A 228,877-nucleotide genomic window follows, 5' to 3' on the forward strand; every position below is an offset into this window, starting at 1 on the left:
ACCAGGACCTAGTTGGTTTTGTGTAGATTCTGGTTGAATACTTTGCAGAGTAGTTTGAGTGATGTCATTCGTCATTTTCAAGCTTTCACTAGCTAGATGATCGAGGTGATCATCTATTGCAGACTCAACAGAAACTTGAAGTTCTTGTGAGTTAACGGTAGCTTCACGCGGCTGCTCCACGGTGTACGATTCTGAAGTTGCTGGTACTGAAGCATCTTCGGTAATGGTTACCCTCAATTCTGTCCCATTTACAAGACCTGCTTCTTCTTGGCTTGTAGCAGGATGTTCACTGCTTGTGTTCAGAGTTGTTCCAATAGAAGCTGGTGGCTGTTGGGTCAAGTCATTAGTAGTCTCGATTTCTTGAAGCTTCGAACTTGCCTTAAATACTGTAGCATATTCAGGGATAGGTGCACCGGAACCATTTCCGTGAATCGATTGTAAAGCATCCGCATTAACGTACTCAGGTATTGCACTATTGTTCACTGAAATATTCTGGGAGTTGGGCGTTGCTTGGACTGGCTGTGAGTCTGCATGGCTTGTGGAGGAAGCCAGAATACCCAAGCCACCTTCTTGTGTGATTTCCTCTGTAACATGTCCCGCTTCATTGGTTGTAGCCATATTTCCATTTACACCGTTGCTTAACTGACCGTGTGTCGTTGGGGCGTCGGTGAGAATAGGTTCTTGTACAGATGCTTTTGACAATGGAACGGAAGAAACAACGCTGCTATTATCTTCAGATAACAGCGGTTGATGAGGTGATGAGGCAGCTGGTTGGCTGGCCTCTGTGCCATCTGACATGTGGACAACACCTTCCAAGTTCTCTGCTTGAACCGCAGAGTTGATATTAGAATGCATTACTCCGGTGCTGCTATTCACAACTGTCTCGTCGATTGTGTTTACTGGCTCTTCCAAAATTGCTGCCGTTCCATTCGGAACATTCCTTTCGATCACAGATGGTGGCTTGTTATCCGTAGTTTCTGTTGAGGATGTCTTCACAGAATCGTAAATCACTATCGGAGATTCCTCGATCGGTAGTGCATTATCTTGCAACTGTTCTTCAACCGTTTGCTCTATTTTTTGCACATTTTTTATAAAACCACCAATGACTGCTTTGGCGTTCATTAATGTTTGCACATCCTTCATCGTCAGCGGAACATTCTCGTCTGCCACGAGCGTAGGTTCACTCGATTCTTCTGCCGTCGTGTTATGGTACTCGGGAACGAGTGTAATCTCACTAATTTCACTCTGTTCCGGACTATTCTGTAGCGTCTCCACACTGGAAGCATGATGCAGTGGGTTGGCCAGATCCAGCGGTCCTAAAGCTTCCTCAGTCAAGTGCAACATGTTTCGTAGCTCGCCTACCGACTGTTCAATCACACTCATAGCATCATTGAAATCACTGTCCAGTGGGAGATCGCTCACCTCGGACGCACTGTTCCGTTCGTTTTCTCTTACGATCGCCATGTTGATCATGGGCATGATCATTTGTGGAGGTTCTTGGACTGGTATCATTTCATTGGGCGGTTGCTCAGCATCTCTCGATTTGGCGGAATCAATGATGGTTTCGGAAAACATGACCGATCCATCATCATCATCATCTTCATACTCATAAAAATCGCCATTCTCGTCCACATCGTACTCCTCGTTAGAATCCCACTCTTCTTCCTCCTCTTCACCTTCCCATTCGTCTTCGTATTCATCTTCGTAGTAATCTTCCTCGTAAGCAGCATCGTCCTCATTGAACGTTGCAATGTCCGAGTTGATCTCATCCTTCATTTGTTGTATGAGCCGTTTCGTATCCAGCACAAGTTCGGATAGATTGTTTGCCAGTTTGGAGCTATGGCTTATAACATCGTCTTGCTGATCTGCTTCCGAGATGTTGTTTGAATTATCCGGCAATGAATCGTTTGTGGGTGGTTCAGATTTGACAGCTATTGACTCATTCGGAGCAGAGGAACTAGCTATGGTCTCACTTGCCACAACTGGTGTTTCAGCAATAACAGTTGGTTGAGGCTCTTCTTGTACATGGCCATTAGTTTCATTTGAAGCGGTGATTGGGAGCTCATGAGTTTGTATGTTTTCCTCTGCAGATGGCGCTGGAATAGGCTGCTGCTGATTTTCATTTGAGGCTTGTGAGGCAGAATCTTGTGGCTGAATTGGTTTTGGTTCTTCAACAACATGAGCGATAGAAGCAGCAGCAGTATTAGATTCCACTGGTTGTATAGGAGGCTCTTGAATCGTGTTTGATATGGCTGGTGTAGAGTCTTGTAGCTTTTGTTCTTCCAGAATCGGCTGATTGACAGCATCCGTAGCCTCAACTGACTGTTGTGGAAGTACTTGAGGTGTTGAGATATCTTGCGTAAGATCCTGCATGACGGACTCAGTATGATGATCCTTAATAGGTTCAACGAACGTGGTAGACTCTGCAACTGGAGAAGCTTGTTGTGGCATTGTAGTTGTATCTTCAACCTCTTTCAACTGTTCCACATTTTCAGCTTCTGATTCTTTTTTCGGAGGAAGGTTTATGTAGATTGGCTCATCAATTAACTCAAAATCTTCTTGATCGTCTTCGTCTTCAGGAGCGTCTTCCACGTCCATCGTCTGCTCGATACGCTCGATATTCTCAACCACATGTCGCATTTCTTCCACATGATCTATAGCCGCTATCGACGATTGATTCTGTTTTGCATTTGTGGCCAATACTTCAAAGTCACTTTCCGAAGAGCTTTTCACTGGACGCCTGTAGAGATAATTGTTCTTGTTGACTGGAATACGTGATCCACGACGTTTCTTAACGCCTTTCTTTTCCATTTGCGGACTTTCTTGTGGTATTGGCTCTTCTGGACCTTGCGGAGTTCGTGTAGCTTCTTCAGTAGCTGTTTGATCGTGGCTCTGAACTTTCGTAGTTGATGAACTTCCCTCTGGATGAGAAGTCTTTGATGCTTCCTCATGTTGTTGCACTGGTTGGGACTCCTTCGAAGGAGTCTTAGTGAACAGATGCATCAATTTCTCGTTGATCGATACCAGATCGTAATAATCCGTAGACTCCGCCGTTTGTCGTGCTTCGTCGGAGCTGCTATCGATAAGATAGTTGCTACGCTTCATCTGATCAAACACGGTAGTGGTTTTCTCGTTTCGTATGGCTCGCTCCAGAAACTTTTGAATATTAGCATACTCGTCTGTGTCGTTGGCTACCGATGGCTGTACCGACACCTTACTCGTTTGCTGACGCTCGGGGAAATGTACAGGCGGTTCGGGCGTCTTATCGAATGGAAAGTAATGAATGTTGCTGTAGTCGTTCTCAGAGTATTCGGCCCTCATCAACGTCTCGCGTATGTCGTCCTCCAATGATTTCGGTTTCGTCTGTAAATTCACTTTCACCGCGTCCAGTTCCTGCCGTACCTGTTGAACCAGGTTCGGCAGAATGTCCTGTATGTTCTCTTGTACAAAGTCACGTACATCGTCCTCGATGGATCGGTTTGGATCGGGCAGATGATCGGGTTGCTTGCCATTGCGCACGGGAATGGGACTTTTGCTCATGATACGCTGATCACTTGCCTGAGACCGTATCGATGTGGCCGACGGGGACCTAGAGTTGGGTTCAGCGTCGACGAGTTGGCTGAGCAGTTGCTGGATGTTGCGTAGTACCGTACCGTTGGAGGACTCTTGCTTTCGCTCCATTTGCATGATAAGTGCCTCAATATCCTTTAATATTTCCGTATTGGAAGTGGTCGTGGTGGATTGCGCTTCACATACCTCTTCAAGATGATCCTCTTCCGGCAGTGATGGAGTTGGTGCTTTAGTGTTCTCATGTTCAGTTAGTTGTTGTATTTCTGGCTCGATTTCTTCTCTGTCAGCTTGCTCCATCGCGCTCGGTAGTTCGGGTTCTGATGGTTGCATAACTTTTTCCGATGGCCCAGTACCAAGCAGCTCCTGTTCTACATGGGCACTGATAAACTGTTGAATTTCACTGCCTGTTCGTGGTTGATTGATCCATTAATTGATTCAGAGGAAGAAGATCAGATTTACATTACAACACAGAGGGATCATAGGACGTCCGGAGGTTCAGGTGCCGGGTAGGGTAACACGCATCACACACACACAAACACACAGGATAGGTACAGGAAATTCCCCATTTTCGACGGTATCGCAATGCAGAGTAAAAACACGGGAAAAGGGAAAGAAAAAAACTAGCATTAATACCACTGGACCACACTACCCTCCACGCTACAGCCGATGCGATCGGTTCTTACTGATTCCAGTTCGATCCTCCTGCAGCGCTTGCTGCAGCAGCAAGTTGCCACTGTCGTTGTCGGCCCCGCTCGGTGGACCCCAGATGCGCATCAGGAACGGTTTGAGCTGCGTTTTGCTTAGCTCAATCGTCGCCAGCTCAAGATTGCCATGGTGGGCCGTCAGGCTTGTGACGATGTCCTCGCGCGTGAAGTTACCCTTCGAGGCGATCTCGCGATACTTGCGCTGTCGCTGCTCGATGCACTCAGTGATCGCACGCCAGATGTTGCCCTTGTGCATTCGGAGCGCCTCTCGGGCCTCCACCGTCGAAATGGTTCCGATGGTGTTCTCGCGCTTCTCGTGCCCGTACTTGGTGGCCAACGTTTGAACGGTTTCGATTAGTTTGTTCCAATTGCTGCGCAGCCACTGGACCGGATGCTTTTCGCCACAGTGATTCATCGCTGCCTGCAACTCTTCGGCTGTGAAGTGATAGCGTTCTGCTTCCTGTGCGATTAAACGTGGTAACATGTTAATAAAAAGACACAGACAAGCATTTTATGTGTGTTACCCGCAGAAGAAGAGTCATCTCGGAAGGTTCCTCTTTGGATGTAGATCCATTTTGCATCTCTGTCAGTTGCTCTGTACCTTGCGGCATATCTTCAGGATCTTGATGATCGTCCATCGTTTTCGATTGCTGTCAAATGAGCATAAAAAAGAATGAATTAATACCCCCAGAACCTGTTGAGAAACATCAACTCCTCCGGCACACTCTCGTCACCATTGGTTGTCTGGGTGGCACATTTCCACCGCCAGCCGGCTGCGGACTGACGACCTTTGCCTGCGTGATCGTATCGATGCGGCGTAGATCGTTAAATGTGCGATACATGTTCTCCTCGGGAACAGCTGCAGTGCGGCCGGAGGCAGTAGCGACAGCAGCAGCACCGAGTGTCTGATTAGCGGCTGTTTGGATGATCTGATGGATGGCACGGTCCAGGAAGGATAGGCTTTCATCCTGCTGCTGTTGCTGGCCGTAACGATAGGATGGGGATGATTGAGTGGTGGTGGTGGTCGTTTGATTCAGTGCCTGATTTGCGTGATACCGTGACGAGTTCTGCAGACCGGGCTGCGGGCTCAGTTCGTGTGGTGATGGTGGTAGGCTCTAGAAGTTGATTGAATGGGTTTGTCAGTTATTGAAGAGTCCGTTTTAACCAGCAACTTAGTGTCACAGAGCAAGGAACTGGACCATTAATCCAAATTTAGTAGACCTATTTGTTACCCAAATGATGATTTATAATTAACTGGTTACTTCATTAGATGCAATTATATAAAAAAAATATTACGCCTTAACCCCTTACCAAAACGAGCTAATAAACCACCGACACTCAAAACTACACTAACGCGTGGCGCATGCAATGTGCGGCTATTTCTAACGTCTGCCCTTCGGAAGCATCAACGCACGATCGGGCGTGTTCGATGTAACAGATGACGGTTCGCATAAATCCACTTCATCATTCTTGTACGAACCCGAAACATGACGTCACAACCGACGCTGCGATCGTCCACAAGAGCAGGCAAACAGGCAAGGAAGTGGTCAAACGACAGCCCGTCCGTGGACACCATTACCGCATAGTTGACGAAAATGGTGTGTAATCGTGCCGCTTGGTGTTAGTAGCGTGTTGGGAGTGCTATTTTTGGGGCGTTCGAATGGCATGCTGTGATGCGTGTGTAGCTGCAAACTGCCAAAAGTCGGCGTGACGAACGGGGACGACCATAAGGAAGAGTCTTGCTAATGAGGTGTGTTTTGTGGTGGGTTTTGGGATTGGATGAACAAATTTGATGCGCGTCTAGAACTGATGCGTCCCAGAAATAGACGAATCAACAAAGCGTCTGTCAACGATGAAATAATGAAGTGTGGCGCGATAATGTACAACGATGCATGATTATCATGCGAGATGCGTCTGGGATGGACTCGTTAGTTTTTTATGCTTTAGGGGTGTCGTTCAGATTTATTTTTCCTTCCCCAATGCCATACCTGCGTATCACTAGAGATGCTGTTGCGACTGGCAGGGCGTTCAACTTCGAGCAGTTGTGGTGTGGCGAGCGAATAGGATCGCTTGTAAAGTGCTGAAGGCGTGAGGTTCTGCTCCTGGGCCGTTTCATTGGCCGGCATATGTTGACTTTGTGTGGCAATTTCATGACGCACCTGCTCGAATGAATCATATGTCTGGTGCGTGTGCGTGATGGAAGAGATGTGTTTAGCAAAGGGGCCACAGGATATTGGATGAAGTATCATGTCGACTTACCTGCGTGGACATATCCTGGGGCGGTGGTGATGTGCCGATAGAAGCCCTATGACGTGGCCTTTCTCCTGCAGCCGCTGAATGGCCAACCCCAACAATTTCCCTCGGCGGCGAAGGACCACAACCCGTGGATACCTTCTCTTTCGCAACCTTTTTCTCAACGCGGACAGGATCTGCATCGAAGCTTGGCTGTATGTCAACCGATTGTTTCTTCTCGGGAGTAAGGGATCGATTCCGCCCTTCACTAATACCATCGCTACACGACTTCGACACAACCTCGCCCTCGATTATCTGGTCCATCTCGGTGTCCATCTCGTCGTCAACATCTAGAACGAGAGAGAACACGAGCAAAGACACTGTCCGATTAACACTCACAGAGCAACAACAACAACAAAACAAATGGGTTGGGCAACAGGCAACAAGGGGCTTACACACATTTCGGGTAGGAAACTCTTGGGTCTATGTTTTTGGAGTAGTTTGTTTTTGCACGAGAAATGGTGCGGCCTTTATTGAGATTATTGTGCACAATATGTCATGGCGCAAAATTACAACATTAGGATTGGGTTCGATTATGAGTACGCGATTTATTGGTTAACAGGAAAAAACCGGGGTTTGAAAACGAAACAAAAACACTCACAAACGATTACTACACTCTAGTGGGACGGCTTTGGATGCCCGGGGTCCTAAATATTGAACTGTAGTGGTACGGCTGGTGGCTCAGATACCGGGAAGTAAATGCAAAACGCTACTGGACGGATATTGGCTTGGAAGTAACGAACAAGAATCACGTACATTCAAAGACATTTGAAGTAGGCTTGAGTGGAAATACTAGAATGATCTTTTTACATTGAACTTTCATAAAATTAGAAACACAACAAAAACAAAGTGCTTGAATGCAGGTGCTTGGGGTGCGTAGATGCTTGCGTGCTTATTACCGGGCAAGGGATACAGGGTGTGGATAAATTAGGGACAACACTACTTCGCTTTAGTGCCGGGCCAAAAGGATATTTTACGAATCCTACCTTTCTTCTTCGTTTCACCTGGTGGCTTACCGTTGGCGGGCTTCTGGGGCGGTACGATTTGCAGCTTCACCTCGGTAACTTGCGGCACCTCGATCTCCTGCACTACATCCGGAGGCGGTGAACGGGTCTCACTGTCCTGCTTCGTGGCACCACCACCCACCGCACTGATGGTGGCGGTTTTGCAGCAGATGGCACAGATCTTCACGCCAGGCTCGTTGACGTACGTGCAAAACTCGCACTCCCACTCACGATCCGGCGCAACGAGGGCTGGCGGTGGTGGTGACTGTTCTGGCACTTCTCCATTATCGGGCTCCACCTCCGAGCGGGTGTCGTTGATGATGTTCTTAATCTCGACCGTTTTCAGATGCCGCAGTTCGTCCGAGTCCGACTTCGTGGGCGATATGGTGCGGAACTCCAGCAGCCCATTGACGACCTTTTCCGGCCGTTCATTGTCCGACTCGTTGGCGATGAACTCGGTGCTTGAGTGCTTGCGTTGTCTCTGTTGTTTCGAGGCAAAGCGTCTCCTCTGGTCCGAACCATCCGTATCCGGTGTGTGCGAGTCGGAGGGAATCTTCTTGGGCGCGGCTGCGACAACCTTTCCACTGTCACTCTTCTTGGTGTCACTCTTTCTGCGCTGTTTCTCACGTCCATCCGAATCGGAGCTTGGTATCGGCTTTTTGGGCGCTGGCAATGGAGCCGGCTTGCTCTTCTGCTGTCTTCGTCGATCCTGTTCCGGCTCGGAGTCGTTCGTGTGCGAGTAGGACGTGATGCGCCGCGCGGCAGCGAGATTGTTCTGAGCCGCCTTCAGTTTGGCCTGACGTCTGCGCTCAAAGTCGGCATCGGAATCATTCGTCATGGAGTCGGAGTTGATCTTGCGCGGTGAACTGAGACTCTCGTTGCCCGAGCGAGACCGATTGGAGGTGACTCGACGTCCTTCCTGCTCGAGATCGGAATCGTTTGTGAAGGAATCCGACGGCTCTTTGCGGGCCGACGACACGGACAGCTTGTCGAAACGATCGCGCACCAGCTCCTCGCGATCGTACCGAGCTGGTGGAGCTGTGACCTTCCTCGACACGGGATAATCGATCAGCGAACGGGCCGAAGACCCTCCACCACGACGATCACGGTTGAAGCGCGAATGCTTCACGCTCGATGCACGCACGAAGGACTGTGCTGGAGGTTCTGGCTCATCAAAGTCCATACTGCTGGTGGAGTTGAGACGCTCGCGGCGTCGTCGATCACCACCACGCCCGCGCGAGCGATGGAACCCGTCGTCCGAATCTTCGTCATCGGTAAGATCGTCGATGAAACTGTTTCGGTTGAGGTTGCGCATCGACATGGTGGACTTGCGCGATTTGACGCTCAGTGCTGGTGAGGCGGCACGAGATCGTGAGTTGGCACGGGATCGCGGCGGTGGCATGGCTACTCCTGGAGATTGAGGAGATGGTGGAATTAGCGAAGGTTCTATGGCAATTGTAATGTATTCTACCGTACCTGGCATCATCGGCATCATGCCCATCGGGTATGGATACATTCCATTCCAAGTGTTGGTCCAGCCTGGTGGATATCCGGCAGGATCTTGTGGCGGATAGCCATGCTGTGGCGGTAGGTTGAGACTCATGTTGGAACCGTTCTGCGATCCACGTCCCATCCAGGCGTTCATCTGATTCCACTGCATCGGATTGAAGTGTGCCATTGACTGAGCCTGCGTCAAAGATAAAACAGAGCGCAAGGTAACTAAAAAAAGGCAAGACAAGCCCAAGAAGAGATCTCCTTACCTGATGCAACGGATTGAAGCCCCACATGTTCGGCTGCGGTGGTGGCGGCTGGTGCAGATTGAACACAGACGTGCTGAGACTCCTTGGCCCGTTCGGCATCGAAGGCATCGTGTCGCCAAACTCCGAGCGCTGTATAGGAGAGACAGACGGTGCATTACTATTGCCCGGTGGGGCGAAATTGTGTCCAAAGCCTGAACCCGGTCCGTTCGGTGTCCCCGGGACGGACAGTAGATTAATGCCGGAAGCAACACTGCCAGATCGTATTCTGGGCTGTACCGGCGGGTTAAGCCATCTGTTCTGCAGCTGTTGAGATGGTTGCATCGACGACTGTTGGTGCTGCTGCTGCTGCTGCTGAAAAGCACCTGTTGGCTTGTTACGGAAGCTGTTTGACGATTCAGTAGCGGATGACTGTAGATCGAGACACGGTTACAGATGAAAAGCAGAATGGTGAGTAAAAGCAACAGTTGTGTTTGAATTTCCACCCCTTGGTTTCGATTCGAAAGGGGAAACCTCGTGTGACGTAGTGCGTTTCAAATCGTACGTCGAAAGCGAATGATTTTGAGCACACCAAACATACACAAATGAGTCTACATTGACAAAAGGCAAAACCAAAAATCGAAGACTTCGCGTCAAAAAGCTCCCAACCCCATCGGGCACGATACCTGCAGGTCCGTGTTGGACGTCAGACTGGCGCGTCTGCTGCGATCTCCATCCGACTTCATCGCCTCTTGGTGCTGCCGGTAGCGCTGCTGCAGCAGCGTCATGCGGTCCAGCGTGGCCGCCGTATTGTTCTGGATCTTTTCCATCGTGCTCGAAACGGATCTGTTGGGCCCGATCGACGGCGAGCGCTTCGAGACGGTGTCCAGTGATGAGTTGGAAGCTGGGAAGCGAGAGAAAGGGTTATTTGATGCTCTTTTATCGGAAGCGTTTGGATAAACTTACAATGAATTTTATTCTCCGGAGGATCGGGTAAGGGCCTGTTTGAGGGATGTATGAAGCGTTTGAGGGAGTTCATCTTTTCCCGCAAGGAAAGCGCCGGACTCGGCGGCGGTGGCGGAGGTTTTTGTTGCTGCTGCTGCTCCGGCTGCCCTTGTGGCACTGTTGTAGGGATTGTCTTTGGGGAAGAGATGGACCCATGAGAAGGATTAAAGCCTTAGATCCTTAGCACTACTAAAATCCTTTAGAGGGTATTATGTATTGAATATTTAACGTACTTTACTCTGAGTAAAACACTTCAACCGCTTGTAAATGCGTTACATGTTAGAGCTTGACTATAACTAAAGAAGCTATCGGGGCAATGGCAAGGGAATTGTAACAAGAACGCAAAAGAAAACACATGCAGTTGTTTTTAAAGAAGCAATAAGAAATCAAGTATATATTTCAAAGTTTTGTGCTAAACATTGGTTATTAGTACATTTGGTCTAAAAGCGTTGAGTGTCTCTCGTTTCATAAGAATATTTGAATAAGGAATCGATAAGAGAAAAAATGTGCTTAATAAGTGTGGCAGTTAAAAATTAGAGCGTATTTATCTCAAAACTAATAGAGTGCGTTCAGTTGTGGTAGTTTCCCTTTAGTCTCGCTCTTTCTCTGTGAGTTCAATCTGGCTGCCCTAGCACAAGAGTGGGTCAAGGTGGCCAAGGCAACAACCGTCCTCACGAAATTATGCAGCGCCGTACCTGCTGGTCCTGCTTGCGGCCAAACATGGGACTGGGAAAGTGGAAGCTTCCGGGACGCTTGTTCCTTCTCGGCGGCGGCAGCGGCCCGCTCGATCCGGCGTCACCCTTCGGTGGCAGCGGAGGCTTGACCGTGCTGCTGGGGGTCGGTGGCGCAACCGCCGCGGGCGGTTCAATCGGCTGCGAAGAAGAGAAAAATCGAAGGTGGAACGGAGAAGTGCACAGAGCTGCTGACCGGGCGCAGGGCGCGCAAGTGGATCGAAGTGGATGGGGTGAGATGGGAATTGAAACGAAACGAATCACCATGCATGGGGCAGGGACTGGGTGCGGCTGGGTGACATTTCAACCGATCCAGACGGAAATCGATCACGAGGATGGCGGGATGGCATTTGCTTGCCAAATATCGAGCGAAATGGCGAAGATCAAGCGATCGCACGCCTTTGGAATGAGGTCGGAACGCTTTCCTAATGAAAACCATGCATTTGTGGCAGGATGGACGGAATCGACAACAACAAAATGGCCAGCGGGGTGAGTGAGAATGATGTTTGTTTCTCCCTTGCTAGTGAGCGCTACTGTAAAAACACTGGACAGCAAGGCGCTGCTGTGGGTGCGCGGTGCTTTTCCCTTACCTTTCTGACGTGTGTTTGGCGTTTCGGGTGTCGGTGGTAGCGATCGTCGCAGGACACACAGAACAGGTTCTGGTCGCACTGCTCGCACCGGACGACGGGCGCGACGGAACCGCACAAATCGCACTTCATCACGGTCAGCCGTTTGATGTCTGGGTGGTGGGGTGGGTTTCGGTCACATTCCAATGCACGGAGCGAAGGGTGCAATAGGTGCGTGTGTGTGTGTGAAATGCAGATAGAATAATATTTGTATTAGCGTAAGCAGAGAGCAGCGCAAAACACGGCTGTGTGTACCTGGAGATTTGAGCGGCACTGGAGGTGGAGCATTCGAGTATTGCTGCTGGTTCGCCACATCGATGACCTCATACTCGGGATCGTTATTGGCCGGTGGTGGTGGAGGCGGCGGTCCTACCCGATCACTGCTTTCGGTCTGTTGTGGGAAGAGACAGATGGAAGGGCTGTAAATTGTAATCGGTTGGTGGTTTGGTACGGGTAAGCTCTATCTTACCACCCATGATGGCATGTTGCGCCCGCTCCGAAATCGGTTTGAAGGACTCGAAGCCATACTTGACCCAGTTCTGCTGGACTGTCGAATATTCTGCATGGAAAATGTTGGAAACAAATTAATGAATTAAGTGATGACACGAAGCTCAAAACAAGATGTCATGTTACTGCTCGAGATCATAACAACAGTTTATTTTCCCCTGGAGTGTTTTTCGCAACCCATCAATCCATATGTCTAGCGAGTCGATCGGATTATTTACTCTCTAAATCGCTTATCAAGTACAACAAACAATAAAAATGCTCGTATGTGTGTGCACGTTTGCCTGCATCTCATATCATCGCGCCCCTGGTCTGCCACTGCTATTGCGTGATTTATTTTTAAACATTATTTACATTCACTTGCCAGTACGGACGCGCATCTGCAGACGAGACGCGACGCGAATGTGCGTTTGTTGCGAAGGTAATGTATGTAGGGCGCGGCGGTATAACATTCCCAACTGCACTTATCTCAGTGCGAGTTCAGTGGCTAGTGCGTGCTGTTTCGGCATTTTCTCTGTTCGTTGGCTTGGCTCATGGCAAAGAGAATGATTTTGTTTTCTAGAGCACTTTCAGTTTATGCAGCGAAAGGCGTTCTGTTGATGGAGACGCATGGTAGCTTTCACGGGTTGAAGTGACGATGAGTGTGGAATGGGTAGTTTAATTTATTTATTTCAAGTATTTAATTTCCCTTTATTTAGAGCTATCTCTATTTACAATTTCCGAGCGTTAAATATCTTTTGCATAATAAATGATCGCATGATCGAACTGCGAAAAGAGGATAATGTTTATTAAACGATCGCAAATTAAACAGGAAAACGTTCAAAAACATGACCATAGTTTGTGTCTGCTGCGTTCCGAAACCACTATCTCACTCACGATCACATGACTACCATTTGAAACAGCGCTATTTCCTTCCCTGTCCGATCCAAAAATAAAACATTCCACGTGTTTCCCACTGCTGGTGCTGTTTGCTGCTGGAAAATCGGCACACAGCTGCCACAACACCATCGGCACCGGGTCAAAAAACGGAAGCAAACCCATTTGTCCAAAACTGAATGACGAACACAGCTACAGGGCGCGTCCAATCGCGTCGTACGGCCCAACACAAAATTAGAACCCTTGCGACATTGCGCCGAGAAGTTGTTGCGAATTTATTTAAAGCCACTCGTACGGTTCCCGTTCATTGACTGTTGTTGTTTTTGCTGGTGCTGTTGGTGCCTGTAAGAAACCTTGCACCTTGCACAAGTTCACGAGTGTGCCGGTGTCAACCGCGCACGTCAGAATAAGGAACTGCGTCAAGGATATCGTCAAACTATTGCACTTTCAACGCCCAAGACGCTCCGCTCGCACGTTCGATGAAGTGTGTAAGTGTTCAGGTGGCCAATAAAAATAAAATAAACCAATTAATCATCCCAGTTATTTTGGTAGAATTTAGAGATGATCTACTACCACACTATGGAGAGAATTTAATTACATAATTCCACCGCTTTCACACGCTTGGCTTTTCAACCAATGTCGCTCCCTAATTCCTATCTGCGAGGTGATGATCACTAATAGCACGAGATCGCTGCTTGATCATGTTTCCGCATTCCATTTTAATCCGAAAATGGTTCTCACAAGAGCAGTCCCGCTAATGTTCGTCTGCATTTCGTTGGCGCCACGGCAGCTATAAGTAACTGGCTCTCCAGACGGCGGTATGGCACTTAAACGGTCGGTTTTTCTCTCTCTTCCTCTCTCTGTCACAACACTTCTCGCACGCCGGTAATGTCAGAGATCGTCTGCAGACGGAACCATTTTCACTGATGACCACAGCGATCAACCTGAGCGGCGGCGGCTCAACGCAACCATTATCGTTAGGATAGGCAGCATACGGAGGCCCGGCAGCATACGAAGGAAGAGGGCCGGGCGACAACGTATGAGACCCACTAAAATGGTACCGATTTTCTATTTTTAATATAATCCTAGTGCAGGCAGACACATACACACACACGGACACACAAGGGGCCAGACTGTTAGAGAACGTTCACATACGCGCCAACACATTCACGGATGGCAATGCATGGCACCATAATTCCACACAGCGACATCACTTACGCTCGAAATTGAAATCGCGTTTGCCCGGGAGCGCTATATTAATATGGTAGCGATTATTAAGGAAATTGATTTTCACTTTTCGCTCTCGCGAAAATCGTCCCGCACGATCACGGTGAGGATTCTTAACGGAAAATAATTTCGGTCACCTTTTCACTGGCTTGAGCTGATTACACTGAGAGCGCTGCGAGCTAAGTCGAAAGATCTGGATGGCTACTGATGGTGCAGGAAAAGCTGACCAGGAATAGCATATCCTCCTCAGCTCGGGCGTTGCTTTCGCTTCCACTCACTCTGCTGGTAGCACTCAACCGGGTTTTTTGCAACTTCCAGGTGTAACTTCTTTGCCGTCGCCCGACTTTTCGACTTGCACCGGGAGAGTGAAAATAGAAAATATTCTCTCGCTACTTTTTTTTTATATAACTTCCCCACCGGAGGGTGCTGCAGGCCGGAAGCGAACTGGACCGAGATGCGTACGCGCCGACGTTCAATCACTGACTGGCGAAAGTGGCTGAGCTAAGTCGAAGTGGCTGCGAGTGAGAGCGAATTGGGCGTGAGAGCGAATTGGGCAGCAAAGTGTTTGCTCTTCGCCTCACAAAGAGTGTTGGCACATTAGGACGTAGGTTAAATTGAATTGATCATTAATTTGTATGATTTTGCGTTGATTCAGAACACAACATGGAGGACGGTTTGACAGATTGCTTCATTGAAGTATATGATAGCCATACTGTTTAGGTCAATTAGGTCAATAGTAATATATATCAAACGATCCCATTTCGGTACAGGAAACCGATTTCGTGTATAACTTTGGTGAATTAAAAATCCATTAAATTAAAATCCAAATTATATTTCAAAAAGATTGTGCACCGCGCAAACCAACTGTCCTAAGCTGTGTTGCATCGTGAGCGATTTTGCGCCGTCCCGTTTTCGTGCTCCTGAGAGCACATATTCACACAGAAAAACACGGCCACTGTCACTGTGTGCCTTACGGACTGAAACTAATTTTAGACGAACTTTATCGCCTGCGACTTGCGTGCAGAGCTTGCCCACGCCGTAGCACACCCGTTGAGAGGATCATGTTTTTTTGCCGACAATTTTCGGCAGCACGTTTCGAAACTGGCGCGATTTCACTTTTGCGTCATCGAGAGTGTGCCACGTCAATGAATACGGTGAGGGAACGATTGCTATTGAAGGTGGTGAGCGTGCTTGAGCGTTTGATCGTGCAGCAGTGTTGTTTAAATTTTATTTATATAATGGGTGGTATGTAAGCAACTTGAATAGTTACATATTTGAATATTATAAATATTATTTCAAAATTTATTGTATAATAAGTCATGTTTTGTTGTATTGGCGCGGAAATAGAGCAATTTTGCGTTCAATTTCCACAAAACACCAGGCGTATCCATTGACCCGAGCACGTGCTGAAAGCAGTACAATGTTGTTTTTCCTTCATCCTTTTTGCAACAAACCCTTCTTCTTTGCTGGCTTCAACAACCGTGTGTGATACGGAAATAAATCCTGTGTTTTGTCTAACACACAAACACCCACACACACCCACGGACCTTGCCCCAAAGTCTCGTGAAGAGCATTGACAGGCCCGAGCCTTGCGTTCCATTTCGCCGTCGTCATTAACCTTTGCCCGTTTTCCCCCCGCTTTTTTTACTTTGTCATAGGCAAACGCCAACACGGCGCTGTGTGTTCGCGCCAACGAACGCCGTGGTCGAATATCGAACGGCGAAGCTTTGCTCGGTTTTGTTTTTATGACCTCGTTCTTAGGCTTCAACAGGCGCGCCAGCAGTTTGCACTGTTTGACAGTTGCGCGGGAGCACACGCACACACACACACGCCAGCAGAGTTTGATTGATGGATGAAAACAAACGCGAGCGAACGTGCTCGTGTAAGCCGAGCGAGCTCTTCAAAACATGACTCTTTCCGTAGCCATTTGACATGTACCGGCATCCGAACGTGGGGTGCCGAGTGTGCGCAAAACCGGGCCACCGTGCGAAACAGCCGGTATCAACAGGGTAATGGTATTGGTAGAAAGCAGGAGCGTGAACGTGTGGCTCAAACCTTCCCTAAACCCTGCTTGCTACAACACCAAATAAACACGCGTGACACGAAGTTTGACAGCGCTCTCAGACGTCCTCTTGCGCTCACTTGGTCGAGAGAATTTTCCCTTTCGCTCTCTCGTTTCACTGCAAATTTCCACGAACACCACGCAGCCACGCAGCAGACGGTTCTGCAGTCAGTCAGTTGTTCCGTAGCTTTTCCGTAGGTTAGATGGAGCGATCGTGCCGGGTCCGTTGTCGGCTGGTTGGCTAGTTTTTTGAAAGAGGGAAGCCCTCATTTTCCACACCGACTCGTTTTTCGCTCCATCGCGCTTTCTCGATCCGTTTTTTGCCTTCCCTTCCCCCGTCGTCGCCCGCATCGTACTGTCGCGGTCTAAGCTTATCGTTTAATAGGCTTTCACCTACAGTGCCGGAAAATTAAACCTAAACCCAGTGCCGCTGTGTGTGCTATGTGGTGGCGTTTCGAAATGATTGTTTCCTCTCTTTCACTCGCTCGACGCTCGGCGTGTTCTAATTATTCATCGCAATAGTAATCGAGAACGTTCTGAGTTCTGAAAAAAAACCAGAAAGAAATGTAGTTTGACGCCACCGGTGTGTGTATGCGTGGAAAAGCTCTACGCGAATCGTGTGTGCCTAATAAACATCACCTGATGAAACTGCTGTGAGGTTGTGAAACTCGTAAAAAGGATATTTGTACAGTCGGCTTCTTGTTTTTTTTTCCCCGGCGCTACGGTGATGCATGTAGAGTACGCATGAAGTCCTCGTGTGTGTGTGTGTGTGTGTGTGTATGTGTGTGGCTGTGACATAATGCGGTACCAATCGGTTTCCCAGGGGTTTCACGCATTGGACCTTCTCTCCGGTTTCCTCACGTTCTCTTCATCTTCGCCCTGGCTGCTGAAGAAGGACGGAAAGAATATCTAAACCCTCTGGGCTGGCCTGCCATTATCCTTGGGTCATAAATTGGGAGCACAAATCCTGCTGTCCCCGGGTGATATGGAAAAGCGTGCACCAACACAACCATCCCACCAACGCTGAAGGGGACGGATGTTGCGGTTGTCCTCTCCTGACCATAAGCACCAAATGCACCAACAGCCATGGAACGACGGCTCAGCAAAATGTGTTGAACGGAGGAAACGTGCTTTCGTGCGGCAAATCGCTTTCGTGGAATGATTATTTTCCCATGCGCGTTGTGTGGCTTATGAGGAAATTAGAATTTGAATCGATTGAGGGAGGAAAGCAAACAAAATACTAATTCTCGATACGTTTGTATGAGCTACAAGCGCATTTATTCAAACGAGCGCTACGAATAGGCCGTCGTGTGGATAAAGCATTTTAATTAAAAACTCCCGCCAACGTGCCCGAAGCGGTCGTTCTTTCCGTCGAGCATTAGTACATCAGCTGCGTGGTTGAAAGATTGCTGCACTCTGCTACCTTCTGCCTTGCAATGGACGGATCGGCACTGTCAACGTTTCCGCGAGGAGCTCGCCCAAGTCCCAGCAAGCATGCGGCTAGTCAACCGTTGGCTGCCACAACGACGCTGGCCAACAACACAGTCAGCAGCGAGGCCAGCAACGGTGGTTGCGAACGGAACCGCGAATCGTTGCCCAACGGTACAATGGTGCGGGAGCTGCGCCGTGAGCGAGAAGCAGCGCCGCTGGAGAGTCCGCGCGACTCCCCGGCCACGAACCGGATCCGCACGTTCATGGGCAAAACGCCGAGCGCCATCAAGTCCAAGTTTCTGTCCGTGCTCGGCAACAGTACCGAAATCATTAACGGAATCTCCAATAAGGTAAGCATGGTGGTGCATGGGCGAGGAGGTCACAGGGGGGCAGAGGACACTAGCTGGGAAGGTCACAGCTGGATCGATGCGCCTTGCGGGGAATGAATTGCGATGGACAAATCTTTCCCAGGTGTCAGGTGCCGTCACTAATTAGCACAAGTGCATAACTGGCGGGCGTTTGGCGTGGATTAGTGCGCAAGCACGTGTCACAATTATGCCATCCGTGTGCATGTATGTGTGGCAGTGTGCGGGGCACACAGGTGGGAATTATGGATGGTGGATGCTCTAATTAAATCAGCCGATAGGCGTTACTCCATGTAGCAATTGTTGATTGAGCACAATAATACGACCAATGAGGAACATGTTTGAGACATGAAAGAGAATGAAATCTCTGGCAACATTTCACCTAAAGACATTCAATTAAGGCTCCACGCAAGGTCAAAATCTGAAGCTCAAATTAAATTAACAACTCTTATCGTCCTCGCGAAAGAACTTCAAACTCAGCTTTATACTTGTTGGAGAACAGAAGAAAAAAACAACGCCCGATTCCATCAAGCTTACAGCTTACACAGACAAGCCGGACAAGCTGTGTGCGATAGCGCTGGAGGCAAATTTGTGTATCGGCTTATTTCACGCTCCACCGCCTGTTTCTTTGTGCCGAGTGGAGGGCTGAAAAGGAAAAAAAGAAGGTCACCAAAGCGCCCTATTTCCGCCCACCGAAAAGTCTACGAACGGTGAAAGCACAGGTGCAAACTTGCTGTGTGTGTGTGTGACTCCCCCTGGGGCGTACGGGCTTGTTGCAGCCAAGACACCGCATAGCTTATCAAACACACGGTGGTGTACCAATGGGGGTGGGGGAAGGTGTTTTCCTTTTGTCATCGTTTCACTATTCACCCACACGCCGTTATCGAGAGAGCGCGCGATTCGGTCGAGCAACTTTGAAATGTCACCGAGCAAGTGAAAGTGAAGTTGAAAGTGCGGGATTGGAAAGAGAAAGCTTTGCCTGCCTACACTACCCCCACCAGTGCACGGTACCTTTTTGGGGGGGGTGGAAATGACAAAAGGGTCCACAGTTTCCGTCAACCAAAAGGTACATGCATTATTTATAACATCCGTCAGGTGAGTGAGTCGCTGGAAGGACGTTCTTCCGTCGGCGGCGGCGCTTTATTTCGATCAAGTTCGGGGCAAATGATTGAGGCAGCAGCAAATGGATTATCCGAGCGGCGTGCGGAATCAAACATCCGGGCGCGCCATTTTACGCCTTCTGGTGTACTATGGAAATGCTTTGAGCCGCTTTGAACCAGAAAACGGTTGCCAATCAGCGTCTAATCAAATTCGGATAGGTGAAAATATGGTGGAAAAGCGCTAGCACTATCGATCGATCTGGGGGGTTTTTTTTTGTTGGGTCCGACCAGATGCTCAGGGACATTGGGTGGGAGATGGAACAGAAACAGAACCCCTTTCCCCGTAAGACACAGTAAAAAGCCTGCAGATAAGCAAACGAGCAAACATCCTCGTCAAACGCTGCTTCACACTGACTTGGTTATGAAACGCAGCTTTTACGGCTGGGTTTTCCGGGCGTTTCCTTTCACGGTACTTCACTCACGGTGGCCGGGTGGCACGGCTCCAGCAGTTGCAGGTTAAGCGAGTTTGCTTCCAGGAATGGACCGATCGATCGCTAAGAGGTTTCTTTACATTCCTTTCCGGCCCCACACGGCCCAAGCTAGGTAGAAGATATATGGAAGGTGATGGGTTATGAAATCGTTTGTCGGGATGTTTAGTGGCACGCCGGTTCAAGATAATTGATGGAGCGGATGTGATGGGAAATAGGTATTGATTGATTTATGGCACGAGAGCGAGAAGGGGAACGGGTTGTTTTTGTGAAGTGTGTCAAACGATGCAGTCGCTTAATCTTTCCAGGAAAGTTTATGTATGTGTGTGCTATTTTACGATACATTTTCCACCTTCCGACCATCCAAAGGTAGCAAGTTTGAAGGAAAGCAGTATCAACAGAACCAGAGAAAGGATATATCCCTTTTTGCTTGAGGATGGGATATTTAATGTACTCTCAATACGGTCGGTCGTTAAAATGGGAGCCATAGGGACGCTCGGCTCACTCCCATTGTTAGCAGAGGGATGAAACGGAAAACGCTCCAAACGCCCAATCGATGACCCTTTCAAAGCGAAAGCCTCTTGAGGTGCAATCCGAAAAAGGGTATTAATAGTCATCAATCTACACAATCCTGAACCACCCAGAAGAAAAGTCTTGAAAAGGATGTGTGTGTGTATGTATGAGTTTTAATGGTTGAAAGATAAAATATGGTCCCAGCTTTGGTGCTTTGATTAAAGCGGATAAATAATTCAGCAATACATTCATTGGTGAGACTGGGTTAGTGTTGGGCTCGATTGAATTGGACTCGTAAATGCGTGCTAAATAATGGAGGAAAAGGGTAGAATTGAATCAATGCAAGTGAAGACAAAATCAATCCATTGTTGTGGATTAAGAGTATTTGAAATTAGTTGCAAAATAAACACTCTTTTATCATCAGCTATTGGAAATTTATATGAAAAGAACAGCCTTTTCACTAAACGCTATCGGGAACCATCACGTAAGCCTGTAAAGTTTAATTATTTTTCCTTGAATCGTCTACCGATTACACGCATTAACCGATCGCTCGCTTTTGCACCGCAAGTAATGGCTTCCCTCCCCACCATTGTGGCCACCGCTGATGGAAAATCGGAACTGATGCGTAACCCATTACCGAACTAATTAGAAAACAAATTGCTACCAGGCCACGGATTCATCGAACCCCCCCACCCTTTGCCCCATTTTCGCGCAACGGAACGTGAGCGTCTCTTCTGTCCTAACGCCGCGTTATCGCGGCTGCATAAAATGCTGAGCCTGAGTTGGCTGTTTCGCAGAGAATGGGTCAATGGCGCTGGCGCTGGTTGCATAAATTATGTATCGCTTTAACGCTCCACGGTGGCCAAAAAAAAAAGACTCAACACTATCGCATTGCAGCGGGCGCCGTTCTACGTGTGTATGTGTGTGTGAAGTGTCAAACGATTCCCCGGTGTGCAGTTGGGCCACTGATTCCTCCACACACCAGAAGTGAGCAATGTCCGTCCACACACACACACACACACACACACAAAACCATCGAGGATGACACACTCCACTCCATTGTTTGCGACTGCCCTTTTTTCGGTGGTTTGAGGTTGCAACAACGATGACTGTGTACCTGTGTGTGTGTGTGTTTAGTCATTTGCACTGTTGCTCACTTACTTGCCCCTGGGTCTTGGTCGTTGCGGCAGAATCTCGGAATTTATGGTGCGGAAAAGTCGTGCAAGAATGTGACCGCGTGCCACCGCCGGGCGGGGTTGAGATACGCTTTCCAAGATATTGATCGGTGTTTATGGAACGTGTTGTGCCGTTGTTTTGCCGCGTTTGTGGCAGCCAGGAGCGCAATGATGATACCAAACCCCCCTCGCCATACATGTGCAAGATGGGGTAGATAGGGCAGGTCAAAGAGGCAGGGACTGCTGGCTGTAAAGAAAACGATAAGTGAAGCCGTCTCACGACCGGCCGATTCTCGTTCGGTCGCTTCTCGCAAGAGCCAGGTTTTTGCAGCAATTGGCTGTTTAGCAGAGAAGAGAAGGACGAAGGGAGAGAGAGAGAGAGAGAGCGGAAGGACGAGGGTTTAATGCAGTCTGCGAGGATGTGCCTGTGTCCTTGCGGCCTTTTTCTCAAGTGATCGGGCATTGCAGGGCAGGTGTGAACGGATGGGACGGCCTTGTGGCGATAAGGACGTGAGCAAGTGTTGTTGCCTTAGGTAGGTAAAATTATTTACACAGCTATCAAAGTAAGTGTGCATGGAGCATTGTGTGTAGAAGTGTTTTCCGGGGGAAACGTGTAATCTTGTCATTGCTCGTAGACCAGAAGAAAGGACTCCATGGAGAGCTGCTGGAGTGATTATGTTTCATGCACAATTGCTCTGCAAAGTGGTAATACTAATCAAATATTATGATTAACGGAATTATTTATCACTTACATTCCCAGGAGTGGATATTACGAATTCAAAAATAGTCCCTGTAAACATTAGTGTAAACCTCCTCGCCCCTCTCCCTGGACAGCGCTTACCGTCAATTAGCTGGCTGAATAATTCATCGGCAGCTAGGCAAAACGGCGGACCAGATAAACGATGGTCTGCGGCAGGCAAAAGATCACCGAGCAATGTCCCCAGCAGGGACGTATAGAGTGTGCAGGAGGACACAACACGAAATGACACAGGAAAAAATGGAAAAGTTGACAAAGAGGTACACTCGGTCATCCTGGCTGCGGTGGTGTTCTGCTTTCCATATGCAAAATAGATGCAAACATCGTGTCGTTTGGGCAAATGTTTGACCGGACTGACTGTTTGGGTTGGCTTCGTGTTGCGGCAATTTCAACCAGTGGTTTTTATCACACAAACACACACACACACATACGAGGGAAGGGAGGAGACTGTTCACTCCTTTACTGAGTTTTGTGTTTTGGAGCACAGAAAATAACGGACACGAATAAAAACTGAACATATCAAACAACAGAACAGCCATGCTGAAGCCTTCAGTTCCCTTTTTCTGTAGCCCAAAATTAGGTCACCGTCGCTGCAAAATGAGAGCTTACTAGCGCTCTGTGACACATGCACATTCACCTATACACGATACTTGAAGCGAAGGCCATCGAAGGGCAATCCAAAGCTACACGCGGCACGTGGCCGGGACACGAAATATCCCATCCGATAGCGCTCGTTCATTCATTTCACTGATTGGTTTTCAATTGAATCGAGCTCCGCTGAAGATGAATGAAGGACCTACTGGGGACCGGTGTTGGGCTTTGGGAGGGGCCACTGGTATCGGTATCCTCGTTTTGCAAAAGGCTCCTTCACCGAGAGCGTCCTTGACCGTTGCTTTCCGTTTCTCACAACGAAAGGAAGGCATTTGACATTGAAGTGTAAAAGTGCTCACGGGTGATAGTGACTAGTTAGCAGTGGAAGGTCGTTGAAAAATGCTGATCCTTGAGCTTGGATGTCGGTTCGATGCTGTTGGCAAGTTGGTATGATTGGACGTTAATTTTAAATAAGTGGTTCGTAAGGATAATGAGGACTTCAAAGAAAATGTTGTGTAAGGAAATTCTGGTAACTCTTCTAGAAACCGTCTTGATCGGATTTTCTCTCCCAAAAGTTGTTGTAAGAGGTTCTCATTCGCCTAAAATTGACTGAAATAAATGATACATACGACACCTTTTAAGGCGAAAGGTCTCATCTCGGGCAAAGCATTGAGTTTAGCTGCAAAATAACTGAATAACAAATATTTGACCTTTTGCCACTCTTTCGCCAGATTGATGCCGCCCTCAGTCTCACCTCGTCCTCCGACACCGAAACGACGGCCAACCGCAACCAGATGAAGGTGGACGACATGCTGCGACGAAAGTACGAATCGTCCAACATGAAGCATCCAGGTGAGTGGGGCAAAACAAAAACCTCACAACTTTTCTCCACGTTCAATTAATTTACATAAATGATCGTTTTTTTTTCTCGCATCCTAACAGATGATACCCGCGGCGAGCATCAGATCGACTACGAGCTGCGTCGGGCGAAGGAACGACGGGCGCATGAGGAGGTTCTTTCGGGGCGCTATCGGAATCCAGCCTTCTCACACCGTACGTACACAAACGATGGAAAAAAGCAAGATTGTTCGAAGAAGGTATTTTTTTCGTTTTACAGTTCTACCGCCACCTACTCCTGTTCCAAGCACACCACCACAACCGGTGCCAACAGCGACGAGTACGGCCAAACCGATGACGACGACGACGACGACAACCGCCGGCAAAGAGAGTGAGGAGCGAGTGACGGAACGGGCTCCATCGCACAGTCTCAGTGCTGACTTTAGCCACAGCAACTTCAGCCAGAACTCGTGCTCGCTCGACTCCAAGTCACCGCAACCGTCAGCGAGCGGGCCGGATCTGGGCGAGACTGTAGGCAGGCTGGGTGCGACCAACAACGCCGTTGCAACGCCGGACGGGTTTCCCTGGGGCAGGGACTTTTATCACGGGCGTGAACCACGGCTAGGTAAGAGCGGAGAGCCCAGTCAAGCAGGAATGTGCGAACGTTATTTGACCCTCCCGTGCGTTTGGACAGGTATTCCGAGCAGTGCCTCCACCAGTGACAACGAATCGTGCGCCTTCAGCGGTACGCTCGAGTCGTCCGAGCTGAAGATGTGGATCCGGTCCGAGTCGGAAAACTCCGTCCCGTCCTGGGCGTCCTCCATCAGCCTCGACAGCCAGTCGGAGGAGGCGGTGCTGGACTTTATGAAGCGGTTCGTGCGCATTCTCTTCCACGACAGCTCCAGCATAACGCTGCAGCTCAAGTCGGACTTTGGGCAGTTTGCAAGGGTGAGTTGGAGGGAGAAGAAGGAGAAAAGAATGCATGGGAGCTATTCTCTTCATCGATTAAATGCCTGAATGATGGGCCTGAACTGCTTACTAAACAGGCACACTGTAGTAAATTTCCCTCTGAACTCTCTCTCTCTCTCTCTCCTTAGACGGAAACTGGACGATTGTGGTTTTCCCGTTTGGTTAACGCACAGCGGGCCAAGACGAAGCGGGTGGACGAGTCAACGTTCTACTCACTGATTCAGTATTTCGCGATCGTGCTGTTCGAGTGCGCCGAAAGCGAGGACTACTCTCCGGCCAAAACGCTTATGAACATGTGCTTTACCTTTTACCATGATAGTAAGTAGTCTGTCTGGAGCTTGGATGTTAGTTAGTCCGATGTCTCACTTTCCTGCATTCCAGTTGACGTACCGGGCTGTGATCCGTACCGGGAGTACCTGTACACCTATCTGCGCGATCAACCGATCTGGCAGACGTTGCGCTTCTGGAACGCGGCCTTCTTCGATGCACTTCAGACGGAACGGAAGCACCGGCCGGTGCCACCGACCGTCAAGCATTCCCCCAGTGCACCGCCGTCACAAACGAAACAGTCGTCCAAAGGCAGTGGAACCGTCCCCAACATAGGAGATCCATTTCTGGGAGGCACGGAGGAAGGTGCGACTAGCGCAGCGACACTCACCGTTCCAGAGCAGGAGCGCTCCTCGTCTACCAGTGCTTGCGACCGGACTGATCCGGCAGAGTTGCAGGAGGACAAGCATTACCATCAAAATCTTAGCTTTGGCCAACTAGGGTATGTGGAGGGTTATGGGGAAGCATCTTGTTACTCGCTTAATATAATTAATTGTTCTTTTTTATAGGAGTTTCACGTGTAACATGCACGCGTTTGGACTATCCCGTGAGCTGTGCAATGAGTTCCTGGTGAAGCAGAGTGTCATCGCCAATCTTTCACCTGGTAAGAGAGCAAACACCACGCGAGTGTACTGATCCATCAAAACTTGTTTTCTTATTTTAGAGCAACAAAAATTGCTTCAGGAAAACGTAGATCGCATGTACCGCGAGACGGACCCGTGGCGGGAGAACTAGGACACACCAAGCGAATGATAGAGCGCAACGCAACCGACCTGCTACAAAGGGGGTCGAGTCGAAGGGATAGTATTTTGTGATAACTTTTTGTGATGCCCAATAGCCGAGGAACTCGATAAGTGGTCCTGTTTCCTATGAGAGATCGCTACGTATCCAAAAGAAGATAGTCTAATCGATCTACAATCAGGCATCTTTGAGCAATAGATTTCCATACCCTGCGTATTTGCCTACTTAAGATATGGTATGGTCTCCTTCAGGATTTTTAATACCCCGCATTGCTAGTTGCTGCAGTGTTTTGATTTAACGTTTAATTAATAGCAATTTCGGATGGAATGAACATGTGTTTCTGAAGTGCTGAAGAGTATCAGAGTGTCGAAAAGGTGAAATGTATAGATCACGAAAGCAATACAACCAATCGGGCGAGTGATGTGCAAAAGCATTTGACAATAAAGCATACAGACGGGATTAAAGCAAAGGGGATGGAACAAGCAAAACTGAACAATACGATAACAAGAGGAGCTGCTGCTTAACGTATCGCACCCGCGTGCGATTGCAGAGGGTATTAAAGTATATCATTCCAATAAGAAATGAACCACAAGAAGTGATCAGAGCAGATCGAAAGATCGTTAAACTATTCGATAATGAGCAATGCTTTAAGTAGGGTTAAAGAAGACACAGACGAACGCACGAGGTACTAATGCAGAAGGATACGCCAGCACTACTACACACCAGTTGTTATGTCGAATAAGCAATAAGGAGCAAACACACAACTCTTTGAGCAGCAAGTAAGAAGATAACATAATCGTGATACAAAACGTTAACTAGTTCATAAAATATTTCCAAAAGTATTCCGCGGCGTGCGGCTGGTGATGTTAGGGACAGGAGAAGCGCGAACCGGGACGCCCAGACGCAGACACACGGTGGTACAAGGTGTGGATGGTATTGCAGCCGCATCTATTTCCAAGTACATAGATTTCTCGCCTATCACAAACTAAACCAAACAACAGAATAAACCCTCAAACCAATTCGAATGCAACGGTTACGGCTAAAGTTGACTTGAAAGAAAAATGTTCCACTTGCAGATTATACAGGGTTTCCCACGATTTATTGGACAGTTACCATGATTTTTTGGTGCGTTCCCACGATTTTTTGGTCGTATCCCATAGATTTTTGGTTCGTTCCCATAATTTATTGGTATTTTCCGATTGGATATCAATACAATTGGGCTAAAAAATTCTGGGAAACGGCCAAAAAATCGTGGGAACGCACCAAAAAAACATGGTAACCCACCAAAAATTGATGGAAACCAACCAATAAATCGTGGGAAACCCTGTAAACCTTCTCGTTTGCCTCTTAAGTACGTTCTATCTTAGTAACTTTGCGTCTTTTAGGTGGTATGCTAACCTTTTTCTACTGCTAACTGCTAAACTAAAATAAACGGCCACTCGAATTCAAAAGAACAAGCGCACAAGTGTCGCGCACGCTGGTGAAACTTTTCACCGCTTGCATGCGTGAAATATTTCACGTTCAACTTGCGACGCGCTCGCAACTCAAACCGCCATCGCTGGGACGTGTAACGTGTAAATTAACCGTAAATCATTTATTTACCATAATTTACTTTTATTTTCTCACTTCACTAAAACGTTTAAGTAAACTCTTCATAGCACACGTGCGTTGTGGAAGGATGATCGGGCGGGCGTCTGGCTGCGATGTAATTTGATTCTAATGAATTCTCGTCCCCTAGTGTCGCTGCGTTCAGCAAAACGGATCAACCGCAAAACGTAAAAAAATGAAACAACAATTAGACATTGTCACATTGGTCGGTGGGAATCAGCCGCAGCGCTATCTAATCAATACGCAGGAATAGCTGCACCGACCCGGCCCGATCGCGACTACCCCCGCGGTAGATAATGTTTTTCGCCCAGGCACGGCACTCGATGCTGATGGTCGTTTTCGCTGCAATCGGTAAAACAACGGGGAAGGTGTGAGTCGAGATATTGTCATGCGGTGGGATTACGTGCTACGTGTGGCAAGGAAGGTGGATGACAACTTACGCTTCGGTCGGGCAAGATGTACGGCGACGAGTGGGCTCAGATAGCCGTCGATGTTCATGTATGGGTAGTAGTACGCTGGGAAACCTTGGCTCGGCAGGTATTCGATCGGTCCGAGCTGGTTTTCGTCAGTGGCGGTAAGTTCCTTGCACGTCACCCACACCTGGCGCCGGTCCGGAGCAGGCAGCGAACGAATGTGAGACGCCAGATCGTCGGGCATGTCGGTGGGCAGATCGTCGACGTCTTCATAGAACTCGGGCTGCCAGCCATAAATCTATGGGAAGGAAAATCACAAGTTAATCCGGAAGAACTATGAAACGAACGCTCTGTACTTACTCTGTTGAGCTTGATGAAAATGCAAGGCGCCGATCGGTTGTAGCTGTATCCTACCGCTGCCGAACACGGGCCAAGGTTCTTCACATCGAAGGCACACACGTTGCCGGCCGTTGGTGGAGTGTTGAAGTCACAGATCACCTGATTCTTGCCACCTCCGGGCAGCAATGTATGATCCGCGTACGCTGTAAATGAGAGATTCACAGTCGTTAGTCACAGGTACCGTCGTCCATTCTTTCTTCCTCTCCGGACGCTCTAACTTACGTGCCAGAAAATCGTTGAGCATGTTGACCCACACCGCAACGTCCGATTTGTTGGCCGCCACATACTGGATGCTATTGATGCCTTCCGCTTCTACCGGTTGAGGGCGATAGCTCACGCCAGGGTTGGTACCGATGCGCGACTCATCCAGCTGCCACTTCGGGTATTGATGGTTCAGCGTGACCAGCAGTCCCTGCATACAGATGGCGAACAGTGCCGCCAGAACGGTGTAGAAGCAGGCATAGAAGAACAGTAGCTGAGCTGCAGAGTGGAGTGAAGGAGTTGTGCAAGAAAAGAAGACGTTAAACGGGAGCTTTACAAGTGGCCGCGGAACGTGAGTCTTGCCGATATCGCGATGATAAGTGGATCATCCGCCAGCGGGACAGTATCTTAATCGGAAAGCACATAGTAACACCGCTCGGACTCGGGCCCAGCCGTGATTGTAGGCACTCTCGCAGACAATTAATGTGATCAACAGTGTCCGCGGAGGTCCCGAGTTGCCTGTGTTCCTACCCCCTGAGAGTCGGAATTGCACTCGTTATCGGGTGGCTGTAAATTATATGCATCAACGCACCGTGCTGGGTGGTTCGTTGGTGAACGTCTTTCACATAATGGTGCTTTAATGTCGTTCTAATAGGTGTTCATTTGCAAATTCATCAAGAGAGTCAACGGTGGAGCAGTTTGTTATTAGCCACAGCCACGTAGGTGACAATCTGTTTATCGCGTATCTGCCAACTTATCGTAGGGATTGTTTATCGTTTATCGTACTACTTCAAACCGGTTTGGCGCTATGGTTGGTGCACTGGCGCAAAGGTGTTTTATATCAAATAGTTTTGAATATCGCAGAGAAGCTTCTTTCCATAGCGTAATGGCGTAAACAACGGAGTTGGAATTTGCTGACGACCCACCTTAATAGCAAACCCTTTTTTCGGGTTCTGCCCAACAGCCCAATCATTTAGGTAAACAACAAGTTATCCGAATATCCCCTCAGTCTCTCACTCTGCGCACCCAACTAAAACAGCGAAAATAACACACTACAACTACCACGACCCACCACCGTCCACGCTAACCGATGTCGATAGTTGAGTGAGTTAAACGGTTTTCTGTATATTTAGAAACCGTAAACCACCCGTATCCGGTTCAATGCAATCGCAATAAGCCTTCCCACCAACAGGGGATCACCCCCGCTTCGTCCGCCTCGAATGCACTTCTTCCGTGGTATTGTGGGTAGTAAGCAATGGGTTAGGGGCGAGGTTACACCAACAAGAAAAAGTATTGCACACTGATACCTGCGACACGGCAGCTATCACAAGCAACAGTCGAACGCCACTAGACGACACCGGCTTGAAATTGGACGATTAAATTTAGCTTTCGTGTGGTTGCATGATTGTGTACGTATGTGTTTGTGTGTGAGTGTGCTATAGCACCCAAAGAAAAATACTGTGCGAGAGAGAAAGTGTCGTTTTGTTTCTGCAACAGAACGTTGTTTCTGCTGTTTTTACTTGCATTTGAAACCGCCCGTGCCGACCATTTGAATCCACTGTTTGAAAACGGTTAAAGTCGGAGGAAATTTAAGCGGCTCGTTTGCACGTGTGAGTTATTTGCTGATCTGTGTACCCTCCCCGCGAAACATTGTGTTGTGATAGCGTTCCGAGAATAGGTGGACCGGAATCTTTGTCACAATTTCCCAACATTTTCATCGCATTTGGTTGGCGCAACGCGAAGCACTTGCACTTGGTTTGTGCATGAAATTCCACGGCAAGTGTGCGAGAGAGGTGCATGGCAAGAGGAACTGCACTTGCACCACTGTCGTCACGAGTAACACCCACTCGATCTACACCCATCCATACCAGTTTTGATGTGAACGGATGTAAAAAAAACGGACAAAATTGCATTGATTTGCATGCAGATGCGAGGGCTAGCGATCGGGTCGGGTGCTCATGAATTATGATCGACCGGTGGGTGGTTGATTGATTCGAAACTATAAACGCATATTGATCGTAATTATAGCACCCTTGATTGACTTGGTTCAATGAGAAACACGGTTTACAAGGAAACTGGGTTGTGTTCAAGACAGTCTTTCGGCATCAAAGTGTTAAAGCAACACTTTGAGCTCGATTAATGGTAGATGATTAGAGCAATTATTTCGATACACAACATGTGTGTAGACAGTATTTTAATAAATGTGTGCACTCCAAAAGCAATCTTCTACGACTTCTGGAGTATTCTAGAGAGTAAGTTACTCTCAATTGAATGAAATATTTCGAAATAGATGGATGAGATTATGCAGAAATTCTAATTAAATACTAGGTTAAGGTCATTTCAGTCCGCTCGGCTTGACGTTACGATTATGCAGACTGTTGACTAGGCGATAATAAAGACTCCCTAGCGTAAACACACATTAAATCCTTTTTTACACCTCTGCACGATGCTGCCCCGCCCAACGCAGCTTCCCTTAGCGATAATCGAAAATACTGCGCACGATTCGAATCTATCATTCGATCACTAATTTGTTCATCATATAGACACGGCTTCAATTTACTTTTCGCTCCAGCCAGCAAATTGATGGAGAAAGAGGATAGGAAATACCCGTTGAGTGCCGCCGCCGTCCTCAAACGCTACGTAAACAATCCGATCTGCAAAATAGAGCCGGACACCTTCCACCAAGACGCCATCGTCCAGTCATCCCTCTTGCCCGAGATCGATCATTCGAGATACGTTGCATTTCCTTCCTATTGCTAATTTAACGGCTGCGAAAGCAACGCAGCACGAAAGTGGATTTTAATCTCGCAGATGCACTTGACATCACTCCGCTGCTACATCGATACTAAGATATCAAGATAGATAGAGATAGATAGAGAGAGAGAGAGAGGAAGAGTGAGTGGAGACGCCCGAACCGGGGCCGTTCTTCCGTTCTCTGTCGACGGTGGGTGGTGGTGTTTTTCTTTTCTCTCTATTTGGTTCACACTTTTACCACTTCGCAAACAGCAGGCCAGCGCCGAAACTGGCGTATCCGCTAATTAAATGGCAAGCGAGCGGTGAGAGACAAACACACAGGGACCGACCGAATTAAGTGCCATCAAGATAACGCCAGATGCCGCGGTCAAGGAGGGAAGGAAGGGCTTTTTCGTGGCCGATGGAGGCGGCTGGTGGAAGATGTCTTCAATTGTGTGGTTTTGCTTCTTTTTCGCATCCAGACGCTAGGAGAGGTAGTAAAATAATAGCATAATCATTGTTCGCTTCATACGCGAATGATTCATCCCGGCACGAAACCATTGCGCTTGATACCGGATTCCAAGACATGTGACTCTAAATGCGATCAGCAATGCGGAGGTAGTGCAGGATTGGGGCAAATAGAAAAGTAATTCAACAAAGTTGCTCGAAAAAAGTTTCTCCAAATGAGCACATACAGATCGCGTCGAGGCCCTCTGCCAGGCCCTCTGTTTGTTGGCTAAGTTGGCTCGGTTACAGCACGGCGACGACAGCGTACAACGACCCATTTATACTGTTTATTGACCTTGGTTCTATCGCCACGCCGTGTCAATAGTACAGCTATGCTGCGCACAGTTCGGTGGTGACGCTGGGGCTGAAAATCTTACCCAAACACCCTCGCTCACACTGTGCAGCATATTATGGAGCCGCCCCGCTATCGAAGACACCTGTTGGGCGTGCTAAATTATAGTTGTGCCTCACCGGTCGACGAAATGGAGCGATAAGTAGCAGCAGCGCAGGGCATGGATTTTGGCGCGCTGATATTTTTAGAGCTCCAAAATAAACTAAAGAAGCCAAGCATCAGAAGAGCAAGTATGTCTGCCAGATGGCACGATGGACGACGCTGCTCGTGATGATCTACTTTGGAAGAATGTCGTGCTGGGACCGGGGAGTGGTGAGGAGACTGCCTAAACATTCTCAAAAATGTTCCTATTTAAGCGTCAAAATTTACATGCAGCGCTGAGAAATGGCTGGATTTGCTGGAGTAATTGAGATACTCGCTGGAAGTGGACCAGTAAACAGTGTCTGCACCACGCGCACAATCATCAGCGGGTGTCCAGCAGCATAGCCAAAGCATGGACAAAGTTCGTAGTACGATGGAAAAGCCAAGGTTGCAAGAGTAATGGGAAGGCAATGGCAAAGTATGGATGACTAATTGATTGCTGAAGATTTTAATGCCAGAAGGATGCTGTATTGCTAATCAATCTAAATGCTGAAACCAGCTGAAGATAGCTGACTGAAAACATGCAAAAACCCACGCCAATGAATCAGAGACGCTAATTGCTGGCATAATTTGGTAAGCAAAATCTATCACCATCCCATGGATAGCGTATTAAAACGGACAGTTTTTGGATTTGGGTTACACGTGGTCCTATGGTCCAGTTGAAAGTTATAGGAGGAATGATAATTATTGTGCCTGAGTGGCTTTTCGCATTGATCTCATAATGAAACATTTCATCATCTGATATGAAATGGCGACACTTCTAACTTCACGTCATTGAATCTCATGGTGGGAGGTAGAAACGCTATTGGTGATGTTGGAAAAGTGAGAAAAGATCTGAAATTTTCCTTGTTTTAGGTTTAGACATTCAAATCCCTTCGAACAGTGAACAGAGTATTCCAGTAATTTCTATTTTAAACATGGAAACTACACACGGGAAACCCCGATCTTTGGAGTGCTATGATGCATAATGAAGCTCACTCATACACACATATCAGTTGACATTGCCATTTCAGAAGATCATTTGTCCCAAAAGCATATGTACTGTTAGGTAACTTTGTTTTCGACACGTGCCTTAAGGGCCTTTCCCCAGAAGCCTATAAAACACTCGAACCGCCAAGATGCAGTGGGACAGACTGTGTCGCATGTGACCCGATATAGCAGTGTTGCAATTTCTAGACCTACTACAAAACCAACACAAATCCCACTGCCGTTCGGCTCGGTGCCAGTGAATGAGGTGAGCTGGGGCATGATTCTTTTGCTTCCAGCCTGGGGTCTGTTATCACGGAACTATGCCATCATGAGCGCGCGTGTATGCATCCGCACCCAAGCAAATGGTCCCCAACCCCCCCAACTAAACCTTCCGAGCACCACCCTAGTTTCGTTGATAACGTTATCAGCCACGGGACGAGCTAAGCAGGCTCGGGGAAGTGTTTAAACACTTCCAAGGCCTGCTCAAGTGCCCGATTGGTAATGGGTAGCGAAGGCAGACGACGTGAAGGATCATCGCTATCGGAACACTGCAGTAAGACCAGACTCGAACCACTTTGGTGCCCGGTGCCGATGAAGATGTCCACTGAGCTGGACAGACGATTGTCTTGCAATCTTTCCACTGGTTATCTCTGTCTCTCTATGTTACTCACCCCAGCCTTTGGACGTGCGGCCAAGAATTTTGCCATCCTGCGAGTTGTAGAGATACTGGCCGAGCGTCTGCTTTTCGGGTTTCGTTGGAAACTCGTACGTCCGTACGATCCGCGGTTGACTAGAGCGCTTTTCTGCAGGCATTTTTGAGCCGTAAGCAAGGATCCGAAATTATTTGCTAATGCTACCACTGCGAAAAGAACTGTGCGGCCACTGTGGTTCGTATGTTTCACTATCACGACACGAGGGCTTCTTGGCGTCCGCTCGGTTTCAACTGCTGCTGGGGTTAAAGGCGAATATAAATTAAATAAATACGGGTTGGATTTCCTTTGCTCTGGAGCTTAATTGCACTGCAAATTGAGACGTTCCAGAGGGGTAAAAAGGGTGGTACGATTCTGAATTCTGAAGCTAATTCACAAACATTGCAACAAGAACACAACGATCAGTTAAATAAGAGCTGCCTTAAGAAGTATTAATGAAAGCAATTTTAAACTCAAACTACAGCAAGTAACTTCCAAAACAACACTACACTGTGCGATCAATATCAACATACAACATGGTGAACGAACTGTCAAGCGATTAGGAACTTGGATATTGAAAGTACACACACCCCGCCAACTGCGATTTGTTCTTTTACTCTGTTTATAACTGGTCACGTTTCCGTGGAAAGTAGATTATAAAAAGTTGAGATTGTGTTGATTCGGTACAAACGCTCACACCACCACCACCCGACACACCGACACACGCGGAATCGAAAAAACTAACTGCTCCAGGTCGAACTAGGCAACCGATCTTACTGCTACTACTCGTGCTGCTGTTGGTTGCGCCTTTTCATCCAGACGTGTACGCACGTGTGGACGACCGAGAGACAATTGACAGCTGTTAGATCGCGCCAGTCCTGTTTACGATGCGTTTCGGAAACCGATTCACTATCGGAGCGCTCGATGTTTGCGATGTGAGCGAGAGAGAGAGAGAGACCGTATTGCAGGGTTTGATGTGCTGGATCACAACACAAGGTGGGTCACAAGGGTTGTAGTGAATGAAATTAGTGCTTTTTTCGCACTGAGAGTAGGATAGTGTTGGTCAAAAAAGGTAACAACTCAAAAGCCTTCTTCAAGAAAAAAAAAATACAATTTGCTCTCATTTACATTTAGCAGTTTCCTTATTGTATTCAACTTAAATCGAACGGTGCTCCTTAAACACGGATGACAACCCCTTTAATGAAAAAGAACTCTCCCGCTCTGCACACGCAACGCGACTTAATCGTTTGATAAAGTCGAAACCGGCACAGTACGGCACGCAAAAGATGCCTGCAGTGTTGGGCAGTGACGTCACTGATTGAGTGTTTAATGGAACGGGTTTGATAGCAACGTTTCGAACGGTTTACTGATAACGGCAACTGAGGCAAAATCATAGACAAAAAAAAAGTAGAGAACATTTTACACGAGCCTTCTCTGTGCGGAAATCGATGTATTCTTTTATCTGCACGGACATTTTGTACAAAACGTGTCGTAACTCTATTTCTGGACGATCAATCGGTTTCGGTGGTAAAATTAAGCTTGAGAGAGTCTTATCTGGTCGCAGAAGTCGCATCAAAATTTCACTTCCAATATTATTTTACATCGAGTTGAATTAGGAAGATTTCATTCATATCTTTCAGTTTGAGACTTTTTCAAGTCTTAGGGTTTTGCTTCACGTCTAACATGTTTTTCGTAATCCACTGTACGATCAACGCACGCTGTCGATCGTCCGAGAGCCGTCACCTAAAGAAGGGCTTCTACCCTTTCCAAAACAAACTTCAACCCCCACCGGTTCAACACCTTTACCAGCTTTATGCAACCTTCTTCTCTACCTTTCCCCTTCTCCGACCCTTTCCACCCTAAAAGCCCTATAATAAAGGGCTCCAAAAATTGGCGGCCTTCATGCTCGTGGTGCACGTTGTTGGTCAGGGTTAAATCGTTTCCCAGAAAAACCGACCCGAAATGGATCGTGTTGCGTGTGTCTTTTTTTGTTTCGACCATCGCGCTACCCACCGAAAACCTGTTTTACTGAAACTGCATCATGTCTTCTTATGTGGAGCATGCCGAGCATTGTTTTGATTCGGTTGTTGGATGTTGATATCGTCAACCAACTTAGCCCTCAAAATGTTGAACCATGCATGAGAAGACACCGTGAGCATCGGTGATGAACGCTGCCCGGGCACCTTGGGGCTTACCTGTTGATGTGGACTCACTCGCGTCGGGCGGAACTAGTTTCGTTCAGTTTGAGCCGGGCACATCCAAAGGCTACCGGTGGGAACTCTCGCTGCACCGCGTCAGTGCAGATGGAGGCTTGTTACGTTGGAGGATTCGGTTGATCGGGTGTGCCTATGTTGGATGTAATTATCGACGTCTTCAATGTCTGAGGGTGTAAGATGCGAAAAGATTACGCTCAAAGTGAGGCGGCTGATATCACGATACGATGTATGATGGAAGTGGCAAATGGTGGGTTGTATTTTTAGTACCGAGGTCTAGAATGTCCATCAGTTTGCGATTTGCTTCGTCACCATGTGTTCGGTTTGCATACATTAAAACCACTGCCAAACAATTTGACAGTAGTACATCCTCGTAGCGGTAATGTTTAAAAATGAACCGTTGAGTTTATTTTAGCTCTCATCGCTTTCCAGACTCACTATCCTCGAGTCCCTTGTTTCCGGCATCGCGTGGGCGTAGGAGACATCAAAACCAGAGCTCGAACGAATTACTACGGAGCAGAGGGTAATTAAACTTGCGAAACAGGGATCCTATACCACGGCGTGTTTATGATACGAGCGAACGATATTGGTCAGGTAAATGACCAAAGCTTGCGAATGCTGTATGTGTTAGAGTCGGTTACATTGTCTTACATCTCAAGCATCAGAATTGTGCATTGGAAATGTGAAAAGTAATCCACAATGCTTTACACACTAGTGACACGCTACTCATGAGCGCAGTAGTAAGTCTTCAGCTCTGCCATCGGCTAAACCGGACACGCACCGCACACAACACCTCGAGATCGGCTTAATGAAGCACGCATGCGGACAAGCATGAATGGGATATAACCGGATTGTACCAGGTTCGTATTACCGGCCCCGACCGTCTCCATCCGTTCACAGTCGTAAATTTACCCCGCTTCTCGCCGGTGAGTTGACATATCGACACACTTACCATGTTGCCACGCTACCCCCAATGAGTGCCCTTTGTCGTGGAATCGGTGAATGTGATGGGAGGTTAATGATATTTTTTGGATGTTAACATCACCTACATCACGATTGTGAGAGACAATTTTTGATACGAATAATTTGTAATGACATTCAACTTTCATTCTAGAAAAACAGATCTCTCCCTTTCGAGCCGACATAACTCAATTAATACATACGTTCGAAGGCAACGTGACAGTGGTCAACGCAGGATGTAAATTATCGTGACATGATTTTTTGGAATCTTCATTAAGACGAGCCTTTTGCGTATTCATGGCGTATTTGGCAGGGAATGGGAATACAAAACATCTGCCATATGGTGACACGGATGATGATATTTTGATAGGATATCCTAATTGAAAATCAGTTCGGAAGCAAGGCAGAGTCACACAAAAGTCAACGGCTATTGTAACTTTTCGTGAAATTCTGGAACGTTTTGGACGCAAGTGAATCTTGGAAATTTCGCTCACATCAGATCTTTACTGAAACATCATTATTGTTGAGCAAGTTGATCCTGAAAATTCACTGTCATGGAAAGCCGTTCTTCTAAAGGGCTCAACAACTGATTTATTAGACACACGCATGTTATTGTTTGATTTGTCGATTATGCGTTTCAACCAGCCAAAGACAATGCTAAATGCAGAAGGCTAAACATCTTCGACACAAGCTGTTAACTAGTTTGTTTATTGTCTGGTCAGTCATGCCGAAGAATGTGTACCGTGCTCCAGATCTGGACCTTTAAATGCGCAACTAAGCATTTGTGAAAAACATGATGTGAAGCATGATTCATTGGCCATGAAGCACGTGCTTGCGAAGATCATTTGACGTATTTAGGAGAAGTTGAATACCCACTACAATATGGCGACGAAAGCCGATCTAATGTGCACGAATTCCAGCAAAGCTCAGAGCGCCGATAAAGCATTATCTAATCTGGGGTGGACGTTCGTTCCGCAAGGTCTTGCCTCGATTTTTGACGCAGTGTCCATCAGAGATTACGGATTCACTTCGGGTTGTTCCAAGGTGTTCGTGCTGCAACGCTTTCATCCCAAATGATTTGATTGATACTTTCCGATACATCTTATACATCATGTTGATGGAATGTCAATAAGAGGTTGTCTTTTTCGGGCGAATGATGCAAAATCAACTTCCAGACTTGCAGTCCAACTTTGTCGAGTAATGAATATCACACAATCATCCATCTTATCATCGACATTGATGACGTCGACGTTGCCTGTGTCTGGTTCGATATTTTCATGCATTGCGGCAAGGTATGTGGGGTGTACTTTTTTATGATTCAAACGACATAATCAACACTGGTGTGACTCTGATCGACCGCCTGCGCAACGATACGGTTCTACGCGCGAAGAATAAAGGATAAACAACAGACTCGTCCATCAACTCGACTCGAGTTACGTAAGAGCTGGAACAGTAATCGCGACCGGGCTCGGTACCGTCCGACCGGCAAAGTTGATATAATAATTTATACCACCGAATGCACAGTTGGAAAGCGAATACACAAGCCAGTACTTCCCGGCGCCAGTGCATAAATGTAAATTTCATTTAATTTCTTCTAATGCATTCTCCTGCCAGAAGCGTGGTCTGCCGCGGTCGGTTATTGTCGTTTTATTTCCTTCGGATGTGTAACATGTTTATCATCATGAAACCGATAAAGATCGGCTATAAAGTGAGGTCAAGGGTATTCAAAATGCAGTTCTACAAGCAGTGAACTTCCAACGGTGGCTCGAGCAAATGTCCTGCAGCGATGTGGCGCTTATCAAATGGAAAACAATTGCGTTGTTTTACGAAGACCAGCAGGATGTGTTTAACTGCTGTTAGTGCTTCGTCAGGGGCATGTTGTGGAAGATCGATTGCCAGTCGAACGTCACATCAAGCTGTGCTGATGTTCGATATTAATTATCGCTTCGAGCAGCGACCATCTCCCCTTGTGGTGTTTTTGTTCATTTGTACAGTTTGTACTAGCATATTTTTTACATACGTGTAAAACCACATACATTTTAAAAGTTATGTTTATAAGTGACATCTCCTGCTGTGAAGCATCATAAAAGTTTGAACATGTTATCACTTTAGCAACTAGTTCAATGCAGCAAGCGACACTTAACGCTGCGTACTTGCACGACTCGTCAATGATAATCGGGGTGATAATTGGTTCCGATGATGATGATACCCATTTGTCACAAGTGTTTAAATGGGAATTACTTTATAGAAGGCTCATCACACACGACCGACGCAACACGCACTCACCCTGTGGCGCCTTCGAGCTCGAGACGACGGCAGACGACACCCTCCCACAGCCCCCCGTTTTTCTAACCCAATAGCGTACACTCAAACACACAAATCCACACAGCGCGATATGGCCTTTCCATTTTGTAATCTTTATTCGGATCGATTGGTATTACAGATACACAGGTTCTTCTTACAGTTTGCTGACTTTGTTTTCTTTGCAATTATAGCACAATCTATAGCAATGCTGCGAAAAGCGCCAAAGGATGGCCGCTGGCTCGGTACATGAGGCGGTGTTTGCATCCCACTACAGCTGTTTGCTGTCCGTGCCGCATCGATCTCTACACCGTTCCTCGCCGTACGGAGTACGATGAAAGATACCACAACTACTGAACTGCGTCTGTATGCTAAACCGATTTGTCGCTCAACCCTTTATGTTGGTTTGAGTTTATTTCCTCCAACGACACGTTTGGTGGGCGAAGAGATTAAATTTTAGATGAAGAAAAGCTAAATAAATTTCTACCTATCTTGGGTAATGCTTCTGCCTTTCTGCATTTACCTTTGCTACTGTCTTTTAGATGTCTGTTTCGATGCTTTTTGCAATCGAGATTCATAACATGATGTTGGAAGGGGGGTTTGATTGGTAGGTTGATTGATATACTAATTTTTTTTATGTTGAAACAAACAATAATAAAAATAGAGCGGAATTTAGATTCCATGGACGAAATGGTTCTACGACTCTTGTGGGGAAGAATAATTTATGCAATAATAATTTGAGTGTTTTAGTGACACAATCGAAAACAACCTTCTGCTAGTGCAACTCTAAATACACACACGTGCTGTGCGAGATACATTAAAAAGGGAGGGACACACCGAGGGAACTAAACTGTACAACTATTCTACAAAGGGGCAAACCGTTCGAGTGCGACGTTCTGGTTTGTTTGCTGTTTGGGAAGAAGCAAGGACATAGATCAAATGCATATTTGCTTTGTACTACCTCCGAGCACATAGCATACATTCAAATCAACTAAAACATACGTTTAGTAATGCTTCAAAAGCCAATGTGCAACTAACTGTTGATAATCTTCACGATTCACTTTTTCCATCCCTGATGTTGAGGTTGTCGAGCCCTGTCGGAGCTTTTGCTTCGAGATGACAGTGCCATCTAGCGGGTAAAACTAGAAACTCCTCGCTTGGCGTTGGTGTTCTGTAGCTTTTGCAGTTGAACAAATGCAACGGATTTTGTAGAGTGGTTCCAAAGATAGCTAACATCTGTCTACGAAAAACTACTATTGGCACTTGAGTTATACAGTAAAGAATACTGGGTAAAAGACATCCAAAAGATGAGCTATTGCTACGTTTACGATTTTCGTTTTTTGCTTCATGAGATATACAATCGGAATTTAATGATTGAACGCTTTCAAGTCGGTATGCTTATTAGTTGGATGTTCGATAATTGGCAAACAACTTCTTCTTGTTGAAAACAGCTTAACTAATAAGCATGCGCTTTGCGTGTTGGCAACACATCAACGTTCAATTAGTGAATTCGGAGTGTACTGTAGGTGGTGTAGTAATTGGTTCCAAGACATCTTCCGACTGTCCATTAGATTTGATCTACTGTAGCGTGTTTTGAACGTTTGATGTTGTTCCATTATTTACTATAATAGCTCCCTCTTATTACTATTCTACAAAGATTTGTTCCCATTAGATCATGTGATTTGACTTTTGACAGTTTTGTGCGTTTTTTTAAAACAGATAGAAAAGAAATGAATTTGTGCAGTTGATTCGGCTATCTATTGAGGTGGGATATTGTTGTTGTGTGGCACTCGCTCTCACTCTCTCTATCTCTCTGTTCTCTGTCATAACCTTGCTCTACCCGAGTGCAGTAATACTAAAACGAACAGATCAATGGCGACGGGAGAAAAAATGATCACTCACCAAAACATGAAACAAACGATGAAATTCGTTCGTTCTTCGGCGGTTATGAATAGTGGGTTGGATATTTTTAGTCGCATCGTATTGCTCAGTTGGCAGTAGTACAAAAATGAACGGGGTGGATAATTACGTGTGACGTAGCGGATGCTTGTGTGGAGTAACGTACTCGTCTTTCGCTTCCGTGCACATTAAATTGTTCCAGCATCATTTTAAGATGAAGCAAGCCATCCGCACTGTGCGTGATCTTGACACCGCGACGACGATTTATTTACAGATGTACAAGAGCCGTTCTCCTTGAATTTACCCTTTACATAGTTACTCTCGCATTAAAAACCTAAGCTGAATACCTTTCCTGGTATTACGATCGCGGAGATCTTCAAGAGCGGTATGCTGAAGCTGTTGATGATTGAACAACCTGTAGATAACGAGATTCGTGCAAGCTTCATTCAAGCGTACGAAGAAATAGAGATTCTTTTAGGATGTGAAAGCTCAAACGTGACGACAAAGAGATTATGTTTCTAAAAACACTAACCGCTCCAGCGGGAGCCGTTTTGATAGGTGGTAAAACAAACAAAAAACACGTAGTAGCAGCACAACTTCCATAACGATCTATATAAAAAGTAGTTGCATGATAACGATTGATAAAAATACTGCCCGCAGGCTTCCTCCCGTATGCAAACACGCTTTGCATCGCAGTATATCGTGGAAGAGAGATGGTTCGTGATGGTGAGGGTGTATCGAACGGAGCCAGCATCCACGATGCAAAACAAACGAGATTCTAGGCGCCGCTTATAGCCGCTGCTGCTGCTGGCACGGTGTAGCTTGGTTTTGTAGGTATTGTTTTGGATCTTTCGGCACACCACGCGATCAACTGCACCGGGTTGTACCGATCACCAGACGGAATGGGACAGGCGCACGATCGCATTGCGCCACTACCAGGACCCATTACGTGGAAGCTGCGAGATCGATTTAGTCAATCATCAGCTCGAAGTGGACCGTTCCCATCCGTTCGTGTCTGTCGTGCTTGATGTTGTGGGCCCAAGCTTTGCACTCAATGTTGATGATGATTCCACCTACAATGAGCACGTCAGTTAGTAACGCCTTTGTCAATGATGGATGCTGGCAATCCGATACTTACGAACAGGCCGCTCGAAGTGCACCGCAACCAGCGGGCTCAGATAACCCTCCGAGTTCTCGTACGGGTAGTAGTAGCCGGGGAATCCGCGCCGCGGATAGTACTGGATCTGGCCCACGTTCTCAATGTCGGCTGCGTTTTCACCCTCGCACGAAACCCACACAGTGTTCATCTGGAATGAAGCCGGTATCAGTACACAGATGGAAAGAGTCGACACTTCTGGATTGACTCGAAATCGGCCTTACCGTGTGCAGTTCCTTCTGTTCCTTCTCCTTGATGTACTCTTTCAGATCGGTTGGCATGTTCGAGGGCAGGCTGCTCGACTCGTTGTAGAACTCTGGCACCCAGCCATAGATTTTGTTCAGCTTCAGGAATATGCACGGTGCGCTCTTGTGGTAGTTGTAGTGGTTCTCCAGCGTGCACGGTCCGTACTGCTTGATGTCCACGTCGCACACCATACCCTTCGGCGGAGGCTGGTTGTAGTCGCAGTTGTAGATGTTCTGACCACGGCCCGATACCTGTCCGGGAGTTCGATAATCTGCCCAATAGCGATAGAGAAGATTGTGCCAATTTGTGTGTGGAACATTAGAGTTGGATACTAAACCCTTCCCTTATTGTTAATGGAGAGCTAACGATGCCCCAGTCTCAGGTGTCATTCAACCGTTGCATTCTGGCGAATAACTTACTAAAATCACATGTTTGCTTAGGACCGGGGGCTGGGAACAAAAAGTCTAAATATAACTTTTCAAATCCCAAAGCCAATCCCAACCCAAGCACACGAGATTGTGACGTCCTTTCCCCATTAATTGAGGAGCAAATATTGAAACGCACAGACCTCGTGATGTGTCTAGTAGCGTCCGGGAGGGAAGCTGAATTAAAAGTACCGAAAGTGTAAAAAAAGGATGAAACCATGCATAAAATATCGCTCCATTGCGATCATCATGTGAGGAGCACGGAATTGGTTGGTTGTTATGTATTTTTGTAATGTTTAGCTTCGCGGTAGCAGTGCCCAGAAATCGGTGCTGCCACGGTCTCATATTTTCGAGCCGCAAGCAACAAAACTCACTACCGTGGTTCAGTAGTGTACCCCGCGTAGTGGACACTCTCAACTCGATCGGGGTGTAAATGTCATAAACAATACAAAAATAGAAACACTGCCTCACTGCTTCAGTGCTCCCAGTGTTTGCAGGGATGTGCCGCGAACGAAACAGCTGGCACCGCTCCATTGGTCCATTATTTTATTAATTAGTACGCTGTGTTTTTCTGCAGCGAAATACCATGCGTGTGTATAGCTTCCCTAACCGTCGTCTCTCGTGATCGCTGCTGGTGCTGGTGAAAAATAACACCGGTACCTGTCACCGTGACTCTTACCTTGCAGAAAATCGTCCAACGCGTCCGTCCACATCTTGTAGTTCTTCTCGTCCGTGCCCTTGTACCAGATCAGCGTGCTCTCGACGTTATCCTCCGACGGTAGCGGACGGAAGCCCAATCCTGTGAAGCATGGCAAGAAGAAGAGAAACAGCGGCATAGCCGTACAGTAAGCAGGAGTAAATCTAACAGGCTGAATCTAACATTTAATCGTATAAAGTCGCTCCAACCCAGCCACCAACTTCGTTTCACGGTACATGGTATCGCCCTTTAATAATGTCGTCCGTGCTTTTTTTGCGTACCCTTACCAATCCCCTCCGGAAATGAACCACAGTCTCCAAAGGGTCGATTATGCGAACAGAATTACCATGCACAATTTATGGCGAATCGGACGCTAGCTCGGTCCCGGGAAAAAAGTACCCCACGCGTAGCGAGAGCGGCATGTCCTGTGTGCGGGGACTGGCTAGTCGTTTATGTGGCCGCCGAGCATTCGGTTTGGTACGGGATTTGCTTCCAGCAGCCGAGTAGAACATCATCAAAGAGCCGTGCGTGAGAAGGACGTGCGTTCTTTGTTGTTGTTACTCTGCCAAGCCTCCCGTGCTGTTGCGTCCTGTTTGCGTACTACGCAGGCTGCTCTGCAGTACGTGCTGCGGAGTAGGAAAATTTGATGGAGGAAATTCTTTGCGCAGGAGCGCGCTTCAGGAGGGAGTAGCAGCAGCAGCAGCAGCAGCAGCCGGGGTTTTCGCTGCACGATGCGAGATTGTCGGTAGCAAAAGTAGGTTAATTTCCCTTTCTTTGTGTTGTGCTAGGCCGTTTCGTTTAGGGATGCTGTGTCGCTAAGAAAATTGGTGTACGCGCCCACGGTTCATCACCACCTGTGCGAGTAAATGGGAGTGAGGGTGAAGAGGACAAAGGAAATCATTGCACACGCATTTTCTGAGCTCCAAAAAATGATGCACATTTCCTTTTACGAGCCTTTCTTTTTGATAAAATCTTTTCCACAGAGCAGTGGAGCCGTTGCTCCCACCACACAGTATTTGCCACCTGATAGCACCCACGGGGAAATTCAATCAGCAAAGGAAAATCATACATCGAATGGGCAAAAGGATCCGATGCACTTCGTTTCCATTCCATTCCAATTCCATTTGCCCGTCCAAGTTCGGGTGTCGATGGCTCAATCGTGCGTTTTCATATCAATTTGCTTAGTTTTCAGATCAATTTGCGGGGCAGTTTTTTTTCTCGGGCTTTTCTCGTGTGCCTCTCTGGCTTCGTTAGCGGGAACGCTTGCCCACTACTAACTGGTAATCGTGCGTTTTTTCGAAATCGGGTGGAAAAAGCACGCTACATGCTGCTTTGTGCATACGGAATCAAAGTCAAATGTAAATTTATGCTGCGACGTTCCTGTTCCTTTGTTGATAAGGAAATCCTTTTGAATCGGATCGTGTTCGTATCGGTCCTGGCGTATGATGTAAAAAATAACCATGTCTTCACACGAAGACGGGCGGAAAAAGGTGCAAAGAAAAAAAAAATTGCAGAAAGTTTTGGAAATCATGTTTGATTGAGTCGAAGAATGGTTGTCAAACGAAAAAAGGGATCTGAATGTTCATCGCCGATAAAGTTGAGCGAGAAAATGAAGACAGAAATTGATTTTACATTTATTATGCGGAAAGTTTTTATCACTCACGTATGATTTACTAAAAAAATCATACAAAGAATTGGGACTTCAAAGTTTTGGAGAAATAAGAAAATCCAATTTTTCAAATTCAGTCTCTTTTCGGTTCATTGCGAAAAAAAGAACCTGATGCCACTTTATCATTGCCACTTGAATATTCATTATTAGCCATACGCCAACCTTCTATTTGCAACAAATTGTGACAGAAAATTGTTGACCAAACAGTTTGTTTGACCATTACAAGCTCATTTGTTAAACAAATTTGACAGATTGCCATGCAATTGGCCCCAGAGAGTCGTGACCACAATTGTGGCTCAACCGAAGGGATATTATTATGATGAAACTCACTACAACCGTACTGCTAGTGTTACCACTCCGAACAATGAATCGTTTCACAGCATCTCATGCAGTTGTTTTATTGCATATAATTGCAAAAAGCATTGAATTTCATACATGTGTAGTCTCTGTCAACTATCTTTATCCATCCTCAACGCATGGCTAGAAATAAACAGTTCTCCCGGGGCTCGGGGAACCACCATTTTCTCCTTCTAACCTCAAAACATCAGTTTGAGAGTACATCATCACCGGCACTCACACTTTGCGCGATCGAACAACCGCGAATATCACATTTCAGGGTTGTCCGCCCGGTCTGGCGGCTTATTACGATGTGAAATAATTTGATCGTCCGCTTCCTGCCATTATGCAACTCGGCAATTGAATGTGCCCTCGATCTGTTCACCATCACCCTGTCCCACCCGCTCACTATCCGGATGCTGGATGGACACGGTTTCGAAGCTTCAATGGCAGATAAAATAGAAGAATTCATTCAGATCACATTGAACGCGAATCAGTTTTGTGGCGAGGTTGAGGCTGTCTGTGGGAGCATGAAATATATTCTCGATCCTAATCATAGGTGCGATGCGTGCGTACTCGTTAGATTGATGGATTAGAGATTTTGCATATGCAAATATTGATCGCACAGAATTTGTTTCGGGTTAATTAAAAATGCGCTTCAGATCATTATAAGTGGCAATGTATGTATCTCGATCGTCTTACATCCGTCTAAATTATGCGCGAACCGTTTTGCAAACAAATTACCGGACAGCAACAAGTAAACACCAATTTGCTACCGCGTTTATGGCCCTTTGATTGATTGGTCCGTTTCCAAATGTCCAAAACCTTTGCAACAATGATTGATTTGCATGAGGCAGGAAAAAGGCAACTCCCCTCAGCAAGCAAATCGCACACATCGTTCTAGATCATTTTTCTTCAGCTCGTTACGGCGGCGTTCGTTGCAAACTCTTCGCTCCACCTCCACCGAAAGCCGACCGATCGGTAGTGCACACCACAATGTCAAACGTTGACCTCGATACAGGTTTTCTCGTTTGGAAAAGCATTCAACCATGACGGTAGCCGACGGCAATCGAGTACCGTGCGTGCCGCCGTATTGGAGCGTACATCCAATTGGAAGCACGAGTAGCTACTGCAGGCCTGATCCTCCGATCTAGCCCGACCCCAGCGCCCCTGGTTCGATCGTAGGTTTGACCTGTCATTGATGAAAATTTTGCTAAAATTATACCACCCGTTTATCTAATTATAGCCTGCCCATTTGCAAGATGGTGGAACCTACTTAACGATGCGGGTCGAGTGTCGGAGAGGGTCGTTTTTAAAAATATCATTAATGAAAACCCAGACCAACCGCGGATAACTTATCGGGGGCGAAATTGATGCCACTCACCTGGATTGGTACCGATCAGCGACTGGTCCATTTGCCATTTCGGAATGCGGGGATCCAGCGTCTGGAAGAAGACCCACATGCAGACGGCCACGAGCGCGGCTAGGACGCTGTAGAAGACGATGTAAAAGATGCCGATCTTGGCTGTAAAGAAAAAGCAAAAGTAAAGGATGAGTAATCGGAATAGCTTGAGCGTATGTGACATAAATCACTCCACGATGTCTGACACGTTAGTTAAATGATTATCAAATTTGAAGGTTGTATGAGCATAATCCACCATCCTTCCATTCTGCATCTTGGATGATTTGGCACTTCTTTGGAACGGTTTTGTATCGTAGCTAACGATTCGTAACGGACGATACATAGTTGAGCTCAACAAACAGCTACAATAACAGCAGCACAAAAACAGCAACACCGCTTTGTCCGTTTTCAGGTTAGGGACATGAATTGCATCGAGCTAGTGGATCACCTTTGACAGCTTCTGGTGTGGGGGACAGCCTTGGTGCGGCTCGATCACTCTATCAGCGAGCGGCGAGACACTTCAGACGTTCACTTGCCGGTGGAGGTAATGGGGAAAGGCACATGAAGGCTTCCATACCAGCATATTGCTGACAGCATTACGATGGCTTTACAAGGTGATAGGTCCGGTAATGTGGTTCGGGCCACTTTCGTCTGGTACGTAGGTAGTCCGTGTGTAATTTTAACAGCTCAATATCTTGGCTGTCGAACATCAAATTGTTAGTTTCGGTGCAACTATCTGCCCACCAGCAGAATGCGCTGTTCGAAATTCCTTGCTCATTCAACTTGCTAGCCGTACAGCATTTCGTAACACCAAGCTACCGGGAGACGACTCACAGTGGCCTTCTCGCATTTCCCGTCAATCTCGCGAACGGATATTTAAAGCTAAATTTATGCCAGACATTCGCCTCCTCCACTACGGCTGTTAAACGACGAAATGGCAAAAAATCGAACAAAATGTCAATACGCTTCGGGAACGACAACAGGTGCATCGGAGCGCGAAGTTACCGAAGGGTGTAAAAATACCGCCCAACAAATGTGACATGTCCACCTTTGGCAGAAAGTGTCCCGTGTACCGATGTCCAAAAATAGGGAATATTTTATTATCTTTTATTTTTTTTGTTGTTGCAAAACTAAGTACGAGGAATGTAGCCGAAAAGCATTTTCCAATTTCCTGTCAATGAGATCCTGCTGGCACGCTCCAAAGCAAGGAGGTACTGTATGGTGATAGATGGATTTGGATAACATGACACCGGGAAACATTATCCATCCAATGTGTTGACAGCTGCTGTCGGGGAGAAGTTACGCTCGAGTAGGGGTCGATGGTTCGGGTTCAATTTGTTTATTTATGGCATAGCTGAGGCAGCAAACCACTTGTTGATTGAATGTGCATGAATGTATGTTAAGTGTCGCTCCTTCCTTTTTTCGAATAGAAATATTTTGGAGTTAAAATTGGTTTAAAAAAACCCATTCATAATAATTGACATAGAAAGTGTTGATTTTGATAGAAATCATTCGAATATAAGCTCGTTACTTTGAAAACTTTTTGATCCACCCAATGCATCTCCAGCATAGGGGAGGACACCACCTGTTCGCCAAAGGGGGGGAAACGATCGGGTGATCGTGCATTGCACACTCACACAAGCTCACACGCACACCTTTGTACGATACAAAGCGTGTTCTTTAGGTTGAGTCACCGGCTTTACCACTACATCTGTACCGCAACCGGTAAGATTTTATCCGTCCTCTATGACTAACACACCTTCAATATCCACACTACAGACGCCACCAGACATAAGCAATAGAAGCAGCAACACGGTAGGAAAAACAAACAAACTCCTGAAACATTTCAAACACAGGGGGAACCGTTCTCGCGGGAAAAATGGGGGAAAGAACATGGCCGAGTGAGCGAAGCGGGGAAATTAAAAACAAAAACAACGCGCTTAGCCACCCTTCGCTCCAGCCACGCACACACCAATCTGTTGTGGACGCAGATGGTTGCCATGTGAACCGCGTGCCCCCTTCATTCATGCTATTCGGGTTCCACCCTACCGCTTCGATTGCATCTGTATCAGTGAGAACGTGTTGGTGGGGTAGTTTAAGGGTACCGCACCCTAGTGGCTATAACCAGGCCGTTTCGTGACATGGTCCGCTTTGAGGTTACGCTGTCTACCGTCCCTCATGCAGCAAGAGGGGGAACAATTCGCGAACGCGCAGACTAGGTGTGTGGGGGAGGGGGGGAAGGAGGAGGAGGGATGGAATTGGAATTGAATTAATTAATCAAGATTGAGTTTCACAATAATTGCAGCACGGGTCGGAGAGTCAGCGAGTCACTCTGAAGACCGGAGTCATACCGGAAGGCAGATACGGGGTTAAGTTGAAGATGCGTACGACAGTAGGTCGTGACCTCTAGAATGATTGCCCCTCTCAAACCCGCGTGGTGTGAGGGTCAAATGGTTTGGTGTGGTGTGAGGCTAGCGAGATATTGGAGTAGCAGCAGTAGAAGAAAGCAGGCACAGAAGGAGATTGGTTTATGATTTACGATTGACATTTTCTGTGCTTCGAAAAAGGCTCTAGCGGCGCGTTGGCAGTTACAAGACACTATGCTAGGCCAACATTCGTTTGACAAATGACAATGTCTTGTATGTGTGTGTATGTGTGTGTGTGTGTATTCTGACCCGAAAAAGAATGAAAACCGACACGACCTAATCTGGCTCAAGGGCCCAAAAAGGAAAAGGATTATCGCCATTGTTTCGTTATGGCTTCGAATTATTTACAATGCGACTTCTTGGCGTTGCCTATCACTACACTCAAGTGAAGCAATCTCGTTTATTGCGATATTAAGATCTTCTCTTTGTGTATCTTTCGATTGCTGCAAAGAAGGAGCGAGAAGAGGTCAAGCTCGCGAATCGCATGTTTCATTCGAACGGCAGAACTCACGTTCGTTGGCAACATTGAGGTGCTTTATTGCTCAAGGTTTTCGCTTCAAACTTAATTTCTGCAGACGTTGTTGAAGAGCTGACCTTAGCCGAGGCGTTTCGCATGTGATCACAACACGTCCCTCTGATCGTCACTATGGTCATAGTGCAACAGCACCGATATTCGTTTCGGTAAAGTCTGTTGCTGTTTGCTGATGCACGCCTGTGTTTTCCTTTGATAAGCACATTTATCCGTTGCATGCATGCTCCCGGACTGTCGGATGACTTGTTTGACGTCTGACGGTGGGCGGAATTTGAGACGGTCGCACTAAAAGTTTAAACAACTGCAGAATGCAACGCGCATGTTAAATGTGCTGCACAAAGGCATTTGATAAGCATCGTTTGTTCTTAGTGCACAATGGAATAGGGAAAGAAGACACAGACGTTTCAGGAGAAATGGTTGGTGAATCGTCTTCTGTTGGTGCTATGTATGTTGCAAATCATGTAGCAGGTTTCTTACATTTTGAATGGACATGCAGTAATCGTTAAAACAGTGCATTTCAGCAAAATCTTAAGCTTGAAATTATTGTGTTAAATATACTCAAAATACTCCATGCATAGTAACAACATCAACAGCTTAGTTTCTACACTAACCATTAAAGTAACTAGCAGCTTATCTCGCTTTTCCAATAAAATCGCGTGGTACGCTCCATCGAGCTGAATCTCATCTTTTCACACGCGTGCAGCTTTATTAGCACATCGTTTATACACGCTTCGAATGTTCTTTCTGTATTGATCAAATTTTTTACTCATAGTTATCCCTAGATGTTGGTGGTGTAATGGAAGTTAAATGGGTTTGGCTGGCGAGAGCAGTCCATAAAGATCTCTAGAATCGTAATGAAGGATGCGTTTACAACCGCATCTCATCAAACCGAATTATCTCTCAGTTAAACGCTACGGTATGTTTTCACTCAACCTCTGATGGATTTACCAGACGGATGGTACCGACCTGCTGGATCTTCTGTTACAAATGAGCTAATGTTAGTGGCCGACTTAGAACAGGCAATCGTTTGTTCGTCCATATCCATCAAACGGAGTGGGTTAAAGGTAAACATAGCGTACCGGTGCGTCTGGTGGTGAAAAATACCCTTTCTGAAATGTCTATCGTGGTTTAATTTATTTCCTCACCGAAAACAGTTTTACGTCACAACTAACCCCCTTAGTGCCCTTGGACCATTGTATATGTGCGTGTGTGCGTATATGTTCAGGTTTCTTGAGCGTGAAATCTCGTCCCATAAACACCGGTTTGTTTTCTACCTTCAGTGAATGTTAGCAAGGATTTTGAAGAGGGAACCAGGGCGGCATGAAGGATTAGCGGGGGGATTCCCGTGCAGAAGGTAGGGTTTCGCAGCTTCAAGAAAACAGGTTTATGCCAAGAAACAGGAGTACGGTTGAGCCTCCCGCTGTGTACAGTTTCGCGTCAATCCGCGCAAACACATACACACACACACATCAAGGCGCATCATCAAGGCGAAAGAGGGAGAGGAGAGAGAGAGAGAGAAGCTTTGAAGAGGAAAAAACCTTCCCCTATTTAGATGTAATACATGCTGGTTATGGTCTGACTCTTTCCCTCACGCCACAATAACTATACAGCGAACCGGTTTCTCTTGCAAACGGCTGTTGTTTTGCAAAAAAAGCTATCGTGGTCGTGCTAGGTTCGAATTCCAAATTCATCATATTTGATTTGGAATGTTTTGCAATGATTTAGCTGTAAACTTTCCTATTTTGTCAATTGGTTGGAAAAATCGATGGATTTTTATTTGCAATTCGCCATAGGGTTTCTGCTGAACATTAATAGTCTTTAAGAAAACCAGATCACTAGCTGATACAATAGAGCCAGTTTCTCAAGCAAACTCGAAAATGTTCTATCTCAAATTATTTGTAATAAAAACAGCTGTATGCATAGGCTTAAATGAACTTCACATTATGTTGATCATCGCCACACCACACGCGAGTGGCTGTCTTTACATTTCTACTTCACGCATTCAACGCATCCAGGGATAAGATCTCGATTCCGATCAGCACTGGCCCTATAAATCCCATTGTTGTTGTCTATTGACATAGGCAGTTATAAAATCTTTGCGAAAACTCTCCTGTAAACGTTAGAATCGCATCCGATCCGGCAAATTCGGTATCGTCCTCGCTCTGGAGCTAGTCGAAGCGACCCTGTCGGAGGTAATAATCGTAAGCTAAAACGGCAAGTCGGTTGGCTCGACTCGGTAATTGGGTGCCGTAATGGTCGTTAATGACATTGGAGTACATTGGACGGAAACGGCTGGCCGCGTAACGAGTGTATGGGGAACCGTTTAGTGCCAAACACTGACGTATACGAGTATTTTGGGCCGGTTGGGTCGGTTTGGGCGCGTGCGACCGACCATCGTACCAGACGTGTCATCTGAGAGTTACCAGCAAGGAGTGTGTATCGCATTTCAAATTCGATTCAATTTCATAGTTGGATCAATTTAATGATAAGGCACCAAAAGAAGGCACCGCTTGCTAGAGCGTTGGAAATTAATGGTGATAACGACTTTGAATATTACGACATTAGGATACTACGAATTCACTTAGAAAGATATACTAGCTATAGGCTTATAATCGTCCTTAATATTTTTAACCATTGAGCTCCACTCGAAACTTACCCCAGGACGTTGCGTTGCGACCGAGGACCGTACCCTTGTCGGAGTTGTAGAGGAAACGGTGGAACGGAATCGGATCCGGTTTCCTACGCATGAACGTTTCATGCTCGGGCTCCGGTACGGAGGTTGTAGCCGGCGATCGGGACTTGGACATGGTCGGATATTAAACACAGCCTAACACTCTATATGCCACAGCTAATACTGCGAACCGAAACGATAGACGGCTATTAGATAGGGGTCAAAGTGGGAATACGCGTTGGGTGAAAAATAAGGACAGCTGTCAGATGGGTAAAAATCTATAGCGATCACTACTACCAAGAGGGCTAGACATTGTACCAAGTTTTCAGTTCACATGGGGGGGGACAATCGAGTGCACTGATTTTAACAAGCGAATCACATAACCACAAACAAGTGACAGGTTTAATTCGAACGATGGCTTTCGTACGTCACCGGCATCACAAAAACGTGGTGCAAGGACATGCGAGTCGGGCGGATTCTATAATAATCATCCCCTTCTGAGCGGGCACTGTCCAAAATTATACTTTTGATCTCAGACGCACACACGGTAGCATTCATAGACGAAGATCACTGGTTCGTTGTTGTTTGTTGGCGTGCCAAGAGCAGAAAGGTGACATAAACGGACGGTTATAATGTGGTGTGGTGTACCGGGGGAGTTGGTGAAGAACAATAATTTAAATTTACATTTTATTTCAGTTCCCCACACGTTTGCGGCACTCAACTGTATACACACATTCACATCGCCAGACACATATTCTACCCCTTAAGCACACACTCGCACGTACACTCACACACAAACGCGTTCATGAATTTATTCTTGCCGCACGAAAAGGGAGACTTGTCTTAACGACTGAAGCAACGCGACAAAGGGCGCGGCATTTACGGGAGGCAAAGGTAGAAACGTCTGTTCATGTCTGGGGTGGACAGCGATGTCCCTGAAGTGTTCTGGTTTTGGGACTATTTTATTTTTTGTTTACTCAGTCCAAAAAGTCTGATCATGACAATTGTCAGGAAGGAAGATCAAGGTGTTTTCTGATCGCACAGGAGCCACCGCAGGTAACAGCATTTACATCGAACAGGTATCGAAAGGAAAAGGTATTTGAACGAGAAGCAAGAGAGAGCGAGAGCGAGATAAGGCGTTGGTAATGATCGATCGTTTTACAGCACAACCCTTCGAGTGGCATCTTTAAACAGGTATGGACAGCTTTACGCAGGTGAAGATCGTGCCAGTAACGCTCATCTAAACATAGAGCAAAAAAAAAACCCAATAAGACTAGAACACAATTGATATCGTTTTGGTGAGAAATTAAACGCGCCAAGCTCCGATTATGCTTATTTTTAAACGCGTTCCCGGGGTTCGGCTTTTAGACGGGTGTTACTTGGCGCCCCCCCCCCTCTTTGCTTCGCAACCCTGAATCATGGCCCACGACACACTTTAACTAGGCGGGGTCGATGAGTAGCGATGTGTTGAGCACTGGCGGTGTGGCCTTTGGCAAAGGCATAAGTATTTAGCCGATTCGCGATTTCAACGCACTCACTCACGCACGCACCGTCGGGCCTTTGGCGTGCGGCTCAACTGTTGGCGAAATTGTGCTCTATAATAATTGCCCACTCGTATTGCACTGTCACGTTTTTACACAATTTGAGGCATTTTCAACATGAGCGAAACATTAAAACACATTTTCTTAGTTCCTAAAACTAACGATCACTACAAGCGATGCTGGCCAATGCTAAACCTAATCGAACAGATATGGACACAATGAAGGCATCTACCCTATTCTAAACCCAACTGAACCCTTTATGGAACAATGAACTAGCTGATCGCCACTGATCACAGAACACAATGTTTGATCTCGTAACGGAGACCAGACATCAACACACCTTCCGAGAGCGACCGACCGAGAAGAGCGTCTCTTCGGTTCGAGAGTAAATTATAAAAGTGTTTGTATTGGGCCCAGACGCTAGCGTGTCGACAGCGATACACGCACTATAGGGCAGTGTCGCTTAGCAGGTGGTATGTGCGAGTGTGTTACTGTGTAAATATGAAAACGATAGCTTGTAGGATTTGTAGGACGAAACAAAGATTAATTGTAATGTATCCAGATGTTTATTATTTGAATCATGGAATGGAACAGAATAAGTATAACGGATTCTAATAAAAAAATATTGAACTAGATCATTTGGATAACATTAAGTGATAAAATAACAGTAGCTAGTTTGTACTGAAAATGTAAACAGATTCTTAAAACACAAAAATCACTAAAACAATGTATATTCATTCCAGCAAAACAATTGAACTAGAGCATGATATTGATTAAAAAGAAATATGATAACAATCATAGCCAGGCAAATTTCGGATTCATTTTTACACACCAGTTTCAATTGATTTTGCACTCATTTATCGTTGCATTACCAAATACATGTAGCATATTTCTAAAATACTTTGCAATTTTCGTTTGTTTAATTGCTTTACATGTTTGTTAAGTCTGACACATGTGGTTTTGATCTGCTCGTTTCTCAAATTGGTAACGTGTAGCGTTAAAAATAAAATAAATTATATGCTTTTTTATGAGTTTGTCCTATAGTTATTCATTCGTAATTGTGTACGAGTGGATGAAAGGGCTATCGATTGAAACGAGATGTAAGCATATTTCTCCGAACTGAACCGAAGTTTTCCGATGTTAAACGTGGCTAGGGTGCAAGAAAGTTGAGCACTACTAGTTATATTTTCAAGCAACAGGGTAACATTCATTTGTGTATGTTCGGTTGAGCTACAGTGAGCTACAACGTTACCTGAATGATGATGTTATTGTTGATATTTGTTTTTTGTTGTTACTTGCTTGATATATTCACTTGAAATGGTCGTAAAATTTCAACATTAAGAAATAAAGAGCCTGAAAATTGTTTAATAAATTAACGGAACGGCAAAAAGCTGAACATCAGTGTTTGTATCAAAATAGGTGTAATTTAAGGATTAATTGCATACAACTTTACGTTATAATACTACACTCTATGATTAAGGTTAAGAAGGGCAGTTCTGTTTGTACAGTAATCAACTCGAACGACTCAATAAAATGCCCGTCATGGGTTCAAACCTAGAATGGACCGTCCCCCCGTAGCAAGGATTCGCTATCCGGTTTGCCGGCATGTCCGCGTAGGACGTTATGCCAAATAGAAGAAGAAGAATGATTAAGATATCAAGCAGCAATGTACGCTTATGGAACAGATAATAAGATAAACAAATTAGTCATGTTCTACAACTAGATAGTTCCACGATAACAACCCACTTTTGCACTATCCCTTGAAATGTATACCCGTGTTTTGCCCGAGCAGAAATAGACAACGACAATATCAAGCATTACAGCGTAAACCCTTTTCGGGTTGTGTCGTTCCTTGGATATTAAAAGAAAAATACCATCGCTTTCTAATGCTGCCTGAAAGGCAGAAAATAGCACAAAAGAGCGAAGACAGCAGTCGCCTCCGTAAGCTTCCGTATCACACGAAACAGCAGGAAGTACGCATTGGTCCATAACCCTTGATCCTTTCACTGCCGGAACGCTTACGCTTAGGAGCATAAAATTCAATACCCAAGCTTCGGCCGTTACTTTGCCCAGCATCCATTATTCAAATGAAAGTAATTTTGCATGCACACCCATTCCGGTCCGGATCACAACAAACGGCCAAGCGCCGCCATCGGCACGGCGCAATTGCGGTGGTGGAAAACGGAACATTTCGAGGTGCGGGTTGACCTGCTTTTCCGAACCATTCTGTAGTGCGCCGCACCGTTAGAACATGCTTTCACTATTTCGATTATTGGCACTGATAAGGGTTGAATCGGATGGGGTCGCTGACAACTCTTTTAGTGTTTCGTGTCTGTGTCCGTGCGTTCAATGGGTGGGGATGGGTTCTCTCACATCCATACGCATGTTTCCGGCACGTCTTCGTTCCGGAAAGGGTATGCAATATATGGGAAAGTTTTGTCAAACCTTCCCACAGCACAGCACGTGTTAATGGTGGTGCAAATATTGTTTGAGGCATAATTCAGTCAACTGTGATGCTTTAAACGATTGAGTTTGGATAAAGAATTGTCCTTTAACTCGTAGGAAGTAAGTACTTGGTAAAGCTGCAAAGCATTGTCATAATCAATATCAATGTGAAATCCTGTGAATTTTTGTTTTTTGTTATGAGCAAACAGAGTCCAAATGTAATAAATAAATATCACTTACACCAACTAGACGGCGTGCGTCCAAAGATGGCTCCTTCTTCTGAATTCCATAGGAACAGCTGAAAGCTCTTCGCCGTACTCCGATTGTTCGGTGTTCGGTAATACTGCTGGAACTGGTCGAACGGTTCTTCTACTGGCTTCGGCATGGCTGTATTTTAAATTATTATCACTGGCACTGTCACTTGGAGTATAATGAGTCGACTAAACTATGGTATTTCATTTTCGCGCGATTAAGAAGAAGACAAAAAAAAGTAAGTAGAAGATCATAAAGTTAACTTGAATTTGGTAAAAATTTCTAATTTTAGACGGCTTAAAACATAAGCAAAGCTATTTTCATGTAACCTTTAAAAGATTATATGGCTACACGCGGTTTATTCTTGTTTGTTTTTTCTTTTAGCAATCATTGAATGAAATGGAAAAGAATGCACTGGACCATATATTGGCCCTTTGCTTCTTGAACGATGATGTCATTTTGCTTCTTTATATAGTCACACAGTTTTTCTCATCTTGTTGCAGTAAAACAGTAAGCAGAACGAACAGCGTCTCCAAGTCTCGGCATTTCTGGCACACGAGTCGAATGTGGCAAAGGACTTGCTATGTTTCACGTATTGTGGCACACTTATGGCATGCAAATCACTGTGCCAAGGAGCAAGAAGTCTCCATGAGGTTCACTGTGTTGGATTCTTCATAGGATTAAATACACCAAATCTTGCCTCATTGGAACACAATCCAGTCGTATCACACTTCACACTATTTTCATAACACATGGATGGAGAAAAACCCACCACTTGTTCTTAATTTTATTATGCTTAATATCAACAAATTTTACTGTAGTATCTTTTAATAATATAATTTCTATAATTCTATAGAAACTTCTATAATTATATTATTTTAATAATATAATAATATAACATAAATTTCACTGTTGCATAACGCACATATTTTACACTTATTCTATTAGCGCTTTATGGAACGTGATGAACAACACTGTTAGTCAAGTACAGATATCTCTAAATTTTAATAAAAACTACAATACACACTAAAGACCCACCGATCGTGCAACGTTCGCGGGACACTGCAAGATGGAATCCAAGACGTTTTACTACCGATTGTGCGAACGATCAAGAACCGACTGAAGACGTTTCGCTCGCTCGATCGTATCGGAGGTGGCTTCGACTGGCCTGTCCGTGGTGACCGCGAGCGTAGCTGGAACTGGAGCCCGGCCAGTAAATGTGGCCGTCCCGATCGTGACAGTGGTGTAGGGCAGCGGGACAGCGGGCGACCAGCATGGACGATCCTCAAGGGAAAGTGTTGCACCGAGTGCGGCGGATTCAGCGCAATCTTCTAATTTAGGAAATGTGCCGTACAATGATGAGCTTAAACGAGCGGTAATTTATTACGGTAGCGCAGGGCAGTGGTTTTAGGGATGATGGAGGACTCGCTGCTGGCATCGGGTCGGCGAGGTAGCCGTGTTTTTGCATAAGCTGGGTATGGTAGCAAAGTGGACAAGGGGCAAGCGCTTGAACAGGAGGATTAGAGGGCTATGGCGGATCATACCGGAACGTGATAATATCATCATGTGCGGTTGACGTAGAGTGCTAGAGGTCGATCGATGCGCTAGAGAGAGAATCGACACTATTGTGTGTTTCTAAGATTGGACTTAGCGAATGAATTAGATCGAAATATGAGATAAATATGATTTATGAATAGCTCGCAGTCTCTGGGCTGTTTATTGCTTCCATACATTAACTCTAGGTAAACGAAAACATTTATTTAAAATTTAGAATAGACAGTTTATTTTTCTTATTGTTTTAAAAATATGTATCAACAACAGCAAATTTCTGATTCAATTTTTCCAGACAAAAAGACGGCATCCGTTCACTTAGCCTCACTAACCTAGAGATCGCATAATCAAGAGCACATGGATAGTGCCAACCTCATTCGACACGGCGTTGATTGTGACCGTGTTCCCGCCACGAATACCAATTTCTCCATGCGTCGCTCGTGCCGTGCGCTACTGACTGAAGGCCACCGGTCCAGAGCTCCGACAAGCGTCAAATGGACAAGAGTTAGATAAGGTTTGCGGCGCTGTTCTAGCCGGTACCTTCTTGGCCACCGGAGGTACGTTTAGACGGTGGGCACATAAATTTTCCAGACCATCCGTAATTCACACTTAACACCGACGGCACGGTCCACGTACAGCTCCAACTCCTCCCGAGCGTTTCGCTATTGCTGTGTAGCTGACTACCAGCGGGGTTGCTTGCCGCGGTCGCCAACGGCTAGAGCAGCACAACCATGCAACCGGACGAGGATGATCATATCAGCATGATGATGGTCAGTTTGCGATATGCTCGGCTTAAGTGAAATGTCTTTTCTTTTAATCTCACTAATCTCGAGCACTTGGCTTAAAGTCTGGTCCAGTATGGCCGGTATTGTGTGTGTGTGAGTGTGTTTATGTGTCGATTTGGCCACAGCTTCTAGCCGGGGGCAACATTGAAGCAGGATGTGCTCATATATTGACAATGGGTTTATGCATGTGCACACATTTGGTTTGTCAATAGGTGATTTCCGCTCCGCCCACTGCCACGGCACTCTGCTCGACGAGTGTCGCCAACAGGGCTAGAGCTCATCGCTGGTAGCATAAAGCTGGTGCAAAGCGGCACGGTGCTGTTGCCGGAGCGAAGCAGTGTTGAATGAAATCTAATCTGATCAATGAATGAGTGACGTGTGCGTGGGGTTGATCGGTTGGGATTTATGACGCATTGTGATATTAATTGAATTATAGAAGATGTAGCACGATACCTGCGCAGATTGCATTTAATTCATACTATCATTTGTTCGATTTTAACACTCCTTTATCCCTCTTCCGTTCTCGTCTTCACTCTTCCTCATCCTTATCCTTTCCTTAGTAATTAAGAAACATTGTTAAGCCCTCGAGGCGGACATTTGTAGAAATAAATAAATAAATAAATAAATGATGTAATTAAGAGATCAAATGAGAAAAAATATGCATGAAAAATGTTTCTATGATGGTAATGTTTTTTCTCCTTTCCCTTCATAACATTTGATCGGAGACTACAACGAGATTAATGAAAAGGTTAAAGAACACACTTCTAAAATATCTTTGAGGAATGATATAATAATTGAGCTCATTACATAATGTGGTGCATTAAGCCTTGTGAAATACTACTACCATTGGCTATGGAATGTGCTATGAGTTCAGCAACGGTACATTATATTTATACAATGCACTGTACATCACAGCACGCACACAGTGGTACTGCGCATGTCACAGTGTGAAGTTATCGTGAATCTTGAGGACAGATTTTAAATAACATATGTATGTGGTTCATTCACTGTTTCAAAAGCTATGCCTTGGTAGTTATTTTTACGGTAAAATGTCAAAAATACATTCAAAGGTCATCATAAAAAACACTAAAAAAAATTAATTTCCATTGCACATTTGAGCAGTTTTTGGTTTCATTTTAAATAAAAAATACTTTATTTTCCCCCTTTTTCATGTTTCCACACTTTCTGCTATGCCTGTGAGAGTGTGTATGTGTGAAAGTGTATGTGTGTATTGCCGTTCTGGTTTTAGTTTTCGCCTGTTCAATAGTTGCGTAGAGAGCTTAGACGTAGGCCTCTCCACAGCAGTTCAGGGTGTTCGGGCGCATCCCGAAGCTTTCTTGTTTAACTAATAACCTTCCTATATATGATTTTGTTTTAAATTGTATAATAGTTTAATATTAATGATAATCATATTACAGTGAAATGTATAATTATCATAAATATAGTCGTTTGTTTCTTGTTGTTGATGCTGCATCTGCTGCTGTTTAGTGTGTTGAATGTTAGTTGGCTTTGCAATGTTGTTCTGTTCCGTTGTGGGAAGAAAATGTTCTAATCGACTCCCCTTGTCGGAAGGCTAAATAAGCAACCAGCTCGCAATAGATGAAATTAGTTTCCACGGTATATTCATATTATTCGTACGCTTTTCCTCTTCCTCCTTGGATGACAAGAGTTTGGTTATTTTAAATCGCAAGAATCCGTTTGATCACCGTTTTAGTACCATCGTCATTCGTATTCAACTTCTAGGTTTGGTTTGGGTTAGTAATTGTCGGTAATTTCCGTTAGTGCCGAAGGCTTTGTCCATAAAACTGAAACACGGTAACACAGCAGCATCGGAAATCAATGAAACATGGGTAAAGCTTTTTAAATTGTGACCCGCATATGGGATGGGGTATTTCGACGGGTAAAATTTTTGGTTTTGCGTTGTTTGATTGTTGAAACGGAAAACAGAGAAGAAGAGGGGCGTTTAAATGCATCTGTTTGCTAGTTACAGTTCTCTTCTCATGATCAACTAAACACACACGATCGTTCAACGATGTTGACTCATCATCTGGCGAAGTAGCACACTATGTATCTATGAAACAGCATTAAATAATTAACGTTCGAGTAGCTATCGGCACTCTTGCTTGGTTACACTGGTGTATCATACAAACTTCCGGCAGCGTTGTTGCCGTACTGCTCTAACAGACAACTTGGCCGGGCCAATGGCTGGGCGAAAAGTATCACATTTTTACATGAATGCACTCTTGCGCACAATCTTTCCATCCCATGGGGGTTGCATTTGTCTCTAACACACTTGCTGGAGCCTCTCAGCTCAGGAGCATAGTGAAACGGTTTTGCTAATAACTTTCTTCCTACGGGGAGCAGTGTCTAGCACGTATAAAGTGGTAATGAAACGTATTGAACCAAAACATCAAATCAAACGAACAGTTTGAAAACTATTCACAACTAGCAAAGCGAAACGAAGAGTTTAAAGGAGTATAAATCAAGAACTCGATTATACTTAGTCTGCTACCTTAGGTGTAGCTAGTGTTCTCTTAACTTACAAATGTTTACTCCTCGCTCATCAGTGCAATCCTATTTTTCCTTATTTATGTTCTATGTATTATTTTTCATCTCAAATTTACAGGAATTTCATCACTACCACCTTTATGCAGTTCTGTTATCAATAATCCCATCGTTATTAATTACTTTAACTATTTGCTCCGTTCGGTTGCATGTGTAGAATAATTATTTTGCGTTCGGTTTTTGCGGCAAAAGATTAAACTGTAGCTCTGTAGAGGGCTTGACATTGCAATCCCGCATCGGCAATTGCAGTTCGAAATGGATGTGTTGCAGCTTCGTTTTAATTCCAACGTTTTAACGTACTTGTTTTCTCTTAACTAACGATCCGATGGTTCGCTGTGTCAACTAGGCTTTTCAAATTTGTTTTATTGGGTAATTTCATTTTCTTGTGTTTAATATATTGTTTTCACGTCCTGGCAACATAGTCGCACACTCGCTGGTTTGTTTTGCGATTGTTTTTCGTTTATATAGTTATTTCCTTTTTTTCTAACTAAGTTAATAGATCTTATATTTATCAAACTGTTTTAACGTCCTCGCTTTCATTTGTCATTAGTTTTAGTTGAATCGTCAAATATCGTTAGCGAGCAATGTTTGCAATGGTATGAGAAAGAAATACTAAACGAAACAGAAGGCAGGAATCATTTTTGAAATGTGTGTAATACTTTGTTGAGCAAATCAAACAGTTCAATATGAATCTGCACAACAAAACTTTTGGAGAAAATCCCTTTGAATTTAACTCTTTACTTATGTTTTATTCAATTTTTCCAACTCGTTGGAGACCAATGATTTGTTCGGGCGAGTTCTCTTTGCCCTTATGTACACAGTTCATTTTTCAGTCATTTTGTTTTGAATGGAAAATAGGTGAATGCTTACCTGCTTACTTCGCTTTGATTTGTTTCTGTCTGGTGAATTACATTATCGTTTGGTCTTTGCTTCAATATTTTCTTTTCATTTACCTCTAGTTTTGCTTTGCTTTTATGTAAAGAAGAACGAGTTTTCTTGTTGTATGTTTTTGCTTTATTTCTTACTCATGTGTTTTATGTTTCAATAACCGCTCTGCTTCCAGCTCCCAACGATTGCTCCGAAATTGGCTTCCTAAAACATGATAGTCATTTCTATTCGCTCCGAATTTGTTTTCGCCTCGTCTCGCTTGCTATGGAAACTTGCATTGCTTTGGACTTTGGATCTTCATTTACTTTTCCGTTTTTTTTATACTAACGCTCTTCTGTCTGACCCTGTGTATAGAACGAAATGAAATTTCCGGCACGGGTGTTTCGCACGCGGCACGCGTCTTGTTTCGTTAGAGTTTGAAGAGTATGATTACTTATGAACAATAGGAAATGGAAGGGGGAGAGTAAATAGTATAATTAGAAAGCGTTGGAAAGGAAAAAAGATTTATCTTAGTGTGAGTTGATTAGGGTGTGGTGGCAAACTGCCCATGGTTCGCAGGGACCGCTGCATTGGCAGCCAAAAAATGTTCGTCCCGCTTATACTGTTCCCACTGGTTTTTATTTGGATAGTTTCTTAAATATCGCTTCACTTACATAGCGCATAGTTTGGAGGTGTTGTTTGTATGGGAGTATGGAATGGAACAATTGATGTTGAATGATAGATGGTATGAAAATGGGGAAATACGTTCCACTGCAAGGGTAAGCAAAAGTAACACGTTATTGGAAATCTGTTAGGCTCACTAGAAGGACTCACAGTGTAGAAATAGCTGATGGATTGGTTCAGATGTTGACAGAATACATTCCTTTGGCTGATTAACTTGGGAGAGTGAGTTCACGAAAAGGAAATCGACGTTATGGGTGAGAGATGAAGAAGAATGTGATTTGACCTGTAAATGACTCATTTTCAAAGCGGAAATAGATGTGTGTATGGGTGTGTGTATGTGAGTGGGTATGGTTTCTATTTCAACACACGATAATACTTGCAGCAGCACACCTACCTATCCCCACTATCAAAAAGCACTGAACGTTTACAGAAGCATTACGACAGCGTGCTGGCAATTTGCTATCTGCTGTCCTTCGTTCATCATGTCGGTAAGCTGAGCTGAGCTAACCTGAACTTCGTTTGTTTAGAGTCGATCGGTTTAATTTATATATTACTATGTTCACTTCTTCGCTCGGTCTCCCTCTCGCTCATCAAATTTTACCTAAACCTAGTGCTACGCCTTGTGGAGTCTGGTTTGCTTTTCCCTATGCTTGCGTCTATATGTATTTATATTTATATTTATAGGGTTTTTTTTTCTATAGTTTCTTCCTCCTTTTGCTTTACCTATATACATAGAATCCAACAGTTCTGCGAAGTTAACAAACAGACGCCTCTGGCATTCTTGTGGTCGTGTAGGTCGTGTAGTTGGGAGTGTATGCTACCAGCTTGCTACATCGTTCGTCTGTCCAAAGTACATTGTCTACTTTCAGAGGAAAACAGAGTGTCTCCTGTTGCAGTACTAGCACTCAGCTCACTCCATCAAAGTCCTTCAACAATAATCTAACAGTTGCACCTTGATCCAAGTACTGCGCCGTGCTGTCTCTATAAGTGTGGATGGCTGGATTTCAGCAACGCTCATAGTCAAGTACACATAATTGACTATTTTAAATAAGTCTTCGGTAGTAGGTGTCAATAGCTATTCCGTATCATACACAAGTTCGTTGCTGTTTCAGTTTCAGTTGTGTATACCGGGGCCATTGGCGCTGGTGGTTCTGGAGGTGAAAGAAAGAGTGGACAGGCAAGGAGCAGCAAGGATTGCATCCTTTTGCCGCGCTTATCCTATTGGAGGCTGGAGACGCTTTTCCAACAAATACACCGAACATCATCGGAAGTTTCCAAAAGCGTCATACAAGCGCCACATCCAGCGCGGTATCGATTGGCAGTCCGGTGTTTTCGTTCTTTGCGATCCTTAGTGGTAAATATTAAACCTACAAGTCTTGCAACACTGTTGCTGGTAACGGTGCAGTCTGCAAAGGCCCATGCTTTTTACATTTTTACAGTACCTCGACAAGTCTTTACACTCCGAAACTGGAAAGAGAACGGATTTCAGTGTTAGTAAAGTCGTGCTGAAGAAGCTCGATCGTAGGTCGGAGGTTTACTCACGATTCGAAATACATGGTGGTCCTTTGCAAACTTTCATGACCGCTGGTCGGGGCAGCTCACGACACGCGCTGCCTGCCGGCTTTTTCGTGCCGTACCATACGCACTGTAGTATCCTGTACTTGATGCCCTGTCCTTCGCAGGCCGCATTACACTGGCGAATGAGAATGAGTAGCAGAAAAACGAAATGAATACTTTCCGGGCTTTTTTATGCTGTCGCAATACAGTTACGAGACAAAACCTACATCGGACCATGGCTCGACACGCCAAACACCTTTGCACAGTTCGTTGTAGCACTCCTGCTTGGTGACGGGCTTCTCCTGGTCCTCGCACACCTTCTCGTCGCTACGCTCGCCATCGAACTGACAGTACACGTCACGCCGCTGGAGCGCCGTGTGCCACGAGAAGCACTTGGACTGCTGACAGCCGCTCCAATCCGCTGTCACCCAGCGCGGACAGTCGATGTTGCCACATTTGTCGACCGTTTCCGGCACCGGCAGGCCAGCGTCCTCGCAGAAGCTGTTGTCGACGGTGCGGCTGGAATTGCTCATCCGTAGCATGCAGTGGGCCGATCGGAGCTGAAGTTTAATCGAAAGTTAATGCCACGCACTGTCAGATGGAAGGCAGCGTGCCTCATCGTACCTTGTATCCTCCCCCATTGGCACCGCATGTCTGCGAACACTCGGACCAGGGCGTTGTCATCCACTCGAACTCGTAGCCCTCCGTTGCCTGTCCGTCGTGGATCATTGGCTCGTCCACGGATTCACTGGTGTGGCGCGATTTCAGCAGCTGATACACGTTCATGGGCCTCGGTGGCTCCTCGTCCTCCACATCCCCTCTACCGATCGACCCATCGAACGGATCGTAGCCGCGCTCGGCAAGATACTGCTGTCCGTAGTTCTTACTGTTGCTGAATGTCTGAAATGGCCAAAGAAGCTATCATAGGAAAAGAAGCAAACGGACAAGAAAGCGGATAGAGAGAAAATTAGTACGAACGCTGGGGAAAATTGTTATTGATTAGGACAAGAGCGTACAAAAAGGTGACTTCAAGAAGTGAGCCGGTTAAAAAAATCGACCGACATTGAGAGGTGATTTATTTGGTGAGTTTTGTGGCAAAAATCAAAAGGTGCTTGGTGAAAGTATGCACTATACACAGAGAACGAGCGAGAGAGAGAAAGAGAGATTGTGGGCGATTGGCTGTACACTTATACCCTTTCATCACAGTGCATGTGGGGTTGTGTTAGGCACGGGAGTTTGGAGCATTATGATATGAGTGGTGTGAAAATTGTCCTCCATTTATCAAAAACAACACTGCTTTTCCAGGTAATGAGGGCGAGATGAAACATAAATACAGTTAGGCTGAGGAAAATTACCTATTTGTGTCCATGTGTGTATGCGTTAGGGTTACGGGAAGGAGGAAAGGATTGATACGGGCAGTGGTGACGGTTGGTAGGAAAAGAAGAAGGGAGAAAAATTCAAAGTATAATATCGGGTTTGTGCTTTACTTTGATACGTTTGATCAACAACATGTCCTAATTGGGTGATTGCAATACGGTGTAATAAAATAAAATACAACAACATACAACACAGACACAAACGAACGCTTCATGCTTACAGTACGAAGAGGCATGGATGAAGCTTTCCCGCAACATAAAATATTCCCCCCCACAGCAATCGAACTGTGGCACGAATTACGAACCTCTGGGCGAGCGAATTTCGGAAACAAACACAAAAATATATTTAAAAAAAACCTCGCAACACCACCACTCAGCCACTCGACTTTACTTTTACCAATGCCCATCGCTTAAACTGGCTCCAAAACGAAACGATAATTAATTAAAGTAATTAGTGTTTCTCGCGGGTGTTTCGTTCATTTTTTTTGTTTTTGGTTCATTCTTCTTCCTTGCCGTCGCCGTCCGTGGACAGCATAAATCGTGTTTACCAACCATCGAGCACAGCGTGGTGAGATATTTGGCAGTGCAAAACCTGTTGTGCAGTGGTGGTGTATGTTTTTTTTTAAATAATCGTTTCACGTTTTCACTCTCCTCTTTCTCTGGTCTGGCGGTCGAACAACTTCAACCGCTTAATCGCAAACCCGGTGAAATTTTGATCAAGGACATTTGCGTGGTTGATGTTCCCCCAAAACAAAGGGGCTGCACGGAGAAACAACAACACGAAAGGCACTGCGGTCGCTCGGGAGTGGAAAGGAAGCGTGACGCATAATCATTTTTTTTTTTGCTGTCCAACTCACCATAAAGTGGGTGTTGTTTGGTTTAACAAAACCACGGTGGCAACATATTAAAAAAAAACGCTCTTAAGTCTTGCAGGACGTATTTCAGGCAGAGTTTGATTTTTCCACCCCATTCTCAACGACAGCTGTTTGACGTCGAACGTAATATGGCGATCGAAAAACAATTATCCCAGCAGAAAAACTGTCGTTCCATTTTATGAGCCAAGTGACTGAGCGTTGGCTATGTGTGATAGGGTGTGGGTGAATTGAATTCACCGTTTTTTGTTTGCCATTCCATTGAATTGCTATGAGTTTGAAGGCATAAAAACCAAGCTAGATAAAAGTGGTTTTAGTAATCCCGACGGATTGTTTAAATCTCGGATTTGATTTCCCCATCGGGCAGCGAACGCGGACACTAGGAAGGGTGATAAAAGGCCATTGACAGTGATAAACGCACCCATTAGCTTTGCAACTGGCAAACCGTACGAGCGATTAGTGACAATGCGATCGACTGATCTCGTCCGCCCGATAGTGCGGCCGGATGTTGGGCTGGAGAGTTTTTGTTTATTTGTGAAAACTGCGTACTGCATATTATCGTTTATGGCGGGTTTCAGTCCTTTTTTATGGGCCGTAAGCTGTCCTCGGCCTCTTCCTACCCTTTAATACGGGACCATAAAGAGGAGATGACCAGCACTTCCATCTCCCACAAACACATATGCGAAAACGGGGTACGGTCATTATGGATTTTCGGTTGAATATTATACCCAGCCACACCTCGCCACACACGGCCGAGATTAAAGGGGGATAATTATGTTCCGTAATAATTTATTTACGAATGAAAAATACCGGATTGACACATTCCATTCGTATGAATGCTTTTAATTAAACCGGCACCGCAAATCGTTGCAATCGTCGCTGTCGCCTCCACGCCTGGTTTGCCCCATTCAGGTCTGCGGTTCGTGGAGGGCTCTTTCGAACGGCGTGTGAAATGTTTGCCGCTGGCTGTACTGCCCACGGGTGATTATGAATGCTTGTGTTATTTTTACCTGATTCATATGTTTGCTGATTGAATTTTTTGTTGCTGTTGTGCCACGCTTGCATATTTGCGAATGGTGCGAAAAGGATTATGGCTAAATGTGATGCCAAAAATTTGGAGCTTTCCAAATGAAAACATAAACGCATTTTATTTATAGGCAAATACATTCATGATAAATATCTGCTTATGAGCTGGTTTCATGCGAGAAAAAAATGTAGCACATGTAATATTGCACATGGGCCCTTTCGCAATGCAAGACATATTAATAATGCAAATGTTAATGGAAACGATGTTAATGGAAAGGGATGGATGTCCTTGTGGGATCCTTTTAGCCCGGGAAACCCTTCAACGTGTTCCTAGAATCGGAAGCTTTCATGTGATTTGTGATGGATGAAACCTTTTTCACGTCATCAAGGAGCCAGATCCCTGTTTGGTGTTTCAGATACGAGACAGCAGAACGAGTGGCTCGTTGGAGGATTGATATAGAACAGTAGCGAAGAAAAACAGATGGACTAATCATTTACAGAACAAAAGCATTGCGTTGTACTCGAAGAGATGCAAACAGACAGCAACAGAGCTAAACCTCAAAGGATATGAAATATCTTTACAAGTACAGAGATACGCTTTTAGGGATGCATTCTTGGAGGCTATTTACAGTGTAGAGTACATCGGCTTTGAGTGGTGTAAGCAGCAAGGGAAGGAAATAATTTTGAAACAAATCATAAGACACAACATTGAACACAATCATGCAGACGTAAAAAGAAACATAAACCGTGCTATGAAAACCGTGCAAAACGAAACACAAAGCAAAATCATGCAACGACAACCTGCGTGCTGTGCAGGCGTGAACTGGGGCGTGCTAATATTTCGTTTACAAACTCTGCACCACAAAAGGTGGGACAAATGTATCCCTCCTCTCTTCCGGTGTAGCTGCGGTGAAAGTTTTGGTAAAACTCCTCATCTCACCTGTAGGCCGGCCAGTAGGTGCTGGAAGTGGGGCAATGGTAACGTACGGGTGCCGGAACTGGCCGCGGCCGACGCGTCCGACGCTACCGTACTGCCCGACACAGTCATTTGCGAGTGTGACCGCAGGGGTTCCTTTTTCGGTCGTGACGTGACAGGGGATTGATTATTCATTTGTTTGATTCAGGGACGGAGAAGTTCAGTTAAAGAGTTGATATTAGCGTCGTGATAGAGAGAAGAGAAAGAGACAGATCGGCGGGTTAATATAGCTTACAAAATGAGGATATAGTGGGGAGCGTATGTTTAATGTATTACTAGCAGAAAGCTAACTCCATACGGTTCGCAGCAGATTGGTTTGGTTTTCAGTAAGCATCCTTTACCTCCACTTTCTGGTTGTCACTTACCTCATCGTCCGATCCATCGCCGTGCTCAGTTAGAAGCGTGTCCTGCTGTTGTCGTTGTCGATTTCTCCCTCGATTGCGATCTCGATTTTTCCTCCCACTGAGAATTGAGATAAAGACAATGAAAGTAAGGGTTGGCTGCTCGGGAGCATCTTTCTTACCTCTTCTCTTCCTCATTCCCATTGGCCATTGCGTACGAGTTAGCCAGCAGTGCATTCGGATCCGCTCCCCGGTGTCGATCGTGATCTTCGTTCGGCTGATTTTCGCCGCCCGGTTTCGCCTTGACGGCCAGCTTCAGATCCGCATGGCTCAGCCCAGCATGGCACGTGTAGATGCCCGCCTCGCGGAACGTTACGTCCAGTATGCGCAGTGCGCCCTTCTTCGACATTTTGATCTTCTTCGTCTTCAGCAACGGTTGCTGATCCTTCGTCCAGCGGATCTTGGTGCGATTAAATCGCTTCACCGGGCACTTGATCTTAACCTGCGTACCGTAGAAGACGGTCGCTGCACCGCCAATCTTCAGCGTAATCTTGTTCTTCTTGGGGTCGTGCTGAATGAAGGTAGAGTTGGTGCCCGCAATCGGCGGTCGCTGATCTTCCGGTGCACAGGCCTTGGTGTTGCAGGGTTTCTTGTCCGGCGGCTTGCTGCTCGGACACATCGATGCCGGTCGCTCTACCTTGTGCTCCTGGGCCATGATCTGTTTGCACTCGACGCGTCGCTCCTTGAAACCTCCGCCACAAGATCTAAAGATGAGTTGCGTATCGATTATTGGCTTCTTCAAGAAGATGTGTTACTGCAGGTACTTACTTTGAACATTTGCTCCACTCGGACACTTCCCACCGGACGGGACAGTCGATGATGTTGCAGTACTGCCGGTCCGGTTGTGGCTTCGTCGTGCACATACTGTTCGGTACGATCATTGTGTTTTCTCCTCCCCTTGTCACCTCGTGGATGCACGTCACCTCGCGCGTCTGTATCCCAAAGCCGCACGACTTGGAGCACGGTGTAAACTCGGAATAGTTCCACCGCGGAGGACACGGGATGTCGTTACAGGTGCGAATGCGCGCTTCCGGTTTCGTCTCTGGCGAGCAGAGAAACGGAGACACAATCTTATTCGTGTCATCTCGCACGCAATTGATTATCAACTCCTCTACACCGCCGAGACAGGACGCACTGCAACTGGTGTAGCCTTCCTCTCGCCAGGAGTACGTCTTGCCCGGGACGGACACGTGTACCTTAATGTTTTCCAAGCTCTGCCGATTTCCATCCCTGTACGTGGAAGGAGAGAGAGAGAGGAGAAAAGCATGAAATATTACCGTGGAGGAAATTAACTAAATTAAAACCACCCAAACCCAACTGAGGAAACAAAAAGGGCAAGAAATAATGTACGAAATAATGATTGGCTTTCTGTACTTGAGATAGGTGTCCTCGAAATTGTGCGAGTACGAGCACGGCTCCATGACGCAACGTTCCACCTCGTCCAGCGGTTTGTAGGCGTGACAGAGCGAATCGTTTAGCACCGCGACGCGCTTGGAAAATTCGAGGAAAATCTTGCACCGGAACGGCTTCCGGCGGATCCCTTCGCCGCACGTCACACTGCACGGTGACCATTCGGTGTCCTGAATGAAGCTGCAAGTCCGCAAGCAAAGATACGTACGAAAAGCATTGTGAGAGGGAATGAGAGGAGAGATTGGAGAAGTAGACAGGAAAAGAGAGAAAGAGAGAGAGAGAAAGAGAAAAAGAGAAGCGATAAGAGAAATACATGAATATTATAGACGAAGAACGAATTTTGGAAGGTAAAGAAGAAAGGAGCACAAAATACATCATTACATAGAGATAGAGAAAATGTAAGTTAACGAATCGAAGTAAAATGTAATTACATGAATCAAATATTAGACAACAAAGAACATTCGAAAAACACCTAATTGAACGTTAATGGATAATGTTATCGATAATAAATGTGTTAATGGCGTAGGAAGCGGAAGTAGATTAATGATTTAACGCGCACTTTAATGTCACACGAAAACTCAACCTGTTGTTAGAGCGAGTGTCGCTTTAATTGAACGAAAATACGTTGCTCTTGTGCTGCTACCAGTGCCCAGTTTAGTATGTCGTCATTTCCATTTTCAATGCGTACATATTTGCCCGTCAAACAAACGGGCGAAATAAAGAATCTTTTGGGGCGAGTTCAGCGCAGGAGATTTGGTCGCACAAACACTTCAAAACAATCACACATTTTCGTGTTTCTAGCTCTGGTGCCAGAAAAATGCACACAATCAAATAGCACGGAGCAGCAAACACCGGAGAGCAAAACCAACCGCCCGCCCCCCTCCACACGGTACAACGGCATTATTGTGCAAAACGCTATGATTGATGTCGGAAGCCGTGTGCAATTGCAACGTGCCGGACGGTACGGCGTACTGGCATCGGAAAAACAAAAGCATCAATCAGTGATGCGAGCGACCGGGGCACGGAATTCTACGCCTCGGGAGGTGTTCTCATCTGACACCAGTAAGCGTGGAACGGCGATAAAAAAGGTAGAAAAAAAGAATGGTGAGCGAAAAGCTCTGGCAAGAAATGAAAAGTCGAACGTCGAGCTAAGGGAGCACATATGCAATGGCATGCTGCGAAGGAATGACGCGATGACGGTTCGAGGAATTTTCCGCGCGAACGAAATGTCTTTGACGGATCGGAGGAGAGTCCGTTGCCGGTTTAGTCGAACCGTTGCGCGACCGGCTTGAGTGCAGCTTGTGTCATGGCCGGCTAGTCGTGCGGCTGGCACCATTCGATGGTATCCATTTTTCATCCGCAGGTTTGATCGTTTCGTTTCTGCAAAGCTTTCTTGTTGTTTTTTTGTATGTTTGGTGAAGTTTTCCCTCGATTCAATTGCGTCGTATTGCAATCGGAATGACTTGATTCTGCTCGAGGGAAACGGTTTTCCTTTTGCGTTTTGGTAAGCGTCACCCGTTCCGGAGCCCGCGGAATCTTCTTCCTAATGATGCTGCTGCACATGCCGTTGATGATGATGGAGGTGATGATGATGAGACATACGCTTTCTGGAGTATGATTGCAAAGTGACTTGTGGCTTGGGAACAAGCAAGATTTTTTCTGGCCCCTTATTTGGCTTATTTTTTTACGCAAAAAAATAATATTTTCATGCACCACACTGTGAAGGGTTGGAAAATTGTTCGCTGGATGACTTCACTTGTGAAAGACGACGTGGTGAACCGGCACTCAGGGTTTGTCGATTCAACCTGAGTGATCTCCTACTTTGAGGGCCGAACATGAATGCAATGATGCCGTGAACCTGGGCGCTACTTAGCACTTAGATTCATCGAAATCGGTGCTATATTCGTATTGGATAAGGATGCGATGAGCATGATTTGCCAGATGCATTCGTGAGCGCTCTGGCACGTCTGGTGAGAAATTGATTTTTCAATGACAGATGGAGTGAATAAAAAGGGTGAAAAAAAGGTAAAGGATCCTCTTTCGCTTTTGCAAGCGTTTCGTCAACTCATGCCCGGCCAATTGAACGAAAGTGCTGAGAAACAACGGTGTAATGCTGCCATGAAATTATGGTGCAATTGTTTGATGACGTTTGATAGGGCATGCGGCGTTTGTTATCGATCGAATGCGATGGAATTGCATGATTACAGTCGTTACACTGATGACTTTATTGTTTGAAATAGAGATTAGTGAGGCAAAAACAGAGCAAGTCTTGTTAGATGAATTCATGCTGGCTGTTGTCTGTTTTAAAAAGCAAAAACTAAAATGTGGAGACGCCTGGTGCTGTACAGATGGGAGTGAAATAATGAGCTTTTTTTTAGGCAGCCATTGTAATTCAGGTGCCTCAAAAACACATGCAAACCGTTTAATATTTCCCCACGAAACTCAATCCGTTCGCAACAAACTGTACATGCACATTCGCACCCGTGCAGCACCCGTGGATGCAAATTACAGCCCAACGATACTTACGTGGCTTCACTGGGCACCCGCTGGGAAACGATTTTCTCCGCCTTCGGTAACCGATCCTGCCGCAGCGGTTGTGCATAGTACGGTTGATCGTTGTACGTCATCAGCGTCGGATCGCGCTCGTGATGCATCGCGGCCTTCTCCTTCATCATGGCGGAAATGCTGGCCCGCTCTGCCTCACTCTCGACGCCCATCGTAAGCCCATCGAAGTCGGAGGCTGACGAGGGCGGTACAGCGATGATGCCAGCATTTGATGAGCCCGAAACCGTTGTACCAGTGTTGGCACCACCGCTCAGTCCCGACGAAACCGAACCCGCATTACAGATGATGCCCGTGGTGCACGGTTGCCCCGTGACTGGCTTCGCTCCCGGATCGCACTGGGCACTGTAATGGCCGTTCGTGTCCATACACTCAACGCTGCGCACCTGAATACCGCTGCCACAGGAAACGGAGCACTATAGGGGAATGAAAGAGAGAGAGAGAGAGAGAGAGAGAGAGAGAGAGAGAGAGAGAAAGAGAGAGAGAGAGAGAGTGGTCCAATCATTAGGAAATTGTTCGGGTGGTAGGTTTTGTCTTGGCGAGTGGTTAAATTTCCTCTCGATTGGACTAATTAGGACGTTGCGGGCACGCAATGTAATTTACGTGGGCTTGCTGGCTGAGAGTGGAAGGTAGGATCGTAGCAAGTGTGTTGTAAAATCACAAAACATGAGCAAATAAAGCGAAATCACTTTAGGGCTCTGGAAGAAGGCCGTGTTTGCATGTGTACTGGCGGTCGATCTTTATTTTCATCGTTTGTTGTAGCTTATTGGCGACATAAATGATGGTCGTATGTAGGCTGGACCTTGAATGCGAGAGAGTTTTGAGAGGAAAACATTCTCCAACATCACGCTTTCCTAATAAATCAATAAATCTACTTAAACTTACTCACACACTCACATGCTCATTTATCGAAGGCTTTGAGGCGGATCGACTTCTGGCTCGGCTCGACTTCCAGAGCTCGCATGTCCTAACCAGCAATATTTAAGCAATACCATCAGCTTCAACAGCACCAAATATAAAAGAATAAAATGTCCAAACAAACAAACGCACCACTTGGAGGGGCTGCGCCGTACAGGAGGACGAGGATTTTTGAGTAGGACGAAATGCGAAGCGACCAAGCGAAAAGCTGAAAGCAATAAGCAATGCGCCCAATCGACCAGAGGACACACGTGTGAGGCTATTGTTCTTACAAATTCAGCGATAAGGCAGCGAGTCCTATTTCCGCCGGCAATACCCCACCGCCTCTACCGTTTCCCTTCTCCCCAAACGCGTAGGCTGTGGCAATAAATTCACAGAGTCGGCAAATTTAAATAGAGCCATAAAGACGGCCATTTTACGACTGTTGTTACCATAAGCACCCACTCGATCATATTCGGGTCGATGTGTCCATTCGTTTTGGGGCGAACGTTTCTTGATCTTTCTCCCTGGCGAGCGCGTTTTCCGGCGAAGCTGCTGTATGGGCGTAAATGATTTGCTGCTGCTGTAGCCACACCGCACATACACAGACACGCGCGTCATCATTCAGTGCAGTATATTGTTGGCAAGGAGTCGAACATGAGCTGTGTGTAGTTAGACTTTTGGATAAATCGAACGTAAATGTCCGGAGGGGTGGTACGTACAGCGAGCAAGTGGTGAGAGGATACTGTCTAAACATACCGCGCATGGGATCATGTGAACACGGTTGGGGAAAAGGGAACATATTTCCCGCAGCACGTGTACGTGTGTGAGTGGGTGTGGTACAGGAGGAGCCGAGTTTGTGCAGATGATTTGTGTTGTTGGTTGTGGTGTTTTCCGTGCTAATGTGTTGAGATACTGTACTGGGACGGGATATTAATGTTATGGGTTAGTGTCTTCCGCCACGGAAGGCTAGTTTATTGTATTGCTGAAGAAGTTTCCAAGAAGTTATTGGGCCAAACGTTGTTACAGCAATTGGTGAGAATGTTCATAAGCAAACGTGTAACAATGTCGCAAGGATTTGCGATGGATTCAACTGCGTTTGTGCTGGAAATCTGTTGCAAAGAATTTGTAAAGTGTACTAAAAGCATATTGAGAAAAGCTCAGACTGTGTTTTACAGGAAACGCTTTCGATTTTGAATTTTCGTCTTTGGTTTTCAGCAGGTGGTAAACAATACATTGGACGAATGTGTGAACAACCATTCCTGGAATGTGGGCACCACATGGCAGCTGCAATATGTAACATGCAAACTGAACAGGAAATATTTTATTCTGAGAATGTTCCAATTTTCTGACCCACTCCAGACCCTACTCCCCTCGACCTTGGGCTGCCACTTCAGCGCAGCGGGAACAATAACGCCACTGCTAATTGCAGCACACTTCAATGGATCGTTCCCATTATTGATGGGTTTGTCGTTTGTGTTGTACGGACATTAAGCATGCCATTATACTACCAGCTGCATATCATCATCATAAAGCGAGCCAGCGAATGGCGGCCAACACTTCCCGCAGCTGCATTGCCGGCCGGTTGGTGAAGCCAACTTTTGCCCCATAAAACATTCTTCAGTAAAACAATTTCCCTATTGCGATGTGCGACACGACTTGGCGCAGACCCACACGTCCCACCACCGCCCCATCCCCATACAGCATCATGAGTACCGAAGCAATGGTGAATGATAAATTTGGACCGCGATTGGAATGGTGGCGACGACGGCGGCCGAATGAATGCAAGCGGTTGACAACTCGGCAGCGAATGTGCATTCGTCGCGGCTGGGAGATGGATTGCCGGAGCGTCTGGCCACCGAAAAATGGCGTTGCCAATCGTAACGCGCTCAGTGGAGCCGACGATTAATGGCTAATTACTGGAAGGATGGTGTGGTGTTTTATGGTGGCTGGCTTCGTCGATGGATGCGTCGCTGGTGCATTTGTTACACCGCAGGCAATAAAATGTATATAGCCCTCACTGTTCCAGCGCGGGCAGAGAGTCGTTATATGAGCAGCCCAGGAAGTATTCTGCCTGCATTCAGACATACACACTGATGCATTTGTTTTACATGCAGTAACGGAAGAAAATCTTCCTTCCGGAACCGACAGGACCGGCCGGGGTTTTACTGTACAGTCGTCCTGATTTGAGGCGAGGCAACTCACGTGGCAAGGGTTTTTAAAATGAAAAACTTACTCATTACCGCAGTACTGTGCAAGTGGTCCTCAACAGAAAAATGGGACAACGCCCAAATGCGTCCAATAAATATGGCTAACTGTGAAGAACGACACTTACCCCACTCCATTCGCCGACGACCCACTTGGGACATTCTTGGACGTTGCAGGGTTCCTGATTTTTCGGTCTCACTCCACGGCAAGCCTCGTCCGGTACCTTGTTCTTGGCGCCATTGCTTTCCTCCGCACAGACCACCACCCGTTCGCGGATGCCACCGCCGCACGGTTTCGAGCAGGATCGCCAGTCGTCCGTCACCCATCTGGCGGAAGATAGACGATTAAATTGACATTAAAGATTAACCAAAAAAAGGGGGAAAAAAGACGTAGTAAGTCGCAGTTTTGGCTTTACTCACTTCGGTGGGCAGAGATGGGTATTGCACTGGACGACGGTGGGCTCCGGGCGGGAGGAAGCGTTGCAGAGTGACTCCTCCACATCCACGCCGGTCACGCGGTTCCGGCAGGTCGGCATGGCCATCTTGTAACCTACGAATGGGCGAAGTACAAGCAGCGTTTAAGTACTGATTATTACAAGGAAATGCAAATTGTCGCCCGTTCAAAAGGTAGATGAATTGATGTAAATATAATTAAATGATGTTTTCCCCGGTATCGAGAACTCTGTCGCCTTCCCCACTGAGAGCCTTCAATTTGCATCTGCTTCAAAGGATTTGTCATTACTTGGTCGTCATTTCACGTTCTTCAAAGGAAAACGGCGTCCCGGCCACAACCCAGCCATAGTGTGTGTGTGGGATGGGATAAAAGGATGATATTTTGGTTTTAATTTCCGTTGTACGCCTTTGATGCTGTGCCCGTGCCGGTGCGATTTGAAGTGATTGAATTTCTTGCGCAAACACCGTTTCGGTGATATTTTTAGTCTAATACCTTAAGCTCTTTTTCCTCAATCCTTCGTTTTTTATCGGTTGGGCCGGGTGGAAAGCATTTCTGGTTTGAGCTGGTTGTTGTCTTTGTATGTGTGAAAAAATTCTTTTATTTGGTATCCGGAGTGTGGGTGTCTGGATCAAAGCTTCTGCTTCAATGACGACAACGCGAGTGCTTTAAGCGAGACAAGTAACTCACAACCGTATCGATAGACTGAGAGAGAGAGAAAAGGCTCAAGATGCGTTCCGGGAAAAAATGTCATCAATCGAATAGATCATTATTTTACTTGACAACGTAATCTCGGTATCGATATGGCACTGTTGGTAACCGGCGGCAAGAAGCGAGTGGGAAGAACCGTCTGTCAGATCGAATTCTATTGTCGTATTGTGGCGTGTTTGTGTTTGTGTGTGTGTGATAGGCAGTTTATGGCGTGTGGAGTTTCGATTCGAATCAGTTGAGAAACAGACCGGAAGAATGTGAAAGAACGATGAAGTTCTAGCGAAACAGATGATACTAAGACAGCTCTTGACGAACACTGTCATGCTGGAGCCTTGAGCTGTTGAATCAAAATGAGCTCACCCAGTGGTTCACGCCGTTCAAGCTGTTAGGCCGGGGTTTTGCAGGAAAATCGGACCATTATTAGGAGAATCATACGGATATAATTATGTAGAGTTCCAATGTAAAAGGTATTGTTTTCTGAAAATTACTGACATACGTGTAGCCTTCAAACGAATTCGTTCGAATCTCTGCTTAACACTGAAAAGCACACGACTGGCACCAGCTTTAGATCAGATTCACATCTCTAATGAAGACATTTACTTCGACCGACGTCTGACATTGAAACCCCGCCGAGCTTACCAGGAAATAGAAACCCATACGTATTAAATTCTCTTTTCTGTACCTCCGTACCCCTTAGCCAAGGGCAGCCAGAATTCATTCCAGTCACATCGGCCACAAACAGAACAGTTCGAGCGATACTTACCACCTCCACAGGTTACGGAGCACAGTGACATGGGTGCAATTTCCCACTGGTAGAGTGGCTGCGTACAGGACGTTCCATCGCCACCGCACACACCGCACACATCGATCTTCTTCGTCGAGCCAATCTTAAGGTCGCATCCAACGCGCTGCAAGTGAAATAAGCAAAAAGCATGTGGTGAATGTTTTGGTGGCGGGGTAGCAGCAAGGAAAGTGTCTTCTCCAACATCCGTACACAATCGCAGCTAGTCGCCCATCGAACGAGGAAATTATACGAAGAGGATGGTGTATTAAAACAAAACAAACTCCTGCCAGCAAAACGTAGACGACAGCAGCGCGCGCCTAGGTGAAGAGATGTCATCATTTTCTTCCCAGATGACGACCATCAATGGGAGGGCAAAGCAAAAGAGGCGATGAAAAATTCATGTCACCTAGGATAAATCAGGCACGTTGCTCTCGCCCATATCTTGTTCCCTGCATCGTAGTACCTGTGCGGCAAAGGTTGATGATTATTGAAGGAAACACTTAGTGCCGAGGCAGCATGCTCATCAGCTTCCGTACGACGAGCACACCGTCAGTCGTCGAGATCGTGGGGATAGAAAATCGTAGCACCACCATCGCCGTCGCAGTGCTCTAAATTGGCTTGAGCCGGCTTACGCCGTAGGTGACATTGGATTTTCTTGTTCACGGTGGTGTGTTCCGTTTAGGTTTCGCGGGCGCTTTCGTGAAACCATCGACTTCTTCCGGGCTTCCGGGCTACAACGCAGCTGCAGCGGAAGATGAACTTTTGAGTGACAGTGGTGATGCTTTTCGGTTGCATATTCTACTTCATCAGGCGCATGATGTAATCGGTGCATTACAGTGTGCGGTTTTCGTGAGCAAGGACGATGTTTGAAAGAGAAAGAGAGAGAGAGAGATTCTTAAGGGCGCAGAGCGGGGGGCATACATAGAAATCGACTTTTACCGACAGGGGCTTTAGCAATGGTAGCAACGGCGATGATGGAGAAGTTGAGCTAATGCTGCTAGGGCTGGGAAGTAAATTTGCATGTACCCAGGCGAGGGAGCATCAATCAATGCATATCAAAATCATGAATATTTGAACTTTTGCTTTTGGAACACTTTGTCCGTCCTACGGGATTGGGAAGGGAAGAGAGTTGCAAGGGCATGAATGTAAGTGTGTTTGATGTGTTCACAGCTGACAACAGAAGTGCTCGTGTTGTTCGAATGGGAGGTTGAGTATGTTTTGATGAAGTATTTGTTATTTTTTCATCCATCGCTGATTATGCCATACATACATTCATAAACGAAGTCTACGGAGGATTTATATTTGTTCAATTTTAAAATTCATAGGTAACAATTCTTGGAATTATTACCATGTTAACATGATGCATGTAAAATGTAATAGAAAACAAACACAAAATCAATTAAAAAAGCCTAGTGTCATTGCACTCGTCGCTTTGTATGAATTGGTTTTCATTATGAATAGTAAACAGCACACGGTGTGTATTTATAATTACAAATAGCTATCTACGTTCTAGTTGGACAACAAAATACAGATAAGATCCTTTGTTGTGATTCAAATTCACTGGATGGAACCGAAGAGTTCAAATTATTGACTATAAGTAGATTTAGTCATCAACTAAGCTTATTCTGGAGAGACCTTTACTTCAAAATTCGTTCAAAATTAACATTTAGATATACTTTTCAATTGCTTATGCACTATATGGAATTTTGCACGATGCTTGTGGTGTAGTTTTTCCCGAGAGCACATACAAAAGGAAAATTTTCTCCCTTTGGTTGAGGATGCCATTTATGATCCTTGTCGTTTCCGGGGGAAAAAATTGTGTATTTTTGGCTCACCGCAAAACGCACACCAAACTGAGACACTTTCCAGCTCACATGTACGTATTCTTTTTTCAAATATTTCCTTCACACCGCAAACATGCGGTCCAAAAATAGAGCAAAATGACAGCTCACGTTGGTAGGAATAAAAATCGTTATCTACAAACATTGCTGTACACTCGAATCAATAACAAACTCGGGTGCAGGTGCAGGTGTAGGTAAGGAAATGATAGGAATAATCGAAATCAATGCTTTAATTCAATTTCGGGAAAAACAGCCTTTATCGGGACTTGTTTGACCGTGGTTTCCGGTGTGCGTTGGCGTTTAAATATTCATTGCATAAAAACGAATTCCGAGTAATGGAATGGCAATGGGACACAGGAAAGCCGATGATGAGCGTAGGCTCGATAGATGGCGGGAGACAGTGCAGGCGGTAGGGAAAACTTTGCTCCAAACAAAATGTGCGATTCGAACACCGTTGAGCAAATGTTTGTTCGAGAGGTAACGCACTAAATGAAGTAGCTTTGCCACTGTAGCAGGGAGCAACATTTTCTTTAGCCGCGGTTGTGTGAGCACCATGCCCGAAGGAAACTCAGCCAGGGAAAGGAATAAATAAATTGCACTTTTCAAGGTGTTATACTTAGCCTTCCAGCAGATGCCGATCCCGGGCAGGTTTCCCGATTCCGTTACAGCAACTTTTCCGCGAAAGTTTTGCGTTTGCCACTTGCACACCCGCCTCTTCCGGTCCGAAAAAAGAAACGGGATGGAAAATATCGCGAACACAACGCACTGCCGGGCGTTTGGGAAAAGCTTTTGCACTGCTCGATTTCTCTCGACTAGCTGGAGGCGACTTGTGGCACGTTTGGTATTTGTTTTTCCACGCAATCTTTTGCAACAAAGCGGGAAACGGATGGGTTGAGAAAGGGAAGGCCTAGCAGGGGAGGAAAAGTTTTCCAGTAAATTACACCAAACAGCGTACCGGCAGCATCCGCGTCGGTTCGTAATCGTGCGTTTTTTTCCTGGGAAACGTTTGTGCGTGCTTCTTACGATCGGAAAGGGTGAAACTCTCTCTCTCTTTCGCTCCTTGTGTGCAAGCGATTCAAGTGCGGCAGTCCCACACGGTATTTCGCGGTTGCTTTTTTGACGGTTGAACCGGAACACCCGTCGCGTGGAAGGATTCGGGATGAAGCACGCAGCAAACAAGGGCTTGTCGATGCTTCGTCTCCGAAATGTTCCGCCAAACTCTACAAATCGGTGCTTCTCGTGGGAGGAGTTGTTTTATTTGTCAAATAATGACTCGGCTGCTGGAGGGAAAGTTTTTCACTTTTGTCACACGCAACAGGGGCGGGTGTGAGATCGTGACCGTGATTTGTCCCGTAAAATCTTTGGGAAGTGGAGTGTTTCTATGATTTAGGATTTTTCTTCTTTAATCGGAAGCGTGAAACTGGAAGTTGGTCAAGTGTTTAAATAAGTGTGATTGCAACGATTAATAGAGAAAGAGAGACGATAAAAAGGAAAAGTTCAATGGGCATGCGTTATATGTCTATAAATGAGCGGCTTCATCAAATAATGTGTGGAATCCTTGGATATACTTTATGCTTAAAAGCTTTTCTTCTCGTCACTCTTTATCCAATTTTCAAATTAAACAAACAAGAAAAAAATTGTTTCAGTATTTGTTGCAAGAAGCCTCTGTGAAAAGGGTTGCACTCACCATCACCAACGTATCCAAAAAAACCTCCCCGCATCTAGATTGGTTTCAAATGAAGTGAGGAAAATTTTCGCATCAAATATTTACCAGCCAAGTTTTCCAATTTTCGCTGATAAACACACGCAGCAAACATGGTGTGCTCTTGAACACAAGAGAGCGCGTGTAAAATGGCTCCAAAGAGAAAGAAAAAGCACGCATGAAAAACACACACACACATACACAAAAGCATCCCCACCAGAGTAAGTTAAAAGTTTTTCTTTTTTAAGCCAACTTTCTCCCTGGTCAGGATGTACACCAATATTCAGGTACAAAAATAAACCACATCCTGTTGGGGAAGCTAACACGGTTGGCATTTGACTAGAGATTGGAGGTGGTTCAAGGCTACAGAGCTTGGAAGGGTTTAAGCATCGTTCGGTGTAATTACTAGGTGGAAAAGGTCAACGAGGGTTCGCTGTGAGTGAGAACAGTTTAGTCATAGTTTATTATTATATAAAATTCATATTTTATTCTAGAAATGTTTCGATGTTTTGCTCTTGTTTGGGTAAACAAATCAACGATGAACATGTTCGATCAACACAGACACACACGCGCCCGGCTGCTCAAGATATGCTATATGCCGATACAACAAAAGTTCCATTTAAAAACAAAATGAAAGCTTTATGACTATGCCTCATTCAAATGTATTTATGCTACATTTGTTTTCTAATTTTCTTCCCAACCCATTTCAGCCACAGTAAAGAGCAACGCACGCCAGCTACCAATCAGACCGCTCTCGGAAAGCGCAATTTTAATAGCACACAGGCTATGAGCTGTCGTGTCGCGGCTTTTCTGCCACCCGGTGGTGCCGTTTACGCAATTCCACTAATTTGTGCGTCATTAAAAAACCGAATACAAATTACCGTCTGCGGCTGGCACGACGCAGGAGAGAGAGAAAAACTGCCAACTCATTCCCTTCCTTCTCCCTTCACTCCTCGTACACAGCCTGAAGTTTCCTTTTAAATAATAGTTTTTGTATTAATAATTCATCGAGACGTTTTATTAGCTGTATAATGTTACATAAGGACACGCCGTTATGAAGCTGTGGTATGTTCTGCGCGCGTGTGTGAGTCCCTGTGTGTGATATGTTCTCTGCTGTGGTTCTCGATAAAGCACAGCATGTAGAAAACAGACCACAAATGGAACAAAAACGGCCTCCCGTTCCCTCTCACACAAGCCTGTCCGGGCTGCAAAAACGTCGGGCCTCGGTTTATTCATCGTCCTGTACAACTCCCCCTCCGCACCATGAATTCCACCCCGAGCAGAATCGATCAATCATTGAGGGTTGCCATTTGTTTTGGACGCATATTCGATCAGGCAGCCCAATAACAATCATGTAATCATAGACCATGGGGCGACGGGTTTCCTTTCCCATTAAACCACATGCTCCCCAGTGCAGGAGCGGATTCGGATGGATTTTGTTTTAGCTTCGTCTCGCTTCCGCGTGCAAAATCTCCCAAGACCGATGCGTTGTGCGATGTGTCTAGCTGCCGCACCAACAAGGGAAAGGCTACTTGAAGGGTCTGGCGTACCACTTGATCCTGAAACTGATAATGGACAATCTGTTTTCACATCGGCCCCGACATCGGCTTAGGTCAGCAGCAGTGCCATGGGGCTGCCGTAGGCTGTCATCTTCCGGTACGTTCTGCCGGGACATTGTCCGTACGGGGCTTTATGCGTTTGACCTTTTTTCCCTTGCACCGACCCGGGGCATGTGGTCTAATCGTTTAATGATTCAATCTCCTTCCCAGCAATCGGCAGCATCGGCAGCAGCGGAGTAGACACCAGCAGTAGCATCACGTTCCGGTGCTTTTAAGCGAACGGAATTAGGTACCTACAGTCGTCCAGAGGGAAGACCGGAGAGCTCGGACGTACGTGTGTCTGGTGCTGTCTTGTTGGAGGTTTCCCGTCGGTATCATTTTTCTTTTCTGTGGTTCATAGCGACAAGCGACGAAGACTAGAGAAGGGAACGAGTGTATGGGCGCATGAGGTCAAATAGAAGAGACCATCTTCATCGTCTTAAAGCTTCTTATGTATGCATGTGGCTGTTTGTGTGTATGTGCTGCTGTAATCAAATCTATATTCAAATGAAGACATGAGGCCACTTTTTGTGCTTTTCGCTTCGGTTTTAGCGGCAGTTGTAAGGACGATAAGCGGCGCTGACGCTAGCCCCATTGCTCATTTCGACAAAATTGATGATAATATTGATAGAGCAGAACATCCTTACAAAGCTTGAACCACACCTTGGCCGGGGTGTTTAATACGCAAAGCGTACGCTGCTTTCAATGCTCCAAAAACTTCAACCAAAGATTCGCCGTGTATTTCCCCGAGACTCGCCCGTTGCTAGAACTATTTGCGCCCGGGAGCGTAATAAATTATTGCCAAATTTAATTTCACCCCAATTATCATCCAATTTCGGCTGAGGCATTCGTGATGGTTTCGGGCTGGTTATGTCTTCCTGATGGCTTTTGCTACGCTTCTGGAGGAAACAAACGGAAAGCTGGAGAGTACAGTGCTGCTTCAATTCGGGGCATCCGTTCACCTATCTTACGACGCAAAAGATAGCAAAGATTCCTGCACCCGATGTGAACCGGAGAATAGTTCGGGTTGGGGGTTTTTATGGAGAATCTTGGAAGCTGGAGCGGGGGTAAAGTAGCTATTACGAAGCGTTTCATCTATTTCTGCTCCTCGGAGGTTCGGGGCTCGAGGGCTCATCCCTTAGCGTTGATCTCATCAACGTATGGGTTTATCTACGCTTTAGCAAAATTATTATCACCTTGGTGAGCCAACCATGTTAGTGTGTGTGTATGGGAAGGCTTGATTTTCTCTTTTGCTGTTCGGTGCTTGAGCTCAACCATTCGCTTGTAAAAGAGCACACTAAATGCCCCCAGAAGGTTGCGTAGAGGATGCCCCGGGAGCAGTCAGAATGGACCATTGTGCTTGTGCTTTAGTAACAGAATCATCCGCTGTGCCAAGGAGCAAATAGGGAAGGCGGGGCACGGTTTCGACCTTGGGTCACATAAACTATGAAGAAAAGTGGTGTGTTTGTGTGCGTGGTCCAACCATGTACTATCCTGTTTTCCATTTCCTTCAGCGTTTTGATGCTGCTTAACAGTCCAAGCGATTGACGATTTGTACCAGCTAAATAAGGGCTGCGGAGGGAGTGAAGATCTGCACCAAAAACCACAGTCTAATCCGAAAAAAAGGCGGTAGCAAAAGCTGGTGCAAAGAAGCGGATGCTCGTGATTGTAGCACACAGCAGTGAGCCACACAGGAAAAAGGTTCCATGTTCCATGTGGGTGCCATTCAAAAAAAAAAACGCAGCAAAACTCTTGTAACATATTCAGTGCCGTAAAGCTGCGTCCATATTTTATGGCCCTTGCTTATTTGCATCATACATTCTACCCCCGGAGAGCCACGCCGTTTCGAACAAGCATCGACAGAAACGAGAGGGGAAAAAGGCCAACTAAACGCGTCAAATGCATACGGCCGGCGTAGTTGGGCAAAGAGTTTTACATCGAGTTTTTGTGGTCTCTGCTCTATTCCATATGCAAGCAGTCCGGTTTATGGATAGCGCAGTGATGAACACAGTCAAAGTAAAGGCCGGGAAAAAAGCATGAAACGAAGGTTTTATTATTGCTTGACGGATGTTGTGGTTTTATTAAAAAGCAACTACACGCAACCGATGCTCGTGCGTTTATGGCGAAAGAAAGCTTTGCTGTTGGGATTGATGAAGTTTATCTGATTTTTCCCCCAAGAGCTGTTTGTGTTTGTGCGACGGAAAGTATTTTGGCTGTCAGAATAAAACTCTTATTTTTCGATGGAATTTTTAAACGGTTTGTGCATAATTAGTTTTAAGGCAAAAAAAACTCTTTATACACAGAAATGTAACTGACATTAAGTAATTTCTCGAATCAATTAATTATTGGCCTATTTTTAGCTCGCTCTAGTGCCCACCAGGCCCTTTATCTTCCGAGCTAGAGTCAATTAACGCCTTGCTACATTTCACAAAAGTGCATCGGGTAGAGTGGAAATAAATGAAAGCTTTGCACCTCACCTCATCACACACAACACACACACACAAACGCTCAACGACTTGACGCAGTGAGCCATTTAGAATTCTGTCCATTCCAATTTGGTGTAATTGGGTCATGAACCAACGACTACATGGGTTTGGCTTTTACACTTCGGATTCTCGCTCCGCTGTTACCGTCTTGCAGTGGAAAGCGGATTGTTGCCACCAGCCACAATAGTTGTCCCCGGCAGCTCATCGCTTTCCACCCCACAAAAAGGGGGGGGGGGAAAGAACGATCCGAAAAGAAGACGAGTAGCCAGTGCTGCTGATAAGTGCCATGTGTCTCACAGCTTTGCAACGGAAGAATAGCCGGTTTGCTAGTGTTTTTGTGTAAGGACAGACGACGCCTAAAGTTATACCATTGCTTGCTACACGACGTGCGCACATACACAGCGAGGAGGGGGCATTAGAAAAAAGCGAAACGTTTTGCACATACTGTCGTCACCTTGACTCGGTTGGTCGGTTTCGTGCTGCGGTTACCTCAGGGAAAAACTATCACTCTGCCCCAGGAGGGATGGATGGGAGACAGCAAGCTTTCCACGCCAGCAGCGTATCGAATAAAAGACCCTTTGCCCGGTGCTCTATTCACAGTCGATATTCGATGGAAAACCACACTCCACCCCCTGAGAATGGTGTCGAATGGAACGCTTTTCCATTTTCGGTTCGCACACACATATACACACAGGCATCGTCACATCGTCGGGGTGTAGACATTGTGACGGGGGCTTTGGTGATTGCAGACGTATTGGGGTGTCGTCTTTTGGCTTTCATGTGGTGCGCCAGGGCACGAATAGGCCATCACCTACAGCCTCAATGCCGGCAATATGTTTCGCCGGAAGCCTTTTGTTGCCTAGGGGCATAGGTGAACCGACACCAAGTGTCATCATCATCACCATCATCATCATTATGATCGTCGACTACGTGATCATGTAAATCAAACATTTCATCGAGATGGGCCGGCAATTACGCGGGGAAAAGTCTTGATGGCGCATGTCTTAGGCGTGGACCACAACAATCGGCTTCGATGGCGCACCTTCTTCTTGCTGTAACATGAGCGGGACAGTTTCGTGCATTAATCGAAAAACTTTGCACCATGACAGAACCACTTGACAAAGCAGCACACCCGGGAGCAGTGAAAGGAATGGGAGAGAGAGAGAGAGAGAGAGAGAGGAGAAGTGGAAAGTTGTGGCTTTATTCGTCGCATTGAAAGCTCGTGCCTGGCCTGCAACACAATGTATGCAACACAATACCGAACCAACGGGCGTGGAAATTATTGACCGTAGCAGCTCGATACGGCCGTGCTGGGACGGAGTGCTGCAAGGCTTTCAGCTGGGCGACGATCCTGGTGTGCTCGCTGGGTAAAGTTTTGCCGCACAAAGCGTGCACCAGCTTACATTTCTCCTTACACCTTGAAGTTGAGATTCATGAACCGAGAAGCAAAGCGATGGAATGGAACAACTTTTTGTGAGCCGAGAAACTGAAGAAACTGTTGTAAATCCGTCGCTTCGCTTTTTTGACTGCTTTACATTCTTTCTTACTTCGAGGAGAGCGAGACGAGACGATGGTCCAGGAGAGGGGTTGTCGTCCCACTTTCGTCCCAGATCTGGTAGACCATGATCAGCGGGAATCCGATAAGGTGCGCACTGTGCAGGACACAAGCAGAGAAGCGAGTGGGGATCTTTGCATTTACCTGACACTTTCCCTGGATGCACATGTCGAGACTGCCCGGGCGACATCTGGTACCGTCCTGCACTCGATTGGAGAGCTGCACGATGACGCTCGGTTCGTCGTCACTGATGGGAAAGGAGTCGCCGGCACCGGCCGAATCCGGCATATCCTCCAGCAGGTGCTGAGGTCGGCCCCTGGAACGATTGAAGTGGCAAAGAAAATGTTGTTAAAACAGGTTATATCTCGAACGTGTGAAGCGACACGGACTGGACTGGTGGAAAATGGGAACTGTGTCCACCCCGTTTTTCTCCCCTTTACTGTTTGTCGCCGTTCGGTGCATTAGGCGGATTTGTCGGATTCACCGCCAACGCCAGCAGATCGGATTTATGATGGTCAGCAGCGTAAGCCACGTGCCAGGTGCTGGCCAGAGTGCTAGTGGGGAGCGTCTCCAGATAAAGTTTTGTCGAAACAAGCGAGCACGCTCTATCACGATCGTAGCTCGGGGAGCGAAGATGGTTGTACCAGATTAAACAAAAGAAGCATAAAAGTTGCATTTGCTGAAAGTAAATTCATTAGTTCGTCGTCACCGGTGCTGCAGAGCTGCACTTTAATGATGCTGCAGCAATAGACGACTCCGTCCTGCAGTTTGTCTCATTCGTTCCCGTTTTTTGTGCGCAAGTCGGGCACGCAAGGAAGGAGGGGGGGGGCGAATTTGTAGCGGTGTGGTTTGAGCGATGGAGTAAAGATTGACCAAAGTTTGCCACCCAAGATCAACACGCTGATGGTCTTGTGTTCATTGAAATAAACAAAGTTTCATTGAGTTTGGGTAAGCGCAGTTGGGGTTGGGACTTCGACCGAGCTTTTGAGGGCTGGATGGGGGTGAGATTAAATTCATTTGCATAGTTTAGACTCTTTGCCAAAGTAAAAGTAATCGTTGGTTTGCTCAAAGTCGTTACATGAAGTGGCAAGAGCTTAGCTGGTGCTTCTTTTACAAATGCATGCAGTTGAATGTCTTTCGAATGACGCTAGAGATTTTAGGTTTAATTTTTTTTTAAAGAAATCTTGCTTACTTTTGTCAGTCAGTTATCGTAGTTTAAATACTGCTCACATTTAAAGCGTATTTAACGATAACGAAATACTTAAAGAAATGCAAAAGGGTGACACAATATTTTAAATAAGATATTTTCTTTTATCAAACTAGCTCCAATGCAAGGACGTAAATGTTATGAAATCATATTTCTATTTGCATAATGCTCTTTTTAAGCATCAGACCCGAACATCCTTCTTGAACACCAACAACTTTCCACATTCTCCGTCAAGAATTCAAGCATTTCCAGCCTGCAGGTGGAAGAACATCGGCGTACTCTCCCAAATACCTCCGTGCTGCTGCTATGATCCATCGACTTAATCGACGCTCCACCGCCCAGCATCCCCACACCTTCACATGCATCGAATGCACGCGTGAATAGCTCGTTGAAACGCTGCCTACACAGCATCCTCAGAGACAGCGGGAGAGATTTGCAGCCAGCGGGTGATATATCATTGCCTCTGGAGCGTCTCGGCAAGATAAGAAGGTAGCGAACTCGGCCACATTCCACCGGCGGAGTGTCTTTGATCGAAGCGAGTAAGTTCGAAAAGTTTCTCCCCCGTGTTTCGGGAACCTTGGGCAACCTTGTGAGCACCCGAAGCGTCGCTGGCCGTTTCGCGCGTGAACGTTCTTTCAGCCTCGCTAAACCGAAGCTTAAATCATTCCTCCGCCTGCTGGATGGAACTTTTTACCGGGAAAGTTCATGGTGAATGTCGCTGACGCTGTGGGTGCGCGAGTGGGTGAGCGGAGTGGCAAGCCATCGCTAGCAAGAAATTGAATGTTCTACGCCGCATTCCCGGAAGGATCGATGCTCTTTTATCGGCCAGTTATCGATAGATTCGATGGGATGCCGGAGTGGGGCTAGGTGGTGGGGATGCTAACCCCAATGCCGAGCTCCAGAAATCCCGGAAACGGGTGTGCGCTATTTTTAGCCGAGCGAAAAGCCAAGAACCAACCGAAAAAGGTACGAACATTTGCTTTTAGTGAAGGAGGCAGCCGCACCGGGGGAAGAATAATTGATTTCTGCCAGATGACTGCACGTCGGGATATCGTTTGCCCTGGGTCGGCTCAAAGGATGATAAAAGTTAATTAGCAAGATTGAGTTTGATTGAATTAAGCGCGGAACGGACGGACGGGGAATTTCTTCTCGATCGCATGCGCGATCCAAGATGAAATGGTTCGTTTTAATCTTTCAAACAATTTGTTAATGTGCTGTGTCGGGATGAGTCAGGATCAGGATTTGTGCTTCTAGGGACGGAACAATCAGAATAAAGACGCTAATAGATTGCCCGAAACACAGCGATAAGCATTAAAGCAGGATGCTCTGGACATGGTCTACTTCATGTTTTACAAACTGTGTAAATTTATAAACAATACTTTTATGAGCTCAACAACCTCTTCCGCATGCAGGCTCGGCATTGAAAATTCCAGCGAATTAATTCATTTAATTCTTGCACAATTTCCCTATTTTAAGCTGGCACTTTCACGAGCGATCATAAAAAGGTGCGTCTCGTCCGTGCTGCTCTGGTGCTGCCGGGAACCGTGAAGGCGCGTAAACTGTGACTGCCCCGGCACTGTTTGATACCCCAGTATTACAAGTTATGAGCAGACTGTTGAATTTCATCATCATCTCTTCCCAGAATCGCGCAGATCGTGCCGCTCCTCACATCGTTCTAGCTGCAGCTACTGAGGCATGCTTGGTCGGTGTGCTTTTTATTTTGCTTTCGCAGCTTTTCCGTCACCCGTGCAAACAAGCGTACACGACGTAACTGAGACGTTACAATTCGTCGAAAAATTACGATCTTCGGACGGGCCTCGGTGTGTCGTGGTGGTATCGCCGTTTTTTTTATATTTTCATCTATTGTGCGTTTTTGCTCCCAGAAACGCGGGCAGGCGGACAAGGCTCAATATTTTTTCTTCTAGGAAAAGAGGCGAACGACCCAAAAGCTGTCCATGCGAGCGGCACGGCAGCTGAAAAATCGAGCACTTACCGGCAGGTGAGGGCGCACGGTTCCGAGTAGTCGTAGTGTGGGGTCCACTTCAGCAGCGCACCGTCGTACGGCACGTCATCGTACGCCGAGCATTGGTGGGCGCGGAAATCCTGCTGCTCCGGGCAGGGCTGCGCAGCGTGAAGATTGGGGGGAGAGAGCGAAAAAAGAAGAAAAAAATGAAGATTTATGCTCAATTACAATTATGCACGCTTCGCCAGACTCGCCAGACGATGGACGGGTGTGGGAGTAGCGCTCCTACCTGCATGTTGCAGATTTTATACCGCACCGCGTCTCCTTTGCAGCCGTGGGGTGCGTGACACCGGCGCAGCTGGTACGCAACGCCACCGTCGCACGAACGCGAACAGGTTGACCATTCCGTCCACGATGACCAACCTTGAGCTTTGGCTCGTTTCTGGCAAAACAGACGGTGTAAAGAAAAGTATCGTAAATCGAGTGGAAAATATCGAAGTGATTGAATTCAGTCTTAGTCAGCAGACCGATAAGGACGTTTCATGATGGGAATGTTGATTGATGTATTAAAGAAAAAGTTTACTTTTACTAGTTTTGGTGATAATGGAACAATATGCATGTGTGTTCTACACTTTAAATACGGAAAGGAAAGACAGTTCACAATCGGCTCTTGAATTAAAATCACAGCTCCACTTTGCTGCTCTAGCTAAGAGACACAATCCAAGAAAAGTCCATAACCACTTCGTCGATGTTCAGATAATCGGAAAACTAAATCGACTGTACCAGCTTAAGGACTAATTGCATCTCGATGTGAGGTAAATTGGAGCCACCTTTCCGTACTTCCGAAGCATCTCGGTCTGCATGTGTGTTTTTTTTTTCGGTTCACTTTTCCAAATCACATTCTTACCTGTACCTCCTCGTCGTCCTCATCCTCCAAATCTACGCCCGACGGTGACCAAGTGCTTAGGGTTTCATTCGAACCACCTCGGTTATCTTTGTGTGTTGCCTTGGCCAACGTTAGGATCAGACACTGGAAAGAGAGAAAAAGAGAGCAAAAAATCCGTTATATCGTTAGCAGAAGTTGGCTAGGAACCGTGGCACAATCGAATTGAGGAAAATCAACCTCAACTGCCGGTTGTTGCAATTGCAACACGGAGAAAAATAACAATAAACGGAAGTCGCCGAAGGAAGATGCGGGCGAGGTTCGGGTTGGAGTGGTTGATTGGAAAATAAACTAAATTAATTGATTTTTAAGCTGACAATAATCGAAAATCCTCCACAGCCAGGGCAGCAGCAGCAGCAGCAGCTGCAGAACGTCTGCGAGAACGATTTGCCGTGGCTTGAGCGCTTAATTGACTTCTCATTGATGGGAGCTGTTAATTGAACGCCATCTGCCCGGCTGGCCGTGGAGGACTTCTCATTCGCTTGGCATTAATGTGACATTTCTTACTCGGCACGGGTTGGCACGGGTACTTGATCTTGTTTTTGCTGCTGCCCGCCGGCGGAACGAAGCGGCGAATATAAAGATCGCGCAAAGACACAACGCGCCAAAGCAGCAAAGCCAATGCACTTCCCGGCTTGTTCGGTATTATTGATTCAATATGCACTTCGAGTCGTTGCACCGCACGATTGAGGTTTTGCCCGACTACGGTACGGTACCGCTTTCTTGGGGGCTTTTATGGGGAAGCTTTCTAAGGCAAGCAACAATACCCGGGACATGGCTTGTGTATGCGGCCCGTGCAAGCTAGTGGTGGCCATGCCATCGATAAGCCTCCTCGAGGCTGAAGCATCGAGATTGGCTCGAGTACGGTAGTGCAGTGGCGTGTGGAGTGTAGATGCAGCGAGCGAAATATCAATTATGTGAAAATGGAAGGCTCATGCATGCCGGTGGAGGTGTTAGAAACTTAGAAACGGTCATTCGATCGGTTCTGGCTAATTAAACAATTCCGTGCACTGCTGTAGATGGTGGGGAGGGGGCTAAGATTGCAGACAGCAAGACGGGTGCGTTAAGCTGCTTGTAATTGCATTACATTAGGCGTAGGTATAAATTGCAGTAATGGATGAATGTGGTTTGTCCCTGAACTAGATCGACATAGAATCGGCGAAACTGTTTCCAATAGACTCAAAGGCATCATAGTGAGAAATGATTTGATTGAAATGCACTGGAAAGGAGGGATATTCGTCAGCAAATAAGCATTGAAAATTACAATAAGCAAATAATGTTCTACAGTTTGCAAACTCTCAGGCGTGTTTTATTTGTCCAAACCATACAACATTGATTTTAACAGAGACATACATTCTATCGACGATAAGAATGTCTTGCTCATCTCGTTGTGCAGTACCAACCACGCCATCGGTCCGGATCCACTATCCCAATGGGCAAACAAATTGAAAAGTCTATTTGATATCGAAAGTAGGTGGTTGTGCTCGTTTGCTATGCATCACTTTGCAGATCGTCATTCCCTCGGCGAGCAAACGCCATCAAGCCATGCCACAAAACCATCACCAAATCGAAACAATGACACGTGCAGAAAATCTACCGTAAGCATATTGAAAGAAGTGCATCCGATGGCATTGTTACCTTCCAGCGAGAATCAAGACAAACGGTAAAACTTCTCTGCTTCACCATCGAGAAGGATAAGAGGAATACAACAACACAAGGTAAAAGAACATAAACAACTCGGTTCTTGCGGGTCGTGTTGGGGCAAGCGCGGCGTCGTTACGCTTCGAAGCTGATGGAAAGTGAAGGTCTCGGACGCAAGAGAATCATTTCATCGATCTGTGAGAGCTCTGTGCTAAGCTTGGAGGAAGGCTGGTCGGAAAGGACGGAACCGAAGATACACAATTCAATTATGAGTCCAGTTTCGCTCCAATTGCATCGTTGGGACGTGCCTGGGTATAGGGAAAGCAAAAGTTAGTCCAAGAGTCCCCGATGATGAGGCGATGCCGCTCGGTATCTTGAAATCAATGCAAAAAAGGAAAGCTTGTGCATGCAGCATCTCTGCGGGAAGTATACGGCAAGCCTTTGCGCTGAAGTGGCTTTTTGTTCCGCTTCTTCCTCGGACCCTGCGGGGCTGACCTACAGCTTTGCGAGTACACCTGGTGCTCTTGGCCGGGTGTGCTTGGGATGGCTTGGGCCGGGGCACTCCAATCGATTCCAGAACCAGAAAGCCACAGTGGGAGCAAAAGAGAAATAAAAGCTAACCTTTCCTTTTGCTGTGTGGTGCGATAGGACATGGAATGCTTTGATCCAGCACGCTCGATAAATGGCATTGGCACTTCCGTTTTGGTTGATGTGATTGATACACGTGACAGAGCAACATTCTCTTCTGTACGGCAGGTGTCGGTGGTGCTCGAAGGCGGGCAAGAAGTGCCCAGGTAGCGCACATGTTGTATCCTTTCCGAGGCAGTAAGGCAGGCTACGCTCTTTGCCAGCTGTTGAAGAATGCGGAACCCATCGCAAATGAGGAAAGCATTGGGCTCTCTTGTGTGAAGATACGCTTAGTGGTTATGCTGATAATACTCAGGAACCTATCGGAGTGTGTTGCTACCGGTGCCAATGATGATGATGATGATGATGCAAACAGAAGCATGGATGGAAGGGATGACAGTTAGTTTTCGGTTTAAAGTAGCATCTTCCACCATGAAGGGTTTGTACTGTTCTCGCTGGAATGGCGGTGAAGCTCTACTAAGCTCTAGAGCCTATCCGTAACGATCGATGGATTGTGAAAATCCCTAAAAACGAATTATTCCCATACAACGACAAGCCTCGTCATCCTTGTGCGTCAGGTGCGGATGAAGAATACGTGAAAGCGTTCAATTGCTGGTACCATGATATCTCGATATCCTTTATCGAAACGGGGCTGACTGGAGGCTTGTATGCAAAGGCATCTGAGGGGTTTCGCCGACAACGCTCCACCTGAATCCCGGATGAGCATTGTATTTGCTTGGGACGTAATTTTTGACGCCTCTTCTGTGTGGGCTTTCTGGTGGCATCCGGTCGGATAACTCGCTCTCGAAAGCCTTTGGGGCATGATTTATGATTTTGTAGCAAGTGCCAATGAATGGTGATGAGGTTTTTTTTTGCTTCCCTTTCGCTGCTGCCACTGCTGCTCATCACGCCTGGGTTTGGAATGGCTACAGGGATGGATCGTTTGAATGACCATGGCACCGGTTGACGAAGATGGCGAAGCTGAGTGGCTATTGAATGGAGTTGTGTCGGTTTTCCATCATAACCAACAGCTTTTTTTCTATTTTTTTTCTATTTTCCATCCCGTCCTTCCATTCATTGCAAACTTTATCTGCGCGCTCGTTTAACCGTCACCCGTTTCGTCTGGGCAAACCGTTGGAATGGACACTTTCAAGTGGGAACGGCTTAACCCGAACCAAGAATAACGTAACGCTCCGACCCATGGGCAGATAATTTTGATGACGCTCCCAAGCATCCCATCACGGTGACAGAGGGCGTGCACAAAAGCATTGAAACATGCCCAAACCAGACTTCAAACGTGTTGAGTTTCGAACTGAATAGGTCGATGATAGTTTCCCGCAGTACCAGTAGAGCTCTTCAGGGATGGGCTCTTCATTAGATAGTTGCCCTCAAATGCAGACACTCGGGTCGGTTTCATCGTTGATAGCGTACTGGGAAGGCTGTATCGTAACCATCCGCAAGGCATGCTTTACTTGCGTTTTAACACGCTCCAGTCAACAAGGGTCGGCAATTGTTTTCAAACCGGTAGAGTGATTGGGTTTTCATAACATTCAGATTGTAATTTGAATGGTGTGTTTGTTAATATTTTGTCAAAACGCCATCGCACTGGTGGCGTTTGATGAGCACAACAATGGATAGGCTGAACCATTGCAACATGTTTTAATGACGCTAGAGTAGTCAATAATTTTCAATATTATTTGAAAATGAATTTACGAGTCTCAACATTATTCTAATGATTTCTTTTCGTAGTTTAGTTCTATGGAACGGAGTAATGGCTCAGCAGGATGGTTAATTCTATCTCTTAAGCGCACCAGTGCCGCTTCTAAGGCAGTAGTCTACTTTGATCATCATAAACCACAGACTCGCTGGTACAATTAATATTAAATAGATTGAATTGATTGCGGTGCAACTGCATCATTCATGTGAAAGTCACCCAACGAATTATGGAAACTGACCAATAAACTTAGAACTTGACAGTATGTTTTATATGCCAATTTTAGCCAATTTTAACAATCGTTGTTGTGTGTGACATTATCGACAACTTTTACGTTTATGTATGGCAATCATTTCCCGAAATTTAAATTGTCTACACTAAAACATCGAAATTTCATGGGCAATTCAACATTCCACTTAAAACGCTGAGCATCAGCCTAATTCAGATTAATTCAGATATTCCATTTTCATGGACAAATCTGACCGGAACCGGAAGGAAATCTAGCTTATGTTTGGTCATGGGCTAGCCTTCCAGGTGTTGAGCGGTCTCACCCAGAGTAGCATGAGCACAAGCCACACTCGGACACACACACACACAACTCCACACTCATACACACATTATTATACCGTGTTTGCATCAGTATGCGAGATTGAAAATGTAAATATGGGTGCTGGGGAAATGGTTCCCTGCTTGGATCGGTCGTGTCTCAAGTACCCCGAGAGTATGTCAATTATGTGGGATATCTAAGCTCGGTGCAGTGGTGGCAGAGAAACGGCTCTCACCGCTGTGGCCCCTGCCGAACGACTAGATGACTGCGAAAAGTGGTCATCGAGTTGATCCAGCAGCTTGGCACTTGGCAAACAGCGACGTCCAATCGGCAGTCGAACGATGGCGACCGTTCCACACTACCCGTCAGGTCGGGCAAACAGATCTATGGCACATTCACTTTACAAAAATAGCATTTACATAAAAGTGTTTGGATAAAGGGCACTCGAGCTGCAGGGCACGGGAGGAGGCCACCGGTTGTAGGTATGCCACGATGCGGTTGTTTGAATCACTTTCACCTGCACCATCGGCGGGGTGGGCGAGCGGAGAGTGGGAGAATTGAAGGTTGAAAGGCGTGCAGCACCGGAACGACTCCGGAAAGCACTTCTAGCACCGTCTACCGTTGCAACGTTCCTCGCTCGGTACGGTAGGCCACCTTCCGGCCACCCAGCACCGAACAGCCCCAATGGATCGCTCGCTCTCTTATCGCAAAACCGGAGCCATTTTGCTGGCGGGATTTATTTCCCATTCATTTTCCGGCGTTCGAATTCCGGCACACTCGACCTCTCACAGTGCCAGTGTTACGCGCCGGCAGCGAGCGAGGCGCAAGGGCGAGGACATTTTTAAAATAGACTCTTCCGATCTGTCTTTTTCCCGCGTGCACTGTGGAATAAAAGCAGCGGAAAAGCACTCGATAGTGCGGTTACTCCGGTGCAGTTCGATGGTCTTGGCTCTTTGCACAGGTGTGTACGTGAGTCCTTGGAAATAAGGAGGGAGACCGAGCACGGGATGCCACTTGGGGAAGCACTCGGGGAGCAAGATAAGTGAGTCGGTATTATGAACCATACGCTTCTTCATATTTTGCGAGCGAACGAAGTGGAAGCATCCTTATCTTATCCGACGGTGCATTTACTTGGTCTCGTTGAATTGGCGTTGGGGTTTTTTTTCATTACTATTTGTTGGCCCTCCGGCTCCGGCTGTGTGGTTGGGACAAATTTTTAATAGCGCCCAATTGAGTAGATCTTATCCCGTATTAGAAACTGGAATGATTTATAGCGTTTAACAAGGCGAACGATGAATAGGGGTTTGAATTTAAATGTCCTTTTTTGTACATCAATTACCTTCAATCAAAAAAACATCGATCGTTCGTTAAGCGCATTCAAATAATTCGCCTATCCAGTCGCTTATGCTTCGCCGATTACATACTGCTAGGCGCAATTTGTAACAAGCTGTTCAATTATTGTACAATTCGACTCTTGACTCGTCTGTTTTTTTCTCCCTTCCACAAATCATTCCCCCATTGAAAACTAGCCGCCCAGCTCGAAAGCCCCAAACACACAAATTGGTTACCGAGTTCATCACACCCTACACTCAGCGCTTTGGTAAGCCAGTAAATTAATTACTTTCCCCCTTTTGTGGCATCAATTCGTACCACGCTTACCAGTGCGGCATTGATTCACTAACGAAGGGCGTAGCTTATGGACACTCATTTTTCCTTCGCCTCGAAGCGGACCGATTTCCACTTCAACGCTGATTTGTTGGTCTTGATTGAGCCAATCGTAACGAGGAGCAATATATTTCTGTATCGTGTTTTTATGCTTCATTTTTTCCCCCGTTTCCCGGTCCGTCCGGTGTATCGGAATCAGTTGCACCGATGCGGTGGACGTGATAGTGCAATTATTCCAGCAGGCTAGTCGCGTGGAATGTGAAACATTTGCCAACAACACGCAGCATGGGTGAGGATGCTATGTTTGTTTTACATTTCGTATCGTTACAGTACAACGTTCCCAAAATATCGGCCCGCGCCGCCCAAACCCACTACCCAGCTGGGGTTTGGGTTTGTGGGAAAAAATACGATTCTCATTCAAATGTTGCTTCGGGGAACTGCATGTGCGTCGTAATCTCTTCACCCATTCGCAACCCAGCGATTCATTTCGCATTCGTTTTCATCCGTCCCACGCCGGCTCGTTCCCATGATTACAACATTACCACCTGCGCAGTTCGGGACGGGATGGAGGCGGCGAGGAAAAACATTGCATATAAAGTTGTTTGTGAATTTTGCACTTTGTTGTGAATCATTTTACTGTCACTGCTTTGAAGCAAGCGCTCTCGTCACACGTTTCTTTAGGCGAGCCCGAGTGAGTGACGGGATTGAACTTCGTTTTGCATGTCACACGTGCCACCGGGACCGCTCAATCCTTCACCGTGTCCCGTCCGTCTGTACCACATGTTGCCGATTCCAGTGGCTCGAACGCCTCGCACCGGCACGAGATGCATTATTCTGTTTTTATTATATTTTCCACTTTGAGTAGTAAAATTCATGAATATGATTAAGCATAAAACTCTGCAGCGGCCCAGCATACCGTGAGCGGGGGAAGGGCTACGATTGTTTACGACGACGATGCAATTTTTCGTTCTCGTGTTTCGGAGATACGTCACCTTGGCGCGAAAAAAAGTGCTCGAGAACAGTTTTGTTTTATGGTGGCCGATGAACGATGACGATGAGAAGTTCGTTTCGTAACGAGAAGTGAGCGTTTTGCCACCGGGTTGTTTTCCCAAGTGTTTATTTCGAGTGCTTTTGTCGAGCGAAGGGAGCCAACGCTGAGATAGAACGTTCCCCGAGCACAACAAAACTGGAAAGTAACTACACAAGTTAGATTACGTTGGGAAAAAAGTGAAAGTTTCCCAGTGGCACGTGCGTGCACGGTTTCGTTTGTTTCATAAATGTCAAGTAATTTAAATTGCAGTTTTAAAGCGGTAGAAGTGTCACTGCACGGAGTGGGATAGGTACAATCTTCTGCAGTTCAGTCGGGATTTCGGGAAGGTTAATAAAGTGGAAAAGTTTGAGTTGCTTTAGCACTGAATTTAGTGTAAGTGATTTTCGCTGCTGGCGAGAAAAGTTTTTCCGAGGTACAATTAGTTTAATAAAAAAGTGACTTTTAGGAAATAGTCATGTAACCGATGTTACTGTATTAAAAAATAAAAACATGTCAATTTCATCATGTGATTATTTTTCAACTGTTATCTGATAGTAAAACTTTGCTTAATATTAGTTAGTTAAATGAAAGTTTATTAGTTAATTGAATTAATTGATTCTGCAATAAAATATCATGATTGCATGGTTAACTGCAAACAAAAAGACTTAAAATCATGAACATGTGTGTTAATAACGTAAACGATTCCTCGCATTTGACGCAGCATGGTGAGCATGGGTTTCCTTCAATTGTTGCGTTTATCCCGAAATAGGTAAATACATGCTGTACAGTTAAGAGTAATAAAAACAAGCAACATTTCTGTACCAATTAAACGCAACAGGCGTACCCGTTGTTGATATCGGTCTAAAGCGATTAAAATTTCCTTCCTTGCAGTCGCTCGACTCAACATGTTGCCGTTACCATTACCAACCATTCACTCTCTTCAACCCAATTCGCCACATTCAATGCAAAATCGATGCTGTAATGTAATTATAAATATCGAGCTTTTCATCAACAGCTTCATTTCTGTGGCTCCACATCAAACGAAACCTGGCAGCGGGGAAAGCGTGCGGCCCCGAGTGCGGGATGAAATATTCCATTCATCCTTTTTCCGTCGAATACTTTTCACACATACACGCAGGTACATACACTCCCCGAGGAGATATGTGCTGCTGTGTTGGCTGTGTGGGTGTGCGATGCTTGGAGGGGAGTTTTACTTTCCACCAACAACTCGTCCGTATTTATGGGTTTTTCGCTCGTACTGGATTATCCGACCATAGTATTCCGTCGGTAGGCCGCACCGCTCGGAGTTTTCCTTGTTTTGGTTTCATCTGGCACGTTTTCCCTTTTTTACTCGGGGCTGGAAAAATCCCCAGAGGCTTTCAGCTCGTTCAGCTTTATCTCGTTTAAATACGCAATCTTTAAACATGGTACACAAACACACACGCGTGTGGCCATGCACACATACCAACACTGGGTGGTAGCATTAGGATTTTCGGGAAACACAGCCCTCTTGCCTTGCCCGTTTGCCACCCGCCCAGCAAGGGATGGAGGTAATGAATATTTTATCAATTATTAAAAGTTAGCATGATTTTATTAGCCACATTGGTTTGAATATTTAATTTTCGTTTTGGTAGCGCCCGGCCACTGCCCGGGAGCAATGCCTTTCGGTCAGGTTTGCAGATGCGGGAAAAATGAGCCCAAAGTTTACCGTCCCAATCCAATTTCCCCTGCGCTGGACGTGGCGCAGAAGTGAAAGTTCGTGTCCAGGCCGCTCACTCTTTCTCTTACCAAAGAGATTTTCCTTGGGATCCTGTTCACTTTCCTCATCCCCAGTTTTTGTTACGCCCCGGATGTGTGGCCGTGTTTCCGACTGATCGGTTCCCTCCCGGATGTCTGTTCACGTTCCGCGTAGGTTCCGTCCCGCAGTGACCGGCGGGGAGGTTGAAATTTACGCAAGGCCACTTTGCGCTCAAATCGACCTTCGCCAAAGGGTGTGCAAACAATGTTTTCAAACAACATAGGGTCATTTTAATCAGTTTAAATGTGACCAAACAGCCTACCACGGGGGGAAAAGGGAAAACGGAACGGCCAAACGGACGACCTCGTTGTAGCGGGCGACACCCGTGACGCCGAAGCAGATGTGAGTTTTTGTAGATTGGATGTTATGCAAATTGTCGACCCTTTCTTATGTGGGCTTTTTTACGCTCGTGTGGCAAAGATGGAGCTTTTTGTGGGTGTGTGCGTAGTATGTAAAGAAACAGTGTCAAACGCGTGCGTGCCATGCGAAGTGCTAATGGTTTACAGCGAGCCTCTTCGCATTGGTTTTTGGCTCCATTCCGGGTGTACAAAATGTGAACCGTGTTAACAGCAAAAGGATCGTGCTGTTTTGGAGGTGTTGAGTGCCATAAAAGGAAGGGGGTGCCAAACAGGCATGTAATTCGTGCGATAATTTGCCACATGATTCGCTTTTATGTCAATGTACTTCCATTTACAGACATTAAGATTGCCGTCTTAATGGCCTTTAAGGGGAGCGGTATAACTCTAGAAAAAGGCTTAGAACGAACGGATAGATTAGACTCTAAAAATATTGGCTCAATTTATTGGAAAAGGGAAAATAACATACCAAATTACAGTATGGAATAGAAAGTGCAGTGTAAATATCAAGCGTTTGATGATCACATCTGAGCAACACAGTTTTAGAGTTTTGTCACATTGATAATCTGATTAGAAATATAATTTAGCACATCACTTGAAATACGTTGACACCGTCGAGACAACATCAAACAACAAATACACACACACAAACACCAAATCAAACTATCAGCTCCTCACCGTGCGAATGTTCTCATACGGTCCCCAAAGCACTCGCCTTAATCCGATCCGAACCGTTTCGACGCTGACTTGCTTACAGTAGTAAATAATCAAATAAACCCTGTCAAAGGTTCTGGGCAAAGACTTCTCACACACACACACACACACACCCAACCTTACGACACCCTTCGAAATCCCAATGCACATCTCACTTTCGCTTCGCACGTGCATATTGATTTTAAATATTTGATAGAATTTTAAGAGCTTCGTGCTCGGGCGCTGATGTCACGGCACAAGGTGCATGTGTGTTTTGGTAGAAAGAAAATAGTAAAAAGCCGGCCCGATCTAGGCACTTGGAGTCTTGGAAAACTAGAGCAAAGTGAAAAAAAAAATACAGATAGAACTGTACCGAATGGAAGGTGTGCTCTGCCTATGCGCTGCCAGCAGTGAACTACGGGTAATACGAGCTGCTGTTTGATTGTTGTCGTGTATCGTCCCCATCACCATTGCTTTGCGGGAGGGAAAACCCCTCCCACGGTACAATGACAAGATCCAAGAGTGACTATTCGGAGTTGGTTCACTTATTTTTATCCACGCTCAAGGGACTGGGATGTGGCGGGGAGGTCGAGAGACTCCCAAAATCCCTCGGAAAGCAAAAACAAAAAAACAATACAGACAAAACCTGTCCACTGTGCGGTGCAGAAGCATCGTCCCGGTTACCGCGGCTTGGTTGGGCAGAAGCGGGAAACGTGTCAGCAGCAACCAGAGTGTGAGCCGCCTCTGCAGGCACCAGAGGCCAACGAGATTGGCTGGAATAAAAGTTAATACATTATGGAGACGATGCCATTCGGTCCGTAGAAACTCTCGCCACGGTTGGCACTCCAAGCCGAGGCAAGAGCCGACCGAAAACTTGGCGGTGCAGGGCACAGGAACCGAGCGAGCGCATGTTTTGGATGGATGAATCAGGACACATTCCAGAAGGGGAGGATTGGGAGAGTGGGTGTAAGGGACACGGAAAATAGTCGCGCCTGGACGGGAAGCGATGCGAAACATTCTCCATCTAATTGACTGACGGAGGCTGACAGTGTTTGTAAATTATTTATCAATCTTTTTCCCTCTGTGTGCACGGGTTTTGCACGCGGGCATGGGATTTGTTTCGCGAGGAGAGGGGGTTGGACTGAATTGTTTGCCCATGGGAGTGGTGGGAAAGGTGGCGGCAGTACTTTGTTGGTGTACTAGCTACCGCAGCACAGTAACATGCGAGGGAAAGCCAACCGTTACCGCTCGTTACTTTCGGTCGATTCAAACCAAAATGACGATGGGTTGACGATTACGGAACAAATGAGTGTGATCAGTGTGGGTCTTCCAGTGCTGCGGGCTCCTCGGTCTCTGCCGCTCCGTAGAAATTCATCTATTTGACGAACCTGACCGGTCTGCAACAACACAACAATCGGTTCGGGAGCTTCCATGTCGCTCGAAAAGTTCACATTACTGGTAATGAAGAACGACATGCGGCAGTTACCAGGTACTGGGGACTTAACAAACACACCCAGATACACACACACACATGGCGGAACAAAAGAAACATAATGTACACAGATGTTTCGAGGAGCGATGGTTCGCTCGAGAGAAGGTACCGTCTGCAACTGGGCTTTGGCAAAATGGTGGTGCATAATTTAGAACAACACTCTTTCCACGTGAATGGTTCATTGTGGGGACGATATATTTAGCATACGTTATACAGCCTTGAAAATGTGTTATCCAAACGTTACACGACGCCATACTTCGATCGGGATGGGTTTGAAAGAAACGAATAAAAATAACGCCCTGCAGTCAAGTGACATTGAACCTTTTGCAGAAAAGTATGCATCATATGTATACTGCGACGATTCTGCAAACAAATATTTAGGAATGTGAAACAAAATTTCTATTTTTTCGGAATCAAAATAAATATTTATACATAAAAAAACATCCTAAGTGATAAAAATGAGCATACGATATTTTGTTTTTGAAAACTCTTTCATTTATTGATAAATTCATTAAGACTTTTTCGTATCATACAATGATTAAAATATTCCTAAACATAATCCTTGCTCATATTATTGCATTTGAAACCACCATCCAGACGCTTGTTAGGCTCGATTATAGTTCCATTTTCCTGGGTGCATAACTCACCCAACCGCACATTGCATTTCCCACCCCACAAGGCACACGATATTTTGACAAGCGTCATGTAATACGTTGAGCATAATTTAGAAACGTTGCAACCCGTTTGACGACCTGTCTCCCGTTGTGCAGCCGACGATGTACAGCAACAATCAACGTAACAAAGGTCGCACGCATCAAGTGTCCTTCACCTTTCGGGCTACGTGTGCAGCCGACGCGGCGTCGGGACGGGGTGCATTTTTGGAAGAAAGTGGAAGAGAGTAATAACCGTACGCCTCGAGAGCGCAACTTCACTGAAGATTCATCACTAGAGAGACACTTGATTGTGTGCACTCGAAGGAAAAGTACTTTTCACACACACACACACACATGTTCTTGTTGGAAGAATGAGGAAAGGGTGGGATAAAATGTGCCTTGTTCATTCTTACGCGAGAGCATGTATGACAATTTCACGTACCGTCTAAAATGGAGCAACGATTGTCGAGTGCTTAATGAAGTTCCTCGCGTGTGGGCGAGAGTAGGGCGGGTTTTTTTTTATGGATGTGCAAAGCAACATCATTTGTTCGCGTACACCTTAATTTCGCTATGGAAATTTGGCCCAAAAATTGATCGTCGTATTACTGTTAGAATGGGACGTTATTCAAATTTTTGAAGGAGAATTCCTTTGCTCGGCTGATGCCAATCGTGCTCTTGTCAAGCAGAGCTGTAGAGCGAGCAGAACATGTGACGACACATTTTTCCCCGGAATCACTTCCAATGAATAAAAAGATGTGTAAAGAGGATGTATGTTGGTGTGTGAGTTTTCCTGCAGTACCTGAACGTCCTGATCTGCTTGCTGTGCCGGGGGCAAACCGGAGTAAATATATTCGTAGCAATGTAGGAAGAATCCGACCGGGTGTGGTGGTATTAAGTTTCATTCTTGACGTGTTCTTTGGTGCTTTATTCTGTTGCAAATTGAGCTTTACCTGTTCATGCCAATTTAAACGCGTTTTTCACTATTCACAAACTTTTTTGAGAAAGGTAGAAGGTTGCTTTAAAATATATTATTAAGCTTGATGCAAGGGAAATAGCGTAATGTAGCGTAATTGATCTTTTCAGGGTGGATCAATTGACAAGTATTTGAATCTGGTATAAAAATGAAGAAAAAAACTTATCCACAACCTTTTCTTAAAGCCAATGTGCCGTATTCGTCTCTTTAAAACAATGTTCCCCATTAACTCAATAAAACCGCCGCCATCACCAGACGACAACCACGTCAAAACCGTCTGACGAAATGAGGAAAACCGAATAATCAACCAACTTGTCAACAGCAATTTCCCACCCCGAAAAGCACAAAGAAATACACAGTTTTGGTAGTGATAAGATAAACCATCCCACGAGTACCCTGCACTACCCCTTCTACCAGAAGGGGAAACTTTTTATCCACACCGAACGGCAAAACGAGCAGCAGCGGACGTCGAACAAGGTACGGCGGGATAAATTGAGTACGATCCGGAACCATTAGGCGAAAGATTAAACTTTCAGGCGATCGTGAACCGGAAACACGCTAAGTGACAATTTTTGGATGGAAAACGCGAAGCGCCGGCACCAGCCAGCCAACCATAACGACTCGAAACTGCCGTACGGGGCGGGCTGGCGGGCGACCGAAGAAAAACAATCGTTATGCTTCACCGGCGCAAACGGTTATGTCGATGGGGGCGCGGCCCGGCGAGTGTCCGCGCTGTAGGACCCAACCCAATTTAAAAAGTTGCCATTAGTGTGCCCCGCGAAGAAGGGAGGGTAGAAAGGCTATCGGATTTTCGCACTTGTGAACGGATTTGAATAATCATTTCACTCCGAAATCGGAACAATTGGGCTGGGTGACGGGTCAGCGGTCTGGTCGTTCTAGCGTAACCGGGCTGAGCTACTGTCTTCCCAGTAGGAAGTGAAAAGTCACGCGGGCATTGATGTGATAGCTGCGATGATGATGATGATGGAAAGGATAAAAGTTCGTTCGCTAGGTTTGGAAAAGCAGCGAACGTGAAATCGTGATTGTAGTTTAAACCTTTGTTTATGGAGTAGGATTTTGGAGCATCGATGGGAGGGATAAGAGCTGTAAAAATAAATCAAACTGTTGTGAGGAAGTTTTTGTCTTCGAATAACGTTTCGGATGTTGTATCAAATTCTTCGTGCATGGAAAATTCATGGAGACGCCCAGTACTTTAAAGAAATGGAGACGCATGGTTTTTCACGCAAGTAACGAGCAGACGACAGCACTGCCTCTTACAACAGTTCATGGTTTGAATATTTAAAACAAACAACGCTACGGGGAGAATGCGAAACGTATCATATCGTCTTGCACGCCTTAACCTTTCCTAAAATACAATCAACCCGGTTAATGAACCATCCAGGGTAGATTGTATTTGAACATTTTTAGCTAATATTTATCGACCATCAGCATGATGAGATCCGTCCCCACCTCCAACCGCCACCGCAAGCGTTATGAACCACGAGCTACGAAGTTTCACAGAGATTTCATCCAAGCTGCTTGCCTTTAATTACGCCATTTCGGATGGATTGTGTGCGCGTAATGTGTTTTAATTTTCCCTGCCGGCGGGATACACGTGCTCGCATTTTCAAACAAAGTCATTCGCCATTGTCTCCTGTACGCCCAGCAGCGAGCACAGTAAACACTTCATAAAAATTATATAACCCACTCCGACAACGCACGCCCCGTCTTTGTCAAAGTGCGGACTTACGAGGATGGGGTTAAGGTACTCTTATGGGAGGTTTCCCAACACTTCATTCCTCCCCGCGTCGTCAGCATCGTTATAAGACGACAGCTGCTAGCTGAACCCTCTCGCAGCTTAATGACACTTCGCAAGCAGCATAAACATGAACATGTTGTATTTGAGTGTAAGTATGTGTGCATGAGTGTGTGTAAGCGCTCGTTGCAGCTGCTAGAAGCAAACCATGAGCGGACGGCACGGTTCATCTTATCATCTTTTAACCCAAGACAATCGCCACCGTCACTTTTCCTAACCATGGTGGTGCTAGTGGCCGCGATGGTGGTTGTGCGAGCGAAATCAAGTTGTTCGAAGGTTAGTTGTCAAGCCGTGGCCACACTGTGGTAGTGGTGTTGTGTTGGGGAACAGTGGTTAAACGAAGAGAGGGAGAGGGAGAGAGAGATTGTGGAGCTACTTACATAAATTTATACTAAAACATTTAAGACGCCACCGTGTCTGCGTCAAAGCCTCGTATTGAGAGGGCGAAAGCCGAAAGGGGAACGGGGTGTGTGGGTGCAAATTTGCAAACATGATGAAAGTCAGCTCCATCTCGCAGCAGTGAAATGCGCAACCAAATTCCAACCGGCCCCGGCATGCGGAAAGGATGCCGATGAAACGTTACAACCGCTGACAGTCGCGTGCGGGAAAGGATACACCTACGTGTGTGGTTGTGTGTGTATTGCAGATGGTGAGAACCCAGGAGGATGGAGGATAAAAACGTAGAGGTAGAGATTTTGATTGGTGTGGCAAAACGGTCGTTAAATCGATCGAATATCAAATTTTAGTACGCAACGTGCTAAAGTCTCACGAGTCCCATACGTTCCATTAAAAAGGGAATGTGTTTGTTTAAGGATGGGAAGGTTTCTCGCTTTAGCAGTGGGTGTGTGTTGTTACCTGTCTCATGCAAGCATCGGTACAATGATGTGGCTAAACGTGAGCGTTCGGTTAAATGGGTTGGTAGAACGAAAAAGAAAACGACTCTTCGAATCGAGGACGTTGTGATAGTTTCGGTTTAATCGAGACCTTTTCGTGACGCAATCAAGGGCCGGGCGGGTGGGAAGAGATGTGAAAGACAATGAAAAAAAGAGTGTCAACGTTATTTTGCGGTGGTTTGTTTCAGTGTCATTCACCGTGGTTGACAGGTTTTGGTGGGGACATTCGAGGTCAATGCGGTTTCAATTACACAACCGTTTATTTTAAGCGACAGAGCATTACAATGTTTGATTAATGCTGCATCGGATTGAGTTGATTGAACATGGCATACAAGCTATAGCTTGCAATACGTTGTTATGCTTTATTTCAACATAGTCATTTTAACATGGTTGGTGATACTTTTTATAAAAAAAAAACTATCAATTTTTATTCTCACACAAAATCTATGGAACATTCCGTCTAATAAATAGATCTCTGGAGAGGCACATGATCAGCTTCATTTGCCTAATCATGTGGAAATGGAAACCCAGCAGGGAGGGAAAATAAATTACACTCCACGCAAACCCCAGATAGTCCCAGCGAGCAAGCACACATACGTACGCAGAGGCATTGTCGAACCACTTGCTTAAACACACGCACACACACATACACTCATACACAGACACGCAGACAAAACTTTCACACATGCTACAGCCCACAAAACCCACTTGGCGTCTTTTTCATTATGAAGCTAAACTGTACAACAACATGTTAATCGCATTATCCCGGCTTAGCAATCCAACGATATCAGCTCCCGATCCGAAAGACTTGCCTCCTCGCCTACGCTGTGTTCACATAAAATATAGCACTTTACCGAACCGAAGCTACACGCCAGCATAACCATCCGGCCCTCCGACTTCGAACAACACACACACGCGCACACGCGCACACGAACGATGATCTGGCCTTTCTGGGCCCAGGCCCTCCCGGAACAGACACACAGCCGCTCGATTATCAATTTCTGAAGCTAACCTGTTCATAGATTTTGCTTTTACTTACACTTTGGAGAGGCATCATTTAGTCTCGATACACCCGGGCAACGAAGGTGCAGATTTTGCAGCTTACGATCAGGCAAAGAAACGTGCCTCCGCGGCCTCCCAGTCCCCGCTCCCGAGGCTTTGTGGCCGTGGGTATGTTTCCCATTCAATTTGATACTATGATATTGTTTGCGTTATCTGTTTTGTGTATCTTTTCGGAACGGGGGCTCGATCGTGCGGTGCCCTGGTGCTGGTGGCAAAGGTAGATGATTCGCCCGGAATCGCTTGCCGGAGACACACACACACACACACACACACACACACACACACACACACACACACACACACACACACACACACACACACACACACACACACATACACGTAAATTTGGCACACGCATTGCGGGGCCAATGAAGCAACAAGGGAAAGGTTCGCACTGTGAGCATGGACAGTTTGCAAATGGACAAGTTTTTCGATCTAATGAGTGATTTTTGATAATTTTATCTTATAGATCTTATATTCTCGTCGATTGAGTGATATTGATGACAGTATTTATACTTTATTCAGTTGATTAGACGCATTTGCAAGAGATTCAAGAAACATATATCGTTGATGAGGATTGTTTTGTAATTCTTTGTACAGTTGTTTAATCAAATTAAATCACAAAAAGGAGAATAGGGACGGACATTATAACATACAAAAGAAATCAATCTAGCTCCAACCATTCCAGACCACGTAAAGACTTGAATAATTGGTGATTCGTCGTCATTTTTTTCAATGTTCTGAAGATCACCGTACCTTTCAAGTTATGGTGCAACGATATGAAAAGAATGCACTCTGAATTTCCCAAATTAAGAACCATTCAACGAAAGCACGTCGAGCGGCGGTTTGATGGATGAACTTCTCTCGGTCCGCTCAACAAAGCACATTGCATTGTGCTCTTTTTACCCAACCCAACGTTCACTCGTCCTCCACGTCACTGGCCATATTTTAGCCAGATAAAATCGGCACCCATCACCAATATCAATTAATTCAACAAATATCAGCAATTATAATAATGCCCCGTTTCCATATTTCATCGCTGGAAGTAATCCTCGCGGCATACGGACGACCTACATTCCGGGACTCTTTCTCTCTCTCTCTCTCTTTCTATCGCTCTCGTTGTGTACGTGGTGCATTTTTCGACTTTTCCCACGAATCACGTGCCCAATTCAAGCGCTCATATCCATCACGCGGGTTCTTGGTGGCAGCGAGGATTTTCTCCCCCATGTCTTCCCTTTGTTGACATTCAATCCCTCGAATTTGGTTTTCGCTTAATTCGTTCCCATTTATTTTTTGTTTTATATAAAACGACTGAGATGCACCGAGAGTGGAAGGTGTGGATGTGTTTGGAATGTTGGTTTGTATTGTTGTTGTCGAATTCATATCGTTTGCCTTTCATTCTTCGATGGCACACGGATTCGGCGGAATCTTTTTTTTTAGCGCTCACACACCCCACACCTGTACACGCTGCACAGGACGGAATCAGATAAAAGCGGGCAAATATTTACATAACTTTGATTAATTTGTTCATCGTTTCGGCCGGTGGCCAGCGTCCACCATTCGCCGTCCCGTGATGGTTAGTTATTCTTTCGGGGGAGCACTGCGATTGTGTGCCTCCTTACACGAATATCAAACACAGGAATCAGCAACACCACGCCGATCCTACCAGCTGGACAGCGATAAGCATTTGTGTTTGTTGATTCGAATTCCAAACCAAAAAGAGGGAAAAATAAACTCTCCCAGTGGAAAACGAATCAAACAGCAAACAATGGGATGCCCAAGAATCAAAGCATAGTGGGATTAAGCTGATGGAAACAGGATATAAAATTTGTGTTTAGCTTTATTTTCTTCCCACCATGCGAGCGTGTTAAAGAAACGTTGCTCTCACGCTTGTTTTAGGAAACAGTGTGTAGCGCGGGACAACTTTTGGGGAAAATCTATTACGCTATTTGCTGCGAATTGTTTGTGCATATTTGTACACTTCCCGGAGAACGGTTTGTGCCTCCTCCAATGATTCGTTCGCGACTCAACTTCAACCATTCACAAGTGGGTGGAAAATCAAAAACCATTAACCAACGACACCACCGTTTCTGTGTTGTGCCGTTGCGAACTTGCTCCTGCGGAAGACATTGTGCGCCTTAATCTACCCCGAGTACGACCGAGTTCCGCGCATCACCAAACATTTCCGCCGAATAGGTTCTCATTTCTCGCAACAAAGCAGCTTCATTTCGTACCGTGCGCTTAAAGACGCGTAGCGTCTGTTCTTTCGCGCTGCTCATCCCGATAAGCTCCCTAATGGAAATGGGCGATTTAAATGGAACAGCGCGTGAATCGCGGGAAAAACAAAAGCCCATCATTTGGACACCACTTTCCATCTCTCCTGGTTCGGCTGTTGTTGATCAACAAATGTGCGCGAGCAAACGCAAATTAGTTCCTCTGCTGGCACGAGCTTCGATACATTGTTTTGCGCCGCTGTCGTCGCTTTAGAATTCAGCGAACGTTCATTATGCGATGGATACCGCGTTTTTGGCCCGAGATTGGAGAATGGTTTTTAACGAACCTTTCACAGGGGTGGTGATGGTGGTGGCGTTAATGAAAGGAAGCGTATGGTTGGCGTGGGCTGGCCGTGGGTATGATTGTTTATGAGCGTTGTTTGTTGAATAACTAATTTAATTCTGATTCATTCAGTGTTTTGTTGGTTCATTATGTAAGCTTTGTTTTTACTTATACTCATGCAATCGAAACATTTTCCATTAACTCATAATTTAAAGTATATTTTATGTGAATATAAGTCAAACAAGTGTTGTTTAGTTATGGAATAGTGTTCATACTTACTAGTAGCAATATAATTTCCTTGTAATCCATTTTTATCAACTTAGATCGGCTACCATTTTTTATTTCTTATCTGAAAGTACAAAAACGAAAGATGATTGCAACGAGATTAGTAATGTTATTAAGATTTATTACGCAGTTTCAAACATACAATTCATACAGTCGTCGCTCAGAGCGCAAGCGCCTTGCAAAATTATCAGGATATTTCGAAAAGTAGATTATAAGCTATTGCCCCTTTAACTCGACGCTTCGCCGTCTTCAATCATCAAGAAATTGTATTTGCCCTGCTGCAAAATGGTAAAGCTGTTGCCATAAACTTACAGCCAATTTGAATGCAATTTAACCAGTCTCAGAACTCTGGGAATGGAAATAAAAGTGACTGTTAAAAATTGAGCCCGCAGTTTATGGCTTTGATGACGCGAACTGCTCTACTGGCGGCACTCGTGCCGAAAGCTGCAGGAAACTTTTCGATAATGACGAGCGTCATTATTCGAAGACAGCGGCAGTCGTTGCTTTGGGTAGAAACTTTACGCTCGACGTTTCCAGTGTTACAAGCTCCCTCTTACAAAGACCCCAAAGGGTGAGACGTGGCGGGATAAACCCGTTCGTGAATATTGTTTTATTTTTCTCCGCCGGTGAATGGGTGAAAAATGCAGAGTTACGAATTTCATTTGCATTTATTTTATGGTCTGGCGGGTTTGCACAAATCGAGCGTAAAGTTTAAGAATGAATGGTGCAGGTGATTGAGACTTTATTTTTGAGATGAATGATTGTTGCGTTTAGTGTGTGAGAGCTGAAGGTACAACAATTAAGACCACATTTCGGAGGAAAAGTTTAATTGTGTAGAATGTGTTTTACATTTCATCCAAACAGACCATCAATTTAACGTACACTTTAAAACACATTCCTCGAGTGATGTTTCTTGCATCCCACTTAGAGCTATGCTAATCCGTTAAAGTATCCATGGCCACGGACATAATTCTTTGGAAACCATCTGAAACAAACCGGTCAAAAGGTAAGCACACACGAATTTCCAAACCCTGAGTTATTTCTCCTACATTCGTTCTCAGAAAAGAACCACAACTTTGCAGCAGGTTCGGGCCAAAACTTGGTAGCCACTCTCAGCGCAGCCACTCGAAGAGATACATGATTTTTGCCTTCGGGGCCGGCAGCCGCTTACTGCCGAGTTAGCACGGTAACGATAGTGCACGAAACTTGCCGCCCTAAACTTGTTTCGGGATAGTTTCTTAAGAAATATCATGTCCAGAAACTGTTGAGCAGCGCAGGGCGTCCAGGAGGGTTGCAAAAACTACGATACATTCAGCACTCGGTTGGCCCCACCTTTGGAAAGGCAACCCGGTACAAGTCCAAGTTGGCGCTCAAGAGAGCATCAAAAGTTGAACGGCAAGCATAAAGAACATCGTCAGTCACTAGTTTCGGTTGGCCGAGAGACTTGGAATACTTGGAACAAGGGTAATGTTTCTGTTTCTGCTGCACGGTTGCGTTGGACACGGAAAGTTTTTCCCCACGAGTGAAGGTACCGTAACACTGTGCAAACATGTTCATTTCCCCCGCTCTCGTCGCGCTTGTTGTGCTCTCCGGGCATCATTTGCGAAGTGATTTAATCATAACTGCTGCCGTTTGGGGGCTGGATTGATGTTTGCTAGCATCAAAACATACAAATCAATCAGTATATTGGGCCGAGAGTTCGTTGAGCATAGCATTCTGGAAGTTCGGGTTCGATTGGGCTGTGTCGTACGTCGGGCGGGGCGTTATTTGTTTACGATTACAAATACATGGAACAAATTGCAGCAAAGTGAGTTTACTCAGTGCAATTAAACCGTTGCCCATTTTTCCCATTGCCACCTGCCACGGCTTTCACTCATTCAATCACTTTAAACGATCTAAATAAATCCTCGAGCGGGAATGCAGCCCAGCTGCCGATCGGTGGAACGATGAATTTGATCAAACTTTTAAAATATTCATCACGTCACATATTTTCAATCACCATCCGAGCACGTTCATCCCTGTTTTAACTCCGTGCAGTCCAGAGAAGAAAAAAAAAACTCCAATCTGGCGTGTGTTATCAGCGGATACGTTGTTTGTGTCGGATTGGTGAGTTGTGCATCTGTTTTTTTTTTCGTTTGTTATGTTGTGTGCATTATTTCTTGTTTGCCTTTTTCTCTGTTGTTGTTGCTGTTGATATTTGGCTTGGAATGATGTTTTTCAAAACTCTCCCTCCGCTCCTCGCATCTGCTAGCGGCCATTTTATTTGCCTCCATTTTCGCGTACAATTTAAAGCAATCCCTGCGCTACGCTTGTCAGTCAGTCCATTATCTGTTTCAGTGTGGCTTTTACTTGTGTTTTGCGCGTTTTTTTTTTCAACCGGTGGCTGTTTCATTTCTGTTTTTGAAATTTACGCTTTCCGTGTCTCTTTTTTATTCCTCCCACACTATCTCTTTCTAGTTTGGCGCTTTTTTTATTCATTATTTGCAGTCCAGTTTTTTCCCTCTAGAGTTTCAAAACAAAAAATGTCGGCCAACTAACCTCAACAATCCAATTTGTTGGCTATGAAAATTTTATCACGTTTTCAGGTTGTGCACGTTGTTGTTTTGCATGTTTTTGGACTCGTTTTTTTTGTTGCTCACCACTGAATATGACTTTGCTTTTCAGCGATCCAGCCGGGTGCCAGTGTTTTATATTTTATGTTGCTTCTCCGATGGGTATGCTCGCATAAAATCCCATTGTGGGTCGAAAGGGTTTTGTGCGAACATGTGCGTCAACTTACGCGTTCGCACCCAGCCTTGCACGTGTCCATTTGCCACACAACGCTGCTGTGGGGCCTGACCTTTTCCCGAAAAATCATTTCAATTGAATTGCATTGGAAGAGGAAGGCTGAGCGTATACTTTTGTGTGTGTATGTTTGTGTGTGTAGGGTTATGACGACCATACAAATTCCATATTCCATCATTCTTTACGAACTATTCCCATCGTATTGAAAATGACTGCTGCCAAATTTGGATTGCCATACTTTTTTTCCCGCGAGCAAATTTTTCCTCCACCAAAACGGACGGAAGGCACACCCAAAAGCCCCGCCACACAAGCTCAGTTCATCTATCAGCCCAAAGCTAACAGGATTTCGGTCCATAAATCTGAATCCTTGCTAAACAAACTGATGACCAGTTTAGTGAAGCTTACAGCGCGCATGCAGAGGAACTGAACCGTTTGGCCCAACAGCAACAAAAAAGGGGAAAGAAATAAAGCAAACCTCTTCCCTTAACAAATGGCTTCCGTCAGTCTGCGTTCAGGAAGCGGATAGAAGCGAACGCACGGCGAAAAAAAAAACAACTCTTCAATCGATCACGAGACGGGAATGGCAACCTAACCCTCTCTCCCCAAAAAAAACCGACTGGAAACAAAATAATACCCATGCCATGATTCTTCCGTTCGCAAATTTCCCGCCCTATCGACTGCTCCACAGTCAGCCGCAAAACGACAACCAAAAAGCGACGCTGATCGATGTCCGTCTAAATGGTTGACATCGTTCGACTGTTGATGGGAGGGATGGAAGTTTTACGGCACTACCGGAAGGTTGAGGCAGTGTGTGACGGTGCGGCGATTTCTTTTCACCCACGTGTGTGTGTGTGTGCCATTGGAGTGTGCCATCAAGATACGGCCGTGAGGTGAAAAATCACAAGTCAATTGAAGTGAGTTTGCTGTTCGCGCAACGGGAACGGGTTGAAATAAACTTACCATTCAAAGCAAACCCCTTTTTGCATGTCTGAGTGTTTGTGAGTGTCTGTGTGTGCATGTGATGTTATTTGCAACATTGAGAGCAGTGGAAGAGTCCTTTCGATATAAAATACGTTTCGCAGGGAACGCGATCGACCCTACCGTGGAGAGAAATAAAATCCTTTTTGCCACCGAAATACGATCCCTCTTGACAAAGTTTTCTTTCGGAATTTTCACCGCCTCGTTTCTATCGAAGGGGGAACTTTTTTCTTCTTGCGTACTGTTGGAGGCGATGTTTGGGAAATTGTATTTGAAAAGCGCAATTCAACCCCCGCACACACACACACTCGCACACCAACAACAGGCATCGATCTGCGTGCAAAATGTCATGTCAAAATAGCACTCTTGCCCAGCGGCACCGGATGGTTCCGAAATGGGGCGGAATGCCACTGCCGAGGATGTAATAACACTCATATTTACTTCCCACAGACACACCCGGCCCCGCGCGTTTCCCATCCATGACCATTGTCACTAGTTGTGTTTTATTTCCCATCATCAAATCTCGTCCCCGGGAAAGAGAAAGCGAAGAAAAAAATGGCACGAATAACACACTCTGGGTGGAGGTGTAGAATATTGGATAGCATATTTCATGACATTGTTTATTTCAAATTCATTCGTTCTTCCCTCTGCCTTCCTGCACCCTTGGTCTCCAGTCAGGTGAGGTAACATTCACCCCGTGATTGAGGGATGTTTCGGCAGAGAATATCGTCATTTGTATCGCAGCCATGCGTGAATATGCAAAAATGGGTGACGTACCCCGTGTCCCTAGCAGGTACGGTCCCGTGTAAATCTAACCTTTATCCCTTCTGCCTTCCCGTGGGTGAGTGTTTATCAATAAGGCATTTTTTATCGCATTGTGGCAGTGGATCGATTCGGTCGGTCGTAGGCACGCGACCAAACAATCTCGCCCCGATCGACGTCGCGATTGAGAGCGGAGTTTATAGTGGGGTGGGCGCATAGTAATAAACGTGTAGTGTGCAATGGAAACTGTTTAGTACGCGCACACGATGGCAAGCAAAATTGCTCTGCACGAAATGTGAGCTGATCGGAATGGATGGTTTTCGAGAACGTAAAAGAAATGCTCAATTTAGTGATGGATAATGTTGCGACGGTACGGACGGAAGGGGCAGGTTGCACGCAAAAAAAATGAACGTTCGATTTTTATTGGTTATGTTTTATCGTTTTTTTATAGTGCATGGAATGATATGCTGTCCAACCAATGGAAACGATGTAGAGATTCTTTGAACTTTGGCTGTAGCAATAATTTCATAACATTTTGAAGGTTTGCTTTAGTTATTTTGGTTTTAATTGAAAACGCCCAAAAGTATGCAAACCGCAACACAATCACCATTATGAATACGTACGAGGAAATTAAATTTTTACTTTATATTTTATATTGTTTTTGGGCTTCCATTCCAAAAACAAGCTTCCAAAAGACTTCCATTAGATCCCTTTAGTTCCCTTCAGCTATCGAATAATGAAGCGATCGTGCGTTCTCGTCACGTTCCTTTACCAAACAACTGCTTGCGACCGTTTGCAGATAAAATATTTATCTTTCTCTAGTTAAATTGACTTTCGCAAACAGTTGAGCTATTGTTTTCCCAGCAAATCGCAGTCCTAAACAAACGAGTAATCGGACCGAAAAGCTCAACCCCGAAAGCTCACCAGGGCCGGGTAAGACACCATCTCGAACGAGGTGTTAACATAGCAAGGAGACAGCGTACTTCATTTCCCTTTTACAGCACGCAACAGCAAATCGGTTCGCCAAAAATTTCTAGCGAATTTGCGATCAAGTACTTCTAAGAAATTCTTTTTGTTAGTTCGTGCAGCCGGGCTCTTTTTTGGGGCACTCCCATAGGCTGGGTAAAGTGGTATCGATTTTTTTCGTATATGTGTGTGTGTAGTCCTGCTAGCGACAGGCCGATCTGGTTTGCGGTAGATTAGAAGATAATTGTTTGAATTTAATTAAAATTGGCTACATGGGTGGAAATTTGCTAGCACATGCTGGCAGTAGTCGTAAAGTACAGGCACGGATTGTGTGTGTGTGTGTTTGTGTGTAAGCAACCGGGAACGGAAGCAACGAAGGAAGGAACGGCTCCGGTTGTTACAGCGAGCTTTTATGCTTCGACAAGCATTGATTGTTTACCGGCGGTACATTATGCTCAGGATAAGACATGTTTTGTTGCTGCCGTTGTGTGTTTGTTTTATTATCTGCAGGATACGGAAACTGAGCTTTGCGAGGCCCGTGTACGGAATATCGATTACATATGGGCTGTGTGTTGCTAAGCGAAGGCACATTCCTGTAGTCTAGCGTGCTGTGCTTCTGGGTTGGTTGAATGTTTATTTTGCGTTTGGCAGGAAGTTTGCAAAAGAAAGCTCCTACATGCATGAATTTGTTGTAACGAGTTTGTGCAACATGATTACCCTACACATACCATGTGTGGAAACATTGAAAGCAATCCTTTTTAAACATTCTTTCCTCTTATTTCTAGATTATTTTTCTTAAAGTCATATGAAAATCAACGAAACAACCCCAGCTTCAAATTCCCTCCATCACAAAAAAGTGCGGCAATAAATTCGTACCAAATTAACTTAAATCACCTCGAAAAGCTACATGCCAACCCGAACACAATATCAGCTATCTTTTCACGTCCTTTTCCAGGCTTCGCATTCCAGCCCTCGGGTGCGTTGGATCGGATCATCACACTCGGGCCTTCGCTAATTCGAAAGAAAAAAGGACGGATAGTAACAGTTGCCGTAGGAAATGACGCCGTTCAGGGCGAATTTCCTGTGCGCCATTTGTTACACGGTATGGTTAAGCCACGAAAACAGGGTTTCGTTTCGTTAAGACCCGAAGGTTCACGGGCAGCGAACACCAATCTAGCCCACGGGCCAGAAAGCAAGTCTGGCATCCGTGGGTCATCGTAGAAAGTTGAAAATATAATAACTCGTCGAACATTCTCAAAACCAACGCTTTAACCGCTGGACGTTACTTTGCAGGGATGGTAATGGAGTTGAACCAAAATGAGGGTGGCAATTTCGGATGATTTTTTCCACCCAAGCTACGCTTTGAAGCTATTTCGATTAAACTTTTTCTTATCTCAATCGAAGAGAAAGGTTCATTTTTTCACTTTTTATCGTTGCAAGCAAAAACCCCAAGTGGTCAGAAGAATGTAAGCATCGATCGAACGAACGGCGAGAGTAAATGGATTTGCTCGATGGAAGCTGATGGTTACGGCAGGACACTCCATTGATTCATTGTGCCGTAAAGAATGAGTGGTGGAAAGTTCAATAAAATATCAAAAAATCCCAATTGAGATACACCAGCCACACCACAGCACCACCAACAGAAAGACTGATTGACCAACGTAAGGACAAAAGCATTGGGTAGAAATCTTTACGTGTGGCTGGGAAAAAGAAAAAACTTTGACCACCCACTGGCAAAAGTTTTGAGGGCCAACAATAATCGACACATTTCGCAACTTTGCCACTTCTTCACTCTCCCTCTCTCTCTCTCTCTCTCTCTCTCTCCCCGGAGGAAATGATTTTTATTCGTCCCAAGGGAGGACGCATCAAAAGGTCAAGGTATTAAGAGCCGGATGAAGGCCGGAAGTTGGTTGGCTTTCCCTTTTCCGCTGGACGATACGCACTTGACATACATTGTTGGTAAGGAGAGTGAAAGCACACAAAAAATCGCTATCGGTCAAGTTTAATCCTCTCGAAGACCCACCAATTGAAGGAATTTTCACCCGCGAAGAACCCTTTCGCCACTCTGAAGAGGGAAAAGGGAACAAAGTTGGTAAAAATGCGCCGAACTAAATAATTCAGCACCCACAACCGGAAGGGTATTAACGTTTTTACTTTTCATCCTTGCTCAAAACCCCACAGTCGCCGCAAGGTGAAGCTCTCCCAAATTCCCTTGCTCGTAAATAAATCGTTGACATTTACATTCAACACTTGGGCGGTTGAATTTTTAAATGAATTGCTGAACGTCCATTGCCCTCCGCAAACAGCGAATAAGTGGGTGGAAGTCCACAAAAAACTTTCGCTCAAGCACCACCAAATGTCACCGATCAGCGAAGCGTTTCTTATCAGCATCCGGAAAGGTGAATGGCTTTCGCTGCTTTATTCCTTCAGGAGCTCTTGACGACATTGCGTTTGTACAAAAGTGCGAGCTGTGTGTGATTGATAAGTCAAACTCTCGGCCAATCTGCGTGGCCAAGCTGTCTGTAAACTGTGCCGTGCCAAGACGGGCTGGTCCCGAACGTTGAAAACAAGAAAAATGTTGTTTACTCACCAAATTTCTCACCCAACTTGGCGTTTCTTTTCCCTTCATTTTCTACCCATCTTACCGCCTTCTAAATCGCAAGGATGCTTTGAGGATTTTTCTTCCTCTGCTTGCCAAATAGCGCTACCTCACACACACAGCCAACCGCAGCGGATTGACGGGGCGGAACAGCTCGAAATTGAGTGTTGATGGGAGTTTTGGGACGTAGGTTTTTCTTTCTTCTTTTGGCACTTTTCACTTTTTTGCAGCCCCTGCAAAAGGTCTAGTGTTTCAACCAGCGTCATCACTCACTGGTGGGCAACAAACGGGGGGAAGAAAAAACGGGGGCAGAAATTTTTCACCTTTTTTTATTCGTTTGGAGTCCATTTTCAGCCCGGTTTTGCCAACGCAATTGAGGAATCAAAACAAATCGCCATATTTCAACCGAGCTCGATAACAATGCCGAGAATTGACCCACTCTTCCACCAGCCGTTGGGAGGCATTTAACGTGATCATTTTTTTTATAGGACTGGCTCACTCTTCTACTACGGTTGATGCACTGGTTGTAGTATTTGAAATTGGAAATAGACAGAAGGTTGATTGAACGAACAAAGTTTTGCGTTTGAAATAAAATAGAGCAGGTCAAACGTACCACATGCGTGTATTTTCCATCCGTAAAAACATGAAAAGCAGTGTTTTCCTACAGCACTATCAACAGACATTCTCACACAAAATATGCAATACGCCAACAACACAAAATGGTGTAAGTATTTCGATGCTTTTCCGATACAAAATCAGCCCAGCATTATGAACTCCGAATTGATCGTTTTTGTGTTGTAAAACGACGTTCAATAAAACTCAAACACCAACTCAGCATTTTTCGACACAAAGGCACCAAAAAAACGTCTCCCATTTATGTGTCTGTCGATCACCAGTTCGGTGTCTCGCATTAAGCAACTACCCTTCTGCCCAAGTCGGTCAGTCCAGTTGCAACTTCCTTTCGCGCAATCTTTCCGACTTTATCAATTGCACTTCCTGCAGTTGCAGCCAAACCCGACGTGCCCAACGATACAACCCGTGGCAGACGGGCACTCTTGATTGCTGTTTTATTGCAGAAAATTGCACTTCCCTGCCATTGGCCTGGCGCGGCCGTTTGACAGGGTGACGCTGGACGATGACAAAGTTGGCAAAACTTTGCAATTCATTCCGCGCCGCTTTCCGTCCGGACTGTTGCCCCGGCTTGTTTTGTCTCTTTTCGAACGGGAGTTGGACTAAAATCACGCGCTTTTGCTACTGTCTCGTGGTTGCGTGGTTGCGGCGAGTTTGCTGAACCAAAGTTCGGAAGCATCGTCTGTCCCTCGCGGAGGTAAAATGGTTCATCATCGTACCCGGAAATTGCTTCACTTATTTCAATATGAACCATACAGCCGTTTATTATGCAGTTTTACGGCTCCTCTTAGTGCGTTTTTTTTTTTATTTGTTTCGAACGAATGCTGCTGGAATAAACGCTCTTAACCTATTTTCGTTGAACGTTTTAAACAAGAAGAAAAGAGAAGGGAAAACAAACAGCAAATATTTTAAACTCACTCCTCAAAACGGCCGGAAATCTCTTGCGGCACCAGATAAAACGTGACTTTTGTCCGAAATTTGCATTAGCAAAATTGTTTTTCAATGCATCGGGGCCGATCCTCGCAAGAAGCAAAAAATTCAAAGAAAAAACGCGTTGCGACAGATTTATGAAGCGTGGTGGAAAGTTTTATTGCAAAAAAAAAAGTGAAATAAAATTATGCACCGGATGTTCATCAGTAGGGGGAAGAAGAGCTTAAAAAAAACCTATCACTTTTGTTCCTGGTGGCACGTTTTATTTCACATGCTGCGCTAGGCACGTCTCTTGCTTGTGTATGTATGTGCCTCTTTTTTGCTTATAAAATAAAAGTTTTCCCAGCGCCAAAATTGCATAAATGCATCCGATGAAAAGTTCATTAGAAGAATTAGGAACGTTGACCGAAAGCATAATGCTGCTCTATGATGCAATAAGACACATTGAGGTCAACTGGTTGCATAATGCTTGCACAAAATCATCAAATTAAACCGAAATTTACCCACCCAAATCATACTACAAGTTAAAACTATTCACAATGTATAAGCATCATTTGCAAGCAAGATGTAAGGCACGCAAAAAGGTGCTAAGATTCTCACCGCTACTAAGATAAATGCTTGATTTATGCTTCCACCTTTAAAGCGCATATTGCTTTCATCGCCTTTGCCAGTTTTATGTGCCGATCTGTTTCCAACCTGCCGATCATCACCGCCTACGTCGAAAGCACGGAAACCAGTCCGCAGACCGCAGCTCGATAGCATCGCAAAGGAGCGCATGAAACCGCAGCCGCAAGGGCCAGAAAAGCCCAGATCAATCCCACTGCACAGTGGGTATGCAACGTGCACACAAACACACAAACCCACACACATACGTGATGAATGTTTACGTTCTGTTTATACGGTATGGTGCCGCTGTACATGTGCCGAACCGATGGAAGCTACACCGTTTGCTTCACCATGTGCGCGGTGCCGTGCGCAAAACGGAGGCGGCAAACGGGCAGAGGTGGTGCAAAAAGCACGTTACGGCCCTGGCCTGCTTGATCGATATGCCTACTATTTGCCAGTTTGATTGATGCCATGTAAATGTTTTCGGCATAAATTGTGGCATTTTATGGTGACCGCAGACGGGGGCAAAACAAATGGCTACCGATACGGGGTTTGAGGACGCCATTCGCCGGCCCATACGATGACATCGTTTTCTGGCGCTGACGCTTGATGTTGTCGCGAATTGCCCGACTGTGGATGTGTCTGTTTTGGTTTTTTACTCATCTCTTCTTCTCTAACGGGTCAGGATGAGTACGGCGTGCATATGGGGAGCTTTAAAATTTATTTCATCACCAAAGCCTTTGTTTCTGTGCCGCCAAACCGACCACCACAGGATTGGCATATGGTTTTGTTCCACCTCCCTCGCCGCACGCAATTGATTTTTATTTCCCGCTCCAAGCGAGTAAGAAATAGCTTACTTGTTTGCTGCGCCACAGGAATCAAGCAATTTTGATATTAATTTATTTAAATGAGATTAATTTAAATCGCCACCAGCCAGCCACCGCTCTACACGGCGAAGGAATGTTTCACTTGGCACGAGCAAACGACAATTGTGTATGCACTTTGGTGCCATTTTTCTGCCCCCTCTTTTGTAAGTTGCTTTCATCGCGACGTCAGCGAACGACGCTTGTTGCATGTTACGGATTCATTATCCAGCGGTGAAACAGTGAAGAGGTTTATTCTTTCTTGATGCTTTTTGCCTTCAAACCCTCCACTGGAACGACGCACACGTGCATGAGAGGGGTGCGCATGTTTGGCATTTTCGTAAATTGATCTCACATGCCTTCGTTAATACACTTATAATAATCCATAATGCGCATGTAGTCAGATTAGAGTGTTTATGAGCTGGAACTGCTGTATCGAGTGCCATTTTGTCCTTGCCTTCCCACAGTCACGACCCAGCGGTGCATGTAAGTGCCCTTATCCCTTAAAAAAGCGCCCCGAGTAGAAAGCTCGTTCGTTCATCGTGTTGGTACACCTCGAACCAACCAGTCGGTTAACGGCTGTTCATCGAGCCAGTCTGCTCCATGCCACCGATGTTTTGCGAAGAAGATCTGGGAATCATTTGTTCGCTGTTCGCGTGGCTGGCAGTGGAAGCGCCCTTGGTAAGCGCACAGGGCTCGTTCCTTGCGGCGGTGCGGTTAACAGTATGTAAATATAAATTGATATAATTAATTATGAAAATGTTACCGAACGGAACGCTGCTCGCATCTGACCTAATATTCCGTGTAGCCCGTGTAGCCATTAACTGTCGAACGAGCAATCTCGGCAATCGACAATAAACATACGACCCCATCTGCTGCACCCCATCCCCATACCTGTTCCCTCGTTCGGGGAAATTCCATTCGTGTTGGGAAAAAGCGTACTGGGATGGCTGGGAAAGCGCGAAGCGAGTTGTTTTGGAGGGCGCTTAATATCATACGCCAGGAGACCTCCGCGACAGTTCACCGTACTGTGCTGGCTTTTATCAGCTCGCAGGCGCACAGAATGGGTCAATGTGAGTAATAAATCAATCACGGAACATACGATTCGGCAGGTTGGAACGACGAACCGAAAAAGGTGTCCCCACACAGTGCGCGGGTGGCATAATCGAACGTTTCTGCTCGAGCTGCAATTAATATGTTTATTTACATCCGCTATTGGATGCAGGCAATTATAGAAAATGGAGCGATTTCGAAAGGCACAAATGTGGGACTGTTGCCCTTTTTTCGTGGAAGTTGATTGCCCCAGGTAATGCGTGAGCCCGTGTTGCAGGCTTCACGGCTTCAACGAACGTTATGGTGATTGAAGTGCATAAGGTCCTGTTTTGATTGAGTAACAAATGTATGTATTCACAAGCTTGACTCAATTAACTGTCACGTGTAAAGCCATTGTGGTGTGTTTAATATGAAATGACATTTGGAGGGGTTTTCCTTCTTTCGACCAGTATTCAGGACACGATTAACGGCAACAGCAGTATAGTATGGTGGTTTATTTATTTATCGAACTGTTTTTATATCTGTTGTAGAATAGGAAACACTCCATTTCATACTCTCGTAGGTAATCGAAGCTAACGAAGCTAACTTCCCAACGCAAATCACATAATTAGCTGTGGGAGTGAAACAGTGAGCCTAAAACTCAGTGCCCATTATCGTTTGCCAAATGGAAAAGAATTCTCACCTCACATCGAACCCGTCTTCTAGCGCAATCGCTTTCGTACGCGACGTGGAAAGCATGGCCAAGGTCACATTTAATGATGGAAAAGAAACAGCAAAGTTTATGGACCAAGTCGAAGCTTTAAGCTCATTTATGTACCACACACCGACAGCTTCAAGAAGGAATTATAGATTATTTTGCGCATATTTACATCACCGTCATAATATTGTTTTCAACCTGCCACATCTTAGAAGTGAGTTCTGCATCGTAAAAGAATCTCACTCAAATTATTATCACCATACAACATCTAGAGCACACTTGGGATCTTTCCGTACGCTTGTTCTCCTTTCATAGCCTTGGTCGTGTGAACTCACTGAAGGCCTTTTCATGCAACCATTTCCCAAAACTCAACCTCAAACCACTCGTGTGACGATCGCTGTCTTTTCCATTACCGAACCATCCCACAGACTACCTGTTTTTCCAGGGCCTCCCAGTGGGATCGAGGTTTCGACAGCGGAAAGGCATGACATCGAGCCCGGGTGAGTTAATTTCGGGAGCAGGAATTGATTTTACGCCACAGGGACCTAAATTAGCATAATAGGAAAATGGGAAAAGTTCACTCTTCACGCGCGCGCCAAGTGAGGGCATGGCTTTGGGGCTGCCAAGCGATGGTAGTAGCAGCAGCAACAAAAAAGGGAAACGAATGAAAGCATTTGGAAGCGAAACGGCCGTAACCCGGCAGGAGAGCGACATAATAGGAGACAAAAAGGCGCAGCAGTCTATTTTAGAAACACAAAACCCTCGAGAGCTCGCCCGGTAGGAGAGATGGGTCCGCAAAAGAGGGTTGCTTTATTTTTTGCCGCCTCTGTGGTGATGAGAAAATTGCCCACGGCCAGGTGGTGCTTTGATTGTGTTGTTTTCCTCCCCGCCCAACTCCAGCGACATCCTTGTCACGCGCCACGCAGTACTCTCGAGTAAGCTTTAACGAAATGTGGCCAGAAATTTACCACCCTGGCGGAAAGAAATCCCTTTCGCCTGCCGGTCCCGGTTGGTGGGTGGAAAATGGTGTCATTTCGTTGAGGGAAAAATAATCGTTTATTCAGGTAGCGGTAGCGGAACTACTACGGCGCAGTGGAGGGTTTGCTGGTATATTGCATTGGCGCGAGACGTGCGCCTTACCTTGGCGCAATGGGACAAGTCTACTCAGATGGTCGGTAAAACGGAAATTAATGTTCACCCTACGAACGATTGCGCCCGACTAATATAATGCACTTTTTTTTGTGCGCAATTTGCTTCCTCGACTGCTGAATGCTTCTTTCCCAGTCTATCGCGACATGCGATTGCAGCTGAAGTTCAGCAAAGCAAAAAGGCAAACCGAGAAACCTTTAATTCTTGCTCAAACTGGGTGAACTTGGTAAACTGCCTTTCTTACTTTCTCACTCACCCAGAGCAACCCCAAACGCGTCGTTGCGACCCACACAGCTATCGTAATCTGGAATTAATTTGCCAGAAATTACACAACATTAATCATAAGCATCACGCAAAAGTGCGCCACCGATAGTAAGGGCACTCTGCAACATTCTTCCGCGGGCGGGAGCGCTTTTCACTTGTTCTGGTTGTTGCCAGTGCAAACGGGCGTCCCTTTTAGTATCGCGGGCCTTGATTATTGCCTTGCGGTAGGGCTTGAGTGTTTCCTTGTACGCTTCACTTGAACAGTGAGGCCCTTCACCGAGCTGCTGCCCGCTTCATGCGGTGGGAGTGTACATTTTGTTCCAACAATCAACGCTAATAGCAGACGACGACGATGACGTGTGAGTTTATGACCGGCCGAGAATGTGACTTTTCTTCCGCACTATCCGAACAGGAGCGGGAGGGTTCTTTCTCAAGAGTGAGAAAGGTTGGCTGTTGGAGTGAATGAGGTCAGAAAGTCTGCTGCATGCTTTATTAAATAGAAATGTCCCCAGCTTACATGGAAACTCTATACAGCTGCCCTACTGTTGCGAAATAAGCCAAGAAAAACTAAGGATTTCGCTAACAGAATTTAACAACTCTCACAAGTTTAAGCAATATCTGAAATATATTAAACCATTTTTAATCTTGTTGCTTGTTTCAAGCGATTGTTTAGTGCTTCCATGAAATATTATGTATATAACATAGCGAACAACCGCTCTGTGGTTTGCTGACCAATTACATTCCAATTGTATTATCACGTTCAATTGATGCCACACAGAAATCCAACCGCTCCGTCCGCCCCTGCTCGTGCTTGGCTGCTTCCCTGCAAAACAAAAAATCCTTCTGGTGCAAGTAATTAAAATTAATTACATCTCTCTCACAATGAACAACCTGCTCGCTCACATGCAAATCCACAGCAGCACACATTGGCGCGTAAATTCAATGATCATCTCTGTAGCCAACGGGTGCATGCTATGGCCACGGGAACAATAGAGGAAATTAAAACCAGCCACCAATATCGCTTATTTTATTGTTATATCGACAGCATGATTGGTTATGAAACGTATACCCAGTAAGCTGGGGGAAGGGTATCATTTTTTTAAAACAAAAAAGCCTACATTCAGGCGGAACATTCCATACCCTTATGCATGGGAAATTATGCACTTCAGCACCTCCTCATTTTTTGGGGCAATTCACACATGCAGGAACACAATGAAAAACAAAAAAAAAGCACCACACCCTACAAACATCATCAAGCCCTGATAATGCATTTTAATCGCTTAATAGTGTGCGCTGGCTTGAGCATACGCGGGTTGATAGAGATTGGTATGAAAAATGGCCCACTTCAAACTATTCCACGCGCGTGCAGCAACGCATTGCGCAGTGTCTGGCCGAAGGGGAAGGAGCAGCTGGGACGATGGCACGTGCTATAAACTCAAAATATGAGGAAAAAAATGTATGGAAAAGTAGGTACAAACAATGAACGCTTTACGGTCGACTGACATCGCACCAAACAGGGCAGTGCAGTGTGCAATTGCGGACAACATAATTCCGCCTAGCACTCCCCAGCACAAACCCAGGGCAAGGTCGATGAAATTTCACGCTTCTCACACCCCCCCACCACTCATCCTGCATTTTAGCTGCATTCTGCTGGACGCGCTGGATGAAACGATTAAATTGGGACAAAAATGTGAAGCCCAACGAGCCTTTCTGTCCGGGAGGAATAAAGCACGAACCAGACAGCACGAATCGAAGCTCGATTTAATATTGGTGCAAAAGTGCATCACCACCCACATACTGTGTCGGTTGTTGTTGTTGTTCAACAAACAATCAACCTCCCCCCACACAGTGGTTTGCGGACCACTCCCAAACTGCTCGAGTCTTTATCAGGCGAGGAAAGTCTTTAAAGTCGTACGCGAATGCAAACGCGCTTGGTTCGATCGATCACCCACGATGAACTGGGTGGTCATGGCAGCTATTAGCCGGGCAGAAATGAACTCCAATCGAAGGGGCTACGGCTGCCACACAAAGGTAAGGCGGCTGAGCGATGGGTTCTCTTTATCTGTTCGTGAATGCCATTGTACGATCGCGAAATCCATTTAATCGACGCAAATTTATTACGAAACGCAATACTTATCTATGCCATTTTGCATCGTCGTCCACCGTCGACAATGCGCCTCCAACCACAAGGGTGGTCGTGACCCTTGATCTTGGTTGGTTTGTTCGCTCCCGTAGCATAGCGGGGATTTGCTTTAATCTGGTCCATTTTTTCTCCTCACATTCAAAGCTCCTCTTCGCTCCCACCATGCCTGTTTGGGGAACGAAATTGAGCGGATTTATGGCAGAGGAATGGATTACCGTTGGTTCAGGCCGGTATCCGCAACGTTCTTTCGTTTCTAACCGTAGGCATCATTCGCGTTGGACATTGTTGACGTTTGACGCTGTGATGTTTATGGTGAGCTGAAGGTTATGGGAAAGACCAGACTATTTTTCGTCTACATCACAGTCGGTGGGAAACGTTGAGTGTTTACGTGTGTGTTAAAGGTTGGAAGAGAGTAAGGATCAAATTCAAAAAATGGCCACGTTTTGGGCAAATTTCATCTTCGGCAATTTGTCTTGCCCGCGTGTTCTCAGATCCATCGAAAGTATGACCGTTTGTTTAATTGTGAATTAATTGAACTGAATGGACAGTGCAATTTCGGCCTTAAAATGTGAGATTAAGTTGTGCTCTTCCTTCATTTCACCGTCACAAATGATTACCTTCCAGCACTTAATGCTTAACACGTGTCAAACAAACATCAACAGAACCTCAAACACTGCCAAAACACGTGCAACTAAGTGGCCCATCAAGTGAACCGTTCGCACTGAGAAACGCAAACAGCTGTGCGAAAATGTACCGAAATGCTTGCAGATATCCCGGATTACCGGAAAATGACCTTAATCCACGACCAATGAAATAAATTGCACGAGAAATGATGCCGACGCAGTAAAGTAAAGTAAATACATTGTACTGAACGTCTTACTTCCCCTAGTTTGACCTAGAAAAACACGACAAGGCGTTTATGAGGCAGATGGTTGCAATAAAACTTCTTTTCTTTTGGAAGAAAGAAGCTTTTAGCTAACGCGAAACACAAACGTGATCATTTAGGGGATGTTTTGGCTGAATCGTTTTACTTAATCCATCATCTCATTATGATTGTGTAGGGTTTCCTAGAAGATCAATACATTTAAATGATTAAAACTTTTCCAAGAACAAACACTCTCTGAAACAACTTTTATCCAAGAACAAAACACTCCACAATTCGATTTAACGCTCGGCAAATGATCCGACGAAAGGACCCTCGCTAGATACACACCATCCGTCTGCGTTGTCTTGACGAGTGCTTTACACTGCTTGTCCTGCCGCCCACAGGGACGCCAACACCCTCCAAGAACAAAGCGCGCGTTTCTCCTGTTTCCTGCAAGCAACACGAGGAATGATTTAACGCTTAACGCCTCTTTTGTTCGCGCATTCTAATATCCACCTTCGACAAACTGGCGAAAGCATCCCGCACAGAACGGGACGATGAATTATGATCCCTTTACACCGGGATCGAATCCATCCTTAGCCGGTGTGTCCCCTCGTGTTTGCGTGTCCCCTTTTGTTTGTGCGATGAAAAATGACCTCTCCTCGTACCGGCCAGCGGGTGCTCGAAAACACCAGATCGCCCAACCCCGAAATTCCACTGCGACCAGCGGGGCCTGCCGAGGCTCTTCCAACACACACTTACGAACGCACGCACGCACGCACGCAAACACTCTCGATTCTGGTGCGAGGCGCCCACGATAACCATTGAGATAAATTTGATTGGTGTTTACACACTTTAATGAGATTCCTAACCTCACGCACCGAGTGTTAGGGCGTGCAAGTCCTGCTTCTTGGGCGCTCGGCGACTGACGTTCTTCGAGCACCATGACACCGTTTCGAAGGCTCTCGTTTGAAAGCTCCCTTTTCTCGACGACTTTCTGGAGGGGTTGAGCGGGCCCACGACAAACGAGGGAAAGATTAATGTGCGTGTGTGTTCGTGGTGATGACTAAACGCTTTTTGGCCAACAAATCCTTGTTTTCGGTTACTTTTCCTGGAAAGGGAAAGGGGCTGAACATATGGTGCCTACAGTTGTTGGGAAGAGTTTCCAAGGCGGAGGACAAGTTTCCACACACCAAACCAAGGTGATCATATTAATATTATTGTCGCACGTGTTGTTCTCCGTTGAGAAGGAGATGTTCCTGACAATTTAAGGCGACCTTAGAACGTAAAGCTTCACTCTTATACATTCTGTATTTAAGGAAATAATGTTCTAAAATTGATTCACATGCATATTAACGCTTTTTTTGCGAACCAAATACAGACTTTCAATTTGCATCCCTTGCAACAGCTTAACCTCAACTACTGTTACACATCTGTTCGACCATGTCGCAAGCCCAAAAGCACTCTGTTCGCATGTGTGTACCTGTAACCAACACAAGGCCATTAACAGCGGTATAACAATACTTTTAACTCGACTAACAACAACAATCCCGACCATATGCGTGCAATGTTGCTTTTGGTTGCTTGTTCTAGTGTACCAGCTTGTCGGATCTATTCGCCCTGCGCTGCCGTACACCCAGCCAGCCAGACCGGACGCCAAAACCAACCGACCGAACGGGCGTGTGTACCAACATAAACGCCAAACAACGGCACCAACTGCTGTACAACAGCAGCAACAGCAGCAGCAGCCCTCTCGACAACAGACTTCAGCATGGTGTGAAGGTGGCGGCTTCTTCGGACTACGCGGTCGGTGGTCTACCACGATGATACGAGCCCCGATGTGGCTGTACCGTATGATGGCCGGTGTGTGCGGTTAAGCCTGATGATAGTAATTAATTTCAAGTGTTAAAACAAACATAACACATACTCCTACACAGTGTCACACTTTCTGCGCTCCGGTTGTCCGTTGCACGGAACCTGGGCCTTTCGTCGGCGGGGCGTTACAAGCTAATATTGGTTCTTTCTTTTTCTCTAACCACCAGCATGCCGGGGCAAACCCAACAAGCGTACGCGTAGCGAATGCCATGTAGAAAACAACGAATCCGGCAGGGTGGCGGTGGTGCTGGCGCTTCTTTCTGGCGGGTCAGTTGACTTCAGCAGACAACGAACGCTTGTGGAACGCAACACATTTCTGCCCCGGTGTCAGTTTTGTTCCTGTTACCTTCTTTCCCATTCCCAGGCCTCTTGTTCGGAAAGGTGTAAAATTGTGGCGCAGGTAGACGACCACCTTAAGACAACAATCGGCTCCGAACAATTCTTCCGACCTCGAGTGGTTCCGTCCGCAAGGCAACGCAACGAACTGGTCTAATGGACTGGCGAGCAGAAGGTGCTGGTGCTGGTTGGTAAATTTTAATGAAGCGTGACAGCGTGCCGTGAGACTGAAAGCGATCCTTTGCTGCCGCGGAGCGATCCTTCTCCCGGGGAAAGGAATCTCGGCAAACGACGACCACGACGACGACGGCAACGAAACGCGCAAGGACCACCGGGCGTATTTATCTTGCTGCCTCGAGTTGTTGCTCTTTCCTTGTTCCGCTCTTTTCTTACCTTTGCTGTTGCTGCTGCTGCTACTTCTGGCAGAGCAAGGGTATTGGTTGTAACGGCGATGATTACAGCAACGAACGCCTTCGCTAATGGAAGGGCGCGCCAGTCCAAAGGGTCCCGAGAGTTTCTTCTCACAGGATTCAAAGATGCCGAGCGCTTTTAGAAGATGCCTTCCGATGAGTCATATAATGTTTATCTCATTATCGCATCGGACAGGCGAAGGGATGAAAGGCCCCGGGGACTATGGTTGGCTGACCAATTAATGCCATAAAACTAGATTCCTCGGAAATGAGGCATTACTTTTAAGCGACGGGCTACGCCGGCAAGGTCTTAAAGATGTTGACTTTAAGGCAAGCGTACAGTCTACCCAAATAGCTAGATATTAAATCAATTTGATAGTGGCATTAATTATAAAGGAATCTTTTAAAAATAGCATGGCTTGGGAGAACGTCAAACAGGTCTTCGAAAATTACACTGCCTTATCATATTCCCCAGAAAAGCTTATCAGAAAACGTTGTACTTCCAATCTTTGAGAAAACAATGGAAAAATCAACAACGCAGAGCGAACGCATCGTGCATCATCAACATTGTTCTACAACCCAACGAGCAACGATCAACGCTGATCGATCATTGTAATCGCATTAAGTTATTATTTTCCACTCCCATACCCGGTCCCATACGGAACTGCTGCTGCTGATGATGATCTTCTTCAGAAAGCAGGCGCATGAAAAACGATTTAAGCCTACCGAGTGCTTGAATATGTTTACCTTTCATTCATGCCGGTGCGTCTCTTTGCCTTGCCGCTCAATCCTTGCCTACGCAAATAACGCCTCTGAAAGCACACGCCTCGCCAGATCTTGAAACAAGTAGCTATTCAAAGAAAGAGTCCATTTGAAAGGGATGCTGTCGTTTGAAATCACAGCATCCATTCGTACTCCATTGCACTGACTCTTTTGACATTTTTCTTCAAATCATCTTCATCACAAGCCTATCATGATTATTGCAGGCGTCATGTCGTGAATGCTAAGGAAGGGGTTCCACTCGGACGGCAAGTGTCTCTAAATTATGCTTCATTACATCCATCCCGACGAATGTGCCTGAGCCGAGAAGCGGTGGGAATGTTTTGTCCAAGAATTGCCTAGAATCGGAGATGCAACCGAGCATGATGGTAAAAAGGTCGTGGTCCAGGAGACGAGTGACACAATGCACTCAAACCACTCGAGATGCCTTTCTTCTGTTTCGCTCTCTATGGAGTCGGTAGCAGCAGAAGCCTGGCATCATTCATTTCGATGATACTTTACAGCGTTGTAAGAGAGATGTTCGAGACGATGTATACGGAATGAAGCAAGCCTGAGCCTACTGTGCTGCCCTTCTGGAAGGCAGAGAACTATTGCCCACTCCAACCGAGAATGCTTTCAGGTGAAAATTTAATTTGTTGTTCGGAGAGAATAAAGCAGAAGCACGTTCTTTCAGAAGGTGGAATTAAATCTAGAAACCTGGCAACAGTGACAATCCGGTTGCGGCCGGTAGAAGCTTTCAACACCATCACCGCCGAAGCCAAACCAACGGAGATATTTTAAGGTGAGGTCGAGAATCCCACCAGAGAATAAACTCCCCCCAACAGTGACGCTGATGTAGATATAATAATCCCCGGAAACGGGGTGACGCGGTAGCTTTAGAGCACAAGATTAAGTACTCTTCGCTTGGCGTCAGAATCGTACTGCGCCTCGGGCCGGTAATGAGGCCAAAACCTTCACCGTTTCGGTCCACGCGTTTTCGGACAGCTCGCGAGAGTGCCTCGTTATCATTGATGATGTCCTTGTCCGGTGGCCGCCCCGCAAGTGAAGTTTAATTAACGAAATGTAAACGAACAAAGACACCGTGTCCGTCGTCGGAGCCGTGGTCGGGAGTGATATTTAACAGTCGCAAAGCCAACGCCAACGTCAGCCAAGTGTTTGTGCGGTGGAAGGCGACGCGATGCGGCGCTTCTGTGTGTTTTCGATGCGCTGGAAAGGTAAACTGTTTAGACAACTGAATGGCCGATTGTTTGTGTGCGTTTTGTGTGTGTATGTGTTTCTCCATAAGGAACCCTAAGATTAACTCCGCCGCCACTCCAACCAATTCAACCCCCTGTTATGCTAACGACACTTTGGTTGTGTCTGATTATTGAAACGCACCCGCGATGATGGACGCGCGGGACAGAGATTTCGAGTGCAAACAGTGGCCGTTCGCTCAAGTGACATAAATGTGCCGAAACCGAACGTACTGCGCCATCGGTTGTTGGGCATGAGGGCGATGGTTGTGTGGGAGGTTAGTGCACCCGGCACTGACCTAAATACCAGATGCCTCCTTCTCACGCGGGTGTCACGGTTGAGTGAAAAGCAACCCGCCCCGAATGGACGACGAATTTACAGGGTTCATATTTTATGCATGAATGCCTGGATGTTTCGCAGCACAATGGCTGAATTGTGGATGTGCGAGTTTGTCCTTTGTGACGTCGTTGCAACGCGATGGTAAAATGTCCATTAAGCGAAGTTAGGTAACCCTTCTGCAAACTTTGAGATTTGTTAGAGTTTATGGAGAGTTGGTATGCAACTACCGAGACAAATGTAACTGGAATCAATCATTATATTTTCAACACTAATGCAGCAGAGAAAATGCACTTTCCGAGCAAACTTCAACCAAAAGTCCTCTGCTTTGCAAGCGTCCAAGAGATTCACTCCACGTTCAACACGTTCTACAGAATGATAAAAGTAAAAGTCTCCTTTCGCCGGGCAAATTAACCAACCTGAGCCTCTTAATTGATGATCCCAACATCAAAGCAATTAAAACGCTTCAGTGTGGAAAAGGACGACATTAGCTCTCGTACAAGCAACTCTGGAACAAATGTCTATAGCAGCAGCATCAGCAGCAGCGGCAGCAGGTGACACTGATCAAGTAGCTTGATTTCAAGTCATCCCGGGGTAAGCTGCTGGTTTACACTCTATCTCGCTCACTTCTTTGTTCTACCACCACTAACTACAACCTGTTAACAAGTGGGTTGTTGAGCGTGGCAAAGGAAACCGGGACCGAAACCCCTTGGACCCTTCCGGAGCAGTGTCATCTCTTGTTTTCCCTTGCCTTCCGAACGCGTTGCGGTCGGGCGAGTGTGAGCCGCTGTGTCTAATGGCTCACTTCCGGCGTTACGTTTGTCGGGGGCTTAGTACGGCGGCTGACCAATGGTGGCGGTGGTTTCGAGTGTAAGCTGAGTTATTATCATACGATAACAAGATTAGCTTCTTGTCGTGCAGCGTGTCGTTTGACACCCGAGATCATATGGCAAACGCTCCCTCCGTTCGCGGCAGGATACGGGCTCAGTGTTTGTGTGTGTCTGTGTGGAGAATGAGTCTTTCCGGGAAGTATCCACCCGGAACACCCAGCCGGATGAACTTAATTAATGCCCGTGGAGGTAGACAAAAAGGTGTGCTGGGTGGAAATTAGGCAAACATTAATGGGAATATATGAGCTGCTTACATGACACGAGTTGCATAAAGATATCAGCATAAATGGTAGCACTTTCATAAATATTGAAACGTGCTTAAAAACCTCAAGATGGTTTAATGCAGCCGGCAGCACTCTTAATCAATAGTTCCATCACACTACCGAAATCGTCTCGAGCGCCACTAAAATTTCATCCTTCTGTTCTCTCACTGTGCTCCAGTCAACTGGAACGAACAGATTCCTTTTTGCACATTTAGGCAAACACTTCAAAGCGATGGGCAAACAACCGAAAAACGGTCTTGCTCTCCATTCGCTCACACAATGGCAACCTGCAGTTTTGAGGTGTCGTTGGGACGTACTTCAACCATGGATAACAGTATTTAACATGCGCTTCGATCGTGACACCGTAAGCCGTAAGACTCGGGTGTCTGTGTAAGTGTGTCCTCGATTTCTTCGGCAAAGATTCCAAACAAACCACCCAAATTGGCAACGGATTCGGTTGGCGGGAGGCAATCGTGCGAAAACCCTTTCCCACAGTGTAAACGAACCATTGCTGATGATGATGATGATGACGATGGACAAGATTACTGTGCTGCAGGAGAAGTAAGAGAGATGGCTCTAAGTTAACCAACATTGGACAGGTCACACAAATTCCTCCCAAACCATAATGGACGGAGCAAGGGCGGGCGGATTCTACAGAAAGCATTTTTCTTTTTTGGTTTAGGTTGGATTTTCACAGGAAAGAGATTTCCTTGCATTAGGGCAACTGAGTTGGCATCGTTTTTTGTCCAGAGGGAACAATTGTAAGCATTGGCTTAAAGATTGTCGCTCTGGAACATACGAAACGTTTCGTGAATCTGAAATTGCTGAGACTAATGATCTACGCTTTTTGTAGTAAGTAAAATTCATTTGCAGAAAATGACTTCAATTCAAGAGTAGTTTCCATAATAGTCTTCAATAAGTGTGCATTATTGTAGGGAAAACCCGTCAACAAAAGATTGACCAAACTAAAGAGCGTCACTGCTCGTAGCTCGCACCTTAGCTGGCGCTCCAGGCCACCGTTATTAAATCAAGCTAATTGAATGATTGCACGCTGTCGAAAAAGATCATTAAAAGTGAGCCGCGGCAAAAGTGGAAAGCAAATAATTGACTTACAAAGTTGACGTTCGCCGGTCGGTCACAATGAATTTGTGCGCTCCCTTTTCACGCCATTGCCACCATAACGACATTTGCATCGATCGTGGCACCGTCCTCGTGCCAACGACCGGACCGAGCAAGGGACCAAAGGACCCTGCAAGAAATCCTGTCACCTGTTAGTCATTTCAGCCCGAGTCGTCATTCGGCAGGAAAAGGTTGAACGTCGGCCGACACTGCCGGCTGGATGGAGAGATGTTAATGAAGGTCGTAATAAATCAAAATCGGTGCTCATTTTCTAACTTGTGTCGCCCGGTTTATCGGACCGAAGCGATTGCCAAAAACGGTTTCACGCTTTTCATTCCAGCAGCCTTTCCACTTTAGCTTATTGGGTTGAGCAAAAGGCTCCCTTCGAACTAAACGGCATGGGTGGGGGGGCTTTCTTTATCACAACCAAAACAATCAGCGAAGGAAGTACGGTTGAAGAAATGGAAACGAAAGGAAATGTAACGAAATAAAAACAGATCACGCTCCTACCACCCCACCCATGCCTTCCGAACAACTCATAACGCAGACAGGTCCCAAAGAACGAAATAAAATATCAATTAATCTTCTGCGGGGGCTTTGTCTTGCCAACTTTTATGACAACATTAATTTTGTTTACCAATCTCACCCGAAGCGAAACAAAACTTGCCTGCTCTTCCGGGACCCGTTGTTCCCGGATAGATGACGTTCGATAAGCTCGAAGGAACGGTGAAGTTTTGCGAAAGCGAGAAAACGGGCAGGCAGAGTAGGCAAGCGAGCAAACGGGCGAACGAACACTGCCCGAATCAATCAATTTTCCATCAGTTTGGTGTCCTGGCGGGATTCGATAAAGTCCGCCGCGACAGGTAGTTGGATAGTTTGTTTTCTGTTGCTGGGACGCGCGAGAAACACGGGGAATTTGTAATTTGCAATGAAAGTGTGGCCATATTAATGGTGAGAAGGAGACGAACAAAATCTCAGAATGCAAAACATAATCAAACTTGTGCCATAGTAAAAGTAATGTATAATAAAACTCGTTTTTTATCAAATAACTTCTCTCCTGGCTGTTGCAAGGACACACCTAATTGATAATTAATTGCCAACGGTATCGCATCGCTACAGTTTCTGATCACCGAAAGAATATGGCCTCAAAACTCAACGAAGCATTCCAGCAATCCCTTTTACAAGGCGACGTAAAACCCTCAACATCCTATTCCACTTCGGCTGAGCGAAATTGATGAACTTCCAGCACAACAAAGCCTGGCCCTGGGAAGGTTGCCTTTTTGTGAAAGTGATCAGTTTTCCATCACGCTTCGATGTACCAATACAACGCGAGCCTCACACTCCCATTTCCATCACCAACCCCATTGCAGCAGTGGCTTTGTTCTTCCGTGAGCTGATTCATTAGACGGCCTCCTACTCAGCGCCGTATTGAGCAGCGTTCGACGCATGGAGGAGGAAAATCCTACGAACCCTCGAAAGGTCCGACCCGGCGTCCGTTGCAAAATACACTCACACGTACAAACCAATCGAACTGGAAAAAGACTATTCGGCTTTTTAGCGTTGGCGGCACTCGGTCACTCCCTATCTATCGCTCGTTCTTTTTGAATAGTCAGACTAAGAGGATTGACTTCGGTTGCGAAATGGCAAACACGGTCCACGACCCGCGCCGTACCCGGGCAAGGGGTGTGGACTGTAAAGCAAGAGGAAAGCGGCTACTGACCGTGTGTGTGTGTATGTAAGGATTCTTTTCCAGCTGTCCTTTCTGCTGTACCTGTCTTCGTAAAGCCTAAAGAAATGTCACCCTTCTCTATCCAGTGAGAGAATGCTGAAAAGGACCTGCTCTTCGTAACCGGTAAGCTTCGGCTCAAGTGCACCGTGTCCGGCAAGGACATCCCAGAACTCGGAAAGTCATAAGGGCTGGGGAGCCGGCGAGAGGCTCACCTGTTCGCGCAGTTCTTCAATCGACCATTCAGCGAACCTTGGAGCTCTTCAATCCTGTGCGGGAGGAGTGGCGCCTTTATAACCCAGACACTTTCCGGTTCTCTTGTTGCACGAACCCACTTGAGACACGATGCGGGGGCTTTTTTTGTGTGCAACGAAGGGTTCTATTGTTTACCATTGAATGAGAAGGTGGAATCCTTTTTGTGTCCGTTCATTGCTGTTTTTTTCGCCCTCCCAAACGCCGTGGGATAAGCCATCCACGGGTCGACCGAATCAGAATCGAATCATTCGCACTGAGTAGTTGTGGATACTTTCAACTGATTACTGTGAGGGCCAAAGGGATGAAGGAAAATTAAGGCTCTATAAAGAGACAATTACGACCGGAAAGTACTTCCATAATTAGGAAACGATCTGTTACAGGAGCTTGTAACAGTGGACAAGAAAGTGCCCTTATCTCAGTCGAAAGAAAAAATCGTCACTTTATACAAGATTTTGTGGCATGAATTGTGTGAGATTAAGGGTGCGATGATCTTTAAATAAACCTTTGAAAGCTCTGAGCGATGCATGCACAGTAATGCTTTACATTTCACACCACAAATAATGCATGTTCAAGCTCGCGGAAAGCTTTTCCACAGAATTTAACAAGCGCCCACTGCATCGTACCGCATTTTAAATTGTAAACGAAACTCTGCTTATTAGACAACAACAACAGCTCTCTTCCTTTCTCTCCACAGCATCGCCGTAATGATTATGTTGTGTGTTGCACTCCGTGCAGGTAGAGCCAGCCATATCAGCAGAAACATAGAAGCGCTTGCACACACTGCAAACACTCTCAGCCCCTGACCTGCGTGCAGATAAATTATACAACTTCATCGCTCACGGCATGCGAAAACCGCACTCGCGTCTCGGTTACATGCACATTTTAGCAGTTCATGAGCAGGTCGCCGTCGGAATCTCGAACATCTACAATTCGGACCCTCGCACGGTGGGTGGAATGTTTTTATTAACATTCAGTGCTCGTAACGACACCAACTGCCGAGGGGGTGCCGTACCGACTGATTCAGAAGTAGTCTGAAGAACAAAAACGAAAAAAGAACGATCCACCCCCAGGCGACCAGCCGACCAAAGAGAGCTATTTACATTTACAACGGCACTCAGACGCCCCCTGGTTCGAGCGGCTAGAACACCTGACCTCAGCATCCAGTCCAGACTTGACCGATGTTTTTGTGGGTCCTGCCTTCTTCTCCTTCAAGTTGTGCCGAGAACGTGAGCCAGCCCCAAAACGCACACGTTGGGCGAGGTTAGGCCTTCTAGGGCGTGTGCGCTATTCTATCGCAGGAAAAAAAAGGGCAGAAGGCGTCACGCACGGCCCAGAAGAAGACTGTCGCACACGATCCACACAAAAATTCCAGCAATTCCATGCACACACACACAAAATGCCACACAGTAGCAAAGCACACAACCTAACAAAAACTGTCATCATAAATCAGCTTCTTATCTGCAACGGGAGAGGGAGGTAGTTTGCTGGAGTTAAGCCAGCACATATTTAAAGGCTGATCTCGTAGTCCGACGGATGACCACCGAGTTTTATGCTTTTTTTTTTTTTTTTTTGTTGGGGAGTAATTTTTCATCCCAAGCCAACGGTAATGTCTCTAGCGGGCCGACCGGAATGTTGCAAACTTCCGGCGCTACCTGCCCGGCCTGGGTTGATTTGGAGTCAGTTCGGTACGTGCTGTGTGTATGTGAGTGTGTGTGTGTTTTTTTTCACGTATAAAGACCAACATTGCGTATTCTGTCCGGCATTAAAAGAATGGAAAAATAACTGTCAAAAACTTCCCACCGCATCATTGACGTTGGTGGGTACGGCGCGGTGAAGTGCCCATTTCCCATCCACCGGGGCATAATAGGGGCTGGTGCATGCAGCAAACGGCGAGAAAGGGAAACAAAACGGGAGCTAAAAGTTTGACTTTTCCCCAAGAGGGAAACGATACGGTTGGCGTTAGCGTTTGTGCCGAGGATATCGCGCAACTGCATGTTTGCGTCCCGTTTTGCTTCCCTTCCCGCCTTCGCTGATGAATTTCACTCATTTTCTCTTGCTGTCGCAATTCTACGCTCTACCTTCCCCTCTCTCTCTCTCCCTCCACCAGTCTAGTTTTATTGGGTTAGCTTTGCAACACGCCACCCGCTTGGGTATTGTAATAGAATTAAAACATGTTTTTCAAAAAACCCCACACAACAGGAAGCACACTGGAAGTTCTATTCTTTCCCAGCCAGCTCGAACGGATACTGGAGGCTGTGTTTGTTTTTTTTCACCACTCGTGTACTAATTTTTACACATCCTTCTGCGCTTTTTCCGATGCGCTTCGTGGCCGGAATGGGAATGGAGCAAAATAGAAGGGCAAAAAACTGCCCACTGAACGTGACATCAAGTTGGAGGTAAAACTTTTCACTGTCCGTTCGGATATTGAGACCTCTCTTGGTGTACACACAAACCTAGCACACACACGAACTGGAAGGGGAAGGAGGTGACACACTTGGCCATCAGCATCCCTGCAGAGCAGCGCCAAAGGTGAATTGGTACAGCTCGTATGACAAGCATGATGCTATGCGGCATGTTTTCGCTAACTTTTTTGTGAAGAAAAAACACAATTTTCCATCAAGCCTCGCCAGGATCTTCAGGATTTTTTTTTGCGTTAAAGGATGTGTTACAAAAAACAGAGGAAGAAAACTACATCCAATAACATAAAATGAAAAGTTTTGTAGCATCACAGCAGAAATTAGTAGAGGGTTGAATGGAATTATAGAACAGCGACCCTACCGCGTAGTACTGGGAAGGTAAGAAGAACATAAATCGAACATGAGCCAACGACGACTAACATGCAGTGGGTTAGATTTTCCAAGTCGTCCAATAAATTGTCTTGCGATGTGGCTATATGAATTATTAAAATACATAACCTTGACAGTGGAGCAAAAGAAGACATCAGTCACTTGGAGCCTTCGATGGTTAATGGCTCCTCAGGCACACGCCATGGCATAACAAGCAAGGGGGAACAATTGGCAGAAATTATCTCACAATACACTCCCCAACACTTTGCGCTAAATGAGGCCACATTCAAAGCAGCCTACATCGTCAAGCCTCTAAAACGTAATTCCAAAGACGTACGTACAAAAATGGGTGCACAGTGCTGTTGCATACGCGCGGCCCATCAGCCAGTTAGAAAAAGTGATGTACTCTTATGCAAATCCATACCCCCGGTCGCTTCACGTTGCCTTCATTTCTAATAACCCACTCACCGCCTGCCCGTTCACGCGCTTCCCGTCTGCTGAATTTTTGTCGAGTGGACATTTTACTCGCCACCGGGTTCCAAGTACGACGAATGCTCTGTCCGCTGCTGCTGTTGCTGATTTGTCGTACGTGCCAGAGCATACGACCAGGCCCAGCTCAGGGAGGGCAGAGGACGGGGTCGCACGACGCTCTCTAAAAGAAGGATTGTTCATTTGCGCAGCCATACAACAGCGCGTCTTTTGCATTTTTAAATGCCTTTCCTCGCCCATCAGGCCATGGCTCCTCGGGACCGTTGGAGTGGAAAATTATTCATAACGCTCCGAACCCACTCCAGCCCGTGCCAGTGCTGGACAAACTTTTTGCCTCCCCTGCCGTCGTCCGGAAGAGGTTCGTGTGTCGCCTGTGTGCGATGGTGTCATTACAGCATGACAGCGTTCTAAGCAGTGCTAATAGGATTTACGGAAGCCTTTATGATGGAATGTGACGGAAATGGAAGGACCGAAACCATTACCGGCAACCTAACTGTCCAATCGACCCCAGTTCTCCCCTCTCTTACTTAGCACGGCCACCGGGACGAGGCCTGCTGACCTTATGGGTTATCAACGGGTATGTGTGTATGGAAATGTGATTTTTTGCTTGTTCCTTTTAGTGCATTTTAAACCCACAAAAGCCAACGACGAGGTAAGGCCAAGCAGTAAATTTATAAAAAGTTGTCGTACGGTGAATTTTTGGGGCCTTAAATTAGAGTCACCGTTAAGCGGGCTGTACCAGTACTCGGACCATGTTTACACTGAATGACCTTGTGGACCTTTTTCACAGCAATGGGGACGGGACGATGTTGAGTGGCCATGGATGTTTGATAGCGTTTGATGCAAATAAAGAGGACAGTAAAACTGGACACCGGACAGCAAACGCATTAAAATGTTTGCATTACTTTGCATGAGCCTCCTGAGGAGTTGCAGATGCCGGGAGATAAATGGTTGATGCGTTTGTGGTTTGTTACAAAAAAGCACGATTTGTGTAGCGTATGCAGATTTTAGAATGAGTCTTTTCTTTTATTATGAGTTCGTGAGCTATCTTTTCAGAATGCTTTTTTTATTTGTATTAGTTTTTGGGTGAATCTCAGGGTAAAGCTTACTGGACACTTATTATGAAACTTGTGCTACGATGCTAGTATACTTTTAGGCGAAATCAAAAGTTGTCTTTATATCACCATAGGTATTTTCATGATCATGCATTTATTTAGCGCAAAGCCGCAATGTTTAATCCTTTTTCTAGCAGATATTTGAAATCCCTTTCCAATTCTCCACTCGCCACACAAAGACATTCAATAACAGCGCGCTCAACACGCCCTTGTGTGATAGGATAATTGTTTATACAAACACTCAGCTCGGCAAGGCATGCCATCACTACAGCGAAAGAAATAAGAAATAAAACACACCAGCTGGAGCAAACTCCTCTAGACAAAATGCAAACAGCATTAATACCGAAGCACCGCCAGCATTCGATTCGAGGCGGCACAGTTTCGCCCTGCAGAGCGCAGATCGTGAAATGCAAAAATGCAACAGCACTCACATTCCATTCGTTATGCCGTGGCATTGCTGTTAGCAAACCTTCCCATGTCCCGCCATGTGCCCAGGGTGAATGTGTGGCGTTTTCTTTAGTTGGAAAATAAATACAGCACAGCATCCACTCAACTGACTTGCCCCGCGCCGACTGGAGCCGGTTCTGTGGAAAATCGCTCTGCCAAATGCGGGACGCGGTGAGGTTAGCAAATCTGGGATAAACTATTTTCCATTATAAAAATATTTAAATAAAATTTAACCCCAAGAAACAGTCCACACGGGCGGGCTCGAAAGGATGAAGGCAATCTTACCCGGAGCCGTTTTTCCGCGTACAGTTGCTTGTTCGCTTTCCTTTTTCCATGTTCGCAATTCAAATGCATGCGATTCTTGCTTTCTTTTCTGCTAGTTGGTGAGCGTGGAATGCGCCACGTCTTTACGGTTGCCGGGATTGTGAATTACTTGAGACAACGACAGATGCAGTGCTTTACCGTTCGGCTAGAAAGTCCTTACCTACAATCCTCTCGGTACTTAAACTAAGGGTGTGTGTGTGTTGGAGCACAAGTCAGGGAATCGAAACACGCCACCAGCTTGCAAATGGAAAATGCAACACGGATCCTACCTTCTTCCGGAGGAGCTGCGTTGAACTTCCGTTCGGAGCTAGAGATAGAGAGTAAATACTGTCGCACTATGTCGTCACGTCGTTGGATCCTCCTCAATTTGCCACAAATTGAAGACGAGAGCAAATTCTTAAGGACAATGTACAAGACGCCCTACAGAGCGAGCATTGATCTGAGGGGCAACAGTGACAACGGAATGGATGCAGCCTTGTTTCTTTGGAAAAAAAGTATCTTCCACTAGCTGGGCATTCCAAGAGAAACATGTATTAGCGAAGGCATCAATTTATTTGACAGTCAATTACCTTCCGCTCAAAGAAAATCATCAACGAACCCGTCAGTAGCAGTGGCAGGAGCAGTGACACGCGTATCGCGTTTTCGAAGATAAACAAATCCTAAGCAATTAGCTTTACCGTGTACTCACCTCACCTCACAAGCGGCTGCGTGTGGGTTTTGCGTCATCAGTCCTTTACAACGCGTCTGAGCTCTAAAAATAGTTTGCTTGTGGCCAAGAGTAGCTAATTAAACAATCTCCATGAATTTTCTTACGAAAGTAAACGGAAGCAAATCATCAGCACAGAAAGCACAGATAATCGCCCCGGACAAACTCCATGGTAATGAGCTAGATGGTTCGTGCATAATGAGCAGCGCATCGAACGCCAATTAGTTCGATCATCGACTAATGCTCAGCTCAGCGCTACGCTACCAGTCTCGCGAAATTCTACGGCATTTATTTCTCTACTACGAACCGTGATCTTTTCCTGAGTTAATTATTGCTGGAAAAATGAAAAAAGACACTCCAAAAACTGTCTGAAACAAGGCTCCCTGCAGCGTAGATACGTTTCGCTACACCGTAGTGCTTTTGTGCTCTCGAGTGCAATGTTCCCGGGTAATGGGAGAATAGCTTCATTTGAATATTTCATCGTTAAAATTAAAAGCCACCTAGCGCGTGGTTGTATTTGCAATTCATTTTCCGATCACTTACTTCTTTTTTTTCACGGTCTTCCGCAGGACTGCCACAGCGATCTTATTGGAGCTGTTTTTCCACCAAACTTTCGTCCTGACACTGCAGTACCGTAATGTGATGTTTGCAGGTGTTTTCGGCGACCGAAAATACATTCCACCGGTCGGCAAGGGAGAGCAAGTCACCGACACTGCTCACTGACCCGGAATGAAGTTTAAAGACAAGAATGCAAACATCGGACGCAAATCGGACGACCTTGTCTGGCAGAAAGAAATGCAGGGGGGGGGGGGAGGAAGAATTCCTGGAAGGAACCACAAAGCAAAAGCTACGCAGCAGCAACGGAAAATTGATTTCCCGGTAATCGATGTTTAGTGTCTTGAGGTGGAAAATCAGTTATTTTTTATACTGTTGGCCAACTACGACCCAGCACGGTACAGTGAACCCCGCTGAAGAACCATAACAGACACGGCATTCCACAAAAAAAGGAAGAGAAGAGAAAGAGGCACGAACCGCTGTAGCACACAAGCCCACTCGAACTCGTCCCTAAAAACCCCTCCGACTGGTTCGACTTGTGCTGCCTTCAATTATTTTACCCGAGAAAAAGACGTTTGTTGCTCGGTTTCGGGCGGAGGTCAAGAAATTTCGGTCCAAAATGGCCATCCAACGGCCAGAGCTGCCAGCTGGTGCGCTACGCTTTTACCCAGAACCTTCCAACATTTCGAGGGTTTGTTGCTTGATGCTCATTTCTGCTCGCAATTGTACTCCCATCACGATCCTCCCGGGCTGGGACCGGGGGCATTCTGGGCGTGGAAATGAAATTTTGATGAGACCATCAAAACAACATGAGCAGAATTTACCGCCGTGTGGACAGACGCGGGTGCGGCCAATGGATGGCAGGAAGGATCGATAAAATTGATTGTTGCTTTAAGTGGCCCCATGGATGGTCCTCTGGGACCCAGAATGATGGCAAACATCGTTCGATCACGCAAATTTCACTGCAGCACTAAACAACAACTGGGTTTGGTGGCCGTGAAATGTGTGTTTTTAGAGTTGAAAAAAACGATTGGTTGTTGAAATTCTTGTAACATTGTATTATAAATGTTCCTTATGCCTAACGGTACAGAAATTTGGAATCATTTATATGAAACTGAAACTTATGAAACTGGTTAACAATATTTGTCTTCCAGTATTTCCGTCAATAAGCACAAAATCAATCCATATTCTTAAATCAATCATACTATCTTGTTTGGATATTGGATGGTTTCATCCGTCCATCGTTCACTGATGATGAATAATAAATCCTCCTGTGCGATAAGAAAATGCTGCGCCAAGCGTTTACAATCTTATCGAATGACCCGCTCATCATCCCCCGGTGCAAACTTTACTACGAAAATACTTATAACAACCTGGTTCAAAAAAAAAAAAATAGCTAATCCCTTTCAAACCGTCCACATGCTTTCTGACCAATAAGTCAAACTCTTCGTTATGTGTGAACGAACTTTCCTAATCAAACTAACAGGATCGTTACACTGCACCAACGACAGCGAACAATGCACATCGCTCGCGTCAAGCATGCACCAGCAATTGGCAGGATAAACTTACAGTCGGTTGGGGGAACGCAAGATCCCAATGCTCCAATGGGAATCGCAACAAAAAGAAGAAGAAAAAGAGCACTTTTGACGATAACACCAGGAAAGGGTGTATGTGTCCTTGGCACGGAACATGTGAAGTAACAAAACCTTCCAAGTTTCGCTCGCTGCTGGTAGTGGTGGTGGCCTAGAAGTAACTACGGTTCCCATTTGTCGGGGAAGAAGGAAGGAGATAACAGGATGCTCCACGGAAGCTGGTGACATGGCGATGAAATATATCCTTGTCACAATTTGTTACCTTCGACCGCTTGACAAAGGGACGGTGTGGAGCGTACAGAATGAAAGCAAAGTTCTGCTGCGGCCCGGGGTGGAACGGAGCAAATCGATGATATTGGTTCCGGGTTTTCAATGCCCGCAGGAGCGACGACGGCATCGACGTTGCAATTTCGGGCAGCTCATCCACAGCGACCCAATAAAGATACAAATTTGTTGACATCGTCACTCGTCGATGTTTGCACTTTGGCGAGCAGTTGGGAATTCTTTGGAAGTCTTAAAATATGCATGCTTGCTCGGACAGGAGTTAGCAATTCATCATGGCAAATAGGACGATGACAGCAGAATGGAACGGTTTGCAACGAAATCATGCAGGTATTCTTCGATGGCAGAAATACAGCTGTCAAGACGGGAGCAGAAAAGTCCACGCGTCATTCTTAGGAATTTAAATTAAAGCATATTTACCGTCTCATTCCCGCCGCGAACTGACCTAGAATTCTCTCTCCGCAAGCATTTAATTCTACCACCAACTTATCAACGGGTAGCTGAGCTTCCCGTGGTGTGAAATATGATCAAAGACACCCGACAAGATCCGGGAGCTCACATATCAGGCATCGGGCGATGGTTTTCACCCTCCAGGGGAAACCAAGCACAGTGGGATTTCTGACTGACGTTGGCTCGCAGTATGAAAGCTTCGAGATAAATACCAGCACGAGAGCGATCGGGCATGCTTTCACACCACACCACAGTTTGGTGACATGCCGGAACGTTTGATGTGAGCCGCACGGTATGCCGGTCCGTCCGTCGTGTTGGTGGACGTGTTAAGAGCGTGTGACGTCTTACCGGTATTCTCCCCTGCCACGGTTGACCAGCATTGCCAGGGGGAAAGCATTAATCGATGAGCATCTGTTGTACGTTTGGAATCACGCCGTGCTGACAGAAGACCGAGAAGGCGTACATTCCTTCAATAATAATCTTGAATGCAATAGGAGTCCGTTGATAACAGTGTTATCTACAAAGCTCTTGCAATTTATTATATTTTTGAACTCATATTCCTTCAATGCATTGAAATCCCCAGCATAGCATTAAGAATATCGTAAAACAAAGCCATATTCTTCTGTGCTGCTTAATCGACTGATTCAACCTCATTGCCTGCTGAAAAATTCACCCTTCCTGGTTCACAAAATTACCTTCTTGCAGCATATCAGACGCTTCCTCCACGGCACCGACGCCATCATCATCGTTATCGAAGACGATCATCACCGTCGACTCCCCGCAAGCAGTGCCATCGGCAACAATGCGAAGCTTCAGAAAATACGACCATTTCCCGGTGCTTCCCAGATCACGCCCAGACACGCGCAAAGAGATAAAAATCGGGAAAACGAGGGCGAATACACGGTCCTTCCTTTGGCCCACTTTCCACCGCCATGCCACCATTGTCCTGCCAGCCACCTCCTGATCTAAACCCCAACACCGAAGTCGTCGCAATCGGTTCCAGCGCCGCCGTTTCGGTTCGTTGGCGCTAACGATAAGGAACAGCCGATGGAGCCGTAGATATAAATTAACGAAAATATAGGTGAACGAACGACAACGAGCCAAATTAAGTGGCCCCGAGAGCAATTTTTCTTCATCTATTATTTGTGCCAGCGGCCATCCGTTTTCCGAGCTTGTGGTGGTGATTGTGGTAGAGGTGGTGGTGGTATGGATTCGTGATTCGTGGAGCATTCATGAGACGTCCGGACGAAACGCTGCTTCGCTGATGCTTCGTCACGTTAATCTCATTAGACGTCAAGCCACAGTGATTTCTGTGCCCGGATTGCGAACAGATTTGTTCTGCTAGCGGCCGTGCGTCAAAAACATGATTACGTCCTGCGAGCAGTCGGGAGGGAGGGAGCGAGAAAGTGAGAGGAACGGTGGCAAATGGTGTGACGGGATCAATACGGGGTAGATGTGTCCTGGTAACGGAAGATGGATTGCGCGATGATATGTGCCAGTGTGCGCGTGTGTTTGTATAGAAATGATTCCTTCATGACAAATCACGACAAGCAATGCCAAAATTCGCTGCACGGTGGCTCTGTTACCGATCCGATAAGAGAAGAAGTCCACCAGAAGAGAATCAGACGATTCTTAATATTAATTTATTATTAGAATATACTTCGTGTATTTTGCAAGCGATTCATATGACCTTTTTAACTATCAGGATTCAATAATAAATTAAAGTCTAAATTCGGCATTTCCATTCCCCAAAGCTCACTCAAAAATTATGCTGAGAAGGAAATGACCACAAAGCCGAAACATTCCATCGCGCTTTAAGCGACGAAAAATTGCGACTATTAATTCAAATCTCCAGCCACCCATCCACCTCTTCCCAACACGAGCAATGAAAAGCTTGCCTTTCCCAGGAAATCGGAACCCGTTCATCAGCGCCCGTTTGTCGCCGAACGCTTGTCGAACATCGCATCACCCACACACAACCTTCTTCACTGTCCCTGCAACGACTCGTTAATTTAGTCGCTGACAGACGCTGGCATCGGTGGCCAGAAACCGGTGCAGTGAGCCGCAAAAAAAAACTAAAACGCCCAAACCGAATTCGCCTCCCGTGTGCAACCACCGTGCACCAGCAACATCGCACACTCAAACACACACACACACATCACCTTCAGCCGTAGCGTCACACATAAAGTTTTAGCACCTTCGGTCGCCGGCCGCTTCTCTCCGGGACACTATTCGCAATCAATTGCGTAAGCTACAATAACAGTTCACAAATTTAGGTGACTGCTGGCAGGAGGAAGCGTAAGAGGGGAATCCGAAGCGCCCGAAAACTGCACACCGCGTTTTGGCCTTCGATCGGGTAAGGGGTTCTTTTTTCTTCTCTTCCGTTTTTTCGGCCGTTTGTTTCGTGTTTGCTCCTAGTGGCCGAACTGAAATCCGTTCAACTAAACCGTAGGAGAGGCGAGGACCTGGTCGACCAAGAGGCGGGAGAGATTTACACCCCAAGAGGGCACCAAAGTCACACCAGAATGGCTCGTGGATGTGAATTGGCGAACCAACAAGGAAAAGAAGAAAGGGGAAAAGGGATAGAGGAAAATGCCACGTAGAAATAGTGCCACAAAACGAGCGATATCAACAAAAAAGATCATGTCGTTGTTTGCCATTTTTTTCCTTCCTTCGTTTTGGGCTTGCCAATGCAGCCCAAGTTCGCTAGTTCCGGTGTATCAGCGAGGACTTCATCTTTTTTTTTTTTTTGTGTTGCTTTTGGCTGGCGTGAGACTCTGCTAGGAACAGACCTGTCTAACTCCTGGCCACTCTCCACGTGGAAAGTTGATGGGGAAGGTTTTTTTTTGGCTGAGCGAAAAAAGGAACAACCCAAAAAGATAGGCTGAACCCGGTCATGTAAAACAGAGCCACACAATGTCCTCTGGTAGCGAAACGGAACCGGCAGGAGCAAGGACAGGAAGCGGCAGAACGACTGTGCTGAGACAAACAGCACAAAACACTATCGTGTGGATAAACGGACGGGCAACCCAACCCCAACCGATGGGGCCGAGGCGGCACAACGTGGCAGAACATCAACCAAAAAAAAAACATGCTGGAATCGTCGTCGAAATGGCTTCGGTGAAAATAATTTACTACTTCCCATGGTTCCGGCCAGGGGACTTTGTGGCGTCGGGCTAAAATGTGTTTACATCACACAGCGCCTGACCGCGGGCATCCCCGACTGTCTATCACACGTACGACCACGTGCAGCGACAAACACAAGAACGGCATGCGATATGTCGGGTGCTTGGTGGGGGGGGAGAAGGGGGGGGAGGGTAAAGTTTTCTTCTTGAGGTTTGTTTTTCATCAAGAAGACCAGACCGCGGCCAGATTGTATCAGACATCAGGCTGACCGGGCCGCAAACGCGATGATCTAAGGACTCTCCCCGAGCAAAATTTCTGGTTATCCGCGCGAAAAGCAAAACGAATTTCAATCTGTGGCGTTGCGGTGAGGTGGAAATTTATCCACTTAAAAGTGATGACAGTGTTTTTTGGGACTCCTGCAAACAAACCCTCGGACGGAGTACATTAAACTTTCTTATAAATATTGAAGTACGTACTTATGTGATTGAGCTGATGAAATATTCACTGCACCAACCATTTCCAAGACCCGACCGTTTAGCTGACATCGTCGGGCATTTTTCCGTTACCGTCGGCTAATGGGTGCGATACGCTTTTTTGCTGAGAGTTTTTGTCCGTCTTTAGTGACACTTACCGGTGGACAGCTGGGCGGGTGGAGCGTACACCACAAAAACCACAAAGCGACAAAATTAGCTAAATTCTGGGCTCATGACGACTCCCAGGACGCCTGGGAACTGCCATCGCCTAATGGGCGACCACGGTAAAGCAAACAAACAATTAAGATTAAGATCAGAGGATTGGTTTTCCCTCGAATGGGCAGGCAGACCGTTAAAATCAATACCACTTGCCATACCATCGTTTGGGATGGGGATTTGCTCATTTCAGTGTCATTTGTCTCTGCTGTTTCGTGTTCGTGTCTGAGTGTCCTTCTTTTCGGGATGATGGTGTCTTTGGCAGCGGCTCATACGTTCCAATCGTTTCATAAAATTTAATTGGCATTCTATTCCATGGTGCCAGGGGACTCGTTCGGATGTTGCTCGAAAAGAACATCTGTTGAATGTCTTAATATTCAGCACAAGGTCCTCAGAAGATTAGATGAACCTTTGAATCTATTAGGCCTTGTCCATCTTGATATCTTTTTAATCCAACTTTTAAATGACACACTGCTGTCTTTAAATGTGTGAACCTGTTCTCTGCACAGGCTTGGTGTCCTTTCCTCAGAGAATTTGCATCACGCACCACCCTTATATCTTCAAAGAGATTGAAAGGATAAGCAGAAAGTTAGCTTCACACAACCATTTCTATTAATTACTGACGCCCTTTTGGATGCTGTTACCCTTCACACTTATGTCCCTCTTCCTCTCTAAGCCACTCAAACGATCTCCAAATGATCTAGAAAGCTCTCATTCGCCCGAAAACGACGGGTGCGCACAAAGTTTTGCTTCCCAAACCGTGTGCTCCCACCGGAAGCAAAACTTATGCACGGCCAAAAACAGAAACTTCTAACTCAGGCCCGCGTTCATTAGCCCGCTTGAAAGTTATCCACCAGCCGACTCCCGTGGGAGTCCACTTTCCGTCCGACCGGGTGCCACGGGGAAGTAATTAATTCATGCACATCCTCATCCTCGTCCGAACGGTGGCCACTCGTTTGATTATTTATCGCAACCGCTCAGCTCAGCTCGTGCTCGAGGACGTGGGCGAGAGCTGTTGATTTACACGCTTCGCTCAGTGCGATGCAGTTTGTCTAGGCAGTTCTGTGGCACTAATTAAATGGACCAAATCCTCCAAGCTGCGGGTGTAGCTTACGGGGACTGTGATGCGATGGTGTGGCATAACTTTTGCTTCCAAGGGAAAGTTTGGCTGTTGGTGTGATTTTTTCAACAACAAACTACAAAATCCTAAACATCTGGTGGGAGCGATTTGGCAGTGGAGACTTCTCGCTGCGCAGTTTTTAAATCGTTTCTTCAGTTATCTAAACTCACAGGTGGTGACATTTATTTTTTGTATCTACCTACGTGAGAAACGGAAGAACTAGACGAAAATCATTCTTGTGGAACCAAAACTATCGGTGCTTACCTGAAAATAGACATAAAACGAACACGTTAGTTTAAAAAGATTATTCATTTTTTAGCTTCAACATATTTCCCACAGTCTCTAACCCGCAACCGAGAACCAGAATGATCGCTCATAAAATGAAAATCCCGTTTCAATATAAGCAGTAAAGCAATTAACAACTTTGTGTAGACTTTATTAGTTCTTCTAGGACAGAAACCAGATAATGGCTCTGCCAGATACCTTGCGGATACGAGAACAATATAACTACGAACGGATGCAATTGCCGTCCCTAATCCCTTTATTCCAGCGTGAAACTATCGCTCCATCAAGGATCGAATTGCTCTCGACTCCCGCACCGGCTCCATTATTACCCACCTCTTCCCAGAGCGATAGATTTAACACAGTCATTAGAAAATGAATAACAGCTGTCGGATGACTTTTCCACCCGTTTGGCTGATCAATCAAAGCCAATCAAGTTATCGCACTGACGTGTTCCTGCGGTGCAGGTGCGCTGCCTCCGGGCATCGGCCTTAATTTGCCGTTGCAGACAACAATCGATCAGAGCTATCCAATGTCGGTGCTCGTAAATTACCTGCTCACTTGCGCTGTGGATGACTATGTGCTCATTTAGAAGGAAACGGTTACTGGCAAAACGGTTCCACTTTACCCTTCTGCTGGGCACTTCAAAGGTATTGTCATTAGCAGAGCAGCTCATCGCTTTTCCAGCCGCTTCTGGCTTTGATTGGCACTGTAGATTTCACGAAAACGAGGCTGGAACGTTCAAAATGCCATATTGTCGATATTGGTTGGCTCCATTAAACCAAATGGTTCTTCACCGAAAACAGGTTGAGGTTACAATTTAATCTTTAAAACTGAGTTCATTTGCAATATACCCACTCATTTCATCAAGTTCTTACACATAACCAAGATACCTCCAGTTAAAATAGGTATATCCAGTCTCCCAACGTATCTGCTCCGCACCTAAAGCAACGATTGCACACTGCAGCAACAAAATTGCAGACTGCATTACTAATCATGCATTTTCGCATGCTCTCACCTTGCAAAAGTCAAGCAGACAGAGCACGACGCCCACTAATGCAGATGGCGAAGTTAAATAAAGCGTCCCCAGGATCAAACGACAGCAAAGGGCAGCAAAAATCACTGCAGCACAGAATGCTCCACCCTGCGAAAGGGATTGCTCTTCCGCTCCAGGAACTGGCGACGCGGGAACCTCATTTCAGCGGGACATACTTGCAACGTGTCACAGTCATCGTGCGCCACGATTATTACGTTGCCCGGATGATGATGAACGTGAAATAATGCTCTAGTTGGGGAGCGCACGTGCTTCGAATGCACTGAAGGGCAAGTTCTGCGCGAGATGCAAGCTGCGTGGTTTTCCATCAGCCAACGTGCTCGGCACGAAGCGGCAAAGGGAAGGCGCAGAACGATGATGATGAGGTTGCAGTCAAAACGATGAGGTACAACGTTGCAGTTGGTGCATCGGGGGTATTTTTTTTCTCTTTTCGCATTCACTGCGGGACACGGCACCGGCCAGCTACTGGTTGACGTTCCGGTACCCGGGAATGGAATCGGAAATCGTTGTGCCACGTTCGCAGCTGCTAATGTGAGCGCTCAATTGGTTACGACATCCGGCCTGTGGTCGTTCTCGGGTGCCGGCTGTCTCGAGCCAGCCGGCGATCTGAACCTGGGCGTCGGTGTCGTTGTTGGCGTGCCGGCGTGCTTGACGAATGTAATTGACTTTGATTGGCCCACCGGGAGGGCACCGATGGCCAATTTGGGACAGTGGGCGGCTGCCAGCTGTAACTGTTTGGAACGGTTTACTGGGAAATATGGTTTCATTTTTCAATATTCGAGCTGGTCTTCACTGTTGGAAGTTTGTTCGGAAACTCCGAGCAATTAAAGGTGAACTGTTCGAGCTTCGTGGATTTCTAGCTGGTGCTCAAAACCTAAAACAAGTATCTTTCCTTCGCAGAGTTAGACACACCAATAATTCTTATATGCTCATGGTAGATCTCCATCATCACCTCTTTCGCAATAAATCTCTTTCTCGGCAAAACATCCACATAGTACCACTGGGAAGGATTTACGATACATGAACCATCAGTCTAATTTGAAAAAGAGACCAATTACAAGCTTTATTTCAGTATAACGATCCATCCATCACGATGTCATCCGATCACGACACGCTCACAACCTGTCCTGTTGGTCGTTAAAAGCTTAGAAAACGAACACACTCCAGGCGTTTGTTTAGCACACGAGTAAATTAAGGCATTGAAAGGACCTGTTCCTTGATTTTTCTCTCGGCTTTCCCAACCATTTTGCAAAGGATTTGTATTTCATGAAAACGGTTAGAAGTGAAGCAACGATTTGTTGCACCCGTTTGTTGTGTATGCAATAATTTACTATATGGTATTCGTAATAAATTGTACCCATACTAAATGGATTGCGTTCCAAAGCTACTGCTCAGCGCGAAAGAACGATAGGAATGTAAACCGGTGAGCAAACTATATGGGCTGCCACTTCCTTCAGCACTCTTCCGGTTGTATATTAAAGTTTGGTGGCCAAGTTGGTCATTGTTCTTCTCATCGTTTTGCATGAATTTCTCCAACCATACAACCGGATTCTCGCTCATAACGATGCAAAATGAACTTCCACTGCCACTGAAAGTGAATGTATTTTTGATATCCACTTCCCTCGAACAAAAATCTAGAAAGATATCTTTTTCCACTGCCACGCTCTCGTTCTGCATAAACCGATCATCCACACAGACATCAACAAAAGCGTATGCTAAGCTAGAGGAAAGGTTAGTTAGTTAGCCGACTGAAAACAAAGCCACCGTAAATGCGATTTTGGGGATTTCAAGTTTTGAGCACGGAGCTTCCGGTGAACTCTGGGTCAACTTCAAAATTTAGTATCTTCCGTACGAAAGGGAAAGAGCATGTATCTGATATTGAAACACGCTACCACGGAAGCACTGGAATAACGGTGAACGGTGCACTGGATTGACCCCGTTTCCCGGCGGCTTTCCGGAACCCCTTTTCACCCAGATCCACCCGGCTCCGGATGAGAACGGAAATTGACACTGACAAGACAGCTCGGACTTGAGCGGGCTTCGACCTTCATCAAAACACGCGGTGTGCGTGTTTGTGCCGAAGGTTTAGACTTTTCCGAACCGAACGGCAAACCCTCTCTCCGCACTGCACAGACACAAACTCAGAATCGTTCAACGGGATGACATCAGCCTATCGAGTTACGGTCGGTGTTCCAATTTTCCAATCCCCAAACTCGATTGAAGTGCGGAGGAAAACTCGTCCACAGCAACGGCAGCATCCACAGTTTGTGCGGTGTATGTGAAAGAATGAACAGAAATACTTTCCAACAAAGAAGACAACAAAAAATGTGGCAACAAAAAATATCTACATAAAGACTTTAAGCACATCCCACGCCTTGCAAAGTCGTTCGAGTGGAACACCGAGGCTGCTTTCTCGATCTAGACGCACACGGGTTCCTGTAATGCCGTGCGTAAACAGACACTCAATGGTATTAGCAGCTCCAAATTGGATTGAAGACTGGGAAAATGTTTGATGTAAAATTGACGTCACGAAGGACGACAGAAAAGTCAAAAGATCATTGATGCTTCCAAGATGTTTTCGGGGTATATTTTGAGATAATTTAACTTCACTTCTATTTTGAATTTTCTGTGCTGATTGGATGATCTCTTCTTTAAATTAACATACTTCTAGTTCACGGATAAATGCTGCGATTTAATTATCAAACAAGATAATTTCTCTTTAGTCTATAACACCTCATAAAAGAATAGTTATATGAAAATTTGTTACCATTAACATCTCTTACTTTAAAGAGCGACAAAATCAAACGACCAAAACCAACATACAACTAAAGTCTAAAAGTTGATTTCCTCTAGCCATCACCAACAAAAAGTCGCTACTGGGAAATCCAATTATCAAATCAATGCCTCCCATGCCCGGTGGTCCCGCGGTTGTCTTTTTTGATTATTCGAATGACATTTGACGGTTTGACGGTTTGTTAGTCACAGGAAATGAATTCGAATGCATGAGTCGCGTTTGCTTCGCAGGACCGTCCTTGAAGGCGAAACAACCGAATCAAACCTATCGACAACACAAACACACTCACACACACACACACACTCGAACAAAACCAACATTCGTTAGTTCCGGAACCTCGACTACACACCCGATAGACGAGCCTTCCAGAAATAAAAAAGCTAAAATTGTCACCTTTTTGCACACGAACACACCTGCGCCGCGTACACCTTCCACAAACACTAACCGCAACATAAACATTCACACCATTGTGGCCACACTAGCTGCATCAAGCCAAAGCCCCACAGGGCTTGGGAAAATGTTTTCGAATTAGCATCGAACCCACGGCCGGGTTTTGGGGTGACTTGAGCCCGAACGTCCCAAAGCCCGTTTCTGGTCCCGACTAGTTGGCCAAACCGTTTCGCCAAACATGACAAACGTCGAGGCAAACGAATGGCCCAGTAAAAACGCTATGTGAGAGTAGAGAAAGCACAGAAAAAAAGCAGTTCGCGTGCTACAGCGGCATCGTTTGCCATTGGGCGAAGGACGTGCATATCAGTATGGGAACGTTCGTGCATTTAACGAGCCATTTCAGAATGAAGCTTTAAAAGAACAATTTCAAGGCTAGCGCGTGACATTAAACTCTCGCTGGGGTAGACTTTTGTGAGAGTAAATTATCAGATTCATTCATTAAAATCATTCGTTAAAGTGGGACGTTTTTGACAACCATTCTTATAGATCGCTCTACATTTTGTTACAAGAATAGCAGAGCCAAAATTAATCAATGCTGACCTTCCATGCAACACTGATCAAAGCGTCCGTGCTAGCTCTATTGATGTAATGATAGAAAAGGTTAAGTTGATAAGGACCGAGACCGGGCGTCCAAAATCTGATTCTCATGTCCGATTTTCCTCACCTCACCGTCTGACTCCTCCTTGTTTGCGTATTGCCTGCACTACCAACTTCACTGGAAGCTCGTCCTCGTCGTTTTTTGAGAAGGATTCTCCAATCCAGGAATCTATTACGATCCTTCAGTCGATCCGTGTTTTATGTTTAAAACATCACCATCCCTGATGTACGAACGGTGTCCGAACTTTTGACGTGGGAAAGGCCAATGGACCTCGCATCCACCCTCGACCTTCGCTGTCCCAATCCCACCCGTATGCGTAAAGTCAATCAATCGACTAACGATTGATTATGCAGACTCTCGACCCGTAGAATTGAGCCGATGCCGGGTGCCTTATGTGTGCGCCTATGATAGTACTTTTCCACCTCTCTAAACCTGCCGCCTGCAGCCCAAAACGATTCAGTGGACCGAATTGGAACAGACAGAAAAAAGGAACTTTGGAAGAAAAAAACAGCAGCAACAACATAAAACCAGGGGCAGCATTCCGATGTTTGCCTCCCATTGCTTTATGAACTGCTCTATTCCTTCGGGAGAATTGTTTTACGGTGAAGCGACGACCATAAAACCCTAAACAGTCCCATGGAAAAAAAGGAAAAGTTGACCATCCACGCGCTCCCTGGAATTGTACCCTTCCCCTGGAGATAAAACTTATTGGCCCACGGTGGCCTATCTCGAACGTTGCCCGATGCCGAAGGAAAGCGCTCCAAACGTTCATAAGCGGACGAAGGTAGTGGGCTTTTTTGCCCCTCCCCCGTCCGGTTGGGTTTTCCACCTTACTTGCTGCCTCAATTCGACACAATTTTGGAGCTTATCATCCCGGGAGAGATACCCGTCAATAAATTGAACTAGAGCAGTCATAATTTATGCAGGACTGGGTGATCGGCCGAGCCGGACGAGCGAAGGAATTGAAGGCCCACTTTGTGCTACTGCCGCTGCCGCTACCGGAAGACTCGTTCCGAGAAAAGGTGTTCCCCAGCAGCAAACTTCTCACCACAAGCAGAAGGGTAACCGCCAAACCTTGCCGCTGTGTGTGCGTGTGTGTCTCAGCTTTTTTACTTACGGGGATGCTATGCTGTAAAGGAAGCTTCTTATCCCCTTCGATTGGGGTGCCCGGTGGCCAACTTTTCCTCCAGACTGGGTCAGTTTTATTTTCTCCTCGGTTGTGTACATCGTTTTTGCTACCCCTAAAAGACGGGATGAGATCTTTAATAAAAAAAAAGATCGGACCCAAGTTGTGCTGTGGCGGCAGGTTTTAAGCGGCCCAAGACATTATGCTGATGCCCGCTAATAAGACGCCTTGGATTTGAGTGTCTAAAAGGTGCTAAATGGGCTAAAGGGGTTTTATGATTTTATTTAACTCCGAACACCAGCCATGCCGCGTACCAAGCCTTTGGTGGATGCTGATAAAGGTTGGAATGAACCATTTTTTACCTCAAGTTTTGGGGTAAATTGTGAAACGAACTCAATTTATCACAACAACCTGGAGAGAGCTGGCAGCGCTTGCTTAAAGAGAACGACACAGTGAAGAGCGTTTGATTTATGATCAACGAAATGTATTATCCCCGGCTTGCGGTGTATCGGAATTCATCATTTAGTAGGAAAGAGATCGAACGATCGAATTCTTATCTAACCACTAATGATCCTTGGTTTATGTATTGGAAATAAAGAAAATTTGAACAGAAGAAACATTCTCTTGCAGCGTATTTTGTTACTAAAAACATGTTGTTTATGTCCTGGAAGCCCCGAACACCTTTTCAAGGTCAAACCCATGCTTACTGTAGCAAATTATTCAACCCACTGAAAATCACTTGCAAAGAAGCTTTTCTCCCATCAAAAGATTAGTGTACCATAGTTTCTTGGGCCTGATAACAACCATTCCAGCCAGTAAAGTCCGCCCACGAAAATGGCTTTCCCAGAACAGCAGTGCTAGGTTCTCATGAATATTCTCTTCAATTTACGTTTGATAATCCAATTTTCTGGAAAAAAAAGGTTTGCAAATAAAATCCTTTACGCTGTAATCCACAGACCAGTATGATATTTAAGTTAGTTTTTATACTAAGCCTCTGCAAATCTGGTAAGCTTTTGCTCGACTTGCTTAGGGAAAGTTAAACCCCATTTGGTACAATAAAATGTTTTCTTTAACGCTTTCTTGGTTCTTTTCAAATCATTCTAGTAATTTGTAGAGTTTTGATCAATTGAACAATTGCTTAAAAATTTCCATGTATTAAAGACTACACCATTCTTCAAACGAAATCAATGTGTGATCAATCATTGCACTGCAAAAGAGTATTCATTATAACTGTACCAATCTTCGTTTCGGCGTTATACCGCAGTGCACAGCGAGAGACGCAAACCAGACTAATCCTTCCACTAATCGAGGATGCCCACTTAGAGTGGGCTTAAATTGGGATACCTTTTCCACCGAGCAGCGAACCGTACGGCCTTCAGTTTTGTATCCATCTTCCGATTCGGTATTTTCCATTAGCGGTTGCAGCTTTTTTCCTTTTCCTCTACGCTCGGCCCTGGGACGTAGAACCTTGCAGATGTCGGTACCGCCACGGTTGACAGTTTAATATTTCATGAACCCAAAGTGAGGATTGTCATTTACATTTCCACTCACATAGGAGTGGGGCACAAGGTACCGGGGGATACCAGCTGGATATAAACGGATAAACCAACCGATAGACAAACAGACATAATTTCACTCTTGTCCGTTAGTCTTGCTGTTGCAAATCTTTTTCCAAATCGTTCTGGAGAAAGGATGGTTCAAAAAACACAGCAAATAGACGGACAGGAAAAAGTGATCAAAGAGTACAAGAGAGCTTTGTTTTGAAAGCAAATAACATTTACAAATGACATCATTATTTGCGTTTCATTTCTTCACTACAGTGGTTTGATTAACCTTGTACAAATACATTTCAACCTTCCACCACAGACGCTAGTGACAGGCTAGAAAATCCTTGCCGTTTGATTGTTAATGGCTTTTTTCTCCCTTCCTTCGGCGCAGTTTAATTGTTTCTCGTTGTGCTTTTTATCTGTCTCTCAAGCACAAGTCCTTTTCGCAAAGCTCTTAAGGCGTAGGAACAAACTGCAAACGAAAGCTGCGGCACATTCTAAATGCCTTCGACCTGCTTTGCCCTCTTCGTAAACTAACGAAAATGGAGCAAAAAAAAAGTATCCCAACTTGCGCTTCCCTGTGACCCTCACAGGCCCCCCGACAGTCCACTTTCCTTCACCAGCGAGCAGACCCCACCGCGTGAAGCCATCCGTTTGTTGCTGCTCGGAGGACGGATCCATTTCCGTCCCGTTTAAAGCTTTTATCCGGATAATGGATTAATGCTAAATGGTAGCAAATCCGGGCCTCATTCGTACTCTGTATCAGCCGAAACGGGCACAATTCCCCCGAATTCCCCCGTCCTGCACCAGGGGGGCGATGGTTCTGTTTCGCAAGCTGTCACCCTGTCAAATGAACGACGAACTGATGAAGATACACTCCGTTTTCCGCCTTAACGGGAACGCGTCTTTTGCACACTGAGCAAGAGAAAGAGAAAGAGAGAGCGAACGGAGAAAAGGGAAAGTAATCGGAACAGTGAGGGAAGTGAGGGCGACGGAAGATCAAAATAACGCCATGCGGCAAGGAAAGGGAAAGCGAAGCGGAAAAGTCGACTCGCCCGTTGAACCGTCGCAAGAGTGGTGCGGATTTTCTCATTACGCTCTTAGGAGCAGTTTGTGTGATGTGTGTGCTTTTCATTGCGCGCACCGACTTGAATGAGAAGATATGTACTTTGACGTTGACTTGTTTGCTTATCTCACCCTCCTCCCTTCTCCCCTTCCCCGCAGATTTTCCGCCGAGTGTTAAGCAATGGGGCGACAACGTGGGCAAGCACTACAGCATGCCACCGCCACCACCAGTCGACAATCAAATGCGAAGGACAAGTTAGCTACTGGTAAGCTGGTAAGTAAGCAAAAGGGCGAAACATAACACAGCCGTATTTCACAGTAGATAAATCTTGTAATGAGTAAAAGGACGTGTCATTCTAGGCTGCACGTGTTGAGGGGCGATGTTTTGACGAAGGTGGCGCACGCAGGGATTCTCGAATGATCGAACCATTTGCTGCTAGTGGTACACCATTTCATGATAATTCACCATTACAGAAGTGACATTTTTTTAATTTTTAGAAGTTACGAACGGGACACTGAGGGACCTATTCCAACCAAAGCAACCTAATCAAACACATAAACGCATTAATACTACAATAATTTATAACGGATTGCATAGTTTTGGGCGTATTGTCATTATCGCCCTAAATGTTGCCTGTATTCAGGCGTTATCAACTCTTTAGTATGCATACTTTAAGGCGAAAAGGACTCTCATCATCTAAAGCACAATTTTGCCAACTACGTAAGCATGTTATGGTACCATAAAAGAATTCTCCATTTTCCTTCCAAAATCTTACACAATTCAGCCCCATTTCGGCAGTCTGCCGAGCTAACAGCATGCTTAAAGATAATCTTCCATCGTTCCATCCTTCCAGTAAGCAAACGGCTCCTAAAGCTCACCACACAACACCATGCACACTACCAGCAAGCAATGGATCGATGTTGTTCCACGAGCTTCACATTAGTGGCGCGTCTCTCCTGACGTCAGAGCGTACCCACCTCTTCATCCTCCTCTCCAAATGGTTGTTTTTCTGGTTGTTTAGTTTAGCTTCTTGCCGTTCCGCAAACCCAGTGTGGCACAAACAAGCATGTTTGGCTAGACCGGGACGTGGATTGCTACAAAATCACTGTCAGGAGTAGTTAGCGAATCAATGTTCGGCTGGCCCGTCTACAGCAATCCCTGTTCCGGCCCACGTTCTGTGCGAGTTCCGGGACCGGGTCTAGAGTACAGGGAGGGGAAGGTTGGTTTTTTAAACGCTTTTCCGTGTCTTTTAAACTGGCGCTCGTGCTTGGGAGCACAGGAAAAAGCGATGCCAAGAACCGAGAACGTGCTCCGTTGAATTCTTCCCCATTCGAATGGGTCGGGAGTGGGTTGGTTAGTTTTCTTTGGGATTTTTTGGCAGGCGGGGCTTGAACCCAGGAATGCTTAAAGACGATGAACCATCGGTTCACCAATCGCTCCCGCCAATGGCAGGAAAGCAGTCATTTCCTTTTTCTGTGTGCTGTCGAAAATATTAGACATGCACGTAATTTCCTCGGAAATGAGATTTTGATTTGTGGCGGGACTTACAGACACTCCTGCAAACTTTAGTGTTAGTTGTTGCTTTCTGCAGCTTTAATATGAATGTGTTTAAAGACATGAAAAGCTCTTAAAGATGATAAATATCATTGCATATTCCCCCGTGCTCAGAACAGTAATTTGATGAATCTTCCTCAAATGAATAGTTCATCAAATATTCAAAAAACTTATTAAACAAATAGTCATAAATTTTCTTTCAGTTGCAAGCTCCCGCTCAAATCAAATACACTCAATTTATTACCCGCCGTTTAATGCACAGCGCACAAATTCCGTGTCATGCTTTGCCTCTTTTTTTTCTTTTTTTGCCTCACTGTACCCAATCATTCATTTATCCAATTTTCCTTCCTGTTTCGACTGCTTGCTCAATTATTGAAACGAAATGCCGTTCCAATGTACTTCCGGCAACGGTTTGCGATGCAACCGTTCGTTGTCATTCCTTATCGTTTAGCTTTCGAATTTTCTTTGCAGAAGCGAAGTGGAAAAGCAGCTCGGGAAAAACCTTCCACCGTACGTTATTTCTTTAGTGGATGATTTTATCGCCCAGAGATTTATCACTTTTTCTTGCTTTATTTTTCGTCGTTTTTTTTTCGTACGGGACAACCAATCGTGTACGGCCAAGTAAAAAGGCTAAATTGCTAGAAATTGGTTTAAGGATTTTCTCTCCTCATTCCTCTTTCAATCTATCCCGCTCGCTCTCGGTCTAGCAAAGTTAACTTTAGCGTGTATGATAAATGAACCTTCACTCGTCAATATTTAAATCGATAGTCCGGCAGCAGCGGCAGCACCAGCAAGACGCTGCGAAAAACCAGGCCAAGCGTTTGCAGAAAGCTCCCGGCGCCAGACCCGATGGACCGGTGCGGCCTGGCAATGGCCCCGAATCCGAAACTAATCAAATACTTTCCGTGATTGGATTCATGACCTCATGTGGCGGAGCGGCAGCGGACGGCCGGCGGGTTGGCGTATTTGTACTGAATTTGTTTTCCATCAAGTGGCGCTCCGCACACGTAAATGCTTGGGAAAACAGGTACCCAGGCACACCGCAGTTTTCGCATATCGCCAAATGGGGCCAGGGCTAACGAAAATGGCATCGAGCATGTTTTGAAGTTATTGTTTTGGGGCTTGCTTCAGGATTTCGGGTTAAGGAGGAGGGAGAGTAGGTGGGCCTCAAAACGGATAGGTTTATTGCACCAGAAATACAGGCAATCAATGCGGTACTTTAGCCGCTTCACGTTAAATCAAGCAATGTGCGTTTTGATTTGTGGTAAATACATTTCGAACACCGCTGCTACTAATTTGATGCTGTAATTGTAAATCATTTTTCCATAGCTTCTGCCACATTTTGTATCGAATTTAGTAGACACATGAAAACATACGAAGCATTTTGCCAAACAGCTTTTTCTCCCACCCCTTATTTGAATCAGAATTTCGCTCCGGGAAAGGGTTACGGTTGCGTGTCGGAAAAACAAACGCTGTATCTGTTTGTTTTATCACGTGGGAATAAAAATGTGAAATCTGATACCAGTGCCAGAACCCCCACAGACAACGAACTCAAAAGCTCCGCAAAAAAACTTGTCCGTTGTTATGATATGATTTTTAAGTTCCCTTTAACTGGCAGGAAATGTAATTTCCACCCTCTAACTTTCACCTTTTCTAGAGAAATGCTGCACCAGAGACCGGACTAACACCCCTACTACCTTTTGTTGCAAAAAAAAAGTCCACCCAGAACTCATCCAAACTCATCCAAGGGATTCACAAAACCGTACACAAATTGCACCTTTGGCTCATCCGTCGAGTGATGATGGAAAACCTCGGAATGGCATGACGAGCACCATTCGTACGGGATGGCAACGACGATGGTGATGGGTGATTCAATTAAAAATGCTGCAGACAAGTGATCCATAAGCAATGATTAAAAGTACCCTTCTCGCCGGTTCTCGCTTTTTCGTTCACGCAAATGCGGGTGAAAATTGTAGCGAAAAGTTGTAGTTGTTTCCGTGCGCTGCTGTGGCGCTGGAAGAAGCTGGCTCTAATGAATAGCCCAGGCGGTCCGGGCATTCGATGGGCAGTAATAAAACTCACACAAAACCGAGCGCCCAAAAGAAGCCAAGAACATTGCGCTCGGTTTGTTGTACGTACAAAAGGCAGCAAACAAATTAGAACATCATCAGCAAGGGGCAGGATGAAGCCGAAGCCGGTGAGCACCCGGAGAAAATTTGTATTTACACTGGCATTGTGGCACAGGATAAAGTTTGCTGCGAAACGCTACAAAACTGAACCGACACTTGCGAGCTCGGAAGGTTTCACGAGGGCCCGGGCCGGGATTTTTGGAAAAGAGCAGCTGCAAAATATTTCACTGTTGTTCGCCGCGCCCGTTGTTTGGGTTTTATTTTTGGAAAGTTTTCAATTACTTCCATTGCTTTGATTCGGAGAATTGCAGATGGTATGTCCGATTTTTATTTTCTGGTGCAAGAAAATATGAAAGCTATTCGGTGAACGCCTGTAGAATGAAATATTCCTCCTGCCTATGGTTCAGCAGTACAGAATCTGTTATAAAACATTCTCAATCTAGCATTTAATGCACTGCTTTAACATTTTTTTAACTTATTCAACTGCCCAAATCAGTTCTTAATCCACAAATAATCTGTTTTGTAACCCAATATCTTATTTTTTGCTTATAAAATAAAATAAATCAATACGTATCAAGAATCACGGGATTGCTAAAGGAAAACTTCCAAAGGTTAACCATTAGATGGCCATTCTGGTAACCCGTTTCCTGCAACCACAAGCGATACAGCCTGAATCAAACCCATAACCAAGGCTTCAATTTTCGGCTTCACAACAACGAAATTCCGACCAAAGGCTAACGCCATCGCACGTTATCGCTATTAAATTGTTTCCTAAAGCGCCTCTTATCGTCATCGTACATCAATGCCCCGGGGGTGGCTGGTAGGCATACAAAGTGAAACAAAATCATACTTCTTCCCCAGCTCACCCTTCAAGAAGTCGCCATTCCATCCATCACCATTCACAATTCCTCGGTTTTTCATCGTGTCTGTGTACGTGAGTGTGTGTGTTTTTGTGCACCATCAATAAAGCAAAAGAATCGCTATCCAAACATGCAACCATCCTGGTCGGTAGGTTCGGCGGGCCACTCCGCAGGCTACGGTCGCTGTCTAGACGGCGCGAGACAACCGACCCCGGATGTATGTAGCGAGGTCGAAGCTTATCGTGCAGATTTGTCGAACCCGAAGACAATTTCCGAAAGCTTTTCCCGTCCTGTCACGGGACGGGCGGGAAACACACACACACACACACTCACAAACCAATCCCGCCTTCGGTGAAGAAGGTTTTTGTAAAACAGAATAGGCTCGTTTCATGTGCAGGATGTTGGTAGATTGTTTCGTCTTTTTCATTCACTTCCCTTGCTTCATGCTTCTTCGACGAGCGGTGAAAGCATGCCCTTGCACATTGTAAGCGTGAACAAAAAGGCACCTGCCCTGCCCACTTGCCGAAGAGCTCTTTGCGAAACCACCGAGGCCCACAGACGACTTGAGACGATTGACAAATAGCTGCAGGCATCACCGCCCGGGTTGACTTGCTGGCCAGCTTTTGTGCAGAATGAACTTGTCATACTCGTGTAAGAAAAGCATCCAATAGCTCTGCCGTCTCCAGGACTGGGTGTGTGTGTGTGTTTGAGAGCAAGCAACATAATAAAAATAAATATATAGCTCGATGTGTATATCGGGCCGGGCTCATCATCGCATCATATCCGCCATGGGAATAGAACGCGCTATTCCTACGCCCTCCCCCAAAAAGGCGCACAGGAAACGCAAAGAATCGCCCACCGAGCGGGAACCGTGATTATGCAAAGCTTCCGCCCAAAAGGAGGTGCCAACGGTGCGGGTGTTTTCATCATCATCATCAACATCCAACACAATTCATGTGGCCTATACCACACACACACGCACCTCATGCTTTATGCCCCACGGAAGCGTACTCAAAGCGTACTCGAAAGGCCCATTTTCATGGGCAAACAAGCGTCCCGCACGGTCTTATGCTTCAGCTCCAACCAAAATGATCTATAGACACTCTTCCACACACCCACCGAGCGAGACTTGGTCGCAAAAAAGGGAAGAAAAACGGTTAGCACAACTTTAGACAACATCGAAACGATCCATCTTACGTTTAAATCTTTACAGCGTCCCCAAAACCCGAAGGGTCGTTATTTAGTGACCATTGATGTGGTGTGTGTGTGTATTCTCCGCTCCCTTGTGGCTGTTTGACAAATCGTTTCACCGCCTCCGTCGAAGATGGATGCTGCTCAAGATGCTCTCATTCTTTGGCAGAAGCCCCCCCCCCCCCTTCCCTTGGAACCATAAAATTCCAACAAATTCCTGACGACGGCTTCCGGTTGTCGCCTTAAAGAGGCGCGCTCTACGGTGTCGGGATGGCATTTTGTCTCCTCCTTTTTTCTGCAGCAGCCAGCTTTATGGGTGATACGCAGATCATAAACCTGCTTCTGTGTGTTGCCCTTTGCGTGATGCCGTGATTGTTCTTGCGGGTGGATATCCTCTGCATGTCATGCACCTGGCGCGGGTGTGATTATTCCCCCGTTTATGAAGTCTTTCTTTCTCCGTGAGGCATTTTTGACGAGAGTGTACCTGTGCGATGCTTAAACAAACAACGTGTGTCAAGCAGTTAACTTTTAAAAGACTTTCATCCCACCAGCAAACCGGTGTAAAATTGCTACCGGAGTGCGGCAAAAGGCGACGACGATGATCGTAAAAATCCACAAACACTGGTTCGTAGACAATCGTAGCTGGCAGGTAGTGTCCCATGGAAAGAAGGCCTCATAAAATGGTTTCAATTACAGTTTATTGTACGACATTCCAATTTACGCAAACTCGCAGAGTCCTGTGGCAAGTCAACCCAGACACTGGACGGCTGTAAACACTGTTTGTCCTCCCCCCATTATGACTCAACGGGCGATCGATCCCTACCAGCCCAGAGTTGCAGTTTTTGTCTGCCTGTCAAACCTGTCTGACTACTGAAATGTATCGCTTCCACCTTCCCTCTCCGCATCGGAAAGTCAACCAGAAGCCGCTGGACGGAAGGAACATGAAAATGTAATTTACACGTCCATTAGACCACGTTTGGCTGATTACTTATTCCTTGAATCGTAGCCGTAATCGTAATCCCCGCCCACCCATCCCCACGCCCCAGAGAATGCAATTCGGGATGCAAGTTTAAAGGGTTTTTTTCCCATCCCCATTTTTCACGCTTTCCGTTTTCCACTGCTCGCTATCAGTCGGGTTTTGCAGATCGTTAATGCAAATGGAATTCTGATGCGGAACAGCAGCACAAAAACACGACTGCATTTGGTTTGTGCATCAAACGAAACCGTCCACAAACGAAGCGAAGGGAGGGCAGGGAAGCATGCGGCATGCTGCTGGGTATTGTCCATTCCGAGGGAAACTACACCACTAAAATCAAAGGACCAATTTTCTCTTACTCACATCAAACGGCTGTTGACACCTCTCGGGAGTCAGGGGTGCTGCTGGAGAATGGAAAACTTCTGTTGGGGAAATTATGATTCCTTTTTGTTTTCAAACAGACTGCATGGCACAGCTTTGTGTGATTACATTTTCCCACCGTAGACGGTGGCGATCGACGTGTCGCTGGCTGGTGGATGAAAAGTTTCAAACGAATTTTGAATCAGATGCAAAGCGGTTTCGCATCGTTTACGATCTTTGTAACGGGGTTTGTCTAGTTTGAGGTTTGTATTTGAGTTAAAAAAAGCCACACCATGACAACATTAGCATATTACAGTTTTCAACACTTTGTTGCTGAATGATCAAATAGTAATCTCGTCCAATAGGGTATATCATTTAAAACTAGTGTAATTTAGTAGTGAGCTTTTCATTTTGTTTCAAAGAAAAATAAAGTCAATATAAATGAATGAATAATAAAGTTATATATTAACGAGTAAACTTGCTCCCACTGCTCTACACGGAGGCCTGTCTGGCAATCAAAAAGCTATTTCCAAACACAACCATATCACACCGAAACAAATCGTTTCAAATCGTTTCCAAATTCCGCTCTTTAATACCAACACGTGATACAGTTGCTGCGGAACGCTAAACGATCGTCTCACTGTGATGGAGGCAATAAAAAATGTGCCAAAAGTGTTGTTTCATCACTTCCGGATTGATTTTTGAAACCCATCCTACCTGCCTACCAACCGTAGCGATCCCAACCAGCCCTCTCCCAGTCCACTGGCCGCTTACTAACGGCTTTACGGCAGTATATTGACGATCCAGATTCCTCCACGCATCTCCGGTGCTTCCCTCTTGTTTGTGGTTAGCATTTACTCACTTTTCCTTCTGTCACACATTTTATGTCGTGCAGCGTATTTAATGGTTCAACCCATCTTTTCGGTATAGAACACTTCCACACACTTGCACACACACGTACACGAGCATTACGAAAAGTTTCACTTAATACGCTCAGTTCGTACCGCAGTAAAATCCATCACACTTTGCCATTAAAATATTTATCGTTTGCTCGTATGTATATTTTAATTTGTTCTCGTCGGTGTCGTCCTTGCCCAGTCGGTGGAGTGGGATACTGTGTGGTTTTTCCTCCCAAACCCAAATATGCACTATCTGTGCCACACCAACACAATCACGCGCGCATACATTGAGTTTTCCGCAACTCTCTGCACACGACACCATTTGTATCCGCTTTCGTGTACATCTCCGTTTGCAAGTGATTCGTCCTCGGATTGTTTTTTGTTGGTCTGTATGTGTGTGTATGTGTATGTTTGCGCCTTCAGCCACCCATTTCCGATTGACAAAGCGCCCGTCCGCACGCCATCAAAGTGGGGCCGCCATGGCCCTGAGAATCATGCTCGAAAATTTATTGTACAATTGAGTCATAAAGCGAAACATAATCCCGCACTGATATTTTATGTTTACGATGCTACCACGCTGCGACGCTGTCTCGCAATGGGGAATCCTTTTGCCGGTCGGGTGGCTTTCCTGCTCGCCATGTCGGTTTTACTCCAGGAGGGGAGAGAATGAGAGACAGACATAGAGAGAAAGTGTGCCAGACGAACATGCAAAGTGAAAATGAAGCGTTTTTGCTTGTTTGTTTTCCTTGTAAAAAAGCATTCCCATCCCTACTGATAAGGATAAGCCAGGCAGGAAAAATGTCCCACATCTCCGATTTCAGATGATAAGAAAACAATGAATAGGAGGCAAACACATCACGCTTGCCTCACAGCAAACCACAAGTAACATTCAATTCCCCAAGCAACTTACCAGCCCAGGGAAAACACAATCACCTTCCACGATCGATCCTTCTTGCTGGCTCACGACGGATGAAACATTCTCCTCTCCATTTTCCAATGCCCGAATAGAGGTCAGATGGGTTTGTCGGTAACGTTCCTCCGCTCGTCTTCCCCTAATAACCCAGCGCAGCCGCTCTTACCTTTACCTTATCAAACGCCGTACCGCCATCAGGAGTGCAATTGCTTGCGAAAAACCGAGACGCAAATCGGTTTTGGCGTTCTTTGCCTCCGCTTGGGTTCCTTATCGGATAAATCAACGTTTGCCCAATTGCCAAACTTCAGCCCTCAGCCCCAAAGCCTTTCCTGCCACCCAGCGCTCCGAGTGTGTATGTGTGTGTTCATGTCGGCTATGCTACGCTTTTCGCTTCCTCGGCGGACCGCCATCATCGCCCAGACAGAAAACCATCGGAAGCTCCAGTCGAGCGACTAGAGTAAATTTATGCTTGCTGCATCTCCGCAACGGCGGCAACATTCCACACCCTCCCCACCGGCCCCTATTTACCCTTTACTGGCCACTGCTTCCATCCTTTTCCCCGTCCCACCCCGAAGAGAAACGACGCGCCATGGCAAATTCTTCCCCGCTTGACGGCCGATAGGATTCAGTTTCGGATGGTTTTGTATAACCTTTTTTATTCGCCTGCTTCCATCTCGTTCCCTCTCTAGTCGTTCGCGCTCTCTTCCGATCCATTTTATCCACTGCAGTGGGAATGTGTCGCGCACCGAGAGTTCGAGCTTCGAGCTGGGCGAAAAGTTCACTCACATGGATTGGGCGAACGCGCGTCTGTAACGATCTACTTTATGTCTCCGGGACGCCGTGGCGCCACGGCACGCCAAAAGCTACTCGCGTCCTTGCGCAACCCTTCCCGCTGTCCTGTTCGCCCTGTTCGCCTCTCGCTCGCTCTTTTTTTTTTGCTCCTCTTTCATCCACCGCTCCTCTCCTTTCCTCGAAGCAAGGAGAGCAGGCATGGAAAATTCTCACACTATTTTTCCCGTTTTGTCCGCGTGCTGGTGGTGTGCGCCCACTGTCAACGACGATTTTCCGCGCCGGCATACTGTGTGTCCGTAGTCTGTGTTTTTTTTTTGTTCTTGTCCCTCAGTAGCTTACATACAAAAAAAAAACAACTCCAACTATGCCGGCAACGTAGTGCGAACAAAAAAAACCCCAGCCAGGGAAAACTTCGTATTATTGTATGCGCGTAAGTGAGGAAATAAGCAAGAATAAGTGGAAATGCGCGCGCGAAACACATACATAACCAATAGAAATTCAATCGAGTTACGGAGGAAAACTGTGAGCACAAGCTAGTGGTAGGGAAAAATGAAAAAAAACAGCCCCACAAAAGCTCCCTTACTCCCGCTGCTGCTCTAGTCTTCTTCAAACCAGAAGCGAAAAACTTCGACTGCGTGCTAGCGCAGTTTGAGCAAGCGAGCAGGATGAAGATGACGGCAAACCCTACAAAAGCGAGTAAATGAAAGGAACATCAAGCCGAGAACAATTGAAGCTTGTAAAAGAAGCTGAAACTGAGACAGGAAACAATAGAGAGCGATAGAGAGAGAGAGAGAGAGAGAGAGCGAGAGAATGAGGGAGTGAGAGAGCGCATGGTACGCGAGAGTTTGCCGTGAACACCGCACCCTTACACCGATTGGAAGCTTTCGAGTGTTTGGGAAAGCAGAATACAAAAGCACTAAAAAAATATCCCTCTCACACACACACACACTACCGAAGCGCTTGATAAAACTTTGAGATGATTAAAAAAAGGCGTTCGTTTTCTTGCGCTTGGAGGGATGCCAAGGAAAAAATCGGGTGCACAACATGACAGCCATTACCGGTAGCGCATGAGGCGAAACGCACGGGGGACACGTGGTCGGTTGGTTGGTTTTGGAGTTTGGATTCTGGTCAGCGAACTGACCGGGCGAGCTGTTCGAGAGCTGTTTACGTTGCGTTGAGCCGGGGAGAGGGAGGGGGGAGTTGGGTGGAGGAAACAAAAACTTCTCCCCACGGGGCAACTGGATAGGGAATGGCAGGAGGGAGGAGAAAAACAACACACACCCCGGGGCACATTCATCACCGCGGCCCAAGTTTCGTGTGGGGTGAAGCAGCCGAGGTAAGGACGCATTGCAGCCGTAACGATCTCTTCCACCATGTTCGACCACTTTAACTAAACAAATTTCGGGGCTTTTCGCTTTAGTTCATTGCCGGTGGTCAGCGATTTTCCTACTCGAACGGGGTAAGGGCGCCATGGAAAGGGATACACACTAACAGTTGGCCAGTGACTTTAGCCCGGAAGTGAAGTCCTGTTGTCGGTTGTTTGCCTCGCTTGTATACATATGTGTATGTGTGTGTGTGTGTCGTTGTTGGCAACGGTTTCTGTTGGCTTCCGCCTTGCACAAACGTTGTTGATTTTTGGCTTTTTTGTGTGTCCTGTTCCCCTTGTTCTTACGAAGAAGACATACACTTTGAGCACGGAGAGCAGGACACATGCACACACTGAACCAGAACTAACAAGTAAAATTGAAACTTCACTGCAAAGCGTGGAGACGTCAGAGTGGTTGATCAAGTGCACCAAAATGCATCCCAGCGTAAATCATTGTCCGTTCGCGCGCCAGTGATGACGCTGCCGATGCAATCATTGCAGCTTCAGCTGCAGGTCAAACGTGAGGTGGAAATCGCCGATTGAACGATGCAGTTGTTCGGTCATTATTCGTGAATGATTTTCGCACGCGAATGGACCGTGATTTGTGTTTGGCGTGGTTGAACAGTGGTTTTTTGTAGGTGGTCTAGGGCTATCATCGCCCAACAGTGGATGGATGGACTTCATTCGACGGGATTCGTTCGTGTCAGAACAAGCCAAAGGCCGAAAAGCAAACATGACCGGGACGCAATACATCCGGCTTCATCAGGTAGCCATTGACCGAGAGGATAGCAACAACCGGAAGGATCGCTTTCGGGTGGAACAAATTTGGTCAAACACTATCCTTTGCCTATGCGGTGCGTTTCAAGCGGCAACAATTCTGAATCTATTTCATATCCATCCAAATGGGGGGATTGTTTTTAGACTTTTTTTTAGAGAGATAGTCTTCTGGTCTAATCATCTTGCTTTTTTTTTTTAAACTGTACTATTAATTTCAGTTCTAACTTCTAAGTAAAATGCTTAAAGTGTAGTGCAGTATCCAATTGGAACATTCTGTCTTCTTTCATTTAAATTTCCAATTCCATTCTAATATTACATTTACTAATGTGAATATATTTAATCTTATAGTAAATACACCTTTTCTAGCCTCCAATACTCGTTATCAATCAGACCAACATGAAAATGACCCCCTATACAATTACAATCCCTTTAAAACAAACACTTCAATCGGACACATTAGCACCCCAAAAACATTCACCTCGCAACGCGAAATCGGCTGGTCGAAACATGCTAAACGTATTTCACCCTCCGCCAAACCACCAATCGAACAAATCGGAATCCGACGGCCCCGAAAAAGCAATCAGCCATTGCTGCAGCGGAAGCAATATTGTAGTCTTTTGCCTTACGCTCCCGTTCCCATTTACATTACCGATTTACGATTGCCATCGCCTCACCACACACACACACACACCGCTTCCTGTTTCGATCGAATTGGAAGGAACAACTGTCGAAACAGGAACAGCAAAAAGTGTGCCCCACTCGCCTCAACTCCTCCGACACTCCCATTCTTCCGCCCGCTGGCAAACTTTATTCGTGCCAATTAACCTGCGACTATAAATTTACTTAAGCCCCCCCCCCCTCATCCCCCTCCCAACGGGTTGTCACGGGATGGACAGGAGGAAAGGATGTTACATCGTCGTCGGGATTCGATTTCAAATCCGTACCCAATCCGGGTGAACGTCTGCCCGAATCCTGCCGGGCAAGGTAGACTAACCGCAGCCACGATCTGCGGTGGTACACCCGACCTGACTACGCTCACGGCGGAGCCTTTAGCCATTTTAGACAGAACGAAATCAAAACACCGTCTGCCGTACCTTTGCACAATCGCCCACGGACTCTGCCTGCTTCCCAGCCAACCCAGGCACATGATGAGCGAGCAAATATTGATTTTCCGCATGTCATAAACGTGTACTTTTGGACTTCCGACATCCGATTTCGGTGCGCCAGAAAGTGTTTTTCCAAGGTATCGTATCAACCCACGACCCAGCACAGGTTGGTTTGTCGATACGTGTGTCTGCGAATGTTTGGGGTACGCGGTCTTCCAGATTTTGCCAGCACGCGGCAAGCCTCCACAATCGCTGTGCGGAGCAGAGTTCGGTTTCGCTGCATCGTACCGCTCGCAAATCGCAAACTACAGACGCCCGTTAGCGCGAATCGGCAGCACCAGCAAGCAAGCCAAGGACCTTCGTTTGTTTGGGCGGTTGGTAAGTGAGGTTATGGTTTAGCGGAATACTCCCACTAAAAGGTACCAAAGCTCAGCTGATAATTTACGACCGAGCGTTGCGCCGGTGGGATGGCGCTTGTTTTACTTTGCCCCAGTGGCAGCGGCGAAGGGGATAGTCTGACCGGTTGGGTGTAGTAATTCGATCGTTATTGTGAAATTTAAACGGGATTACAAGAGAAGACTGTTTGGAAGGATTCCGCCCGCCCACAAATTGGCCACCGGTTGGTACGCTCAATAAATTCCAAATCACGGTAGATACAAGCATGAAACGCCGTGCTTGAAATCGTTAGCTTGGATGTACTGTGAAAGTCAAACGGAAGTGGAGGCCCATGTTAGGTGGAAAGCGTTTCCCCTGAAAGTTACCGTTCACTGAAAAGTTACCTAAAATCAATCACAATAAAGAGCTTTCATTTAATTTTGACCACCTCCAGCGAAACCGTTTAATTAAAATTAAACTCAAATAATATCCTGGCCCTACCTCCAACGCCATTGGAAGAATGATTTCAACCGTTTAATAATGAAGTTCGCCCGCGATGTTCAATTCAACAGTCTCGAAAATTCCATTTCTCCAAGCTGACGTTAAAACTCCCTTCCGGGTATTTAATCGCCCGTGCCAACAGCCCGACCAGCTTCTCCCATCAACAAAAAGCGAATTAAACGTCCGTTCTGCGGTTTGGACTGCCAAATTCTTTCTCTCCTCTGGCCATTCCATTCGTTTCCATTTCCCAGCAACCAAACCGTACCAGCTGCCCACTACAACAAAGGTGAGAATTCAATTTTCAACCCGCAGGACGCTTGCTCCCTCCCAGCCTATCCCTACCTCGGTTGGCTTGGATCGTGTTCACCCCAGGTTCGTTGTTTTCCAGCTCAACCGCGGCCAACAACGCTTTTGGCCATTTAATAAACGATCTAATAAACTACCACCCGGGCCCAAAAACACAGCCACACACCACTCTAAGCAGGAACAAAGCGTTTGCTAATAGTGCTTGCCCGCTTTCCAGTTCGCCCCCCGCAGCAGCTTTGCTAGCAGGATGCCTTAGTAAGGATTGCGATCTACCGGTTTCGGTACGGAGCAACTTTTCGCTTCACCCGTTTACCGCAACGAACACAGTTGCAACTGACCTCTGCTAAGCCCTGGGAGCAGTGGGCAGTGTGCGAGTGAGTCGTCCAGAGAATTGTTTTGGACCAGTGCGCGGATGTCGAACTGCTCGTGAAGCCATAACTCACTAGCGCCTTTCGCCTCATTTTCAACTGGCCCAACACCACCAACCACCTCAATCTTAACTCTCGCCTAAGCTGCAAAAAGCAGCACGGGAAGAGCGAAGAATGTGTACCATCTCTGCCTAGTTGGCGCTAAAAGGCGCCCGAACACAGCACACAACCCTCTACCTGCGCTCTAAGTGCTCTGGTCTAGTGCTACAAAATAAATGATGCGAAAGTCGAGGGCCCTCGAGCGCTGCCTGGAAGGCTGGCCACAACGGCCCGAGTCTTGGCTGCTCAATTATTTAGATGCAATGAATTTAAATGTAATTGCCCCATCACAGTTTCCAAGTGTGTACAATAATGAACTGATAAATGGGCTTCCTCCACGGCCGGCGGTTGCTGTTGTCGAAATGCGCCACGATCGTACGCTTTGTTGACCCGTACGGTGGAACGGTGTGGATGATTGCATCTTATCGACCCGTTGATTTATCGGCTCAAGAGTCTTCCAGTCTTGCTCTGCTTTCGATCGAAGCTTTCATTTTTTACGATTGTTTAATGATGATGAAAAAGAGTCCAGCACGTTGGTAGCTAAGTTGCTTTCTGGGTTGAATGGAGCCTTAGAAAATTAACCCTTTTTGACAAGATTTACAGGCCAGTACAGAATATCGCGTCTTTGTTGCTCTTTGTCAGAGATAGTTGCTAGACCTTGTAGTTGTGAAAGTGTACAAACATCCTCAGCTGAAGTGTAGCGCTCTTTTGTTCTGCTTCCAACCAAAATGATCCTTTCTCTTAATGTTTGTTAACCCCTCCTAATGCCTCGCACAATAAAACAAACTTCTCCTATCGTTGGCAGGCCCATACCGATGCTTGAAACACCAACACAAAACATCTCTTGGGCTAGGAGCAAATTTACGTTTCATACTAGACTCGATTACCCTAACCGCTTTCATCACACCGCTCCATACGATATCAAACTTTTCGTTACTCTTGTTTCCACGATCTCAGCGACGGCACGTGGCACTTTCCGCTCATTTTATCACCATCCTTTCTCCCTTTGACACACTCTCGCTTTAAAACAAAAGACCATACAAAAAAAAACACACACACACCAACTCAAGCATGGTGGATTACCGAGAAGGCTTGAGAACGCGAATGTTTTTAAATTGGGAAACAAAAACTTTGTCCCACAATCTCACAGTTTTCCGACTGCACCGATGGAAGATTGGAGCGAACCGTTCCAATGCGGCGGTCTGTTTGCGTACCGTGCAAAGTGCTACAAATTTTCCGGACATTCGGTCGCTCTACCACCGCTTCCTCGTGCCTTTGCTATCTCTGTTGGCCGGTAATATCAATTACCGAGTAATAAATTTGAGTCGCACATTAGTGCCAAACTGGGTTGCGGTGGACTCGCGCCGAGGACTTTTACCGGTGTACGTGAAGCCGAAAAATTCAATTGCTGCAGTTCCACTGTTCTCGGAACTCCCGGTGGAGTGTGGAGCTCCGGAGAAAGGAAAACAAAAAACCACATTGCAAGCGCGAGAGGACGTTATTTTTTTCCTCGGAGCACTGTACGCTTCTGAACTATTCTCTGGCTGATGCTGGTACCTTTAGTGATTCGTAAATGGAAGAGTTCCTCCCAAAGGAATCTTTGTACACACTCTGTACCACAGAAAACTATTGTGAATCACCGAAAAAGCAGACGAAAAACACACGAACATAGAATAGATTATCAATTTCTTTTGCAAAGCTCCACCAACCCAAAATTTGCCATTGCCACAAAGCGAAGCCAAAGACCGTTGTTCCGATGGGACTCCCATTCTCGAGGGACGTTCGAAATGAAGTGAAAACATCACTTTTGTTTCAAGTGCCGATAGGCAGGAGCAGCGGACACATGGAAAGGGGACGGTGCCACTTCATCGGCAAACTATGCTCCTTGGGGAACTCTTGGCCCAGCAAGTGTTTTTGGCGCCGTGTTGCGACCAGAGGTCCCACGGACGACCGGCCGAAGCAGATGTCCTTCATCGACAGTTCGTTGTCCGTGCCGTGGCTGGGGAATAAGCGCACGCTTTGACAACACTTGTCGACAGAGGGAGATTTGGTCGGGGTTGGGTTTGTTCTTGGGCCGTTAATTGAAGCGAGTCTTCACGTCCGACCGAGCCGCGCGCGCGATCGGTACTCGGCCACCAGAAGCCAAGTGGTCGACCGAATTCCCATTTCATTTGAGTACATCTCTCAATGTCCCATTAGAGGGCGATAGTGAAGGGGATAGTATTGCGAAAAAGGATTCTACTCTACGACGCAATGAAGCCATTCGGTGGAAGTTGGAACGAAGCTGTTAAGTGGTTCATATGATATTGCTTCGACATCGTTCGAGAGCTGTTGCAGCGGTAGGATTCTTTTATTGTTGCAATATTGCAGACTCTGCCACCACTTAATGACTTAAGCTGCGCTTCACACCTCGATCCCCTGGGAAGATGCTGCAAGTGGTATAATCTTTGGGTCCTGGATGGAGTTGACGTTGGTTATGATAACAGTTCTGGGAACTCAAAAGAGCCAAAGGACTTTCTCGTTCTACTCAGAATGTTAGTCCTCAACAGAAGGTTTTCGGTATCTAATTGTTGTATCTTAACAATTCTGTTGCACCTAGTAATAGTTTTATGTTGTATTCTAACATATTAAATCCTACAATAGCAGTAAAATTATTTACTTCATTAACTAAATAAAGATGATCCCATTTTAATTTCATAAACGACAAAAGATATTAATTGAATGGCGCGTAAAATGCTCATCTTACATAATTCCTAACAATCAGAAGCATATAATTTCGCCAGCCAGACAAAGCGTCCTTCGTTTCTCCACCACAAAAGCGCCATGTAACCATTCGTTACCATATTTTATGCATCCTACTTACACAATCATTATAGAGGCCTTGGTAGCCTGCGCGGTGTTTGCTTTAATCCCAAGCGACGAAAATCAGATCCAGCAACGGAGTTTTCCTCTGCACGGATGGACACCACGAAACACCACGAAGAAACACTCTTACTCACACACACACACACTTAGGACACACTCACACTGGTACACCCAAACGCAAGGATGTAAATGGGAAAAGAATCACTACTGAGCCAAGTGGCCGAGTAACCGAGGAACCGTTAAACCACCAACCCGACAAGCTTCGCGCTCGAGGAGTGCGAAAAAAAAGGGAAGAGATTTATTATCCTTTGCTGCCGTTGATGCTGCTATACTGCCGTTGCTGCTGCTGCTGCTGCTGCTTTTGCTACACTTTCCGACTGATGAAAGAATAATATTTTCAAGTGATCCTTTTCTTTTCGGTTGCCTTTGCTAGTGAACGCTTCCCGGTTGTGTAATTGTTTCGTTATTTTTTTTTTTTGCTATCGTTTTCGTACTGTGTTTTATTATGATTTCTTTTGCTGAATATTCTTTTGTCGCTTTATCACTTTATCCGTTTCTTCTAGGCAATGGCTTTTCACTTGCTTGTGTTTTATGTTTCTTTTTTTTGCTTTAATGTACACCAGCAACTTACACTTGGCTTTAATACAACGCGTCAAGATTATTTTATGCGCAACTTAAGCGTTTGAATCAAAGGAACGTGATGGACACTTTTCACTTTTTCTACACAACCATCCACTTTAAATCAACACAAATCAAGAGAAATCACAACTTTATCGCTTCCAAATTTTCTTTCACCGTCAACAGACTTGAAGCACGACTACCCGAACAAACTCACTAATTAAATTAGTGCGCTACGCAACGCATCCCCGCAACGGTTACTGACGCACACATGCACACGACAAACTCTCGGCCGAATCGCTACTGGGCGACCGGGAAATTCATTCAAATTACCTGCGACGCCCGCCTGCTTGCGCCAGATTATCCTGTTAATGACGAGCTTTGCTCGCTAGTATCGATCAAACGGATCAGCGCACCGCGAGTCGCTTGCAAATTCCGCCAACGCTTAGCCTGTCAGCCTATGGCACACTGGCACTCACTTAAACTCCACCGTTTTTTCGCACTTGCACTGACGCTAAGGTCACTAGTTTCGACTACGATAGGGAACCTGAAAGGTGAAATAGAGGAACGAGCTACTTAAGAGAATTGGACAACAGAAGGGCGCAAAGCCATTCCGAAAGGACATTAGACACTTGGTTATTTTATGGTCACTGGCCACGCAAAGGCTTATGGAAATTGGTGCTGCTTCGTGTTGGACGGGGACCGGGCAAAAGTCATGGCTTCATTTCATTTCAAACGCATTATCCTTTACGAGACACTCGATTATTCTGTTTTGCTGTAATGCGCCATACTGGCGAGGGTATCTTCCTTGAATGATGAACGTCAAGCAAGCAAGATCGAATCGAACCGTACCACTTGGAATAGAGTTTAATAATGCATAAGTTAGCCCATTTGCTTCGTTTCACGTGGTCGGTGGTTTGTTTGCTTCTTTCGAGGGGCTCGACCCGTTGCACAATCACTGCAAGTCGATTGACCGGTTTGTAAATGATCCGGGGAAGATTCACACACAAACCACAACTCTTAGTGAACTTAATTGATTGCCTTCTTCATCCATTATTCGATCACAATCACAGATTAGTAACGGTAATGTGCGCTACTGTCAAATTCACTGGCGCACATACCACACTCACACACGGAGACTCATATGCACTTGCACCCACCTTAGCAATGCACACATACACGTTCACACGCACGTGAACAGAGCTGGTCTGCTGTGACACACGGCTGCTGGCCAAATCCCGATACCGATGGCACGAAGTCCCGCGTACGAATGGCGCGTACCGTCCCGAGCATTGGGGCCGAAAGTCCTCGAAAGCTTCAGCCCGCTCGGTTCGGCTCGTCGGTACAGAACGGTGCCCGAACTGCCCCCGAATGCCCGACCGTGCCAATGTGACAACCGTTGCTGCGGCCAGGCGGGAGAGCGGACGGCAGGTTTGTTTGACCGGATCGTATGTTGCATAAACGCAGCATCGATGGTCCGAGAGCATGCGGAGAGCGTGACAACATGCCTGCCACGCTCTCCGAATCACGCGGAGAGTGAGATAGAGAGAGAGAGAGAGCATAGAACTGAGCGCAGCATAGAATTTTATGCTGTGTGATGAGCGGAGAACAGCATAAATGTGAGTTGTGTTTTGTGCAAGAGAATTGAGCTACTTTTATGCAATTGGAAGGGGAACAGGCGGAGAAAATGAGTTACCAAAGTGAGTTCTTCTCTTTGAAAATGTGTTTGAATAGAGAATTATACTAACATTTATTTATTTATTACTTTAAGGAGAATTTAAAACATAACAGTTAAAAGTCAACAAAGCGTAGATTAACCTGGGATCATTCAAGATTTAACTATCTCAGCGAGTTTTTTTCCGGCCTTATTTGGTAATAATTTAGCTCACTCTGAAATACTCAAAGGCAAAGATACAAAAATAAAACAAAATATTGCCTCGCTTTCTCTTCCAGTTCGCTCGTGCACGTAATTATCCAAACTAAGCCTGCACCGAAATGCATAAAACTCTTCTGCCGGCATAATAAAATGCATTCTAATTTGTCAACCTGCCACGATTATGAGCCCATCCCGCCCCGAAGCACCTCACACCAGTATTTACGTTCGTCAAAACAAACCGACTAACAAGCAGCATCGGCACCATAAATTCATCAAACTCACCAGGCACCATGTGTTGCTACCCCTTGCCGGCCGAAGCGTTCCTTTGCTCATTGAAAATGGCACATAAACAATCGGCACGATAATGATGTCGGATGATTTTAACGCGCTCCCGTGTGCCTGCGCGATAAATTGTTACGATCTGCACCGGGGACATACGTGGCCTTATGGCTTCTGTCGCGATCTGGGTGTGATTAGCTTTGTGCTCCCTTAAGCCGATTGAGGGATCGAGAGGATCTAATATCATATGCTCCAATAAGTGTAGCTGCCCTATCCGCGCTTCATGGGTGAAGGGTGCAGACCCTTCTTCTCGATCAGTGCAACAAATGCATAATCACTAACCGTGCGGCATGCGTGAGATTGAAATTTATCACCCCGTTACGTTGCTGCACCGGTGCCCTCTTCGTACGGAATAAAACAGTATGTGAAACGAAGCCCTTCTGTCACTGAAAGCGTCATCGAATCGTCAGCAAAGTCGAGCTCACGCAACGCATCTCGTCAAAAGACATACCAATATTTTCCACAAACCTTTTTTCGCAGTGCACTAGCACGAAGATCTGGGTGGAAAGAATGAAGGTCACTAGGGATAATTTATCACATTCATTAATTACCCTCAATATTTCGAACGGCCAATGTGCCACGTGCCAACAAGCATTCGTGGGGGAGGTTGTGATGTTTTTGGTCAGCCAACCACTCGAGTATTTTCAACGCAATCTTCGATTGCATTGAAACGCACCAGAGGGGGACATATTTCACGCACATTGGCTAATTAATCCAAACATACGCACGTGGTTGGCTCTGGAAAATAACAACACTGCTGAAAATTGGAAAATTGGCACATTTTAGTTGGCTCCCACCATACGAATGTTCAGGGACAATTTTCTCGAAGCATTGAATGCTTCAATGCGTATAAAATTTATATTAAACATACACATCATTTATATAAGGTCATTGTCACAGCATTCATATAAGACCTTCGCAAGCATGATTTTACCAGCACTTTTACTACTGCAGATAACTGCAGTCACTTTAACAACCAACGCACAACAATGGCCGAAATCCTTTTAACCGTATTGTTCACAAATAAAATCCTTCATATTTTAATGGTTTGTTGGAAGAAGGCACTTTACCTAAAATACTGCCCGACACGCTCCACACTGCTGATGCAGCAACATCTTCCCATACGGGTTGTGGTGTGTGTGTATGTGTTGCAGTGTGCTATTCGACGAGATGCATAAAATTTAATATTCCTACCTAATGAAACCGCGGTAATGAGATTGCATCGTGTCACCAGCGTTGGCTGGAAGCGCATGGGAGCGCTTCAATAGAGAGACAATCCTTAAGTGAGCCCGTAGCGCTGAGTGTGTAAAACCTACTCTCATTAATTGGAATTCTGTGTGATGTGTAATAATTGCACACACACACACACACACACTTAAAGTGAAACATATGTTGATTAGTTTTTTTGTGCCATCATGAAATTAATTTGCGGTTTATTGAGCAGAATGGTGTTGAATTTCATAAAATTGTTGGTTTATTATTGCTGTTTCTGTTTTGCGCAATACTCGGAATAACCAATTAAAATATTTTACAAAACACTGAACATAAAAGATTCACTGTGTAGGACATTACAAGTAAGCTAACTTCTCGTTCTGGTAATAAAATGCCATTCTCAAATTTCGACCCAACAGAACGACTCTCTTACACATACAGAAGCAGCAGAACGAAGCTTCTTCTAAGGATTTAAAATCAATAAAAAAGTGGTTGTAGCAAAATTAATGGCGACCATTTAAATAGCTCCCTCCATCGCCACCATTCACCACTTCATCTCCCTCCTTCCCGAAGCATCCTCTCTCATTGCTTGTGGTCTGGGTAAGCGAGAAAAAATTCCTTCCCCTTCCTTTTGTGCTGCATCTTTCGCGTGCATCCTCCACAGGTAGGCGTGCATATTCGCTTGGCGCTTGGCAGCATAACTAGAGCAGGGCTTGTGCGTCCCGACGCCTCCCCACCCCAGCACAAGCGCGGGCAACGCTGCAGCCATGGGAACTTTTCGACGGATGGAAAGTTAATTTTTATTACACTCATAAATAATGGTGCAATCAGTTTGCACACGAAAGAGAACTTCACCTACGTACAACCAACTCACGGGGCGACCATTACACCCAGCTTGTCTCGGCGCGAGAGTGCAAGCCAAGGCAGCCCTGTCAGATGACAGTGTCAGCCCGGGGTAAGGTGGGCCCGGAAAAGTGCCCGTTGGCGGCTGGGACGGACGACTGCAAATGATTGTGGTTCGGCAAGTTTGGCTAAGTGATACTTTGAATGAAGTTTACTTTGCGCGTTCTCGAGAAGCTGCTGCGCAAGAAGTTTTTAAATCATCTGCATGCCATCCCCGGTTGAAATATTTTGATGAAAGATTTATGTTGTGCGCTGTGTTTTCGTTGAATTTTACGCAAACGTACTCAAACTCGTTTTTCAAATGTTTTGTGCTCAATTTTGTTCTTTCACTTTGTAACAATTCTTCTTGCTTTTATTCTTCCTTGGCATCATTGAACCATCTTGTAAGTAAATGATTGAATTTCCTTCCAACAATGACATCTCCCCCACAGCCCGACGGCGAAAAACTTTCTCACCCACACACATGCACACACCTGAACCGAATCGAGATGAAACCGTACGCGAAAACTTGGACCGAAAGTTAACGAGCAGCAAACAATAATTGGCTGTTCCGCGAAGATACATTTATTTCACCACCCTTTTGTCAAAATCGCATGCACTTCCCGCTTGCTTGCTGGGAGGACCTTTTCCCACCTCTCGTTTTTTACATCTCCACACACACACACACACAAACGCGGCACTTTCCAGCAAACCCCATCTGTCCCGACACTTCCTGTGTGTTTCCCGTCAAGACAAACATGTTTTAAACTTTCACCAAAACTTCTTTTCCAGCAGCCCTTCCCCGCCCAACTGCAGGGCGTGCAGCGTCGGCTGCAAGGGTTCCGTTTTTCCCGATAACAATTCACTTGCCCTGCCTGTGCGCTGTTTGTTTGCTTCGCCACCTTGCTCCTTGCGGGCAAAACGTTTGCAAACTTTCGAAATTATTCTCTTTAACGACGCTTACCAATTGGAGCAACTGAGTGGGAAATATATTTTACACTAACACGTCTTTGGGAAGGGTGGATACAGGCATACACACACACACACACACACACACACATCTCGAACATTGTTTGTAGCAGTTTCGCTTCAGATAAATTGGCCCTGTTAAAGGATACTTTATAGGGAATTTTATTTTCACCTCCGGCTTGCGGCGGCAGCGGCGGAATACGATCGACAAATAGTGAAAATTGCTCTTTGTGAACAAACAAACGGGAGGAAAAGTAGGATGAATGGGAAAAGGGTTGCCGGGGGGTTTTCCTTCGCGAAACTACTATCGATTGTCATAACCACGGGTACGACGTCAAGAACGGAAGTGGAACGAAATTGAAAACATGGGCCCTCGTCTCTTCGATAGAGGCAATTTATTGCGGTGGGAATGTTTTTTTTCTTGTTCTCCTCCGCCAAACTTCCTTAATCATTTCTATCAATTGTGCTTCACGGAACGACTCGGTATGTGTGTGTGTGTGTCATTGCACCAGCAATCTTCCTTTTCATTATCTTTTTTCGAGCCATAAGAAAAGCTTTGCCTCGAATGCAGCAGCACAAGAACGATGGGAAGCGATTTAATTTGCCACACTTTACGCGAAGTAGGAAGTCTTCCGGACGGCACACTCCTCCCAAACGCTCTTCTGCCCCAGTGGCAAGGAAACATTCCTTTAACCGAACACAAAACCTCGTCGCAAAATGTACACTGAGCGAGGAAAAAAGGACGACATTTTTATACACTTCTTTTCAAAAAACCCCCCATCCAGTGCGTTTTTAAACCCACGTCACTCGCTAGGCACAATGATAAACGATAACCACCAACACAAATCCAAACAATCCGTACCGCTGCGCACACAAACGCACAACACACCACCTAACCCACCGAAAGCCGTGTGGAAAGCCGTGAATTGCTTGATTGGTGAGATGAAAAATGGAACCAGCCCGATGAGTGGCAGACGAATGGCGCAAAATAAAAGGCTGATAGAAAGGAAGTGCGAGTGCTCGAGATGGTGGAAAGTCGAGGCCTGAAGAGTGCTTTCTTTTCTTTTAGGAAGAAGATGAAGGGTGAAAAAATTTAGCAAACCCACACACACTAATACACACCGATGCACACTACTTAGGCAGGGGGTGTACTAAGCTCAATAAAAAGTCGAACCAAACTGTCTTCAGCTCGGGATGAAAGAAGGTAAAATGAGAGGGTTCGGATAAGAAAAACCTTCAATAGAACTGCTAAGAAAGTAAAGTACCGAAAAGGCGGCCGATTGTACTATCCCGTGCATGGAGAAGGAGGAGGAAGATGGAGCGAGATGGAGTGGAAATTTAGGTCGATTTTTCACTGCCTTTCGAGCACCACCCAAACCACCTCCATCTTTTGGTGCGATAAAACTAAATCATGGCCTCATACATGGCCTCAATGTGCCGCTTATATCGTCTCTATCAATAGTGCCTGTGAAGCCGAGGGAAAAGAAAGAGGAAAAAAGAAGTAAAAGAAAAAGCTTTGCTGGCCAGCGAGAGGAAGAAAAAAGCAAGCCTCCTCCTCCACCACAATCGTCACGGTGCGGAATAAATAGAACATTTCCTTCCCCCTTCGGTCAAGCGCTGCTAAGAAACTGCAAACCGGGTGCCGATGGCTGCGGAAAACCGCCCCCGAACAACATGCTGCCAACATACGTAATCACACACTCACACACACACACAATTCGGACGCTCTGCAGATGTTCTAGATTGTCGGATTGCGTTGCGATGCACAATTGCACTTCCATCCTCCCTCGATGCAGCTTCCCCCTGCTGCAGTGGTGATGGGAGTAATTCGGTGCGCTTTCGTTTTGGGGCCTGCCACGTCGACCGGCTGACACGCTGACCGGTACCCCGTTTCCGTGGTTCCGTTTAAGCAGTATTTTTAGATTAATGAAGTGTCCTGTTTTCGATGCCGACCGTACCGGCAGGACGATGTACCGCTCTGCTGGTAAAGTGTTTATTTTTGCTCTGGAAGCCGTTTTGTCATGGGACGGTCGTGGGACCACTACCAGAAGCTTCCTTTTGTTCACGCATCAACCGACAAGGGTTGCAGGGAGGCAAATAAACACTGTCAACAAACAGTAAGTGTTGCAATGAAGAATGTTGCAAAACCGGGTCGGTTGAATTAATTGTTTGTGTAGGCTGCGTTGACAATCAAATTATGCTCCGAGCTTACCAAGCCCCGTCATTTAGAACACTCGCGCTCAACAAACGCAGTCTTTTTTTTTAAACACTAAAAGTTGTGTTGTTTTTTTACAAGCACCAGTGGTTCTTAAAGCACACGCTCTCTTCAACTTAAGAAACATTAAACCCATCCGCAAAAACCACAAATTTAAATTACATTCTCCAGTAACTGAATCATCTTTCGGTCGGGGAACTCAAACTCAAAACTAACCTACTCTTATTTTTCACCACCCTTCTCTTCTTCAACCTTCCCTCCTTTCCCCCTGGTCGGAGACACCGTGTCCAAAGATGGTACTGAATTATGTTAATTAGGATAATTATTTCACGCGATAACAGTCATTATGAGGTGTAATGGTAATGAAAATAAATGAACATTCTTCTCCCATCGCGCACCCTATCCTTCGCGGCAGGCGGCGGCTAAACCAAAAGCCAAAATTGCACAGACAGACCCACACACACACGCACACAGATACAGAAGATCTTGCCATCTTGTTAACTATGTCACCGGTGGAGGGGGGGGACACCGGGGAACGCCACCGAAATGGTCACGGTGAGAGATTATGGAAATTTACTACACTTCTCCGTTTGGTCGCCCCGATTGCTGGACACACTGAAATTGAATAATTACGCATCGCAAGTGAGGAAGCGTAATTCGGTCAAAAGTTGGTCCACAAAAATTGGCCAATTCCAGCTCACTACGAAGCCGTTGAGCGGAGGGAAGAAGAGGGTGAGGAAATCACATTACAATTTTACTTCTCTTTTACGCTAAACTCGTGGTTGTGTTTTTGATGTGAGCTCGAGTGCGTTAACTTCTACATTACCAACCATCGGCGGGAATTGTTAGTGTTATCATCAGTGACGGGAATGTTGCACTTTTCGTTGCATCGATTTCATACTCCAGAATCGTATCATGTTCTCGTCGAACAGCCATGATAGAGTGGTGATTGAGAAATGGTAGATTGGTCCATGTTCATGTCAATCCTACGACAGGTTTGAGTTGTGGGTCTTTTTTCTCATCAAACTTAAATATTATTCCAACTTAGTCCAATACTGTAATATTTCGTTTTACTATCGGATTTCGAAGCACGTCTGAACGAGCATCAAAACTCGCCTTTATACACCTTTCTGAGTAACTGCTAAATAGTAACCATGTTCTCGTTCTATCTTAGCCACTCACACACACGATTCCCTACCACGAATACAAGGTTGTATTTAATTAACTGTCGAAAGTCATTTCCGTATAATTTTACGATCAAACTTTACGATCACATGCAACCCTACAGCACCTCCCCTGCACCGGTTCACCGACGACCATAGTATTCCACCTTCATCCACACCGCATCCGTACCAGATTCTAGAGTACAATCAATATCTGTCAGCTGGATTGTCTCCATATTTAGTCTAGTTTGTGCCCGGGTTCCGGTGCGTCAGCTCGATGTCAACGAGTTTCCACCAACGAAACACCAGGCCAGGAATAGGATACGGACGAGGTACCCACACACTCTTTCGCTCTCCACAAGACATTCGATGCCACGAACTAACACGGTCGGAAGACGGGGTAAAGGTGCCTTGGGCATTAGTTTTAAATCCAAAGAGAAACGTTCATCTTTGAGCGAGGGAGTGAGTGTGTTAAGACGTGGCAGTCGTGTATCTTGGTACGGTTGCTGTCACCAGCACACACACACACATACTCATGCTCAGGTGCATCGTGTAGGTAGATCTTATCCCGCCCTGGAATGAAGACGAGATCGGAAAGAATGCATGACAAAGTTGTTCGTTATTCGTTAACATTGTTCACTGTCAACGGGAATGTTGAGGTGATTTGAGCATGTTTCCGTTCAGTGCACGAAACGGCTTATATGGGGTTGTTAGGAAACTGCTCCCAAACCGTAAAGGGAACGCTCTCGAAGACAAAGAACGTGCTGGGGTTTTTTTTCTTCTGAAAGCAGCTATTTACCTCCAGCAAAGATATAACCCTAATTTCAATCGCTTTGGAGAAATTCTTCAGATAAGGCTAATGAAATCGTTTTGTGCAGTAGCAGAAGCATTCATGAAATATTCCATGCTCTTGTGTGTGTGTGTGTGAGAGAGCAAAGCATTTTTGTGATTTTATCGGATTTTTAATATGCAATTTACTTTCATACAACATCTTCTTTGGTTCTTCGTTTTTTTGCTTTTCAACATCAAGTTCTAGATTATGAAATAGCAACTCCACTCGCATCATGTCCGTTTATTTATGAGGCTTTTCTCCCTTGATAATGATGCATGATGTTAGTGCACACCCTACGAGAAGAAAGACCAAGCGATCGCATGCAATGACTCACGAAACAATTGGTCAGTACAAATGAAAAATACATTAAATCGACATCGTGTCATTTGCCCAAGGGGGAAACCGTTTTCTTTCTTTTTTGCAAAGTCCATTCATCATCGATGTCCGTGTGTCCAAAAACTTGGAACCGATTTTGCGACTTGCGCCGTCCATTGTCTTTGACTGACCATATGCTGGCATAATGTCCCTTGGTGCATTCATCAACTTTTTAAATTGGTTTATTGAACTTAAAACTCATCCTTTATGCCTTTTTCCTCTTTCAGCCAAAAAATTACTGCTAAAAAGCCTCTCGACTGTCCAGCAAACTGTCCACTCGCTGAACAATATATCGCCAAGGCTCCACAATGCACTCGCTATAATTGCTCGTTTAACGTATTAATGGCGCACATTAAGTTGATTGATTGCAGTCTCGCGGGCAGTACAAAGTATTGGAACAAAATCGCATTATCATTGCAAGGAAAACAGTGCAGTAATTTGACTGCGTGTGTGGGACTGTGGGTTCACACAAAAAAATAAACAAAAAACATGCGGAAGAGTAAAAATTGTTTGCTTTATTTTGCATCTTCGTAGTTTCTCACGTCATTTTTCCTTCCAAATGTTCGCATGTTTTCCTCTAACATGCTCGTCTGCTCGACCTTTGGGTCCCATTTTTATCACACCCAAAGCCGAGCACTCGTTCATCCGACATCCCGCTCGAGATCTGGTCAATCGGGATTTTATGATGTGCCGCGGCGAGTTTTATTACTTTCCGAACCTCACATTCGCCCCGTGTGTACGGTTGCGAGGACCGGAACACTCATCCCATCCTGCAACCCACCCGCATGCAACAAAACTCTGCACCCTCGGGAGGAGGAACCCCGAGTTTATGGTTTAAGCACGGATGATTGATTGCCGAATTATGGTAAAACTGAGCCTTTGTGCTGGCCGTGAGTTTCGCGTCGCCCGCCGTGGGACATTCGGGATTCCGGCATTGGATTAGATCGATTCCGAACTTTACAATGTCACCTAACGTGCGTTCGTTTTTTCTTCTCGTTATTTTACGATACTACGACTAGGTCGTCTTCAAAGGCCAAAAAACGCGATAGCTGCTACTAAACCGTCCCGAACCGATCGCGCTCGTCACGGGGTTTGTGTTTTACTGCTATCCACGAGATACGCTAATACCGACATAATTTGTCCCCGGTGTTGCTGTCCACCACTGTGTGTTGGCAGCGCTCTAGTATGCGCTTTGGGATCGATGGGTGTACTCACGCACGGATCTATCATTATTATTGGGGGTTGAATCGAAAGATTTATTCCCACCTTTTTCGGTTCGAGGGTTTAAGCCGCCAGTCGCGCCGATAACGCTGGGACGGAGCCATGTTTATGATATCAATGTTAAAATAGAATGGAAAATACTATGATGCTGATTGATTGCTACTTTTAGAATACATCGGAAGGAATTTGAATGGATTAAATTTGTCAAGAGTTAAATGTATGTCACCAAAATGTGCTTAAATCAGTGCAAACATAGTTCAGACAAGCTGATAAAAATCAATCAAATTTCATATGCACTACACATTACGATGGATGAGTTGACTGATCTTCAAACAACCTCCGAGAAACAATCGTCACCTCCAACATATCACTCAAAGGTGTAAACAATCGATGGCGCCACTCACTCAGCGTCCATGAGTCAACGAATACGTAATAAGTACGCACCGCCAGTCCCTGTTTACATGTCCAACAGTCCACTCTTCAACTAGGCAAGTGTTTATTCACTAAACACTGCGGGAATCGCATTAAAAGGCCCTCTTGGACGAACGCTTTAAAGCGCAAATGTGTATATCCATTTTAGTGTGATGCTCATTTCAAGGTATTTCTGGGCATATGTAAGAGTGCTGCTGTATGTTTAAGTTACGAATCTTGTTTTAAGTTCAGTAATGCACTTAATTGATCTTTGTGGCTGCACACGCTAAATCGTTCTAAAACAAACCCAAATCATCGTAAGTCTTTCAATAGTAGGTTGACCACAACTAAGAGCTTCATAACCGCAGGACTTCATTATGATAGACTAGATAGCGGAAAAGCCACTGACGTATAAATATTTAGCAACGCATTGTTCTGCATCCACTTCCGATTCCGGTCAAGTGCAATCAAAATTGAATGGAAAGAAGTTTGCACTTTCAAAGGCGCATCCAAACCACAAACATTATTGATGCACTGAATTGAGCATGAAGTTTCTGTTTGAACCACTGAAAAAACTATTTCAGAATTGCTCTCTAGAATACCTATTATTTCTAAAGCTCTTCTAGAACATAGTGGTTCTCTTCGTTTGACTCCGGTTGTTCAAAGCATCGATAGAAACGGAATTTTGATTTACCAACCGGCCATGTAAACCTACCACGTACCACGAATGCTTTAAAACCCTCATGACTCATCCCCGAAATGACTTCGATTCGGTTTCGTACACGACACGGTACCTCATTTTCCCTCCCAACCAAAGAAAAAAGCCAATAATCTCTTGTCCATCCATTTACCGCCCATGATCGTATCGTACGACCCGCCACGTTCTATCGCTGTTCGAATATCAATTTCAAATTCGACAACATTAGTGTAGCAGCCGCCAGACGACACCGTCGCGCTCTCATGCCGATTAGCTCTGACCGCCACCAACATCACCACCACCAAGCCTTGCTGTAAAGATGGATGACAGTCCATCGGACAAACAGTACGCTGTTTGGACTATTCCATTTTAATGAACGATCTGCATAAGCGATCGACGGGATGGGCCGGAAAAAACAATCTCAACGACGGGTAATTAAACTATCTTGCCTATTCCTTCGCTGCACTTTCCCGTTCGCTTTATCGGGTCTTAAGGAAAGTGAATAAAATGAATGGAGAACCTCGCGCTCCATTCGAACGGTTGAGGGATTACAGGTTTTAACTCCCTTTCCACCAGCATCACCACCACCACCACCACCAGCACTTTCCCGACCGTCTGAATGATCGATAAATTTAGAACCTTTATTCTGTTCCATTTTTCACTCCGTTCGTCACCGCTCGTTTGCATTGGACGAGCATGCAAAGACACACACAAGCACCCACACCGTTCGACGGTGCATTCCGAATACATTCGCAGCCGAGTTGCAGTGCGGGTGAATGGACCTGCGACCAGCGCTCTGTGTGATCTGAACGTGATATATGGACCGGGAGTTTGTTTGTCTTCCCCGTTTTTTTTGTCTCTCATTTGAAAACGTCTTTGGGTGGGACCATTTCGAGCAGCCTAATATCAATAAACATCGAGCCTTTCGAAAGCGTGCATCTGTGTAGAGGGAGTGGTTTTTATGTGCTTGTCCTCCTCTGTCATCCACTGCCGCAGTGATTAGAATCCACTGATAGCTCCAAAGGGTTTGGGCCACCGAAATCGATCGTCATCGATAAGTGAGATGTTGCGATTGATTTATGGAATGGTCGATAATGGACAAGAACAGTCGTCAATTGGGTTGAGTTCATTCTTAAGGTGAAACTTTCACTTTCACCTGTAAAACAAGCGGGTTTTATTGTGTTTAATTGTTCTTACATGTTCATATGATTATGATAGTCATCATCTTCTTCTTCTTCTTTTGCACAACAACTGCTGTCGGCCAAGATCTGCTGTACCACTAATGAGCTTGGCTTTTCAGTGACTTATTTAGCAACAAAGTCAGTTCTACGCATGGGACACGGTCTATTCGGGGCTCGAGCCCATGAAGGGCATGTGGTTAAGCCGTTCGAGATGACGACTGTACCACGAGATAGGCCCTGTTCATGATGACGAAATTCATGATAATATTGATTTTAATATGCTACTCGCAGCGATACGTTCAATATGCATTTTTGCTGCAATATGCAAATTCTATTAAATCCACTTCTTTATTCCCGGCTATCAAAACTGACAACCAATTAAGCAGACTCTAATAAACTGATACACTGACTACGGCCGAATAATTTAAAGTCCATTTTGGCAGCTCTGCACACAATCTGCTATGCAAAAAACCAGATTCGAAAGCATTCTTCCCAGCTACAACTGAGTTTATATCGTTTTTTTTTGGTTTCATCGTTTCCCATCCTCCAAAAACACTTCAACTGAGACTGGCGAGTACATAAAAATTACAACCGCTCTATACTTCCCCCTTCTCTCATAAGTGTAAGCGCTGTTCGCAACTTTCCCCATAAACCATGTAACCCGTTCGGTTGCATGCTCTTCCTCATCTCTTAGACCCAGTCCTTGTTTCCCCAAACTGAAAGCCCTTTATTCTAACTTCAGTTCTATTTCGGCACTGCGCTTTTGTGCTCTCGGCCACTATAGCAGTGTTACAGCGGAATGGACGCCTGTCATCGTATGCCACTCGGCTTTTAGCAGTTGCACCAGCGGCCGATTATTTGTCGCTTGCAATCAAGAATTATTGCCAATACAACACCAAGGCACAACAGCGAAAAAGAAAACTACAGAAACGGACTATCGTTGCATCTCTTTAAAGCTAGGATACAGTGTGGAACTCCATAAAGGCAAATTACAATACCTTAAACTGTTAAAAATACTTTAAATAGATTATTATCGAAAGCATGTGCCATGCAAATTATTTAATACTTTTCTCACATGATTTTGTTTGCCATATTTTTACAATAATGTTCTATAAAAATCATCATGGACACTGTAAAACGCGTTGTACCCCTTTCTTAAAGCTACAAAAGCCTTCGCAGTGCACAATAGTACTGGCCACTACCCAAAACCCAATTTCCGACTTACGCAGGGTTATCGGGCGATATGAAGAAGTAATATTTTATTAACTACTGCAACATTTACAACGCTCCACGTCCGACACCGGGACCCGTAATCGTCCCTGATGACAGGGACCAACACCAACAGCCCAGGCCCAGGAAGAAGCTGCCGGGAGAATGCGGCCCAGCCCGACGATCGGTGTGGCGCCTTGGGTGGGCCAAGGGTTTGGCGAGTGAGCGTCTTTTTTTTGCTTCTTCTCGGTGGCTTTTTATCCCGATCGCGGCGTCGTGCCATTGCCAAAAGTTACACCATCCTTCACCCGTTGGCACCACGTCGCCGCATCAACCGACCCTTTCCTGTCCCCAATAATGTCTCCCCGGTAGTGGTGATTTCGCTGGAGCTCGTAACCATCTTACAGCCCGGGGAGTGGGGCGTTGTAAAGGAAGAGAACGAGAGAAAGAGTGCGATTTAACGCAGAAGAATGCCACATCGTGATGCACCATAAGACAGAGGCAGGAGTGCTGATGGGGAGAACTCCGGCCTTACACAAACCTTACAGCTTATGTCCGTATAAATCAACACGCAAAATAATTCCCTGCATAAATTTTCTACCCTGCCGTCCCTCTGCTCATGCCGAACTCCCGGGGGGTTTGAATAGGAAGTGCAAGTGTCTTTTTTCATGTAGCAGGCCTCTTGCGTCTCCTTCAGCATCACTTTGGTCCCTCTCCTCAGACCCCACACGATCAGCTCCGTCTTTGGTACCAATAATTATGATCGTTCTCTTTCCCGAACTTTGCCCGACGGATGAATGATTTCACAATTTATTGCACTCATTCAAAGTTACAGCGAAAAGCTTCACCCCGCTACTTCCAGCACGTTGGCCAGTATTGGCGCATGGTGGCGTGCTGATGCTTCATTTCACATGCATAAATCTTGCAACTAAAAACGTGTAACCACCTTGGAGGCAAACTTCTACGATTAAGTTTCTGGGTTGGGTACTCTCTGCCGAAGACCTTCGCACAGGGGTCAAGGAATGTCGTTCCAACTCGGCCCATTAGCCCCGGTTCGTACCCACTGGCACCTGGAAAGCAGGCACACTTCATCAGGCTTTCCCAGGTGATCCTGCGACTGAAGTAACCCCCGCAGTGGTTTTACCGTACGGCACGTGGCAGAGCAAGGCTCAAGGGCGTGTCGCCTTTGCCCCTTGCAAGGAGCACACCGAAGAAACGCACAAATGAGATCCTCGCCGCTTTCCAAGACATCATCATTACAGGCAATTCGCTTGCAGAATAGGCAAGAGGTCGCATTATGTTTGGCACACAAACACACACACACACAGATATATTTTTTGGGCGATCGTGATACTACCGGAACCGGACGGGCAGCAAGATTCCGGTGGCAAAAGTTCGCCTCGGCCGTGAGATTTATGTGCATTTATCATACTCGCTGACCGCTGGAGGGTTTCCCAGCATTTATTAAGTGAGTGAGAAAACGCGCGAGACCACCCCCGAAGAGCAACGATCTTCCTTTGAGGTGTGCAGATGAACAGACTAAAGAGAGACAGAAATACGTACGAGTAGATAGCAAAAAGAGAAAAAACAAGGTACTCCCTGTACGCAACCACAGAACATGGGTAACGTTAAATTTTGGACTACTTTCCATAATTTTCGCATCCGGACGTCAGGACGTTCTTTTCGGTGGTTTCGGGAGCACACTGCTTGCCTGCTGTACGACACTCTGGAGAATTTTCCATGATAAACGATGACCACCCAGGAACGGGCCACCAAGGTGCGTTAATAAAGTCGGCATTAACCACGAGTGCGTTGCTGTTTTCCTGTAGGCGAAACCCCTTTTGCCTCGGTTCCATCAGAATGTATTGAACATCCGGTGGTGATGCTCCCAGTTGAATTGGAGTGTTTTACATCGTTAGCAAGTAATGGGGTTTCCCAGTCGGATGAAATGCTTTCAATGCTCTTAAAATAATAAATATCATTATTAAAACATTCAGAACGTTCTAACGTTTAGATTAACTTGAATTGAGGGCATGCAAACCATTTATACAATCACATTGAAATGACTTTTTTTTCATGTCATACTCATTATCAAACCACTTTGCATCCATACGCATGTAATAGCTGCCTTTATGCACAACGATCTATTTGATGAATTGCCTTGCTCCCACCTTCCAGAATCCTCCACCCACCAATAGCACGCGCCAATGTGCTTCCCCCGAACAGTCAATGAGGCGTCTGCTGCCTAATGGCGTTACCAGCTTATAAATAATTTACACGTACTAAGATATAACTGTTTACAGCATAAATTTTACAAAGCTCATCCACCACCGAGCAAGCTGTGACACTCCTCCAAGCACCAACTCAGACGTTTTATGCGCCAACCCATAATCTTTTTCTTTTGTTTTTCCCCCATTCCCCACTCTCGCGAACCGCCATGGCTGAGACGAGGGAGATGAGCCGAAGAAAAATGGTGGAAAATGAATAATAACCTTCAATGAAGGCAACTTTCATCATTCATTTCCTTGCGCGTCCGACCATTTCCTGTCCCCCACTTTTCGGCTGCACCCCGATTCCGCAACTTCCGGAAAAGCGAGAATCCTTCCCTATAGCTCCAGCAATGATGAGCTCACTGACGACAGCGTCACGCGGACAAGACACCGATTGTCAGGCGAACGCGATGTGATGAGATTAAAAAGATAAACACACTCACTCAGAGTGCGCTTCCTTCTTTTTTTTCTTCCAGTCCTGTCTTCTCGTACGACACTTTACAGTAACGGATGCTGCTTACTTCATCGCGCTGCGTTGACAAAGTCTTGCCGTTTGTTGGTGGAAAGCTCGGGCCACGGGAAAAGACTGCTGCTCGAAACCTTCCACCAGGAGTAGGTGAGCACGCGATGCGTTATAAAGCGATCAATTACGTGCTCGGAAATGGTAATTTGCTGTGGGAAAATTTATCACCTCGCTAATACCGCAGTACTTAAGTCAATCATGATCTTATCGTGGCGTGACGGGAAGTTTTTCGGGCCCAGGGAGAGGTTGGGGGCTGTTGGGTGATTTGTTTACGCAACGGTGTTGGTTTATTAAATGATGTATCGAAAAATCATCCCCCGGAGTGTAGTGCGATTGTAATAATCGTCTCCCATTTTTCATCGCCTAAAGAGAGGCAAGTGTCTAAGAGGGAAATGGACCATTTTTACTCATAAACTTAAGGCATTTCCAAAACCATACTCAACTACGTCTACATGCTTGCGATGAGCGATAAGCATTGAAAATCCATTTAGTTCAATTGTTGCAAAACCAATTTTCAATGCATCTGCGCTTCCCATTCATCCTATTATCTTGATAAAAGCTATTCTTTCGTTAAAAAACCACTCATAATCAATTTAAACGTCAGTGCGTTTGTATAGAAAAAAGATCACACTGAAAAGCTAAAAAGCACTGGAAGCAAATGCAAACAGCACAGACAGTACCGTGTTGGACCAGTAACAAAGTAGATACTTGATATCACCAGTCGATGTCAAAAGAACCGATAGAAGGTACTGGATAAGAACGGCACAAAGTGCACCCGCCAACCAGCCACCTAACTGCAACACAATTCTCCGATTGACTGCAAAAGATAACTCGGCAGGGAAAAAGCATGGAAAGGATAACACTTGCATGCTTCGCTGAAAGTAATGCAACGGTGACAGATTTCCCAGATTTCCCGCCAACTCCCCGCCTAGTAACCGGTTGCCAATTCCGATGTGGAAATGAAAGACAGTAGCGAGCGAGAGAGCAAAAAAAACGCACACACACACAGTTACGCTTTCTACATCCCTGTTACTACATAGCACCCCATTAAAGTGAATTGAAATCCGGCGACCTTCGCTCCCGGTGCAGAATGTATCATCCCCCTTGCATTCGCGGTGCACCCCAAAAACTGCTTTCGGCTTCGGGCGAAAGCTGTCACTGCCGGAAAGGTGCCCCGGGAGGGATGGAGATGAGGAAGCATTTAGCTAAAGCTAAGCTTATAAGTTTCTTCCGAACCATAAATCAACGCGAAGCTACTCAGCGGCTGCTTAGCCGGGCTGCTGCTGCTGCTGCAACTGTGCGAAAGGTTGCAGTAAATCATATCGCAGTCCCCGAACTCGACGGAATGGCAAATATTTGTCGGTACGACGAGCGTGTACCCGCGTGTTCTTCGTCCTTCCCGCATGACAGCACGGACCACCGTGTGTATGATTCATAGCGACCACATGACCGACCTGATCCGATGTCGCTACGTGAAAGGGTCAATTACTTTCTGCTGCTACTTTCCCGAATGAATCGGATCGGGTGTGGCTCGTACGAACCTTTACTGGCAATTTCATTTCATTTTCCCCAATGCAGTCGTTTGCATGGTACGAGGTTTGCATATATGAAAACTCTAGATATTGAATACTTTTATTTACTGAAAGAAATTAAAGTCACCTCAAAGCCATCTTCCCTCCCATGGACCATTTCATAGCTTCAAGGAAGCGTCAGCAGCAACAAATGGACACGAATAATTAAATGTTCCTCCAGACACGGTTTCCAAACTTCTCCGTCGTACTCTACCTAACGCTGCCCAATGTCACGCTTCATTAGAAAATCGGCTTTTTACTCTAGCCGTCCCCTTAAAGTTCTCTCTCGGTCTCTTCATAAATCATCAGCAATATTTCTTATTCATTATCACTGTGTCTGCACACGGGTAGCAGAGTTCCGGCGTCCGGATTGTTTGTCCTTTGGAACTACCCCTTTGTCTGTCCGTCCCCGACTGTTCTGCGCGTCTCAAGAAGCAGTTGCCAGTAAAAGTTTTCCGTTTTTTCCAGCGAAAATTGTGCTGTTTGCATTTTGCAAAGCGCGAGAACAAGGAGCATCAAGGAACTCAAGGATCGTTTTTTCACTGTAGAGATCAAACAACGCGAAGCTCTTGCTCAGCTGGAAGTTGTTTGATTTAGAAATACTTTCCAACTGCTGCTGGTGCTGGCAATGGAAGCAGTTTGCTTGAAGCTTGAGCTCATAATAAGCTTAATTTAAATAAAAATAGCACTGCTCCGGAGCAAACGTTTGGATTGTGTTTGCCGACAATTCTTAGCGATCCTTTAAGTCTTGGATTGAGTGTACGTTTCTGAAGTAATTAGGTGTGCTTAACTGTATTTTTCTCAACACAGAGCTTGTCATCCATTGCCCAGAATAGGAAGGTGATATGTCCAGCGAATCCAAATTATAGTTATAACTATTTCCAACAAATACCAACACTCTTTAGTCTCAATTTTAAACCTTCAGCACGACCTCATTCATTGCCAATCCCTTCGCACCAATTCCGGATATCTTAAACACCGCTCCGGCCGGTTCCTCTTGAGGTCCAACCAAATTCTTCGCCGCTGTCGTCACAAACAAATCATCCAGTTTCGGTCCTCCGAACGATGCAGATGTGACTTGTTTCGCTGGAACTTTATATTCTGCCAGAATCTTTTTCCTATCGAAAAGACACAACACATTTCTTATCAAAACACACATTCTCGAATGCGCAACTACAAGCATATACATACTCCGGAGAGATTTTCACCACTTTGTAACCGTTGAAGCACGCCACATACAGATTGCCCTCACTGTCGATCGTCATACCGTCGCCGAAATAGCCCGGATCGGCCCCGTCCGGCTTGAAATCGTACCAAATTCTCGGATTGACTGCAAACAACACACACAAGACACTGCATCAATGATGCACAACTTCTCCGATCCAACACCGTTGCCGCACTTACTCAAATTGCCATCCAGATCGATGTCGTACTCCTTGATGTGATTCGCACCGGAATCGACAAAGTAAAACTTGTTCGTCGCCCGATTCCAGGCCAACCCGTTCGAAATGTACATGTTCCGGTCCTGCTCGACCATCTGCCCGGTACGGTCACAGTAGCGCCACAGTGCACCGGTTGCCTTCTCGAATGGATTGCCAGCAGATTCGTTCAGCATCGAACCCACGTAAAGCCGGCCCCAGGGATCAACCTTACCGTCGTTGAAACGATTGTCCACATGGTCCGGTCCCAGGCACGCCAGCTCCCGCACAATCGTCGCTTTGGACGCTTTGCCGTCCCACCGTATCACCAGCAACCGAATCGTGTCGCCGATGACGAAACAATCCGACCTACCCTTCACCGGCACGATGAACGTTGCGAACCGTATGCCATCTGTTGGGAAACACGGCAAAAATGGACTCATCATAAACGATACAAAGCGGGACAGTATCGGGGAAAAACCTCTCCCTACGCACCGATCGATGCCGAGTACACTTTGCCCTCGCGATAGTCCCACCGGTAGATCAACGCATCGGTAAGGCTCACATAGTACAAACTCTGACGGGCAATGTCCCAGTGCGGTCCTTCGCCCAGCTCCGTGTACGGCGGTATCGCTGCCACCCGATAGCTCTCGGCCATACTGTTTGACTCTTGCAAATACTAGCTCGAAGGTGGACAGGCGGCCGGTATTTTATAGAAACTGCTCGGCCTTTCTCCACTCCCGCTCTGCAATCTGATAACGGGTCGGGGCCGAGGTTGCTTATTTGTTTGTTATTTGATAAGTCTATTAGCATTCGTAGCGTTATTAGTATGGCTCGGGGGGAAGTCGATATTGATTAGCGTCGATAGCGCAAATATGTGTTCCATTCGTTTCGCGGTAAGACCTTACAAGAAGCGAAGCACGCTCTCGGGCAAATTGACGGAAAAACTGGGAGAATTGTAAAATCCGAACCTACTGCAGAATGCAAATTCATTGCGTTTAATTATTCATTGTTTTTTTTACGTAATATTATTACATTTGTTGGTTATAAGAAGTTGATATTCATAATTTAACCAAACAAGGTAGCTTATCTTGTGTTACAAGCATTTTCCCAAATTAATCAGATAAGATTATCTGCGTTCAAAACGGCGTTTAATGACCCTATATTATCACAAACCCAAATACAAACTGACATCACATATCGCATATACATTGAGGTGCTATTTTTTACGCTATCTGCCCCCCATTTATCGCCGATAAGCTTCCAATTCGATTGGCAACGATTCGCCAACGCTCTGCCCAATTCCTAACCATCACTCAATTTTGACTCTCCGACGATGGCGAACGTACAGGTTGATGTACTGCCCGGGCCGTTCCTCCAGCTCGGCGAAGCTCCACACTGGGACGGCGAGTCGCAGAGCCTTTACTACGTCTGCATTCTCAGCAGCACACTGCATCGGTACGACTGGAAGGAAAATAAAACCTACTCCGCCAAGATCGGTAAGCTTGTTTTCCCGCAAGGCCGCAAAGGTCTCGCTCCAGCTTAAAGCAAGGTTAACATTCCCACACCTTCCCACCGCGGTACACCCCAGAGGGCAGCACGTATGCTTCGTTCGTCATTCCCGTGAAGGGGCGCAAGGGGGAGTTTGTGGTCGGTAGCGGCACTCGGCTGTTGCTGGTAAGCTGGGATGGCTGCTCCGAGGCGGCCTCGATCGTTAAAGTGTTGACCGATTTGGGCGAGGAGGAAGCTGACCACCGGTTCAACGACGGCAAGGTGGACGGGCAGGGACGGCTGTATGCAGGCACCATGCTGGCGGAGGACTCCCGCAATCACTTCGAGATGGATGACGGCAAGCTGTACCGGTTCGACGCTGGCCGCGGGCAAATGGTACCACTCAAGAGCAAGGTACACATCTCGAACGGCCTGACCTGGAGTGCGCACACCGGCAAGTTCTACTACATCGATTCGTTTGCATTCGACATCAAAGAGTACACGGTGGACGCGGAGGGCAATCTGGGTAAGTGTGGGGTCCCGCGGCAGTGGGCCGAGTCCCAGGTCCCAGGCCTTTAACGCTGTGTATTCGCCTTATCGCCCGCATGCTCATGCAGGTGGGGAAACGGTGCTGATAAAGCTGAAGGATGACGAGGCGGCCACCGAATTCATTGCGGACGGGATGACGAGCGATGCCGACGGCAACCTGTACTTGGCCGTGTTTGCCGGCTCGAAAATCATCAAGATAAATCCAGAGTAAGTGTTGAGTTCAAAGTACTTTGGCACCAGCCCCCTGTCGGTGGACGGCCGTGCCGTTGGTGTGAAGTGGTGAGATTGGAGATGGCGACAAATCTGATTCGAAATCGGTCGGCTCTGGCTCTAATCTTTCCGCTGTAGATGCTTCTGGAAACGCGATGGAGGGGTGAAATTGTATTCAGTGGCACTGCCACACGACTCAAAGGCTTTTGATAAATGATAACTTCTTGGAATCTTTTAGGCATCACAAGATCACAATAACATCTTTATCATTCTAGGCACAAAATGTAAATTACCGGCACCATTAACTCTATCGTCCGCTTTCTTCCGTCAGGTCCGCCAAAGTTGTCCAGGAGATACCACTGCCCGTGGCCCAGGTAACATCCGTCGCGTTTGGAGGCCCCAACCTAGATGTCCTTTTCGTCACAACGGCCGCCAAAGAACTCTCCGTCCCTCAGGAACCTCCGGCTGGAGCCGTATTTAAGATCACTGGCCTAGAGTCACGTGGAGCTCCAATGAACGAGATCGCCCTACCGTAGAGCTTGTCCCCACCCGCCATCAATTAACGCACCAGAAGAAGTTGTATGGATTCTTCTGAGCGTCTGCTTGGCGTTTTCGATTGTTTGCCACCTTCCATCGTCTGCTTGCCGTGCCTTTTCGTGAGTGTGAAATTTGGGAGCTGTAGTAATCATTTCAATTTCCACTCGATAAGCGCCACAACGCATTACCCGGCGGAAAAGTGTCGCATCTTGGGACTGGATGGTTTCTGTTTGTCTCTCTCTCTCTCTCTATCTTTCTCTCTCAGCCATTCCATTCCGGCTAACCCATTTGCGGGACGCTGAAGCAATGGACTAGTCTAGCCGACGGCTACTACTAGGACACGGTATGATTTGATCACAATAACAATAAGTGCACCAATTTCGACTAAATGTTGAATAAATAAAGGATTTACATACACCCCAAGATCAACCGGACTTAGTCTGTATGTGTGTGTGAGTGTGTTTATGTGTACATGTGTGTCTACGTAGTGTGCCGATATACAACCGGGGCTTGAAGATTCTAAAGCTATCGGAGGCACCCCAACGTCAGACAATGTGGCGCCGACCGACTGGAAAGATTTTTATAATGTCTTTCTGCCCCACGTTCCCCCCACCGGTTCGGTTGAACCCAAATCTCGGAAGCTGCCAGCCATCGGCTGCCCGGTCAGCAATGCCCAGCAAGAAGCCGCTTGGCCTTTTCCCTACTTCCCCGTTCCTAGTGCCGTTCGCACGCTCGAGACGGCATGAGTTTGGGGCGGGTTTGTTTTAAATGCAGATAAATTTATGCTTTATAAATGCAGATGCGAAACGGTCGGGGTTCCTGGTACGGTACGGCCCCGGACGAATGACACTCCAGCGAAACCCCAGCGAGTACCCAGCTTCCCCGGAAAAACTAACCCAACCAAAATGAAACTTTTTTCCCGTGCCATGCTACATTGGACTCGACTCGTCAAAACGATTATCATCAACGCTGTCGTCCGACATGATTGTCTCGTAAGGGGAAGGTTTGAGCACACGTCGATGGGTTATCATCACGCCACCCGTTCCAACACGAACGGTGCTCATTACAACAACCCGTCCCGACAGCAGCCCAGGGTTTGTCAATAATCTGACACGCTAACCTCCGAAAAGTGTGTCCCCCGACCGTAAGGTGCTTTATTCTTTACGCCAATCAAATGACCAGCCGCAAAGAAACTTCCCCAAAAGAGGCAAACCCATGGCCACAATCCTCCCATGGACAGGGATTTTCCTACGAGCTAACCAGCCACTTATCGCCACCGACATGTTGAACCATCAGACACACGTTTATTCGTGCCGGTTTGTTCCGCGCGTAAGTCGACGTCGGCAAGTCGGCAGTGGCAGTCGGCACGCCGGCGAGGCTGTGGCTGGAGAAAATAATTAGAACCTTTCCTGTTCCTCTCTTCCAGCTGCACCCCTTTGAATCTCATCAGGATGCCACTCAAACGCATACACACGAAATACACACAAGAGAGAGAAAGAGAGAAAAAGGTGGATGAGAATGTGGCCCAGGAGAAAAAAGGATTAGGTGAGATTACATTAAATTTAATCTTATTAGCCAAACAGATAGCATGATAACACACGTAATCGTAATTGTTAACGATGCCGCGTGTGGGCCATGGGCTCGTCGACGCAAGCAGGATGGGCTGATGCTGGTTTCATTCTGCAGGAGGTTCTTTCGTTTTGTTGAGCCTTTTCCTTGTCTGGGTTTGAGGGATTTTCTGTGGTTTTCCTGTTATCTTTTTCAAACGAAATAATTTCTCAAGGCGTTTGATTATACTTTCGCCAAATTTAACATTTAATTTAGTGTCCCTAAAACAAATAACATGACATCTTACACACTTTAGAATATTTTGGACATTCAATAGAATATTCATGTGATGCCAATGTTTTCTGGCCTTACACACGCAAAACACTAGCGACCTTGACGATGAAAGTGTTACAAAAGACATGATTTCACAAGGACGTGACTCAGAATGATGAAGCGCTCTAAAATATTTGCAAAATCACACACACACACGCGCTAACACTCTCATCACAATAGCGAACTCCTTGGAAAGGAAGACCAAACTCCTCCAACCAAGCAATTTGGCAATAAACGGGGAAACTTTACGATCTGCCAAAGTGCTCCAAACAATGGTGCTAACATTGTAACCCAACGGTTTTGGTCCAAGAAACACTTCGCCCTCTCCCTCCCCCCCCCCCACCCTGTGTTCCCCTTTCCGATCCACCCCAGCGACAAAAACTTCCGGATCATTATCAAGGGCGTTAGTAAGCGGGTGCATAGAAAGACGCTTTAAGGTTTTATCGTTGTTCGTGTTGTTTTTCTTTCTACCGTTTGTGTGTGTGTGTGTGTGTGTGTGCAAGCTTTAGAGCGAAAGATACGTGGCACGTGCCTGTGCTCGGGCAAGCAGACTGGTCCAGTGTGTTCCAGCCCGGTGGTGCATCTGCTGCATCTGAAGTAACTTTCGTAAAGTTTGACTTGAGTGCAGGGAACCATATTTGAGGAAAAACTCCGCTCAAGTAATACTTTATGGCGAACATTTACGATTCATTGCTTCCAAAAAGGTTTGCTACCAGTATGTTAGTGATTTTAATCACCATATTGCCTTCTTCAACCGATGAAATGGGAGATAGAAACATGTTGAACATGAAATAGATTGTTAGTTTTCGCACATTTTGCACATATTTCCTATCGCCACATCTAGCCTGAATGAGATGATTGATAGCAAAAGAAAATGGAAGATTCAATGATATCTTTCCCACACAATATGCTCGCCAAATTGCACTGCTAAAGATAGATTTTACTTCCCACGTACCTTTCGAAAGTCTATCTTCTCTTTTTTTTCGAAAAACAACTGTTAAAGCCCTTTTTCTCGAAACATAAATTCTACTTCGGAAAATAGACCGAAGGACGAACACACTCTAGCTAACGTTAATACAGGCCAGAGATGCGTAACGACTTTATCCTTAATTTTGGCGGATCCATAAGAACGCCTTCACCGGTCGGTTCGATCCGATCGCTATCCAATTTTCATCGCAATCCTTTCGCCGTTTCCGTTTACAAGCGCGATGCCGTTTCGCTCGACTGCATCACCAAGATGCTGCAGCCGCTCATGATGATGATGATGATGATGATGATTTGTCTATAAGGGCAGTTTTATTTCCGTTTTCTTCTAAGTGGCTCAAATATGCTGCTCTTTGCATATTTCTCACCCCTACCCCTACCACATAAACAATTCGACCGGCAGCTCTCGGGTTCGGAAACATTGGAAAGTGCTCGCCAAAAATCACCATCACCACCTCTCCCTCGGAGAGAGCCCGGCGACCGTGATGAAGGTTTTTTATTCATTTCAACGTCTCAATCCCACACGCATTTCCATCCACCCTGCCCCACTCCATCCACACACCACCCCTCCTGCCGGCGAAGATTGATCGAAGGAAAATTTCAATTTTCGGTCCGATATTAAAAATAATGACAAGCATTTATTCTTCCCGCGGGAAACCAGACGGTTCGGTTCGGTTCGTTTCTGTTGTTTGCCGTGTGCTTCGGCTTTTTTTTATTATTTTTCGGCCCTGCCACCCACTGCTGGGTGGTGTGTGGCAAAAGGGCAAAGGATCACAACAACAACAACAGCATCAACAAAAAAAACAAAGCGAAAGCGATACTCGGCACGATTCACCACGCTACCGTCACGATGACCAGTTTGGCGGCACACGGGCGTAAAAATGGAAATTCATCCTCGAGAGGTAAATGAAAAACACATTTCCTTTCGCTGCTGGTACGATGAGCGTTGGGATGTTGGTGAGTGAAAAAAATATATAGAAACCATACACACACAGACAGAACGATGATGCGGTGAACGCTTGTAGTACCAATATTGGACATTTGGATTGTGTGTTTCTGTACGAGCATTGGAGTGCGTTAGTTTTGGAATGGATGCCAAACGAAATGAATAGGCACACTTTCATATCGGCCAAAGGACACGACCGGGAGACGACAGATGGGAAGAATATATGGGCAAAAGTGGGTCAGTTTATGCGTAGTGAAAGGATTTGATTGCAATCCGACAACTAATCCTCCGCTCGATGGAGAGATGAGAGATGGATTTAACTGAATGTTTTTAATGCCTGTGATGATTGAGATAAGAAGAATGACGAAATTATTGAAACGATTCAGTTCAGTCGTTTCTTTAGTTATCGAGGTCTTGGTCTAAAACACATCACTGCAAAAGAGTATCGCCAGTTTAAATAAATTGTTTAATTCACACAGAAACAACACAAACAACGCTCCATCGTTCAATCTCGCCCTGTACGACACCGAACGACCAGCTTGTTGTTCGTTTCGTTACGATCCCTTGCGTTCGAATGCCGTTCCGTGTCGAGTGGTGACAAAAATGGATAAGCCAGATCAATCTGACTTGCAACCACCCCTACTCGCCTCTCCCAACCCAACCTCCCATCCACCCACACACAGGTGCATTTCACAAAATCACAAACAGAAACGGCGATTTGTTTTGACGTTCGCCTCTCGACCGCAAACCAATGCAACCGTGTCACCGTGTTGTCATAATACACGCAGCTAGGGGGGCATCGGAACGGGGGCACCAAAGGGAGGACATGGAATCAAAAACACAGCCCTTCCCCCATCAGCTCGGAGCGGATGCAAACCGAACAAACCGCACGATAAACCTCGACGTCATGAAGCATCGTTTAATGGATTGAATGTGGTTTGGTTCGTGTGCCATCGGGTGCCTATCTGTTCACCGTCCCGATTTCTAGCTTCCGATTCTCCCGTGCCCCATGGTCCTTTTTCTGGTGAATGGCAAGGGTGAAAGAGGGGGAGAGGGTAAAAAATAACAATCAGCCTCCGTCCGTTCGACCGTTCTTCGATGCAATCCCAAATGGACACACTCACAGAAGCGCAAATGGCTCCACCGAACGCACAGAAAAGCGGAAGCAACTCCTTGCCGGATGAGGTTTCGGTTTTGGGTATCCTCCCCCCCCCCCCCAAAACCGTACCAATTATTGCCCATGAAACCTTCCGGCTAAACTGCGTGAGGTGAGGTCCCGAAACCGGCGGCAAAAGGGTTCCCGGGTTAATCAACGAGGTCAACGAGTTTCAGCCAGAGCAACCGGAAGTGAGCGACCAACGCCAGAGCTACTTTTGCACCTTTTATCCTCGTAGCAGATGACGACATCACATCCCTCTGACCATTCGCTAATCCCTTGCCAACTTCCACAAACCAGGTGGTTTCGGTTGGAGTGCTTGGCAGGTGGGAATTGGGAATAACGAGCAAGTGCAAGCCAGCGCAGAGCCCTTTTCGCGGCGAGTGTGCTTTGACCATTGTAGCCGACTAAAATGTTTGGTAATTTTCATGAAATTTGCTACTCTCGATTTGTTGTTTGCATATTTAAATAAGCGAAGGCGGGAAAATGGGCAGGAATGTGATCGAGCAATTGCACTTTAGCTGCAACGAACCCGAAATAGGATTGAAAGAACGTAGGTGGAATAAATTTGGTTTATTTCAGGCTTAATGCAATTGTGTCAAAAGTAGAAGATTTATTCGTATGTTCAGCTAAGCATAATTAAGCCCGGGCATAAAGATGTTTCACCAAAATTGATCGACTAGCTCAAGAGAATGTTATGTTAAATAACTCGCATCACCCTTGCTTCTCTCTGCTCTTTAATTTTAACCAATCACTCATCAAAACTAGCTCATCATAATTTCCGCATCCGCTTTCTAATCCTTTGCCGGCCGTAACGCATCTTCTCTAAACGAGAGGCTGAGAAAATTATAGCTTTATTAGCCCCGCGAGTTGTATCGCACACGAGATTGATTGATACGGCTCCGCTTCCTTCCAATTGCCCTCAAGCTTGCACCGGCGATGCACCGAGCGGAACCGAAACCGTTCGTCCAAACATTCCGAACGCTTAACCGGTCGCGGAAAGATCTCGTTGAAAGGAGGGCAGACGTCTTTTTTTTGAGTTCTTTAGATTTGTTTTCCTTTCTTGTGTCCTCTTCCTACCACCCGCGTGTGTCGAAATTTGTGTTTTGACGTGACATATTTATGACCGTTATTAAAATTCCCGTCAAAACCTGTCCATCCGGATCGTTTTGTGTGTGTATGCGGGTTCGTGGATATCCAAACTAAAGCATCATGCACCGTCCATGGAAAAAAGAAGCTAAATTGGGTGTAATTCCACGCTGAAAAACAACGCTCTTGCTCCACTGGAACGCGAGCACACGATGCAACAGGCCACAAAACTGCAACCGAGATGCAACCGACAAGAGAAATACAACTACATTAGCGCAAGCACCCTCACACACAACTGTTGTTCTCTTGCTGTTTCCTCTCTCTCTCTCTCTCTCTCTGTCTCTTTATCACTCTTGCTGACCTTATGACCGCCGGCAAAATCCATCGGAACGTCAAACTAACCCGGTGCCAGGACGGGGTATGAAGACAGGCACCCCCTATTGGCTCATTCCGGGTACAATTTATGATGTCGGCACGATATTATGCTAATAGACTCATTAAAGCATGCCACGGAAATTAACATGATAAAAAACAGTAAACAAAACTTTCCGCGGCCCACTATCGGGCGAGGGAAAGGCCATCTGCGCGTTGGCTTCACTCCGCGGTGCACGGTGGGCAAAAATCCTGCAACTTGTGCCAGGGGTGAAGCTATAGTAGAACTTGCTGAACAATGTTTTGTTTCCAGTTTTATCTCAATTGAGGTTGAGTTGTACCGTCCCTACCTTTTTAATAATATATAGTACTTTCAATTAAAAGTTATATCCATCTGAAAGTAATACAACTCTCCCATGGTGCAGTATTGTACACCCTTTTTTCATTCGTCTACACCAGCGATCGCTCATTGTCGGCATGTAATCGATCAGATGATGAATTTCCTTCCCACACTCCATCCCCGCTCAGCCCATCCTGACCATTTGCCACCGAACCCTGCAGGGCAGAGCGCTCAACGCACTATGCACAAAAGTGCATCCGAAAAGCTGGCGCTATAATTTATACTTCTTATCTTGCTTTTGCCCTGGCTGGCATCGATCGCATTCTCGACATCGGCACGGGATCTTGTAGGTGCCGAAATTCGTTCTACAAGAGCGTAAAAACACATGCAAGAGCGCACACAAGCGCGTCCGCTTTGCTTATCTTCTACCCTCCCCATTCTACAATTTTAATGGGTTCTTGTACACGTCATAAGAAGACTGTTGCCCGTCGCCTGTCACGCCAAAGTTCAGTTCCTGCGCGAGCAATTCATCATCGAGGCTACCGTTTCGGTCTGCCGGAAAGGTGCAATTTTCGATGCTAATGGGAAACCATCAAGCAAAATCACTCTCTCTCTCTCTCTCCGCTATGCCTCTGCTGCCGACGCTCTACCGAGCCGAGCGTTGGAATCGATATGATTTTCGATAAAATTTACACCACAACAATGCCGCCCTCTTGTAAACTGGCAGTCGTTAACATTGACCGTGACAGCGTGAGGTGATGCGAGCGAGTCAGCTGGAATAGACGTTTTCTTTTCTGTTTTGTTCGTTAAAGCAAACACCACTCCACAACGCACTACACAACAATGTAATAGACTTGGCTGGAGGATATATTTCTTCTGGACGGGGTTGTTCGTGTCTGGTGCAAGGAACACGAATTAAGAGAAACATTAAAGCGGCTCTTGGGGCGATTTTTCAAAATTATTGTCAACTTCTCTGCGGTAGGTAGGGGACGCTTTTTTTGGTACCAGGAGAGGTCCCTGGGGCGAACATGTTTAGGTCGAAATTTATTACCATCCATTCGAGAACAGCGGAAAGAGTTGTTTTATTAAATTTACTTAAAGGTAAACTGAATTTGATTAATAATATCATTCTCATCTCATTATTTCAAACTCCAAAGTGCTTCTCGTCATACAAACACTAATTAAACAACGAACTCATGTGATGCTCGGTTCCAATCTGCCTGCTTGTCAAACATTATCGCACTAACAACCTGCTGTGACGCATGAGCTAGCGTTACAGCATCCCGCATCGTTCTTTGTCCATTGCCAGCACCACAACCACGGGCCCGAAGTCGAAAGCCAACCCAACCGACGGTTGAGATAACAACTGTGAAAATAAATCGAATCGAAAGCAACTATTGATTGCACGCTGTTCGTTAGTTAAATTTGAAATTGATAGATAATCCCTACGTACGGCTTTGTCTAGCATTTCCGCGCACGTCACTCCACTGCACTTGATTTCGGTTGCAATCTCGATGCGCTGCAGAAGCAGCTGCACAATCCAACCACCTTCACAAAGCCACGTATCATGGGGAAAGTTTTTTCTACACTTCAGGGAGACCGGTGTTTCCAACCAATGTTGAAGCGTGCCTTCCATTTCAATGACGTGTATGTGTGTGTGTGTGCTTTAGCGCTCCGTTTTACTGTAAAAAGCCAACGATTGCAACGCTGTAAGGATCGGTACGGGCAAACTGGCAAACCATAACATATTCGTTACCTTCGTCAGTCTAATGAAGAGGAATGCTTCAACGATAGCTCAAGCTCAAGAAGTCGCTCGAAATCCCGGTAGACGAGTTCTCATCGATATGCTTTTTTAAGGATACCATGAACGTCCAGGAACTGCCAATCGCTCCGGTTTTCCACTTTCCCTGGCACTCGAATCGGAATGCACGGCAGTACAGACCCCTTTACGGTAGCAAAACGAATGAAAAGGTGAAAAAACGCCAGAAGCACAGTTCTACCGTCGCACTCATCTTACCCGTAAATTCCATTCCACCCACCGACCGGGCAACAAATTGTTGCACGTTCCATTACACGTTCCAGATTCCAGCTTCGTGTTCAGTGAGGTCTGGAAGGGAGATGGTGAAAATTCTTCCACAAGCCCAATCACTGCCCCGGGGAGCTTTCTCCCTTCCCCAAACCGAACCGAGTCTAGTCAGCACGTGGTTTCATCAGCAAAAACGTGAGAAAGCTACCGAACCGAATCGGCTCACCGCCGGACCTACCGGACACACTAACACACCCTGTCAGGTTGGGGATTGGAATCGGTAAACAAATTTATTTGCCTTCGCTTCGGTGACGGGATGGACGATGGGTGGTAAGTCACACAGCAATGCGCTCAAGAATTCCAGCGTCAAATCCTTCAGGGGTGGAAAGGAAACAAACAGTAGTTCCGGAGCTTTTCGTAATAGTTCCGCAACAGTAGTAGATGTAAGACGAAATTGATCGTTAGTGTAGAAGGCTGTAACGTTTTCCAGTTCTATTGCCGTTGTGCTGACCTTTTAAGCTGTGACCACGCAATGAAAGATACGGTACAATGAATAATTACACCGAAATGAAGAATCCTTGTGCAAAATATTGTATCTTTTATTCCCTTGCTTAAGCCTCCCCTTTTCAATATCATCCAATTATCATCAAGTCACAGCTTCAATCAAATCATCCAGTCATTAGGTTACTTTACGACATTCCCATTTGCGCAAAAATGCGTGATTGCGTAGATGAGCCTACTACGATCGGAGATCGATAAGCCTCCCCGATCCCTATACGGAAACCTTCACCTCAACTGTCAGTCAAACAGCACCCATCATGCGGAAGGCCAGCGCATTACAACTGGTGCTACTGGCACTTGCCATCCACTGGCAAATCGATTCGATCACCACCACGAACATCCTCTGTGGCCAGCGACCTATTGCTGCCCCGGGTACCATCACCTACGGTCGGTCTAGTTGGCCCGGTCAGTTTCCGTGGCATGTGGCACTGTACCGGACGGAGCAGCCTCTTACGATTTCGTACGCTTGCGGCGGTTTCATCGTGGGTGAACGGGTGGTAATTACAGCGGCCCATTGCGTCACAGCACCGAGCGGCTATCAGCTAGCGTCCGATGAGCTGACCGTCCGCGTGGGTCTGTACGATCTGCTCACGCTCGCCCGCCACTCCCAAGAGCATCGGGTAGGACGGATTCATCGGCACGGAAACTTCACGACAGGCTCACCCCGCCATGACATTGCCCTGCTGACGCTTCGAACCATCGTGGAGTTCGGGGACTTTGTACAGCCGATTTGTTTGCCACGGGAGCCGGATGCTCTCAAGGGAGTTCGGACGGGAACTGTGTCTGGTTGGGGGTTGACAGAGGATGATTCCCCTGCTAGAACGCTTCGATCGGCCACAATGCCAGTTGTGAGCTATTTAAGGTGTCTTCAAAGTGATTCCACACTATTTGGTGCTGTCCTATACGATGGGATGTTCTGTGCAGGGTGGGAAAATGGTAAGCTTTAACTATATTACTAATACATCATCAGATCCGTGCCATATAAAACTTAAAGTAGCTAAAATACGACATTTGTGACTTCCCACAGGTACGAACGTCTGCAATGGTGATAGTGGAGGAGCATTCGCTGCCAATGTTAACGGTAGTTGGACAGCCTTTGGTATAGTGTCTTTTACGGGAGTTAGAGAACACACCGACGGCCAAACACCATTCCGTTGTGATACAAAAAGCCTCGCTGGATTCATCAGCATTCCAATGTACCTGGATTGGATTGAATCTGTATCTGCTGTGGAAGCTGTGCAGCTAGGCACACATGGTGAAATGCCCAACAGCCCTTTACCAAGGATTAGCGACACTAGTAAAAGACCCCCGAGATTCTATTAAATCTTCCGATCAAGCTGTTAATTAAATCCCATTTTCCTTCCGCCAGTGTGTCAATCGTACCGCGACCAATGCCCAAAGCCAGAAGACATATCGTACTTGGCTCCAATCGTCCGGCCGATCCGCGTCGCTGGAAGTTCGCCCCGTTACGCTCGGCTAGTGATTGATTGCTACGGCGTTCTGATAAGTGAGCGGTTTCTTCTGGCACCGGCTAGCTGCCACCATAGCACAGGTAAGAATGAATTCTTCTCAAAGCTCCATCATGATGTATGATTCCCGGGCCCACCGGACACACTAGCCGCAACATAATAAATCGAACCATTTCAAATAAATCACAAACGACCTGGGGACACTAACGGTGAATCTGGGGAAAAATGTTCCAGCCCTGCCAAAGCAATTCATTATGCTAGAGTTTGCCGGTCAGGCAATGGCCTGTAGTGTAAAGAGATTCCATCATCACCCGAATTTTATCAACAATCCTCCATCCGAGTCTGCAACGGAGGACGATCTGCGGGAAGAGAGGACACACCAAAGCAATATCGCCCTAATCGAACTGGAACGGGCAGTGTCGTAAGTATCCTGCGCTCTCCAAGTGTTTCCCCCTATGCTATCGTCGTCAATCGTTTGGAATTGATTTGTTTTCCATTGTGTTGCTGAAAATTGAAACGATATTTCTCACAGTCTGTCCACCTGTCAGTTTGTGTGTCTCTGGACGGGGGTCGAAGGTGCCGAAAGTGAGACCCTCCCGAACATCTTGCTCTACTCGGCTGTGAACGTCTCGTCCGGTGACAAATCGATCGAGTCGTCGGAGATGACGGTCCGACCGACTTCCAGTGGCCGGGGCAGCACAACCCAAGCGAGTCGCTGCTACGACGAGCTGCTGGCGCCCTTGGTGATGCAGCAGAACCCGGACGGTGGTCGGTCCGATCGATTGGTCGGCATTGTTGTCGAGCGAACCTGTACGACGATACGCTTCATCAAGGTAGCACCGTTTCTTGGCTGGATCGAGCGGATTGTCTGGCTGGGGTCATCATCTTCGGATAACGACAATGGGCTGTAACCGAATATCCCCGCAAAAAAGTACCGAGAATTTTGAACAGTTGTACAATCTAGGATAAGTTTTATTTCATTTGTTGTTGATTCCCGCATCAAACGTACATGTCCATGCTGTCGTCGAGTAGGAATTCACGTCGCTTCTTACCTTTCCTGCTATAACTGTTACCGCATTATGCACCACATCATTGACAGCCATCGTGCTGTCGCTCATACTATCCCTCCATCCTTTCCTATTCGATAGACAGTGCTAGACGAATAGTGCGTCTCCCTGCTTAGCCAATGTGCTACCCTCATTTTAAGATACAATCACAATTATAAACGTTTTCGTACACTATAAACGTGGATTTTTTACTCTTACGCAGTTTGTGTGTATGTTTGTGATGCGAGAAAATTGAGGAAAATACTAAAGTAAAATGCCTTCAAACACCCATTCCCTCAGCCCCGGGCGATCCGCTCCTTCGCACGATCGCTGCCCATAGCGAGCAGTAGAAAAAGTTAGTAATAAAATAGATATACTTTCAGTTTGTCCGTTTTTGTGTCTTACATACTTAGTTTTTGGTTGCTGTCTTTGACTTAGAAATCTTACTCGCAATGCTCTCTAATTGGATTGCCCCGCGGCCCGCTGTTCCAGGAACGTTTCAGGCCTGTTACCTGTGCGTGTGCTGTTTGTGTTCTTTCACTTCGTTTTCTTCATTTGGCCACATTGAATTGATATATGAACACTGTCACAAAAATCGCCCACGAGAGTGTGCACAAATGAAAACACGATCTAAATGAGAAAAAACAAACCTTCTGCAGAACGTAAACACATTTGTACCACCTTGCTCGTCCAGTTCTCCCACCGAACACTCTACCATACCACACACTTCTCGATCGGATTCATGCCCGTACCGAGGGGACAGTGGAACGTGTCGGAGAATTCTTTCAGATTCGACAGCGGCCCTATCACGCGATACTTTGGCGGCGAGTGGGAATCCTTCTCGATCTGCAGCGTGGTCGTCTCGTCCGTCACGGCCGAACACCAGACCTGCGCGAATGACACGAAGAACAACTGCCGGTGGGTCATGTTTACACCCGGCAGGGGTAGCGTGTCCGTGTCCGTGTAGCTGTTCTTCTCGTTGTTGATGTACGCGTGGAAGGCCGCCTTCAGGCCACCATTGTCGGCAATGTTCTCGCCCATCGTCTGCTTGCCGTTGATCGTTTTGCCATTGATTCGGTAGGCACTGTACTGTTGGTTGAAGCACTCCGTCTGATTCTTGAACCGCTCGATCGTCTGATTGTTCCACCACTGGTGCAGATTGCCGTACTTGTCGTACTCCCGGCCCTGGTCATCGAACGCGTGCGTCAGCTCGTGCCCCATCACCACACCCATTGCGCCGTAGTTTAAGCTTTTCGAGTTCTTGATGTCGAAGAACGGGTTCTGCAGGATGCCTGCCGGAAAGACGATCTGGTTCTTCGTGGGCGTATAGTACGCGTTCACTGTGGGCGGTGTCATGCCCCACTTTGTCTTGTTCACGGGTTGATCGAGCTTTTCCAGGTTCTTTTTCAAGCTGTAAATGTTGTAGTTGATGTTGTTGTCGAAGTAGGTCTTTGGGTCGATGTTCAAATCCTGATACTTCCGATCCAACTCCTCCGGATAGAGGATATAGTCCGGGAAGCCAATCATATCGCTAATCGCATCGGCCTTCTCCACCGCCAGTCGACGTGTCTCCGCATCCATCCAGCCCAAATTCTTGAAGTTTTCCTTGAATGCATCCCGCACCTGGTTGATCATTTCTTCGGCTTGCGGTTTGGAATCACCGTGAAACACGTCCCGCACAAACATGGCACCGACAGCGAAACCGAGCACATTGCTCGTGTCCGACACACAGTACCGCCAGAGCTCTTCGCCTCCGTCCGAACCCATCAGTGCCTTTCGGAGACCCTTGTACGCATCGCGGAATGCCTTAGACAGGCAGGCGGTCAGCGTTCGTACCGTTTGCCACACCAGATAGTTGTTGAGAATGCTGAAATGGAGAAAACACATTGTGTGAGACATTATAAAACCCTCTTGTCCTACATCCTCTGTGACCTACATCTTCTTCTCATCCGTTGAGGTGTACTCCTTCATCAAGATGTTCAACTTCTCGAGATACTCCGGAGCGTACACGACGACGCGCTCCTTCTCGGTGATCTTGCGCCGTACCAGGCGGAACGCTTCCTCGAAATGTTCCTGCCAGTTAATGAATGGGGCCTTCTCCTGCAGCATCGCCAACGTCATCGGATGGTACAGTGTCTCCTCGTCCCGGCGCATATCCTGCGGGGTGGTAATGTTGGCCAGACGCGTCTCAAACTCGATCACCTCAAGCATCTGACGCCGTGCGTCCGTTTCGTCCGCCCCGAGCAGCACCGACACCTTCGTCATGTACTCCAGATAGGCGGTCAGAATCTTGGCGTTGGCCGTTTTGTTTAGATAGTTATCCCGCGATGGAAGTGTCAATCCACCTTGATCGATCTGTAAATATTATTGTACGTAGGTTACCATTACTTCTCACTTGTACCATTTGCAGCTCTGCTCTCCAACCTGTATGATATGCTTGCTAGAGTTGCGATCATCCTCGCCCACAGCCCACCCGAACAGTCCGCCCATGTTGTAGCGTATCTGCAGCGTTTGAAGTGTTCGCTGCAGGGACCATCGCTGCACGTCAAAGCCGCTCGCGTTGGCCGTCACGTTCCAGCCTCCGATCTGGCGCAACAGCTTCTGCAACGGTTCCGCGCCGAGCTTCTCCATCGTTTCGTCCTCATCCAGACACGATTGGTAGTACAGTTTGGCCTTCTTTTCCGCCTTCGACTTAAACTCCGCCAGTGGCCGTTCGAGAGCGTTCTTCAGCACCAGCTGATTCTGCTGCTCCAGCTTCCCAAACAGGCCCCACATTGATTTACCCTCCGGGATGGGATTGTTGCGGATCCACTGGTTGCAGGAGAAGGCGTAGAAATCGTCACACGGATCCACACTCCAGTCGATCGAGTGCAGTATCTCACTCGCCGCAAAGATGCAGTGTTGATTGAGGCAGGGCAACTGTTCGTCCACCCCGAACGGATCTGGAGAGGAAAGGTAAGATATTTTGAGAACATTAGACAAACTGGGCCTACACTTACTGGCTGCTACTGATGCTTACCCGAACCAACGTGAGGGCGCACATGAAGAATACGGGTTGTATCGCTCGCCAGCAAACTGCTCAGCACCACAATCAGTATGATAGAGAGCGCCAGCAGCGACAGCAACACCTTCTCCAGCTTGCTCCGAGCGTTCCAAAGCGAGGATCCCCGGGCGGCATGGTAGCGGATGTGCATCGTAGGGCTGCGCGTCGTCTCGTTGATCTGTATCGAGCCGATGCTGCTGCTGTCCTCGTCAGCGAACTGTGCCTGCTTATATCTCGTCATCTGTCAAAAGATCACCGAACAGACCCAACATTCGACAGTCGTAAAGTTTATTTTCTACCAGCCAACAAACTCCCGACAATTAACACAATCGATTTCGTTTGCGTCGCAATTTGTTTGCGTATTTTGCCGCCCCGATTCACCCCGTACAACTATCGCGCCTCAATTCGATACAACTACTCGGCCGACACCGCAAGTACGCGAAATTCCCAGGCCTGCCAGAGTCTGCCTCTAATCAAACTGACACGAATTGTTGCTACTGCTGCTGCTGCGGCTGCTACTTCTCATCGCGCTCACGATCAACGTCTAACTGTGTTTCACATGTTTCGCGATCTTTGCGTTCGCTCAGCCACGCCAAAAACCGCGCGAGAGCAAACGCAAGCGAGCGCGCGCGTGCGAGTGTGTGCGATCATGTAAACAATCACCTCTATCAGCTCCAACTCCAACAACCCGGACCCGACAATGGCCGCCTGCCTGCCTGGCTGCCACTTCGCAATGCGATTACGCTTGCGCACAACGGCACAACACACGGCTTAGCTGCGGCCCGCCAATTTGTCTTTTCAAATCAGCATTTGAGGTGAGAGGAGGCCCCGTTGGGAGGGCACGTTATCGCTCCGCTCATTCATAAAACCACTCCCAGCGTTCCCCAAAATAGAACCCTGCCTGTGGCTTATTAGAGGAAGACGCTAGTAGTGGTAATAGTTTCTTTATCCACATACTACCACAACAAACCCCGTCGCTCGCTGCGATTAGCGAGAATGTTGCGGTTCTTACTGGCTACGGCAGCATGGGGAGGATGTAAATACATCTCACTGTAAACCGATTCTTGCACGTGTCTTGAAAGGTTTTTTACGCCCCTCAGAGCTAGATAATTAAGAGGGAACAATTTATTGCTTCCGTATGGATTCTCGGGGCAGTTCGCGAAGTTCAACAACAGCAAACGCCCCCCGGGAGGAAAGATACGCTCTGGTGCACTCAAGTACGCTTGTTGAGTGAATTATTGCATTCAATTTACAAGCGACTTAAATTGCATCGTTGTTAAAAATGTCTTAATTTATACAACAAAGTTAAGAGTACTTTAGCTTCGCGGAATCCCACTATGACAAATAGCGCTTCTATGTGAAATGTGATGCAAATGGTCATGTAAGTGGGACTGAGAGAGAGATGTCCCCATGTTGCTATTGCTGCTACTGCTGCTGCTCCACACTAATTGAAGGAACGTGCAGCAGAAACGCACAATACACAATACCCAACCTGTTAACCATATTGCATCGAGGGACGCTCAATTCTCCCTCCCGAAGCATGTAAACTTCCCCACCGAAAAACCCCATGCTCGCTACCGTTTAAAGCTGATTCAGACACATTAACCCACTCAGGGCGTTTGGTTTATCTTATCGTTCGTGTTTTGTATCCACTCGTTTGCATCGGGTTGGTAATCATTTAGCTCACAATGTTTGTGCTGCCGTTTCTGGAAGCCCTGCCTTCCCTTTCGTACTCACCTGCACCGACATGGTTGGAATGGGGATTGTGTTACTTCTTCTTGTTTTGCACTGATAGCACCGTGGATGTCGCACCGTACAAAAACGCACTCGCTTTTCCTACTCTTCCACAGTCAGTCTTTTTTACGTTCAGTTTACTACAACGGAATGTACTTCACAGCGGGTGCTCCCGTTACTGTTCACGCATATGGAAACGAGCCCCCAAGCAGGGCCTGGCTGGCTACCATATTGAAGTGGTCGTTGCGCGCCTTGGGCAACACCTGCAATGTGTATCTTCACGATAATACTGCTATGACTGCTTGGACCTACTATCAACAGCGTTTTTGCACTATCGATCCGTTCGTCGCTAAACGATTGCTACTGTTCCTTCGTTTTTTGTTCCTTTTTTTTTTAGGCCAACCTGGGAAGACGCTTCGTTCGTTTACGGGCCCTTCTGCACACTACTTCAGATGCTTTGGAATGGTGCGAAGACTCATTTTGCTCACGTTTTCCACTAACCTACCGCACACAGCTTCTCTGAATAATCAAACTTTTCCTTCCTAAACATCGTACCATTCCCTAAAAACACACACGCAATTCACCAAACCTCGTTGGAGTAACCTTTTCCTTGCGTCCGTGGGGAAAAAAGTGGTTTGTATTTGGATGAAGGACCATGGATGAAAATAGTTTGCATCTGACATGCGCCACAACCGTCAAACGTAGCGCGGCTGCGTCCGAGCTTCACTGTTTGGCCCGAGAGCTGTCAAAGTCCCGCAACCGTACCCGCTCCGTGTGGCAGGGCAGAGAAAAGCCGGGAAAACGGATACCAAAACAAACCGCCTTTCCCACTCGCACACCCTTCCCACCCGTCGTCGTCGGCACTGGGATCCGTCAGCGTGCAATCAGCTGGAAATGAGGAAAGCGGATTTCCCCGGGGCGAATATTACGGCAGCATGCGGGGGGTAATTTTCCGCTACCTGTCAAAGTGAATTTTTCATAAACAATTTACCGTTGCTGGTGTCGCTGCTTGTCGTTTAGGGGGTTTTTGTTGGTTTACAAGATGAAGGGATATTTTCTTTGGAATGTAATGTATCCAGCGTAGAAAGATCTAATCTTATTGATTCTGTTACTTGTAAGCTTGTTTACAGGAAATATCGCACACGCTGAATGAGTCTACCGCAACTTACTTCTGCCTCATCTTGCCGCTTTTTTATGACGGTATATGTTGCAATTAACGTCTCATTTAAACGTAAACCAATAAACAACATTCCATGTTTACAAAACCACATCATTTGCGTCATGTATGAAAAAGGTAATCCCACATCTAAATGTACACATATCTCTAAAGGAACCACGGTAGATTTCAAAGGTTTTCAAAAAATGGTTTGCACTGTTATTAGATCTATGTCACTCAGAGATATTTGCTATATTCACCACGGTAATTTAATTATTTGTTGATTATTTTTAACTGCTATTACAATACAAGAACTCAAACATCATAGGAAGGGATACATTTCGTAGCTCTTTGGAGCTCACAACATACTGGGAACTCAGCTGAGTTGTGTAGCTCAAATCTCCCGCAAGGGGAATCAATATCCTTTTCTCCTTCCCTTATGATTCTTCTCTTCTGAGAAATTGCATGTCTCTCGCTCTCTCCCTGATACTCTCTCTCGAAAGATACTCTACCAACAATTGTAAGGACAACAAAACTACAATACGATTGCTAGTTTCTCGAAATTTACTCGAAACTAGGACAGAAATAATTTTACTACCGCTGCTACTGATACTACTACTACTACTACTACTACCACCACCACTATTATTGCCAGTATAATCACTTTTACTACCAACACCAAGCTCACTAACAAAAGGCAACGCGCTATTGGCCGGTGAGCCACTACCACGAGGAACACATTTTTTGGCCTGACCGTTGGTGGCAAATGCCATTACGTACGCTACTGGCATCATCATCATAAGAAGTTTTGGAATGGAATTGCTGGCCTTCTGCCGAATGCTTCGAAAGAGTTAAAGAGGCCACCCACAAAGCCGACCGTACACCGTGTGCAAATAGATACGGACGTAAGTAGGTACCACTAACGCCTTCCGAAATGCACCAATGGGCAGCATTGATATGCTGCAGTTGGGCAGGTCAGCGGTGGACTCTCGAAAAAGATGCATTTCGATAAAAGGATACATTGAATTGCAGATATTCATTAGAATCAATACATTTGAATACATAACACTTTGAGAGGCTTTCTCAATCCATTAAACCTTTCTTGGTAAATACATTCGTAAGCCTTCAGCTTTTTAAGCTGATTCATGAAGATTTCAAGACTAGTTATCATTGTTTAAATAAATCCAATTATTTTTTTAATTATATGTACAGCCTTCTCGAGCTGCCTGTGTCGCCAACTGACCTTGCAAGCTGTCCAGTTTATCCTGCAGATTATTTGTGGAAGGTGAATTAAAAGCAGCTCCCCAACCTTCGTTAGCTTCCCAGCTGACACGTTCTCGCTTCCCATTGCTTCCCATACGCTACACATTGCGCCCTTTTGCGCTTGATTCCGTCAGACTTCACGCAGGCATCTACCGTCCGCTTTGATGACCCAAATTTAAAGTCAAATAAAACGCGACGAAAAGCTTTCGCCCGGTTGTTGCCTGCAGTCGCTTCCGGTTGCACAACTCCAAACTCAATTAAACGAAGCATTGTACAGTCAAATTCGAACTGTTAGCATTGCACCCAGCAGAGGCAAGAAGGGACCGAACCAGGCGCAAGTGACGGCATTCGGTCGATTGTGGTTAGCGAGGATCATACGCTTTGGGACGCGATCGAATAAAGCAGACGCTCGGGTGTGGTGCCGCGTGGTCATGCACCTGTACACTGCTTGACGTGTGGTTGCCGCGGATTCCCGGGAATCTGCGGGAACACTCACCGCAGCGCGTTCCACCAATCGCGGCCAATACGCTGATTAGTCCGGAACGACGGCGAACGTACGACACGAAAATCTCAACATTTGGTCGCTCGGTTGGTTAGTTGCTGCTGCTGTTGTTGTTGCAGGTAGTTTCAAACAAACTATCAACTTTAGTGCCCGTGCTTGCGTGCGCTTTGTTGTTGTGCAACCGTACTATGCCGGGGCCTGTTTGTGACGTGACGTCCTATCGAGCGGTTTGAAGTGTGCAGCTCGTTTGGATTAACTTCGGCCCAGCGTTTGAAGCTGTCGCAAAGTTGGGCTGGAAGCTGTGGAGTTATCTGCCTGACAGCGTTTTGGGAGCGCGAAAATTCTGGGAACACTCTTTTGGCAAATGATTATTATAAATTTATCACTCTAAAACTGTGAACCAACTTTCAGTTCGCGTTAGGATAATGGTTTTTAGTTACCCATGATGTAGTTCCCAAACTTTTGCAAAGGCGGAGTTTATTGATTGACTGAAAAGCCAAATCTACTACTTTCAAGGTATTTTTCCCCATTTTCTTTCTTTGTCATGCATTGCAAAACTGTCACTGACTACGATTTCAAAGCAACACTGCCAATGTCATCGTTAATTTAAATTCAAATCCATTTACAAATCATTTCATCTCCATTCTCCACAATCTGTTTGCTGTTTTGACCATTCTAAGCCATCGTACGGAAACAGATAGGACAAATCCTCCGACCAGGACCCGATACTAGTGCCAAAGTAACGTTTCCACCATCTTCCTCTTACGGAACACATCCACCGGGCTATCGGTTACTATCACCATGGGGATCGCTTTCATCCTTCCGGCGTCAAACATCCTCCAGCGCCGTTGTTGACCCCCTCCTGTCACGAATGCATTTCGTACATGTCCGGCTCGATTTTCCGAACCAAACATTTCACTTCCCACAGACATCACCTGTCAACAGAAACGCGGGGCAGCGCAGTAAGAGTACAATTTACTGCCCCAAGCCAAGGACCAACTATCGATTACTTTTGGGCTGTGTGATGCTGGCAAATCCCGGTGACCGGTTCCAAAAATTTATGCCATGATGCCCCGTGAACGTATTGCCGTATTGCAAACGGTGGGATTTTCCTTTTTCTTTCTTTCTTCACTATTACTTCAACTACCTCCACCATCGACAATCGCAGCAGATGGTCACGATAATTTGCATTCGAGAAAGCAATTCGTTCAATTATTTAATTGCCATCGATTTTCCATCATCCAACCAACCATCCAACGGTGCTCTGCTATATTTACTGTGTGCATCTCTCTCTGAGCATTCTCCGTACCACCGTGCCACGAAAGAATCATCCACGCTGACATCCTTCTCGTACCGCTTTCCGATGAAACTTGTATGAAAACCACCCCGTCGAACAAAAAAAACAGATGGATTAAATATACATGTATGTCAGATAAAAATGCTCTGCCCAGTGTAAACATTTTGAGTGCTTAATGACATTACTTATTCACCTAATTGGGCAGCGCAATCGTGCAATAGGTTCAAGCGGTTCTTTTCTTGGAAAACTTCATTACGGGACACATTAAGCTGACATTATCTATTACTAGAAAATATTACCTCAACAACGTTTTGTACAAAAAGTTCTCCGATCTAAAAGTGTCAAAAAGGATGCATAATTGCTTGTTTAATAATTGATACGAGCTCCATGCACCTTCAACTACACCATCGCTGATCGAACATGGGATAAACCAGTTTGCGTACAAGTTTTCATCAGTTGAATTTCATCCTCCATTTCTACGAACTAAGCGAACTTTGTTTGATTTTTCCTATATTGATTACCCACACGCCTGCCCTACCACCTGTCCGTACGGTGGTTCTTTAATTTCTCACCCTTTCAACCCGCCCGGTGGGCGGGCTGCCGTTTGTTAACCGCACCGCCGGTTTACCCTCTCACACGTTTCGCGAGCGCTCCATTTCTAATTATGAAATATGCAAATAAACAAAAGGCATATTAAATTTCTGCCAGAGAGTGAATCTTATTTATTCATCGACAAGAGGCTAGCGCAACGTGAGCACCGTGTGTTTGTGTGTGGCTGTGCAGTTTGTACCGAACGGCCAACACATTGCAACCATGCGCCTCCATGTATGGGGGAAACCGTGGCAAAAAAGGGGCCACAACTCTCCGGTTCTTCGTATTTAGCACTGACCTGGTATCTGTGTGTGTTGCTCATCGTCCACCTACAGGATTCGGATTCGGTTACCATTTATCCCTCTCTCTCTCTCTCTCTCTCTCGAACGGTGCAAAAGCATATGTGCTTGAACTTCTACTTTGTGCTTTCAGTGCAGCTTGGGTTTTAGTTGGTATTGCTTTTTTATTCAACAAACGTGTGTGGGGCAAAAATGGAGATAAATTATATATGGTGTAGTCGTTTTTGCAAAGGTTTTCCGAGTGTCCGTTCACAACACTTCGGGACGGATATTCATTCGATATTGATTCGAGGAAAACCTGACTATAGGTATGTATTAAATTTGAGCGCTGTTTTGGAAATAGAATTCCCCTGATCGTGTTAAGGATGTTTGAAGGAGAACAGGCTGCATCATCACTACATGATGGTAAGTTGTTGCAACGCATTCTATAGTGCTGACCATTGCATGCTGTTCTTCCCGTTTGTCCACGCCTTATTTTAACTAGATTAAATGTGTGCATTTTTCCTGACAAAAGAACCACGCGCCAAAACACTGTAAGGGCTGTGTGAAACAATGTTAATCAACCATCTATTTACACAGATAATCTCATTAAAAAATCCCCCAGAACCATCCACTTACAGCAGACACCAGGGCCAGACCATGTCTATACAGCTGCCAACAGAGGGAGAGAGAGAGAGGGAGAGAGCGAACAAGAAAAAACTAGAGAACGAGTAAATGAATAAAGTTTGCATATTTCTTGTTCGTGTTACATTGTCCCGACACACCCCCGAATAGTGGCCGGTTTGTCGTCGGAAAGAAGAAAAAAAACGATAGAGAAAACCAGGATCTTACCAAATGGAGGATGTCTGATGTGTAAATGGAGCCCCCCGGGGTGTTCGTTTGCAACCCATTCCGTCCACACACACACACACACACACACACACACAGCCGCTGCCAATGCTTCCTCTGATCCACTTGGTAGCACCCGCCAAAGTGCCATTTATCAGTCGCGACATTGTCATCGGCTCTCCGGACACTCTCCCCCACAAACCGTATGTCCTTCAAACGCTCACCATAACCAGCCCACCAGCAGCCGAACAACAATCGGCAAAGATTAGCATTACAGCATGCAAAACTTTCACACCGAGAGCGGTAAGGGATCGTTTGAAGCCAACGCCGAGCGTTGGCGCGCTGGCAGAAAGAAACGGAGGAAAGAAAATGAATCTATTTCCCCTGGCCTATCGTTCGTCTGGCCACCAAAAACTAACCGAAAAGAGAAACAGTTCACAAAGTGCCAAATGACTACACAGAGAAAGAGAGAGAAAGAGGAGAAGGGAGCGACTACTCGAAGTCGTCTGCATGTCGCAAAGGCAAAGTTGAGTCATTTTCATCCCCCAAAACAGCATCCCGCGCGCGCGCCTGATATCAGTCTTCTTGCTTCGTTACTGCGTACTGCGAGAAAAGGGGGAAGAGCAGCAAATAGCAGCCACACGAATACATCCAATTCGTTTTTCCCTTCCCACTCAATGAAGGACACACTCCGGTGACGAAATCTGACGGGACAATTGCAAGTGGCATATTGAAATTGAGTAAACAGTCCCCGGGGCCTTTTGTTAACGCGCCCGAAGTGTTGCTAAGCTCCCTCGTCGCGTGGCGTTCGACTCCCTTGCGACCCTCCGAAGCGCTCAGCCACGAAACCCGTACAAGTAATTGTAGTTTTATTTTCCTTTAGAATGTTAAAAACCGTTTCCCTTTGTTGTGCTGGTTCTTGCGAAAGCACGGGAAAATGTTGTGAAACAAAAACCCTCCGGTCACTAAACAATGGTTCGACGAACTGATTAGAAAAGCGCTGACGTTGCACGTGGGCCTTCCAGCTCATCACCATCATCATTATCGTCATCATCATCTGCGTGTCTCCTGCTAGCTTCTGCTAGTCGTTTTGTGCACCGTAAAAAAGAACCTTCGCCACACCAACGAAATGGCGTTTAATCTCTCTCCTAGCTGCCCATCACACAGGGGCCTACGATCGTTTGTTTTGCGCTTCCGTCAAACCCGGTGGCGATGGCACGTGTCACCCGTGGGGTCCACATTCGACGGGCTCGGTCGGAAACTGCAGGGCCAATCGAAACCGGGTGCCAACTCATCTACATGAGCGTGCCGTGTGGGCAGGAATGGCGCAGCGTGGGAAAGCGTGAGAACGCACCAGAACACACGCGGAACCGAAGACGACTCGGACAGTCGAGTGCGCCTGGTTGGGTTTTCCGGTCGCCCCGAAGCACCAGCCACCCTTCTCCGCTACAGGCATAGAGCTGTCTGTGTGTGTGTGTACTTCCCAGTGCGTACCGCGAACCTTCCCCTCTCCCGGGCTGAAGACGGAATTGTGCTGATCTTAAAAGGCGACACCGAGTCTGCCTACATTAGCCATATTATTGTATTATTCTTTATGTAACGCAACCGAACCTTCCGCCGTGGCTCCACCCACTCCCCCCCCCTCCCGCCGTGCTCGACGCCCATTGCGTAGCGAAAGTATTGCGTGCCCCGCCAACCCACATCCATCCATCCTGGGGCGAAAGTGCTGACTGCTCGGAGTGTTCGGCCCGGGCCGAGGGCTGGTGAAACTTTCGCGCGAGATCTTCTTAATACAAAAGCCCCACTCCCTCGCGGTGCTCCGTCCTGGCCGTCCTGCCCGCCTGCAGCACCTCGTGCAGAATCTAAAATGAACACCGAGCAGCGAGCACCGCGGCCCGGCGATATCATTAAGCACGAAGAGCTTTGATTAGCTTGGGTGGGGCGAGCGGCGGTGGAAGCGGGTGTCAGTGATGGTGTGCAATATTCCAGCGCAGAGCATGGAGAGAAGTGTCGCCAATGACTTGAAGCTTTTCGTGGTTTGCCTTTTTTATCTTTTTTTTTTTCAGGGAGCCCTGAGAAGACGCGCTTCAGAAGAGCCGTTGTCGTTGGTTAACGTTCATGGACACGGTGGCATCATGTCGCTAAAAGTGGGAAAGCAAATATTCACGGGATTTGGGGAAATGAGCGTTCAAATCGAATCGGTTGGCGCTCGAGTTGCAAGTTCGATGAAGCTCTGGGTGGTGATTTGATTTTAAACATGCTCTTTGAGGGTAATTTTATAGAATTTCTTAGTAAATGAAAGTAAAATGAGGACTATTTTTGGCTTTACATTAAATCATTGCAAGTTAAATTGGAAGTATTTGAACTCCAAAAATAAAGAAGAAAAGATGGGTAAAGCATATCTGAGACACCTACAAGGTTCTTGAAATCTCGACCATCAAGACGTCTGTTGATGATTCGCTGGAGAACTTCTTAGGATTCTTGATTAGAATGATTGATTCATCTTATAGTGTATCTTGATCATGATGGTCAACGTCCCTGGAAAGTCAGTCTAATGCATGGTCTTCTATTACTTGAATTTGGTGCATTGCCAACAAGGTCATGTAAGCGATACGGATATCAGGTTGTCTTCCAGTAAGTCAATAGTTAAAGTCATTCATACTCCTTCACATTTTTATGATACTTTAAATTCACCCTTGTCCGTAACATTACACCGTGTAAAACGTCCATCGAAAACCTGATTTACTGTGGCAGCAAATAAGTGCCAATAGCGTGTACGTGGCTAATTATGCTCACACCATAAATAAATCCTTTTAAAAGCTCGTAACAGGCGGCCGGAAAACCCCCTGATCTCTTTATCAGTGTGCTGGACATTTATATTTGCCCACCGAACCTCCCTGCAGCACTTGTAAAGTGTAAAAACCACAGCACGGGCAACAGTTTACTATCGCTTTCCTTCCCAACAGACACCCAACGCGAAGTGGGGCGCGAACTTACCCTTTGGGTAGAGTTTAAATCACGCATTCTTCAACACGTCACGTTCGGCTGGGGAGTGAAAGGAGCAGGAAAAAAAGCCCACTGCAATAGTGAAGCTGAATGGTGTGAATTGTCTTCACGTGCAGACACAAACACGTACAAGGCATGCTCTCGAACCGAATGTGGCCGTTGCAAGAGGCCGTTTCCTCCCTTTAAAAATCCTACTCTCGCCCTGTACGAGCTTATGGCCCTGCGAGCTGCAGCTCATATTTTCAACCCCGTAAAATGTTTACGATCCTGACTCGTTTAATTGAATGTAAAATCTCTTAATAATACGTTTCGCACAGGCCGGTAAGCCGGTCCTGGGGCCGGTTTCGTGCTACAGCACGAGTTGAAACACGAAACATTAAATCCTATCGGTACCATCATCTCTGCCCGCGTGTATGACCGAATCAAGCAAGCAAGCAACACAGAACTGGTCCTCCTTGTTGCCTGCCCGCCTGCAAGTGCATGCAGTTCGATTCGGTTTCGGTAATTGAATTATTTTTGCCATTGCTTTCCACACCCATGCAACCACCCGTGTTGCCCCCCCCCCCCCCCCCCATTTGCCAGTTGCCAGTGCAATCATTCGTTCGCCCAAGCTTCGCCCAAGATCAAAAAGCATCGCGATCGGTCGTAAATCTTTATCGCCTTAAAATCGCACCGTGAAACAAAACGCTCGATTTTGATCTCACTTTCGGGCAGATTGCGAGGAAACGGGTAAAACCTTTTAGCGCTGGCGGAAAGGGGGGAGGGGCAAGGTACCGATCTCTGGGAAAAAGTTACAATCAATCCTTTTTCCCCTTTACAATGCAACAACGCAAGCAAATTAAAACAACACCAACACTTGCAAGCCCCATTCTTCTTCGCTCTCTACCGACCGATTCCTAAAAGCCATTAATTTGCACCGAACACCGAACCCATCGGCCCATCCATCCATCGACCCGGGGAAACCAAACCGCATTTGTTCCAAAGGACTGGGCACGACCAGTGTTTCGGTTGTAATTCAATTCCCAAGATTCCATTCTACCATTTTCCAGTAATGTCTATGGTTAAAAGTGAATTTATAAACTATAAATAACATCACAATTAAGCGCACAAAATCCACACAACTTCCCGGTGCCCGGTGCACCGGGAAAGGGCACAAGATGCAGGCATAAAGAGAGCATGAGAAAAGGTTCCCCCGTCTCACAGTTGCTCCCTCTCACCATCGTTCCCTTATTCCGGGGCGTTAGTTACACCGATGATAAACGATCTACCGGTGGGTCGTAATCGTGAAAATGCCATGAAAAATTGATTTCGATGTAAGGGCCCCGGTCCGGTTCCGGCGTTCCGATTCGGGCCAGTAAAGTGCATTCAAGGGTTGCACCA

The 228,877-nt window shown here is 46.1% G+C and overlaps 9 protein-coding genes across 32 annotated transcripts in view; 3 read left to right on the plus strand and 6 right to left on the minus strand.

Moving 5' to 3' along the window:
• LOC121597842 (E3 ubiquitin-protein ligase lubel) overlaps positions 1-14,756 on the minus strand; it is an 18,777-nt gene extending 4,021 nt beyond the window's left edge. For 2 of the 6 annotated variants that reach the window (XM_041924012.1, XM_041924014.1), the window contains exons 1-16: positions 14,413-14,756; positions 12,138-12,227; positions 11,924-12,059; positions 11,633-11,781; positions 11,007-11,183; positions 10,273-10,444; positions 9,993-10,210; positions 9,331-9,459; positions 9,047-9,257; positions 7,553-8,980; positions 6,534-6,856; positions 6,263-6,454; positions 5,009-5,389; positions 4,799-4,924; positions 4,254-4,734; positions 1-3,974 (exon numbers count right to left, since the gene is read on the minus strand). The exon at positions 1-3,974 is cut by the window's left edge and continues 1,107 nt beyond it. In XM_041924012.1, the coding sequence (XP_041779946.1) occupies positions 1-3,974; positions 4,254-4,734; positions 4,799-4,924; positions 5,009-5,389; positions 6,263-6,454; positions 6,534-6,856; positions 7,553-8,980; positions 9,047-9,257; positions 9,331-9,459; positions 9,993-10,210; positions 10,273-10,444; positions 11,007-11,183; positions 11,633-11,781; positions 11,924-12,059; positions 12,138-12,194 (8,154 nt within the window). In that variant the 5' untranslated portion in view covers positions 12,195-12,227; positions 14,413-14,756. Of the gene's footprint in view, positions 3,975-4,253; positions 4,735-4,798; positions 4,925-5,008; positions 5,390-6,262; positions 6,455-6,533; positions 6,857-7,552; positions 8,981-9,046; positions 9,258-9,330; positions 9,460-9,992; positions 10,211-10,272; positions 10,445-11,006; positions 11,184-11,632; positions 11,782-11,923; positions 12,060-12,137; positions 12,228-14,266; positions 14,385-14,412 lie in introns of those variants that run through there. The other 4 variants (XM_041924016.1, XM_041924015.1, XM_041924017.1 and 1 more) reach the window with 4 other exon arrangements.
• Positions 14,757-16,524: 1,768 nt separating this feature from the next.
• Positions 16,525-26,741, plus strand: LOC121597843 (uncharacterized protein KIAA0513). Its single transcript, XM_041924019.1, has 9 exons — positions 16,525-18,118; positions 23,489-23,609; positions 23,700-23,810; positions 23,875-24,219; positions 24,289-24,542; positions 24,692-24,881; positions 24,945-25,332; positions 25,400-25,494; positions 25,555-26,741. Exons 1-9 carry the CDS (start codon positions 17,774-17,776, stop codon positions 25,623-25,625), a joined length of 1,920 nt encoding a protein of 639 aa, XP_041779953.1. The 5' UTR covers positions 16,525-17,773; the 3' UTR covers positions 25,626-26,741.
• Positions 26,742-27,228: 487 nt separating this feature from the next.
• On the minus strand, positions 27,229-34,529 carry LOC121596722 (sodium/potassium-transporting ATPase subunit beta-2-like). Of its 11 annotated transcripts, none has more exons than XM_041921910.1 (6): positions 34,421-34,529; positions 33,626-33,903; positions 28,274-28,531; positions 28,013-28,194; positions 27,680-27,950; positions 27,229-27,581 (listed from the first exon to the last, which is right to left on the minus strand). In XM_041921910.1, exons 2-6 carry the CDS (start codon positions 33,765-33,767, stop codon positions 27,472-27,474), a joined length of 963 nt encoding a protein of 320 aa, XP_041777844.1. In that variant the 5' UTR covers positions 33,768-33,903; positions 34,421-34,529; the 3' UTR covers positions 27,229-27,471. The 11 variants fall into 11 exon arrangements, with proteins under 11 accessions (XP_041777844.1, XP_041777843.1, XP_041777845.1 ...); XM_041921909.1 differs by having other exon boundaries at positions 33,626-33,900; positions 34,421-34,527; XM_041921911.1 differs by having other exon boundaries at positions 33,626-33,900; positions 34,389-34,505.
• A 4,683-nt stretch (positions 34,530-39,212) lies between these two features.
• Positions 39,213-58,013, minus strand: LOC121596052 (sodium/potassium-transporting ATPase subunit beta-2-like). Of its 5 annotated transcripts, none has more exons than XM_041920646.1 (7): positions 57,853-58,013; positions 56,803-57,002; positions 46,930-47,070; positions 43,523-43,642; positions 42,397-42,689; positions 42,155-42,323; positions 39,213-42,089 (listed from the first exon to the last, which is right to left on the minus strand). In XM_041920646.1, exons 2-7 carry the CDS (start codon positions 56,945-56,947, stop codon positions 41,986-41,988), a joined length of 972 nt encoding a protein of 323 aa, XP_041776580.1. In that variant the 5' UTR covers positions 56,948-57,002; positions 57,853-58,013; the 3' UTR covers positions 39,213-41,985. The 5 variants fall into 5 exon arrangements, with proteins under 5 accessions (XP_041776580.1, XP_041776578.1, XP_041776575.1 ...); XM_041920644.1 differs by having other exon boundaries at positions 56,803-57,007; XM_041920641.1 differs by lacking the exons at positions 56,803-57,002; positions 57,853-58,013 and adding exons at positions 52,562-52,759; positions 54,458-54,559.
• Positions 58,014-60,285: 2,272 nt separating this feature from the next.
• Positions 60,286-180,066, minus strand: LOC121596128 (protein madd-4). 5 transcript variants are annotated; one of them, XM_041920800.1, is made up of 20 exons: positions 179,918-180,066; positions 178,138-179,304; positions 111,587-111,656; positions 91,756-91,878; positions 91,138-91,290; positions 90,879-91,006; positions 87,823-87,994; positions 78,476-78,620; positions 76,971-77,100; positions 76,679-76,877; positions 73,411-73,862; positions 70,849-71,064; positions 70,243-70,704; positions 69,597-70,178; positions 69,439-69,535; positions 69,038-69,169; positions 65,448-65,723; positions 65,051-65,383; positions 64,809-64,959; positions 60,286-64,733 (listed from the first exon to the last, which is right to left on the minus strand). In XM_041920800.1, exons 3-20 carry the CDS (start codon positions 111,614-111,616, stop codon positions 64,615-64,617), a joined length of 3,900 nt encoding a protein of 1,299 aa, XP_041776734.1. In that variant the 5' UTR covers positions 111,617-111,656; positions 178,138-179,304; positions 179,918-180,066; the 3' UTR covers positions 60,286-64,614. The 5 variants fall into 5 exon arrangements, with proteins under 5 accessions (XP_041776734.1, XP_041776733.1, XP_041776731.1 ...); XM_041920799.1 differs by having other exon boundaries at positions 65,448-65,741; positions 178,138-178,516; positions 179,918-180,065; XM_041920797.1 differs by having other exon boundaries at positions 65,448-65,741; positions 179,918-180,065.
• An 18,515-nt stretch (positions 180,067-198,581) lies between these two features.
• Positions 198,582-199,816, minus strand: LOC121597662 (regucalcin-like). The gene is made up of 4 exons (XM_041923581.1): positions 199,617-199,816; positions 199,108-199,533; positions 198,895-199,033; positions 198,582-198,821 (listed from the first exon to the last, which is right to left on the minus strand). Exons 1-4 carry the CDS (start codon positions 199,777-199,779, stop codon positions 198,617-198,619), a joined length of 933 nt encoding a protein of 310 aa, XP_041779515.1. The 5' UTR covers positions 199,780-199,816; the 3' UTR covers positions 198,582-198,616.
• Positions 199,817-200,425: 609 nt separating this feature from the next.
• Positions 200,426-202,326, plus strand: LOC121596101 (regucalcin-like). The gene is made up of 4 exons (XM_041920746.1): positions 200,426-200,620; positions 200,713-201,138; positions 201,230-201,368; positions 201,703-202,326. Exons 1-4 carry the CDS (start codon positions 200,458-200,460, stop codon positions 201,905-201,907), a joined length of 933 nt encoding a protein of 310 aa, XP_041776680.1. The 5' UTR covers positions 200,426-200,457; the 3' UTR covers positions 201,908-202,326.
• Positions 202,327-211,520: 9,194 nt separating this feature from the next.
• LOC121595394 (polyserase-2-like) lies at positions 211,521-213,643 on the plus strand. Its single transcript, XM_041919331.1, has 6 exons — positions 211,521-212,199; positions 212,291-212,518; positions 212,633-212,815; positions 212,967-213,072; positions 213,118-213,153; positions 213,265-213,643. Exons 1-6 carry the CDS (start codon positions 211,521-211,523, stop codon positions 213,641-213,643), a joined length of 1,611 nt encoding a protein of 536 aa, XP_041775265.1.
• Positions 213,644-213,683: 40 nt separating this feature from the next.
• Positions 213,684-219,210, minus strand: LOC121596678 (endothelin-converting enzyme homolog). The gene is made up of 5 exons (XM_041921814.1): positions 218,559-219,210; positions 216,798-217,062; positions 216,203-216,720; positions 215,715-216,133; positions 213,684-215,645 (listed from the first exon to the last, which is right to left on the minus strand). Exons 1-5 carry the CDS (start codon positions 218,568-218,570, stop codon positions 214,490-214,492), a joined length of 2,370 nt encoding a protein of 789 aa, XP_041777748.1. The 5' UTR covers positions 218,571-219,210; the 3' UTR covers positions 213,684-214,489.
• Positions 219,211-228,877: the final 9,667 nt, after the last annotated feature.

Source organism: Anopheles merus, chromosome 3R, assembly GCF_017562075.2.
Source record: "Anopheles merus strain MAF chromosome 3R, AmerM5.1, whole genome shotgun sequence".
In the NCBI taxonomy this organism is placed as follows: Eukaryota; Metazoa; Arthropoda; class Insecta; order Diptera; family Culicidae; genus Anopheles; species Anopheles merus.

Coding starts and splice junctions, on each gene's coding strand:
- LOC121597662 (XM_041923581.1), bottom strand. CDS start 199,779: ATGGCCGAGAGCTATCGGGTGGCAGCGATACCGCCGTACACGGAGCTG. Junction 199,534..199,616: donor AGTGTACTCGGCATCGATCG/GTGCGTAGGGAG, acceptor GTTTCCCAACAG/ATGGCATACGGTTCGCAACG. Junction 199,034..199,107: donor CGATCTGGATGGCAATTTGA/GTAAGTGCGGCA, acceptor TGTTGTTTGCAG/TCAATCCGAGAATTTGGTAC.
- LOC121596052 (XM_041920641.1), bottom strand. CDS start 52,712: ATGTCCAAGTCCCGATCGCCGGCTACAACCTCCGTACCGGAGCCCGAG. Junction 47,071..52,561: donor TCGCAACGCAACGTCCTGGG/GTAAGTTTCGAG, acceptor TTTTCTTTACAG/CCAAGATCGGCATCTTTTAC. Junction 43,643..46,929: donor GCTGATCGGTACCAATCCAG/GTGAGTGGCATC, acceptor CATGCTTCACAG/GATTGGGCTTCCGTCCGCTA.
- LOC121595394 (XM_041919331.1), top strand. CDS start 211,521: ATGCGGAAGGCCAGCGCATTACAACTGGTGCTACTGGCACTTGCCATC. Junction 213,073..213,117: donor ATCAACAATCCTCCATCCGA/GTCTGCAACGGA, acceptor GACACACCAAAG/CAATATCGCCCTAATCGAAC. Junction 213,154..213,264: donor GAACTGGAACGGGCAGTGTC/GTAAGTATCCTG, acceptor TATTTCTCACAG/TCTGTCCACCTGTCAGTTTG.
- LOC121596722 (XM_041921910.1), bottom strand. CDS start 33,767: ATGCCTGCAGAAAAGCGCTCTAGTCAACCGCGGATCGTACGGACGTAC. Junction 28,195..28,273: donor GCTCAACGATTTTCTGGCAC/GTAAGTTAGAGC, acceptor TCTCATTTACAG/CGTACGCGGATCATACATTG. Junction 27,582..27,679: donor ACATCTTGCCCGACCGAAGC/GTAAGTTGTCAT, acceptor TACCGATTGCAG/CGAAAACGACCATCAGCATC.
- LOC121596128 (XM_041920799.1), bottom strand. CDS start 111,616: ATGGATTACAAGGAAATTATATTGCTACTA. Junction 87,995..90,878: donor CCGTGCGCCCTCACCTGCCG/GTAAGTGCTCGA, acceptor CAATCGTTCCAG/GGGCCGACCTCAGCACCTGC. Junction 78,621..87,822: donor GCATCCAGGGAAAGTGTCAG/GTAAATGCAAAG, acceptor TTTCACTTGCAG/CGCGTTGGATGCGACCTTAA.
- LOC121596101 (XM_041920746.1), top strand. CDS start 200,458: ATGGCGAACGTACAGGTTGATGTACTGCCCGGGCCGTTCCTCCAGCTC. Junction 200,621..200,712: donor AACCTACTCCGCCAAGATCG/GTAAGCTTGTTT, acceptor GGTACACCCCAG/AGGGCAGCACGTATGCTTCG. Junction 201,369..201,702: donor ATCATCAAGATAAATCCAGA/GTAAGTGTTGAG, acceptor TTCTTCCGTCAG/GTCCGCCAAAGTTGTCCAGG.
- LOC121597843 (XM_041924019.1), top strand. CDS start 17,774: ATGGACGGATCGGCACTGTCAACGTTTCCGCGAGGAGCTCGCCCAAGT. Junction 24,543..24,691: donor ACTTTGGGCAGTTTGCAAGG/GTGAGTTGGAGG, acceptor CTCTCTCCTTAG/ACGGAAACTGGACGATTGTG. Junction 24,882..24,944: donor CTTTACCTTTTACCATGATA/GTAAGTAGTCTG, acceptor CCTGCATTCCAG/TTGACGTACCGGGCTGTGAT.
- LOC121596678 (XM_041921814.1), bottom strand. Junction 216,721..216,797: donor GCGCCCTCACGTTGGTTCGG/GTAAGCATCAGT, acceptor TTTCCTCTCCAG/ATCCGTTCGGGGTGGACGAA. Junction 216,134..216,202: donor CTAGCAAGCATATCATACAG/GTTGGAGAGCAG, acceptor TAATATTTACAG/ATCGATCAAGGTGGATTGAC.